Below are 257,985 nucleotides of genomic sequence, written 5' to 3'. Positions count from 1 at the left end.
GCAGAGGCGGAGTTTCAGCGGCACACCCGAGCGCTGTGATAGCACGGCACCCACCCCAGCCTCGGATGCGTCCACCTCCACTATGAATGCTAGAGAGGGGTCCGGGTGCACCAACACGGGTGCCTTGGTGAACAGCACCTTCAACCTGTTGAAGGCTCCATCCGCCTCAGTTGACCACCGAAAATGCACCGGCCCCCCCTTCAGCAGTGAGGTAATGGGAGCCGCTACCTGGCCAAAACCCCGGATAAACCTCCGGTAGTAATTGGCAGACCCTAAGAACCGCTGCACTTCCTTCACCGTGGTTGGAGTTGGCCAATTACGCACTGCCTTAACGCGGTCACACTCCATCCACACCCCCGTGGTGGAAATGTGATAACCCAGGAAGGAGACGGCTCGTTTTGAGAACACACACTTCTCAGCCTTGACGTATAGGTCATGCTCCAGCAATCTCCCAAGCACCTTGTGCACCAGGGACACATGCGCGGCGCGGGTAGCGGAATATATCAGAATATCATCGATATAGACAACCACGCCCTGCCCGTGCAGGTCCCTGAGAATCTCGTCTACAAAGGATTGAAAGACGGCTGGAGCATTCTTTAACCCATACGGCATGACGAGGTACTCATAATGGCCCGATGTGGTACTAAATGCTGTCTTCCACTCGTCTCCATCCTTAATACGCACCAGGTTATACGCGCTCCTGAGGTCCAGTTTTGTGAAGAATCTGGCTCCGTGAAATGATTCCACCGCCGTAGCGATGAGAGGTAGCGGGTAACTAAACCCCACCATGATAGAATTTAGACCTCTGTAATCAATGCACGGACGCAGACCTCCCTCCTTTTTTTCACAAAAAAGAAACTCGAGGAGGCGGGTGAAATGGAGGGCCGAATGTACCCCTGTCCCAGAGATTCCGTGACATATGTCTCCATAGCCAACGTCTCCTCCTGTGACAACGGGTACACCTGACTCTTGGGAAGCGCAGCGTTTACCTGGAGATCTATCGCACAATCCACCTGTCGATGAGGTGGTAATTTAGTCGCCCTCTTTTTACAGAAAGCGATCGCCAAATCGGCGTATTCAGGGGAATGCGCATGGTGGAAACCTGGTCTGGACTCTCCACCGACGTGGCACCTATGGAAACTCCTATACACCTCCCTGAACACTCCTCTGACCACCCCTGGAGAACCCCCAGTTTCCACGAAATCCGGGGATTGTGATCAGCCAGCCAGGAATCCCCCAGCACCACTGGAAATGCAGGCGAATCGATAAGAAAGACACTAATCCGTTCCCTGTGATTCCCCTGCGTTACCATGTCCAGTGGAACCGTGGTCTCCCTGACCAACCCTGACCCTAATGGCCAGCTATCTAGGGAGTGCATGGGGAAGGGGGAATCTATCGGCACCAGCGGAATGCCCAGCTTGATGGCGAGTCCGCGATCCATAAAATTCCCAGCTGCACCTTAATCGACTAGCGCCTTATGCTGGGAAGAGGGAGAAAAATCAGGAAAAAATTAATACGAACATGTGACCAACAGGGGGTTCTGGGTGAGTTTGGTGCTGACTCACCTGGGGTGACCGAGAAGTGTTCTGCCTGCCCTCTCGACTCCCAGATTGACTCCTCCAGCACCGGTCGGCCATGTGTCCTCTCCGACCACAGCTGGTGCAAGAGGAGCCACCTCCCCCGGTAACCCTCGGTACGGCCCCACCTAACTCCATAGGGTTAGGGGCGGGAGTGCACGGAGGTGAAACGGACATGACCCTTTCCGAACGCCCGCGGGCAGCCAGCAGATTGTCCAGTCGGATCGACATGTCGACCAACTCATCGAGAGAGAGAGCAGTGTCCCGACACGCTAGCTCCCTGCGAACGTCCGCCCGGAGACTACACCTGTAATGGCCTATCAGGGCCCTGTCGTTCCACCCCGCTCCAGCGGCCAAGGTCCTGAACTCCAGCGCGAAGTTCTGCACGCTTCCACGAGGTGGAACAGCCGCTGGAGGTGGAACAGCCGCTCTTCCCTCCGGAGGATGGTCGAACACGGCCCGAAAGCGGCGGGTGAACTCCGGATAGTGGTCCCTCGCCGAGTCCGGACCATTCCAGACTGCGTTGGCCCACTCCAGAGCTCGGCCCGTCAGGCAGGAAACGAGGACACTCACACTCTCCTCCCCCGAGGGAGCAGGTCTCACGGTAGCCAGGTACAGCTCGAGCTGGAGCAGAAATCCCTGGCACCCAGCTGCCGCTCCATCATACTCCCTCGGGGACGCAAGACAAAGCGCGCCGGAGCCGGACGCAGTGGGATGAGAAGGTGGCGGAGTCGGAAGAGTCGGAGGAGCCGGAGGGTGAGAGAGGAGACCACTCCTCTCCCATTGGTCCATCCTCTCCATCATTTGGTTCATCGCGGAACCAATCCGATGGAGGACTGAGGTGTGATGGAGCACACGTTCCTCCATCGAAGGAAGGGGGTTGTCAGCTGCTCCTGCTGACTCCATCTAGGTGCGGGATTCTGTAAGGCGTGGGTGTTTGCTGACGAGGAATCAAGTGCAGGAAGCAGCGATTCAGGGTATTGGCTTTAATAGGCACAATGGCTAAACGACAAGCCAACCCAAACAGCGCACAGAGCGCACTACAAAACAAAGTGCCCCAAACACAAGGGACAAAACACAGCTTGCGCAAAACACACGCACCACTGAAAATGTACAACAAACAGCGTGTCACCACGCACAGCATACAATGAAATAATCCTGCACAAAGAGCAGGCGAGCCTACTGGCTAATAAAGCCCGCTAATCAGCCCAACTCAGAACAGGTGCACCTAATAACGAAAAGGGGGGAAACAAAAAGGGAATCAGTGGCAGCTAGTAGGCCGGTGACGACGACCGCCGAGCGCCACCCGAGCAGGAGGGGGGGCCACCTTTGGTAGGAGTCGTGATACGGACAATGTTTCACGTAATGGAAACAGATCATGTTAGAATATATTAACTTCCTGACGTGACACCAATAAGCGTTTTATAGTTACATCGTTAGGGTAAGTTAACCAAAAGTGGACACACTCCAATCAGTTTCTAGAGCACAATTGCCAATACTTTGTAGACAGTTTAATAATGCTTAAAACTCATCTTTATCAAATTATCCATTAAAAATACCAACTCAAAACCTACGAATGTCTACGAATGGGTGGTTTAAATTGTATCTAATGATATTCTCAGAATTACTTTATCAAATCTCTAGTAATCGATTATACACACATACAATTTATCATATTTTCACAGAATCCATATAAAACGTAAGAAATTCTTAGGTTCTCATGACAACCATTCCATTTCAAACCATTGATATTCTATTGTTTCCTGTTCTTGTCTTATATTATCTCCAATGTATCATCCATGTAAAAAACCTGTCTGATTAGGATGAACAATATCTGACAACACTTTTTTCATTCTATGCACCAAGCATTTTGCTAGGATTTTTGCTTCACAATACTGAAGTGTAAGAGGTCTCCAATGTTTTAAATGGACTGGATCTTTATATATACCACTTGGGTCCTGTTTCAGTAATAATGATATCAGACCTTCTTGTTGCGTGTCTGATAATCTACCATTTATATAGGAGTGTGTCACGATTCCCACCGACGGTGGCGCCCCCTCCTGTTCGGGTGGCGCTCGGCGGTCGTCGTCACCGGCCTATTAGCTGCCACCGATTCCTTTTTGCTTTTCCCTTTTTTTATTTTGTGACACCTGTGGTCAATTAGCCATTAGAGTGGCTATTTAGTTTAGCTGGCCCACTCCTGTTCGTGCGGGATTAATGATTGTTTCTTGTCAGACGGCTTATGTTCGTGTCGACGTTGTTGGACGCCGTATGTATTTTCTCCCCTGTGTGTGGGAACATTTGTTTTTTGTGTGAGTGTTTATTAAAAACACCACTACCCTGTGTTCGCTGCTTCCTGCGCCTCATTCCTCCTCCACGATTACCAAGCCGTAACAGAGTGGTTAAAATATGCTAATAAAGGTCCTCTGAGTATATCAAAAAAACTTTTGTATACTTCCGCTGGTATGCCATCCAGCCCTGGAGTTTTCCCAGCCTTGAAGGCCACAATTGCATCAAGAAGTTCCTCCTCTGTAATTTGGCCTTCACATGAGTCTTTCTGTACAGATGTTAATTTTACATTATTATTAGGGTGAAAAATCCATACAATTAGTTTCAGTTAGTGGAGATGGAGGAGACTGAAAATATCATTAGATGAATCATGCGTGACTCCATGATTTGTAACAAGTTTCAATACATTTTTTTAGTAGCATTTCTATATTGAAGATTCAAGAAGAATTTGGTGCATTTTTCCCCATATTCCATCCAGTTCGCTTTATTTTTATAATATATTACACTGGATCTTTCTTGAATAAGTTCCTCCATTTCTTTTTGTTTTACCTCTAACTTATTCTGTGCCTCTATGGTACAGTTTTATTGCTATCTAACTGTACTCTTAGTCCTGCAGCAACGAAGGGTCCAGGATGCACCCCTGGAGAGCTCCAGTGTTGAGGATCAACGTGGCAGATGTGTTGCTACCTACACTCACCACATGGGGGTGGCCCGTCAGGAAGTCCAAGATCCAGTTGCAGAGGGAGGTGTTTAGTCCCAGGATCCTTAGCTTAGTGATGAGCTTTGAGGGTACTATGGTGTTGAATGCTGAGCTGTAGCCAATGAATAGCATTCTCACATAAGAGTTCCTTTTGTCCGAATGGGAAAGGGCAGTGTGGAGTGCAATAGAGATTGCATCATCTGTGGATCTGTTTGGGCGGTATGCAAATTGGAGTGGGTCTTGGGTTTCTGGGATAATGGTGTTGATGTGAGCCATTACCAACCTTTCAAAGCACTTCATGGCTACGGACGTGAGTGCTACGGGTCTGTAGTCATTTAGGCAGGTTGCCGTTGTGTTCTTGGGCACAGGAACTATGGTGGTCTGCTTGAAACATGTTGGTATTACAGACTCAATCAGGGAAATGTTGAAAATGTCAGTGAAGACACCTGCCAGTTGGTCAGCTCACGTCCTGGTAATCCGTCTGGCCCGCAGCCTTGTGAATGTTGACCTGTTTAAAGGTCTTACTCACGTCGGCTATGGAGCGCGTGATCACACAGTCGCCCGGAACAGCTGATGCTCTCATGCATGCCTCAATGTTGCTTGCCTCGAAGCGAGCATAGAAGTGATTTAGCTCATCTGGTAGGCTCGTGTCACTGGGCAGCTCGCGGCTGTGCTTCCCTTTGTAGTCTGTAATAGTTTGCAAGCCCTGCCACATAAGACGAGCGTTGGAGCTGGTGTAGTATGATTCAATCTTATCCCTGTATTGACGCTTTGCCAGTTTGATGGTTCGTCACAGGGCATAGCAGGATTACTTGTAAGCTTCCGGGTTAGAGTCCCGCACCTTGAAAGCGGCAGCTCTACCCTTTAGCTCAGTGCAAATGTTGCCTGTAATCCATGGCTTCTGGTTGGGGTATGTACGTACATTCACTGTGGGGACGACGTCCTCGATGCACTTATTGATAATGCCATTGACTGATGTGGTGTACTCCTCAATACCATCGTAAGAATCCCGGAACATGTTCCAGTCTGTGATAGCAAAATAGACCTGTAGTTTAGCATCTGCTTCATCTGACCACTTTTTTGTAGACCGAGTCACTGGTGCTTCCTGCTTTCATTTTTTCTTGTAAGCAGGATTCAGGAGGAGTTCTGGTCAGATTTACCAAATGGAGGGCGAGGGAGAGCTTTGTACGCGTCTCTGTGTGTGGAGTACAGGTGATCTAGAATTTTTTTCCCTCTGGTTGTGTCATGACTTCCGCCGAAGTCGGCTCCTCTCCTTGTTCGGGCAGCGTTGGGCAGTCGACGTCACCGGCTTTCTAGCCATCGCCGCTCCATTTTTCATGTATCCATTTGTTTGGTCTTGTTCCCTGTACACCTGGTTTTCATTCCCCAATCAATTTATATGTATTTATTCCTCTGTTCCCCATCATGTCTTTGTGTAGGATTGTTTGTGTTACGTGTATTTTGATATTGTGGATATTGTTACGTGCATTATTTTTTGTCTATATTCTGTGTTTTGGTCACATTTTATGTTATTTTTGTGCTGTCTTTTGACCGGAATAAAAATTGCGCCTGTTCACTACACTCTGCTCTCCTGCAACTGACTTTGTCTCCGATACACACTCCTAACAGGTTGCACATTTAACATGTTGATGGAAATTTGATAGAACTGATTTAAGTTTCCCTGCATTAAAGAATCTGGCCACTAGGAGCGCCGCCTCTGTGTGAGTGGTTTCCTGTTTGCTTATTTCCTTATACAGCTGACTGAGTGTGGTCTTAGTGCCAGCATCTGTCTGTGGTGGTACATAAACAGCCACGAAAAGTATAGCTGAAAACTCTCTAGGCAATTAGTGTGGCCTGCAATTTATCACAATATACTCTACTTCAGGTGAGCAAAATCTAGACTTCCTTAGATTTCATGCACCAGCTGTTGTTTACAAATATGCACAGACCGCCCCCCCTCGTCTTACCGGAGTGTGCTGTTCTATCTTGCCGGTGCAGCGTATATCCCGCTAGCTGAATATCCATGTCGTCATTCAGCCACGATTCCATGAAACATAGGATATTACAGTTTTTGATGTCTCGTTGGTAGGATATTCGTAATCGTACCTCGTCTAGTTTATTGTCCAATGATTGCACGTTGACGAGTAGTATTGACTGTAACGGCAGCTTTCCCACTCAACTTTTCCGGGTCCTGACCAGGCATCCGGCTCTTGTCCTCTGTACCTGCGTTGCTTCCTCTTGCAAATAACAGGGATGTTGGCCCTGTCGGGTGTTTGGAGAATGTCCTGTGAGTCTTGCTTGTTGAAGAAAAAATCTTTGTCTAATCCGAGGTGAGTGATCGCTGTCCTGATATCCAGAAGCTCTTTTTTGCCGTAAGATACGGTTGCAGAAGCATTATGTACAAAATAAGTTACAAATAACGCAAAAAAAACCACATAATAGCACAATTGGTTGGGCGCCAATAAAACTGCTGCCATTTCTTCCGGCGCCATTTTGGACTACTACAATGGACAATGTGATAGTGACAGGCACTTTACCTGCAGGAACATCAGCACAGGTGGCGGAATTGGTGGCTTTGACAGAAGCATGCAAACAGGCTGAAGGTGTTACCCATGATTTTGGAAAAATATGGAAAAACAGAGGATTCATGACATCACTGGGCGCTCCTGTGAAGAATGGACCAGAGGTGATGGCTCTACTGAATGCTCTCCAGTTGCCTGCACAAGTTGCAATTATGAAAATGAAAGCACATGGAAAAATATTTACAGACGAGAGTAAAGGTAATGACCTGGCTGACAGAGCTGCCAAGGCAGCTGTCAAGTGAACACCTCTGTCACCTAAACTGATTAGGAAATACACCTTGGATGCAACACATTAGAGACATGCAGAGCAATGCACCAAAATATGAAGTGTGGGAATGGATGGCTGCAGTGAAAAAACTCAGTCAAGAAGGTGTGTGGAAATACAACCTGAAATGTGTAGTGCCAAATGCGCTCTTACCCTACTTGGTGACACAGATCCACTCTTTGGGACACATTGGTGTGGATAAGATAATGTATCGCTTTGTGGGCAAATGGTGGAATCCTAGTGTGCAGAAAGAGGCTGAGGCTGTAATGGCGATTTACAACATTTGTATGGAAAACAACACCAAGGGACGAGGTTAAGTACAGACACGATGAACGACTGCCCCACCAGGACCCTTCAGAAATAAACAGCTTGACTACATCACACTGCCCAAAGGTAAAGGGCCGGGAGATGTGTTGGTTTTTGTTGATTGTTTCTCACGATGGGTTGAAACCTACCCTACTAGGAAAGGAACCGCACAACACACAGCCAAAATCCTGATTCGAGAAGTAATTCCCAGATGGGGATTTCCGGACCAACTAGATTCAGACCAAGGCACTAATTTCCCAGGAACAGTGTGTCAGGAGGTAGCTCGTCTTCTGAACATAGCCTGGCAACTACACTGCCCTTACCATCCTCAATCAAGTGGTCAGGTAGAACACACAAATCGGGTTTTGAAAGAAAGACTGTCAAATATGCATCAAGAAGGGATAACGTGGCTGGATGCATTGCCTACGGTCTAATGTAGTATACGAGGCACTCACAACAAAACTGCAGGTTTGAGTCCATTTGAGGTTGTCACAGGTCGACCCATTTCACTACCAGGCATGACAGATTTTAGAAAGGCAGACATACACATTATGAGTGACACAATGCTTAACTATTGCATACAACTTTCTACTGCTGTAGGGGATGCAGACAGACAAGTGAAAAAGGCATGGGGAAAAATGCCCGAGGGGAGACATGCCATAGTGCCAGGACAGTGGGTGATGGTAAAAAAATACGTAACAGACACATTAGGTCCTTATCAGGTTTTGCTCATTACGAGGTCAGCAGTGAAAGTACAGGGCAAATCACGATGGATAAAAAACCTACACGCGATCCCTCCGATGTCAACAACTACAAACCATTATCCCTTCTTTCTTTTCTCTCCAAAACTCTTGATAGTGCCGTCCTTGGCCAGCTCTCTTGCTATCTCTCTCAGAATGACCTTCTTGATCCAAATCAGTCAGGTTTCAAGACTGGTCATTCAACTGAGACTGCTCTTCTCAGTGTCAAGGAGGCTCTCTGCACTGCTAAAGCTAACTCTCTTTCCTCTGCTCTCATCCTTCTAGACCTATCTGCTGCCTTTGATACTGTGAACCATCAGATCCTCCTCTCCACCCTCTCCGAGTTGGGCATCTCTGGCGCGGCTCACTCTTGGATTGCGTCCTACCTGACAGGTCACTCCTACCAGGTGGCGTGGTGAGAATCTGTCTCCGCACCACGTGCTCTCACCACTGGTGTCCCCCAGGGCTCAGTTCTAGGCCCTCTCCTATTCTCACTATACATCAAGTCACTTGGCTCTGTCATATCCTCACATGGTCTCTCCTATCATTGCTACGCAGACCACACACAATTAATCTTCTCCTTTCCCCCTTCTGATAACCAGGTTGGCGAATCGTATCTCTGCATGTCTGGCAGACATATCAGTGTGGATGACGGATCACCACCTCAAGCTGAACCTCGGCAAGACGGAGCTGCTCTTCCTCGCGGGGAAGGACTACTCCTTCCATGATGTCGCCATCACGGTTGACAACTCCATTGTGTCCTCCTCCCAGAGTGCTAAGAGCCTTGGCGTGACCCTGGACAACACCCTGTCATTCTCTGCTAACATCAAGGCGGTGACCCGATCCTGTAGGCTCATGCTCTACAACATTTGCAGAGTACAACCCTGCCTTACACAGGAAGCGGCGCAGGTTCTAATCCAGGCACTTGTCATCTCCCATCTGGATTACTGCAACTCCCTGTTGGCTGCGCTCCCTGCCTGTGCCATTAAACCCCTACAGCTCATCCAGAATGCCGCAGCCCATCTGGTGTTCAACCTTCCCAAGTTCTCTCACGTCACCCCGCTCCTCCGCACACTCCACTGGCTTCCAGTTGAAGCTCGCATCTGCTACAAGACCATGGTGCTTGCCTACGGAGCTGTGAGGGGAACGGCACCTCCGTACCTTCAGGCTCTGATCAGTCCCTACACCCAAACAAGGGCACTGCGTTCATCTACCTCTGGCCTGCTGTCCCCCCTACCTCTGCGGAAGCACAGTTCCCGCTCAGCCCAGTCAAAACTGTTCGCTGCTCTGGCACCCCAATGGTGCCAAGCTCCCTCACGGAACAAGCTCCCTCACGACGCCAGGACAGCGGAGTCAATCACCACCTTCTGGAGACACCTGAAACCCCACCTCTTTAAGGAATACCTGGGATAGGATAAAGTAATCCTTCTAAACCCCCCCCCAACAAAAAAGAAATATATATATATATATATATATATATATATATATATATATATATATATATATATATATATATATATATATATATATATAGATGTACTATTGTAAAGTGGTTGTTCCACTGGATATCATAAGGTGAATGCACCGATTTGTAAGTCGCTCTGGATAAGAGCTTCTGCTAAATGACGTAAATGTAAATGTAAATGTAAATGGATACATGTCACTCATTGCAAGGTTGTCCATTTTGATGACAAAGCGGAGCCTGGAGAATAAAAAACAGATTGATTAGCTGTCGGGGGCCGATCTCGGGTGAAGAGACATAGTAAGCCAATCAGAACCTGATAAGCTTTTATGTTGTACACCGCAGTCATCATGTTAGGGATATCTAGATGAAATGTCCACTTTTTCCTAAAAATGGGACATGCTTACTTAGGGAGATCTAAATGAAATATACATTTCTCCTGAAACCAGGACATGTTTACTTTCACTCTTTTTCCCTCCGTTACAGATTACGAGTATCTACCTTCTGAGGCTGCAGCAATATCCCCTGACCCGAGGCCTGTACCTAAAACGATACAAGGTCACCGGTGAAGTGTTCGTTAGAGATGTCCTTGTCAACCAGTGGAACAGAAGAACAATTCCTCACTACCGGCAGGCTGTCAGAACATAATCTCTAATAGTTATCTATGTGGGACTGATACCAGTGTGGAACAGCCGGTCAATCTTAAAGGACTCTGTGAATGATTCCCATGCCAATAGGATGATTTGAATATTATTGTCTTGCAGACAAGTGGAAGATGTTAGAAATTATTTTTTTTGTGAGTTTCCTCCTAATACAGGATGTGGGTGGTGTTTCCATTTCTAACACAGAGATGAAATCAGTCAGAAAGAGGAGAGCACACAAACATAAATTCCACCAACTTTGTGGAAAAGGAGTCACACAGAAGGAGGAAGATTAGCACACCATGAAGAGTAAGCAAGGTGAGATCCATTTTCATGCATTTGGAAAGGAGGACACTAATGTGATGTGGCTAAAACAGCCTTTGTCAGAGTGTTTCTAAAGTTAAAACAGTGCCACAACAATGACCAGTTTATTAAACACTACAGAAGGTGGTTTATCACTACCCAAACTGCGCATGCAGCTCCCCTGTCCAACACAACCTGAGTGTGTTAACCCACAGAGACTTAATAAATGTGCGTTTAGCCATTGCTGTAAATGATTTGACTTTGAGACAAACACATGGTGCCCAAACACAGTTTGTTTGCTTGGCTGTGGTAGGCTTCTAAGGAAATAGTCTGTAGGAAAAGTTTGAATTAGCAGTGTTACTGTAGACAATGCTAATGCATACCATCAAAGAGTGAGCTTTAATGGGATACTGCGAGATTCTGGTAATTAAGATATTTTTATACTTACCCAGAGTCAGATGAACTGGTGGATACCATTCTGGGTAAGAAGAAAAACAGCTCAATTGTCAGAATCTTGCAATATCTCTTTAAGAAACAGAGGTAAGTATGTGGGCCTAGGTAATAACTTCTTTCAAACCCTCAGTTAAATAGAGAGGGAGGTGGGAGAGAATGGGTTGTATTCGTTAGTGAGAGAAAAGGGGAAGGGAAAGGGGGAGTCTAAAAAGGAGAGAAAACAGAGACAGGAGTCAGAGAGAAGGAAGAGTGGTGGTGTAGGATAATGCTTTAAGGATAAGGACTGACAAGTGCGATCAGACATGTCACATGTCCAGGCCAAAGTGGTTGTCAGTGTGACCATGGGGGGTCACTATAAGCATGTCACAACCAATCAGGGAGCTAGATTAGGGGTGCAGGGGGGTGCAGGGAGTGTTTGTGTCCCCACCGGGGTGCAGGGAGTGTTTGTGTCCCTACCACAGTGAACTTGTTATTGCCACGGATTAGAGCTGGTATTGACAGGGGAGAAGGGAGAAACACAGGTGGCTGCGACAGTTAAAAAAGGCAGCCATGATAAAGTGTGAAAGTGTACCAGTGTATGTAAGACAAGCAGATGTATGGACATCTAAGTGGCTTTTTGTATGTATGAGATTAGGTAAGAGGAAGGGAAAGTTTGTGGCATTTGCATCATGTTTGTGTGATGTTGGTAGAGTAAAGAAATAACTTCTTATTAAAACAAATATTATGAACAAAGGAGTAGTGGGTAAATGCAATGAACCCTTCACGCATCTGACAGAATTGGAACATTTTCTTTCTTAAATATTTGTTCACAGGAAGTACACATAGGTATAGTATAAATGTTTTCTGGTAGGCCTACTAACTGACCAGGAAGACTATTTATTGTCCAACAGGATTTGTGATTTATTGTCTTGAGCTTGCCAACCCTTTCTACCAGATGTTATGTCAAAGTTGAATGTGCTCTGGTAAGTGAGGGCAGGGTCACCAGGGTTACACACACACTTATAATATGTTGTGCATTATACCCTTTACAATGGCAGTGCAAAGAGAGTGTAAGGGGTTGGATTTGGCTTCACAGGAAGTGTGGAAGGTATGATATGTGAGGGTTGTAAAACATTGGACTTGAGCCAACACCTGTCTTTCTTCTGGTATGGGGTTCAGAGCTGTCAGAAGCAGGAAAACTTCTTCAAACTGAAACACAATTTTTCAGGTCATGAACATTTGTATGTAAATCACATTAAATCAAATTGTATAGGTCACAAAGACATATTTAGCAGATGTTATTGTGGGTGTAGCGAAATGGTTGTGTTCCTAGCTCCAACAGTGTAGTAATATCTAACAATTCACAACAACACACACAAATCTCAAAGTAAAAATGTTTAATTAAGAAATATATAAATATTAGGACGAGCAATGTTGGAGTGGCATTGACTAGAATACAGTAGAGTACAGTATATACATATGAAATGAGTATAACAGTATGTAAACATTATTAAAGTGACCAGTGTTCCATTATTAAAGAGACTGGATATTCCATGTCTATGTACATAGGGCAGCAGCCTCTAAGGTGCAGGGTTGAGTAACCGGGTGGTAGCCGACTAGTGACAGTGATTAAGTTCAGGGCAGGGTACTGGGTGGAGACTGGCTAGTGATGGCTATTTAACAGTCTACTGGCCTTGAGATAGAAGCTGTTTTTCAGTCTCTCGGTCCCAGATTTGACGCACCTGTACTGACATCGCCTTCTGGATGATAGCAGGGTGAACAGGCCGGATCCTGACATCAGGTGCTGTAAGTGTCCTGAGGGCAGGCAGTGTAACCCCGGTGATACTTTGGGCAAACTGCACCACCCTCTGGAGAGCCCTACGATAGTGGGCGGTGCTGTTGCCATACCAGGCGGTGATACAGCCCGACAGGATTCTCTCAATGGTGCATCTATAAAAGTTTGTGAGGGTCTTAGGGGCCAAGCCGAATTTCTGCAGCCTCCTGAGGACATAGCTTTGCAGCCTAGAGAGGGACTTGATGCACACCTCAAAGACCTCCATGGCTCTGAGTCTCAGTTACAATAGGAACCACACAAGTCCCAATGAAACTTTAATTGAGTAAAAGTACAGCCTGCACACATGCATGCACTTGCACACACAGTCCTCACATTGTAGACTTCACTAAGACTTTAGGATTGTTGAACAGCGCCATCTATCGTCTTGGGTTCTGACTCACTTAATTCAATGAAACCCACATTGTTGTATTTACACAGTATTGTAGATTTCCCCCTATGGTGAAATAAAATCACAGACGTGTTAAGAATTGTGATACCCATGGTTATATATAGATCAATGAAATATATAATACAGGTGATAGAAAATATAATATTTTTTATCAAATCTATCATCTATCCATTTTTATCTTTTGCTATTCTATAACCTTTTATTTCACACATATTTCACACTGTAATGTCCAAATACTATAAGTGGCAATTCTATTTCTCTAACGGCCAGAAGAAACTGGAAAATCTCGATGCAGGTGTTATTGGCTGAGTGTTTGCTGCATGGGTATAAATAGAATGACTGTATGTGTTTGTGGGGTTTTATGAGTTTGAAAAGTGTAGCTCTTCCAATTCAACAGCCTATGACACCTATTGCTTACTCCTTTCTCTCCTCTCCACAAAGTGCTTCCTGCGTATTAATACCATGTGGTTTCCAACTGTAGATTCTTCTGTAGTCTATAGAGCAAAGCTACGGCCCCCTCTTTGTGTTATCAGCCTCTCTCTGGGAGCGCTATTAGAGTTGAGTAAACAGACCCAGAGTTAATCAGCCTATAAGAGTCTCTCAAACGATCAGAGCCCAGCCCATAAACAGCTGCAATGGGGTTGGGGGAGAAATAATTGGCCTGCAGTATATGCTCTAGCTCTTTGTCTTTGTGACACACACACAAACAATTGCCAGACTATGCTCAAAGGTATTCAATATTTAATTTTGTACTAAAGCATGAAAAGAAATATGCAAGCATAATTGTCTATATCTCCCTCTCTCCCTCTCTCCCATGCCTCTTTCACTCCATGATTAACCAGGCCTATCGGCCTCTATGGTCTGTCATTTCCTGTTACTTAGTTACCAGTTGCCATGATTTGCCTGGGCCGTTTGTGTTTCCATGGTAACTGTGCCCATTCTGTTGTCTCCCGGCTGCCTCCTGGCTTTGCTGTCCCAATGGTTTGGGATGAGTTGGACGCAGAGTGAAGCATATGTAGGAACTCCTTCAAGACTGTTGGAAAAGCATTCCAGGTGAAGCTAGTTGAGAGAATGCCAAGAGTGTGCAAAGCTATCATCAAGGCAAAGGGTGGCTACTTTGAAGAATCTCAAATATTTCATATATTTTTATTTAACACTTTTTTGTTTACTACATGATTCCATATGTGTTATTTAGTTTTGATGTCTTCACTATTATTCTACAACGTAGAAAATAGTAAAATAAAGAAAAACTCTTGAATGAGGAGGCGTGTCCAAACTTTTGACTGGTACTGTATATTTTATAGAAATAAGTACATTTAAAAACATAATTAGATGAACTGAGATTGTTTGTTTGATTTCGCAACCCTAAGCTCGCCACCATTCCAGATCAGTAATCTAAATTCTGGTGGTCCAGAAGTTAGATGACTAATTTCTGGTCCATGATACCATGCCTGAATAAATAGGTAACCCAATCTCCCTCACCAAACTGAAAGCAGGAGTTCTAAAGAATGACCTCCAGGTGGCAGCAGTCAACAGATCGTCTCTCTGAGAGTGGAGTATCATATGGAGAAAATCAGTACAGAAAGAAGAAGGTGCAGTTACCAGTATGTTTGGGATCAGTGCGCAGTGCAAGGTTAACTTGTCATTCTAACTGAGACTGATTCAGCAGCCTCTTATTCTCTCATTCAGTCTCACACTCTCTGTCTCCATCCATCTCAGCCACACTCTCTCTCCTCTCTTGTTCTTGTTCTCTCTCTCTCTCTCTCTCTCTCTCTCTCTCTCTCTCTCTCTCTGCATTTCTCTCTCCTTCTCTTTCATTCTCTGTGTCTTTCTCTCTTTCTCTCTCCATCGCTCTCGCTCTGTCTCTCTCACTCTCTCTCTGTCTCTGTTTCTCTCTTTCTCTCTCTCTGTCTCTGTCTCTCTCTCTCTCCCTCACTGCCTGACACACTGTAAGCTCAGCCTGTCAGTACCAGAGTCACCCCTAGCCACCCCCTGGTGTGGAGAATCATTATAGTGGGGGATGGTGGCAATAATTCCAGCACTATATCGCCTCATTAGGAGTGAGAAAGTGTGACTTCCCACCAGCTGAACCTCATTTGATTGTGGAATGGGGTGCAGCGGTACACTGGACCAGGTTAAAGGTCCTCTCAGTCAGAGGTCTTGTCTTGTGTGCGCACGTGCGTGTGTGTTTGTGTCATGTATGCTCGCCCATGTCTGTGCTCAGTGATGGTGTGTCTATGTTGATCCAAATTCATTTCAGGTTCAAATATACCAAACCCACACACACGTGCCTTTGGTTATGTGATTTATCAGATTGAGCAGCGTTTACATCAGTGTTCCTGTGACATCAAGAGTTAACAAACAAGAAAAACTGTGAAACAACTTAACATTCCTACTCCGGCGGCATCTCAAACCATGTCCCTAGCAGATGCTGGGACTTATGTAGCCTTGAGCGGGGCCGTTCAGTGGGCTGGCTAATCCACTCAACCTTCACTAATGCAGGCCAGTCCTGCCAGAGAGATATGTATCAAAATAATACCACATGAAGAAACAAAAATAAATAGTCACATCTGTGTGTGGCTGAATAAAACAACAAATAAATTCTCTCTCGCTCTCTCTCACACACACACACACAAACACACACACACATTGTTATTTGGTCAGGGACCTGTTGATTGAGTTGAAGCTGTTCATTATTCAGTGTTAGGATATGGAGGCGAGAGCAGAGGGGTGGTATTATTGTCCAGAATTCCGTTGTGTGTTGGTGTGAGTCAGGGAGGATGGAGAGATGAGGATGGGGCATCCCACCTCTGCTGCCCTGCTGTCATGGCAACAGGAGCAGTCACCACCAGCAGCAGTCCCGGCATGGTTCTACAGAGGCCTCACACACACATGGACACAGAGAACACGCTGGAACATTATAGGACACTAGCCAGGCGAATGCCAAAACATAGAGAGCATTAAGAGCATTTTACCTCAGATCGGAGTCTATTGAACTCCATGGATTTTCTTTGGGTCAATGTGGGTGGAATAGCACATAGACAGACAGAGTTGATACTTTACATGCTTGTGCATCTCTCACTGTAGACTATGTGCAATAGTTATAATTTTTGGGTGGGACAGATGGACCATTTATATTTCCTATAGGTCTATAATTCAGTCTTCTGTCCGGACCAGATCTGATATCAGTCTATTTTTGTGAGTGAAGACAAGAGATTGCTTTCTCATGACCACCAAATTAATAGTGTATATTTAACATGTCTTATTCATATTTGAGGAAATTCTTCAAATAATCATAGTTCTTCATTGATGCAGAGGCGTCGTCGGTGTATCGGACATTTTCACTCTACGATTAGGCTGCTGCCTATAATGCACCTTGTAATTTCCCATTCCCTTACAGATAACGCCTTTCAATTAACCTAAGATGCTTGGTTTTACAGGTTGCATTTATATCCTATTGCTTCTTTGAGAATATAATTTCTACGGAACGTCCTATAGGCGGTTCGGGATGGTGCACGCGCAGGTCCCATTCAAACAGGTGGGAAGCAGGGAAACATCCCCGGTGCGCGTGACTGGTTGTGATGATAGGATAGCCTACATGGCTCAATACCGAGTAGCCTAAATGTTTTAGAATTGTTACGGTTTTCACTTGAGCCTGCATCAGGTCGGATGTCTAAAAGTAGTTCATTAGAAAACCACGGTTCAAGGTTTTTCCTTCATCCTTTGTTCTTTATTGTTTAGTGAGCACTGTGTTTTTTTTATCCATATCTCAGCTTCCAGTCAAGAGACCGTTTACGCACAGGTGGGAAATACCCGCTCTATAGGACAGCCCCCTCCCTCAGTTCCTCATCGGAATATGTGAGCAAGTGACATTTTGCCGTTGCGGTTCGGGACAGCAGGCAAAGCGTCTCTGCAAACAGGTGTGCAGCTGCTGCCCGAATCAGTTTCCTACGCCTTTAATCCAGTTTAAGGAAAGGGAGAAAGCCATCCCATTTGCGGAACCATCCTCCTCGACGCGGGACGGGCAGAGGAGGGGGAAACCAGCATTTTAGTAGCCTAGCTATTATAGCCTATTATTTGAAGGGACAAACGGGTTATAAGAGCGAACGCTATGGCAACAAAAAAATCATCATGCACTGATATAACGAAAAGAAGCCAGAGTCCCGTCGTTTTAGAGGCTGAGATGTTCCGTGAATTTCAGGACTGGTGCCTCCGGACATATGGGGACTCGGGTAAAACAAAGACCGTCACCCGGCGAAAATACAACAAAATCATGCAGACATTGTTGCAAAACGAAGAGTCGGACAGCATGTATGTCGACAATAGTCACATCAACGCTAAATTCAAATTCTGGGTGAAGTCGAAAGGGTTTCAGGTCGGGAGCAACATCCTCGGGGAGCACAAGAAAGGAGCGTCAGGGAAGCCCGTCCTATATGTCCCGGTCAAGTCAACGGTAAAGTGTGCGTGTTTGTGTGTGTATGCGCGTGGTCGCATGACAAGTCCCATACCATCAGTTAAACCTAGGCCATTTGATTTCACCACAACCACATGTACCTGTCATAGGCTATTTGATTACAACTTTTCCGTGTTTGGTTTTCCCTCCTCACCCCAACCTATTCACAGACTAACCTATTCCGACTCTCATCCTCTGAACAGAGCACTCATACTCCCAACCCGATCAGTTACCATAGCAACGCCGGTGCATAAAGAGGCAAAATCGCCAGTGTGGGGTATCATTCTGTGCTCGTCTCGCGAATGACTCGGTTAATGTTCTGTTAACGAATCGTTAGCATTATTTTTGTTTTATTAAATGTAACCTTTATTTAACTAGGCAAGTCAGTTAGGAACAAATTGTTATTTACGATGACGGCCTACACCGGCCAAACCCGGACGACGCTGGGCCAATTGTGCGCCGCAGTATGGGACTCCCAATCATGGCCGGTTGTCATACAGCCTGGATTCGAACCAGGGTGTATGTAGCACTGGGATGCAGTGCGTTATGCTACTAAGCAGTATTTATGAGTTGATAGCCCATTCACAAAATAATGATAAAAGTAGGCATATGCCTAGTAGCCTATGTCTGGTCCAGACTCCTGCCATGTAGGACAATTGAGTGAACGCGCATACATTGGGTGCCAGCAGCGTGCCCAAATGGGGGATGTCGGGGTGGTTGGTGTGTCCCTTGGAGGAGGGCATTGTAAGGAAGGTAGAGGTGAGGGTTTATAGATTATCCAAATATTTGATCATGTTCACCTTTACCTCGTATGATAGCATAAATCCACAAAAGCCATCCTATTTTCAATGGGGAGGGCTAATTGCGCTCCACAAGCCTTGAACATCCTAGCCTAAATGTATTGTAACCATTAGCATATGTTTTTTCGTTTGAATGTCTTGAACTAATTGACAAACATACATTTCTATTGACAATATGGTCATGCTATGAAAAGCAAAACTAGCTATAGTTACAGTAGGATATGTGTGCACCCCACCACCTAGCATTGTCCTGTGCAGGATAGATGCGGATCGGTCCACATGCACTCCTTGCGCTGGTACACTACATTGCATGTATTTTTATGACTTATCCCCCTTAGTGCATTTATTCACATTCATCAAACGTTATATTCTGATGTTTGCTTATAAATAGATAACAGTGATATTGCGTTTGTACAGTGTTTGACATGAGCGCAGTAACCGTGCGTATTTGGTCTTTATGAGGGTCTCAGGCAGGAACAAAAGAGTAGGCTATTCAGCATCAGTATAATGGAATCCTCCCCCCATTAAAATTAAAACCACTTCTGTTTAGGATTTAAATTCGAATGATTTCACCATTTGATCATCTCATACAATAGACATTGATTTGGATTTTGTTAATCCTGTGTTAATCTAAGGTGATAATCTAAATGATTTATTTAGGTAGGCTATTTTTAGGGTTGGAGATGGATAGCCATTCTGATACAGTGATTGTCTAGGATGACTGACCAAAGGTTAAGAATACATACACCATTTAGGCACAGTATAGTAGAGCTTTTGTGTGTGTTCAGTGTCAATTGAGATTGCCACCATTTTAAATGATGCCTTCAGGGAATCACACCAACCCCCACCATGGTGTTGGGTCAAGCTCTCCAAGGACCCTTAAGATTAGTGTGAACAAAAGACTCCAGTTACAATATCTACATTGAAATATCAGTACCACTAAGGTGTGGATTAGTCAACCGATTCTTCCTCAGGTGTGTTGCCTGTGTAAATGCATAGCCTTTATTTTTCTGCTTAATTAAACACTTATTTCCAATCGGTTATATTGTTTTCATGTGAAAGCCTCTTGGCAGGTGCATCTAGAGTCTGAGATTTAGTTTTGTTTGTCTTTCTTTTTTTCTGTCTTTGATGATGGAGCGTCACATTACCTTTTGATGATGGAGCGTTACATTACCTTTTGATGATGGAGCGTTACATTACCTTTTGATAATGGAGTGTTACATTACCTTTTGATGATGGAGCGTTACATTACCTTTTGATGATGGAGCGTTACATTACCTTTTGATGATGGAGTGTTACATTACCTTTTGATGATGGAGCGTTACATTACCTTTTGATGATGGAGTGTTACATTACCTTTTGATGATGGAGCGTTACATTACCTTTTGATGATGGAGCGTTACATTACCTTTTGATGATGGAGCGTTACATTACCTTTTGATGATGGAGCGTTACATTACCTTTTGATGATGGAGTGTTACATTACCTTTTGATGATGGAGCGTTACATTACCTTTTGATGATGGAGTGTTACATTACCTTTTTGGTGATGGAGCGTTACATTACCTTTTTGATGATGAAGCGTTACATTACCTTTTTCTTTTGTGTTTGTTATGGATGACGTGATAGATTTTTGAGCGACAACATTTATTACCCACAGGAATCAGTCTACACTTTACGTCATTATGTCATATTATAGTTCTTAAATGTCCCTGTTTTCAACACTTTATCAATCTTACATTGCTTGTGGGCCACAGCCTTTTATTTTGACACAGATTGATGTCCAAGAAACAAACCCAGAAATGGCTAAACTGAAGTCAATCTGTAAGGGCCATGTTTTTAAATGTACAGTAACTTGATCTACAGAAATACAAGGTTGGAGCCTGGGCAGGGAACAATTTTTTTACTCCATGCATGAGTGAGAAGAGCATGCAAATTATATTATAGAGGACTATGTGGGATTTCCAGTCCTACTAAATGAGAGCATTCCTGAATATCACATATGTAATTATTGATGGGAAACAGCAGTGGACTCCCCCATGTCCAGCCCCCACCTGTGCAAAACTTCACAACAAAGAGAAAAACATAAGCAAACACAAGGCAGTAATTACAACATTAATTAAATCATTCATTAAAGTGGGAAGTAGAAAGTCAAATAGTGAAGTTGAGGTGCAACTAGATGCGAGAAAGGTCCATGTGTATCAATGTGAGTGTGGAGGGGGTTTGTGTGTGTTCTCTTGTCTGTCAGCCAGTGGTATGTCATCCTGGACTGTTCCCTTGCTGAGTGGTAGATAGTGTATCAGTCGATTTAACGGTCATGTGCTATCAGTCCTCAGATCTCTCTCTCTTCTTCATTCTCTCGCTCTGTCTGCTTCAGGCCTACGCCATGTGCCACCCAGATAAATACATACAAGATACAGAGAAAAGGTATGCCTAGACCTGCCCTCTCTCTCTCTCTCTCTCTCTCTCCCTCTCTTTCTCGCTCTCTCTCTCTCTGTCTCTTACACACACACACACACACACACACACACACACACACACACACACACACACACACACACACACACACACACACACACACACACACACACACACACACACACACACACACCGACAGAGAGTACAAAACCACAATGCCCAATGCCCCCCAGTATCCCTCCTGTGTGGTGGGGGTGTGTTTCCACAGCGTGTGCGTTGGCGGCCTCTCTGCAGCTGCTCCTGGGGTGTGCCAAGTTTCACTGTGGGGTCTAAATGAGGGGGTGGGGGTGTGGGCGGGGATGGCATGGTGGTGGATGGGCAGAAAGGAACCGGTTTTCAGTTGGTGTAAACACAGAGATCGTTATACAGGATAGCCCATGAGTGGAAGGCAGGAGACAGATACTGACTAAAGGGATTTGTGGATTTAAACAGTTTTGCTGCACGGGCCGGGTGTAATCTTAATTTCAGACAGTTGATGGGATTGTATGGAATCTCTATCTCTTTTTCACACTCTCTGTCTCTGCCTGTATCCCAGTCCTCTTTCTTGCTCTCCTTCTGTATGACTAATGCTGCATTCAAGTCATGTCGGAAACTGAGACATCTCCGACTTGGTTGCTAATTGTAGAACGATGATACCCGAGTTTCCAACTTGGGAAGTTTTAGAATCAACCAATAAGAAGCTCTAGCAAATAACTTACGTTCGTTTTAACTCGGTAGTTCCGAGTTTCCGACATATGTAGTGTTGTGTTGGCTCTTTTGTCGTGATGTGTATTTTGTCCTATATTTTTATTTAATTTATTTTTATTTTTAATCCCAGTCCCTGTCCCCATAGGAGGCCTTTTGCCTTTTGGTAGGCCGTCATTGTAAATAAGAATTTGTTCTTAACTGACATGCCTAGTTAAATAAAGGTTAAATAAAAAACAAAAATGTCGTGAACGCTGCAGAACAGCCAGTGCTTAGAGAATCCAGCAGGCCTCAGTGTGGGGATGCAACTTCGTTTAACTCTCATTATGTCGTGATTAGAGCCCAAGCAGAGAGGAGGTGAATAAAACCATAGATAGACCACGGCACGGTGAGACGCTCTGCAGTCATACACTACTGTAGACATGCACACTGTAGTGGTACATTCACACACCACTATTACTTCATTAATTCACACCGGCCTGTTATTTTGAGTTATTATTATTAGCAGATATAAAATACTCTGCCACCATATATAGTATAGTCTAACACTTATCTAGTTTGCACATATAATCATTTATTCAGCAATAGGTGTGCCCTCCATTTCAAAGAGGAATGTTGTGTTAATTTCTCTTTTGTTGCTCAGAATATGGCAGTGAATTTTTTTTTAATGGATGAGAGCGGTTGCTTTTTGTTGCCATGCCAACAGCAACCTGTAAATATCTCTATCCCTCATTCACAGTCTGGGTTTGGTAGGACTTTCTCACCACACACAGCACAGCCTTAGGCATGGGACTCCATATGTAAGCTACCCGTGTTGAGACTAAGATTGTAGGAAGTGCTGTCATAAAGGGCATAAAGGGTTAATTGACGTCTTAAACGCTCTGTAACCCTGTAACCCAGTGAACTGTAAACCAGTGAATATATTATTGTAACTTAATGAAAGACAACAGAAAGAAAAGGCTGAGCGGTGTTGGAGTTGTGAAGTATGTCCCCCTCTGAGGCAGACATGGACCGGCAATTAAGTACTAAATACTTGTGTTCTGCCATCAAAATGGAGCATGAACATCATCATTATTATCTGATTAATTATTCCACTTCTCCTGAGAGCTCCCCTCTGTTAGAAGGGCACGGAGTCAAAAGAATAGTGCTCCTTTCATTCAACAACATTTGCATTAATGCTAACAGTTTTGCATGTCACAACTCCAGCATAATCTAGCCATTGTTTTATCCCTCCTGTTCAGTCTCTATGGGTTGGCACATGGGTTATTAAGTCTACACCAAATGCTGAATACCTTACCCAAAGCCACCACTTCACTCTCCACCTGGCGAGATGGGGGAGAATTGACCTTAAAGCGGCAATCGGCAGTTGAAACAATAATAAAGCGTTCTCCCCACCCCTGTTTTGGTAAAAAGCTGAGGGTTAGGGCTGGAGAAATGTAACCACTCTCAAATTCATAGACATAACTATGGATGCAAGGATTGGCCATCCACGATATACTGTATATCAAAATTATAGCTTTAACCATGTTTTGAGGCTATATAATGTTTGTTTGCATTTGCTTTGTTTCAAACCTTGGAGTGAAATAAGCGTATTTTTTGGGTTCTGATGGGGAATGACAGTTGAACTAAGCTCATGAAACATTTATAGGTTGATATCATGGGGTGGCAGGTAGCCTAGTGGTTAAAGCGTTGGACTAGTAACCAAAAGGTTGCAAGATCCCCAAGTTGAAAAGGTAAAAATATGTCATTGCCCCTGAACAAGGCAGTTAACCCACTGTTCCTTGGCTGTCATTGAAAATAAGAATTTGTTCTTAACTGACTTGCCTAGTTAAATAAAGGTAAAAAAATATTCTTCAAGAATAAATGGATACATTAATTCAGATGTCCAAAAATGGATGAAGCAGATTGCCCCCTTAATATAAAAAGGACAAGGCATTATAATAAAGACTGCTTTTGATGTCGATGTTTTTGCAACAAGGTCTCTCTCAAACCATATCTCCAAGATACCTACTTTTTTAGGAGTGATTGTGTGCTGTGGTTATTTTAGTGCTTCTTTGGCCATGGGAGAGTGCCTCCAGTGCCTCCTCAATCTGATCCCTATACAGGTCATTTAACACAAAATTAAATATATTGAATATGGACCCTCAGTGTCCCCTAATAAATTATGTGCAAGGTTCCTCTGCTTTGGATGTAGATGACACACATAGACACACAATCTAATCACTTTTTTGTGTGAATGAGGCCTCTTCTAGGACAAGGGAATTCAATAGGTCTACATATTGTAAGCCAATGTGTTCCTAGCCTTTTGATAATATGTTTGTAATTCATCTCTAGTAAGCTGTGCACGGAGTGTGATATCACAGTGGGTTCATATGTGAGTGTGTGTGTTTTTGTGTAAAAATATGTATGTTACTGTGTGTGTGTGTGTCCGTACAAAGGGGGGGGGGGGGGGGTCGTTGATCGCCCTGCTCGGTTTTCCTCCTCTAAGCACCCTCTCTGTTGCCATGGAGAGACAGTTCTTTGCTCCCATAGGAGGAGAAATTAACACAATTTTTAACTGGTCTGGAGGCCTCGCCCCTGTGTGGGAGAGAGTTTGAGCTCTGCTCCAGATCGCAGCACGCACACACACACACACACACACACACACACACACACACACACACACACACACACACACACACACACACACACACACACACACACACACACACACACACACACACACACACAGCCTTACGACTCAGTGTTGAATCTTACTACTACACTCTGCTACTGTAATTTTCTTATGCAGTAGTAGGACCAATATTTAACAAACTACACCAGAGTAACATAAATAGAAAATATATAGTAATTATGTAGTAATAACACAATGATAAAAGGAATGTGTTAGGCCCAGATTGCAGAACGAATGTGTAGTACATTAGAATGTTCCGTTTTGGGGTGGTAACTGGAACATCAACAGAGTCTGGAGAACAGAGTGAGCAAAGGAACAGGGAGAAAAAAGAGAAAGGGAGGAAATAAAGGAGGGTGGCCGGCAGAAAGAGGAGAGGGTGAAGGTACGTATTAAAAAGAGGGTCAAGGAGATTATGTTTTATATCTTTTTCACCCTATTAGGTCGTCCTAGTCCCTTAGCCCCTTCCTCACTGTGGTACCCCCCTTCTACCCCTTCCCCACTGAGGACACTAGGGCTTTCCTATTTATGCGTCCATTACCTTGCTGATGGGTTTACCACGATGAGATGGGACTTTAAAAAAGGTGACCTGTTGACCTCATCCCGTCAGTAGATGATGCCTGGCTATTCTTTAAAAGTGCCTTCCTCACCATCTTAAATAAGCATGCCCCACTCCAAAAATGTAGAACTAGGAATAGATATAGTCCTTGGTTCACTCCAGACCTGTCTGCCCTTGACCAGCACAAAAATATCTTGTGGCATTCTGCATTAGTATCGAATAGCCCCCGTGATATGCAACTTTTCAGGGAAGTTAAGAACAAATATACACAGGCAGTTAGAAAAGCTAAGGCTAGCTTTTTCAAACCGAAATTTGCATCCTGTAGTACTAACTCAAAACAGTTCTGGGACACTGTAAAGTCCATGGAGAATAAGAGCACCTCCTCCCAGCTGCCCACAGCTCTGAGGCTAGGAAACACTGTTACCACCGATAAATCCACTATAATTGAGAATTTCAATAAGCATTTCTCTACGGCTGGCCATGCTTTCCACCTGGCTACCAACCCGCCAAAGCCCCCACCTTTTCTCCTTCACCCAAATCCAGATAGCTGATGTTCTGAAAGAGCTGCAAAATCTGGACACATACAAATCAGCCGGGCTAGACAATCTGGACCCTCTCTTTCTAAAATGATCTGCCGAAATTATTGCAACCTCTATTACTAGCCTGTTCAACCTCTCTTTCGTATCGTCTGATATTCCCAAAGATTGGAAAGCTGCCGCGGTCATCCCCCTCTTCAAAGGGGGTGACACTCTAGATCCAAACTGCTACAGACCTATATCTATCCTACCCTGTCTTTCTAAGGTCTTCGAAAGCCAAGTTAACAAACAGATTACCGACCATTTCGAATCCCACCGTACCTTCTGTCACGTCCTGACCAGTAAAAGAGGTTGTTTGTTATTGTAGTTTGGTCAGGGCGTGGCAGGGGGTGTTTGTTTTATGTGTTTCGGGGTTTTTGGTTTATGTTCTATGTTAGTATATTTCTATGTCCGTGTCTAGTTTTTCTATTTCTATGTTTAGGGTTTTTGTTTGACCTTCAATTGGAGGCAGCTGTTTCTTGTTGCCTCTGATTGGAGGTCCTATTTAGTAGAGTTTTTTCAGCTTGTGTTTGTGGGTGGTTGTTTGCAGTCTAGTGTTTTGTACCTGACGGCACTGTTAAGCTGTCGTTCGTTTCTTGTTTTGTTTTCGTGTTCAATAAAAGTTAAAAATGAGCACTCAACCCGCTGCGCCTTGGTCTACTCCCTTCGACGGCCGTTACACAATCTGGTTTCAGAGCTGGTCATGGGTGCACCTCAGCCACGCTCAAGGTCCTAAACGACATCATAACCGCCATCGATAAGAGACATTACTGAGCAGAAGTATTCATTGACCTGGCCAAGGCTTTCGACTCTGTCAATCACCACATTCTTATTGGCAGACTCGACAGCCTTGGTTTCTCAAATGATTGCCTCGCCTGGTTTACCAACTACTTCTCTGATAGAGTTCAGTGTGTCAAATCGGAGGGCCTGTTGTCCAGACCTCTGGCAGTCTCTATGGGTGTGCCACAGGGTTCAATTCTCGGGCCGACTCTCTTCTCTGTATACATCAATGATGTTGCTCTTGCTGCTGGTGATTCTCTGATCAACCTCGCAGACGACACCATTCTGTATACTTCTGGCCCTTCTTTGGACACTGTGTTAACTAACCTCCATACGAGCTTCAATGCCATACAACTCTCCTTCCGTGGCCTCCAACTGCTCTTAAACGCAAGTAAAACTAAATGCATGCTATTCAATCGATCACTGCCTGCACCTGCTCGCCCGTCCAGCATCACTACTCTGGACGGCTCTGACTTAGAATACGTGGACAACTACAAATACCTGGGTGTCTGGTTTGACTGCAAACTCTTCATCCAGACTCACATTAAGCATCTCCAATCCAGAACTAAATCTAGAATCAGCTTCCTATATCGCAACAAAGCATCCTTCACTCATGCTGCCAAACATACCCTCGTAAAACTGACCATCCTACGATCCTCGACTTCGGTGATGTCATCTATAAAATAGCCTCCAACACTCTACTCAACAAACTGGATGCAGTCTATCACAGTGCCATCCGTTTTGTCACCAAAGCCCCATACACTACCCACCATTGTGACTTGTACGCTCTCGTTGGTTGGCCCTCGCTTCATACTCATCGCCAAACCCACTGGCTACAGGTTATCTACAAGTCTCTGCTAGGTAAAGCCCCGCCTTATCTCAGCTCACTGGTCACCATAGCAGCACCCACTTGTAGCACGTGCTCCAGCAGGTATATCTCACTGGTCACCCCCAAAGCCAATTCCTCCTGTCACGACTTCCGCCGAAGTCGGCTCCTCTTCTTGTTCGGGCGGCGTTCGGCGATCGACGTCACCGGCTTTCTAGCCATCGCCGCTCCATTTTTCTATTATCCATTTGTCTTGTCTTGTTTCCATACACACCTGGTTATCATTTCCCCAATCAATCTACTTGTATTTTAACCCTCTGTTTCCCACCATGTTTTGTGTGTAATTGTTTCATGTTTTTCGTGGTGTTTGATTTACGTGCTTTACTTTGGTTAAGTTCCGTTGTTTTGAGCGCATTTTTATTTTATATAGTGCTCTCATATTTTGGAACTATAATAAAGTGCGCGTGGTTACATTTCGCTTCTCTCCTGCACCTGACTTTGCTTCTCATACACCCGATATTGACACCTCCTTTGGTCGTCTTTCCTTCCAGTTCTCTGCTGCCAATGACTGGAACGAACTGCAAAAATCTCTGAAGCTGGAGACTCATATCTCCCTCACTAGCTTTAAGCACCAGCTGTCAGAGCAGCTCACAGATCACTCCACCTGTACATAGCCCATCTGTAAACAGCCCATCTATCTACCTACCTCATCCCCATACTGTATTTATTTATTTATCTTGCTCATTTGCACCCCAGTATCTCTACTTGCACATTCATCTTCTGCACATCTACCATTCCAGTGTTTAATTGCTATATTGTAATTACTTCGCCACCATTGCCTATTTATTGCCTTAACTTACCTCATTTTCACTCACTGTATATAGACTTTTTCTTTTGTTCTACTGTATTATTGACTGTATGTTTTGTTTATTCCATGTGTAACTCTGTGTTGTTGTATGTGTCGAATTGCTATGCTTTATCTTGGCCAGGTCGCAGTTGCAAATGAGAACTTGTTCTCAACTAGCCTACCTGGTTAAATAAAGGTAAAAAATATATATCATTACAGCTATCTTTTCATGTACTGTAGCCTATTATACCTCATAATTATTAATTAGTTTACACATAAACTACCAGTCAAAAGTTTTAGAACACCTACTCATTCAAAGGTTTTTCTTTATTTTCACTATTTTCTACATTGTAGAATAATAGTGAAGACATCAAAACTATGAAATATCACATATGGAATCATGTAGTAACTGTCAAGGCTCAGGAGCAGACCCAGATGCAGACTGTTGTTAAGGCTTGGTAATTGTGGAGGAGGAATGAGGCGCAGGAACCAGCGAACACAGGGTAGTGGTGTTTTTAATATACACTCACCAAAAAAAAACAAATGTTCCCACACACAGGGGAGAAAATACATGCGGCGTACAACAACGTCGACATGAACACAAGCCGTCACACAAGAAACAATCATTAATCCCGCACGAACAGGAGCGGGCCAGCTAAACTAAATAGCCCCTCTAATGGCTAATTGACCACAGGTGTCACAAAATAAAAAAAAGGGAAAAGCAAAAAGGGAATCGGTGGCAGCTAATAGGCCGGTGACGACGACCGCCGAGCGCCACCCGAGCAGGAGGGGGCGCCACCGTCGGTGGGAATCGTGAAAGTACCCCCCTCCTGACGCGCGGCTCCCGCAGCGCGCCGACACCGGCCTCGAGGTCGACCCGGAGGGCGAGGGGCAGGGCGATCCGGACGGAGGTGGTGGAACTCCCTCAACATAGATGGGTCCAGGACGTCCGCCGCCGGCACCCAGCACCTCTCCTCCGGGCCGTACCCCTCCCAGTCCACGAGGTACTGTAGGCCCCTCGCCCGGCGTCGCGAGTCCAGAATGGCCCTTACGCTGTACACCGGGGACCCCCCGATGTCCAGAGGGGGCGGAGGGACCTCCGGCACCTCATCTTCGTGAAGGGGACCAGCTACCACCGGCCTGAGGAGAGACACATGAAACGAGGGGTTAATACGGTAATAGGAAGGGAGTTGCAACCGATAACACACCTCGTTTATCCTCCTCAGGACTTTGAAGGGCCCCACACACTGCGGCCCCAGCTTCCGGCAGGGCACGCGGAGGGGCAGGTTCCGGGTCGAGAGCCAGACCCTGTCTCCTGGTGCGAACACGGGTGCCTCACTGCGGTGGCGGTCAGCACTCCTCTTCTGCTGCGCACTGGCCTCCTTTAGTGAGTCCTGGACGGCTCTCCAGGTCTCCTTGGAGTGCTGGACCCAGTCCTCCACCGCAGGAGCCTCGGTCTGACTCCGGTGCCATGGTGCCAGGACCGGCTGGTAACCTAACACACACTGAAAGGGTGATATGTTATTCGAGGAGTGGCGAAGTGAGTTCTGGGCTAACTCAGCCCAAGGAATATACCTCGCTCACTCCCCTGGCCGGTCCTGGCAATACGACCTCAGGAACCTGCCCACCTCCTGGTTCACCCTCTCCGCCTGCCCATTGCTCTCGGGGTGATAACCGGAGGTCAAACTGACCGAGACCCCCAGCCGCTCCATAAACGCTCTCCAGACCCTGGATGTGAACTGGGAACCTCGATCAGAGACAATGTCCTCCGGCACCCCGTAGTGCCGGAAGACGTGGGTAAATAGGGCCTCCGCAGTCTGCAGGGCCGTAGGGAGACCGGGCAATGGGAGGAGACGGCAGGACTTAGAGAACCGATCCACAACCACCAGAATCGCCGTGTTCCCCTGAGAGGGGGGAAGATCTGTCAGGAAGTCAATGGACAGGTGCGACCATGGTCGTTGTGGAACGGGGAGGGGCTGTAACTTCCCTCTTGGTAGATGCCTAGGAGCCTTACTCTGGGCACACACCGAACAGGAAGAGACATAGGCCCTCACGTCCTTAGCTAAGGTGGGCCACCAGTACTTCCCCCTTAGACTCCCCACTGTCCTCGCCTCACCAGGATGACCCGCAGTAGGTAGCGTGTGCGCCCACCGAATCAAACGATCACGAACACCGAGCGGCACATACATGCGCCCCACGGGCACCTGCGCAGGCGCAGGTTCCAACACCAATGCCCGCTCGATGTCCGCGTCCACCTCCCATACCACAGGTGCCACCAGCCTAGACGCTGGAATGATGGGAGTTGGATCGATGGGCCGGTCCTCCGTGTCATAGAGACGGGACAGCGCGTCGGCCTTAGTATTTAGGGAACCCGGTCTATAGGAGATGGTAAACCTAAACCGGGCGAAGAACATGGCCCACCTCGCCTGACGTGGATTCAGTCTCCTCGCTGCCCGGATGTACTCCAGGTTTCGGTGGTCGGTCCAGATGAGAAAGGGGTGTTTAGCCCCCTCAAGCCAGTGCCGCCACACCCTCAAAGCTTTAACCACTGCTAGCAACTCCCTGTCCCCCACATCGTAGTTACGCTCCGCCGAACTGAGCTTCTTCGAAAAGAAAGCGCAGGGGCGGAGTTTCAATGGCGCACCCGAGCGCTGTGATAGCACGGCACCCACCCCAGCCTCGGATGCGTCCACCTCCACTACGAACGCTAAAGACGGGTCCGGGTGCGCCAACACGGGTGCATCGGTGAACAGCGTCTTCAATTTCTTGAAGGCTCCGTCCGCCTCCGTCGACCATCGCAAACGCACCGGCCCCCCCTTCAGCAGTGAGGTAATGGGAGCCGCTACCTGGCCAAAACCCCGGATAAACCTCCGGTAGTAATTGGCAAAGCCTAAAAACCGCTGCACCTCCTTCACCGTGGTTGGAGTCGGCCAATTACGCACGGCCTTAACGCGGTCACACTCCATCACCACCCCCGTGGTGGAAATGCGATAACCCAGAAAGGAGACGGCTCGTTTGGAAAACTCACACTTCTCAGCCTTAACGTATAGGTCATGCTTCAGCAGTCTACCAAGCACCTTGCGCACCAGGGACACATGCGCGGAGCGGGTGGCGGAATATATCAGAATGTCATCGATATATACAATCACGCCCTGCCCGTGCAGGTCCCTGAGAATCTCGTCAACAAAGGGTTGAAAGACGGCTGGAGCATTTTTCAACCCATACGGCATGACGAGGTACTCATAATGGCCCGATGTGGTACTAAAGGCGGTTTTCCACTCGTCTCCCTTCTTGATACGCACCAGGTTATACGCGCTCCTGAGATCCAGTTTTGTGAAGAACTGCGCTCCGTGAAATGATTCCACCGCCGTAGCGATGAGAGGTAGTGGGTAACTAAACCCCACCGTAATAGCGTTTAGACCTCGGTAATCAATGCACGGACGCAGACCTCCCTCCTTTTTCTTCACAAAAAAGAAACTCGAGGAAGCGGGTGAGATGGAGGGCCGAATGTACCCTGTCCCAGGGATTCCGTGACATATGTCTCCATAGCAGCCGTCTCCTCCTGTGACAAGGGGTACACGTGACTCCTGGGAAGCGCAGCGTTAACCTGGAGATCTATCGCACAATCCCCCTGTCGATGAGGTGGTAATTTAGTCGCCCTCTTTTTACAAAAAGCGATCGCCAAATCGGCGTATTCGGGGGGAATGCGCACGGTGGACACCTGGTCTGGACTCTCCACCGACGTGGCACCTATGGAAACTCCTAGACACCTACCTGAACACTCCTCTGACCACCCCTGGAGAACCCCCTGTTTCCACGAAATACGGGGGTTGTGACCAGCCAGCCAGGGGACCCCCAGCACCACCGGAAACGCAGGCGAGTCAATAAGGAAAAAACTAATGCGTTCCTTATGATTCCCCAGCGTTACCATGTCCAGTGGCACCGTAGACTCCCTGACTAGCCCTGACCCTAATGGTCGGCTATCTAGGGAGTGCACGGGGAAAGGAGAATCTATCGGCACCCGCGGAATGCCCAGCTTAATGGCAAGTCCACGGTCCATAAAATTCCCAGCTGCGCCTGAATCGACTAGCGCCCTATGCTGGGAAGAGGGAAAAAATTTAGTAAACAAAACAGGTAAAAACACATGACCAACAGGGGGTTCTGGGTGAATCTGGTGCTGACTCACCTGAGGTAACCGAGAAGTGTTCTGCCTACCATCTCGACTCCCAGACTGGCTCCTCCGGCACCGGTCGGCCGTGTGTCCTCTCCGACCACAGCTGGTGCAGGAGGAGCCACCTCCTCCGGTGCCCCTTGGCACGGCCCCCCCTACCTCCATAGGGGTAGGGGCGGGGGTGCACGGGGGTGGAACGGGCAGGACCCTCTCCGAACGCCCGCGGGCAGCCAGCAAGTTGTCCAGTCGTATGGACATATCTATCAGTTCGTCCAGGGACAGAGCTGTGTCCCGACAGGCCAGCTCCCTGCGGACGTCCGCCCGGAGACTGCAGCGGTAGTGGTCTATGAGGGCCCTGTCGTTCCACCCCGCCCCAGCAGCCAAGGTCCTGAAGTCCAGCGCGAAGTCCTGGGCACTCCTCGTCTCCTGCCTGAGGTGGAACAGCCGTTCACCCGCCGCTCTTCCTTCCGGAGGGTGGTCGAACACGGCCCGAAAGTGGCGGGTGAACTCCGGGTAGTGGTCCCTCGCCGAGTCTGGACCGTTCCAGACCGCATTAGCCCACTCCAGAGCTCTGCCCGTCAGGCAGGAAACGAGGGCACTCATGCTCTCCTCCCCCGTGGGAGCAGGTCTAACGGTGGCCAGGTACAGCTCAAGCTGGAGCAAAAACCCCTGGCACCCAGCCGCCGCCCCATCGTACTCCCTCGGGAGCGCCAGACGAAGCGCGCCAGAGCCAGACGTCATGGGAGGCGAAGATGGCTGTATCGGGGCAGGTGGAGGTGGAGAGAGGATACCACTTCTCTCCCATCTGTCCATCCTCTCCATCATCTGGTCCATTGCCGATCCGATGCAATGGAGGACTGTCGTGTGGTGGAGTACGCGTTCCTCCATCGAGGGCAGAGGAGTGGCCGCTGCTCCCGCTGATTCCATGCCTTCTATCGTGGTGCGGGATTCTGTTAAGGCTTGGTAATTGTGGAGGAGGAATGAGGCGCAGGAACCAGCGAACACAGGGTAGTGGTGTTTTTAATATACACTCACCAAAAAAAAACAAATGTTCCCACACACAGGGGAGAAAATACATGCGGCGTACAACAACGTCGACATGAACACAAGCCGTCACACAAGAAACAATCATTAATCCCGCACGAACAGGAGCGGGCCAGCTAAACTAAATAGCCCCTCTAATGGCTAATTGACCACAGGTGTCACAAAATAAAAAAAAGGGAAAAGCAAAAAGGGAATCGGTGGCAGCTAATAGGCCGGTGACGACGACCGCCGAGCGCCACCCGAGCAGGAGGGGGCGCCACCGTCGGTGGGAATCGTGACAACTGTTTTGAAGTAACAAAAGTTTCTTACAAAAACAGGGCAAACGACAGGTCAAGGGCAGGCAGAGGTCAGTAATCCAGAGCAGTGTCCAAAAGGTACAGAATGGCAGGCTTAAGGTCAGGGCAGGCACAGGTCAGTAATCCAGGGAGGTGTGACAAGGTACAGAACGGCAGGTGGGCTCAGGGTCAGGGCAGGCAGAATGGTCAAAAACAGGAAAACTAGAAAAGAGGAACTAGAGAAAGACAGGAGCAAGGGAAAATCACTGGTAGGCTCTACGAAAGAAAACGAACTGGCAACAGACAAAGAGAGGTATAAATTTACTGGGGATAATGGGGAAGATGGGCAACACCTGGAGGGGGGTGGAGACAATCACAAAGACAGGTGAAACAGATCAAGGTGTGACAGTAACCAAAAAAGTCGTAAACAAATCAAAATAGATGTAATATTTGAGATTCAAATAGCCACCCTTTGCCTTGATGACAGCTTTGCACACTCTTGGCATTTTCTCAACCAGCTTCATGAGGCAGTCACCTGGAATGGATTTCAATTAACAGGTGTGCCTTCTTAAAAGTTAATTTGTGGAATTTCTTTCCTTCTTAATGCATTTGAGCCAATCAGTTGTGTTGTGACAAGGTAGGGGGAGTATACAGAAGATAGCCCTATTTGGTAAAAGACCAAGTCCATATTATGACAAGGACAGCTCAAATAAGCAAAGAGAAACGACAGTCCATCATTACTTTAAGACATGAACGTCAGTCAATACGGAACATTTCAAGAACTTTGAAAGTTTCTTCAAGTGCAGTTGCAAAAAATATCAAGCGCTATGATGAAACTGGATCTTATGAGTACCGCCACAGGAATAGAAGACCCAGAGTTAACTGTTGTGGAGTTCATTAGAGTTACCAGCCTCAGAAATTGCAGCCCAAATAAATGCTTCACAGAGTTCAAGTAACAGACACATCTCAACATCAACTGTTCAGAGGAGACTGTGTGAATCAGGCCTTCATGGTCAAATTGCTGCAAAGAAGTCACTATTAAAGGACACCAATAATAAGAAGAGACTTGCTTGGGCCAAGAAACATGAGCAATGGACATTAAACCTGTGGAAATTTGTCCTTTGATCTGAAGTCAAAATTTGAGATTTTTGCTTCCAACCGCCATGTCTTAGTGAGACGCGGTGTGGGTGAACGGGTGATCTCTGCATGTGTATTTCCCACTGTAAAGCATGAAGGAGGAGGTGCTATGGTGTGGGGGTGTTTTGCTGGTGACATTGTCTGTGATTTATTTAGAATTCAAGGCACAGTTAACCAGTATGGCTACCACAGCATTCTGCAGCGATACGCAATCCCATCTGGTTTGGGCTTAGTGGGACTATCATTTGTTTTTCAACAGGACAATGACCCAACACACCTCCAGGCTGTGCAAGGGCTATTTGACCAAGAAGGAGAGTGATGGAGTGCTGCATCAGAAGACCTGGCCTCCATAATCCCCCAACCTCAACCAATTTGAGATGGTTTGGGATGAGTCGGACAGCAGAGTGAAGGATAAGCAGCCAACAAGTGCTCAGCATATGTGGGAACTCCTTCGAGACTGTTGGAAAAGCATTCCAGGTGAAGCTGGTTGAGAGAATGCCAAGAGTGTGCAAAGCTGTCATCAAGGCAAAGGGTGGCTATTTGAAGAATCTCAAATAAAAATATAAAACACTTCTTTGGTTACTACATGATTCCATATGTGTTATTTCCAAGTTTTGATGTCTTCACTATTATTCTACATTGTAGAAAATAGTAAAAGTAATAAAAACCCTTGAATGAGTAGGTGTTCTAAAACTTTGACTGGTAGTGTAGCTTTACTGTACCTGTACTATTGCTGCTGGCGGTATTTGAGACAACATATAACTGTAAATCCTATGATGTATGTGGTGTGATGGCTGTAGGGCTTTATATGTTTGCTCTCCCTACTCCATTGAGGATAAAGTGCCCTTTCCATTTTAAATGTTTGCTGTGTTTTTCTCCCTTCCTCTCTCCACTGGCCTGTCTGTGTGACCCAGCTGCCTCCAGCCCCCCCCCCCCCCCCGACTTGTCTGTGTGCAGGACCGCTCTCTCCTCTTCCCCCGCTCTCTCCTCTCCTCCTGCTCTCTCCTCTCCTCTCACTGTGGAGGGGGGGTCCGATTCAGCCCCTCCAGTCTCCTAGCAACAGAGCTGTTTGGAGCGGGACAGGGAGAGGAGAGAGAGAGATAGGAGGGGATGGGGAGAGCAAAGTCCTATGGGATTAGAAAGATGGGGAGAAAGAGAAAGGGGAAGAATGAGAGAGAGAGAGAGAGAGTTGGAGTTGAGTTTTGATAGGTTTATGTGGTGATGGTGATTAGGGCTGCTGACATGTCTTCCTCCTGTAAAACGCTGTGATGCTGATGAGAACACATAGTTACACAACCATTCAACAGCTGGTCTCCTCCAGCAACGCAACATACACCTTGTGGACTATGCTGAATAAACAGACAGAGGAGCATTTAAAAACACAAACATGAGCATGCGCAAACGCACACAGACACAGACACAGACACAGACACACACACACACACACACACACACACACACACACACACACACACACACACACACACACACACACACACACACACACACACACACACACACACACACACACACACACACACACACACACACACACACACACACACACACACACACCGCACACGCAAACCTTCAAAGGGATCCAAAATCTTTTAGCCAAATGGATGGCTGTATTGACTCTGGGTTGATTCCTGCCAAGGGTGATGGAATCTTTGCTGTACCACAGTTCACTCAAAAAGGAGGAGGCATAAGAGGCAACAACAGCTATAGGAATCTTGGTTAGTGAGATATAAAGTGTTGCTGTGTTAGAGGACAATAGCAGATCTAACACTGGTAGATGTCCAAGTATGTGCAGTACAAAAGCATCCTAGGTTGGATTACTATTTTGGAGAGAATGCAAAAAAATGATGTACTGGCTCACTCACTATTTTTGTCCTGAATAATGATGATGTCATCAGGAAAATGAGACTGGAGTGATGATGATCAGGATTGTTAGCATTATCATTAGGCTATTACATTTAGAACATGCTGACAGGGAAGGAGAGTGGCGAGAGAGAGAGGAGTGGGGCCGGATTAAAACAAACCTGCTCTGGGAGCTGGTTTTAGTTGCCATGGCAACGATCATTACCTTGCACTTGGGAGAGCAGGAGCAAGGAGAAGGGGAAGAAAGAATGAACGGGACAGAGGGAGCGAGGAGGAGAAGGACACAGTTGGAGGAGGAAGAGAGAAAGAAACGTCAGATAGCAGGAACAGGATAGAAATGCCAAAGGAGAGAAAAATTGTGAGATTCCTCAGTGATGCCAGAGAACTTTCTGAGCTCTGGACCGTCGTCCGGGAACACTAGAACACATCCCCTGACATCTCACAGCTAGTCATAAAGCAAAGCTTTTGGAACCTACATTTGTTCTGTCTACCAGGCACTCAACTAGATGCATATAATATTCCATTATTTTGTTTCACTGACCTCAGCTTCTATTCAGAGCTATAAACCATGCACATAAGCCTCAGTTCACATGTTCTTTTGTTTACATAAAACTAATTTCTCGTGGAAATAATACACCAGATAAACCTCAACAAGGAAGTCATAAAGAATAGAGACAAATGTAACAATGAAATACAGAAAAGTTGAGGGAGAAAAGGAGAGAGAGAAAACCCAGCGGTGACCACGCGAAAGAAAGCCCATGTGGTAGGTAGGCTATTAAGCAGAGAGGCCGCTGTCATAGCGATGTGAGTTCCAACCACACCTGCCCGAGAGAGAGATTGTGGCAGTTTCTATGGTTACGGGGTCAGCTACATGGGAAGCAGGGTAGCTGCTGGGGGCTGGCTGTAGGAGTAGCTTTCTGCATTGGACAGGACTAGAGGTGGTGTTATTTTTAAACACTGACTGCAGGGATGAGGTGGTGTTGGTGGTGCCCATCAAATGAAGCCCCAGACATCTCTCTCTCTCTCTCTCTCTCTCTCTCTCTCTCTCTCTCTCTCTCTCTCTCTCTCTCTCTCTCTCTCTGCAGTGGAGCAATCTCAGAGTGTGTGTAACAGAGAAAGAGACTGACTCTGCAGGGGTGAAGAAGCTCTGCTAAGGGGAAGCTAATCTGGCAGCTAATTCCCTAAACACAAAGTAAATCAGTGCCCACCGCAGTACACTAGACCCAGCGCTATCCCCAGTCCCAGCAGTGCTCTGGACAGTGGGTGGGTGATGATACCAAGAGCCAGAAGCAGCAGCCCGGATCAGTGACATCTGTCAGGAAACACTCTGTTAGGCTAGCCCCAGACACAGACAGGCACCCAGCCCGTAGAGCTGGGATCTACATTGACACAGACAGTAGCACTGGACATCTCAGGAGAGCTGACCCAGTGGTGATTTTTCCTGCACCCTGTTTGAGTTGCTCCATATTCTTCTCTCCTGTGTGCTGATCCATATTACTCTGCTGAATCATACTCACTGTTCTCAGTGCTTGAATAAGAAAGCCATCTTGTTAACATTCACACTACGAGCCCTGCATCAGCTAATAGCCTTGGGGGTTAGGATATTTTCCGATTTTCATGACTATTATGTTTCAGATATATTTTTCCATATAGAACCGATACACACACGTGCATGTGTAAAGGACGTCACGCTGCTTGCTTAGTGAGGACACTTCCTCCCGATTGGGCCCATAGTTGGTGCGAACTCGGGACCTCTGCTTTGCTAGCACACTTAACCGCCCTCCTGAAGTGTCTTACCAGTCGGCGCCACATTAAGGGCTAGCTATTCGCTGTCACAAGTGGGGACACTTCAGGCTGAGGAGTGAGTTTCACACATCCCAATGTGCTCCATTCACCCCTTAAACTTACTCAGTAGCGACCCCATCGTTGAGCTGAGCGCAACTGTAGATTTGGGTCACGGCACCACTGTAAAGGACGACAAGCTGCGAGTACCATTTCCTCCCAAGTTGGACCGTACCTGATGTGAAATTGTGACCTCTGCCTTGCTAGCACATGTGACCGCCCTCCTAAAGCCTCTTACCATTCGGCGCCACACTAAAAGCTAGCTATTTGTTGTCGCTAGTGGGGACACTTCCGGCTGAGGAAAGAGTTTCACACATCCCCATGTGGTATACATGCATGCGCTCACACACACCCTTACAAAAAAAAAACACATGATGAAATCACATTAAACATTAAACATTAAACATATCACATGAAAAATAAAAAAAAATCTATATCATATGAGTGACACAGAGGGAGGCGTTTTATTTAATCATGTTATCATTTAAAAAAAATCACTGATTACATTTTTTGGGGCAACCATTTAGATTTTATTTGTTCGCGCATTTCGAAATTAGTTCCTTGAAATTTTTTGGTTTTGCTATCAATATTTTGGGTTTTATGTTTTGCTTTAAATATCATTATTTTTGTTTGCAATAGTATGAATTTTGTTCTCGGCTTCAGAAGTAACTCACTCACTAGAAGATTGCACCATATAATAACACTATTACTCTATTTAAGGTGTTTAAGGTGTTTAAAGCGGAAATCCTTAATTGAAACAATAACAAAGTGTTTTCCCCACCACAGTTTCAGTAAAAATCTGAGGGATGAGACTGGAGAAATGTCCTGCTCTCAATCAGTAGACTACACTACTGATGCGAGGGCTGTCCATGATATCAAAATTATAGTTTTAACCATGTTTTTAGGCTATACAGTGGTTGTTTACATCTACTTTGTTTCAAACATTGGAATCAAACATTTTATATTTTGGGTTCTGATGGGATACAACATTTGAATTAAGCGCAAGAGGCATTTATACGTTATATTCTTCAAGAATCAACGGGTACATATCATTAATTTATATGGATATAGCAACTAAGGATTACCCCTTTGACAGGCAGTGACCTTGATACAGCCAAACTATGTCGCCATTTGCACATGATCCATTAACCTACCCCCCCAAAAATGTATTCTGTCGACTGTTAAGCAAATGTCCCGCAAAATCGTTGCCTTGGCCCACATTTGGGCTTTTTAGATGTGGTCAACTTAATTTCACCAGTGGAACATTGCTACTGTTAACACCATCTTTTCACATATACAGAGAATAACATTATTTCAACCAAACATGTGAATCTGCAATTCCACATGTCAAAGTGAGATTTTTTCCACAGTTGGAGTTTTCTTACATGTAAAACGGCAAATTTGATTTTCACATTTTCAACTGAAATTCACATGTGAGGTGAAAACATGTTATTCTCCTCATGTGAAAAGTGGTGTTAACATGTGAACATGTGAAACTGCTAATTTGACATGTGCTTTTTTGTAAGGACACACACACACACACACACACACACACACACACACACACACACACACACACACACACACACACACACACACACCACACACACACACACACACACACACACACACACACACACACAGGTCTCAGTTTCCTCAGGCAGGGTACTGAATGTTTCCCTCTCTGTCTTACAGTGTGCAGATGCAGGCTCGGCCCAGGACAGCTTGTCCCTGAAGAGGGTGGCAGTGGTGGAGGACTTCTTCGACATCATCTATGCCATGCATGTGGAGATGGGTGCCGACCCTGGTAGAGCACCTAAACACGCTGGCCAGAAGAAGACCTACAAAGCGGTAAGAAGCTGTCCCGCAAGTGATTTATTTTGTCCCTCCAAAGTTTTTAGAAGAAAAAAAATCTCTCTCTATATATATATATATCCTTCTGGGGGGGGATTTTAGTTTTTGGTAAAAAATACTAAAACCACCCAGTATTCTGCTAAGAATGAGTTTCATTTAGGAAATCTGTTCACCAAGTATTCACACAAATGAAAAATGAGGCATGTGATCGTGTCTCAGTGTAATCAAGGTATGAAATTATTGTTATTTTCAAATACAATCTGTTTGGGGCTTAGTTGTGGTCAATTTGCAGTGTACAAATTATTATAATTATGATCTGTCCCCCTCATCCTCTGCTCTGACCGAAATCGGCCCACGGCTGAATCTAGTTGCCTACCCCTGCTAAATACTGTACTAAAACATATTCTTCCTATTCTCTTAGAGACTGCCACATAAAATAGACATTTTATAGACTGACTATTTCTTATTCATAGCATCAGTAGCTACTAAGGCAAAAAGGCATCCTCAACAGGAGACAAAAGTAAAATCTATATATACCACATAATCAACAGCATATGCATTCCTAGGTTAAATTGTTCTATGGTGTATCTGTATTCACCCAGCCCTAGTGTATTCACCCAGTGTATTCAGCATCTAGTTAGGTCTGAGATGCCATGTCTGTGTCTGCAGCTGGGGGGTCTTTGTCTGTGTTGTGAGATAGTTTTTTGGGAAGCATGGCTGTTACACCCCCCAGGGACCAGGGCCTTTTCTCCCTCGCGCCTCTCGCCCCTGCCCCGTAGAGAGGTCCTGTCATGTCTCATAGTACGTACCCTTTTGAGAAGGCACTGAGCGCCATTGGGGCATAATATGAAGCTGTCACTGTGGCCTTCTGGGAAGTGCAGATTCCTCTGGGTGGCCTTTCCTTCTCCTCTGCCTCTGGGGGAGGGAGAGAGGGGGGTAAGCTGGGCACCCCTGCTGCCTCGCCATGGTCACATGAAGGTCGCCTTGTTTAGCAGGGAAATGCCAGGGGGAGCAGAGAAGCAGAGATAAACAGGGAAGGGAGCTAGAGCGTGAGAGAGGGAAATATACAGGCAGGTCTGAAATTATTGGCACCCTTGATAAAGATGAGCAAAAAACACTGTATAATATAAATAATACAAATACTGAGCTATGTTGTATGCTACAAAAAGTGGGAAATTATATTATTTTATACTAATACAATTGCTCAGAGAAAGAGATTTAGTTTAACAAGTAATAAAAACAATCTGAATAAGATAGGGGTTAAAATGATTGGCACCCCTGTTTTCAATAACCCAGCACACTCCTCTTGAGAGGATAAAGACACTGAGCCTTTTACAAAAATGTGTTATGAGATTGGAGAACACATTGGGAGGGATCTTAGACCATTCCTCCATACAGAATCTTCCCAAATCCTTGATATCCTTTGTCTGCGCTTATGGACTGCCCTCTTCAATTCAAACCACAGGTTTTCAAGTCTGGACACTGAGATGTCCATTGCAAAATGTTGATTTTGTGGTCTATTAATCATTTCTTTGTGGATTTTGATGCGTCTTTGGGGTTATTGTTTTTCTGGAAGATCCACCTGTGGCGAATTTTCAGCATCCTGGCAGAGGCAAGCAGGTTTTTGGCTAAAATGTCCTGGCACTTGGTTCAGTTCATGATGCCGTTGACGTTAACAAGGGCCTCAAGACCAGTGGAAGCAAAATAACCCCATAGCATCAAAGATCCATCACCAAATTTTACAGTAGTTATGAGGTACTTTTCTGCATATGCTTCTGTTTTTCGATGCCAAACCCTCCATTTATGTGCGTGGCCAAAGAGATCTATTTTCATGTCATCTGACCATAGCATCGCCTGGAGTTTGCTAAATGGCACTTGGTGTGCTATGGTCAGATTACATGAAAAATATAGCTCTTTGGCCACACACACCAGTACCTCATACCTACACTGTACTGTAAAATGTGGTGTTGGGTCTTTGGGGATATTTTGTTCCACTGGTCTTGAGGCCCTTGTTTTTTTATTACTTGTTAAACAAAACCTCTTTATCTGAGCAATTGCATTAGTATAAAATAAATAATGTTGCCAATCATTTTGAACCTGACTGTATATGAGTCAGCTGCACCTGAGAGACAAAATGAGGAGGAGAAAGGCCCCAGCTCTGACTCCAGTCTGATATATCAAACCAGAAATACTGTGCATTTGGAAAGTATTCAGACCCCTTCCCTTTTTCCACATTTTGTTACAGTTCAGCATTATTCTAAAATGGAAGAATTAAAACATTTTCCTCATTAATCTACAAGCAATACCCCATAATGACAAAGCGAAAACAGGTTTTTCGAAAACCAGAAATACCTTATTTACATAGGTATTCAGACCCTTTGCTATGAGATTCGAAATTGAGATGTTTCTACAACTTGATTGGAGTCCACCTGTGGTAAATTCAATTGATTGGACATGATTTGGAAGGGCACATACCTGTCTATATAAGGTCACACAGTTGACAGTGCATGTCAGAGCAAAAACCAAGCCATGAGGTCGAAGGAATTTTCCGTAGAGCTCCGAGACAGGATTGTGTCGAGGCACAGATCTGGGGAAGGGTACCAAAAAATGTCTGCAGCATTGAAGGTCCCCAAGAACACAGTGGCCTCCATCATTCTTAAATGGAAGAAGTTTGGAACCACCAAGACTCTTCCTAGAACTGGCCGCTGTCATGATGTTGGCCTCTTTTGGTACAGGGAGGACAGTTGACCCCCTCCCTTTTGCACCACCACCCAACCTACCTTCCCCCCCAATCCACCCTGTGTGTAAAGGGTTGTAAAAACTCTAAAATTCCAGGAGAGTCTCTGGCCACATGGCCCATAGAGAGACACAGGAAATTCTTCCAACTCATAGAATTGGAGAGCCAAGCGACATTTTGTGTTCTGGAGAAGGTATGGAAGATTGGTGAAGAATCCAGCTACGAACTGATCCGCTTGGTACAATTTTGTGATACTCAGAAGAGACAATATAGCCATATTACCATAAAACTGTTTATATAATAGCCTCAGCTTGAGACTTGCAACATAATGGTTGTATAGAATGTATTAATAAGGATAAAGCTTTTATAATACACATGAGATGCTATTGTACTGATTTAATGTGATAGAATTGTATTTCTGTAACCAAATCTAACTCAGTCATAGGCACGCCCCCAGGGACCCATACAGGACCAGGCGTCATTTGACAAGCCTGTTCTATGGGCACTATAAAACACCCCCTGATTTACATTTCACCAGACCAGGCCTACACTCCGTGGCCACATAGGTTTTACCATCTAATTCCTCTACTAAAAGTGAACCATACCACGTGGTTAACTTTTAGACTATTGATACCGACAGAATAAGAATAAGTCTTTGATATTAATTATTAGTCTGCAGCTAAGTAAATTATATCATTGAACGCGAAGACCAACGAAACAACCATTCTATGACGACATTAATGAATGTCGCTCTGAAAGATCCATTCTAACCGAGAGAGAGAAAGAGAGAACGCGGAGAAAACTTCCCAACAGAACCGAACTCTCCAACAAAGAACGACGACACACTGAGCGTAAATATATATTGATTGCAATTGTTCCCGAATGAGTGAGCCTTCAATTATCAATTGTTAATATTAATGAACTCTGTGTAACTTCTCAGCTGACCGTTTATGACCCATTGTTCAACAGGCCGACCTGCCTGTTTAGCCCACAAGGGCACATTCCTCTACCAATCCTTTGTGACGATAATTACTGTTTGTATGTTTTCTGTTAATTACTTAGTGTAGTAAATAAATGATTTTAAGACAATTGATGTATGGATGATTTTAGTAAAGACTGGGTTCGTGCAGATACAACAATTTACGACGTTTGGAATGAGACTGGACTAGAGGTAAAATACACCATTTAAACCAGAAGATAATCGGCCTATACTATAATAGAATATAATATTATAGTACAGGAAAGTTATATTAGGAAAATTATAGCTTTGTAATCTGAATATTCTCCTTGGTGCCCCGATCTCCTAGTTAATTACAATTAAACGATTAATCAATTTAGTCGCGTGATAATAATTACAGGGAGCTAATTGATAAACATATCTTCAGTTTAATGGTACCCCCAAAGACACGACATTTGGTGCCCCCTGTGAGGAATCTAAGATAGAATTGGACTTTGCTGTGAAATTCTATATCAATTGTGCAAACAGAATTGTACAAACAGCCTGCTATGTAAACAAAGTGATTGTGCATTTTCCATTGAGAGAAGCTATTTAGAGTAGCTCCGTCTTATGTCGATAGCAGTGAGGGATAAATTCCAGATTTAGTCCGTTAGGCCAAACGGTACTATTTCTGTCGGTCAATATTAACTTCTAGAGTAAGGTTAGAAATTAGAAGTTAACTGTCCGGTAACCGAGCCGAATAATTTGCCTACCGCACTAAGACAGTGCGGGCAGACCGTATGCGTATCGGTATTTAAGTACCGTGTCGCTCCGGTCAGCATAAACGCCAGCAGAATAGGCTGAAAGGGGTTAAGGTGAGACGTCACTAGAAAACCCACCCTTTCCATAGTGAAAGGACCCTATTTTGGTGCTTGGAAGGATACTCCTGAACCAAGTAGCAATAGCTTAGCATTACGGGTAAGCTAACAGAGAGGGAACATTTTCCTCTCCCCGTAACACGTTTAAAATTTCTCCGCTAGCGCGACGGAAGTCCGACCTTTGTACTTCCGTTTAATTTCAGCATTCTGCACCCTGGTGGTGAAGAATTGCCTGTACATCTCTAGGGGAAATTCAAACGTGGAGCACGGTAACATATCCAGACAATCACAATTGACTGGATATGACGTCTCATTCAATTTAACTAACAAGTGAAATTGCCAGATTTACCTTTTCAAGTGGATCTTTCAAATAATATCCAAAATTGATTGGGCGTCTACAATGAGACATGATTAACTTTCTCCAAACTTAACTTAGATGAAGCAATGCTCTCAGGTTAATTGAAAGTTAATTCCCAGATAGCCTATACAGGTTTGATATATCATAAATAGATTAATCAGTAAAATCTGCTTTAGCAAGGCACAGTCAGTAAAACCCCTTTACGGACGCTCAGCCCCAGGGAGGAGCGTACCCTAGTGGTGAAGGGTCCCAACATTTGAACTACAGTTTACACTTATGATATCCAATCAATGGAGATTGTATGGATTATCGTCTCATTCAATTTATTTAGTTAAATTGTCGAACATACCTTTCTAGGTTCTTCCAATTAAATGAGACAACTTAAACTTTGCATATTAACCGGGATGAAGCAACCTCTCAGGTAATTCAAAGTTAATTCCCAGATAGCCTATACAGGTTTGATATATCATTAATAGATTAATCAGTAAAATCTGCTTTAGCAAAGCACATTCACCAAACCCATTACTGACGGGAGTGAATCCCATGTGGCTCAGCCCCAGGGAGGAGCGTACCCTAGTGGTGAAGGGTCCCAACATTTGACCTACGGTTTACACTTATGATATCCAATCAATGGAGATTGTATGGATTATCGTCTCATTCAATTTAATAAGTTAAATTGTCGAACATACCTTTCTAGGTTCTTCCAATTAAATGAGACAACTTAAACTTTGCATATTAACCTGGATGAAGCAACCTCTCAGGTAATTCAAGTTTAATACCCAGATAGCCTACCCAGGTAGGACTAATCATTGGCATTGATTAATTCAATTTGCTTTTGCAAATTCATTCACGTCCAACTTCCACAGTACTGTACAGTACTGATGGTTCATTAACGTCTATAAATAGATTAAAATCGTCTTTGCAGTTTTCCACATTCCAAAACCAAATTTTGGAAAATTAGGAAAAACATTTTTTCCTTTCAAATGTTCTAATAATGTGCAAGCTATCAGAGGGGGTGGTTCCCACTCGCCCGCTAATTAGTGAACCTCCACCCGTAAATGGATTGATCTCTGACCTCAGCAGCGATAACAACCCTAATTATGCCATTAGTGGAAAAGCAGACAACAATGTTTTCCAAAATCAACCATCGGGCGCAGGCCTCGTAAAGGTTCTCTCCAGTCTAGCTCTGATGTCTTGCCATCCGAGATTGCCATCTGTCCAATACTGCAGTGCACAGCTGAAGCACGAGCAGGTAATGGTAGACATAAAGGGACAGGTGGAGAGAACCGGGAAACCAATGACAAATGCAGAAAAGGGAAAAATTCTGCTAGCTATGGAACTGCGTTCGAAAAACTGAACAATTAAATGTAATTGCAAAAACGTATGACGATGAACAAGCACAAGCTCTTCAACAAAATCGTTTTCTACAGGAACAACTCGATTTAGCCAAAACTAAATACGATGATGTCCATGCCAAACTAGATAAATCTGAAGAGTTATCTACAAACAGGAGCGCTCAACTTGACAACATGCATGCTGTTTTGTTGAATGTTACTCAAAATAACACGGTGCTCCTCAAAGCGCTGCAGACCAAAGACGATCAGTTAATGAACACAATGACAAAGTTGGATGATAAATCAGCAGAACTTATTGAAGTCGCTGACCAAATGAATGATGAGAGAATTCAGGTGATGTGGATGGAAATATTGATTTCTAAGCAAGCAGAGGAAATCTCATCACTGAATCTCTCGCTCCGTACTCAAGACCTCTATCTGCAAACCATGACAGATAAGTTTGAGACCGAAAGGAGCAGGTGTGACACTCACGTGTCCAAAACCAGTACTCTAAGCGCTCAAGTGGACTCTGCAATGCAGCAGAATTCCACCCTTAGGTACCATCTGGAGGAAATCCAGAATGGTCACGCTCTACAGCGCGACTTCCCATCCAAGCAACCGGAGCCCTGTACTCACAGGAGTGAAGACAATAGGTTTCAGACCTTGCCTCCCTCATGTGTCCCTCAGTCTTCTCCTCTTGGCCCTTCGGCACTGAGTAATATGCCGGCTCTTGGCCAACAACAACAAGGCTTGGCTTCTTCTCTTGGCCTTTCGGCCCCAATCTCTCCACAGGATGAAGCCAACCCTCTCCGCCCGCTTGGCGCGGAATACCTTGACAAACTCGTCAAGAATTTCCCCACCTTTGACCCCGTTCCAGGTCAGCCAAACGATACTGAGACGTTCCTAGCTGACATAGAGGACGCGTTGGGTGGCTACCCGAATGCTACGGGTTCTGACAGGGTTTACCTGTTGAAGCGAACGTCGAATAGACACGTGACGAGGTTCATTCGCCTACAACAGCAACACGTGCTAAATGACTACGCTAAACTTGCCACATCTTTGAAATTAGAATTCAGTGGTTCTGCGACTCGCAAACACGATAGCTCACTGGCTAACACCGTCAAACAAGCTCGGAACGAACACCCACAAGCTTACTATCATAGGCTTCGTTCAGCTTACTTTGGCCTACTCACTGAAACAGGAATGGAAGAGCTGTTACCATTCAAACAAATGTTTCTGTCAAACATGTATCCCACCTTCATTACCTACTTGGGCCCTGCAGCCCACGTTGGCTTGCCTATCTTACAACTCAGAGAGCTTGCAAGCACAGCTTTTGAGGCATCAAAAGTTCACAACGCTAAGAGCCCTGACCACTCAGTTTTGAAGTTTAACCAGGAGCACTCACTCCAGTTAGAGGGTGCATTATCAGGTATTGGAGCGTCGAGAGATGACGCACAACAACAGTTTCTACCACGAAACCACGATTCCAATAACCTCTGCGGTCGAAATAACTGTAAAGTACGTAGCCATCAACATGACTACCGCTACAATCGACCCGTTCGCTACGTTCCTGCACCCAACCCACAAAAAGTGTCAGAGCACAAGGGTAACAAAGGGTTGAAGGACGATCAAAACGTAGACCAATGTTCTCCAGAAGTCCCACTACGGGAAGAACTTAAGCGAGAACAATTTGAGAAAAGGGTAAAAGATAAGTCACAAGGACTAGACGGGGAATTACCGGACACCAGGTCCGCAGGAATTAACACCCATAGCATGGACGTTAAAGTTCAAATTTCTCCCGCTCTCATTCAAGACCCTATCCAGGGCCCGCTTGATCAAGAAACAAGCCCCCGGGCTCTGTCTATAGACTCTGATACAAAAGTTGCGAAGAAAAAGGTAAAACGCTTCGTTAAAGCCAAGCCCACTCAAAATCGGAAAACTACTACTTGGAGCAGACTTGATGGATCGGTTACTCCCATTGATGGATTGGAAAACCAACCAGGTATGGTCACAGGCCACAGTGCCTTCTCCACTGACCACACCGTCTCCCCCTAACGCTAGCTGCAACGCAGTCATTCACGAGGGGTATCTGTCGAAAGCACCCCTTGGGAAAAAGACGTTTAGAAACCTCTTGGTACAGAATCCGATCCACGGATATAGTACGATATCTCGACACATTCCATCAGCCAACCTGATTGACCATTCTTTTCATGATTTCGAGCCAGCTGTCTCTGTGAATAAGCAACTTCCCTCCTCCTTGCAGTCGTGCAATACGATAGTTGAGATGAACTTCTCTTGCCCTTTGGACACTTCCGCAAGCACTGCGGCCGTCTCAGCAAGAAAAACATTGATGCGCAGAGTATACTCTGTTTCCAATGATACACCTTCCGCTTTGTTGGGGACTGTCACCCCTTACAATGACACTAATGGCGTCAGTCCAGCAACTGACCCGATGACTCCCACTGGTGAAACACTTTGCGATATCACAGACCGATATCCTCGTCTCAGTTCGCAGGTAATGAAGAGGTTGCCACACGCGGACGCGGTGGTGACTGACATGCCTCGACAGCCACTGAGCGTTTTGAAGCACAAACACCAGGAGATTTGGTTGAAAGGTTACAGCCATTCTCATAACAACGCGGCCGCTGACAACTCGTACATAGGGTCCGACCTTTTCATTTGCGCATCGGACACCAACACCACCCGCTGGTGGGGGGGTCCCGAGGCAAAAAGGGGGGGAATAGTAGCCCAGACCCATGATGAGCCTCATCGAGGCCGGTGGGGGGGTCAAGACTACGGACAACACCGTACGAGGCCGCCAGAGCATAAATCAAATCTAGTTGTAAACTCTCCTATGAGAACAGTGAGGAGCAGACAGGCCCCTAGACGGGGATTATCTTAGAAGACATCTAAGATAGTACTGAGGTGTACCACACTGGTCGTAAAGGAAGTCCAGTGGACTTGTCCACCTCCAAAACTAATGGCATCAATAATCATTCTTTGCCATGCGTAGGTTCAACTACAATACATCTAGTAAAATGCTCCAATCATGTGTTCCGGTAGATAATATTTCAGAATAAATCGGTAGGATAACTGGTCCCCTTGAGTACCAGTACCAATACTAGCAACAGTCAGTCCAGCTACAATCAGTAAGAAGGTTAGAGACTTAACCAATCAAATTACCATTGACAACAGCGACATAGGAGTCACTCAGAGTGCAACACGTGGAGGGGAATCTCCAGTGCACTCTTCCAATGGTTAACACACATGTCACTAATAAATAGGACCCTCCATTCAGGAGGAAAATTAGAAGAAGAAGTCATGAACCATGATCACACCACGTATGACTGGTCCAATACTTAAAGAGTACTTCCGTCGTGAGGTTAGCTCCTCCGTGGATAACATAGCTATGAAATAGACTTCATACCTATCACCACTACAAAAGTGGAAGAAACAGTGACTTGTAGAAAACTACTACAGACTCCCTTGACACCAATTCTGACTGACCTCCAGGCATTGACCTGAAAATTACCTGACTACGTCAGACTCATTCTGAACAAGTTGTAATCTGCCCGGATACTTGGTTTTCTTCCCTTGACATGAGCGCTTGTGTAAGCATAAACGCACATGCACAACGGAACATCCAATTAGGATTTATGCTAGGACCACTTAAGGGCCCAAGCAAAATACCAGCCTTAGTAAAGTTGAACTTTTACTTCTAGGCCTTTGACTCTACAGCACTCACCAGTTTTCTTCCCAGAAGTCCATAGGTCAGCCCTGTAGACTGCCCAAAACTAGTGCATTACAGCTGTAGACTTATCATATAGTTAAACTTAGGATAGCGCCTAAGCAACACACCAAGTAGGAAAAACCCTAGATATGGCATTAGAGACAATGCCATGATAATCATTTTGCCAGAACATTGGACGTATATAGAATACAGTCCAATTAGCTGATTTTTTTTGTGTGAACTATATTTTGTATATTTTTTTTGTTTTGTTTATGCTTTCATTCCTTTTCGGTTCAGTTCCTTTGACACTTAGGAAGTGATAGAGCCATAAACAAAGTCCCCATACAACCATCACTTAGTGCCACAACGCCGCTCATTGGGGAATGAATGTAATTATATATATTTCATGAGTGTGTGTGCGTTGTTAACATCTGCCTAAGTTACTGCCCAGATCTTCCAGTCTGGACGACGGGTCCGGAACGGCGACCCCAAATCCGGACACCCACAGCCTATCCTTGTGGCGGCATGCCCGCTGTCAGAGAGACTACCAAGGTAAACCACCAGAGGGAGGGACCGCAACGGCGATCACCAACCAGGACATCCCCTGGCCCTTCCTGGGGTACTTTGCAGCTTCCAGGGAACCTACCAAGGTACACCACCAGAGAGGACTGCAACGATGATCTACCAATGGGACATCACGTGGTCATGATTTTATGTTGATTTGTAACTTGCAGGATAAACAAGATCCAAACCACCAGGGGGGGTATGTCATGACGTTGGCCTCTTTTGGTACAGGGAGGACAGTTGACCCCCCCCCTTTTGCACCACCACCCAACCTACCTTCCCCCCCAATCCACCCTGTGTGTAAAGGGTTGTAAAAACTCTAAAATTCCAGGAGAGTCTCTGGCCACATGGCCCATAGAGAGACACAGGAAATTCTTCCAACTCATAGAATTGGAGAGCCAAGCGACATTTTGTGTTCTGGAGAAGGTATGGAAGATTGGTGAAGAATCCAGCTACGAACTGATCCGCTTGGTACAATTTTGTGATACTCAGAAGAGACAATATAGCCATATTACCATAAAACTGTTTATATAATAGCCTCAGCTTGAGACTTGCAACATAATGGTTGTATAGAATGTATTAATAAGGATAAAGCTTTTATAATACACATGAGATGCTATTGTACTGATGTAATGTGATAGAATTGTATTTCTGTAACCAAATCTAACTCAGTCATAGGCACGCCCCCAGGGACCCAAACAGGACCAGGCGTCATTTGACAAGCCTGTTCTATGGGCACTATAAAACACCCCATGATTTACATTTCACCAGACCAGGCCTACACTCCGTGGCCACATAGGTTTTACCATCTAATTCCTCTACTGAAAGTGAACCATACCACGTGGTTAACTTTTAGACTATTGATACCGACAGAATAAGAATAAGTCTTTGATATTAATTATTAGTCTGCAGCTAAGTAAATTATATCATTGAACGCGAAGACCAACGAAACAACCATTCTATGACGACATTAATGAAGGTCGCTCTGAAAGATCCATTCTAACCGAGAGAGAGAGAGAGAGAGAGAGAGAGAGAACGCGGAGAAAACTTCCCAACAGAACCAAACTCTCCAACAAAGAACGACGACACACTGAGCGTAAATATATATTGATTGCAATTGTTCCCGAATGAGTGAGCCTTCAATTGTCAATTGTTAATATTAATGAACTCTGTGTAACTTCTCAGCTGACCGTTTATGACCCATTGTTCAACAGGCTGACCTGCCTGTTTAGCCCACAAGGGCACATTCCTCTACCAATCCTTTGTGACGATAATTACTGTTTGTATGTTTTCTGTTAATTACTTAGTGTAGTAAATAAATGATTTTAAGACAATTGATGTATGGATGATTTTAGTAAAGACTGGGTTCGTGCAGATACAACAATTTACGACGTTTGGAATGAGACTGGACTAGAGGTAAAATACACCATTTAAACCAGAAGATAATCGGCCTATACTATAATAGAATATAATATTATAGTACAGGAAAGTTATATTAGGAAAATTATAGCTTTGTAATCTGAATATTCTCCTTGGTGCCCCGATCTCCTAGTTAATTACAATTAAACGATTAATCAATTTAGTCGCGTGATAATAATTACAGGGAGCTAATTGATAAACATATCTTCAGTTTAATGGTACCCCCAAAGACACGACACCGCCCAGCCAAAATGAGCAATCGGAGGAGAAGGGCCTTGGTCAGGGAGGTGACCAAGAACACGATGGTCACTCTGACAGAGCTCCAGAGTTCCTCTGTGGAGATGGGAGAATCTTTAAGAAGGACAACCATCTCTGCAGTACTCCACCAATCAGGCCTTTATGATATCGTGGCCAGATGGAATCCACTCCTCAGTAAAAGGCACATAACAGCCCATTTGGAGTTTGCCAAAAGGCACCTAAAGACTCTCAGACCATGAGAAACAAGATTCTCTGGAGCAATTTAATCCATTTTAGAATAAGGCTGTAACGTAACAAAATGTGGAAAAAGTCAAGGGGTCTAAATACTTTCCAAATGCACTGTGAGTAGATGGTAGAGTCAAACGGTCAGGGCTTCAGCAGTAGACAGGAGAGAGAGAGAGGTTGTTGAAGTCCTTGAGGGAGGATTCCTTCCTCATTCCTCACCATGCCACATAACACAGCATTAACATAATCATTGATCCCAGGATTTAATAACAGTTCATGCCTACTTTGCTCCTGTCCTGCCTGACCTGTACTTTGTCCTCTGACCTTTCCCCTGGCACAGATAGCGGAGACATATGCCTTCCTGCCCAGGGAGGCAGTGACACGCTTCCTAATGAGCTGTGGAGAGTGTCAGAAAAGGATGCACATCAATCCCAACACTGCAGAGTTTAAAGGTAACTAACTTCCCAGTCAGTCTACTGGTTCCTTTTTATTAATTTACTGTATATATTTATTCAGTCATTAAATCCCAGTTTGAAAAGAAAGGCTTCTTTCAATTTGATATCTATCTGAATAGCAACAATGCCAAATACCTCTAATGCATTGTTATAACATGTATCACCTTCCTACTGCCTTTGTTAAAATTATTAATTGTAATGCTACCACAAATAATGAAATATTTAATTGACTGCTAGTACATTTATAGCTCCATATTCATTGTGTTTCACACCCTCAACTCAATGTCCAATCTGTCGTTTAAATATATCTTAGGTCTCTGTGTATGTTTCGTCAGCCAATTAAAGGTGTGGACTATGGTTGAAAGCAGAGGCCATCAAATGATGTAAGAAAGACCCAAGAGGTCCTAAATTATGAAAGAGATGTTCCAAGAGAAGTAGCATGGGGTCCCTCTAGTGGCCATGGTGGGGAACACAGAGGGCTTCCCATTTAGTTTACAGCGTAGTTCATCATTCCACGGAGGGCCGAGTGTCTGTGGGTTTTCGCTCCTCCCTTGTACTTAATTGATGAATTAGTAAGGAACTAATTAGTAAGGAACTCCCCTCACCTGGTTGTCAGAAACCTGCAGACACTAGGCCCTCCATGGAATGAGTTTAACGCCCCTGGTTTACAGCATTAGAACAGCAGTCCATGACTCCAGATCAAATCAAATCAAAGTTTATTGGTTGCGTACACAGGTTTGCAGGTGTTATAGCAGGCACTGCGAAATGCTTATGTTTATTGGCTCCAACAGTGCAGTAGATTGTATCTCAAATAGAATACAAATACAAAAGAGAAATCAAAACAAAACATCTAGAAATATAGATAGAGTCCAATTAACAATCCAGAGTAGATATATAAGAGTGAGCATGTGTCAGAATCCAGAATATAAATATGTGTTGTGTATAGACAGTATACCATTTGGAAAGGAAATATTAGGATGAGCTATGTTGAGAATACAGTATATACTGTACATACACAGTGAGAAAACAACAGTATATAACAGAATATGAGAAAAAGGGCCACAGTACCTACTGGTTGTCATTATTGCCTTTTAATCAGAGACTGATTCTAATTAAGATCAGAGAAACCAGAGAAACCAGATCAGATGAACGAACTCTCTGGTCAAAGAAAACCAATAGACAGTGCAGGGGAGTGGCAGAGCCCAAAGGGCATGTGGGAGAAGTCAAAAAGCTCTAAAGGCATGTCTGTTTGGTTTGAGCCATGAGAGTTTTGTACAGTTAAAGTGGTACAAAAGAGATCATACCTGGCTTGCTTTACTTGATTGTTTGTCTTGAAAAACATCTTACTGTATCTATCTCTATGTCAGTGGAGGCTGCTGAGGGGAGGACGGCTCATAATAATGGCTGGAACGGAGCAAATGGAATGGCATCAAACCATGTGTTTGATTTATTTGATACCATTCCACTTATTCCGCTCCAGCCATTCCCACGAGCCCGTAATCCCCAATTAAGGTGCCACCAACCTCCTGTGCTGTATGTTCTGCACAGAAAATGATCGACCAACCTCCCTGGTCCCGGACCTCATTGACTACAACATGCCCCTGACGGCCACCTACCTGAAACAGATGAAACTACAGTGCATGACTGCCAATGAGCGGGTAAGGCATAGTGTGTGTGCGTGCATGTGTGTGTGTGAATGCTGTGCTGTGTGTGCGTGTGTGTGTGAGAAAGAGAGAGGGGGAGAGAGAGAAAAAGAAGAGAGCGAGAGAGTGACGGTGGTGTGTGTGGGGGGCTGATTGAGAGAAATCATCAACATTTTTCACATATCCACAACTTTCTATTACTTTGTGAGTTGGAGAGACACTGACAGTTTTCCATTCTCTGGAACCAGAGAACCCACTCAACTGTAATTTTTTGCAAAAAAAAAATCTCAGATTGTCTCAGTTCATCATCTTTGTCTAGAATTTTCCATTCAGCACAAGGCATAGGCCTATTAGAAATGATTAAAAAGTGTGAACATTTTTTTAAAGATGGAGGGGTGGGAATCAACAAATTAACCAAACAAAGCATATGAGGCAGCAGCAGATTTACCAATCAAAATCTAAAGACACCAAGAGATTAGAATGTATGCTACTGTAGGATACTGAACTCACTGTACCGTGATAGTGACATCAGAGGCAACGCTCCGCCTTGTTCTCCTCCAACACTGGACTTCAATGCACACCCGTGCAGTAGGATTTTTGTAAAATCACCGGAAGGATAGAAGTGTTGTTGACAAAGAGATGAAGCATGTATTATACAACTTGCTGTTTTTTATTTAGGTGAAAACCAGGACCCTATCTAGGTAAGAGCTATTCCCTGTGCTTAAACCCATGTTTAGTAATGTGTATTTTACACATTTATATTTATTTAGAATATTGACAATAATTTGATCCATCGTCTGTATTGGCTAGCAGCAATATTATGCCTACTAAACATATTTTTCAGATATTGTAGTGATGCAGCGCACTGTCAGTTCCGTTTTGAAGGAATCTCACCTTTGCGTGTCCAGATGACATTATGGCAGCAGGGAATGTCAGCCTATGTCATCATGATGTCACTTTTCACAGCTTTTGTTTGGAGATTGTGCATGTTGTTTAGACATGCGTAAGTGGCTAAATTCATCTCTATATCTCTCTGCCACTCTCTCTCCCTCTCTCTCTCCCTCTCTCTCCCCTCTCTTCCCCTCCTCTCCCTCTCTTTATTATGTCATGCATCACTAATAGAGCCTTCAGTAAATGCCTCAGTCCTCTACAGAACCCTCAGAGGGGTGTGTTGTGTTTCCTCAGGAGGATAGCAGTGTGTGCTTAGTGCTTATTGTGCTGTACTGTATGTGTGGGGTTCTGCCAAACGTGTTCTCTTGCATTCATGATATATGCAAGGTTTTTATTCAGAGGCATTAGCAAGTGTATTCATAAATTAGCTAACGCCATCGGCAAAACCCCTGGCCTGGAAAGAGTTGATTTTTTTTTCATCATACATATAAACCAGGGCTGCTTGTAAGTAAGCCTAAATTACCAGATTAAGTTAGCGAGATCAGGCGGCTTGCAAAGCTAGCTTGTAAGTAACCACTTTACCAAAGTATTGGTCATTCATTCTACAAGAGGACCAAAAGCATGTTGATTGGCGGCGACAAGACAACACTGAGATGTTGACAGAGATCATATCAAAGATGGAGGTGTTGTGGAGGTTGTTTCTCTGTGGTGGGTTGCTTCTCTGTGACTAGGTACTCCAGTGTATTGCAGAATGTTACATTCAGAGTTGTTGTCCTCCCTGTTGGTAGAGGTTCAGTAGCAGGTAGCCTGGTGGGGAAGGAGTGTTGGGTCAGTAACACAAAGGTTGCTGGATCAAATCGCTGAGCCGACAAGGTAAAAATGAGTCTTTCTCTTCCTGAGCAAGGCAGTTTACCCCCAACAACAACTGCTCCCTGGGCGCTGATGGGGCGCTGATGAGGTGAATGTTAATTAGGGCAGCCCCCCACACCTCTCTGATTCAGAGGGGATGGGTTAAATGTGGAAGACACATTTCAGTTGAATGCATTGTTGTACAACTGACTAAGGACCCTTCCTCCCGCTATATAATAAAACAATGTTCAGCACCACCATCGTCGTAGTCTGTGTGTTTGTTGTTTATTTTCCTCAAGCTCTGGCAGCTAACCCACTCTGGTCCACTCCTGTCTGGGTTCCGCTATAGTGAGCATGTTTGAGGTTTCTTCTTTCCACAGTTAAAAATAGCAGTGCTGCAAGACACATTATTTAACAGTGAGATTTTTCCCCTCATTCTTACCCTTTTGCTGTCAAAGTTCCACAGTGGTGTTGGCAGTGTCAGGAGAAAATGGCATTGGCTAAACTGTGACTGGGTACAGTGCTTTCTATTGACATTTGTAATAATGCATATTATTATGTGTGTTTGACATATGTACTGAATGCTTGCTCACATGAAAATAGTGTATGTGATTTTACTCCTGTAGTCTGCTGCTCTCTACAAGTTAGTGTTGGAGAGGTGGAAAAATGATTGTTATCGATCAATAATGACAAACTTCCTGGCATTGACAACTTAGATGGAAAGCTACTGAGGATGGTAGCTGACTCTATTACCACTCCTATCTGTCATCTTTAATGTGAGTCTAGAGGAAAGCCTTTGTCGTCAGGCCTGGAGGGAAGTCAAAGTCATTCCGCTATCCAGTGGCGTTTTTAGCTTGTATGGCTCCCTGGGCGGATCCCCCCCCCCCTCCCCGCCAACCCAAAAAAAAGCACCATTCTGCACTAACTATAATTTTTATTCAGACATTTGGAACAACACAAATCAATAATCATAATATTTAAAACTATAAAATATAAACATATATCCAAAAATAAGACTCATAAATATAAAAAAGAAGTAACAATAACAAATAGAAACACATTTGTGTTGATTTGGCACTCGAGCGTCAATACATTACCCATCCCTCAACACTGTCAATCAAGAGTCAAGACTTAACCAATTCACCTTGGCGGTGTGCAGACTGGTTTTATATTATTCTTAATGATTTCACTCAACCCATAAAACAATGCAACAATATGTCTGTGAAACTATATATTCACAGTATTATAAATGAATTGTGATTTCTTTGGTAGCATTTGGTAGTGTGACTGATTTTACTAATTGCATTAGCACTGTACAAAGTTAGAGGTGCGCTTTTTGATAGATTCCCCTGCTCACCCTACCTCGAGCTTCCAGTGGGGAGACCTGAGGTCAACCTACTCCCGCCCCCCTCCCCATCGTGTACCTCTGAGTGGGAGACCTTCCCAGGCAGTAGCCTGCCTAGCTCACAAACTATAATCAGGGCACCCACTCCGACAAGGTTAATTGACCCACAGTCCCACACGGTGACATAATATCATTGATGTGACGTGCAAATGAGTGATAGAAAACCGATCGCGCAAATGTCACCATTTCACTTTTTTTTTTGTGCGGGCGTCCTGTGCCGCCCTCAGCAAGATGTCGCCCAGGGCAACTGCCCATGTCGCCTATACCTAAATCCGCCACTGCCGCTACCCAAGAGTGGTAAAGCAGCCTTTACTGGTTCTAACAGCAGACCTATCAGCTTGCTGCCAGCTCTTAGCAAACTGTTGGAAAAAATGGTGTTTGACCAAATACAGTGCTATTTCTTTGTAAACAAAGGGCACTCAGCATGTACTGCACTGACACAAGAAATTCATAATAATAAGATTGTGGGAGCTGTACTGTGAGATTTCTTTATGTAAGCTTCTCAAACATGTAAAGTGTGTGTACTGCAGGGCAGCTCTCTAGGCCCTCTACTCTTTTCTATTTTACCAATGACCTGCCACTGGCATTAAACAAAGCATGTGTGTCCATGTATGCTGATGATTCAACCATATACGCATCAGCAACCACCTCTAATGAAGTCACTGAAACCCTTAACAAACAGTTGCAGTCTATTTTGGAATGGGTGGACAGTAATAAACTGGTCCTGAACATCTCTAAAACTAAGAGCTTTGTACTTGGTACAAGTCATTCCCTAAATTCTAGACCTCAGCTGAATCTGGTAATGAATGGTGTGGCTGTTGAACAAATTGTGGAGACTAAATCACCTGGTGTTACCTTAGATTGTAAACTGTCATGGTCAAAACATAGAGATTCAATGGTTGTAAAAATGGGGAGAGGTCTGTCCGTAATAAAGAGATGCTCTGATTTTTTGACACCACACTCCACAAAGCAAGTCTTGCAGGCTGTAGTTTTATCTTATCTTGATTATTGTCCAGTCATATAGTCAAATGCTGCACATAAAGACCTAGTTAAGATGTAGCTGGCCCAGAACAGAGCCGCTTTTGCTCTTTATTGTAATCAGACATGCCACAAGTGGTGTTGAGAACAAATTCAAGGACATGTACAGTATTATACAGAGCCACGAGTGTATGGAACTCCCATTTTATATAGCGTAATTGAACAGCAAATCTGGTTTAAAAAAATGAATAAAGCGACACCTCACGACATGTATGTGTAACTGATAGATGCCCTCACACACACACTACATGTTAATGTTTTTAAATGTATATCAATTGTATAGTCTTTAGTCTGTAATGTCTTGTTCGTTATGTGTCGGACCCCAGTAACACTAGCTATCGCTATTGGCGTCGGCTAATGCAGATCGTAATAAATTAAATACAATAAAATCTTCAGCAGCCTATTCAATCATCCTCAGGGACGAAATCGTAATTTGAGAAGTGTCTCAATCTTTCTCTCCTCTTTCTCTCTCTCTCTCTTCTCAGGATGAAAGTTCGGTGAGCAGTGAGGACATGGATATGGCTGAGCCCACGTGGGTCTCTGCTGAGCGTCCCCCTGTCCCTGAGCTCAGTCTCCCCAATGGAGGGATGGTACACAGCCCACAAGCCGCATTGAAAGAGGAAGACGGTAAGCCTTTTCGTGTGTTTGTGTGTGAGTGTGTGTGTTTGTGTGTACTGTATGTTTGGTTGTTTGCAGTATGTCCCTGTTTTCATTGGTTGAGCGGGATTTGGGATGTACAGTTGTGGCCAAAAGTTTTGAGAATGACACAAATATTAATTTTCACAAAGTCTGCTGCCTCAGTTTGTATGATGGCAATTTGCATATACTCCAGAATGTTATGAAGAGTGATCAGATGAATTGCAATTAATTGCAAAGTCCCTCTTTGCCATGCAAATTAACTGAATCCCCCAAAAACATTTCCACTGCATTTCAGCCCTGCCACAAAAGGACCAGTTGACATCATGTCAGTGATTCTCTCGTTAACACAGGTGTGTGTTGACGAGGATAAGGCTGGAGATCACTCTGTCATGCTGATTGAGTTCGAATAACAGACTGGAAGCTTCAAAAGGAGGGTGGTGCTTGGAATCATTGTTCTTCCTCTGTCAAACATGGTTACCTGCAAGGAAAACACGTGCCGTCATCATTGCTTTGCACAAAAAGGGCTTCACAAGCAAGGATATTGCTGCCAGTAAGATTGCACCTAAATCAACCATTTATCGGATCATCAAGAACTTCAAGGAGAGCGGTTCAATTGTTGTGAAGAAGGCTTCAGTGCGCCCAAGAAAGTCCAGCAAGCGCCAGGACCGTCTCCTAAAGTTGATTCAGCTGCGGGATCGGGGCACCACCAGTACAGAGCTTGCTCAGGAATGGCAGCAGGCAGGTGTGAGTGCATCTGCACGCACAGTGAGGCGAAGACCTTTGGAGGATGACCTGGTGTCAAGAAGGGCAGCAAAGAAGCCACTTCTCTCTAGGAAAAACATCAGGGACAGACTGATATTCTGCAAAAGGTACAGGGATTGGACTGCTGAGGACTGGGGTAAAGTCATTTTCTCTGATGAATCCCCTTTCCGATTGTTTGGGGCATCCGGAAAAAAGCTTGTGCGGAGAAGACAAGGTGAGCGCTACCATCAGTCCTGTGTCATGCCAACAGTAAAGCATCCTGAGACCATTCATGTGTGGGGTTGCTTCTTATCCAAGGGAGTGGGCTCACTCACAATTTTGCCAAAGAACACAGCCATGAATAAAGAATGGTACCAACACATCCTCCAGTTTGGTGACGAACAATGCCTTTTCCTGCATGATGGAGCACCTTGCCATAAGCAAAAGTGAAAACTAAGTGGCTCGGGGAACAAAGCATCTATATTTTGGGTCCATGGCCAGGAAACTCCCCAGACCTTAATCCCTTTGAGAACTTGTGGTCAATCCTCAAGAGGCGGGTGGACAAAACAAAACCCCACAAATTATGACAAACTCCAAGCATTGATTATGCAAGAATGGGCTGCCATCAGTCAGGATGTGGCTCAGAAGTTAATTGACAGCATGCCAGGGCGGATTGCAGAGGTCTTGAAAAAGAAGGGTCAACACTGCAAATATTGACTCTTTGCATCAACTTCATGTAATTGTCAATAAAAGCCTTTGACACTTATGAAATGCTTGTAATTATACTTCAGTATTCCATAGTAACATCTGACAAAAATATCTAAAGACACTTATTAAGCAGCAAACTTTGTGAAAATTTATTTTTGGGTCATTCTCAAAACTTTTGGCCATGGCTGTACCTTAAGCAGGTGTGGGAGAACCATGTACTAGTAGTATAGGATAGGGAGCACTTTGTGCTTCTATTAATGTACTAATCCAACCAAATCCCTCATTATGTGTAGTGTTTCACTACCCCACCCCAACCTCAAGCATCCCTAATGTCTGAGGGGCCTCCAGCCACCCCCACCTCCATCCATGACTAACTCATGATGGGAAAGTGGACATCCACTAAGAAACTACAGATATTAAAAACTCTAGACAACCAGACACTCTGGTTACCAGTTTGTATTGAATAGTGTATTCAAAGAAAAAGTCACAGATTTTGCACTGGCTGGATTCTAGGTAGTCAACACAATAGAAAAAAGCCATATCAGCCCTCACAGGCTCAGCACAACAATGGAAATGCCTGTGAGAGGGGCCTTTTAGATTTGGATGGGGGAAAGGGAGACTTTGATTGCTCCCCTGCCTCAAGGAAAAGCTGATGGTAGAAATGAGTCGTCTTTGTGGTTTAACAGCATAACCCCACATTAGTGTTATTTTGACAGATTATTACTGTTCACTTGTACTTTGCATGCCACTCTGTGAGGGTCTGTTTCCCCCTTAGCTTCTCCCTCATTACATCCTCCCCTACCATCCCATCACATCCTCCCCTACCATCCCATCATGTCCTCCTCCTCCCTTCCTCTCTCCTCATCTCCATCCCTCCCTCCCCCATTAGAAACACAGCCCAAAACTGTGGCAGCACCCCCTATTTAGTTTGACAGTTGACCCCAATACCCTCCTCTTCCTATACAAACACTGAGAGCACAACATATAGCATGTAAATCCACCCCACCCCTCAACACACACACTCAAATAGAGTGATTGCTAAGGATAGAAATCCTATCAAAAACAACTACATTGCACATCCTCACAACACACCAAGTCATCTTACTTATATGACAGTTAGCAAAAACCTAACTTTTTGGGATTTGGCAATTCACATTTTCAAATGGGGGCCAGGAAAAGCAACATTTTATGAATGATAATATCTGGATTTATTGAGACTAATTCATGTATTATATCATGCCTCAATTTCTCTCTCTCTCTCTCTCTCTCTCTCTCTCTCTCTCTCTCTCTCTCTCTCTCCCCCCCCCTCTCGCTCCCTCTCTCGCTCTCTCTCTCTCTCTCTCCCTCTTTCTCTTTCAGATGACGACTCTGAGATTGCCAACGGACTGCCATCCCTGACCCCCCCGGAGGCAATGGTTGTGGGCAGTGTCCCTTCAGATGGTGTGGCTCCATACAGGGAGGTGACTGAGAACGGGGTGAGTGCTCCCCTGGACTTCAGCACCACCACCTCCTCCTCTTCCTCCTCAGAGGACCAGCAACCAGTCAATCTGACTGACAGACTGCTGCCTGTGGGGAGCCCTGTTGGGACGCCCTACTCAGCTGACCCTACGAGGAAGTCCCCTGGGAAACCAGACTATGGCAACAAGGTAAGGACAGAAAATACATTTGAATATGGCGTTGTGGTGATAGCACACCAGATGTTTTATTACAACTTGAATGCTGTTTTGTGTCCTTATCCGTGGTAATAGTAACAGTGTTTGTTTCTTTGTGGGTGTTTACAGTCTCCTCAGCACAGCTCCGGAAGCTATGACTCGTTGAAGACAGAACTGAGCATGAGTGCTGAGGACCTGACCTCTGGGCGTGCTCAGATCATCGATGATGATGATGACGATCATGACGACCACGATGACAGTGACAAGATCACTGACGCTGAGGGAATGGACCCAGAGAGGCTGAAAGCATTTAATGTAAGAGTATCATCGCAGCTGTCACAACTAAATATATACTTCAAGAAATAGAAGAAATTGGCCTTTATGCTACACAATTTGTCTTCATGCAACCCAAATATCTACATAGAAGTTAAGTTAGCACTTTTTCAAAATAATATAAATTGCAGAGGGAAAATGTAAAATGGCACTCCTCAACCTTAAGACCATTGTCATGTTATTGTGCATTTTGAATGTTTTTTTGCATTCACTATATCTTCTCTCCTCTCATCTCTCCCCCCTCTTTATTTAATCCCTCTCCTTTTCTTTGCACCCTCTTTCATGCTCTACCTCCATGTTTACTCCCCCACTTCTGCTGTTGCTCTTTTTGTCTGTTTACACATACCCCTCCTGCTTCCCCCTACTCTACACCCCCTCCTCCTCTCTCCTCTCTCCCCTCTACACCTCCCATCATCTCGTCTCCCTTCTAAACCTATCTTCCCCCTCTCCTCCCTTATACACCCCATCCTCCTCTCTCTCCTCCCTTCCCCCCTCTATCTCTACCCTCTCAGATGTTTGTTCGTCTGTTTGTGGATGAGAACCTGGACCGCATGGTGCCCATCTCCAAGCAGCCCAAGGAGAAGATCCAGGCCATCATTGAGTCATGCAGCCGACAGTTCCCTGAGTTCCAGGAGCGCTCCCGCAAGCGCATCCGCACCTACCTCAAGTCCTGCCGCCGTATGAAGAAGGTTGGTTTTGAGGTAGGCACTGTTCCCCTCAGTATCCTCCCCATAGTCCCTAGCCCCCCTCCCCCTATTTAGTAGATGGTAGTCTTATGATCTTACGAAGGGGGGTTGATTGTAGAGTGGACTTTATTAGTTGCCATATATGACAATGACTTCAAGTGAAATCCCAAGTTCAAGACCATTGGAAAACAGCAGCACACGAACATGCCCAGACCATCACTTCTAGCTCAGAAGCCCCAAAAGGACAGCACGTCATGGCTGTGCTTTGTAACAGACTTCAATCATTGTTAAAAAAAAAAAATCCTGAAACATTGGCCTATTCTACAAACAGAGCTGATGCTCCAGCCTGGTGTGTTCTCATACAGACGATCAGAGATACGCTGGTCCATTCTTTCCAAAAGCCTTACTGTTCAAACTGGGAACTATAAGTGTGGAAGATGTGCTCAATGCAGTGCCGATTTTAGCATGTAAATCTTGGTGGGGCAAACAAAATAAAAAAATTGGGGATGCATACCTCCAAAGCCACTACACAACACTGAAATAATACATTCATTGCACTATAACGGTGACAAACTCTGCCCACAAACTGTTAGGGCCTACATAAAGCTGTCCTAACAGCAGAGTCCCAACAGCAGTCCCAACACCTTACCACTGCTACACCTGGCTATCAGCAGAGCCTTGTCTGGCAGCGAAACAGTTCATTCAGCCTCATTTACTGCCTTTTAAAAAACCATAGCTGATATGGCTGACTTGCTTAAACAAATGTGGTTCCTACTGACAATTGAGATGTACAAACTATGGCATAAGGGAACGACAAGCGTATAAGAGGCAATCCGTAATTTCGATTAAGACATTAATGAGCGAGCTAGGACGGCGTAGACAATAAAACTATTTGTTCAACACTTTAGAAATGTACAGCTACAGAATTCAGAACATGGCCGTTCTTACAGTGTTCTCCCTGTACACCAAGTCAGAACCGTAGGATAAATAAAAGGGGGCATATAAGCAGACAATGAAAGCTCTTACAATATTCAATGATTACATTTCTCTAAAACAGGTTATAGGTTAGCTCGTTTTTTCCCATGTTCCCAGTTGTCTTGAACTCACTGAAGTCAACTTTCCCAGTTCCGAGTTAACAGTTGTTTTGAGCGTGGCAGAAATCATGCTGGATTGACAGCATGGCCAATGTTGAATGTTTATCATTTTAAGCTTGGAAAAGAGACCCTTAAACCCAGAATTATGACCACACACCCACTCCACTGAATAGCAGGCTAGTGATTGCTTTGCAATGCTTGCAGTTAGCCACTGATTACTTCCAAACCACTCATTATTGAATTTGCGATTTCCAACTTGTTGTGTAATGTTTATGTCCAGCACAATACGTTTTATCTATAATTTATTTTAATTATTTCTCTTCATATGACAAGGATTAAAAGGATTTGCTAGTAGATTGTTGACTTCATTCATGATGATGATTGCTAGCTAAGATTTAGAAAGTATGATGTTGATTGTAAGATCATTTAGAAAGTATGTCCAATCAAAGCTACTGTAGATATAATGTGATTTGAAGTAATTTTATCTGTGGCTAATGACCTTGAGACTTCTTAGATGGGCACTTCTAATGTAACTATATGGCAGCACCCAATGGGCTTGAATTTTCGAGCTCCACCCTAAGATTTCGCTGTGACGTAGAGTCCCAAAGAGTGACAGAACACTGAGCCAATCACGGCGCAACTAGAGAACATTACCAACCCCTACGCTCCGTATTTTCCCGTCTGTCCCACCACAGAAAGCATTGAGCTAGGCTGAAACACCTGCATTTTGGAGCTGCCTTACTCAAGAAAGCAAAAAAGAGACCATGTTTGTATGCAGCTTTATTAACTTAATGATTTTGATTTTATTTTTTACATTGTTTTCAAAGGGATATGTGACACGTATTAATGGCAAAGTAACATGCAAAACAGGCAAACCCAACCTCCAAAATATATATACACTGCTCTAAAAAATAAAGGGAACACTTAAACAACACAATGTAACTCCAAGTCAATCACACTTTTGTGAAATCAAACTGTCCACTTAGGAAGCAACACTGATTGACAATACATTTCACATGCTGTTGTGCAAATGGAATAGACAACAGGTGGAAATTATAGGCAATTTGCAAGACACCCCCAATAAAGGAGTGGTTCGGCAGGTGGGGACCACAGACCACTTCTCAGTTCTTATGCTTCCTGGCTGATGTTTTGGTCACTTTTGAATGCTGGCGGTGCTTTCACTCTAGTGGTAGCATGAGACGGATTCTACAACCCACACAAGTGGCTCAGGTAGTGCAGCTCATCCAGGATGGCACATCAATGCAAGCCGTGGCAAGAAGGTTTGCTGTGTCTGTCAGCGTAGTGTCCAGAGCATGGAGGCGCTACCAGGAGACAGGCCAGTACATCAGGAGACGTGGAGGAGGCCGTAGGAGGGCAACAACCCAGCAGCAGGACCGCTACCTCCGCCTTTGTGCAAGGAGGAGCAGGAGGAGCACTGCCAGAGCCCTGCGAAATGACCTACAGCAGGCCACAAATGTGCATTTGTCTGCTCAAACGGTCAGAAACAGACTCCATGAGGGTGGTATGAGGGCCGACGTCCACAGGTGGGGGTTGTGCTTACAGCCCAACACAGTGCAGGACGTTTGGCATTTGCCAGAGAACACCAAGATTGGCAAATTCGCCACTGGCGCCCTGTGCTCTTCACAGATGAAAGCAGGTTCACACTGAGCACATGTGACAGACGTGACAGAGTCTGGAGACGCCGTGGAGAACGTTCTGCTGCCTGCAACATCCTCCAGCATGACCGGTTTGGCGGTGGGTCAGTCATGGTGTGGGGTGGCATTTCTTTGGGGGGCCGCATAGCCCTCCATGTGCTCGCCAGAGGTTGCCTGACTGCCATTAGGTACCGAGATGAGATCCTCAGACCCCTTGTGAGACCATATGCTGGTGCGGTTGGCCCTGGGTTCCTCCTAATGCAAGACAAAGCTAGACCTCATGTGGCTGGAGTATGTCAGCAGTTCCTGCAAGAGGAAGGCATTGATGCTATGGAATGGCCCGCCCGTTCCCCAGACCTGAATCCAATTGAGCACATCTGGGACATCATGTCTCGCTCCATTCACCAACGCCACGTTGCACCACAGACTGTCCAGGAGTTGGCGGATGCTTTAGTCCAGGTCTGGGAGGAGATCCCTCAGGAGAACATCCGCCACCTCATCAGGAGCATGCCCAGGCATTGTAGGGAGGTCATACAGGCACGTGGAGAACACATACTACTGAGCCTCATTTTGACTTGTTTTAAGGACATTACATCAAAGTTGGATCAGCCTGTAGTGTGGTTTTCCACTTTAATTTTGAGTGTGACTCCAAATCCAGACCTCCATGGGTTGATAAATTGGATTTCCATTGATTATTTTTGTGTGATTTTGTTGTCAGCACATTCAACTATGTAAAGAAAAAAGTATTAAATACGATTATTTCATTCATTCAGATCTAGGATGTGTTATTTAAGTGTTCCCTTTATTTTTTTGAGCAGTATATTATTGTTTTTTTGAGGGGTGGGTTTGCCTGTTTTGCATGTTATTTTGGCATTAATACGTGTATATATATTTTGGCATTAATACGTGCGTATATATTTTCAGTTTGTTTTAGTTTTTTTGTAGCTAAAAATGTGGTGCTCAAAACAGAATGACGTGTCGCCACTGGCTCAATGTAACAACACTGCAACCTGTAAATACTTCCTACACCCTCTCACTGGCCGAAAGTTCTACCAGAGACAGTGCATCAACTGTAACTCTAAGATGCTCTTGATTCTCTGATTTAGAAACATTTTGGAGTGCCGCCGTTTCCCAGTGTTCTTGAACTTGGAATTTCATTTGAAGGGGGTTGATTGTTTGTAGAGACAGGGATGGCCAGGATTTGTAGAAAGCTATCATTTTGTATCTGCCAATGTACAATTTCAGAATCAAGTTTCATGAACATGCATAAATATTCACTAAATTCACTCACACATGAATATTATACTGCACACCCTTAACACTATTGTCTGTGCTGTCAGACACGGCCCACGCCCCCACACCTCACCTCTGCCATGGCTGAGAACATTCTCGCTGCTGCTTGTGAAAGTGAGACACGCAACGCTGCCAAGAGAATGCGACTAGATGTCTATCAAGGCCCTGTGAGTGTACATGTATTTGTGTGTTCACAGCATGTGTGTATTTGTTAATTAATGTTATTTTGGAGTGTGTTCATTCGTGTGTTTGTTTATCCATGACAGTAAATAAAGTCCATGTTTTTCTGTCGGTAACATCATTACCAGTATGCACATACAGTATGTAGCTACAGTAGATTCAAATACTATATACCTTGCTAACAATTTACATGTTCTTATTACTATGTTATTTTTCCTGTAAGTACAGTGTAATAACTATTGTAGCTACTCCTGTAGGAGGAACCTGCTACTGCTGATAAGAATGGTTCCAGGGACCCGGCCTCAGTTGCCCCCTCAGGCTTCTCCCTGGCCGCCTCAGCCTACTCCCAGTCCCAGGACCCAGTATACACCAACGGCACCAACAGGGGCCTCAACTACAGCTTCCGCAGTTACGGAGCAATGAGTAACAACCTGCCAACCACTGGTGCCACCACCACACAGACCAATGGTAATTAGCTTCTACCCAAGTCCTAGACTGAGATTCCATTAGAATGTGTTTTTGTACTGTATGCACCTGTATCTATATTAGTGTGATTATTGATTTCCTATATTGTATATCAAGAATGTAACATTTTATATAGGCCTTCTATATATACATAATCGGTAACACTTTATTTGGATAGTCCATCTGTAGATGCTCAACAGGGTATCTACAGACTATCAGTCATTTTTTAACGAACTATCTACTAACCCTAGCCCTAACCTTAACCCTTATGCTAACCCTAAATTTAACCCTTACCCTAACCCTGCCCTAACTCTAACCTTAACCCTCACCCTAATGTTTTTCTAAACCTTACCCTAACCTTAGGAAGCAGTTGCTTAGCAACAGCTAGTTTGTTGACAGTATGACCATCTGTAGAGCATCTACAGATGGACTAATCTAATAAATTATGACCCAGTAATCTTGTGCTTTCTTTACTGTATGGGGTTATCACACTTAAAGTACACTATCATTTCTCTCTCCAGGTCCCACTGATCTCAGTATGAAGTCTGTGGCTCCCACATCCTCTTCCTCCAGTTCTAACAGTCACAGTGGTCACGGTGGAGGTGGGGGAGGTGCCTCGGCTCAGCTCAGCCCCCCTGAGGTCACAGCGGTGAGGCAGCTCATCGCCGGGTACCGAGAGTCTGCCGCCTTCCTGCTCCGTTCTGCAGACGAGCTGGAGAACCTGATCCTGCAGCAGAACTGAACCATAACCAGGCCAGACCGGACGAACTATGCCGTGCCAAGACCCGTCTCCCCAGGCTGTCTGTCTGTACTATCACCCTCAGTCACACACATTCAGACAGACAGACACTTAATTAAGAGTTTAACTGAGTAAAGTGTCAAAGTAAAGACTAGGAGTAAAACTGCATCGCACAATTGGGCCATACAGATAGTAGATAATAGATATATGGTCACAGGAACACAGACAATTTACAGAAATATACAATCCATACATTCACACTAATCTTAGCGTCCAGTTAGCTTTTTACATTCCCATAACAAACCTACTCCTCACCCACTTCATTCATACCCCCAGAAACACCGCAAAGTCACCTCCTTCCATGGATTTTCTTTCTAAACTGAGGAGGTATTTGTCAAACATGAATTGCTGCTTCAGATTTGGCATTATGCCACTGCTCTGTTAACCTCAACAGTAGTTTTTGAAGTTTGAAGGTTTAGGTATGCAAAGTGTGATCATAGAAAAGGGGGATGTTAAACCTGTAGGGTAAAGTACTGTAATGTGTCCAAACCTACCGGCTTTGGATCGTAGGCAAAAGGTTAATGCTTCTGGGAAAAGTGTGTAACAGGGTGCAATATGGAAAATACTCAGTAAATGCAATCCAATTTCCACATACTCAGTCTTTTTGTGGGACTTTGTGCAAAGGGAGGTCTTCTTAGCGTACCTCTACCTCCTCATGCTTTTAGTCTCCGCATGATGAGCTAACCTGTAAAACATTCCCCAGAGATAGCAGATTTACCACAAACATCCCATAATATTTTGTCAGGCTCCGCTGGGAGCAGTAACGTAATTTGTCAATCAGGAATGCTGTGTAAAAAGAAAGTATGTCTCATGGCAGCACTGTAGCGTCATTGTTGTCTGTTCTGAACGATGCTCTTCTTTATCTGGAACCTCATAGAGGCCTTTCATTGACTGGCACCAATCAGACAGGTGTGAATAGGACAGAGGACCTGATATACAATGATAGTAGACTTGAGGTCAATGAACCTTTGTTAAGTAATTTGAGATTATTTCAGAGACTAACAGTTTGTGTTGGTTTAAGTCAGTCAGATATGAACAGCATATGGTTGTGTCATAAACTTTGTCTCATGAACGTCACATTGTCGTGTCATGGAAATGTATGGTGAATGCATTGTGCTCCTTGTAACGGCTGTTGGTCTGCTATAGAAAAAGATTTCCCTCAAAATCCCACCATATTCTCTCCACCTCAACTCCTTTTTCTTACCGGTCTTTGCATTTCTCATTAGCAGAAATTATGACATAAAATACACTGTTTAAAAAAGAAGCAAAAGACAATCTTGATCATGTTTGATGGCATCACAGTTTACTCAAGTTCCTTGCTATGGTGTGTGTACTGTATGTGAGAGCAGCACAGAGTACTGTAGCCGTAACATCCTCTCTATCAACATACTTTGACAGGCCAGTCATTTGAGCACTCTGTCCTAAGTGGTCGTTTTATTGTTGGTAAAAGTTGGAATTATTTCTGTTTGTTGTGTAAGTGAAGGGGAGTTGCCCTTTCAAAGCTCTTTAGTAAAAAAATTGCTCTGTACACTTAAACATTCCAAACAAAGACAAAATATTATTTAAGTAGTCAACCAGTGCATTAAGAAAGTATTCGTACCCCTTGACTTTTCCACATTTTGTTACGGTACAGCCTTTTTCTAAAATGTATTACATCGTTTTTTTCCCTCATCAATCTACACTCAATACCCCATAATGGCAAAGTAAAAAACATTTAATTTATTACATATTAAAAACTGAAATTTACATAAGTATTCAGACCCTTTACTCAGTACTTTGTTGAAGCACCTTTGGCAGCGATTACAGCCTCAAGTCTTCTTGGGTATGACGCTACAAGCTTGGCACACCTGTTGTAACAGCTGTCTTCAAAAATGGACCAAGGCGCAGCGGGAATGTGGATACTCATATTTTAATTCAAAAAAAGAGTAAAGCATCCACCGGACAAAAACAATACACGACAGGAACAGTCTTGCAGGCACACAAAACGCAATGCAAGAACAACTACCCACAACCCCAAAGAAAAACACACACTACGATATAGGACTCCCAATCAAAGGCAACTCAACACACCTGCCTTCAATTGGGAGTCCAATCACCAACACAACACTTAACACACACAAAAACCCTGCCACGTCCTGACCAAAACTAATACAATTGCTCCCTCTGCTGGTCAGGACGTGACAGTACCCCCCCTCAAGGTGCAGACCCCGGAATGCACCTTAAAAAAGAAAACACAAAAAAATCCCCAATACCCCAACAAAACCCATAAACAATAACCCCTAAACAATAAGGGAGGGAAGGGAGGGTGGCTGCCGTCAACGACGGCACTGTGCTACACCCTCCCTCCCCAACCCACCTTTCCTGGAGGTGGCTCAGGTGCAGGACGTGGACCTCGCTCCACCTTCGGCGTCGCCCACTTCGGTGGCGTCGATAGCTGCGCCGGGCAGACGGGCCACTCAGGCTGACCCTGGCAGACGGACCACTCTGGCTGGGCCGGAGGACATGCGGGCCACTCGGGCTGGACCGGAGGACAGGCGGGCCACTCGGGCTGGGCCGGAGGACAGGCGGGCCACTCGGGCTGGGCCGGAGGACGGGCGGGCCACTCGGGCTGGACCGGAGGACAGGCGGGCCACTCGGGCTGGCCCGGAGGACAGGAGGGCCACTCGGGCTGGGCCGGAGGACAGGCGGGGCACCCTGGCAGATCCGGGCAGGCGGGCCACTCTAACTGATCCGGGCAGTCGGGCCACTCTAACTGATCCGGGCAGTCGGGCCACTCTGGCAGCTCCGGGCAGTCGGGCCGCTCTGGCAGCTCCGGGCAGTCGGGCCTCTCTGGCAGCTCCGGGCAGTCGGGCCGCTCTGGCAGCTCCGGGCAGTCGGGCGGCTCTGGCAGCTCCTGACTAGCGGGCGGCTCTGGCGAGTCTTGACTGGCGGGCAGCTCTGGCGACTCTTGACTGGCGGGCAGCTCTGGCGACTCTTGACTGGCGGGCAGCTCTGGCGACTCTTGACTGGCGGGAAGCTCTGGCGACTCTTGACTGGCGGGCAGCTCTGGCGACTCTTGACTGGCGGGCAGCTCTGGTGACTCCTGACTGGCGGGCAGCTCTGGCGACTCCTGACTGGCGAGGCTGGGCTGACGCACTAGACGCCTGATGCGTGGGGCTGGTACTGGACGTGCCAGCCTGGAGACACGCACCTCCATGCTAGTGCGTATAGCGGGAAACACCGGACCGTAGAGGCGCACTGGCGGTCTTGAGCGCAGGGTTGGCATCGCCCCTTCCGGCTCGATGCTCACCTCGCCCTGGCACATGCGGGGTGCTGGTACAGGGCGGACTGGGCTGTGCGTGCGTATAGGCAAGATAGTGCGCACCTCAGCGAAACATGGCGTCCTCCACCTCATACGCTCCTCCATGTGATCACGGGTAGCTGGCTTACGGCACTTCCTTGGCCTAGCCAAACTACCCGTGTGCCCCCCCCAAAAAAATTCTTAGGGGTGCCTCTCGGGCTTCCTACCCAGCCGTGTTCCCTCATACCGCTGCCGTTGGTTCTTCTGTCCTGCTGCCTCCACTCTCCTGAGTGCCTCCACCTGTTCCCATGGGAGGCGATCCCTTCCGGCCAGGATCTCTTCCCAAGTGTAGGCTCCCTTGCCGTCCAGGATGTCCTCCCATGTCCAGTCCCTTGTGCTGTACTCCTGTGGCTCCTTCCTCCTCCGCTGCTTGGTCCTTTGGTGGTGGGTAGTTCTGTAACAGCTGTCTTCAAAAATGGACCAAGGCGCAGCGGGAATGTGGATACTCATATTTTAATTCAAAAAAAGAGTAAAGCATCCACCGGACAAAAACAATACACACGACAGGAACAGTCTTGCAGGCACACAAAACGCAATGCAAGAACAACTACCCACAACCCCAAAGAAAAACACACACTACTATATAGGACTCCCAATCAAAGGCAACTCAACACACCTGCCTTCAATTGGGAGTCCAATCACCAACACAACATTTAACACACACAAAAACCCTGCCACGTCCTGACCAAAACGAATACAATTGCTCCCTCTGCTGGTCAGGACGTGACACCTGTATTTGGGGAGTTTCTCCCATTCTTCTCTGCAGATCCTCTCAAGCTCTGTCAGGGTGGATGGGGAGCATCGCTGCACAGCTATTTTCAGGTCTCTCCAGAGATGTTCAATCTGGTTCAAGTCTGGGTTCTGGCTAGACCACTCAAGGACATTTAGAGACTTGTCTCGAAGCCACTCCTTTGTTGTGTTGGCTGTGTGCTTAGGGTCGTTGTCCTGTTGAAAGGTAAAACGTCGCCCCAGTCTGAGGTCCTGAGCGTTCTGGAGCAGGTTTTCATCAAGGATCTCTCTGTATTTTTCTCTGTTTATCTTTCCTTCGATCCTGACTAGTGTCCCAGTTCCTGCCACTGAAAAACATCCCCACAGCATGATGCTGCCACCACCATGCTTCACCGGAGGGATTGTGCAAGGTTTCATCCAGATGTGATGCTTGGAATTTAGGCCAAAGAGTTCAATCTACGTTTCATCAGACCAGAGAATCTTGTTTCTAATGGTCAGAGTCCTTTAGGTGCCTTTTGGCAAACTCCAAGTGGGCTGTCATGTGCCTTTTATTGAGGAGTGGTTAACATAAAGGCCTGATTGGTGGAGTGTTGCAGAGATGGCTGTCCTTCTGGAAGGTTCTCCCATCTCCACAGAGGAACTCTGGAGCTCTATCAGAGTGACCATCGAGTTCTAGGTCACCTACCTGACCAAGGCCTTTCTCCCCCGATTGCTCAGTTTGGCCGGGTGGCCAGCTCTAGGAAGAGTCTTGGTGGTTTCAAACTTCTTCCATTTAAGAATGATGGAGGCCACTGTGTTCTTAGGGACCTTCAATCCTGTAGACATTTTTGGTACCCTTCCCCAGATCTGTGCCTCGACACAATCCTGTCTCTGAGCTCTACTTACAATTCCTTCGACCTCATGGCTTTGTTTTTGCTCTGACATGCACTGTCAACTGTGGGACCTTATACAGACAGGTGTGTGCCTTTCCAAATCATGTCCAATCAATTGAATTTACCACAGGTGGACTCCAATGAAGTTGTAGAAACCTCTCAAGGATGATCAATGGAAACAGGATGCACCTGAGCTCAATTTCTAGTCTCATAGCAAAGGGTCTGAATACTTATGTAAATAAGGTATTTCTGTTTTGTTTTTTTAAATGTGCTAAAATGTCAAAATACCTGTTTTCGCTTTGTCATTATTTAGTATTGTGTGTAGACTGATGAGGAACATGTTTTATTTCATCCATTTTAGAATAAGGCTGTAACGTAACGAAATGTGGAAAAAGGGAAAGGGTCTGAATACTTTCCGAATGTACTGTAGATTTGTCAGATAATTCATATAACAGAGGAATACATTTAATTGTAATTTATAATAAATGATGTCAGCAGCACATATATCTACTACATTGCTGTGATGATGATCATTCCAAGAACAGGTCAGTCTAAAATGACATGCACAAAATAATCTGTAATTTATTTATGGTCACCATCCATGACATAATTTGACTTCTTTATTATATTTCAAATGTATAATCTATTGCAAGTTTGGAAGCACTTTACAGCTCAGGATAAAATAACATGGTATATATTTGTAACCGGACATTGTTACAGAACGATCATACTTGATTCACATATGAATTTACACATTTAAGATACACATGCCTGACAATGGGTTGATCATGGTGGTCAATGATGAGAGCTGATATGAGTGTGTGTTTTACTTTTTAGTTTGGATTTCTGTATCGATTTAAATGTAGATGATTTTTGTCCACTAAGCTGATCATCTTATGGATAACTTATTGTGGAAATCATTATTAAAATGCACAATATTGGGTTTTAAAGTACATGGCAAGGCTCATGCAAGAATCAGCCAATCTCACAGTCTTAACTAAATAACTTCAATCTGAATTTTTACTAGCAACACAAGAAAAGTGCTGTTTTAAAAGAGAATTATATTTTGCACGCATCAGACTTCAGAAATGTTATTTTAGCTAGACTAGTCAGGCTTTAGAAACTGTTATTTTGAAAAATCATGGGGGCTCAGGCGTGTGTACACATTTGAATGCAGGTAAAAAGTTCATTTGAATAGACTCATTTGGATTAATCAACTTGATAGCACCTTTTTTTCAAAGAGTGTAGGTATAGCTATCCAGAACATACTGTACGAGAATCCTTTGAAGAATCATTTATGGTTCCAGGGTAGAACCCTATTGGGTTCTATGTAGAACCTTTTCCCCAGAGGGTTCTACATGGAACCCCAAAAAGATCTACCTGGAACCAAAAAGGTTTCTCCTATGGGGACAGCCGAAGAACCATTTTGGAAGCCTTTTTTTTAAGAGTGTACCCACTGGGGCACACACTGGCTGAATCAATGTTGTTTCCATGTCATTTCAATGAAATTATGTTGAACCAACGTGGAATAGATGTCGAATTGACATCTGTGCCCAGTGGGTAGGGCTCTGTCCCGATACACTCAAATGTCTTCCATGTCTCCTTCACTTTGCCCCTTTTTTACTTTTGGCCAGCCATAAGCTCCAACAGCCATCAGTAATTTGCCATCTACACTTAAATTGACATTTTAGTCATTTAGCAGATGCTCTTATCCAGAACGACTTACAATTAGTGCATTCATCTTAAGATACCTAGGTTAGACAACAACATATCACAATGCAGATACACATTATGTTATTGATGCCGGGTTGATCTAAATTCACGTTTCTGACTAACGCATCACTTTTCTTTGTGTGTCCAGAAAAGGGTCTCTTCTCAATTTGTCTTAAGACTACGAGCTACATTTCATGTGTGTGCTGCAGTTACTGTGACCAATGAAACACAACCATCTGTAGACATATTTTATTCCAGTGGATTTATCGTTGCATTGGCAGGACAATTTAATGTATAGATGTTTTATAAAAATGTAGCGTAAAAGCCCTAGTAACTTGTGGATTGCTGATGTGGTCAGATATATGTATAGCTGTACAAAAAGTTGTAAAAGAAACATTTTAAACTTAAATCATTTTTCTGTGGTGTACAGCACGGTTCTGGTTTCAAGTTCAACCCTTGCCTGTTTTAACAGTTGGTGGTGCTCTGTAAAACTTCTATTGTTCTTGATATGATTTTATTTGTTACTTCTCCTGCAATGGCCAGAGACTGTAGTTCTGTGCAGGGGGTTGTAATGTACTGTATACCAATGTGAAGCTTTGTATTTTTTCTTTCTGTTTTTTTTGGGGACTCAGTGAAAGTGTGATGTTTACATGTACAGATTTTTCCAAATACTTTACATTTTTGTCCATGGTATTTTCTCACCTACCCTTCCTGTTTATATTTGCTCAGACATGTCTTTAGTGCATTATATCAAATGCAGACAGATGTGACTGCTTTGAAAGGTGGTCAGGTGACATTCACATGGTCGAAGTGAGGCTAGACTAAGACAACCAGGTTGGGGTTGGTATCTGGTGATGGCTGATAGCATCAGACTCTTTAGGGATTCAGGAGTGAGAGTGAGCGTCATGCCAGTTCAAAGTCCACCATGAATAGCCTACCTCTGTCTGAGATTTATCAGTAGCATAATGATACACAGATTCCTATTGAATGATTGCAGATAACCCAGCCACCTTTTCCCTTCTGAATAGCCGTGTTTTAACAAGCTCCTGGCGGGTGGTGTCAAATGGATTCATTAGCATGTAACTCAATCACTGAGCAACATAATATAATGGTAGGAGGATTACAGTAGTTAAAACGCAATGGTAGCCACTCATTCTATGATGATTCTATTGTGATCACATTCCCTGGTTGTTATAAGGTACACTTTGACCTCTCGTAACAGCTCCTCAGTGATGTGATGTAAAAGCCATTCCCCTCTCCTGGTCCTCAAGGGGGAACACAAGAACCTCAGGAAACGCTGAATCTCTGAGTTTATTTTTGTTCCATTATGATATTTACTGATGACAGTAAAGTCTCTCTACCTGTTACCATAACATTTATATGAAACGTTTATTATTGTTTTGTACATTTATCATTGTGATTTAAAAGTGGAGCTTTTTCCAGTACATGTGACTGAATATTTAGATTTTTTTGAAAAGTGTTTATAGGTATAAATATTAATTAATATATGTGAAGCGACTAAAAAGACAAAAGAAAAGGCAGAAGCATTTTCATCTGTTTGTTTCATGCAAAGCCGCCCAGGCGGGATATTCACTGCCTCTTACATATCACTAATGATGAGGGACTTGTTCTTGTTTTGAAATAGCGCTTTTTGAGTGTAACGTCAACGCTACGGTAAAAAATGTTGGTTACCAACAGCAGAATTGCAAGCTTCTCTTCAGAGATGTCAGTAACTGAATAAAACCGAAACTTGGCTACTTTGATTAATTTATTGGATTGGGAATGTAGTGCAGACAATGTTTGAGAGAGATGGAGAGACGGCTATGGAGAGATAGAGTTGGAAAGATGGAGTAACCTTGTGGATAGATGTGCCCTGTTGCCATGGTGAGGCCTTCATCCTCCTTATATAGATACTGTATATAGTAACCACAGAATGACCAGGTTACGGATGCAGCTGTACATAATCATTTTCAATGTCACTATCTGAGCTGCTGCACCTCCTGAATGTGCCTATATCTACTGACTCCAACACAGCTCTAAAGATTTGTCCATACTCTGTCACATTTACGTTTGCCTTGCCAATCACTTTTTTTTTTAAATGAGTTGAAGTACATAATTATTCACTGTCTCCTTCCAAGGCCTCAAATATGTTTAAAATGTGTATACTTAATCTGTCGTGTAGAGATAATTATGCAGCATTTCCAGTCCATCCGGCTCTGGAAGCCAGTAGAATGATGAGGTCTTAAGATGCAAAGCATCAAACAACACCTGAGAACGAGGGAACAGAGTAAATGTCTCTCTGCTTTGGGGAAGGTCTTCTGACCGTGTACCACTATGCAAAGAACCGTAGTGACAGCCTAAGTCCACAGGAGTTCAGCAACGAGACAGAAAGCAGCAGCAGGGAGACTGAAAGTCCAGTCCATTTAAACTTCAGCAATAAACCAATAACAGCCACGAGGGCGCAGCATAGAACAATGGCCAATTGACAGTAACAGCACTGACTGCAGATTTGTGTGATTTCTTATGAGCTTCACAGATGTTTTAAGTGTGCCCATACATACAGCATCTGCTAATAGCCTGTGTGTTTGAGTGAATTACCTCAGTCCAAGTGGACAATCTCTTTGCAATTGACTAAGTTAGTGTGTGTAAAGTTATTATCAGGTGTAGCTATTCCAAAGAACTGAGAGTATTCGGCATCATGTGAAGAAATAATGTCAATACTATTTCCCTAAAATGCAATCTTTCATTTATCTTTCAATCTTTCAATCTTTCATTTAAATTAGAAAATGACTTCATTTCACAGGCCTCTTCAGTTCAAATGGGGTCCTGAGCAATGGCCTAATTAAAGAAGTATTTACATTTAATGGCGACTGAGTAGAGGGTTTGAACGAATAGGTTCCATGTTTCTGGCTGCCTACGGTTACATGTATGGCTAGGATCAAAGAGCAAAAGCTATTTCACAATCAGGGCACGGAAATGGACCAAGCATCTAGTTGGAGGGAGAACTTGGTCCTGTCTTGACCTGGCGAGAAGGTACCAGAAGCATGGGCTGGATTTACCTCTACCATGTTTCACATGCAGCAATTTATCAGACCTCTGATGCTGATTGGGGTTGCATTATAACTGAATCATAACTGTAACGTGCATATTCTTATAAACCTATTCTTATAAACATATTATTATAGCGTTATAACACTAACTTACTATTTGTATTACGCAACTTATTCTCCAGAGTTCATTCTTTATAACTTTATGCTTCTGAGTTTCCCAGAAACGTGTGGAGGTGACCTGAGTGGTAGTTTACTGCCAGGAGCCCTCTGTTGTTGTTGCGTAAAGACGTAACTGAGCTTATCAATCATCAGTCACTTCCGGGATCTCTGTGTTTATGTTGGAATTTCACATTGGGACACGTGAAAATACTCAATACATGATCCCAGTGTGTACACATTCTCGCTGCGTTCAGAAATTGGTGGCCCTAACCACAAACCAACTGAGACAGTGATACAAACAATGTTCTTTCCTACTCATAATACTTATAGGTTACTGGTTTATTCTGTTTAAAGGGTTAAAGGGGAGAACATCCTGACCTTGGCCTTGGCTTTAGCCTTAAACCTAACCCTAACCCTTACCCTAGCTTCATGTCCACATCCCAGTTCCATCCTAACACTCACCTCAACCCTAACTCTAACCCAAGCTTCATGTCTACATCCCAGTTCAACCTAACACTAATCTCAACCCTAACTCTAACCCTAGCTTCATGTCTACAGCCCAGTTCAACCTAACACTAATCTCAACCCTAACTCTAACCCTAGCTTTATGTCTACATCCCAGTTCAACCTAACACTAATCTCACCCCTAACTCTAACCCTAGCTTCATGTCTACATCCCAGTTCAACCTAACACTAATCTCAACCCTAACTCTAACCCTAGCTTTATGTCTACATCCCAGTTCAACCTAACACTAATCTCACCCCTAACTCTAACCCTAGCTTCATGTCTACATCCCAGTTCAACCTAACACTCATCTCAACCCTAATTCTAACCCTAGCTTCATGTCTACATCCCAGTTCAACCTTAACCCTAACCCAAACAAATCATATCAACATTTATTTGTTACATACACAGTTTAGCAGATGTTACAGCGGGTGTAGCAAAATGCTTATGTTACTAGCTTCTAAATATGCAGTAAAATGTCAAACAAGTACACAAATAATTCATAAAAAATACAAAAAACACCCAACCAGAGTAATATTAACGCTGTGTCCCACTCCTAATAGAGTCCATGTTACTGTAATATTCTGTGTGATGTGGAGAACCCCGTCATCCCACATCCCCTCCATTCCTCCACCTCCCAACTCTACTGTGAAAGTTTGGAGGCTGCATTCTAGCTCAGTAGATCTAGTGCAGCTAGATCTACTGCAGCTATGGAACCCTGACCTGTTCACCGGACGTGCTACCTGTCCCAGACCTGTTGTCCCAGACCTGCTGGAACCCTGACCTATTCACCGGACGTGCTACCTGTCCCAGACCTGCTGTTTTTAACTCTCTAGAGACAGCAGGAGCGGTAGAGATACTCTCAAAGATCGGCTATGAACAAGCCAACTGACACTTACTCTTGTGTTACTGACTTGTTGCACCCTCGACAACTACTATGATTATTATTATTTGACAATGCTGGTCATTTATGAACATTTGAACATCTAGGCCATGTGCTGTTATAATCTCCACCCGGCACAGCCAGAAGAGGACTGGCCACCCCTCATAGCCTGGTTCCTCTCTAGGTTTCTTCCTAGGTTTTTGCCTTTCTAGGGAGTTTTTCCTAGCCACCGTGCTTCTACACCTGCATTGCTTGCTGTTTGGGGTTTTAGGCTGGGTTTCTGTACAGCACTTTGAGATATCAGCTGATGTAAGACGGGCTATATAAATACATTTGATTTGATTTGATTTAGTGGGTCACAGCTCAGACTTGGCCAGGCAGCTGCTATAGGTTTGCCCCAGATTCCCCTTATATCACTGAGCCCATGATGAGGGACTGTCTATCCGGGACTACCGGGCCTGCTGCCACACAAGGCCCAACCTGAGACCACATATAAAAATGACATCTGAACCCACTCACCTTTTACCCACTTTACGTAATGTCTGTTTCTCTGTCGGTTTGTCTTTACCTCTTGCCCTTTCATACGGTAGTGAAAGTGATATTTGTGTCTCTCTATCTCTCGACCCCCCCCTCTCTTTCTTTCTCACCTACTGTGCTCCCCTAAACTTTGAGCAGGGTAACCTACAATATCCTCTGTCCTCTGAGGTAAAATAAGGAGTGCCAGTCACAGCACATGCTCGGACCATGCGTGTGCTGGATGCGAGATTCCCATGTCTGTAGGTGTGCCAGATTTAGAGACTGGAATATAATTAGAAATGCTAAGTCAGGAACAGCAACAGGGAGGGCAGGGGGAAGGGGGCGTTGAGTGTATTTGTTGAAGGTTATGGTGTTTGTTGAGGCAATGGTATTCAGGTGCTTAGTCTTTAAATCACACATTGACACAGGTCAGGTGCTCTGAACAATCTTTGTCAGTCACATGTTTAGTTTTGTTCCAGGTTATTGTTTTTGAACCCGTTTTAAACTGTTAATAAGGATTGCTCCTACTGTTTTTCTGGCCTGTTATGTTCATTTCCTGTGATCCAGTGGCTGAGTAAGATAAGTTCAAGATTCTGTTCTTAAAGCTCTCCCGGTTGTACAGTGGCTTCTCAAACCGTATTTTTTTCTGTTTAGTTTCACGCTCAGTCTGCAAAACAAAACAACTACTCTTTTTTGGAGATTGTGTATATTTGTACACAGATTTGGTGTTGGTTAATCCGGTTCAAGACACATGCACCTGCTCTATCAACTCCAATGTTGACAGATTGTTGATTCCTCTCCAGTTATAGATCTGTCAGCATGGCAAGAACATGAAAGTGTATTGTGCATGCGCACAGAATATCTTCCATGCATAAATGAAATGCTTAAGTGACCGCAATAACTATTTGGTGCTATACATATCACACTGTGCATCACGACATGTACTGCAGGCTATGTCACAACATGTAACATGTATATACAGTTGAAGTAGGAAGTTTACATACACTTAGGTTGGAGTCGTTAAAACTTGTTTTTCAACCCCTCCACAAATTTCTTGTTAACAAGCTATAGTTTTGGCAAGTCGGTTAGGACGTCTACTTTGTGCATGACACAATTCATTTTTCCAACAATTGTTTACAGACAGATTATTTCACATATAATTCACTGTATCACAATTCCAGTGGGCCAGAAGTTTACATACACTAAGTTGACTGTGCCTTTAAACAGCTTGGAAAATTCCAGAAAAATGTCATGGCTTTAGAAGCTTCTGATAAGCTCATTTACATTTACATTTAAGTAATTTAGCAGACGCTCTTATCCAGAGCGACTTACAAATTGGTGCATTCACCTTATGATATCCAGTGGAACAACCACTTTACAATAGTGCATCTAAATCTTTTAAGGGGGGGGGGTTAGAAGGATTACTTTATCCTATCCTAGGTATTCCTTAAAGAGGTGGGGTTTCAGGTGTCTCCGGAAGGTGGTGATTGACTCCGCTGTCCTGGCGTCGTGAGGGAGCTTGTTCCACCATTGGGGTGCCAGAGCAGCGAACAGTTTTGACTGGGCTGAGCGGGAACTGTGCTTCCTCAGAGGTAGGGAGGCGAGCAGGCCAGAGGTGGATGAACGCAGTGCCCTTGTTTGGGTGTAGGGCCTGATCAGAGCCTGAAGGTACGGAGGTGCCGTTCCCCTCACAGCTCCGTAGGCAAGCACCATGGTCTTGTAGCGGATGCGAGCTTCAACTGGAAGCCAGTGGAGAGAGCGGAGGAGCGGGGTGACGTGAGAGAATTGACATCATTTGAGTCAATTGGAGGTGTACCTGTGGATGTATTTCAGGGCCTACCTTCAAACTCAGTGCCTCTTTGCTTGACATCATGGGAAAATCAAAAGAAATCAACAAAGACCTCAGAAAAAAATTGTAGACCTCCACAAGTCTGGTTCATATTTGGGAGCAATTTCCAAACACCTGAAGGTACCACGTTCATCTGTACAAACAATAGTACGCAAGTATAAACACCATGGGACCACGCACCCATCATACCGCTCAGGAAGGAGACGCGTTCTGTCTCCTAGAAATGAACGTACTTTGGTGCGAAAAGTGCAAATCAATCCCAGAACAACAGCAAAGGACCTTGTGAAGATGCTGGAGGAAAGAGGTACAAATGTATCTATATCCACAGTAAAACGAGTCCTATATCGACATAACCTGAAAGGCCACTCAACAAGGAAGAAGCCACTGCTCCAAAACCGCTATAAAAAAGCCAGACTACGGTTTGCAACTGCACATGGGGACAAAGATCGTACTTTTTGGGGAAATGTCCCCTGGTCTCATGAAACAAAAATAGAACTGTTTGGCCATAATGATCATCATGATATTTGGAGGAAAAAGGGGGAGGCTTGCAAGTTGCATGTTGTGGGAAGTTTGTGGAAGCCTACCCGAAATGTTTGACCCAAGTTAAATAATTTAAAGGCAATGCTACCAAATACTAATTGAGTGTATGTAAACTTCTGACCCACTGGGAATGTGATGAAAGAAATAAAAGCTGAAATAAATCATTCTCTCTACTATTATTCTGACATTTCACATTCTTAAAATAAAGTGGTGATCCTAACTGACCTAAGACAGGGATTAAATGTCAGGAATTGTGAAAAACTGAGTTTAAATGTATTTGGCTAAGGTGTATGTAAACTTCTGACTTCAACTATATGTAGCCTGTATGTACGAGCCATGTCTACAGGTCTCTTTTGGTAAATAGATTTCATATCAATGAGAATAACTTGTGTAACTATACAGTAGGTTCAATTAAATGGTTAACTACAGTAACTGGGAGTAAACATTGTTGATGACTTCAGTCAGTGTAAAGCTAGTGAACTCTTCCCATTAACTCCGTGCTTTAATGAACAATCCTGAAAGTGTATTTTATTGCATCCTTGTTGATATAATTAAGTGTTGACTCCACCATGCCAATATGTTGAGATCATAGAAAGACTGTATCAAAAATATAGTTGACATTCACTTTTATCCCCAAGAGATTGTGCGAAACAATGTGAATGACCGCAGTAACGCAGAATGTTCCACAGGTGCTTGATCTATATTTCAGAACAGAACAGGTGTAATGTATTATATAAGCCATCGTCTTTATCAATTAGCTGTTGCTAATCACATTGCAGCCTAACCGGGTTCATTCCATTCAGCAAGTACATCAACACTGGCTGGCAGCATGTTGTAATACAGATACTACACATCAGTAATGACATGAACAAACCTGACAATGGAGTTCTCAGGATTGTTATCGGGTTACATATTGTGGATGACAGAACTGCTCCTTCTAAAGTCTGTCTATCCCCGATCATCAGAGCCATGGACACTTCATATGTTCAATATAGTGGCTATGAGTTATAGGAATATTCACTCTTGTTATAGAAAGTAAGTTATTATAAACTACACTTTCTCACTAACTAGGCTAATCAGGGGAAATAACTAGAGAGCAATTTCTGCCCTAATCTTTTCTGTGTGTAAACTTTAAATAAACTAAAATATTAACAAAAAATTTATCAAATAAAATATTTAGGGACTTATTTAATACAATTCAAGAAAAAAAGTATTAAATACTTTGATTTATTTAACAGCAAAAAGCATGATATCAGACAGACACTGGGGGAAAAAACATTTTGTTTGGCTTTTTTAGTCTTTAATTATAAAAAGATAGAATATATTATTTATAAACAAAGAGGGAGGAAAAGCAGCCTCCGTCACTAAAAGGTAAAAAAAAAGTAGTCTCCGCTGCCTCCATCTCCATGGGGTGGTGAGGAGTGGGATGTTGGGTGTTGAGAAGGAATTAGGAGGGTGGTGGGCTCCCATGTTCCATCTTCCCAGAGTCGCTGCTTTCACTGAGCTGCCTCTTCAACACCATCTCCCTGGCAATACAAGTCACCTGACCGTTGTTCACCGTGTATGTTCCACTCCTGCAACAAGAGGGAAATATTGTTTAGACAGAGGTACATGGCTACAATTAGGCCTAACAACTGGTTACTCAAAATTAGACATTTTACAAAGAAAGGAGAAATCAAGCACAACATTTAAACCATGCATGGATGTGATCCATTTATGTGACTCTTAGGTTAGTGAACTCACTTCTGTTCAGATCCAACCATGCTGCCAGGCTGGTTCTGTTTGTTTGCAAAGAAGAAAGAAGACCACCAGTGACCAGAGTCCTGTCTCTGCAGACCTGAGAAGAATAATACAAAAGGAAGATTAGGAACCTGGTCAGATCAAGTTGCACGGAGAGATAGAGGATATGTTCCTAATTAAAGGCATTTGTCAGAGTGAGAGTTGTCTGAAATGGCACCCTATTCCTTACATAGTGCACTACATTTGACCAGAGCCCCAAGGGCCCTGGTCGAAAGTAGTGCACTATATAGAGAATAGGGTGCCATTTCAGAGGCACTGTTGCAGTTATCTGATCATCTGTACCTGGGGGGTGTGGAATGACTTCGCCAGCGTACTCAGAACTGCCACAAGAGCTGTTGCTAGAGGTGGATCCTATGCGCCTTCTGTAGTAATCATGGGTGGCGATGAGAGAGCCGGTAGATGGAATTGCTGCCATTTTCTTCGACCTTTCCTTCAAAAACGCTCAAAGATGGAAGATGGGAAACCTTAGGGAGAGAGAGGAAAGGAGAGAGAAAAGAATGGGTTATTACGAGTGTGGAAACAGGAACCTTGCAAGCAGAGGCAAGTGATACTGGGATGAGCCAAATAATATTGTCTACCATGTTCTGAAAATAACGGGACAGTGCGCGGCCGGGTTTGCAGGTATAATGTCCCAACTTCCGGGAACCTAGCCAGGAAACAGAGTGCTGTGCACCGGCTAGGTGCGTGGCAGGCCTCAACACTGGGGCTAGCCGCTACAGGACCTCTAAGGTACTGACTAAGCCACTCGAAAAACAGAATTAGCAGTAAGCAGGACTATAGAGGAATCAAAAACCTTTTTCTAAGAGAAAGGTTGCCAACAGTTCAACTGTGGTAAACACTCACACTGACATCTCAAACACTGCAGTGGAATGAAACATGCCAAAAATGTGATTTTAACCAAACTACATTACTATAAGCAAAAGTGAATAGTTTACTGAGAAGCAATCTCATGATTACATGTTCAATGCTAAGTCAGTTCTATCATGTCCAAACCGGTCCAAACAGGACAGAAGCTCTAGTCCAGATGGCTGGGGATTGCCAGCCTAATTCTCGTCTGTGCTACGTAGGCGGTTGCAAAAAAAACATCTCAAGGATAAACCAATTCCCTTCACACAGTGGAAAAATAAAGTTGAAATAAATGTTTACTGCTGTGGGGCACATTAGATGTGTGTGAATGTGCATCTGCATTACACATTATATTCATACTGTTTTACTGTATTCTAGTCAAGGCTCAACCCTTATAACTACTGCTGTACACACCTTTTATATTCATATACTGTCCAAACTGTATATACTGTCCATACTGTATATACATATATATTTATATTCCGGACTCCGACATTGCTCATTCTGATATTTTTTGTATGTGTGTATATTGTTAGGTATTAGTGCACTGTTGGAGGTAGAAACATAAGCGTTTCGCTGCACCTGAGATTACATCTGCAAAGTATATGTACAGACCAATAAAATGTGATTTGATTCATGCCAACAGGGTCTGTGCTATCCCAGGTTCCTTGGGATGTCCCTACCCTATTGAAGTTGAAATGTAAAATGGTTAAGGTAAGGGTTAAGGTTAGGTTATGGTTAGGGTAAGGGTTAGGGTTAGAGTAGGGAAGTCCCAAGGATCCTGGGGAGCAAAGACCATGCCAGCAGAAATACAATTTAACCTCACGTGCAGCACAATAGACAGTGGCACCGGCAGGTGCATGATAAACAACAGACCATCCAGATAAAATGTAGATGCAAATTACATTATTAAAGACAATGTGAAATGTGCATTTGTAATGATTTGTGCCAGGTAAAAATATATATCTATAATTTAGTACCATAGCTCTTTCTTTAATAGGTCAATATATAGGCTGGAAAACACATTGTCCATTATTAGACAATATAGGTTATACAATTGACATTGAAGATGGCATAGTCAGAGGACCATATTGTTTGCCTTAATCTAAAAGCAATCAAATCAATCTTACCTTTTTATTTGGCGTTGGTGATGCTGAAAAACAACAAAGGATTGAGGATGAGGGTCGGTTGGCAAAGATCAGTGAATTACACTAAAGGACTATTATTGCCTATTTGTGGGTATATTCTCTGAAAGGACCCTTCAAGGTCTTTATGGTGTGGTTCGTGTAGGAATAGGCAGGCTACTGAAAAGCGAAAAGCAGGTAGCTTTATACAGTGGAGGATATGACGCCTACTGGACGAGCTGCTCATGGGCGTGGACAGGGCACTTTTATACAGCGTTCGCACCAGGCAAGGCAAGCACAAATATGCGTTGCAATCAATGATATCACAATCATTGGTTGCAATGCCCTTGCCACGTCAATTCTGTGGAAACAATAAACAACACGAAGAACTGAGCATAAGTCAGCGAACTTTAACGCAGTGAAAGTTCTGATTCACTGTTTTAATTTGGTTTTCTAGCTATGGCGTGGAATTTTGCATTTAGGAATGAATCATAACTCTAGCAGAACATATGCCATGATGTCCTTATCATAATTTTTATTTTCAGTGTTTGTAAGATGATTGGAATCAGACTAGTGTAACAATTGGTCCTAATATCTTCGGATGTTCAAGGTAAAAAACGATATTGTATTCATCGTTTTGAGCCTTCCCTGGTGGTCTAGTGGTTAGGATTCGGCGCTCTCACCGCCGCGGCCCGGGTTCGATTCCCGGTCAGGGAACTCATTTTCATTTTACAAAAATGACTGTCACTGTGAAACAGCAATAATCACGTTTATGTATCTCGTTATGCTAACCGTAAGTTATGTTATCCAAAATCATTACACATGAGACCAGACCACATCTAATACGTTTTAATAAAAAATTCTCAAAGTACAAAAATACTTCACTGTACATTTGGGATTGTTATGTTCTTAGAATGCAGTAGCAGGAAATAAGCTAACAGTACTATTTTCCTTCAATCAACAGGACAATATAAATATCTGGATATTGGAAATACTATTTAACATTTTAAATGAATGAATGGTTGGAACCAACACTGACAAAGATATACAAAATGCATTACTCCTATCTCACAACTAAAGCTACATTCTATAAAATTGTAGAAAAACATTTGTACCTTGATGACATTCAATTCACAGTATGACATTTTAAATCTCTCCCACCCCACTCCAACAACAACAAAAAAGTTAAATATCTCTGCATAGCCCACACGGAATCCATAGAAACTGTATTTGGTCATTTATTCATTCATCAACATCCTACAAAATGTTTAATGTCTGATGGGGTAGTGTGGACAATGACATCAGGTGAAAGTGATTAAGGGAGTATACTGTAGTAAGATTACAGATGGAAGAGGGAAAATTAGGTGGATTATGTTAGAAGGAACCACTGTTCTGAGATGGGCTTCTGCCAAACCCAGAGACATTTCCATCATTCCCTCGACTCCCAGACACCTTGTTCTGTGTGAGAGACAGGAAACAGTAGAGAGATGAGGAATTGAATATCAAAGACGAGACAATACAGTATTTTCTGTTCTTTGTGTTTGTTTGTGATTGTGAGAGAACACAGACACTAACCTTCACGCTTCCCACCATGTCTTCAAAGGACTTGAATGTATTGGAATGTCTAAGGCAGAAAGATAAATTATCTCTAAAACAATGGAAATCACTTTGAGGTACAGTACCATTTCAGGTTAAACGATTCACTGAAAGTAAATCAAACTAAATGTAACTTTAAATTAAACTTTTTTTAATTGCAGCATTAATGTAATTCTAATCTCGTTCACCAGAGTCTTCCTCCCCAAGCGCTGTTCGCAATTAGCCAGGGGACGAGGTTAATATCATTCAAATGTCATCCACCGCCTATGGAGGTACTGCAGGAAGTAGTAGTAGTGCAGAATTTCAGGGATGTCAGAGAGTGAAACAGGCGTGCCCAGTGTCTTACCTCATACTCATAGCAGGCACACTGATGGAGTGGCCCAAGGAGGGGCTGGTGTTTCAGAGAGCAGAAAGAGAGACAAAGAGAGATGAGTAAGAGCAGTACAGCATGTAGTAGGACAGGCCTACAGCAGTACAGCATGTAGTAGGGCAGACCTACAGCAGTACAGCATGTGGTAGGACAGGCCTACAGCAGTACAGCATGTAGTAGGGCATGCCTACAGCAGTAGAGCATGTGGTAGGACAGGCCTACAGCAGTACAGCATGTAGTAGGGCAGACCTACAGCATGTGGTAGGACAGGCCTACAGCAGTACAGCATGTAGTAGGGTAGGCCTACAGCAGTACAGCATGTAGTAGGGCAGGCCTACAGCAGTACAGCATGTAGTGGGGCAGGCCTACAGCAGTACAGCATGTAGTGGGGCAGGTCTACAGCAGTACAGCATGTAGTAGGGCAGGTCTACAGCAGTACAGCATGTAGCAGGGCAGGCCTACAGCAGTACAGCATGTAGTGGGGCAGGTCTACAGCAGTACAGCATGTAGTAGGGCAGGCCTGCAGCAGTACAGCATGTGGTAGGACAGGCCTACAATAGTGCAGCATGTGAGCAAGAACAATAGATAATATCAGTAGCAGCTTAATTAGGTGAAGGGTGAAAGGTCAGCAACATTAACATGCATCTATCAGCAGTTCACTCAGGTCTAAACGAATGCAACACTTCACTCAGTAGTTAGTTAGTTAGATTTAATTAGTTATTTTAGGTAGTTCACTCAGGTCTAAGGTAATATAGTATTGCAGGGCTGAGGAGCCTGGCTAAAGCTAATGCAACAAGATGTTTCATCATCACAAAGCTTCAGAGGTGAGACAATCTGGTGCAGTAGACTGGAGGCCAAGGCACTCCTACTATCCTTACCGAGGTGGGCTTGGCAAAGGCAGTGCTCTATCCGGTAAGTGTGCAGCGTCACAGGAAAGAGATGGGGATAGAGAGATGGGTCAGATACAGTAATCAAGAGGCCACATGGAGGTGTAAATTGGCAGTGCGCTGTATGAGTGTGTGTGTGTGTGTGTGTGTGTGTGTGTGTGTGTGTGTGTGGGGGGGGGGGGGGGGGGGGGGGGTTGCATCACATCGGTAGCTACCCTTTACACAGGCTCCATTTAAAGGCTTTGTAGGAACAGTACAGTAGATAAACAGATATTGTTGCCAACTAAGACAGGCTGATCTGATTGGATTAAGGCTGTTGTTTTCTTCCTGGCATTCATAAACAGGTCCGCAAGAAGAAACCTTTGTCCTCAACAAATGTGTCCTGTGAAGATGAACTGCATGAAAATAGCTGAATATACAGTATTTAGCTGGATTAAAAAGATGGATGGATAATTTAACGGATTAAGAAAAGAGATGATGAATATGAAGGGTGGCCCCAATGGTGGACAGATGAGTTTTAGAGGTGGTAAAGGAAGTGGAAAGAATGGGAGGATGTATGGGAGGATAATAAAAGAGTCAAGGGAAGGCTGAGGGTACCTCATTTCTCCCAGTCTCCTAGTGATGGCCACACCCATTGTGGACATGGCAGCAGTGCTGATCTGTCCTGCATGAGAAATAGTGTCATGGGTCATCTTATACCTAGAAACACAGAGAGGGAGAGAGTGTTGACTATATGAAGTGCCAGGAGTTTTTTTTTATTGTTGAAAAGGGCAATTCACAATCAAGATGTCACTGAGGTACTGTGTTCAAGTACCCAATAAGTGGTATTCTATTCATATATCGACCACATCCTCACATTCCTTAAAGTAGGTTTAGAATTGGAACAACAAAAAGGGAAATCTCTGAGACAACGTCACAGTGACGAGCTCCGTGCAGCAACAGCAGCAGCTGGACAAATGGAGTGAGCATGGATGGACATTTACATTTGAGTTATTTAGCAGACGCTCTTATCCGGAGTGACTTACAGTAGTGAGTGCATACATTTTTCGTACATCATCTTCACGCCCGTCCTAGTGCAAATAGCCAGATACCCCCACCCCCTCTGTTTTCACCAAGTGAAGTGCTTCCTCCCTGGCCAGGCCAGCCATAACCTGTTGTGTTAATGCTACTGCCAGTGTTAAGACAGGCTATTAGACAGGCTATTAACAGGCATCTGATCCTAGTTGACCTTAAAATCCCATCAGCTGTCCCCACATATTACTTGTTAGTTGACATGTGAGAACAACAACACTTTTGGAAAACCCCATCTTGGTTAAATCAACATATGGACCTTTATGTTGTATTATATGATATAATGCATATGAAGGATGTAAACATATTAACCACTCACGCGTTAGATTGGCTGATGTCCTCCAGAGTAGCTGAGGCGGTCAGATATCTGTAAAAACAGAGGTAGATTATCATCTTGGAGAACACTAAGTACCGAACATGAGTGTGCCTTTCAGGAGTACCCAGCAATTATCCCGCCAGGCTAAAACAGGGTCCAGTCGTTGCATGCTTTTCCACAACATTCTGCCAGAAATAATAATAGCTACAATAGCTGCTTTGGCAGGCATGGTTGTTGTTTGACCTTTGCCCAACTTTTACTCACATTAGGTCAGAGTCAAAACCTCCCTGGTTCATTTGCAAAGGCTCTTCATTAGTTTGAAATCTATTCACAGTTTTGGAATGCCTTCAATTCTGATACTATTCTGATGCTATATCTGATGTATTATTGTCAAGCTCTTTCTAATACCTCAGGTTACTCTAAGACATTTTTCTGGTGGTGGTGATGGTGTATAGGTGGTTGAAGCAGCGTGACATCATGATGGCATCTCACAGGAAGTACTTACATGTTGGAGGTTTGGACTTCATGCCAGCCTTTGGACATGTTCTGTTTAATCTCACTGAAGGGGCCCATACCCAGCTGCCTCTTGATGTCCACCACATATTTCTCTTTGGCCAAGAGCACCTGCCGCAATGTCTGCATCTCATCCTCTGTCTGAGCAGAACAAAATGACAGAAAGGTTTACCTTCAAGGAACCAGAGGTAATAATAATTGGATTGGAAATTATTCTATTACTTGTCTTTTTCCATTAATTTGGGTACAATACTAAATCAAATCTTTACAAAGTATTATCCTAAGAGACACATTCATCATACATGAGTAAGACAATGTTTGACAACATAAAGAATGGGACAAAATGGCAACGTTGGACAGACACAGAGAGAATAATACCTTTGCTAGCTCCATCTTTAAATCATCCTCATCCTCCTCTGATAGACCGTTAGTCAGACCATTTCTTGATATTCCAATGGAAATGTTCCTTGGTGAAACATTCTCCCCACTGCAACCTTTTAAAAGAGTATAGATGTTACTGTCTGAAATGCAAACCATAGATGCTTGGGCATACATTTTTGATCAGTTGTTGACATTAATTACAGTAGCTACTGGCCATTCAAACATACAGTTCATCTTCATGAAGTAAATCATCTTCATGAAGTAAATAATACATTAATGTAGTCTAGTCATGAACGCCACGTTACAAGGACAGGCTGAAAATGTCCTGAACAAATGTGTAGCTACATCATGTAGGCCAGCCACCCTGTTGACCCAGTACGTTGTACTCATTTTCGCCCAGTGCGCTGTCCATGGTAATGAATTATATGGCTACCTGTAGATCTAACAATAACATTGCGTGTGGCCAATCACGCATAGCAGTAGAGGCTAGGTAGTCTAATATAAAGTATTGTATCTCGCCGCGTGATTCTGAGTAGGATGTCAGTTGGTAATTAAACAATTGAACAATCTAGACTTAGTAAATTAAATGCAACCGACTTACCTTGCCTATTCATGATCAGCAGACGTATGAAAAACTCAGTTTCACCCGGTACGTATTTTCCGTGTTCAAGCTAACGTTGCTCTTGCTAAATGGAGTCCAATCCCTACTCGTCGATACTAGATCTCTCAAATGCTTCTCTATGCTCAAATTCAGCCTCACGCAATGGTTTACATACCTAAGCCATTTACAGAAAAGAGAAGAAAACACTATAATGTAGTCTTATTGGAAAAGTAATGTTGTTTATTCAAGAGGAAAAAGCAACCTGTAATTATGAGAATCAGAGTTAATCTTCCGCACGTGAGAGTGTGTGTGGTAATGGGGAGTGCGCTCCGGTTAGGTAAACAAATAATAGGTATTTGTATACAGAACATGCGCCACATTGATCATCGATGCTATTTTACAGTATAAGCTACTTTCCCAATTCATGTTGTAAGAACGTTGCTGCTAATGCGGGAAACACAATTTGGGCACCTGTGCAGACTGCTGGATCTTTGGGAAAATATCCATCAGGTGGTAAAATGAGTGAGGGCGCTAAACAGAGGATTCCACAGCACGGGCTCTGTCTCCATCTACTGGCAAAATCAATGCACCAAGCCGCCTTTCATATTCTAGTGTAGGCTTATTTGAAGGTCCCGGTAGGCCTACGAGAATATTATATTTGCAGCATACTATAGAAGCATGAGAATTGAAATGATAAAGAAAACAACAGTAAATGTTCAGGAACATTTATTTAACAACAGCAGATCAATGGCCCACTTTGTTTTCTTTCACACACACATTACCATGCTACAACATAAAGGTCCAGATTTATACGTAATATTTAAGTGTATGTACAACAGACCTTAACCATTAAACCATGCGTTGCAAAATTTAATGGCCACATAAAAAAACATACCATTTATAACTATAGCTGTTCATCATCAAAACATGACAAAATAAGTTAACTTAAATAAAATCAATTTCATAAAATTACTATATCACTATCATTATACTATATACTATGTCGTCTGTATCAATACATTTTTATGGAACCATTTCCTGATCATTGGTCCAGTAGTTTTTTGAACACACATTGCATTCAACTCATTTAACAATTAGCATTTTCCAACATCTCAATGAAGAAGCGATAACAGGTAGGTATATCTATGGGGTGGTTTCTGAGGAGGGCACAGCAAACACTGTAAAAGGACCACACATGTCAAACAACCATATCATCAAAAGCAGAGGGCAGATGAGAGGAGCTCAGACATCCATTGTAAACCATTGAAACATAATTGGCATTAATGAAACAAACAAATGAAGATAATGGCACGTTATGCATTAGTTACACTTTACATATATTTAGTTGTATATATTTATATTAAAAACATAAATCTATTCTGGTTATAGGATAAGAGCTGCCTGTGGTAGTGCTAGCCCACTGATGAAATGACTTATGACCTAAGAAAGTACCAATATTGACACTCAAAATTCAATGATGGTAAAAAGAAATTAACACAGCATTGGACAATTACAACACTTCTGAATTCCCTTCAACAGAATTATAAAAAACAAGATGATAATATTCTTCAAATGCTCCCAACTTTCCCCTACACCCATACAGTACTCTTTTTCATCACATCTAAACATAAATGAACAGTGCTTGGAATGAAAATATGTCCTCCTCTAAATTGGATCAGGTCATGGTCCTTGGCTTAGACAGTGTGGGGTAACACTCGGAACCACAAGAAAATTAAGCACAGGTAAAACATAAAATAACTGGATATTGAGAACAACCACTCAAATGTGCAGAGAAGTGTTGCTCAGAGATGTCTGGGTCATATCCCAACAATCCAACGGGACTGTGGGTGGCACAGTGGCAAGTAAAACTAAACAAAATATACATGACTACATATGTTAACAAACCTATGTATGATATTTATCTTCTGGTGTTAGTCAGTTATTCGATGCAGGGAAGTCAGGGGCAAGATTACAAGCATTCAGTTCGGATTTTAGGGGCAGGACAAAGCAATGCTTCCTTCACACAAGAACAGACCAAACCAAGCCAATTAAATTCAAGACCCACCAAATGTTAAGAAAGCAATGATGTCACCATCAGTATTTCATGATATTGCTGTCATAAAATGCAGCTTGTGTGCCCTGCCCTCCCTTTACACCCTTCTACATGCACAGATCTCAGCACAATATAACCACAATGCAATGGGAAGGGCACAAACACAGGTAAACAGGAGTCCAAATCTCTGGGTTTAAGTGGCTAAAGGAAAGGGGCTATGTGTTTATAACTGGCATCAGCTGATGGCAATTCTAAACTGAGAATTGTGTAGCTCTATTTTGAATGTTCAATGATGAAGGCATGCAGCAAAGACAATGAACAGAAACACCTCACTATCCACAACCTCCCTGAGCCGAACCTCTCTTATCAGTGAGCAAAAACATAAAGTAAACTGTGCCCCAAATGAATCACACTCACATGTGCACCAACAGTATGAATAAAAAAAAATGAAGACAATTATTTATTTCTCTCAAAACAGTGCATGCTACACAATGACATGAAATATGGATAGGGGACTGTGGGGTTGGAGGATTGTGAGGTCAAAGGCTAAAGAATATGAAAGAACAAATGGAAGGGAAGCAAACATTTTCTTTCTCTTTCTTCCTACATTGAGGCAGGAGTGGACCACTCTGGAGCGGGTGGAAAGGGGAGGTGTATCTTAAAGAGTTCTGTATGTGGGCCACGCTCACTCCTCCATCTCCTCTCCAGGACATGGCTCTCTTAGTGAAGTTTAAACAGATTGCCCTTCTCGTTCATCCTTTTAAGTTGGAGCAGGGTAGCAGGCAGGGCCACAGGCCAGGACAGGGGTGGGGTTTAGTTGAAGCCCATGTCGGTCTGATAGGTAGAATGGTGACCATCTGACGTCAACTGGGTGGTCTCTGTCGCTGATGGCTGCACCAAGATTGCTTCACCACCAGCCTCTGTCAGAGAGAGAGCGACACACACACACACACACACACACACACACACACACACACACACACACACACACACACACACACACACAAGGTAAGATATAAATGGTCAGTAATGATGGCACTCCATAGTAAATGACCATGCAATTGAAACAAGTCAATGGTCAGTGATGAAGTGATTTGTGTTCATGCAGAAACATGTTTCTTACACAATAAGCAGTCGATCTCACCTCTCTCATCAGACTGCATCTGGGCCTCCAGGTCCTCAGGGGACACATAGAAGTCAGGCTCCTGGCCCTCTGGAGGCCGCGGTTTACACTTCCCACAGCAGCAGTTACAGCAGCAACACAGGCAACAGCAGAAGTAGCAGCCAGTGGCCAGGCCACAGAACACAAACAAGGCCTGCAGAGAGAAAACAAGGCAGTGTGTGTGTGTGTGTGTGTGTGTGTGTGTGTGTGTGTGTGTGTGTGTGTGTGTGTGTGTGTGTGTGTGTGTGTGTGTGTGTGTGTGTGTGTGTGTGTGTGAGTGAGAGAGAGGTGTAAGAGTGATCAAGAGAGTGTGGCAAGAAGATAAAACAATAACAATCAAGGAAAACGGTGTTACATGCTGACCAGACCGGACATGTCGCAAAATAAATTTAGAAATCCATGTTATTCAATTATTGCACCCTGGGCCAGGAGCCTGACTATTGCACGACTAGAAACGATTCGGTTGACAGTTTTATGTGTGGATGAATTGTCGGAGTAGAGGACCTTGTGCATTTCAGGTAAAATAACAACTCAATGTTTATATCGCAGGACAAATCAGCTAGCAACCGCAAGCTAGCAAAATAGGCCAAATTAGCTTGCAAATGCAAGCTAACTAGCTAAATTGCCATACATGTTGAATGCTTTTCGACCTGTCTCCAAATTAATGTCATTTGTTCAGAATTTGTTTTGATATTTTAACCTGCGTGTCGTGATCGCGTTTGGTGTAGGGGGACAAAATACATTTATGCACGATAGCGCACGATGGCGCACGCGCGCAGCCGGTTTGGGTTTTGTGTTAGAGAGGCTTTGTTTTGTTTTTACAGGGTTTGTGTTATAAAATATGCCATTTAATCTTTAACACAAAGTCAATTCTACATGTCGACCCCCCCACCTCCCTATGGCACCTCGCAGTCTCACCTTAGCCCACCAGCTGGACAGGACAAAGTAGGTGTTCACATTCTCCTCGCCAAACTGCTCAGCCACGTACAGTCCCAGGGAGCCGTACTTGTCATAGATGTTCCGCTTGGTGGGGTCGTTCAGAATGGCATGGGCATTGTTGATCTCCTTAAACTTGTCAGAAGCTTCCGGGTTATCTGGGTTCTTATCAGGGTGGAATTTCAATGCAAGTTTTCTAAGAACACATAAGAGTGAGAATCAGATAGTACCAATTAACAAAACATAAGACTATATTTTTATGTGGCACAACTCTAGAAAATAATGTGGCTATATTTTTATTGATGAGTATTAGTATAACTGCTACAGTAAGTGGCTGCGCCTCTCTGACTGACCTGTAGGATTTCTTGATATCGTCGGGAGTGGCTAGCTTGTCAATGCCAAGCACAATGTAGAGTGATTCACCAGAGGTGGAGAGTGAGCGCTGCCTCGCCTGTTCTTGTGCTGCCATGATGCCTCACGTCCTTCACAATCTGAACACAGAGAAAAGGAAGAATTGCACATGTTTATTTACCAATGAGTCATCATTACACTATTATTCAGCCTATAGCACCTTGTGTGTTGACTGAAGCAGTGTATTTTTCATTCTCACAAATATGTGGTTCTGCCCCAAATTCACTAAATACTCCCACCCTCCAGGGATCTATTGCACACCTTATATCCCTACCGCCACTCCAAAATGGTGCACTCTCAGAGGGTTCCTACCCTGTAAGAGGAAAGAGTAGAGTAAATCATCTCGCTGTGAACTTAGATGCCCTCTCCCTTTCGACAGCAGATCTGATAACCTAGTCACATATTCTTACTGTATATCTATTGGGTTTCTACTTAGAATAGGCCTACAAATACCAGGATCCTGTAGCTATTACTAAATCAATAACAAATTCACTTACATGAGATATGAGTGTTGTCATTCTCAGTCACTCAGTGTCTAATTGAGAACTGAGGTCTCACACAAATCACTGATATTAATTGCAATGTGTAGTACCCTTCGGGGTCTCTTTTCAAAGTAGCTACTCTGTCAACTCTCTCACTGTCAATTGTTTGGATTGTTGATAGGAAATCTGTAAGAAGTTAATGACAAATCACAAACATCAAGATGCTACAGCTTCAGACTGCACAAGGGCATACAGCATTCAGAGAACCCCAAGGGCCTACAGCATTCAGAAAACGTCAAGGACCTTCTGCAGTGAATAAAAAAAATACAAACTCAAATAATGTACTTAATTGGATCCTACATTTCAAGTAATTAGTGTAAATGGTGAGACTTTATGTGATGTGGTCCTGGGGAGGAGAATCGTTATTGACTTCCAAGGAAGCAGCTGACCATAGATATGCTAGATTTATTGAGATGGCGCACTAGCCGTAAAATACCCTTTCTTCAACCTCCAGACAAACAACTAACATTTTTAGGCCATGACACAAATGACTGACCAAACAACAAATTGTCACAAAAATCGACTTTTGCAAAATGTCAAAACCCGTAAACTCTGAGGCTGTTATAATCCGTACACTATAACGCTGTTCAAATAAATGGAATACATGATCATCATTCATGGAATGTCCGTTTGCTATAAGGACAACTAGAATATTATGTTATATATTCAGGATTATTTTTGAATCTGTAGCCTAAATGCGATGCTTGGAGCGATGAATCTATGTAGCTGCATCAGCAGCTGCACTGCGCACCATCCATGTTGGTTTGTTGCTGGCCTTCTCTAAATGCAAGACAGGACTCGCTCAAATCAGCAGTCATTTTCAAGGGCAAGGGGAGAATAGGTTTAAAAAATAAACAATCCACATCAATGCTTACCTCTTGAAGTCGGCTTTGGTGCGCTGTATAGGGAATGATCCAGAGAGATATAATAACGGTGTCTGATTATGGTTGCATCCCAGAGAACCGCGCGTACCCACCAAACCCAACCATGGACAGCTGCAGCAGTATATTGGCCCCGCCCCCCGACCACCCCCACAATCGACCTGCGCGCTGCACGCTCATTGATTGGGATGCCCCTCAGCCTTATTACTGCATTATAAACTAATGTTTACTAAATATAAATAAACATAGCTACAACGTGATGAAGTAATTTGCTTTTGAATGAATTTTGAAGAGATGTAATACAGTAAAGTAGGCCTAGGTGATTCTCAACCAGATACACCCTGAGAAAACCCTAGTATGCCTATCCTTACAAAAAAAATGGAAGTTTTGAAACTGCAGTAAAAGTGCAGCAACTGTAGTCGACTGTGGTATTTTGGATACAGTAATTGCAGAATAACGGCAGATATACTGCACTCTAACTGCTGTTATATACATCTGACTGCAATCTTTTTTCGTCAGGGTACCCTAAGAAGTAATACATGTCTTTGTTTTACTTCATTTTCACTTTGCGTTAATTCCACAGAACAGACTTTCAAATTACACCAAGGTATATACAATGAGGTGAAACGTTTAGAACCTTGCAGCCCAATTCTACAAGACATAAAATATCTGTTCCACAAAATGCATTTCTATTTGAAAGGTTTTGCAACGTTGAACCGTTCTGAACAGACCCCATCACTGCTACTGTTCCTTGGTAACCATGACATCATTCCACTGGCCAATCGTAGTTATGTTTCCCCAAATCACGTTCGGTTGTCGTGATTCACGCGAGAGAGCTTGAAGCAACTACACATCCGTAGCCGATTGTTACAGGTATTTTTAATCGAACAATAAAGCTGACTACTATATTTGATAGCGATAAAATATAGTATTATGTAGTGTATTGTACTCTTCGTTCATGTTACAATTACACGTTGGTGGGTGATGCACCAACAAGCTAACGTTAGCTAGCCATCTAGCTAGTATCAACACAACAAATAACGATAGTTAGCGAGCTAATTTCAGACTAAATGGTTTGGTGTGTGAGACCAGAATATTCGCTCTGTTCCTCGCATAGATGGTAGATATGATATAATTGTTAAATAGCCAGCTAACCTTTCGAAATTAAAGGATTTAGTTAGCTACATAGCAAGCGTTGTTTTGTTCTTCAAACACCACGCCGAGGTAAAGTTAGTTTTATATTCGGACATTCATCATAAGCCGTTTACAAATGTAAAAATCAATAACTAATTCACCGTTTGTCACATAAACATCAAACTAGGTATGATTTATTCAATAAATGTATAGCATACTTTTACAACCTTTTTTTGTCGTTGAAAAATTCCAGTTTTGATTTGATAGAAATACATAAAATCTATAAAATGTCATAAAGAAGTATAAATCAATAAGTAATTCACCGTTTGTCACAGATGTCTAGTATACTTTTACAACCTTTGCTTTGAATAAACATTCCAGTTTTGATTTGACAGAAATACATTAACATCTATAAAATGCCGTTTAAAGCTATATAAATCAATAACGTTTTCACTGATTATGACAGAATCATCAAGCTAAGTATGATATTTTCTATAAATGTCTAGCATACTTTTACAACCTTTGTTTTGAGGAGAAATTCCAGTTTTGATTTGATATAAATACATAAAATCTATAAAATTATATTTAAAACCCTATAAATCAATAACTAATTCACCATTTGTCAAAGAAACATCAAACTATGTATGATTTATTCTATAAATGTCTAGCATGCTTTTTAAAAACTTGGTTTTGAGTAAAAATTCCAGTTTTGATTTGATAGAGGACATGTGGTACGTCTAGAGGGCGTGTGGTCAAAGTTACATTTACATTACATTTACATTACATTTAAGTCATTTAGCAGACGCTCTTATCCAGAGCGACTTACAAAATGGTGCATTCACCTTATGATATCCAGTGGAACAACCACTTTACAATAGTGCATCTAAATATTTTAAGGGGGGGGGGGGGGGTTAGAAGGATTACTTTATCCTGTCCTAGGTATTCCTTAAAGAGGTGGGGTTTCAGGTGTCTCCGGAAGGTGGTGATTGACTCCGCTGTCCTGGTGTCGTGAGGGAGCTTGTTCCACCATTGGGGTGCCAGAGCAGCAAACAGTTTTGACTGGGCTGAGCGGGAACTGTGCTTCCTCAGAGGTAGGGGGGCCAGCAGGCCAGTGGTGGATGAACGCAGTGCCCTTGTTTGGGTGTAGGGCCTGATCAGAGCCTGAAGGTATGGAGTTGGTAGGTATGGTAAGTTCTAACGAGTCTGTTATACCCTATTAGAAATTCTGCATCTTCAGTCATATTAGATTAGATTACAGGAAAAAACTACAGGATGAAGGAGTCAGGCCTTACTAACAAAGAAGACGGGTGGATGGACCAAGACAACCAAGAGGATCAACATGGACATTGCACAATGGAGATAGGGATAACTAAGAGTGAACCGTAACATACACTACTGTTCAAAAGTTTGGGGTCACTCAACTGGCAGCTTCATTAAATACTACCCGCAAAGCACCAGTCTCAACGTCAACAGTGAAGAGGCGACTCCGGGATGCTAGGCAGAGTTGCAAAAAAAAAAGCCATCTTATCTTTTTATTGGCCAGTCTGAGATATGGCTTTTTCTTTTCAACTCTGCCTTGAAGGCCAGCATCCTGGAGTGCCTCTTCACTATTGTCGTTGAATTAATTAATGAAACTGCCAGTTGAGGACTTGTGAGGCATCTGTTTCTCAAACTAGACAGTCAAATGTACTTGTTCTCTTGCTCAGTTGTGCACCTGGGCCTCCCACTCCTCTTTCTATTCTGGTTAGAGACAGTTTGCGCTGTTCTGTGAAGGGAGAAGTACACAGCGCTGTATGAGATATTCAGGTTCTTGACAATTTCTCGCATGGAATAGCCTTCATTTCTCAGAACAAGAATAGACTGACGAGTTTCAAAAGAAAGTACTTTGTTTCTAGACATTTTGAGCCTGTGATCGAACCCACAAATGCTGATGCTCCCGATATTCAACTAGTCTAAAGAAGGCCAGTTTTATTGCTTCTTTAATCAGAACAAAAGTTTTCAGCTGTGCTAACATAATTACAAAAGGGTTTTCTAATGACAATTAGCCTTTTAAAATGATAAACTTGGATTAGCTAGCACAACATGCCATTGGAACACAGGAGTGATGGTTGCTGATAATGGGCCTCTGAACGCCTATGTAGATATTCCATTACAAATCTGCCGTTTCCAGCTACAATAGTCATTTACAACATTAACAATGTCTACACTGTATTTCTGATCAATTTGATGTTATTTTAATGGACAAAAAATGTGCTTTTCAAAAACAAGGAAATTTCTAAGTGACCCCAAACTTTTGAACGGTAGTGTATGTTATGGTTCACTCTTAAGACATTCCACAGTGGAGATAAGGAAAACTATGTTGATCCTCTTGGTTGTCTTGGTCCATCCACCCGTCTTCTTTGTTAGTCAGAACTGACTCCTTCATCCTGTAGTTTTTTCCTGTAATCTAATCTAATATGACTGAAGATGCAGAATTTCTAATAGGGTATAACAGACTCGTTAGAACTTTGACCTCACGCCCTCTAGACAGACTACATGCCCTCTATCAAATCAAAACTTGAATTTTTCTCTAAAACAAAAGTTGTAAAGTATACATTTATAGAATAAATCATACATAGTTTGATGTTTTTGTGACAAACTGTGAATTAGTTATTGATTTAAGTTTACAGTTTAAAATGGAATTTGATAGATTTTATGTATTTCTATCAAGTCAAAACTGGAATTTTTACTCAAAACAAAGGTTGTAAATGTATGCTAGACATTTATAGAATAAATCATATCTAGGTTGATGATTCTGTGACATGGTTAATTAGTTATTGATTTTTACATTTGTAAATGGCTTTTAGCGAATGTCTGATGAATGTCTGAATTTGTGAATATAAAACCAAATTTACCTCGGTCTCGACCACAGTCACTCTTGACCACAGTCACTCTTGACATATCGGTGCAATTACTACTTGCTAGCTAACACATTTTTTTTATTCAAACTTCACAGGATCTCAATGTCAATGATGAATTACGCGGAAAAGTCAGAAGATATTACTAAAGATGAATGGATGGACAAACTGAACAATGTACACATACAGAGGGCGGACATGAACCGGCTCATTATGAATTACCTTGTGACAGGTATTCCACGATTCACACTTTTGTGTCAGTTGCTGCTAAAACAACCTCCAATCTGAGCCGCTCTCTATCCCAGTTAACCGTTCTGAATCTTCAGCTTGTCTCTCCTTACAGAAGCAGAATCCTACATTTTTCCTTGATCTATCCGGTTGATTTTTCTTGTGATTTTGATGGTCTCACTCTTGTTTGTGTTTGTGCAGAGGGGTTTAAAGAGGCAGCTGAGAAGTTTCGGATGGAGTCTGGGATCGAGCCCAGTGTGGACCTGGACTCTCTGGATGAGAGGATAAAGATTAGAGAGCTGATCCTGAAGGGACAGATACAGGAGGCCATCGCACTCATCAACAGCTTACACCCAGAGCTGCTTGACACCAAGCGCTACCTGTACTTTCACCTGCAGGTAAGGATGCCCTCAGGGGACTGATTTAGGATCAGAGTTTGTCCAAGACAACAACATCTATTGTGGATGTCCATTGCCCACACCAAAACACTTGATAAAACGTATATTTAATTCCTTTGCCAGCGGCATACCACCCTGCATCCAACTGCTGGCTTGCTTCTGAAGCTAAGCAGGGTTGGTCCTGGTCAGTCCCTGGATGGGAGACCAGATGCTGCTGGAAGTGGTGTTGGAAGGCCAGTAGGAGGCACTCTTTCCTCTGGTCTAAAAAAATATCCCAATGCCCAGGGCAGTGATTGGGGACATTACCCTGTGTAGGGTGCTGTCTTTCATATGGGACATTAAACAGGTGTCCTGACTCTCTGTGGTCACTAAAGATCACATTGCACTTATTGTAAGAGTAGGGGTGTTAACCCTGGTGTCCTGGCTAAATTCCCAATCTGGCCTTCATACCACCTAATCATCCCCAGCTTCCAATTGGCTCATTCATCCCCCCTCCTCTCCCCTGTAACAATTCCCCAGGCCATTGCTGAAAATGACAATGTGTTCTCAGTCAACATAAAAAGTCCCTCTCCATTACTTCCCTCCTTCCCCTTTTCCTCTTTGTAGCAACAGCACTTGATTGAGTTAATCAGGCTGCAGGAGACAGAGTCTGCGTTGGAGTTTGCCCAGACACAGCTGGCAGAGCAGGGGGAGGAGAGCCGTGAGTGCCTGACAGAGATGGAGAGGACGCTGGCTCTTCTTGCCTTCGACAACCCAGAAGAGTCGCCCTTTGGAGACCTGCTTAACATGATGCAGCGACAGAAGGTGTGTCTGTGTGTGTGGCCTATCATCTGTATAATTGTTTATTAGGCTATTATAAACTGGGTGGTTCGAGCCCTGAATGGTGATTGGCTGACAGCTGTGGTATATGAGACCGTATACCACTGGCATGACAAAACATTTCTAATTAAGTTGGTAACGAGTTTATAATAGCAATAAGGCACCTCAGGGGTTTGTGGTATATGACCAATATACCACGACTAAGGGCTGTATCCGGGCACTCTGCGTTGTGGCTTGCATAAGAACAGCCCTTAGCCATGGTATATTGGCCATATACCATGCCCCTTCGTGCCTTATTGCTTAATTATAGCCTCTTTACACTACACTAGCTTGACGACGCATACTAGATCCACAACATATACAGTGCCCTCCGTAATTATTAGGACAGTGAAGCATTTCTTCTTCTTTTGGCTCTACTACAAAAATCAAACAATGACTATGAGATTAAAGTGTAGACTATCAGCTTAATTTTGAGTGTATTTTCATCCATATCGGGTGAACCGTTTAGAAATTACAGCACTTGTTGTACATAGTCCCCTCATTTTAGGGGAGCAAAAGTATTGGGACAAATACACTTATGTGTATTAAAGTAATAAAAAGTTAAGTGTTTGGTCCCATATTCATAGCACACAATGACTACATCAAGCTTGTGACTGAAATTTGGTGGATCCATTTGCTGTTTGTTTTGTGTCCAATAGAAATTAATGATAAATAATGATGTATTGTGCATTTTGTAGTCACTTTTATTGTAATAAGAATAGAATATGTTTCTATTTTTGGGGGGGGTATGATATTTGTGCGTCTAACTTTCTCTCACTCGTCATTATTCATGATTTATTTTTAATTTTTTCTCACCTTTATTTAACCAGGTAGGCTAGTTGAGAACAAGTTCTCATTTACAACTGCGACCTGGCCAAGATAAAGCAAAGCAGTGCGACACAAACAACAACACAGAGTTACACATGGAATAAACAAACATACAGTCAATAATACAATAGAAAAAGTCTATATAAAATGTGTGAAAATGAGGCAGGACAATGGAGGTAAGGCAATAAATAGGCCATAGTTGCGAAATAATTACAATATAGCAATTAAACACTGGAGTGATAGATGTGCAGAAGATGAGTGTGCAAGTAGAGATACTGGGGTGCAAAGGAGCAAAAATAAATAACAGTATGGGGATGAGGTAGTTGGATGGGCTATGTGCAGATGAGCTATGTACAGGTGCAGTGATCTGTGAGCTGCTCTGACAGCTGGTGCTTAAAGCTAGTGAGGGAGATATGAGTCTCCAGCTTCAATGATTTTTGCTGTTCGTTCCAGTCATTGGCAGCAGAGAACTGGAAGGAAAGGCGGCCGAAGGGGGAATTGGCTTTGGGGGTAACCAGTGAAATAATCCTGCAGGAGCGTGTGCTACGGGTGGGTGCTGCTATGGTGACCATCGAGCTGAGATAAGGCGGGGCTTTACCTAGCAAAGACTTATAGATGACCTGGAGCCAGTTGGCTTTGCGACGATATATGAAGCGAGGGCCAGCCAACAAGAGCATATAGGTCACAGTGGTGGGTAGTATATGGGGCTTTGGTGACAAAATGGATGGCACTGTGATAGACTGCATCCAATTTGCTGAGTAGAGCGTTGGAGGCTATTTTGTAAATTACATCGCCAAAGTCAAGGATTGGTAGGATAGTCAATTTTACGAGGGTATGTTTGGCAGCATCAGTGAAGGATGCTTTGTTTTGCGAAATAGGAAGCCGATTCTAGATTTCATTTTGGATTGGAGATGCTTAATGTGAGTCTGGAAGGAGAGTTTACAGTCTAACCAGACACCCAGGTATTTGTAGTTGTCCACATATTTTAAGTCAGAACCGTCCAGAGTAGTGATGCTGGACGGGCGGGCAGGTGTGGGCAGCGATCGGTTGAATAGCATGCATTTAGTTTTACTTGTATTTATGAGCAGTTGGAGGCAACGGAAGGAGACTTGTATGGCATTGAAGCTCGTCTGGAGGTTAGTTAACACAGTGTCCAAAGAAGGGCCAGAAGTATACAGAATGGTGTCGTCTGCGTAGAGGTGGATCAGAGAATCACCAGCAGCAAGAGCGACATTATTGATGTATACAGAGAAGAGTCGGCCCGAGGATTGAACCCTGTGGCACCCCCATAGAGACTGCCAGAGGTCTGGACAACAGGCCCTCCGATTTGACACACTGAACTCTATCTGAGAAGTAGTTGGTGAACCAGGTGAGGCAGTCATTTGAGAAACCAAGGCTGTTGATTCATTCAGGATTATCCGTAATCATGGTAGCATCCACATTAATGTAGAAGTGTTTCAAAACATTCTATTCTTATTTACAATAATGGTGACTCCAAAATGCACAATTCATTATTTACCATTAATTTCTATTGGGCACAAAATAATCTGAAACACAACCAAAACAAACAGCAAATGTATCCAACAAATTTGTAGAGTCACAAGCTTGATGTAGTCATTGTGTGCTATGAATATGGGACCAAATACTAAGCTTTTTACTACTTTAATACACATATAAGTGAATTTGTCCCAATACTTTTCCTCCCCTAAAATGGGGGGGACTATGTACAACAAGTTCTGTAATTTCTAAACGGTTCACCCGATATGGATGAAAATATGCTCAAATTAAAGCTGACAGTCTGCACTTCATAGTCATTGTTTGATTTTTAATCCAACCTTTTGAAGTATTGAGCCTAAAGAAGAAGGAACAAAAAGAAAACGCTGTCCTGATAATTACAGAGGGCACTGTATTTTTGGGTGGTAAAGAGACGGATCTAGCTTCAAATCGCTCTTTCCCAAGCCACCTCCATAGGTAGTGTGGGACACGTGTACACCAAATACCCCCCTCTGAGTGGTATAGTGTAAAGACAATGGCTCTCTGATGCCACATGCCCCTGCAAGAATGACCTTAATTATCTTAATTCCAGGAGACAGCGTTTTTGTTAGCCAAATTGAAAATGAAATGCTTTTAAAATGTCCACACATTTGTGAATCATTGTATTAATCAAGTGTGCAACATTATGTGCAATATGGTTTAGATCCTTATTTTGTTTGTCTATATACTATGGTATTTACAGTATGCTAATAGCTGCAAACACACATGAAGCAGGAATGTGGCTTTGGCCACACCACATCCAAGGTTAATGTAAAGATACTGTAAACAGATAAGTTGCAAATATGATGTTGAAGAGTCAGCTCTTACTACACATATTTTACTAATGTAAAGAAAGAGCCTTAATGTGCATGAGTAAAAGGGTCTCTTTTTGGGGTTGTTCTATGTGTGACTGTATTCCTGTAATTTAAACACCTTTCTTTCTTTTCTCAATGCTCTTCAGGTGTGGAGTGAGGTGAACCAGGCTGTGCTGGACTATGAGAACAGGGAGTCAACACCCAAACTGGCCAAGCTACTCAAGCTGCTGTTATGGGCTCAGAACGAGCTGGACCAGAAGAAAGTCAAATACCCCAAAATGACAGACCTCAGCAAAGGCACTATTGAGGATCCCAAGTGAAATGAACGAGCAGTGACATGGACTACCACACTTCCTTTCTCCTATTTATAAGCAGTCGACGACTGGATGATAACGTAATAAAAACATATTATATATACCAATATAAATACTTTTTTCATGTTGCATATATGAGAGGACTTAATTGATTGTGCAAACAGTATATGGCTGTATTTTAAAAAGTGACAACTGCTATGATGATATAAACATTCAACAGAGTACCCACATTTATAGTCATTTTGAAAGACAAATTTAAATTGCTGGTTTATATTTGAGTACCTGAAAAATAAGTATTATTCACTTTTACTTGAGTATCATGGTGAGTTCTGAGTATCATTTTGTTTTATTTGTTTTTAAGCCACTGGGTTGCCACGCACTAGCGGTTCTGGGGGGGGGGGGGGCAGTGCCCCTGTGACAACAATTTTGGCCCCCTAAATGTGGAGTATGAAATCATTTTTACATAACTAATTTTTGCTATCGTTCTTTTTTTACATCCATTATTAGACAGTGGCAACACGGAATACTAATTTAACCCAAACATTTTCCAGAGGGACGGCTTTAGGCGGAACACAACATTATCGTACCACATGCATCTGCATTATGAACATGGTCTTTTGCCTGCTAATGCCTGCAATGCAGTGAAGAAAACGATATGACAACAATAACGTCTAATGTAACTGGCCCCTCTAACAGTACTACTCTCCCCAGCTTGGCCCCCCCCCCCAGATGAAATGGTCTAGAACTGCCACTGTTGCCACGCTGAGTGGAGTTATGATTTTATACATATAAGGTAGAGTTTAAGACTAAATTAGGCTCATGTGTAAAGGAAAGAGAGGAATAGGCTATACGCCACTTTTTCTAGATAAAGGGTTTGGATTAAGTGGAAACTGTGTTACCCAGCCTTTTATCTACTGTACTTTGATAGGCTATAACCGGTAATCTGATATTAACCTGTCTACTGCTGGATGAAATTATTGCTTACATGGAAATACGGGTTTCTTTTAAATGGTTGGCTGAGTTTACATTCCCTTCTGTCTGTGAAAGACACATGGAGCTCTGCCTTGTATTGTTTGTTTGTTTTGTTGAGGATTGAAAAGTTGTAGATGGTGGAAACCTTGACCTTTCACAGTAGTAGGGCTGTACTTATTTTTCTCCTACAGGAGTAGAGAGAAGTTAGGTACACATGACCAGTTTGCTGTTAACTTAAGAGTTAGTTACCAGTTAGAATTTTTACATTTACTGCACAGATGCATGTAGTGTAATGTTGTTGAATTAGTTAAGGTCATTACAGAAGCACTCATGCCTTGTTTATGTTATGTGGGAGTTTAAATATTTGTTTCCTTTGTACCTGCTGCTAAATGTCCATTATTCATTTCGTATAACTTTTTATTGTACTGTAAGACAATGTGATCATAGAGACTGCAGATAACTCCCCTCTTATTATTGGACGTTTTTCAGGCAATATTTGCAGATATGGAAATAAACAATTATTTTGAGTGACAGTTTTATTGAAATACGGCCTTATACAGTAGGTAATGTATGACAATCCATTAAGAGCATTGTTTCCTGCATTGTGTAGCCTTGCTGCTCAGGTTCATTTATTTATTGTGAATGTGCAATTTTGGCATAGAAGGGATGAATAGTAGGTCACCTGTTGAAGCATTGGCTCACTACTGCAGTGGTCGTGGAGTCTGGTCGTGGAGTCTGAGGACGCGTTCTAAATTGTAAACTCCGCGATCACACATTGTTGATTGGCTGCCGCTATTTACAAACTAGACGAGCTGGAACGCGCTCTGTGTTGCACTGATTGCAAGAAACCAGTCATTCAGCAAGCCAAGCTCAGTCAGAGAGATATGCATGTTTCATGTTCCCACTAGTTTTACCTGTCCAGCTTGTTTGCCACGGCGTGTCCATATTTTCTTTCATCAAAGCGCACGTCTCCCGACGAAATCTACGTGTAGAGCGGTGGACGGTGAATTTGAAAATACACCAGACATTGAATGGCATTGTGGCAAATATTTGGAGAAACTAACAATCACTTTGAAGTTCCCGGGAAAAATCTTCCTAACAAAGTATTCGCACACAATGGTTCCGAGGGAGAGGAACCACAGCGGCAGACTGCGACATGGCCCAGGTAAGGAGTTGGATTCTGCTTTCGGTGCTTTGCCTATGGCAGAAACTGAAAATGTTAGATTTGAAAACTTCTTCACTGTAGCGGTTACGTGGTGAAAATAGACATGTCAAGCAATGTTTTTTATAATACGTAAAAGTCTCAAAAAGTATTTGGTATTTAAATATACAGTCATGGCCAAAAGTTTTGAGAATGACACATTAATTTCCACAAAGTTTGCTGCTTCAGTGTCTAGATATTTTGTCAGATGTTACTATGGAATACTGAAGTATAATTACAAGCATTTTATAAGTGTCAAAGGCTTTTATTGACAATTACATGAAGTTGATGCAAAGAGTAAATATTTGCAGTGTTGACCCTTCTTTTTCAAGACCTCTGCAATCTGCCCTGGCATGCTGTCAATTAACTTCTGAGCCACATCCTGACTGATGGCAGCCCATTCTTGCATAATCAATGCTTGGAGTTTGTCAGAATTTGTGGGGTTTTGTTTGTCCACCCGCCTCTTGAGGATTGACCACAAGTTCTCAATGGGATTAAGGTCTGGGGAGTTTCCTGGCCATGGACCCAAAATATCAATGTTTTGTTCCCCGAGCCACTTAGTTATCACTTTTGCCTTGTGGCAAGGTGCTCCATCATGCTGGAAAAGGCATTGTTCGTCACCAAACGGTTCCTAGATGGTTGGGAGAAGTTGCTCTCGGATTGCAGGTCTTCTCTGGACAATATTTTTTTCTGGATGCCCCAAACAATCGGAAAGGGGATTCATCAGAGAAAATTACTTTACCCCAGTCCTCAGCAGTCCAATCCCTGTACCTTTTGCAGAATATCAGTCTGTCCCTGATGTTTTTCCTGGAGAGAAGTGGCTTCTTTGCTGCCCTTCTTGATACCAGGCCATCCTCCAAAAGTCTTCGCCTCACTGTGCGTGCAGATGCACTCACACCTGCCTGCTGCCATTCCTGAGCAAGCTCTGTACTGGTGGTGCCCCGATCCCGCAGCTGAATCAACTTTAGGAGACGGTCCTGGCGCTTGCTGGACTTTCTTGGGCGCCCTAAAGCCTTCTTCACCACAATTGAACCGCTCTCCTTGAAGTTCTTGATGATCCGATAAATGGTTGATTTAGGTGCAATCTTAGTGGCAGCAATATCCTTGCCTGTGAAGCCCTTTTTGTGCAAAGCAATGATGACGACACGTATTTTCTTGCAGGTAACCATGTCTGACAGATGAAGAACAATGATTCCAAGCACCACCCTCCTTTTGAAGCTTCCAGTCTGTTATTCGAACTCAATCAGCATGACAGAGTGATCTCCAGCCTTGTCCTCGTCAACACTCACACGTGTGTTAACGAGAGAATCACTGACATGATGTCAGCTGGTCCCTTTGTGGCAGGGCTGAAATGCAGTGGAAATGTTTTTGGGGGATTCAGTTAATTTGCATGGGAAAGAGGGACTTTGCAATTCATCTGATCACTCTTCATAACATTCTGGAGTATATGCAAATTGCCATCATGCAAACTGGGGCAGCAGACTTTGTGAAAATGTATATTTGTGTCATTCTCAAAACTTTTGGCCACGACTGTACATATATATTTAAGTCATAAGCCCCGAGGATGTGTGGTATATGGCCAATATACCACGGCTATGGGCCGTTCTTAGAACGACACAACGCGGAGTGCCTGGGCACAGCCCTTAACAGTGGTATATTGGCCATATATCACTGACCCCCGAGGTGCCTTATTGCTATTATAAACTGGTTACCAACAATTAGAGCAGTAAAAATAAGTGTTTTGTCATACCCATGGTATACGGTCTGATATAACATGGCTCTCAGTCAATCAGCATTCAGGGCTCAAACCACACCGTTTATGAATATATATAAATCATTTAGAATTGCTTATACTAAGCAAACCAGATGGCACCATTTTCTTGTTATTTTAATTTACGGATAGCCAGGGGCACACTCCAACACAGGCATAATTTACAAAGGGAAGCATGTCTGTTAATTGAGTCCATTTAGTGAGTATTTTTACTTACACCACTGTAGACTTATCTTGGGTTCAATATGTGTTTCGGTAGCCTGGTCCCAGATCTGTTTGTGTGATCATGTCAACTCCCTGTCATTCCAGTGACAAGGAGCTGACAGGATAACACAAACATATCTGGGACCAGGCTTGAGTTTCTGTGTGTTCACAACATTCACAATGGTTGTAGAAGCTCCAGTGTGAAAGTAGATTTAGATGTTGGTCACACTTTCAATGAATTTGCACATATTTGTAGTGTTTTACTGCTCTATGTAACTTAACAGAAGTATCTCATATTAAACTAGATCCCTGTTTGTCTTTAAATTAGACATCACATAAAATATTATAAAAAATATTTTGGCTTGCTCTGTCTGCTGAAACTTTTATCCAACGCTGGTGGCTTCATTAAGGCACTTCACTTGATGTAGTCAGAAAAACTGGTTTGCTGTCTTCTCTACTGATACATAGTGCTGAGCTATTTGTGCTTTTTGAGGTTGGTTCGGATTCAATAATTTTTTTCAACACCCTGAAACTACTTCCTACGGCTATGCTCAATGTCACCTCACGGTCTGCATTATTCTTGAGTAGAATAAATAAACTCAGACCAAGACAAGTAAATGACCAATGGATTATGGTAACTGTAGTTCACTACCAAATTTTAATGCGCTAAACTATGCAGAATATTGGCCTGTTAGAAACTACAACTCCCTACTACATCGCACAGTTCAGGCTGGATCTTTATCTCTAGAGAAACTATGTGATGTGCGCATTGAGTTCACAGAAGACAAAAAACTGAGTGAAATGGAATTCAAATCATTGAACTGATGTCGGTCAGTTGTTGGTTAAAAGTTGTTTAAAAAACAAAAAATAACTGACATTTTGGTCGCTCTGCACTACTGATACATGATGTTCTGTAGGGGATGAAATGATAATAGGCCAATTATCTGGTTTTTACATATAGTGTAATGTAGATTATCAGTATCATCCATCATTACCTCTCCCTCTCTTTCTTGCTATTTGCCTCCAGGCCATTGGCTCAAAAGTGGACGGTGATGCTCTTCTTGGGCACGTGTCTCCTCTACTGTGCCAGGATGGCCATGCCAATCTGTGCTGTCAACATGGCCACCACGTTTGGCTGGAGCAAGACACAGTCGGGTGTGGTAATGGGGGGCTTCTTCTGGGGTTACTGCTTCACTCAGGTGCTGGGAGGTCATGTCAGCGACAGGTGGGTCAACCTCTGGTGGTCTGAATGGCTACCTATTGGGATTTGTATTATTTGGTCTTGAGTGATTGCCTGTTATATAATGTCCATGTTAGAAGCTGGAAATCACCTTTCTTGTGTGCTGTGAAGACTGCTATGACTCTGCTCATGATTGTTTGTTTTGCCAGAATTGGTGGTGAACGGGTCCTACTTCTTGCCACTACGTCCTGGGCTTCCATTACAGCAGTCACCCCTCTGTTGGCGCAACTGGGCATCAGCTCCCTCACCTCCATGACGGTGGCCAGATTCCTTATGGGGCTATTACAAGGTGAGAGGGTGGAAACAGAAAGTCTCCACCCTCTTTCTCCTCTTTTGGAATGGTTTGGCAACTTTGATAACAGCTGCTTTCCCTCAGGTGTCCACTACCCCTCTTTGGCCAGTCTTTGTTCCCAACGAGTGGATGAAGGGGAAAGAGGCTTTCTGATGAGTACCATGGGCAGTGGCTCTTATATGGGGTAAGTTATACATGTAATAACTGAACACAGGTCTCTAATTATACCAACATCCATCTCTGATTTATAATTTAATCATAAATAGCTTTATCTGAAATATGTTCTAAATGCTTCTTCCTCATTTTGCTTCTAATCTTGTGAGTCAGAACACTGATGGTGGGAGGACTGGGGTCCGTGATGTTGGAACACTATGGCTGGGAGAGTGTGTTCTATGGCGCTGGTCTGCTCTCGGGACTGTGGTCATTGACTGTGTGGAGATTTCTACTGAGAGGTACTCTAGGGTAGCAATATAATAATCTATAGAACTGGTGCTTTGTGCATGAATATATTTTGTTTTAAAATATCAAAAAATGTGCATTGGATGTGTTGTATGTAATAGTTGTTTCATTGAATTAAGTGGTTGTTCTAGGTTCTAGATTTCATATGAGGTAGGCTTCTATAATATATTTCTAGTTTGAAAGTATCTACAAAATGTAATGCATGTATTATACATGTTAGTTGTTTCACTGAACGAAGTGGTTGTTATGTACGATTCATGAGGTTGGCTGCTATAATCATACTAATTTATATGGTAATGTGTGTGTCGATTGCAGGTCAAATGAACACAATCCAAGTGCTGTCAAGCCATGGATCCAGTTCGGGTCTGTCAAAGAAACGCTGGCTAAAAATGTGCAAACAGCCCTCTGTGTGGTACAGCTCAAATTTTTGCATATGTTGATTGTGGATGTAATACAGTATGGCACGTGGAAGTTATGCAAATGTTTTGCAACTTCTTGTTTTTACCTTGATGTTGCCTGCTTGCCTGGCTCCACTGCTTTTTTAGTCTCTTGTTCTCCCTCTTTCACATCTCTTCAGTGCCATGGTCTTTGCTCACCTATGCTTCAGCAGTACTTGTTACACATTGATGTCATGGCTACCAACCTTTTTCAAAGATACATATCCGCACGCCAAGGTATTAAACCTTTATCTCTTCAGCCACTTTCTTTACCTTATCCAAAAAGCATGTCTTAACTATACTGGCCTTCTTCACCCAAAATAATTAATAGTGTAACCATTGCAATTTAGTGTAATCTGTATTGTAACTCATACTTCTAATATATGTTATTCCAGGGATGGATGTGTAACGTAATTCCATGGTTGGTTGCAATCGCATCTGCGCTCTTTGGAGGCATAATTTCGGATCACCTCATTCAGCAGGGTACAAGAATGACAGATTAGAGTACAACGTTTGTTTGTTTTGCTGCTTCCTTAGTAAGTTATTGAAGCCATTTCATAGTAACAGACTGTTTTTTTGTTCTAGGATTTCGAACATCCTCTGTTAGGAAGATGATGCAGGTAAGCTTACCTGGTTTAGAATCGCTAACTTATATTCTTGTGTAACTGAACCCAATATTCAGTGGTTTGTGGACAGAGAGAAAGTACAGGTATGCATAAGAGATTTGTTCAGACAGGTTAGAGCTCCCCATTTTCATGCCAGACAAGGCAATCAGACATATCCTTGGGGCTCAGGCAATATTTTCCCTGACTAACATGCAGTGAGGTCTGAAATTATTGACACCCTTGAAAAAGATGAGCAATAATGACTGTATAAAATGAATAATGAAAAAAACTTTGACAAAATTATATTAGTTTAAACTAATACATTTGCTCAGAGAAAGATAACTTTTTTTCTCAAAAAGGTAGGGGTCAAAATTATTGACACCCTTAAAGATTCTTATAAATAATGTAGTCAAAATGTAGTATTTGGTCCCATATTCCTAGCACGCAATGACTACATCAAGCTTGTGACTACAAACTTGTTGGGTGCCTTTGAAGTTAGTTTCGGTTGTTTCAGATTATTTTGTACCTAATAGAAAGTAATTGTGAAAACGTATTTAGTCATTTTAGTCACTTTTATTGAAAATAAGAATAAAATGTTTCTAAACACTTCTACATTAATGTGGATGAGACCATGATTATGGATAATCCTGAATTAATCGTGAATAATGATGATTGAGAAATACAGAGGGTCAAAGATGCTATTGTCTTAACATTATGAATAACAGGGGAGGTTAGCATGTCTTATCTGTGACCCTCTAACTTTCTCACAATTCATTCAGGATTATCCGTAATCATGCTATCATCCACATTAATGTAGAAGTGTTCAGACATTTCTTATAATTTTGTACAATAAAAGTGACTCAATAATGACAAATCATTTAGCATTAATTTCTATCGGGAACAAAATAATTTGAAACATGATCAAAACGAACTGCAAATGCATCCAACAAGTAGAGTAGAGTCACAAGCTTTATGTAGTCATTGCATGCTAGGAATATGCTACCAAATACTACACTTTTGACTACATTACTTACAAAGAATCTTTAAGGATGTCAATAATTTTGATCCCTATGTTTTTGAGAAAAGCTATATAATTTCCCTTTTTTTTGCATACAATATAGCTCAGTATTTGAATTTTTTATTTTATACAGTCATTATTGCTCATCTTTGTCAAGGGTCTCAATAATTTCGTATCTGACATAACAGAATTAGTTACAGTTCAGTGGCTTGCGAAAGTTCTCACCCCCTTGGCATTTTTCCTATTTTGTTGCCTTACAACCTGGAATTGACATGGACTTTTGGGGGATTTGTATCATTTGATTTACACAGCATGCATACCACTTTGAAGATGCAAATTACTTTTTTCTTGTGCAAGAAATAAGATAGAAAAAAAAAAAACAGAACTTGAGCATGCATAACTATTCACCCCCCTCAAAGTCAATACTTTGTAGCGCCACCTTTTGCAGCAATTACAGCTGCAAGTCTCTTGGGGTATGTCTCTATAAGCTTGGCACATCTAGCCACTGGGATTTTTGCCCATTCTTCATGGCAAAACTGTTCCAGCTCCTTCAAGTTGGATGGGTTCCTCTGGTGTACAGAAATCTTAAATCGTACCACAGATTCTCAATTGGATTGAGGTCTGGGCTTTGACTAGGCCATTCCAAGACATTGAAATGTTTCCCCATAAACCACTCGTGTTGCTTTATCAGTATTCTCAGGGTCATTGTCCTGCTGGAAGGTGAATCTCTGTCCCAGTCTCAAATCTCTGGAAGACTAAAACAGGTTTCCCTCAAGAATGTCCCTGTATTTAGCGGCATCCGTCATTCCTTCAATTTTGACCAGTTTCCCAGTCCCTGCCAATGAAAAACATCCACACAGCATGATACTGCCACCAGCATGCTTCACTGTGGGGATGATGTTCTCGTTGTGATGAGAGGCGTTGGGTTTCTGCGAAACATAGCGTTTTCCTTGATGCCAAAAAGCTACATTTTAGTCTCATCTGACCAGGGGAACCTTCTTCCATATGTTTGGGGAGTCTCCCAAATGCCTTTTGGCGAACACCAAATGTGTTTGCTTATTTTTTTTTCTTTAAGCAATGGATTTTTTTCTGGCCACTCTTAGGTAAAGCCCAGTTCTGTGGAGTGTACGGCTTAAAGTGGTCCTATGGGCAGATACTCCAATCTCCGCGGTGGAGGTTCGCAGCTCCTTCAGGGTTATCTTTGGGCTCTTTGTTGCCTCTCTGATTAATGCCCTCCTTGCATGGTCTGTGAGTTTTGGTGGGCAGCCCTCTCTTGGCAGGTTTGTTGTGGTGCCATATTATTTCAATTTTTTAATAATGGATTTAATGGTGCTCTGTGGGATGACCAAAGTTTTGCATGTTTTTTTATAACCCAACCCTGATCTGTACTTCTCCCCCACTTTGTCCCTGACCTGTTTGGAGAGCTCCTTGGTCTTCACGGTGCTCCTTGCTTGATGGTGTCCCTTGCTTAGTGGTGTTTCAGACTTTGGGGCCTTTCAGAACAGGTGTATATTTACTGAGATCATGTGACATATCATGTGACTCTTAAATAAAGTCCACCTGTGTGCAATCTAACTAATTATGTGACTTCTGAAGGTAATTGGTTGCAACAGATCTTATTTAGGGGCTTCAGAGCAAAGGGGATGAATATATACAGTTGAAGTTGGATGTTTACATACAGTCGTGGCCAAAAGGTTTGAGAATGACACAAATATTCATTTTCACAGTCTGCTGCCTCAGTTTGTATGATGGCAATTTGCATATACTCCAGAATGTTATGAGGAGTGATCAGATTAATTGCAATTAATTGCAAAGTCCCCCAAAAACATTTCCACTGCATTTCAGCCCTAGCCCTGCCACAAAAGGACCAGCTGACATCATGTCAGTGATTCTCTCGTGAACACAGGTGTGAGTGTTGACGAGGACAAGGCTGGAGATCACTCTGTCATGCTGATTGAGTTTGAATAACAGACTGGAAGCTTCAAAAGGAGGGTGGTGCTTGGAATCATTGTTCTTCCTCTGTCAACCATGATTACCTGCAAGGAAACACATGCCGTCATCATTGCTTTGCACAAAAAGGGCTTCACAGGCAAGGATATTGCTGCCAGTAAGATTGCACCTAAATCAACCATTTATCAGATCATCAAGAACTTCAAGGAGAGCGGTTCAATTGTTGTGAAGAAGGCTTCAGGGTGCCCAAGAATGTCCAGCAAGCGCCAGGACGTCTCCTAAAGTTGATCCAGCTGCGGGATCGAGGCACCACCAGTACAGAGCTTGCTCAGGAATGGCAGCAGGCAGGTGTGAGTGCATCTGCACGCACAGTGAGGCGAAGACTTTTGGAGGATGGCCTGGTGTCAAGAAGGGCAGCAAAGAAGCCACTTCTCTCCAGGAAAAACATCAGGGACAGACTGATATTCTGCAAAAGGTACAGGGATTGGACTGCTGAGGACTGGGATAAAGTCATTTTCTCTGATGAATCCCCTTTCCGATTGTTTGGGACATCCGGAAAAAAGCTTGTCCAGAGAAGACAAGGTGAGCGCTACCATCAGTCCTGTGTCATGCCAACGGTAAAGCATCCTGAGAACATTCATGTGTGGGGTTGCTTCTCAGCCAAGGGAGTGGGCTCACTCACAACTTTGCCTAAGAACACAGCCATGAATAAAGAATGGTACCAACACATTCTCCGAGAGCAACTTCTCCCAACCATCCAGGAACCGTTTGGTGACGAACAATGCCTTTTCAAGCATGATGGAGCACCTTGCCACAAGGCAAAAGTGATAACTAAGTGGCTCGGGGAACAAAACATTGATATTTTGGGTCCATGGTCAGGAAACTCCCCAGACCTTAATCCCATTGAGAACTTGTGGTGAATCCTCAAGAGGCGGGTGGACAAACAAAACCCCACAAATTCTGACAAACTCCAAGCATTGATTATGCAAGAATGGGCTGCCAACAGTCAGGATGTGGCCCAAAAGTTAATTGCCAGCATGCCAGGGCAGATTGCAGAGGTCTTGAAAAAGAATGGTCAACACTGCAAATATTGACTCTTTGCATCAACTTCATGTAATTGTCAATAAAAGCCTTTAACACTTATGAAATGCTTGTAATTATCCTTCAGTATTCCATAGTAACATCTGACAAAAATATCTGAAGACACTGAAGCAGCAAACTTTGTGGAAATTAATATTTGTGTCATTCTCAAAACTTTTGGCCATGACTGTACACTTAAGGTAGAGTCATTAAAACTTGTTTTTCAACCACTCCACAAATTTCTTGTTAACAAACTATGGTTTTGGCAAGTTGGTTAGGACATCTACTTTGTGTATGACACACGTCATTTTTCCAACAATTGTTTACAGACAGATTATTTCACTTATAATTCACTGTATCACAATTCCAGTGGGTCAGAAGTTTACATACACTAAGTTGACAGTGCCTTTTAAACAGCTTGGAAAATTCCAGAAAAATGTAATGGCTTTAGAAGCTTCTGATAAGCTAGTTGACATCATTTGAGTCAATTGGAGGTGTACCTGTGGATGTATTTCAAGGCCTACCTTCAAACTCAGTGCATCTTTGCTTGACATTATGGGAAAATCAAAAGAAATCAGCCAAGACTTCAGAAAAAAAATTGTAGACCTCCACAAGTCTGGTTCATCCTTGGGAGCAATTTCCAAACGCCTGAAGGTACCACGTTCATCTGTACAAACAATAGTATGCAAGTATAAACACCATGGGGCCACGCAGCCGTCATACTGCTCAGGAAGGAGACGCGTTCCATCTCCTAGAGATGAATGTACTTTGGTGCACCAAGTGCAAATCAATCCCAGAACAAAACAAAGGACCTTGTGAAGATGTTGGAGGAAACAGGTACAAAAGTATCTATATCCACAGACAAAGATCATACTTTTTGGAGAAATGTCCTATGGTCTGATGAAACAAAAATCAAACTGTTTGGCCATAATGACCATTGTTATGTTTGGAGGAAAAAGGGGGACGCTTGCAAGCTGAAGAACACCATCCCAACCGTGAAGCACGGCGGTGGCAGCATCATGTTGTGGGGGTGCTTTGCTGCAGGAGGGACTGGTGTACTTCACAAAACAGATGGCATCATGAGGGTGGAAAATGATGTGGATATATTGAAGAAACATCTTAAGTCATCAGTCAGGAAGTTAAAGCTTGATTGCAAATGGGTCTTCCAAATGGACAATGACCTCAAGCATACTTCCAAAGTTGTGGCAAAACGGCTTAAGGACAACAAAGTCAAGGTATTGGAGTGGCCATCACAAAGCCCTGACCTCAATTTGTGGGCAGAACTATAAAAGTGTGTGCGAGCAAGGAGGCCTACAAACCTGACTCAGTTACACCAGCTCTTTCAGGAGGAATGGGTCAAAATCCACCCAACTTATTGTGGGAAGCCTGTGATAGGCTACCCGAAACGTTTGACCCAGGTTAAACAATTTAAAGGCAATGCTACCAAATACTAACTGAGTGTATGTAAACTTCTGACCCACTGGGAATGTGATGAACGAAATAAAAGCTGAAATAAATTATTCTCTCTACTATTATTCTGACATTTCACTTTCTTAAAATAAAGTGGTGATCCTAACTGACCTAAGACAGGGAATTTTTACTAGGATTAAATGTCAGGAATTGTGAAAAACTGAGTTGAAATGTATTTGGCTAAGGTATGTAAACTTCCGACTTCGACTGTACATATTGGTCATTTAGCAGACGCTCTTATCCAGAGCAACTTACAATCAAGTAGCACTCCTAACATGCAATTATATCATTCAACCTACCCATTTGAGCTTTGCATACATTTTTTAAGAATTGAAAATACAGTACCTTGTGTGTTTTAAAATGTATGGACAATTTTGCTCACGTCAGGATCAACTGTATGCACACACCACTTTTCCATTTTATTTATTTTTTTATATTTTTTTTCATTTCACTTCACCAATTTGGACTATTTTGTGTATGTCCATTACATGAAATCCAAATAAAAATCCATATAAATTACAGGTTGTAATGCAACAAAATAGGAAAATGCCAAGGGGGATGAATACCTTTGCAAGGCACTGTATCTCTTGAAATGGGGAATTTAAAGTTAAAGTGGCACTCCAGTCTATTTTTCCCCTTCTTTATCACCTGATTTACTTTACAAAAGGTAAGTCATGACATAGCACAAGTGGCGGGTGTGCTTTTCCTCTTATGTTCTCTATTGTTCCTCAAGCAAGGGTGAGGCTGATGACATCATGGATTCCCAGCAAAATGACTCCTTAAATGCCCTACTCCCTTGAAGTTTGCACTTCTGTCTAAAATTCACTATTTTGTTCAAAACATATTTTTTTACCCTTCAATGTGTGTACTTTACTGTCTTTATACTTTGGTTATCGCTTTTCAACAGTAAATGTTCACAAATCGCTAGATGATATCTTTAAATAAGTCGATCGGTGTGTTTCTCTCTCTCTCCTCATACAGTTCATGTCCATGGGTGTGTCCAGTGTTTTCCTCCTGCTACTCTGCAGGCCACTCTCATTCCCTTCCGCTGTGATCTTTGTCTCCGCTGCTGTGGGCCTGGCCACCTTCAACAGCAGGTGTGTTTCTGTGTGTGCTCATGTAACATTATTCCATCCACATAATAGAGGTATTACTGGATGAGAAGGGTCATCCAGTAATAGAGTTATTAGTATACTAACCCATTGCCATTGTCCCCATGCGCTAGTGGTGTGTCTGTGAATGTACAGGACCTTGCCCCATTGTGTGCTGGAGCCTTGTTTGGTCAGTTTGTTTTTACAATTTTAAAATTGAACCTTTATTTAACTAGGCTAGTCAGTTAAGAACAAATTCTTATTTACAATGACGGCCTACACCTGCCAAACTCGTACGTTGCTGGACCAATTGTGCCCAGCATCGTCCGGGTTTGGCCGGTGTAGGCCGTCATTGTAAATAAGAATTTATCTTAACTGGACACTGTCAGTGTCTTTGGGTATCATTGTCTTCCCATTCCATTTGTTCCATTTTGATTGAAAAACAAATATGTTGATCCCAAAAATGTATATTTTTTTCTCCACAGGATTTATGAATATGTGTGGGGCTTTCACAGGTAGGTATTAGATATCAATCCCCCATGTATACTGTACATCAGAATGATCTAATGCTCACGGTTAAGTGTATTATAGGCCTATGTATTTGACTGTGTAAATGAGAGCAGTTTGTGATACCCACAGGTCTGGTAATGGTCTATGTTTCTGGATACCTGATTGAGGTCACAGCTTCCTGGGGTTACGTGTTCTCACTCATCACAATGGTGAATACCATGGGCCTCGGAGTATTCCTCATGTTTGGAGAAGCCAACCGTGTGGACTTGTGGAATTTGTCCCAAGTCACTCGTGTATGACCCACACAAAGAGACTGCCAATAACTTAGTGTGTATATCTGTGTAGGTCATAATGTCAGTCTAACAAAATGGTTTGTGAAGAGGATTGTAGGCCTAACTACAATAGGCCTATGAAAAAATGACTTGTTTCTGACATGTTTTAAATTATGCCTTCATGCATCAGGTCTGAGAATAAGATGGTTTAAAATATTTATAATTCAATGTTGCGTCACTTGGTAGATCTTTGAAAACATTATCTATTGTCCCTGAAATTGAAAAGCGAAACAAGACAACAGTAAACATGTCATCCCCTACGAATGATGCCGCGACACCCATTGGGCCAATTGAGATATCTTGTGTGACTAACACATTTTAGTTGACCACAGATTAGCCTTTATATTGACCAGATCCTCAAGTGGCCGCTCTAACAATGAAAATAAATGTCTTAAAAAATGGAAGGCAGTTAGCCTGGGTACCTGTCCAGGTCTTGACATTCAGGTAAATTTGCCAGTGGCACACCGGGCCAGTACCAAGTGAAAAATACTGGCCTGAATTTTAAAATTACTGACCCAGGCCAAGATATCAGGAAAGCAAGTTATGCACGCAGAATTTAAATCTGGGTGATTTCACGTTTCATTTGCAGTCTGGGCAAATACCTTATATTATAGCAAACCATAAAATCAGATATTTATTTACACTAATTGTTTGGAAAACAAAAATAAAACCATGCCCCCCTCTCAATGGTGACATATAGCCTATATTAAACCGTTTAAAATGTAATATTCCCCGCCAGAAATTAGCCTAGTAACATATTGATGAAAAGCAATATCTTTAGATGGTCCATATGATGGTCCATATGATCAGGCAGGTGTGCTATTTTAGCAATAAGCGTGATCACCTGTCTGACGCAGCATCATGGCTATATGGCTGAAACATGGGGTTGCTGCTTAAAATATAGATTTTTGTATTTAACCAACAAGTGATTTGTGTAAATAGGCTAATGTTCATGTATTGACAAGCAAGCAGCTCCATGGTGAAGGCCTACATGGTCCGTGAACCTTACATAAACCTTTATTTGCTAATGACATCGCTATGTCTGATATGAAAAAAGATTGAAAGGTGGAGGACTTTTGAATGACGTGCGGATGTTCAACTATGAATTGATGGGCTTCCCGCCTCCACTTAGGTGGGTGTATCCAGGAAGTTGAGGCAGGGCCTCACTCGATGGACAGGAAAGGCTTTGACATTATTGACACCGCTTGGAAGCTGGTTGATAACAAGTGTGAAGCGTCAGCTGTTGGGAAGATTGTGAATGTATGAATACAAGCAGCCTATATAGCCTATATCTTTTTTTTTAAATGTCATCTACTGTCCCAAGCGGGCCATATGAAAGCTTGATAAACTGGCCAGGTCAGCGGGTAGCCCTGAATGTCGAGCTCTGCAATCTCTAGCTAATCCACTCCTTATATAGCCTATACTCCATGTCATGTGCCAAATAAAAAACGCCACCTGCTGGCGAAGACAGATTTTGTGCCGAGTTATACCTCTCGCTGAGCCTATTCCAGTCTGGTGTGACTCACAAATGTCAGTTAATTACTATAGCTCCCGCCTTGGGCCAATTAGTGTAATTTTGTAAATGCCGGATTTCAATGGCAAAACGCATAATTCATCCACCTTTCGTCAACATCGGGTCAGTGCTGTCTGAGATATCACGTGTGATTTAACAGATGGAGAGACAGAAGGACGGATGGAGACCGATTCACAATCCCTCCCCGATTTCACCTTGGGGGACAATAAACAAAGCTAGTAGAAAGCAACTTTATGAGCATCAGTGCAGTTTCAGCACCATAGCCAGTGGAGAGTGGCTATGGTAATGACAAATCAGCAGTTGCGACACGTCATTCAGGGCCACCTGTTTTGAGCCCCACCTGTTTAGCCCCCCAAAAAATATATGTATATATCTACCGTAGCTTTGATGGGACTGATCATGTCAACATCATACTTTCACATTCTTAGCTAGCAAGCTAGACAAGCAGTCATCATCATGAATCAAGTCGACAATGTACTGGCAAATCCTTTTAATCCTTGTCATATGAAGAGAAAGTATAGCTAAACGTAGCCATTGGACATAAACAATACACAACAAGTTGGAAATCGCAAATTCAACAATAAGTGGTTTGGATGGAATCAGTTGCTAACTGCAAGCGTTTCAAAGCAATCATGAGCCTGCTATTCAGTGGAGTCGGTGTGTGGTCCAAGTCTGGGTTTAAGGATCTATTTTCCAAGTTTAAAATGATTAACATTCACATGCAACACCATGGGCCAGAAAGGATGGAATACTTTGGCCATGCTGTCAATCCAGCATAAATTCTGCCGAATTCAAAACGACTGGAAACTCGAAACTGGGAAATCTTAGACTTCAGTGAGTTCAAGACAACTGGGACCTCGGAAAAAACGAGCTCCAACTGGGAAAATACGTTTTGAACGGTCATCCAACTTGGAATTCCAGGTTGGGAACTCAGGCCTCTTTCTAGAGCTCTGACCTGAAGATCACCGATGTCATGATTCAACGTAATTTTTTTCTGAGTTCCCAGTTGTCTTGAAAGCACTATAAATCCAGAGAATGCCAGACTTTGATGACACAGTTTGATGACAAAATTTGCCATAAGAAGGACCGCAGCACCACCTTTCTGTTCAAGTGAGCACAGCACAACTGTCACGCCCTGACCATAGAGAGCCCTTGTTTCTCTATGGTGTAGTAGGTCAGGGCGTGACAAGAGGGTAGTCTAGTTTAACATTTCTATGTTGTGTTCTAGTTTATATTTTCTAGGTTGGTGTTTTGTATGATTCCCAATTAGAGGCAGCTGGTAATCGTTGTCTCTAATTGGGAATCATATTTTTGTGGGATATTATTTTGTGTTTGTGCATGTGCACCACGTAGTCACGTTTCGTTGTTCGTTTATTGTTTTGTTTTGCTGAAGTTTCACTTGATATTAAAGATGTGGAACTCTACGTACGCTGCGCCTTGGTCCCGTTCTTACGACAACCGTGACAGAATATCCCACCAAACCAGGACCAAGCAGTGTGTTCACCAGGTGAAGGAGTTTTGGACATGGGAAGAAGTGATGGGTGGATGAGAGACCCTTCCTTGGCGGCAGACGAAAGGTAATGATGGAGGAAGGCGACGACGCCGGGGTTCGCGGCCACAGAAAGCCCAAGGACAACCCCAATAAAAAAAAATGTTGGGGGGGGGGGCACAAGGGGTGGCCGGTCGAGCCGAGGAGAGTGCCAGAGCCCGAATGGCAAACGGGAGGAGCGTGTCGTCAGACCACGGCCACAGAAACCCCAATAATTGTTTTTGGGGGGGGGGGGGCACATGGAGCTGGCGGCTGAGCAGAGGGAAGAGCCAGAGACCACATGGGGAGATATGAGAGAGATGTTGTGCAAGTGTGTTCTGCTCAACATCCGACCAGAGGATCCGGTCATCAGTCCGGTGCAACCTGTGCCGGACCCACGCATCAGGCCTCCAGTGCGCCTCCCCAGTCCGGTACGTCCTGTGCCTGCTCCTCGCACTCGCCCTGAAGTGTGTGTCACCAGTCCGGTGCCACTTGTGCCGGCTCCACGCATCAGGCCTTCAGTGCGCCTCAACAGTCCGGTGCCACCTGTACAAGGCTCCACGCACTCGGCCTCCAGTGCTCATTCACAGGCCAGAGCTTCCAGAGACGGTTCACAGGCCAGAGCTTCCAGAGACGGTTCACAGGCCAGAGCTTCCAGAGACGGTTCACAGGCCAGAGCTTCCGGAGACGGTTCACAGGCCAGAGCTTCCAGAGACGGTTCACAGGCCAGAGCTTCCAGAGACGGTTCACAGGCCAGAGCTTCCAGAGACGGTTCACAGGCCAGAGCTTCCAGAGACGGTTCACAGGCCAGAGCTTCCAGAGACGGTTCACAGGCCAGAGCTTCCGGAGACGGTTCACAGGCCAGAGCTTCCGGAGACGGTTCACAGGCCAGAGCTTCCGGAGACGGTTCACAGGCCAGAGCTTCCGGAGACGATTCACAGTCCAGAGCTTCCGACGACGGTCCCCAGTCCAGAGCCTCCCGCGACGGTCAACGGTCCGGAACCTCCAGCTCCATGGCCGGAGCCTTCCCCTGGCCGATGCCCAGTCCGAGCATGGCGTCCAGTCCCGCTCCATGGCCGGAGCCCTCCTTTGCGCCGGTGCCCAGTCCAGGCACGGTGTCCAGTCCCGCTCCATGGCCGGAGCTGCCTACTGCGCCGGTGCCCAGTCCAGGCATGACGTTGAGCCCGGCGCCATGGTCGGATCCGGGGTCTGGGGGGGGGGGGCTACGACCCACACCGGAGCCGCCACCGACACTAGTCACCCCTCCATTTGGTTTCAGGTTTTGCGGCCGGAGTCTGCACCTTTGGGGGGGGGGGGTACTGTCACGCTCTGACCAAAGAGAGTCCTTGTTTCTCTATGGTGTAGTAGGTCAGGGCGTGACTAGGGGGTAGTCTAGTTTAATATTTCTATGTTGTGTTCTAGTTTATATTTTCTAGGCTGGTGTTTTGTATGATTCCCAATTAGAGGCAGCTGGTAATCGTTGCCTCTTATTGGGGATCATATTTAAGTAGCTATTTTTCCTTTGTGCATGTGCACCACATAGTCACGGTTCGTTTATTGTTTTGTTTTGCTGAAGTTTCACTTGATATTAAAGATGTGGAACTCTACGTACGCTGCGCCTTGGTCCCATTCTTACGACAACCGTGACAACAACAAGGTCAGTCCAAAAATGTATTGTATGCTTCTGCATAAATTATGTAATATGTCAGGGAGATATGTATACTGTAGCTAAGAAAGTAATACTAAGGCTACTAACAGCTTACTACACAACATTCACTATGTGCCTCACGCTAATAATTTGGCTCCTTTCACCCTCATATAGCCTATAGCCTGTTTAAGAGAAATGTAATCATCTAATATTGTAAGAGCTTTCATTGTCTGCTTATATGCCCCCTATATTTATCATACGGTTCTGACTTGGTGTACAGGTATAATACTGTAAGAACGTCCATGTTCTGAATTCTGTCCTGTACATTTCAAAAGTGCTGAACAAATAGTTATATTGACTATGTTCGACTGAGCTCAATCATTGTCTTAATCGAAATTACGGATTGTCTTTTATCCCATAGTTTGTACATCACAAATGTCAGTAGAAGCCACATTTGTGTAAGCAAGTCAGCCATATCAGCTATGTTTTTTAAAAAGGCAGTAAATGAAGCTGAATTAACTGTTCCGCTGCCAGACCAGACTCCACTGATCCAGGTGTAGCAGTGGTAAGGATTCACTCCATGGAGCTGAAAAGTAAGCTCTCCTGTTGGGACAACTTTTTGTAGGCCCTAACAGTTGTGGGCACTGTTTGTCACCGTTATAATGCAATTACTGTATTGTTGTGTTGTGTAGTGGCTTTGCTGGCATGCATCTACAAAAAAATATATACTTTTTTGCCCAACTAATATTTGCATGCTAAAATCGCCACTGAAAATCAGGTATTATGTAAACACTGAAAGTGAACAGTACGTTGGTTGAAATCTCTTTCTGCAGATTACTTTACTGCAGAAATATCCAAGGTGTGTCCTATTCTCAAATATGAATAGATCATCATGATTAGGCAATTCTCATTTGCTGTGATGAAGCTGAATGATGTCTGTGTGTGCTGCTGCTGTGCAGTGTGAAATATTGTGCAGGTTTAGTGGGGCGGCTGATTTATTGTGAAATAACATTTTGCTGAATGGGGCATTAACTGCTCATTTCAAAAACATTTCGCTGATGAGAATCCGGTCGGTTTATGGTGGGGGGAGTTTGACCCTGTCCTGTCCATGACGTCAAGCTTCCTCGATCTAATCCTCGAGCATTGCATTCAATAAACGGACGTCTTGGATGGGAAGAAGATAAGCAAATCCTGCTAGATTGGTTCAGAGATGGTGAAAACAAAACAAGTGGACAACTGTTTCGGAAAATCAAGGTTAATATATAGGGCAAATGTATTTGAACCGGTGTCCTTTCTCGCTTTATGCGTTATCACGGCTGGAGCGGTGCTGATGATGCGGACGCCTGATGCCTGCCTGGACCATTGTTTTAGGCCTAGCCTATTATGTGTAGGCTATTCTATAGCCAAATATGGACAACATTTCGTAGGCTTATGGCTACTACTACATCATTCTTCTGATCCAAGGGTGTACATCGACAGTGAGTTCTTGTTTGAAAAAAATACTTGCTAATAGGAATCAGTGCGTCAGATATGAAAACGAATTGATGCTTCTGTGGATAATGCTTCTGGAATGAGAGTGGTACCCTGTTGAAACTGGACCAATGTGTATGGACACTGATCGGTGTTTTTTTTCTGACACTGTGGATCCATATGAGATAGGATTCTATGCTATACCTACATCAAATACATTTTAACAGCATGCGCCAAATGCTCTATCGACGTTGTGTAGATATGCCTTTGTGATCCGAGTCAACTTTACATTCCTGAAGAAAAGGTAATGAGGTAATGGTGATCTGGAAACGGTCTTACGGTCTTGCTCGTGTTTATTGGCCTTATTCCAAGGAATCAATTAATCTGTAATCTAGGTACATTTATAGGGAAAAATTGGATTACCGCTTTTCGTGTTCACGGCAGACCTTGATTTAATAACAATACAATTAAGGCACGCGGTGAATGCCAAAAGAGGAATCACCTTAACGTCGATCCAAATCATGAAAGTAATTGTATTTTTAAGCAATAACAAATATCAACCTAGTTAGCCTACAGTGGTGAGAAACATAGTCTACTGCAACTATGAGCTCTTGGGACGAAACACTGGACAAATGGGTAAAGGTAAGGTAAAGTCAAGACAGATTTGACCTCCCTATTATAAGTAAACAGCCGTGGTTTGATGTGCTGTGAATTATGTACAGTTCTGTTAAATAATAAAGGCGTTTTGGGATTTGGATTATGCCATTGGTTTTAGCAGAGAAATGTTTTTGACCCAGGTGTGATACAGTTGAAGTCGGGAGTTTACATACACTTAGGTTGGAGTCATTAAAACTCGTTTTTCAACCACCCCACTAATTTCTTGTTAACAAACTATCGTTTTGGCAAGTCGGTTAGGACATCTACTTCGTGCATGACGCAAGTCATTTTTCCAAAAATTGTGGGCAGAACTGAAAAAGCGTGTGCGAGCAAGGAAGCCTACAAACCTGACTCAATTACACCAGCTCTTTCAGGAGGAATGGGCCAAAATTCACCCAACTTATTGTGGGAAGCTTGTGGTAGGCTACCCGAAACATTTCACCCAAGTTTAACAATTTAAAGGCAACGCTACCAAATACTAATTGAGTGTATGTAAACTTCTGACCCACTGGGAATGTGATGAAAGAAATAAAAGCTGAAATAAATAATTCTCTCTGCTATTATTCTGACATTTCACTTTCTTAAAATAAAGTGGTGATCCTAACTGACCGAAGACAGGGAATTTTTACTAGGATTAAATGTCAGGAATTGTGAAAAACTAAGTTTAAATGTATTTGGCTAAGGTGTATGTAAACTTTTGACTTCAACTGTATGTCAACATCCAGTATACTTTAGGCACCACTCTCTCATCTTAAAGAATAACAAGAATGGGTTTTCCCTCAAAGGGAAACATCGTTACAAAGGGAAAAGTACTTGGATGCAGACGTGATACCTTTCACTAACAATGGAACAAACCAAAAACCCTTAGACAGTATACCTTTAATAATGACGATGATCAAATCTAAGAATGTGATAGTGACCTTGATACAATGCATATTTAATTCAGGGGTGACTTAAACATTTGTTTTCTTAAATGTTCATATATTATCACGAATCACTTCCAATACCATTATATTAATCTGATTCCCTCAAATCACACTCCCTCTGTCTTTCCCACTTGCATACGGACATACACAGTATAGCAAGCCCTAAAAACAAAAACCAGGAAATCACACAGATACCATGAAGACCATTCTCTGGGTTTTCATACAGTCAACATTAAATCAGTAACATTAATTATAAGGATACACATGTCAGGCATTCTCAATTAGCTTTGCCAGTACAATAAAGCTTAACATTTCTGAGGATGAAGTGGAAGGGTTATAGCGACATTTTAATTCTGTATGGAAATGACAAGGCGCAGAAACAGAGTGACAGGCCGATCTGGAATTTAAAAGCAGTACATGCTACATTTTGTCCCCAAAATGACTTAAACAGGGACCCCCATTGTTGGAATGACAGGGAACAGAGAAAAGTAACAGATATGATAAAGGAAAGACATGATTTAAAATAAGGAAAAAGACAATCGTATTGTCCGGCTAAGAACCTGAACTGAGTAGGTTTGCATTTCCACCCCATCAAAAACAAAGAGAGGGACCTCCCTTGAGAGCAGATGTTCTAGACATCTTTCCTTTGAATCTTTATGCTGACACACTTGAGGTACAGTAGAGCAAATATAATTTAATTAACTTGTCAGAAAGAAATGTTAAGGCTCCACTCTGAAAAAATGTATGAAAACATATCTTCTTCCACATAGTTTGTTGTCACAACAGTGATAAGCCAAGTGATACATCGTCTCAAAAATGTTTTTATTTTCACTTTATCCATAATATCAATTATTTGCAGAAGCTTTTTGGATAGACAATCTTCTGCCATCCACAAATCACCCTCAGATGGACAAGGGCAAAACAGAACACTTCTTTTGATTATGCAAAATAAAACTGTTCCAAGTATAGTTATCAAACATTTGTCAAGATTCTGTTGTCACGTTCACTCTTCCTAAATCAGAACAAGCAATACAAGCACTGAAAGTTTCTCCAACACTCACACCACAAGTTGAACAGTCACTGAATATCAGCAGCATGTTTTTTTTAAAGACGTGCAGATATTTGTTAATCATAATTAAGGATGTGCGTGTGGGGGGTATAACAAATAGGAGACCAGGGTTAAAATACAGAATAAAGAACACTAAAAATGATGAAGCAATTTGATTGGTGTGCACAACTTGGAGACTGGGAACCAGACCAGGAGCAAGGTGGCTCAAAGTTTGATGTGGGCCAAAGTCATCACAATTAAATAGAAAAAGAAATATAAGTTACAAATTTCTTTATGTCCTCTTGTTTTTTTATGATCTAAATTTCAATATGTCCATCCAAGTACAACCGTTGATCAAGCTATAAGGAGTAGTCTTCTATTGTGGTTTACTTCGGTTTTGGTGTTCCTTGGTTGGGGAGAGGAAGAAAACTAAATGGTTACCATTAGAAAACTGTTAATAAATGAATAATCTTCCACCCCACAACCATGGTATATTATTCCCTTAGAGACATAGTAAACAATGTCGATGGGCAGAAGCCAAATAGAAGTGACATTTTACTCAGAAAAGTTTCTTTACCTGATCAAGTCGGGATCCTCGCTGTATTGGAATTGGCTCATAGGTCTGTTGAAAGAGAAGAGCAATTTCAGTATGGTTACACCTCCTGCACAAAACGCAATAAAATGGCAGCAAACAAATACAAAAGACATTTCGCTGTGATAGGACAAAATAAGAAATACAAACTCAGGTTTGCATCCCTATGTAAAGGAGATGTTTTATGGTTTTTGGATCATTACAAACATTGAGGAAACCCATCCTTAATTAATGATCAGTTCAGGATCTTTGCGATCAACAGGAGACTAATGATTGATTACCTTTCTGACAACCTCCTCTTCCTCCTGTCTCTTCTCATAGTGGGAGAAGTCATCAAAGATGGAGGTGGTGTGTTTGAAGCCCACGATGATCTTCAGCACTTGCTTGGCCTTCTCCAGAGGGACCTCCTGAGTGTCCCTAGAGTTGGTCACCGGCTTGTTGTCGTTGTTCTCCAGCCTGATGTGCCTCAGCTGGCTATTGGGCACGTCCTTCACAAACAGCCAGTCCACGTCAAACTTGCCTTTCCACTTGTCCTGCGCCCAGACGCCAGCACTGGTGCCATAATCCACGGGCGAGAGCATCTCTGCCACGCCGCAGAAGTGCCCGCTGCCATTAACGCTGAACAGCAGATAGACAGGGCCTTTGGCACTGATGGCACGAAAGGCTGAGTCCAGACGCTTGTTGCCGTGCTCTGTGCTGCACCAGATGGAGTACTTTATGGAGCGGTGGATATCGTCCTCAGAGTAGCTCTTGATGATGAACACTCGACCGTTCTTCAGGTTCCAGTCAAACTCCTTAGGGTTGTAGCTGTGGGCAGCCCGCAGCTTCTCCAGAACAGGGTGGTTCTCTAGACCTGAGCCAGAACCTGGAGGAACACCCCCTCCATTCCCAACACCCCCGCCACTAGAGGAACCGCTGCTGTCCATGCTGCCCCCTCCGTAGCCCGGATTACGGTTGCGCGGGGCAACCCAGCGGGTCTGAGGGGGCGGGCCTAAGTTGTGGTTCTGGTATGATTGTGGAGGGGGTGGGCCCATGGTCATCTGCTGCACAAGGGACTGGGCAGATTGAATGGACTGCTGAGGGGGAGGGGGGAGCCCGTGGGGAAGGTGGGCATGGCTATGAGAGTGGAGCTGCTGTTGTTGGTGGTGGGGGGGCAGCGGAGGGGCCACTTTGCTTATAGGCCCCTTGTTATCCCATGTCCCAATGTCCATGTTGTGTTTGATGGGCGGTGGTGGCAGAGCTCCCCCCATGGGCATGCCTGGCTTGGCCTTGGCCTTCAGCAGCTGTGGCTTGGCTGGTTTGCTGGCGATAGCGGCCCAGGACGTGGGCTTAGGAGGGGGCATGCCAATTGGTGTTCCACCATTGCCTGTAGCAACAGCCTGAGCTACAGCACCACTACCGCCAATCACAGAACTCACGCTCTTCACACCTGAGCCACTGCTCGACACATCCCCACCCATCTTCAGCCCCAGCATCCCTTGTTCAAGGCTGTTCATACCTGGTGCCTTGCTCAGAGTGTCACTGTGGAACCCTGTTTGGCCATCAGGGACTAGTGTGCCCCCCAGGGAGCTGGGAGGGTAGCTGTAGCTGCCCCCATAGGCTGAACTCTGAGTCTGCTGGCCTTGAGACCCACTGGTACCCCAGGTGGAGAAGGCCGGGTTCTCAGGGAAAAAGTTAAACCTATGCGGGTAGATGCTGCTGCCAAGCCCCCCAGGCTGGCCAAACACAGTGTCATGCATGAAGTGGTGGTCTCCATTGCTGAGGGGCGCATAGGGAGTCAGGTAAGGGATAGGGGGGTCGCCACCGGTGGACCAAGGGGCCTCGCTAAGAGGGTAGGGAAATCCAATGGAGGGGGCATAGTAGCTGGACAGGTAAGGGTCAGTCATGGATTGGTAGCTGTTGTTCTAGAAAACAGAAAAAGAGGAGTGCAAGTACAATTACTTTTTTAAATCCTGACACAAACTAAATGTCAACAACATGACTTACCACCATCAATACCCCAATGACCGTTAGCTTATACCCCAACAACCCTGATTTTAAGACTGAAAAGGGTATGCGTGCAGTACTTAGACATCACACATCATCTGTAATGATGTCAATGGAGTAATAATATCTGCTAAAAAGGTAGCCAAGAAAACATCCATCCTCCTGTGAAACAGTATTGATTTGTGGTCCTCCCCTGCAGCCAAGTTGAAAAATATTCTATAATGACAAAGATACACACCATTATTTCAAAAGTCACTCACCTGATTGGATTGGCCAGTGAGATAGGGCTCAAAGTCATTATCATGGGCAGTTTCCTTCTGGTGGAGTGAGCCATTTTGCACTGAAACCGGAAAGACTGATAGTAGGGTTATTTATCACTGTCAAATAAAATTGTATTTGTCACATGCTTCTTAAACAACAGGTGCAGACTAACAATGAAATGCTTACTTAACAATACAGACAAACAGACAAACACACAAGTCTCCCTCCTTCATTCACCAAAAACCAAGACATGCTTAGTGTATGCCTGCCTGAGAAGACCATAGAAATCGGATGTTGGCAATGTTGTTCTGTAGTACAGTAACACTTGCATAACAAGGCATCACTGAAATCATGTCAAAGAATCTGGTGTGATGACTGTTAGCTAGACTGTATTTGCGAGAGAATTGTGCTTGGGTCATATAACCGAGGTTACTTCAGTAAACCTCCGGTAGCAGCTACAGTGCATTCAGAAAGTATTAAGACCCCTTGACTTTTTCCACATTATGTTACGTTACAGGCTTATTCTAAAATTGATTAAATCACCCCCCCCCCCTCAATCTACACAATACCACATCATGACAAAGCGAAAACGGGTTTTTAGACATTTGTGCAAATATATAAATAAAAAAACAGAAATACCTTCTTTACATAAGTATTCAGACCTTTGCTATGAGACTCTATATTACGCTCAGGTGCATCCTTTTTCCATTGATCATCCTTGAGATATTTCGACAACTTGATTGGAGTTCACCTGTGGTAAATTCAATTGATTGGACATGATTTATAAAGGCACACACCTGTCTATGTTAGGTCCCACAGTTGACAGTGCATGTCAGAGCAAAAACCAAGCCATATGGTCGAAGGAATTGTCTGTAGAGCGCCGAGACAGGATGGTGTCGAGGCACAGATCTGGGGAAGGGTACCAAAAAAATGTCTGCAGCATTGAAGGTCCCCAAGAACACAGTGGCCTCCATCATTCTTAAATGTAAGAAGTTTGGAACCACCAAGACTCTCCCAACAGCTGGCTGCCCGGCCAAACTGACCCATCGGGCGAGAAGGGCCTTGGTCAGGGAGGTGACCAAGAACCCGATGGTCACTGACAGAGCTACAGAGTTCCTCTGTGGAGATGGGTGAACCTTTCAGATGGACAACCATCTTTGCAGCACCACCAATCAGGCCTTTATGGTAGAGTGGCCAGAAAAGGCACCTAAAAACTCCCAGACCATGAGAAACAAGATTCTCTGGTCTAATGAAATCAAGGTTGAACTCTTTGGCCTGAATGCCAAGCATCACATCTGGAGGAAACCTGCCACCATCCCTACGGTGAAGCATGGTGATGGCTGTATCATGCTGGGGGGATATTTTTTTGCTGGGGGGATATTTTTTTGCGGGAGGGACTGGGAGACTAGTATGGATCGAGGGTAAGATGAACGGGGAAAAGTACAAAGAGATCCTTGATGAAAACCTGCTCAGGAACTCAGACTGGGGCGAAGGTTTACCTTCCAACAGGACAACGACACTAAGCACACAGTTAAGACAAAGCAGGAGTGGCTTTGGGACAAGTCTCTGAATGTACTTGAGTGGCCCAGCCTGAGCCCAGACTTGAACCAGCAACACTCCCCATCCAACCTGACAGAGCTTGAGAGGATCTGCAGAGAAGAATGGGAAAAACACCCAAATACAGGTGTGCCAAGCTTGTAGCGTCATACCCAATAAGACATGAGGCTGTAATCGCTGCCAAAAGGTGCTTCAACAAAGTAGAGAAAAGAGTGTGAATACTTATGTAAATGTAATAATTCCAGGGTTTTTGTTGCAAAAATGTCTAAAATACTGTTTTTGCTTTGTCATTATGGGGTATTGTGTGTAGATTGAGGGAATAAAATGTTTTTTTTTAATCTTTTTTCGGGGGGGGGGGGGGGGTGTAAGGCTGTAAGTAACAAAATGTGAGAAACGTCAAGTGGTCTGAATACTTTCTGAATGCATTGTAGATGCGGTTATAATAAACTGAGCGGCTTATGTTTTCTTCCAACAAATGTGGCTCTCTTTTGAACCGTTTAAGATGCAAAAGATTATGACCCCATCACTGAAACATAAGACTTTCCGAAACACGTATGCGTCTTCTGTTTCCCTCTACAATGCCACGCAGAACTCATTAGAACAGTGGACAAGAGCAGGCACTAAATCACACTGGGGGAAAAGAACATAAATGATCTTTCCTACACTGATGATAATAAAACTGCCTGATGATCTTCTGAATTTCCCAATATGTTTGATGCATTTCAGTCACTTAAAACCATACTTCCTTCAAATTGAAATACTGTAAAATGCACTGTCAGACTGATTTGTAAGACTGTCATAGCCCCAATTAAAAAGGTAAACATGGTCCGTTGATTACATCCCCTATTTACATGGTGGGGTCGCGATTTTTTGTATTTATATCAAAATAGGGTAGCAGGCCAAAAAGGTTTGGGAACCCCTACCCTTGCACGACTTGACTTGATCTTTGACCAATGTTACTGTATTGCAAGAGCCAGCATTGTATTTACACCGCAGGTGCATTGTTGCCAACTCAGTCAGTGCATGGTCTGTGCTCGCGACCCGCCACCGGCTGAGCAATCATCGTCTAGCTAGCAGCCAGCGACAAATATTGTCTAGCAAAGCTACTATAACGTTAGCTACATTGCTCTTACCTTTAGTGTCTTGTCCTTTTGAATTCTTCATTCCGTGTAATTGGTTTAAATGTAAAAAGAAAAAAAAAAAGAAAACATTTTAGCATTCTACTTTCTACCCAAAAATACACGCGCACTGAAAATTAGAAGTTCGCTTAGCTACATTAGCTGGCTAGCTAACTAAGGCTCAATCTTTGACATAGCGTTAGCACATATGAAAGGGGTTAGTTGTCATAATATTGGGCGTCGTTAATTTTGAAAACAACTTGCTAGCGCTGCTTAACCACTTTTGCTACAGATGAAAGTTTTCCTAACAATAATCGGAAATGCAGACTTTTAGCAAACCACATTGCTAAATGCGAACTAGCGGCTAACTACCTAACCATTACTCCATTTGAGTGAACGTTAGCTAGCTAGTTGGTAGCATCGCATCTCTCTGCAATTGCAACAGGGATGGATTGGACGCATAACCCCCTTTTATCAAATTTAAAGGCCTTCTTGATGCTGAATGGATATCTTCCCGGCAAATACAGCCTGCCTACCTGAGGGTCAATACTTGTTGCAGACATAATTCATGAAGCAAGCCACTGCATTTGTGTAGAACCCTTTCAATTAGACGTCTGTTTTCTTCGGATTCCAGTAGAGTAGCTAGCTTGCTGAAAGCAAGTTTTTTCTTCTTCTAGATACTACGTTACAGTAGCAAGCTAGCCCCACTGTTCAATTTTTCTAGTCCCCATGCGTTTACTTAAATCCAATTTGGAGGTGTTCCGAAGGGTCCACTGTTAAGAGTTTATTTGAGCTTCCCCCCCCCCCCCCCTCTCCACCAAATTTCATTTACTGTGCTTTGATGGCCCTATTCACTTCCCACAATGGCAGGTTCATCCGGGGTCTAAAGGAAGGGGATTGACGTCAGCGGCACAACTGGCGCGGTGCGTCAAAGACCAAACGTCGGAAGTAATTAATCTTCAATGGGAGTACCGCGGTAGTCGCGTTTCAATATCGACTGTGATTTTAACCTTCTGCCGCGATGACGAGCCAGCGCGCTAACCAATCGAAGGGAAGAGTGATGGGGGACGTCCAGAAACGGGCAGAATTCTTTGGGGCTCAATCTACTATATTCAAGGTAAAGCTTTGATTATCAAATAAAAACGTCCTAGAGAAATAACTCTCTATTGCAATTTAGATATACATTACGATATTATCTTGACTACTGCAAGTCACTTGAGTAGGCTTACTTGTGCACCGAAGGCATGGAATAGTCTACAATCCAGGCTTCATCTAGATATGTTAGTGCCATTGAATGAATTTAGAATGTTGATAGGAGACTCTGTTACAGAGGAGTGTAAATGCTTTTTTTTAGGCTGAATCATGTTGTATTATATTGTTGTATGTTTTAATTCTGTAATTATTGATTGTTGCTGCCTTCTTGGCCAGGTCTCCCTTGAAAAAGAGACTCTGGGTCTCAATGGGCTTTTCCTGGTTAAATACAAAATATTTTTTAAAGTACTATGAGACAAAGTGTGAAACAGTGCAGTGAAGCAATTTAGTGAGTTGTTTCCGTTCACACGTTTAAAATTAGGCATTTATTCTGTTGTTATTCTGTTGACCGACAAACACGTTGTTATAAGTGCTTAATAGAGATACTGTATCATAGGCTTTGAGTACACGACAGCTCTGCAATACTTATATCATATTCTGATTTGATGGACTGGACTCTGAGTTGAATAGATGTGAGCAAATATTGAATAATATTGAGTGATACTCACTGACCAACCCAATGTAGCCTAGAGGTTAGCGGCAGGTAGCCTAGTTGTTTGAGAGTTGGACTTGTAACCGAAAGGTTGCAAGATCAAGTCCCCGAGTTGACAAGGTAAAAAAAATCTGTCGTTCTGCCCCTGAACAAGGCAGTTAACCCACTGTTCCTAGGCCGTCATTGAAAATAAGAATTTGTTCTTAACTGACCTGCCTAGTTAAATAAAGCTAAAATAAAAATACAAATATTTTTATCAGTAGTAAGGAAAGTAAATTAGGAATATGACACTAACAAAACACATTGCACACATTAGCTAAAAGACAAGTGCTGTTTATTTCAACTAAATCCACTTAAAGATGCATTCAGGGCTTTTTCCAGCAGTGACATCTACATTCAGAAGATTTTCAGAGGTAGGCCTAGGAGATGCTTCCTGACTATATCTTTAAGATTTTTGTTTTTTACATGAACCACTGACAGTAACTTATTTCTATCACAATATTGAGGATTATTTACTAAATGTCTTTATTTTCCTCTGGTATCTGGAATCAGTACATTCTCATGTATGAACTACTGTACTGTACTGTACTGTACACACACACACACACACACACACACACACACACACACACACACACACACACACACACACACACACACACACACACACACACACACGCACACAGAGAAAGACACACACAAACACACACACACACACAGAAAGAGAGAGAGACACAGACGGACACACTGACAGACACCTTCACATACACTACCGTTCAAAAGTTTGGGGTCACTTAGAAATTTCATTGTTTTTGTCCATTGAAATAACATCACATTTATCAGAAATACAGTGTGGATATTGTTAATGTTGTAAATGGCTATTGTATTTTTAATGGATTATCTAATTGCAAAAGGGTTTTCTAATGATCAATCAGCCTTTTAAAATGATAAACTTTAATTAGCTAACACAATGTGCCATTGGAACACAGGAGTGATGGTTGCTGATAATGGGCCTCTGTACACCTCTGCAGATATTCCATAAAAAAAAAAAATCAGTTTTCAGCTACAATAGTCATTTACAACATTAACAATGTCTACACTGTACTTCTGATCAATTTGATGTTATTTTAATGGACAAAAAAATTGCTTTTCTTTCAAAAACAAGGACATTTCTAAGTGACCCCAAACTTTTGAACAGTAGTGTAGGTCCAAATCCTAAATTGAAATCTGTATACATAACTTTGATAATTTGCACGTGACTGTAATTTTCGTGCAAATCTCTCATTAACATCAATGTAGGACACACAATTATAGGATTCGGTCCATTGTCAACTGTTTGCATAAATGCTTATTTTTACAGAGTGCCATTATGTCATAATACAACAAATACTATTTCCTGTACACTGATACATGTTATGTCAGAAGTATCAGTAGTGTTTTGAGTGTACCTGTATTGACCTAGCCTGGGTGCCAGTCTGTTTCTGCTCTCTTGCCAACTAGGAATAGTCATGCCAAACAACTTGACAATGACAATGGAGCAGGCAAAAACACAAACAGATCTGCAGAGGTGTAAAGTAACAAATTACAACTACTCTCGTTACTATAATTGAGTAGCTTTTCCAAGTACTTGTACTTTTTTTTGTATTTTTTTAAAGTCAGTAATTTTACTTCTACTTGAGTAAAATTTCATATAAGTAACAGTACTTCTACTTGAGTAGGATATTTCAGTACTCTTTCCACCGCTGGTAATTGAGTGAAAGAGGGAATTTGTGTGAGTGTGTGTGTGTGTGTGAGTGAGTGAGTGAGTGTGTGAGTGAGTGAGTGAGTGAGTGAGTGAGTGAGTGAGTGAGTGAGTGAGTGAGTGAGTGAGTGAGTGAGTGAGTGAGTGAGTGAATGTCACCCGGTCCCATGGACAAGTAACAAGTAATGAAGGGGTGATGAATGGGTGTAGGATTAGACATGTTTATTTCTGGAGTCTGAAGTATATTGAAGTCTGTCAACTTTATTGTTTAGGCACTTTATTTTGTATTGCTTTTTAAAATCATAAATACACTTTGAATGTTTACTTTATTTTCTAATATTAATAGTATAATTTTGACAAATCCTTAGTTTCTTTACATGCAGATGTGCCTTGTTGCACTGAATTTAGGTCCTAGTTCCTTGCACTGAACATTCATTTCCTCTCTTTCTTTTTAAATATAATGCATGGAAAAGATAATGTGTAACAACTTTCAGGTAACCTTAGTGAAATTTGCTGAGTATCAAGTCAATGTTTTTATTTGAAAAGTAACTTCTTTATTTTTACTTTTATTTACTTTTATTTTAAATTAGCTACTTTTTTACTTTTACTTGAGTCGTTTTTTTACACCAGTAATTTGACGTCTACTTGAATAAAATGTCATTAAACTAACAGTACTTCTACTTGAGTAGGATATTTCTGTACTCTTTCCACCTTTGCAGATCTGGGATTGAGCAAGTATTGACCATCATTGCATTAAACAGAGAACTCATGCTGGTTTACTCGAGGATGCATTAAGAGTGCTGGTAGGCAGAGGAATTATGTTTTGTGAGCATTGTGGGAATGTCTTCTGTTTTACTGACTGGAGATATTCCCCTCTCTTGTACCTCTTCTGCCCTCCTTGCCTGTCAGTCATTTTCAACCCACTTGCAACCTTTACTTATAGTCTGTAAAACAAAACATGATGGCGAGATAATAAGGTAACTGCACAGTCTCACACAGAAACATATTGAATACACAAAAGAAAGTGCTACCTAGTACCTATGGTAAAAAGGTTATTTGGTTGTCCCCATAGGACAACCCTTTGAGTAACCCTTTTGGTTCCAGGTAGAACCCTTTTCGGGTAAAATGTAGAACCCATTCCACAGAGGGTTCTATCTGGAACCCAAAAGGGTTTTACCTGGAACCCAAAAGGGTTCTCCTATGGGGACAGCCGAAGAACCCTTTTGGAACCCTTTTTTCTAAGAGTGTACTACAATATCAAATATGTGCCAACGCACGCACACAGACACACACGTACGTTTGTATGGTCTTGGACGACACTGTGTGTGCTGAATATGTATGATTTTGTTCCCCCTGAGAAAGTAACGGTACATACAGCCCAATTCTGAACACTATCAGTACAACTGCGATGTTTTAGATGGATATTATAAACTGGGTGGTTCAAGCCCTGAATGATGATTGGCTGAAAGCCATGGTATATCAGACCGTATACCACAGGTATAACAAAAGTGTTGTTGTACTGCTCTAATTACGTTGGTAACCAGTTTATAATAGCAATAAGGCACCTCAGGGGTTTGTGGTATTTTGCCAATAGACCACGGCTAAGGGCTGTATCCAGGCACTCAACATTGCGTTGTGCTTAAGAACAGCCCTTAGCCGTGGTATATTGGCCATATATCTCACCCCCTCAGGCTTTCTGGATTAAATTAACCCCACCAATGAAATTAACTGAAAAATAAAAAAATGTAACAGAATTGTATGAATAAATATATAATGATGCAACACTAACTTGATCAATGCACTTTTTCTATGGAATCTCAAGACAGTTTGAACCAACTCATAATTAGAAGGGTATAAATTATTACAATAACTAAAAAGTGGGGGGGAAGGAAAAAAAGAGGCATTGACAGTATTACATTTATGTGCCTGTGACTTAATGCTTTAGTATCTGTTCTAGTTTATGTGTTTTCTTGCTTGTTGTGACCACGTGTAAAATGCACTTTGAAAATTCACATACAGCTGTCCTCCTCTGTGAAGGTGCTGACCACATAGCAGGCGTAGGCAAATCCCAAGAACTGTAGGCACAAACACAGAGACCACAAGTTCAACATTACATTACAATGAAGAACACAGCATAGATACGTTCTGAATTTATTTCGAAGAGGGAGAGAAATGGGTGGGGAGGAGGAGGTGGACAGACAGAGACAGCAAGGCAGCAGCTCTGGGAACCTGGCTCTGGAAATGACAGCCTCTTCTCATCATCAGCTTTTCAGCTCCTTCAAGCACCTGCCACGGAACTCCCACACACACGCTGATGGCCTCTCTTTTTCTTCCTCACCTTCCTTCCAGCCCTACTCTGCTTCCTCTCTTCCTCTTGCCTTACCCTTGCTCTCTACATCTGTGGTCTGTTCTCAATGCGATTTAGATGTAGTTACACTGGAATCTGTCAGAATTGTGACTGAATAGAATGTCATTGTGGATCCATTTGGGTGTTTCAGGATATTCTGGTGAGAGTGTTACAAAATACATATTCTGAGTGAACTCTGGGGAGAGTGTTGACAGTTGAATTCTGTTGAGAAATGTTTAACATTTTATAATGTTACAGGTTTTTTCACCTCTCCTGAGAGAGAGAACTCACAGAGATTAGGAGTTGTACGATGCAGTGCAGGACCTCTATGTATTGATATTCCAGCCAGCATCCCAGAGCAGAGATGAGTTCTGGGCTCTCCAGACTCTGCCATCTAGTGGCGGGAAGGTCCCTGTCATCACAGCCTGGACTGTTGTCTTTCCACCATGAACGGTGTGAGGATACACCCAGAGAAAGCAGGTCGCTCTCCTGCAGTGACACAGCATATGGGTTGTTCATGATAACATGTTTATGGTATATAATTGTTTTGGGAAAAAGAGACTGATTGATTCAATGCCAAAAGAACACACAATTCAAGGTGTGGCAAATATATTAGGCTAGTTGATAGTGGGTCTGAATATTAGTGACCAATACCTTGGAAAGGCCTCCCAGGTCCAAGTAGAGACAGCTCACAAAGACATTCCATGCCACCCATAGTAATGTCCACAGCAGGTACTGAGGGATTAACATATATTTGATGAGCATTTTAGACACATACAGTACATTCAGAAAGTATTCAGACCCCTTGACTCTTTCCACATTTTGTTACGTTACAGCCTTATTCTAAAATTGATTAAATATTTTTTTCCTCATCAATCTACACAGAATACCCCATAATGACAAAGCGAAAACAGGTTTTTAGAAACAGATATAGCTTATTACTTAAGTATTCAGACCCTTTGCTATGAGACTCGAAATTGAGCTCAGGTGCATCCTGTTTCCATTGATCATCCTTGAGATGTTTCTACAACTTGATTGAAGTCCACCTGTGGTAAATTCAATTGATTGGACATGATTTGAAAAGGCACACACCTGTCTATATAAGGTCCCACAGTTGACAGTGCGTGCCACAGCAAAAACCAAGCCATGAGGTCAAAGGAATTGTCCGTAGAGCTCCAAGACAGGATTGTTTCGAGGCACAGAGTTCCTTTGTGGAGATGGGAGAACCTTCCAGAAGGAAACCCATCTCTGCAGCATTCCACCAATCAGGCCTTTATGGTAGAGTGGCCAGACAGAAGCCACTCCTCAGTAAAAGGCACATGACAGGCCGCTTTGAGTTTGCCAAAATGCACTTAAAGGACTCTCAGACCATGAGAAACAAGATTCTCTGGTCTGATGAAAGCAAGATTGAACTCTTTGGCCTGAATGCCAAGCATCATGTCTGGAGGAAATCTGGCACCATTCCTACGGTGAAGCATGGTGGTGGCAGCATCATGCTGTGGGGATGTTTTTCAGTGGCAGGGACTGGGAGATTAGTCAGGATCGAGGGAAAGATGAAAGGAGCAAAGTGCAGAGAGATCCTTGATGAAAACCTGCTCCAGAGCGCTCAGGAACTCAGACTGGGGTGAAGGTTCACCTTCGAACAGGACAACGACACTAAGCACACAGCCAAGACAACGCATGAGTGTGGTTCAACAAAGTACTGAGTAAAGGGTTTGAATACTTATGTAAATGTGATATTTAAACATTTTTATTTTATAAATGAGCACAAAAGAATAGTAAACGGTTTTTGATTTTTCATTATGGAATATTGTTTGTAGATTGATGAGGGAGAAAAAACTATTTAATCAATTTTAGAATAAGCCTGTAAGGTAACAAAATGTGGAAAAAATCAAAAGGACTGAATACTTTCCGAATGCACTCTAATGTGTATCTATTTATATGGCGGCAAATCACTATACATGACAGAATTGAAACAGTGGCCAACGCTATTCCACAATAGTTATACAAATGGCTTTGCCTTCAACACAGTTCCATTCTCTATGAAGAATTGACACATTTCATTGAATTATCCATGTTGATTACAAGGTGGGGGCAGATTAACACAAAAGTAGTGTGGTCTAGATGTGACTTACTAGAACAACATAGCGTGGTCTGTACTGAATGGTGCCGAAGAGGCCGAGGATAACCGTAATTATGTGCAGGAAGTTGACCATGATGGGAGCCCACTGGTACCCAAGGAAGTCAAAAGCCTGCCTCTCCAATGCTGTCATCTGGTGTGTCAAAGGGAGAGAGCGGGAGGGAGAGAAAGAGACGGGTGTTAAGAAACTCTATTACAGTATTATGCATGATAACGTATCTTATCAAGTCATCCACTCACTGGGTCCAGACTCTTCAGAGATTCTAATCTAAACATTCTGAATCAATGAGAGATGGATGATGGTGTTGTGACTTGTTAAATGGACATTTCCCTCCTATATACCCTATAAAGCATCCACTGCACATATTTTTTCCCCTATGCTGACTGCTCTCTCTGGGTTGTCAAGGTAACTGAGCCACTGGGGACAAAGCATGTTTCATGGAGAGGGGAAGAGCAGGGATATGAGTTCTGTCCTCTGAGTTCGCCCTTCTCAATCACTCAAAAGGGGGGCAGGGTGGGAAGAAAGAGCAGGGACAAAGTCTGAGGTTCAGACAGAGTGGGGGTTGGCCCCCTTTCCCAATCGGCAACTCATACTAGCAAGATAAACATGAAAATGTTGTACACTAAAACACACAATAAATTAGCATGAATACAAAAATCTTAGCTAGATAAAAATGTATATTAACTGATGTTTGATTGACCCGTAATATTTATATTATATTAATAGAACTTACATATGTTTTTCTCAGAACACAAATATAGGCTATGTGTCCAACTATCAGGCTACATAATTTTACTACAACCTATTTTTATTCAATTTAGTTGGATATGGAAATGTTAAGACTCTTTGACTTGGGTTTCGTGAGTCGTGGGAACCAGCTATAATGTACAAATGTTTATATCTCAAATTGTAAAATTTGCCTACTTCCTTTCCTCATTCTGAAAATATTAACAATATCGGTATTGAATTTCAACAACATCAACCAGCAGAAGTGGCAGTAATCATTCAAGAGAAGAAGTAAAGCAAGGCAATGGTAGCAGGTGTGTTTTGAAAGTATGTATACAGTAGAGATAGCATCATCACAGAAGAATGATCTCACCAATTGGAGAGTGCAGAAGAAGATCAGCATACATCGTCCTGAACAGCACCCCATTATCTCTCTCCGTAAACAGGTTTCAAATACGCGAATCGAAACCCCAATATGACTTTTAATAAATTCAGAGGGGCAAATTTAATAGTCTTATATCCAAACAAGCTCTCTGGTGCGGGGACGTGTTGTGGTTTGCGGAGGTGGAATAAAACTGGCCGAGATGAAAAACACGTAAGGTCTGTGTTACAACGAGGGGGAGGGTAGGGGGCATAGTAATAGCCCTACTCCGATGCTCGGGTAGGTGTGGCGCTAAGGACGCTTGGACTACTAGTGTAAAACGCCAACATGTGGTGGTGCTGGTGTAAGGGACAATGGCATACACGTTGAGTAGACCCAGACAAAATGGTCTCCGTGATATTTTCTCAAATACAGGACAAACATATATTGGTCCATTCTTACCCCCCAAATTGTTAACTTTCACGCAACCCTCATCTGTGGTCACTTACAAACATTCCGTGGACCGTGGAAGTAGGCGCCTACTAAAAATGGAAGTCAAACTCATGTAGTCTATAAGCCAAACAGGGAAACGCGAGCACAGGGAAACCTGCGCACGTCATTGTGCGTGTGTTTGGTTGATGCTGAAGGACAGCTGCACTCAATAGGCCGGGTTGAAATCACAGTGATGAGGGCACACTTTTTCAAACGGCTTTTATTTTATGCTCCAGCTTCTAGTGACCTGTGACACAGTAAAATAGCCTCCGGAATAATAGGCCTATTCGTTTTTTTAATCCAGTGATGTATACCACATTAGCCTGACCAATCAACTTTTTTTAGTCATCCTTGGTGATTACGAATCAATACCACTCACCACATTAGTATTACACGTTTATTAGTAGTCTACACCAGTGGTGTAAAGTACTGAAGTAAAAATACTTTAAAGTAGTACTTAAGTAGTTTTTTGGGGTATCTGTGTTTTACTATTTATATATATTTTTTTACTTTTACTCCACTACATTCCTAAAGAAAATAATGTAATTTTTACTCCATCCATTTTCTCTTACACTCAAAAGTACTCGTTACATTTTAAATGCTTAGGGGGACAGAAAATGGTCCAATTCACACACTTATCAAGAGAACATCCCTGGTCATCCCTACTACTGCCTCTGATCTGGCGGATTCACTAAACACAAATGCTTTGTTTGAAAATTATGTCTGAGCTAGCCATACATTTAAAAAACAAGAACATTTAGCCGTCTGGTTTGCTTTATATAAGGAATTTTAAATTATTCGTACTTTTACTTTTGATACTTAAGTATATTCAAAACCAAATACTTTTAATATTTACTGAAGTATTATTTCACTGGGTAACTTTCACTTTTACGTGAGTCATTTTCTAATAAGGTATCTTTTACTTTTACTCAAGTATGACAATTGGGTACTTTTTCCGCAGCTGGTTTAAAAATGGTCCTCTATTTCAGCACAGGCGTCCACATCTGTATGATGGCTTAGATATTAAATATTATTCCAGTCTCCATTGCATTCATTCGCTTCCCGGTCCTTCCGAGGGATGGCGCTAGAAAGAAACAATAGACTAATAATTGGGGTTCTCAAATTCTCTCCATCACACGATTCTACCTCTACCATTGAGCTGAGCGAGGAATAGAGTGTAGAGAGATAGATGGAGGGGGTTTGAGAAACTGTGGAGGAAAATCTGACAGTTCGACACAACACAGGTGATACAGTGGAACATAGTTAATCTGTCTGCTTGCTTTGCTTTTCCCTTTAGAAACGGTTCGCATTCACAGGGGGTGGACGGAGGTGTCAAAAATGCCAAACGCAATGATGCATTATGCTCATGTTTTCTAAACACACAAGAAGCTCCGGTTATCGCCTTTAATTGATTATGCTAGTGGGGAGTGGATGGTCCGACTGGAAGCAGAATTTGAAGGAACCGACCAAGGTGGATGCTGCGCGCCGTCGCGCATCCGGAATCACAGAGCTGAGTGAGTATGAGATTAGCTCCTGGCACAATGCTCTGCATGTCTGTCAGCATGTGAGAAATTATCATATATATACATCATTACATTCTAGATGTTTTTCCTGACATACATTTGATTATCCTTTTCACATTTTGCCATTTGATCATTGATTGGTCAGCTTAATACATAGCATTGCGCGATTTTTTCCTTTGTGTTGTTCACAGGCTCCGTTACCATAATTTCTATTGGTCATACATACAGTACAGCAGACACGTGTGCAACAGCCACAATGTCACTGCACTGCTTGGCTTTTGTGATTCGACGTCTAATTAACCGATTTATCAGAGAACCTGGATGCGAGCAATATGTACACGTTTATGTGTAGCCTACGTTGATATCGTATGCTTAGCATTCAATAGTCCTCTGTGAATCATGAAAGATAATTAACATTAGACCAATACAATTACTGTTTTCTTCCCCCTCCCCTCCATCAAAAAGGGGCAATGGGGGTCTGTCTTTGTCGTGTGAGTTGCAAGCTGCTGACCTCAGGGACGCAAGCAACACCGGCGTTGTGCGTTCATTTTCACTTTGATCTTGACATGTTTTTTAAATGCTTTAATCATGGAGGGAACCATAGACTAAGCGGTAAACGAATAGAGATCACCAAGTTTAGTCAGACAGTGAATGAAATCACACACACACCACTGCATCGATTTTAACCTTTTTGGGGATGGCATTCTTTGACAAATGCCTTGGCACTGCCAAATTCGCCTTGCGTGATCTATCTGTTCACACCCAGTCTTCTCTGTCATGGCCAGTGTCATGGTGTGCCATGCCTGCTCCGTGTTTGGGCTCTAACCTGTTGTCTCCGGAACCACCGCAGTTTGAGCTGTCGGGGTTCTCGATGTTAAAACCCAGTTTATGAGAGTGTTGTGGTTGGTGCAGGCAGGGGCGCGAATCATTACAGGTGCACATAGCAGACTACTGGACTGATGGTTAGGAAGCGTTTAACACCCTTCTCTCTATACGCACGCGCGTGTAGCCTACGTGTGTTGCTTACTTGTGGAGAATACATATGTTTGAGCCTGCTACAGGATAAAATGTATCAAAGGAGAACGGTGGTTTGGGATTTGCATTTGTCAGCTGTATAAGGTGTAGACAAATGAATCTCAGTTGGAGTTCAGAGCCATGGCGGGGGAGAAGAACCACAGGGCCAGTATATGAGCAGCTTCCTGTAGCCTATGAAGTCTTTATGGCACCCAATACTCACACATATGCATGAATGAAAACATGCAACTGAGAATGCTCTCACAGACAATATTCTCCCTCACTCAGGGCTAAAATGGTTAATCATTACTGCAAGCATTCACCTCTTTCACATCATCACAGGATCATACATCTCTTTCTTTCTCTCACACATGCACACACACACACACACACACACACACACACACACACACACACACACACACACACACACACACACACACACACACACACACACACACACACACACACACACACACACACACACACACACACACACACACACACACACACACACACAATTCAAAACCCATGGGTCTGTGTGTGTGTGTGTGTGTGTGTGTGTGTGTGTGTGTGTGTGTGTGTGTGTGTGTGTGTGTGTGTGTGTGTGTGTGTGACTGGAATGACTCAGATATAAGGTGGGTCTGCTCTCTCCCAATTGATTGATCAGTATTGAAGCAGATGAGCTGCTATGCTTACTGTGGCCAGGGACAGTTCAGGACATAGAGAGAATAGAGACAATTAAATATGTTGGCGTGTGTGTGTGTGTGTGTGTGTGTGTGTGTGTGTGTGTGTGTGTGTGTGTGTGTGTGTGTGTGTGTGTGTGTGTGTGTGTGTGTGTGTGTGTGTGTGTGTGTGTGTGAAAGGTTTTGATGATGTGATGGATAAGCAGATTACTGACCACCAGTAAAATACATTCATTTGGGATCATACTATGTCTCTAGGGCACATTCATCGTGTGATCATGTTTTGGTTTATTGATTGACTGTATTGGTAAACAATAAGGCTGATCAATGGGAATTCTACTGGAACGTTAGGCTACCTAAAGTTTCCAGAAACATTCCCAGTTGGATGCACAGAGGTCTAGCCACTTAACACAATTACCTCTGTCCACTCACTGTTCTTGACACCCGAAAGAAGCGTCAGAACTGCCATTAGCAGTATTTTGGAGTCCACACAAATGTCTTGGAACCCCCAGAATAATTTTACAAATGTCTCTTTTTTGATACACGTATTCCCTTTGTGTGTATACTCCTTAGGGTAACCCTGGCCTACCAAATGTAAGGTGTTGCTGTTACTCCTCTAATTGTCTATGGATTATATTGCTGGAGCATTGCATGCTTCAGTTGGTCTTTCATATTCGTTCTAAACTAAAGGAACATCCCGTAATAATTTATTTCCCTGCGCTCAACTGATAGCATAGAAATCACCCAGAGAGAGGTGGAGAGAGGGAGTGCTGACATGTTTTAATTACCGGAGCCCTAGATTTGAGGCAGAGGAAGATCTGTTTGTATGGGCCTGGGGTTTATGAAGGGTGTTCCAGTTACTCGCTTCTCCCACCCCGTTTTTTTTTTTGTTTCTTTCACTGACTTCTGCATTCCCTCGCTGTCTGTCTGTCTGTCTGTCTGTCTGTCTGCCTGCCTGCCTGCCTGCCTGCCTGCCTGCCTGCCTGCCTGCCTGCCTGCCTGCCTGCCTGCCTGCCTGCCTGCCTGCCTGCCTGCCTGCCTGCCTGCCTGCCTGCCTGCCTGCCTGCCTGCCTGCCTGCCTGCCTGCCTGCCTGCCTGCCTGCCTGCCTGCCTGCCTGCCTGCCTGCCTGCCTGCCTGCCTGCCTGCCTGCCTGCCTGCCTGCCTGCCTGCCTGCCTGCCTGCCTGCCTGCCTGCCTGCCTGCCTGCCTGCCTGCCTGCCTGCCTGCCTGCCTGCCTGCCTGCCTGCCTGCCTGCCTGCCTGCCTGCCTGCCTGCCTGCCTGCCTGCCTGCCTGCCTGCCTGCCTGCCTGCCTGCCTGCCTGCCTGCCTGCCTGCCTGCCTGCCTGCCTGCCTGCCTGCCTGCCTGCCTGCCTGCCTGCCTGCCTGCCTGCCTGCCTGCCTGCCTGCCTGCCTGCCTGCCTGCCTGCCTGCCTGCCTGCCTGCCTGCCTGCCTGCCTGCCTGCCTGCCTGCCTGCCTGCCTGCCTGCCTGCCTGCCTGCCTGCCTGCCTGCCTGCCTGCCTGCCTGCCTGCCTGCCTGCCTGCCTGCCTGCCTGCCTGCCTGCCTGCCTGCCTGCCTGCCTGCCTGCCTGCCTGCCTGCCTGCCTGCCTGCCTGCCTGCCTGCCTGCCTGCCTGCCTGCCTGCCTGCCTGCCTGCCTGCCTGCCTGCCTGCCTGCCTGCCTGCCTGCCTGCCTGCCTGCCTGCCTGCCTGCCTGCCTGCCTGCCTGCCTGCCTGCCTGCCTGCCTGCCTGCCTGCCTGCCTGCCTGCCTGCCTGCCTGCCTGCCTGCCTGCCTGCCTGCCTGCCTGCCTGCCTGCCTGCCTGCCTGCCTGCCTGCCTGCCTGATCTCCTTCTTGACTATAACAAGCAAATCACAGAATGTGAGTCTCTTACTAGGATAAAAATGATCCTGTGAATAGATGAGTGTTTCTATGCCAAATAATTAGAAAATTATTCAGGTGTTGTTGTATTGTATTGGGAGAAAAATATTTATTAGTGACTTTGGTTTTGTTTTGAAGAGTGGGCCCTTTGCAACCAGCCATGAGGGGGCAATCTTTACTGCATATGATGCTTAAGGGCTGATGGTAGGTTAACAAGCACAGCCACATTTTTTTAAGATTTCCATCCCAGCACCTTAAACCCCCCAGATCCTGTCTTCACAAAACAGATGAGCATGGAGATACAGGCATAAATACATCATGTAGGCATAAAGAGGTGCATCAAAATGCTCTAAAACATGTCTCTATGGCCTCTCAAGGACCCACACCATATGTCCTCACCTTAGCTCACTGATACCCCGACATCATGGCCAGTCACTACACTTACACCCAGACAGGTAGGGCAACACAAGGGGATGTCTAGAGTGAGGATATGGGGAAGGACCAGATTAGAAGAAGATTGAACATTTACAGTTAGAGGTTTAAATGCATAGTAGAGTGCCATAGGATGAGGGGATTTTATCTGGCTGGGGAGAGGGTCTTTGTTTAGCAGAGGAGCCTCTGGTTGAGGGCCATTTGACTGCTCTGCTCGGAGCGCAACGTCCAATTGGTTGGTTTAGAGAAAGAGCTCTAGGGCCAGAGATTACACTGCAGTGCTGAGGCGTCATTCTGCCTAAGAACCTAGGGGAAACGCAAAGAGAGAGAGAAAGAGAGAGAGACTGGAAATGACAGCCTCTTCTCATCATCAGCTTTTCAGCTCCTTCAAGCACCTGCCACGGAACTCCCACACACACGCTGATGGCCTCTCTTTTTCTTCCTCACCTTCCTTCCAGCCCTACTCTGCTTCCTCTCTTCCTCTTGCCTTACCCTTGCTCTCTACATCTGTGGTCTGTTCTCAATGCGATTTAGATGTAGTTACACTGGAATCTGTCAGAATTGTGACTGAATAGAATGTCATTGTGGATCCATTTGGGTGTTTCAGGATATTCTGGTGAGAGTGTTACAAAATACATATTCTGAGTGAACTCTGGGGAGAGTGTTGACAGTTGAATTCTGTTGAGAAATGTTTAACATTTTATAATGTTACAGGTTTTTTCACCTCCTGTCTTTAACACTTTTATGACACGTTTTACACACAGTATACAATATATAAGTACGCCCATTAAGTAGTAAGGTAATGCAGAAGTGTGATAAAGCATGTTTCCTGCCTCAGTGTATTGTACAGTCATTGCCAAAGAGCTGTATGTAGGGGTTGACAGTTGCTCTAGTGTAGCAAAATATATTTTATTAATAAATTATATTAACATGTATCAACCAGGGATTTAATTGCGAGTGAAGAAGGAGCACAGTTTGTGTTTGTGCTCTGTTGAAAGCACTCTGTGTCGTACTTGTGAGAACAGCTGAAGGCGGTTTGGATGAAACCATATTTTTGGAGGAATCAGAACATTGTCTCCCATATCATTTGCAATGTTGACATGTGCCCTACTAGCACTGTACAGACCACCACCACACCACACTGCAATGGTAAGGCTAAAGCTAATTTAACTGAGCTGTTTCAGCCATTTTGGATCACTACACTAGTATGCTAATGAGCTACAATACAAACCATGTTAGTGCATACCAAATTGGCTCATTGGTCCCATAGCCACTGAATTGATCTGACCATCGTTGACACTCTTCTGGCTAAAATGAAAACAATGTGTGTGCATTCCACTGATTATCTACTCCCAATCCCAAAGAGGATATAAGATAAATGCTTCCAAGATACCGTATCAACACTTGCATACAGTATCTGTTGGTGGTGATATTCCCTGTCAGGAATTTTCACATGTTGGGAACCCCCCACACACCCCCCACACACCTCCACACCTGTTTCCTCTCTACTAGAACAGGATTCAGTGCAGAGCTCTCTGTTTGTAGGAGACAATTTACTATTATGTTAAATTGAAGAGATGGTTGAGAGATAGGGATGCCAGACAGTGAGGGGAGAAAATGGTGTGTTTGTGTTTGTGTGTGTGTTTGTGTGAGGGAGAGAGAAGGAAATAGGAGTAACCTAGTAGGAGTTAATTGAAGAGGGGAAAAGCACCTGTGAAATTGGACATACTGTTCCTACTAATTACCTAGCAGCTGGTCTGAACCAGTGTTCGAGAGGAGATGGGGGTAGTGGGGCCTAAAACAATGTTGTACTGTTAACAAGGACAGCAAGGCATATTATACTGTACCTCAGCATGCTGTGTGTCCTGAGGATTTAAATGTCAAATGTTTTTCATGCCATGTTATGGCACTCCATAGTTAGCATTAATATATTTAGAAGCACAGATGTCCCAATAGCCAGATGCAGAGACAAAGTTGATCCTCTCTCACTCCCCCCATCTTTCCTTCCATGTACTAATGGAGACCGTACCTACTCAGCCTCAACTGTTGGTCAACAAGAGGCTATGATATGCTCTGGGGAAGTCATGAAGGTTGAGGGTATAGAGACTTTAGACTCTACTGTAGACCAGAGTGGGATAAGTCATATGAATCCTAACGTTTGAAGAGTGTTACAGTATATTCTCCAATGAATATATCTGCAAGAAGAGGTTTGGGAACCTGTTTCAAAATAGGCTAGTACCTTGATGGTTGCTGGTTCAAACCATTGGTGGTGAATATGTTTGCTTCTGTAAATATGTAGTTCAGTAAGTAAATCATTAGTAAACCTTGAAGAGTGTCCCAGGACAGTTATATCAGAAACACATCTGCATATCTGATGTCCCTTGGAGATTTGGAGGGCATCATTAAACAATCCTGATAACAACTTGTCCTCATTGTCTGAACCAAACTGCCTACCTAAAACATCTCTTTCACTGAGAGAGGAAAAAGCTTGGAGGATAAAAAAAAAATCTAAGAAAATATGGTTTCCTCTGTTCTGTCTTCTCTTTGGTTTTGGAATAAGATAACAATGTGGGCCTCCTCTCTCTGTTCCTATTTACAGTGTTTTGAACAAATGATTAAAACCTTTGGAAAATTATGATAATTACAGAGGTGAAGAATTATATTACACTTAAACAAACAAATATATCAGAATATCTTCAACTGGTGTCTCGGGGATGATTGATATCTGTGTGTGGAGGAAAGGTCCTGGTAAGGATGTTCCCTGTGTTGACTGAAGACTAAGTGTATGGTTTAGACTACATTGTGTTCGTTTCAAAGACATAAGTCCAGCACAAATTTGAATCTGGATACCAACTCCATTGCTGGGACTGATATTCATCTAGAACTATGGGCTCTTTGGACACTACAGGTTAGCGACCTGATGTTTTTGGATCTGTCAGAAAGCAAAGGGGGAAAAATGGCCCACATCCTTAACAAGCCCAAAGGAAGAGGCCGCAGGGTAAATGACAGTCAATGGAGGGGAAGAGAGACAGAAAACAGAAGGACAAAAAAAATGAGTGGCAGAAATGCTATGGTTGACCTTTTTGTATATTCCTGTCTTTCTTTTGTTTGTTATTGGTGCAACCAGAGCAATAGAAGCAACTGTTGTGTGTCATAACATGTTCTCCATTTATTTGAATGATATGTTTGCCCCAATCCCCATTTTAATTCTGTGTTCTTAAATAAGACCAGCTGATCTGTATGACAAACAACCCATCTCTTTCCTCTCCTTCTCCATCTCGGCAGATCCCAGGGAGTTTGCGGTGTGCATGTGTGTGGTGAGTGTGTGGTTGTGAGAGAGAGAGCGCCAGCGCTCCCACATGGCCTCCATGCAGGACGGGCTGAACTTCACGTCTCCTACCTACGGCAAGGTCCTGCTGCTGGGTGCCATCGCTGCTGCCTCAGCCTTCATCGTTACCATCCTCATCGTGGTGCTCTGTGTGGGCTGCCAGAGGTGAGACGAGTTAATGTGCATGACCATGTGCACACATGGAGATACACACATTTATGAGTAACGGAGTTAAGAACGTACTGTAAACTCACTCCACAGCTAGTTTGTCATTTTGCCGATGGAGCTATCGAATTAGATATCTTTTGAGAGTTCAAATGGTCCGTACGTTTTCAAGGAGGGTGGTTACGTGTGCTAGCAAGGCAGAGGTCCTGGGTTCGAGCCAAATCAGGAGGAAGTGGTACTCGCTTAGCAAGCAGCGTGACGTCCATAACACCTGTACGAATTCACATACACACGCACGGACACAGCGGTTTGCATGTTTATAATACATTAACTGTTGTGTTTAATATAGGAAGGGAAAGACGCATAATGTCTCCAGTGAAAGTGGGAAACACAGGTTGATGGACATGGTGAGTCGTAGAGATCACTCCAATAACCACATTTAACACTTTAGGTAAAAACATGGATACATTTAGCATTCACAAGCAATTGATAAAATCATTTGTCTGTTTGTGTGTTGTTAGAGTATACTCAGGCAGTCAAAGCTGCGTTCCATCAGCAAGTCGGACGGTGAGATGAACAAGCTAAACTGCAATGGCAAAAGTGAGTAGAACTCTTAGGCATAAGAGTGTCACTGTTCAGCTCAGTTTGTGGAAATATTCACCACATAACAAACAATGATCCTTACCACTTTTACAAGGCTTTTTTTCATATACTGTAGGTGAAAGAATGCCAACCTTTCTGGTTTCCATGTGTCCTGCAGAGTCATCTAAAAAGAACCGTCCGTCTAGCATGGACCTCCTGCCCAGCCGCCGGTCCAACTCCGACCTCCGCTCCGGGGGAAGGACGCTACCCCAGATCCCCTCTGGCACCGGAGAGGACGGGGAGCACACCTACTCTGAGGTAGGTCAACGCTCCTCCCCGAAGCGTGGCCCTGATAACAACCTCTACGCCATAGTGGGCAGGGCCGGAGAGACCGACACCCCAGCCCCTCCGGCCGTCCCAGCCAACACCCCTGCCCCCCCTGATCTAGACGGGGATGGGTTGAATGAACCGCTCCCCGAGCCTGAGCCCATGCCCCAGGCTATGGCTCATCCGCAACCCCCGGAGACGACTGCGGAGTATGCCTGCGTCCGGAAGCTCCGGAAGGTGGACAAGGCTGTCCCCCAGAAGAGAGACAGCGGGACCGATATGGGGGAGGCACCGGTGCCGCCTCCCCGCCACGCCCCACCATCACACCCTGCCCCGCCTCCGCCACACCCTCAACACCCTCACAGCATGAAGATGCCCCGGAAAAACGTGGATGCTTTCAAGCTGCCCACCTTCCCCAAGGTTGGTAGAGAAATGGCTGATGGTACAGAATGATAAAGATAAAGGTTGTTCATGTAGGAAGTCCTTGCCAAAGTCAGAACTTGACAAAGGCAATGTGTTCAGAAATGTTGATTCATTTCACTACATTTTTCTGCCTATTTGTACGTGTCCTTGCAGTTCCTTACATGGATTACTAAAGGCTGTATTTGTGTGTGTTTATGTGTTTTGTATAGAGAGCAATGAAAGTCGATTTCTCCTGATGCCTCTTTGCAGCTCAAGCAATTCTGTTAAGAGCTAAACATTGAATTGTAATGTTTAGAGCCAAATGAAATGCATTTATATGTCTGTTTGCACACATTTCCTCTCTCACGGCCCATTTTAAAACCTCTTAAGGATCGGACCCTTTTTTCCAATTTCCACCTAAAATGACATACCCAAATATAACTGCCTGTAGCTCAAGACCTGAAGCAAGGATATGATATTCTTGATACCATTTGAAAGGAAACACCTTGAAGTTTGTTGAAATGTGAAATGAATATAGGATAATATAACACATTAGATTTGGTAAAAGATAATACGAACACAAAAATATGCGTTTTCTATAAAAAAAATCTTCATGATCTTTGAAATGCAAGAGAAAGGCTTTTTATCCAGATAGGAGTTTATGTGTAATTTAGATATTGGCCACCAGATGACAGCAGTGTGTGTGCAAAGTTTCAGACTGATCCAGTGAAGCATTACATTACTACACTATATTTTGTATCAAGTCTGCCAGGAGTTTGCCCAAATGTGCCCGAATTGGTCAATTGATACATTTTAAAGTACAAGTAAAGTACAGTAAAGAGGACATACAAAAATGCTAAGATAATAAAAATGTTAAGTTTACACACATCCAGGAATGTCAAACATGATGGATAATTACCTTCACTACAGGAAAAACACTAACCTTCACACATCTACAGTTGAAGTGGGAAGTTTACATACACTTAGGTTGGAGTCATTAAAACTAGTTTTTCAACCACTCCACAAATTTCTTGTTAACAAACTATAGTTTTGGAAATAACTATAATCTACTTTGTGCATGACACAAGTAATTTTTCCAACAATTGTTTACAGACAGATTATTTCACTGTGTCACAATTCCAGTGGGTCAGAAGTTGACTGTGCCTTTAGACAGCTTGGAAAATTACAGGAAATGAAGTCATGGCTTTAGAAGCTTCTGATAGGCTAATTGACATCATTTGAGTCAATTGGAGGTGTACCTGTGGATGTATTTCAAGGCCTACCTTCAAACTCAGTGCCTCTTTGCTTGACATCATGGGAAAATCAAAAGAAATCAGCCAAGACCTCAGAAAAGAAATTGTAGACCTCCACAAGTCTGGTTCATCCTTGGGAGCAATTTCCAAACGTCTGAAGGTACCACATTCATCTGTACAAACAATAGTATGCAAGTATAAACACCATGGGACCACACAGCCGTCATAGTGCTCAGGAAGGAGATGCGTTCTGTCTCCTAAAAATGAACGTACTTTAGTGCGAACAGTGCAAATCAATCCCAGAACAACAGCAAAGGACCTTGTGAAGATGCTGGAGGAAATAGGTACAAAAGTAACTATATCCACAGTAAAACGAGTCCTATATCGACATAACCTGAAAGGCCGCTCAGCAAGGAAGAAGCCACTGCTCCAAAACCGCCATAAAAAAAGCCAGAGTACGGTTTGTAACTGCACATGGGGACAAAGATCATACTTTTTGGAGAAATGTCCTCTCGTCTGATGAAACAAAAATAGAACTGTTTGGCCATAATGACCATCGTTATGTTTGGAGGAAAAAGGGGAGGCTTGCAAGCTGAAGAACACCATCCCAACCGTGAAGCATGGGGGTGGCAGCATCATGTTGTGGGGGTGCTTTGCTGCCAGAGGGATTGGTGCACTTCACTAAATGGTATCATGGGGAAGGAAAATAATGTGGATATATTGAAGCAACTTCTCAAGACATCAGTCAGGAAGTTAAAGCTTGGTCGCGAATGGGTCTTCCAAATGGACAATGACCCCAAGCATACTTCCAAAGTTGTGGCAAAATGGCTTACGGACAACAAAGTCAAGTTATTGGAGTGGCCATCACAAAGCCCTGACCTCAATCCTATAGAAAATTTGTGGGCAGAACTGAAAAATCGTGTGCGAGCAAGGAGGCCTACAAACCTGACTCAGTTACACCAGCTCTGTCAGGAGGAATGAGACAAAATTCACCCAACTTATTGTGGGAAGCTTGTGGAAGGCTACCTGAAACGTTTGACCCAAGTTCAACAATTTTAAAGGCAATGCTACCAAATACTAACTGAGTGTATGTAAACTTCTGACCCACTGGGAATGTGATGAAAGAAATAAAAGCTGAAAGAAATTATTCTCTCTACTATTATTCTGACATTTCACATTCTTAAAATAAAGTGGTGATGCTAACTGATCTAAGACAGGGAATTTTTTACTAGGATTAAATGTCAGGAATTGTGAAAAACGGAGTTTAAATGTATTTGGCTAAGGTGTATGTAAACTTCCGACTTCAACTGTAGATGGCTGGGCAGGGTTGGTGTTGGGCCAGAGACACCATTTGAATATAAAAATTGATTTTATCAAACAAAACTATGGTACATTTTATCTCTGGGACTCTCAGGATGACAAATCGGAGCAAGATTACTGTACATTATTTACCTTCAGAGGTGAATTTATTAAACCAGTTGCCTTGATAAAAGTGTTTTGTTGTTGTGCAGTCTCCTCAAACAATAGCATCGTATTTTTTCACTGTAATAGCTAGTGTAAATTGCACTGGTGTAAAATACTTAAGTAAAAATACTTTAAAGTACTACTTAAGTATTTTTGGGGGGTATCTGTACTTTACTTTACTATTTATATTTTTGACAACTTTTACTTTTACTTCAATACATTCCTTAAGAAAATATTGTACTTTTTACTCCATACATTTTCCCTGACACCCAAAAGTACTCGTTACATTTTGAAATCTTAGAAGGACAGAACAATTGTCCAAATCACACACTTATCAACAGAACATCCCTACTGTCTCTGATCTGGCGGACTCACTAAACGCACATGCTTCGTTTGTAAATTATGTCTGAATGTTGGAGTGTGCCCGTGGCTGTCCTAAATGGTGCCGTCTACTTTGCTTGATATAAGGAATTTAAAATGATTTATCATTTTACTTTTGATACGTAAGTATATTTTAGCAGTTACATTTACTTTTTATACTTAAGTATATTTTTAACCAAATACTTTTAGAGTTTTACTCAAATAGAATTTTATTGGGTGACTTTTACTTTTACTTGAGTCATTTTCTATTAAGGTATCTTTACTTTTACTCAAGTATGACAATTGGGTACTTTTTCCACCACTGGTAAATTGGACACTGCAGTTAGATTAACAAGAATTTAAGCTTTCTGCCCATATAAGACATGTCTATGTCCTGGAAAGTTGGCTTTTACTTACGTCATTCTAGTCACATTAGCGCACGTTAGCAACAACCATCCCGGTTTAGGGACACTAATCCCATAGAGGTTTTAAGGACTGACTTGTATGCTCCTTAGCAGAGGGGAGCAAAAAGGGATTTTGAACATTAAGCCTGAAACATTACTTTTCATTACAGTCCGCCAAGTATTGTACAAAAGCATAATGTTTTATTTGTTTTATTTTTGTGTTTCATCTTAATCATATGTGAAGTTGACAACCCATTCATCCTGTTCTCTGATTGGCTGGCAGGAGGCAGTGTTCATGGGTAATGGAGAGCAGTACATATGGAAGCCCCCAGAGGATGATGACATCACCATGCTCCAAAACAAACCGTTAGGCCCTCTGAGTCCTCACAGTGGAGAGAACATACAGCCTTCCACTGCTATGGTGAGTATGTATGTCATTACAAAGTACTGTATGTGTGTATGGTGTTTATCAGTTTGATTAGTACTGAGGGTTGTCCTGTGCTGTGTGGATTCCAGGTTGCAGAGATGTACTCCAAGGTGTGCAAACCAAGCAAGAAGAAGAGAACTGTTCCTGGGTCTCCTCCAGCAAACATTGGCTTCCGGACCTTGGGGCGTGGCGACCGGGACCGGGAGCGAGATGGGGGGTTCAGTGTGGTGGTCAAGCCCCAGACCTGGGCCCCGCAGGAGGGGAAACCCGTCGGAGGAGCCTCTGCCACTCTGGAAGACCACTGTTATGAGTCCATCGAGACAGGGGAGGAGTGCGACCCCACTTATGAGCCTATGGAAGGTGGTGGCGGTTGGAAGCGAGTTGGAGGAACCGAACGGCCTCCCAACACCTGCGCCACACTCAGGCCCAGGAGGAAGAAATCCCATCAGCCCTTGCAGCAGCAGCAGCCTCCCCCGCCGCCGCCCACACAGCAGACCCCCAAGTTACAGCACCTTCCAGCCAAAGCCCTGCAGCTGCCCGGGGAGAATCTGTACGAGAGCATTGGGGAACTGAAGCAGGGCGGAACTGCCAACTCCAGCACCACTACCATCTTCACCTTCAACGACGGCATGGAGATGTATGTTACTGGGCTCTAAGGCTGTGACCTACCTGACCTCTTATCTCCTTCCCAGCATTTAAAAAGAAGACCACGGTCGGGAAGAGCTGGTTGAGCCCCTCTCATGCTCACTCACACATACTGTCTACATTACAGTCATAACTTCCTGCCTTTCAGAGCCTAGGGCAAAAGGGTTGGTCAGTGGTTAACGGGCTGAAGAGAAAGTCCTTTGCTGGGTCTAACCCCTATCTTGAATCCAAAGGTAGTGATGAGAAATGAGCACAAAACTATTACAGAGAAATCTGTACGATGGTAGCACTATTTTAACAATGTGCACAGCACAATTAGAGGGAAAATGACCTAAATTCTTCCCCCATTTTAGTGGGTAAAATCGTAGAAATAAACTCAGCAAAAAAAGAAACGTCATCACTGTCAACAGTGTTTATTTTCAGGAAAATAAACGTGTAAATATTTGTATGAACATAACAAGATTCAACAACTGAGACATAAACTGAACAAGTTCCACAGACAGAAATTGAATAATGTGTCCCTGAACAAAGGGGGATCAAAATCAAAAGTAACAGTAACAGTCAGTATCTGCTGTGGCCACCTGCTGCATTAAGTACTGCAGTGCATCTCCTCCTCATGGACTGCACCAGATTTGCCAGTTCTTGCTGTGAGATGTTTCCCTACTCTTCCACCAAGGCACCTGCAAGTTCCCAGACATTTCTTGGGGGAATGGCCCTAGCCCTCACCCTCCGATCCAACAGGTCCCAGATGTGCTCAATGGGATTGAGATCCGGGCTCTTTGCTGGTCATGGCAGAACACTGACAATCCTGTCTTGCAGGAAATCACGCACAGAACGAGCACTATGGCTGGTGGCATTTTCATGCTGGAGGGTCATGTCAGGATGAGCCTGCAGGAAGAGTACCACATGAGGGAGGAGGATGTCTTCTCTGTAACACACAGTGTTGAGATTGCCTGCAATGACAACAAGCTCAGTCCGATGATGCTGTGACACACCGCCCCAGACCATGACGGACCCTCCACCTCCAAATCGATCCCGCTCCAGAGTACAGGCCTCGTTGTAACGCTCATTCCTTCGACGATAAACGCGAATCCGACCATCACCCCTGGTGAGACAAAACCGCGACTCGTCAGTGAAGAGCACTTTTTGCCAGTCCTGTCTGGTCCAGTGACTGTGGGTTTGTGCCCATAGGCGACGTTGTTGCTGGTGATGTCTGGTGAGGACCTGCCTTACAACAGACCTACAAGCCCTCAGTCCAGCCTCTCTCAGCCTATTGCAGACAGTCTGAGCACTGATGGAGGGATTGTGCGTTCCTGGTGTAACTCAGGCAGTTGTTGTTGCCCTCCTGTACCTGTCCCGCAGGTGTGATGTTCGGATGTACCGATCCTGTGCAGGTGTTGTTACACATGGTCTGCCACTGTGAGGACGATCAGCTGTCTGTCCTGTCTCCCTGTAGCGCTGTCTTAGGCGTCTCACAGTCCGGACATTGCAATTTGTTGCCCTGGCCACATCTGAAGTCCTCATGCCTCCTTGCAGCATGCCTAAGGAACGTTCACGCAGATGAGCAGGGACCCTGGGCATCTTTCTTTTGGTGTTTTTCAGAGTCAGTAGAAAGGCCTCTGTAGTGTCCTAAGTTTTCATAACTGTGACCTTAATTGCCTAGTGTTAGTGTCTTAATGACCGTTCCACAGGTGCATGTTCATTAATTGTTTATGGTTCATTGAAGCATGGGAAACAGTGTTTAAACCCTATACAATGAAGATCTGTGAAGTTATTTGGATTTTTACGAATTATCTTTGAAAGACAGGGTCCTGAAAAAGGGACGTTTCTTTTGTTGCTGAGTTTATAATTAATTTCTATGGTTAAAACAGTGTTATTGTACTGGCAATCCTGGAGCCCTAGTTTAGGAACAAGCGCAACTTTCAGTTTTCTCCCTATGTAGCACTTAGTCTGTTTATGGCAGACCTTTCCCCCAAGTTGGTGAATGTGTGATTCAGGAAAAAATTAAAATAATAATATAAAATAAATTAATATTAATCAAAGGACTTGAAAGCTCAGGGACAAAGAGTCAAATTATGAGAGAATAATGAACTAAATTGCAAAAATGTTGGCATTCTTCCTAAAAAAAACAAAAATAATTTTCACCATATTCACAGATAAAAATACCAGATATTTTTCCCTTTTCATTTGTTACATATCACATGGACACTCTCCACTACCATCTGTAAATTAAGTGTTTTACTTCAGTTTTACTGTTTTTACTTGTCAATCCTTTTCCTGCACTTTGCCTGCTTAATGTTGCATGCTAAAAAAACTCAAACAAAAATCAAGCTCTGTCATGTGGTACCGAAGAACATTTTTTTTTGTTTTTTTACTGATTGTTTAGCTGTTATGTTGCTTTGTTTCTCTTAGAGAGCACAATGTCATTCTAATTCAGGATAGCTTTGGCTACTAGGAATCTCTGGCAATCGTTACTGTCAAGTTGGTCACTGCCTTCGTCTTCAACACAGAGAGGAAAGGATACTACTATCTGAACCACAGGGGCCATATCAAGTCAAGGGGACATACTGGTGAAGTCTACACAAATCTAATAGCTCCATCCTCAGTCTCAAAACTGGCTCAAACAAGATACTGCTTCTGCCTCACGATGGTGATTTCACCCTCCTAAGCTTTGAACGCAGGTGGAGCATTCATTAACAGACTCTATGTAGCGATCTCATCATTTCACTGATGAACATTTTTATGTCCTTTCAATTGCCAGTGATATCCTAATTGAAAATAAAAAAATTCAGCTGTCCAGTGACAACAAATGATAACGATACAACAGAGAAATATAACACAAAATGTAATCTCAACCTGGACACTAAAGAACTTCATTTGACCAAATATACCCAGCACATAATGTGGTTATTATTCTGTATGTTGATGCAATGTGTACGTGCGTATGTTACAAAAAGAGAAAGAATAATAAATATATCATTGGTGTCAAGAAATCTATCTTTTACTATTTATGTTTGGCTGTATTTTTGGAATGACTTATCTGGTGACAAAATTGCAAAGCAATGAAACAATGTGAATTTTGATGTTTTTGTTTCATTTTTCCAAGCCATTTAAGTTATGGTGTGTTCTTTGAAAAGCCCAGCTAAGTTTTATGTGGCAGCTAATGTTGTGTGTTTGCTAATCAGACTACAGGGTCTTGTACTCGAAGCTTGTAATTAAGTGCTAAAAATGCAAAAGATTGTAATGTTTTATATCAAGATTACTATTCATGAAAATGTCAGTCAAGTTTATACTTTTGTAATAAAGTGGCACTTTGAAAAATTATGTTTTCTCTAAGCTTCACTTAAAAATATATATAATCTAAACATGTACCTCATGTGCCTTTTATTAGACGGGATTAACTCCACCAGAAGGTAATAAGTATTTGTCACTAGACCACAGCACAGTCTAAAGCTGTCCCTCCATTCAACTCTTTGTCATGTGCGCTGTTCATGATCTGTTAAGATATTATTATTATGCCTATTACAACATCATGATCAAAGCATTGCCATATAATAAAGACACAAATCAAGCACAGGCTGGGTTTAGACAGGAATCCCAATTCTGATATTCTTTCTACTAATTGGTCTTTTGAGAAATCACATCAGATCTTTTTCAAAGCTGATCTGATTGGTCAAAAGATTAATTACTGAGAAAAAAAAGATCAGAATTGGGCTGCCTGTCTAAAAGCAGCAATAGTAGGCAAAATAATATATATCAATATCAAACTTCTCCTGAAACCAAAGGCAGCTCTGAAAAACATTGGTGGTGACCAATGGAAGACAAACATTCTACAATCGTGCTACAGATTTATCACAGGAAAACATGATTTAATTGGCTATTAAGGCATTGAGAAAGTTGGATGCATTCAAGTAGATGTTTATAATTTTTGTACCCTTATTTTACCAGGTAAATTGACTGAGAACACATTCTCATTTACACCAACGACCTAGGGGATAGTTAAAGAGGAGGAGGGGGGGATGAGCCAATTGGAAGCTGGGGATGATTAGGTGGCCATGATGGTATGAGAGCTAGATTGGGAATTTAAGTAGATGTAAGTAAGGGTGACTGTTTCCTAAATGATAATCTGACATTCACTTTATTCCATAATTACACTCTAATAACACATGGATTTCCCAGAGATAAATGTTCAAATGTGGCGGTGTGTGTGTGTGTGTGTGCGTACAGAGGGGTCTGCGTCTGACTAGCTGGAGAAAAAAATAGGTCACCCTTAAAACAAAAAGCTTACAGTCAACATCGCAACCGTCTGCTGAATTTTCATTGGTGGGCTTGTCTCCATAGTAACAGGTTAACCTTGAGGCAGTAGTCACATGGGCAGGCGAGTCTTGTGCTGTCTTGGAGAATACAACATGCATTGCATGACATCCATGATCACTCTGTGAGGGCTATCACAGAGAAATATTGTGATTATAAATAAATAAATTCCCCGCAAAACAGTGCTCTCTCATAACTCTAAATGTAGGCTATGCTTGTCAGAGGTAGAAAATATAATGCATTCAACATTCATACATATGTGTGTACTATGTTAGGTAAAAATGACTACAATAAACGTAACATATTAATGGATGTCACACTAAAAAATTGGGGTAAGATAGATACAAAGATATCTAATATTTAGCATTTAGCATCAAACATCAGCACATGTCATGATCTCTTTGTTCAGGTGAAGATCATCCTCGATTAATTGCTAGTGACTGTTCTCTCAATCATGGGTGGAGAGGATTCAATACCATTTCAACTCAATACCTTTCGAATTGCAATATCTTTTTTCAAATACTTGAAAATAATGGGCAATTTCCAGTACATGATTTGTAATTTCACTCAATAAAAGGAATGGACCAATTGCAGACGTCATATGATTTCTAGTGCGGTTTGAGTTTCTGGGTGCACACACACGACATGGCAACACAGCAACTAAAATTGAACAATGCTTCCCCCTACAGGTTAGGAAGCTTCACTACCAAACTTTGAATAATCTATTTAATATAAAATTGCCAAGATAGCATAGCAATTGTCAAGATAGCATCCTCTTCAGAAGGGATGAAACTGATTCAGTTTCATGTAGCCCCATATATAAACATGTTCTGCTTGAGCAGTCCAGAACTGAACAATACAACTGTATAAATACAACAATAATCCCTCCATTTAAATCTTGTAATATGTACCATAAAATAGAATACAAAATGTCTTGCTGTACATAAATGGGAGTACTGTCTTGTTTATAGAGAACCATTTGTTGTGTCTGTCTATAGCAGCTGAATGGAATCTGACTGGTGTTGCTGGTTAATCATGCCCTTAACTAGCCTTGTTAAACCAGCCTGATTATCACAAATTCACAGTATGGTTTCACAAGGCTAGCCTTTAACCTTGTGTTTCACAGAATCACGTTCATGTTTGTTGTTTGGGGCGCTCCTGTTCCTCATCGTCACTCCAGCCTGATGATCCACCATCTGTCCCAAAGTAGCGGTCCCCAAAGTCCCCTGTAATGACAGAAAACACAGAAATATAGAGTTAAATTACATGGAGCAACACATCAGACATCACTGTGAAGAGCACATTACTGAGGTGGATTACAGAAAGGTGTAGTCATTGAAGCAGAATTCTAATTAAATAGGCCAATCAACATTACTGACTTCCAACTGGGCAAAAATTGGTTGAATCAACTTGGAAAACTAAATGGATATGCAAAAAGTCATCAACGTAGGGGCATTTCATATTTTATTTTCTTCCACCCAACTTTTAACCTAAATCCAATGACATGGTGAAATGTTTTATTGATTTCACATTGAATTCACGTTAGTTGACAACTCAACCAAATGTATATCAAAACTAAATGTTGGACGTCTGTGCTCAGTGGGTTACAACAGGAGGGAGTGGTATGTACTAGTCTATGGGGTAAGACATGTTAGCTATATCGATGCCAAACCCACCAATCCCTGGAATAACTTGCAGGAAGTCATCAACACTCTTGTCCACAGCTGTGGTGATGATTTTGACCTTGGGGAAGGCGTAGGCCACCGAGTGCACCCCCAACTCTGCCATGAGCAGAGAGACCAGCGCAATGTTCTCCTCCTGCACCTCGTGGTCCTGCATGGACACATAAAAACACATTTAGTGCTATGGCCATCACTTTAAAACCCAGCCATTTAGAATGGTTAGTAATGTCATAGAAATACAATTACTAATTATAATTCTATGGTTATTATAACAATGAGTGATTAATCCTGAAGACACGGGCTCTCTGTTATTATGGGATGGGGATGTCTATTACTGCCACCTTACCAATAGGACCCGTACAGCCATCATGGCTGCAGCGCCTGTAGACACAGTGCTGTCCATTAGAATGACATGGTCCTCGCTGATGTCTTTAGGCAGACGCAGGTAATGCAACTGGACAGGGATGAAGGAGAAACAGGGTTACCACAGAGATACGGTCAGGAAGAGGAGGCAGATCTTGTTACTAGGGAGACACCCAGTGAGGTGGATATACAGTAAGTGTGACTATTCTAAATAGGACCACTTCTCCTCTCTTCAGCCAATAAAGATATATTCTATTCTGTTACTTTCTAAAGTACCTCTGGTTCTCCTGAGTCCAGGTTGGTCTGGATGAGGATCTTGCCGATGCGAACGTCCTTACACACAGCCCTCAGAGCAGGCTCCATGGTCTCCCCTGCCCGCAGGATAGACACACCTGTGATCTGGGGGGAGGAGGATGGAGCTTCAGCATGGTGACAAACAAAATCCATACTACTAGAAAGGAATACCGAACATAGTGCAGGGAAACAGGAGTAGTACCAATGACTGTACAGTACCCACCCCTTTTCCACTGAAGCTTCTCTTCCCATCATACTCCTGGCCCTGTGGGGTCTGTACCGTGCATGGCTGTTACATGATACAATAGGGATGAAGTTAGCGACATTATGTCTAATCATATATAACAATATAACATATTACAGTAGAATACACTATAAACATTGGTAAATATTGTCCACATACCTGAGAGGGCAGGAATGTTAGAGCATGTTCAATAAGGAGGCGCATCAACCTCTTGGAGTAGAAGATGAACTCGTCTCGACTGGTCTCCTGATTCCTGGATTACACAAATTAGTTGGAGGAGAATGAGAAGAAGAAAAAAAAGTGTGTGTTGATTCTAGACTGGCTCAATTTGAACGTGATCTGACCTGATGATGGTGTGCAGGCCTTTAACCTGAGGCGTACCCTCCAACACACTGAGGGTCTGGGGGAGGGGCTGAGTCTGTTGGGCCGAGGCCAGGACCGCCCTGGAGGAAACAACACAAAGGAGAATACATTTGAATAGGTGACAATGACTAGACACTGTTCTGCTCTCCCACTAGTTCTTCAATAAAAGGAGTCCATGTAGTCACCCTGAGACACCTGGTGGGGGTATTGTGAATAACACCACTACAAAAACTCAAATACGGGGGGAGTGAGGAGGTGTAAGAGATGTGTAAGCCTACCTGACACTGAGCTCACGCTGCACAAAGACAGAGAGAAAGAGAGAGGGAGAGAGATCGAGATAGAATGTACAAGAAGGTGAATGAAACAGAGAGAGAGAGAGAGCGAGAGAGAGAGAGAAAGAAAGAAAGAGTCAGAAAGGCAAAGAGATGTCAGTCATTCATCCCGTCACAATACCTCTACAGATACTCCAGCATTCTACCACTGTGTGGCACCATCTCATGCACTGCAGTTCAGAAATATTAAGAACACCCCCCGCCCCCAAGGGAAACTGTTGAGCGTGAAAAACCCAGCAGCTTTGCAGTTCTTGACACAAACCGGTGCGCCTGGCATCAACTACCATACCCAGTTCAAAGGCACTTAAATATTTTTTCTTGACCATTCACACTCTGAATGGCACACATTCACAATCCATGTCTCAATTGTCTCAAGGCTTAAAAATCCTTATTTAACCTGTATCCTCGCCTTCATCTACACTGATTGAAGTGGATTTAATGAATTTAAGTGACATCAATCAAGGGATCATAGCATTCACCTGGTCAGTCTGTCATGGAAAGAGCAGGTGTTGTTAATGTTTTGTACACTCAGTGTCTATTCAGTCTACTGAGTACAGTGTTCTGTTGCTCACTCACCTCCTCCATCTGCTTGTGGACATGCTGGACAATCAGGTCAATGGCCACCATGTTACCACCACCTGGCAGAGGGAATCATATTTTCACTTGGAAACAACATATTTTAATTTGGAGAGAAACATTTCAGTAGCTCAAATGGCTGCCTCATAATTAACAATATCTGCACAGAATATCGGCTACGAAACAATAGTATATCAGCAGGATATATATGCCTACATATTGGTATTAGCTGCCAATGGCTAACAAATATTATATTGAGATCGGCAGATGCCAAAATGCTGAATGCAGAAATATTGCACTTTTGACCTTTCTAAGGGGTAGTGCTCCATCTCTCACCTCGTGGCACAACGATGTCTGCCAGTCGAATGTAGGGTTCAATGTACTGCTCAAACGCAGGCTTCACAAACTTGTTGTACTGCTTGATGACCCCCTCGATGTCCCGCCCGCGCTCTGTGATGTCCCTGCGAAGCCGACGTACCAGCCGGATGTCTGAGTCAGTGTCCACAAAGATCTTCATGTCTAGAAGCTGGAGACAAACAGAGCAGCAATAGAGCACTATGTTCCTGTACCTTGCAGTCACAGCTGACTCAACTGATTCAGTAAAGAAGTCATAAATGTGATGATCATACAGCCTTACCTCCAAAAGCTCTTTGTCTGCAAAGGACATGATCCCCTCAAAGATGACCACACTGGCACCATACACAGTTTTCTACACAGGGAAGAGACAGACACAACAGAAATGCTCAGAACTGCAACAGCTGCCAGTTATACCCTTCTTCTGTTTATTTACGGTGGATAAATATATCAGGAGAATCTAGAGTTTTCCCTTGGTACATGGTTCTGCACTCACCCAGTCTTTCTGTCTGCCGTGTGTAGTGAAGTCATACACTGGGATCTTCACGCTCTTGCCCTGTTTGAGTCTCTTAACGGTGGCAACTAGCAGCTCAAAGTCAAACGCCCCTGGGTGGTCAAAGTTGTAGTCGTTACTGGTTGCCAGGGTCTGTTCCTCAGGGGTCAGAACCTAGGGGGTACAGGAGAACAAACTTCAGGGAAGGATGGACACAAACACAATGGGATCTTTCATAGGGTAAAGGGAAAAGGTGAACGTGTAAAAACAAAAAGTTGTAATGCTGCCTACTCATGTAGCGTGTGCTCATGTAGGTTACTTTCTAAATGTAATCCATTACAGTTACAAGTTACCTGTTCAAAAAATTTTATCAGTAATGTAAACTTTTGGATTACCCAAACTCAGTAACGTAATCTGATTACTTTCATTTACTTTCAGATTACTTTCCCTTTAAGAGGCAGTAGAAGAAAACAGACTTGTGGTCAGACTTGCTCAGGTGGAACAAACTTAAACTTGTGCCTTTTTTCATGCTGAATTGAATGTCATTGAGAAAAGGTGTCATAATATATTTTTTCAGAAACATCCTTTCTGAATTTAAATCTAATCTATGAAGTAATCAACACACTTTTCAAAAGTATCTGTAATCTGTTTACAATTTGTTGCTAGTAACGTAACTGATTAAAGTGAGGTTTTTTTGTAATCAGATTACATGTAACCGATTACATGTAATCAGTTACTCCCCAACCCTGTGTGTGCGTGTGCGTGATTGCGTTTACGCGTGCATGTGTGTGTGTGTGTGCTTGCATGTTGAGTCCATGGGTTAAGGTGCATGTTGTTCCCTGGTGTTCTATAAACAGACATGATGGAAGGAAGAATGGAGGGAGGGGATTACCCAGACTGTGGACAGTCTCTTCCCCATGTGCTTCACATGTGATTAACATCATTAAGAGGGAGGGATTGTGGGTAGGCTCATTCATACAGTATCACGAGGGTGTCTGTCAACAAGTCTGTTGTGAGGAATGGAGAGGAACTCCCCTTAACCTACAGTAGCATCTCCAGATGCTAAATCTCAAGCAAGCCAAATGAATGCCAGTCTCTCACCTTGTAGAAGGAGTCCATGGACAACAGCACTACCCAGGGGACATCCAGAGCCTCAATGATCTTATTGGCCACCGTGGTCTTCCCTGACGCACTGCCCCCACACAACCCTGCACAGACAAACACACATATATGTTTAAGTACAAGGACAAGTCACACAATAAGGAAAGACCATTACAACACTCCACATACAGCATAAAAAAATCACAATTAACACTCCACACACTGACAATTAAATAAGGCATACACCCATAACGGTTGTACCGATGACGAAGGCCTCTTTGGACTGTGCACCGTGCTCATCATACCAGGGGGGTCTGCCGGCTGTGTAAATGGTGCGTGTGCCGGTGCGAAGCAGGGGAGGCTCTGTCTTAGTCTGGGATGTGCTTTTCCTGCGTGGAGCCGTGATAGGAGAGCCAGGCAGGAGCCGATCTAACGAGTCTTCCCCACTGCCACTGTGAAACAACAATCATCATATAATCATTAACCTGTTATTAACATAGAGCTTTGGGTACAATTACAGTACAAGAAAAAGGAGGGATGTTTTTTAGGAGTGTTATAAAGTACTATAATGGTCCCTTTCGTAGGTAACGTCACTGATAAGGTTTATACCAACACCGTCACACCCTTGTTTACAATCAAGCTCAACTGAAGGTTAAAAACCAGCTTAGCGGTTACATCAGACTCTAAATCCACATTTAGTACTGTTCAGGCTCCACTAAAGCCCCAACATAAAAATCTTGATTTGTTTCAACACATATGTTTTTGGTAGATAGATCCCGCATTTCCCTGTACCTCTCATCATCAGTATGTCTCAACTGACATGGGATGGGACAACTCATCCCAACTCCCTCAACACACACAGGCAGAATGAATTCCATAGCCCTGTCTGTGTTTTCTTAGTGCTCACACACAGACAGCATCCATTTCAATAAGCATGCATACAACACCACTATGTAAATAGACCACTTACCTGCGGGTCGTCATGGACCAGCAGCCTGAGATTCTGGCGCCAGTGTATGCGGGCAGAGTCATATCTGCGGTGAAACAGGGAAGGCTGGCTGCTCCAGCTCAGGCCCAACAGGTACAGTACTCACTACAGTACTCACTACTAACACTTACTGAGGCAGCAAACGTGGTCAAAGTTAACCCCCAAAGAAAAGAGATTACAATCCACCTGACGCACTTTAGAACCTGTTTTACAATCTACCCACTGAAACCTGTTTTACAATCTACCCACTGAATCTAGCCTCTCTCTTAGGTTCCTCTTCTCCTATCTCTTCCCTAATCTCAGCTCAGAGGAGAGAAAGGAAAATGTCACCAATTCTCTCCTTTTACCTCTCCACTTTCACCTCCCTCCCTCCCTCCCTCCCTCCCTCCCTCCCTCCCTCCCTCCCTCCCTCCCTTCCTTCCTTCCTTCCTTCCTTCCTTCCTTCCTTGTCTAAGTGTGTTTAAGAGGATCACAGAGTTGGTGACTGTTATTAATAGAGGCCTGTTTACACCAGGACGCCCTCTGCTGATCTTCATCCCCTATGCTGATCCTGACAGAGATAGCCTGTTCCCAGATCTGTTTGGCAAGAATTAGCAAAACAGCACAAACAGATCTGGGACCAGGCTAAGACAGAGATATCCTGCAGGGCAATCATGTTCCCAAGTGTTTGTCTGATTACGACTCTGTCTCTGACCTGAGCTCAGTTGCTGTTTTATCATATTTGTCACAGTTTTTCCTTGCACAATGCCAGGGCACTGCATTTCATTCAGCATGTGTCCATTGATGGCACAAATTTGTTGTACCATTGTGTAGGCTACCTAGTTATTACTATAACAAACTACATACACTCAAATACTACAATTTCAGCAGATACATACTGAGATCAGAGCAATGCAGTAGCGTCATTCTGTTCTGTTCTGTGCTAGATCCAAGGCAGATGGCCATTATTAGACTGATCCTATTACGCGACTGCTTGGTGACATACTTTATTGGCGACGGCAGAGCAGCTGACACACACAGCATTAGAATGATCATTGGTAAATGATCAAACTTGATATCCGACTCAGTTAACCGGTATTTGAATTCAATGTATAAAACTTCAAACATTCTATGAATCCCAACTTGACTGTGTGTTTATGCGCAGGTGGGACGTTACAGCTAAGCAAGCCACTGTAAGCTCTGGGAGGTCAAATGATGCCGTAGTAGATTAAGCTACAACGAAAGGCATAAATGCAATGCAGTGCTCAGCACATAGTCATATATTTCAGACTTCGTTTAAACAACATCAGCTAATACAAGGTATAAGAATGAAATAGTCTACACCAGCCAGTACCTGTCTGAGCGCGATGACATTTTCTTCCCGCTGCACTCAGCTTCCTCTTGCCCTCTTCGGTACCGGCTGGTGGACAGCGCCATGTATTCAAGAGGATTGTGGGTAATGTAGTTGATCTTCACCAGTAGTGGATTGGAGTCACAGAAAAATCATGTAGGCCAATGTTAAATACATAATACATTTTATTTGTCTGAAATAAGGAGCCCTTCCCTATAAATGTATTTCACAACAATCTATCCAATTTACAATTAAGCCCCAAATTAGAGTACTCTATAGGATACTTCCAAGAGGAACCATTGTGACAAAAATATATAATTCACAACAAACCTTGCACAGCTGTATGGTTAAAACATAAAATAACATAAAATTGGGCAACAAGACAAAAACAGCCAATCTGACATGAAGCCTTTAATAACATCCTTTCATTTCAAATCACAGATAGAACTGTATAGTCTGTCTGTCCCTTTAGTTGATGGAAAACCAATATCCAACTTTTCAAAGTTGGGGCTGTGCTCTATTGATCACAGTACTGTATGTATTATTGGGTAGTGTTCCATCTCCCCCGGTTCTGTCTGAGTTGGATATGTCATGTGATCATCTCATGTGTCCTCGTCAGAGTTAATAGTTTCCATGTGGTTCACATTGCAGTCCTAGTTTCTGACTGGTGTACAGACTCCCAGCTTGTACATGGTTGAAGTGCTCTATAATCTTTCCACTTTTCACTGTAAACAACCCAGTCGGAAATTGAATGTTATGTTACGATAGATTTCCAAAGGAGCCACCTGTTACAAGAGAAAGGCAAGGAGAGAAAATAGGAACTTTTAGAATCGCATTCAAATGTTATCTGTAATTTACACACACACACACACGCACACACACACACACCTCTGCTAAGGAGCTGCAGGTTTCGTCCCTCCTCTTGCATATGCAGTTGAAGCACCTGCTGTAGGAGCTCCTGCCTCAGTGTCTCCTGCACCAAGCCCATCCTCTCCAGCTTCTCTCCATTCAGACGCAACAGAGCACGGCCTGACAGGGAGCAGAGAGAGGAGGCTGTCATTAACTGTCACTACTCATACACACCCACAGCTACTGGATTGTGTATTTTACTAGCATTTTCTGATGAAGAATTATGTTTTTTTCTGCTAGTGCACTGTATCCACCCACACCTGCTGTATTCCAATCTCATTGCATGATTATTAATGAATGTTTTTGTGCTAGTGCACTTGTACCCTTTGATACCTGTATTGGGTAAAGAGTATTACAAGCATAGTTATTCAACTAACTCTACTCTGCCAGCCATCCACGCTTACTGTATTTTAGCCTCCTTTTATGATTGTAAATTATGATTTTGGGCTAGTGCACTTGTATCTACTCAAACCAACTGTATTTTACTCTGATTCTGTAATTATGAATGATGTTCTTTGTGCCAGTAATACACTTGTCCTAGTTGATACCTGTGATGGCGTGATGAGAGAAGGCCTCTACGTAGGTCAGGTAGTTGTGAGGACAGTGTTTCTTCAACCACCTGCAGACGTCCTGCTGAGTCCATAACACCACAGGCCGGATCAGACTAGGCTGGGTGGGGCTGGTGTGGTAGATTCCATAGGAGTCGCCTGAACGGCGCTGAAATACACCCAAGCACACACACCGAATATTTTATTTCTGCAAGGTCATATTTCCTTTCTGGCCCTCTACTGCTTCCATTATCTCTCAGACCCCTCCCATTTAAGTGATGTGTTTTAACCTTGAGTGCCCCAAGGGATGACAACCTCACCACGTCAATTAGACTAGCACATCCTTGATCCATCCATCAAAACATCTGTTCAAACACCCAGGGGTCTTTCTTTCTTCTGGTCACCAAGGACCACTTCATGATCTTAGCCACACAGATATAATACATGCCAATGCAGTTGCCAGGAATATGGTGATGGGAGTGACTTTCCTTCAGTGGTGGACAAAGTACCCAATTGTCAAGTAAAGATACCTTAATAGAAAATGACTCAAGTAAAAGTGAAAGTCACCCATAAAATACTACTTGAGTATCAAAAGTATCAAAAGTATAAATAATTTCAAATTACTTATATAAAGCAAACCAGATGGCACAATTATCTTGTTTTTTAAATGTATCGATAGCCTGGGGCACACTCCAACACTCAGACATAATTTACAAACAAAGCATTTGTGTTTAGTGAGTCCGCCAGATCAGAGGCAGTAGGGATGACCAGGGTTGTTGTCTTGATTAATGTTTAAATTGACAATTTTCTTGTCCTGTTAAGCATTCAAAATGTAATAAATACTTTTGGGTGTCAGGGAAAATGTATGGAGTAAAAAAGTACATTATTTTAGTGGATTCGGCTATTTCAGTCAAACCCGTTGCTGACAGGTTTATAAAATCGAGCACACGACCATGCAATCTTCATAGACAAACATTGACAATAGAATTTCCTGTATTGAAGGGCTCAGTGACTTTCAACGTGGCACCGTCATAGGATGCCACCTTTCCAACAAGTCAGTTGGTCAAATTTCTGCCCTGCTATTGCTGCCTCGGTCAACTGAAAGTGCTGTTATTGTGAAGTGGAAACGTCGAGGAGCAACAACGGCTCAGCCCCGAAGTGGTAGGTCACACAAGCTCACAGAATGGGACCGCTGAGTGCTGAAGCGCGTAGCGTGTAAAAACTGGAGCAGTGGACTCTGGAGCAGTGGAAAAGCATTCTCTAGAGTGATGAATCACGCTTCACCATCTGGCAGTCCGACGGATTAATGTGGTTTGGCAGATGCCAGGAGAATGCTACCTGCCCGAATGCATCATGCCAGCTGTAAAGTTTGGTGGAGGAGGAATAATTGTCTAGGGCTGTTTTTCATGGTTTGGGCTAGGCCCCTTAGTTCCAATGAAGGGAACTCTTAACACTACAGCATACAATTACATTCTAGAAGATTTTATGCTTCCAACTTTGTGGCAACAGTTTGAGGAAGGCCCTTTCCTGGTTCAGCATGACAATGCTCCCGTGCACAAAGCGAGGTCTATATAGAAATGGTTTGTCAAGATTGGTGTGGAAGAACTTGACAGGCCTGCACAGATGCCTGATCTCAACCTCATCGAACACCTTTGGGATGAATTGGAACACCGACTGCGAGCCAGGCCTAATTGCCCAACATCAGTGCCTGACCTCACTAATGCCCGGCCTCACCCGCCCACCCGACTAGCATCACTACTCTGGACGGTTCTGACTTAGAATATGTGGACAACTATAAATACCTATGTGTCTGGCGAGACTGTAAACTCTCCTTCCAGACTCACATTAAGCATCTCCAATCCAAAGTTATATCTCCCTCACTAACTTTAAGTGTCAGCTGTCAGAGCAGCTTACCGATTGCTGCAGCTGTACACAGCCCATCTGTAAATAGCCCATCCAACCAACTACCTACCTCATCCCCATATTTGTTTTTGTTTTTCTGCTCTTTTGCACAGCAGTATTTCTACATGCACATCCTCATCTGCACATATATTACTCCAGTGTAAATTTCTAAATTGTAATTACTTCGCCACTATTGGCCTAATTATAGCCTTACCTCCTTACTTCATTTGCACACACTGTATACAGATTTTTCTATTGTGTTATTGACTGTACGATTGTTTATCCCATGTGTAACTCTGTGTTGTTTTTGTCGCACTGCTTTGCTTTATCTTGAGCAGGTCGCAGTTGTACATGAGAACTTGTTCTCAACTGGCCTACCTGGTTAAATAAAGGTGAAACATATATATATATATATATATATATATATATATATATATTTTAAATGCTTTCGTGGCTGAATGGAAGCAAGTCCCCACAGCAATGTTCCAATATCTAGTGGAAAGCCTTCCCAGAAGAGTGGAGGCTGTTATAGCAGAAAAGGGGGGACCAACTCCATATTAATGCCCATGATTTTGGAATGAGATGTTCGACGAGCAACTTTTGGTCTTGTAGTGTATATATGTGTGTGTGTGTGTGTGTGTGTGTGTGTGTGTGTGTGTGTGTGTGTGTGTGTGTGTGTGTGTGTGTGTGTGTGTGTGTGTGTGTGTGTGTGTGTGTGTGTGTGTGTGTGTGTGTGTGTGTGTGTGTGTGTGTGTACTGTATGTCTGTGTGGATGTGTGCATGAGCAGCTGGTCAGTCCAGTTCAAGTGTTCAGCACTCTGATGACTTGTTGATATAAACTGTCTCTGAGACAGTTGGTATCAGACCTCATGTTCCGATACCGCCTGCCCGACAGTAATGTTATTGCTCTCACATTAGCATATATACACACTAAACCCATCACTAATGAAGCCTATCATATAAAAGGTCCCCCTGCAGATCAAACGCATACATTCATCTGAAACTCTAAGATCAGGGAACATAGTTCTGTGAGCAATGAACATCAGCATCAAACCAGGGTGCATGTGGGTCAGTCTTATTCCAAAACCAAATTCCTTCATTTGGAATCTGACCAGGATATGGGTGACTAATCAAATGAGGCCTTTGATCATTCATTCAATTTAAAAATCAATGAATGCAGTGTTCTCTCCTTTTCTGCTCTGCTCTTCTTCTCCAGTGTAGAGCAGCCCCACTTAAAGTTCAAAAGGTTTGAACTCAACATGCTAGTGCTACCCCCCTTGGCCTGAATTTGGCCAGCTACAAACAAAAACAAACAAGCTCTCTCCCTGCATTTTTCATCACAGACATTCATGATACAAGATTATGTAATGCATTGCAGTAAAACATGAAGCCTATGCATGCATGCATGGAAGGGGAAGGGAAGTATCTCTGTCATCAACCCAAATTTGCAGGGTACTCGGAAACTGCAATGTATAGCAGAGATTCCTTCATTCATTGGTAAAAAAAACAACAGGCACATTGAAATTGCAATAACATGATTTAAAAGTCAATTTCGAAAACACAAAAGGTTCACTGCACTGTAATACCACGTAAAGGGAATAGCATAATATATCAGATAGGGTGCTAGTGGGTAACTAAGAACATGTCTAATTTCTGGCACAAAAAAGCAACGTCTGGAAAACATTTGGTATGTGGATGAAGGTCATATTTAGGCGAATAAACTATTAAGGTAAAAAAAATGGCTACAGTTTACACTTTTTCAGTTATTTCATGAAATGTTGTTTTTAAAAAAGTTATTTATTTATTTTAATTCCGGGGGTAACTGCCCCCCCCCCCCCAGTAGAAGAGTATGGCATAGGGTTTCACAGAAGTGTGTCAGTTCTTTTTAGAAATTCTTTAGTAAGTAATTCTTCAAGTCTAGTTGTCTTATTTTAATTATTTCAATAAAATATGGGGGGGAAATGGTGTTACACATGTCACCATTAATAACTGCACTATGCGGAGATTTGATGTAAAGTCCCTCTTTTTAACTCACCTGCACATTCATTTTCTTTGTTCTTTCTTTGTTGTTCATTTTCTATACAATCCATTATGTACAATTGCACTAAATATGATTTGAATAATGCAAGATTTTAAATCCTTACAGTCTTTAAAATGACATTCAGGAGCAAAAGGTTTTCAGTGGTTGTTTTTAATTCCCCCCCCCCCCCCCCCCCAATAAAATATTTGGAATATAATATTGGAATGGAATATAAATAATAATATTAAATAACATTGGAATATAACATTTAATAACAATAACTTAACTAATTAACTCAGTGAAACATTGATGTGGCAACTCTCTTATGCTCGTGCTTTGCACGATTCTAATTTGTACCTGTAGGTCACAAATAAAGCTATCCCCAATAAAATTGGAGCACAACTCACGAGCCCACCTCCTGCACTGCTCACACCTAATCCAGTCCCCACCTCTGACTGAAAACAAGGGGAGAGATGCCCCAGGGGCTAGTTACCCCCTACTACCCTACCATTAATTGAACCAGGCACCGGGAACCGAGAACCAGAACCCCCCCCCCCCCTCCAAATAGTAGAGCTATGGCCCAGTTCACACAAAATTGATAGACATGCTTTGTTATAAAACATATCTGCCAGAGCACATACTGTGAGGTTGACCACAGCCATTAGATGTCATACAGTATATTGCACATTTTAGCTCTCAGTCCACAGACAAAGGCTGGTGTTTCTGTACATAGGAAGGACAGCAGTTCTTTTTAAAGTCAATATAAAAGGCTGGACTGTCTGAGTGCCCCATAGCCCTCTGGGTAAACAGCATCTTCCATTCTCCACGAACAAAGTGCTGCTCGTGTTGGAACAATGGATAAAGTCCATTGCATTTGTCATATAATATTTTTATATTTTGTCTTTGTGAAGAGAGAAGCTTTTGTGTTGGTAAATTACACAGGGCCAGAGAGAAGCTTACACGTCAATTAATAATTGAAGAAGACTGATCTGAGACGAATAATAACCCATGAAGCTCTTTCCTTTTTTAATTTACATGTGCATCTAGAATAGGCCTACAAGGATTAGAGATGTAGTGGATGACTAGAAGCAGATATTGCATAAAAAGGCAGCCATTAGCATCATGGCTGTAAAGTTCTACAGAAATGGGGTCACTTTTCACATCTGATCTGAGATTATGATCTGATATGCAGAAATAGAGATCTAAAATAGTTGAGGTACTCCACCTGATATTTCTCTGTCCCAGGCTGTTGGAGCAGCTTCACTGTCCGGCCCCCTGCTGTTTTCTGACCCCGCCCGTCATGCCAAGTCAGGTTCCCTCCCGTCCGTCGACTCAGGTGGTTGAAGTCCTCCGGCAGCGCTCTGTATTCCACAGCAGGCCGGCAGAAACTGAAACTGGAGGCCGCTAGAAGAGTAAAAGAGACAAATACAGTTTTGATTCGAGAAATCGGATTTGATTATAACAGTGGCAGTAAAGTCACAGGCTTGTGGTGCTTGAAATTCCCTCACTGACTATGCTGTAATTTGCACTAAAAATGCCATGTGAAATCTGGAAAAATTGTAAAACCCTGGGTGCCTTCTCATTGAGAGATGGTCTCAACCATCATTACAAGGTGTTTTTCCAGGCAGACCAAGCAGGTGTTATAATGGCTGAGCCATTAAACTGAGTCATTATGAGCTGAAGTTCAAAGGAACTTCAACTTTTACCCAGATAGCTCCCAGGCATTTCTGGCAACTCCACAAGACTACTGCATATAAATCAGTCGCTCATCATTATGGTTAGTTACTGGCAGACACACACCCTATCCCATTCTGCAGGCAGGAAGTGTCTTTTCAGTATCATAATGAAGGGAAAAGGTGCAAGCTAGAGTAAACACACCATTACTGCAGCATAACCTGGCAACCAGCCACAGGTCATTACTAATTAATGTGCCAGATTGGGTTGATTTTCTGGCTGTGTTGGAAGTGATGTTTTGAGTAGTGTGTGTGTGTGATGTTCATTCAAATGTCTCTTCTCTAATTGACACAGGTTTAGTTAAAATAAGGACAGAACAAGAGACAGTAGAGGAGAGCTTGAGAGGAGAGGAGATGAAAGGGTATATTTTGGTCCTTTTGCTTGTGCCCCTCCTCTGCATCATCCAGTATCCCCCTTATTCCAGGCCCCCAACAGAGCCAAGCTTCGCAAAGGTAGTTCTTGCTATCAAGCTAACCCATATGAATGCCACTGGTGAAGAACATTTCATAATGGACATAACCCTTCGATATCAACCCTCTAGTCTAGGTTTTCAGCATGGGGCATGTGTGTATGTTTCTTCATGCCACTTAGAAAAGTAACTTCAATAAAAAAATACACTAGAAGTGTTTGAAAACATCTAATATGAGATGTACTCAATCTTCAGTGAACAAATGGTTCATTCATTAGATTGCAAAATAGGCGTTTAATTGTATAAAATGGGTTATATGGCCAGTGGTCACTGTAAGCAAATGGACCCGAATCCGTCACCCTTAATCGCTATCAATTTCAGCACCACGCCGTCCGGACAGCGGTTTCTGTTCGTGCTGCATAAAATTCCACCTAAATTCAGAAATCTAAAGCCCAAAATAAGCAGGGGAAGTGGTCATGCAAGTTCAGCAAAACTAATGCTACACTGCGCACTTGTTTAGCTTAACCTGGCTTTACCGACAATAGAAAGTATATCAGAAGAGAAGATGGGGGATGATTCGTCTATTGAGATGTCCGCATGCACAACTATTGGATCTCAATTACCGTCCACAGCCATGCCGTTTCACCTTTCCCCGTGACAGCACTAGTAAAAGTATCCAACAGGTAATCCTCGGTTTGTGGACTCCTCTCCGTTCCGCCAAAGTCTACACTGACAGTATGGGCTAACAATTAGCCGACTTGGAGAGGATCGCGAAAGTCACGTTGGCTCCTTTTTACCGCCGCTCAGGTGCCACTGCCAGTAGACAACTACATCTCGTGAGTTCATCGGTTATATGCAGTGGTGAATGGAGGAATTAACGCATGGAGCATTCAAATAGGCTGCCAAATGTCAAAATTGACACTGGAAGCGTTTCACTAAGTAAAAAAATAAACACAGATAGGCTCTAGCGCAACCTCTTATCAGATGGTGCAGCTAATAGTGTCCTGTCCTGGGTGAAGTTATGAGTCTCTTTCGGTGCGGAATGTCCCAATGATGTTGGCTGACTGGTTCTGTCAGTGCGGAGCTACTGCATGTATGTGTGGTTCATCTCGTCATGAGAATCAGGCGCGCAGCTTTTTCTCAAGAGCCAGCATGAGCGTCTCAAAGTGCTGCCCAGAGCCCTGTAATTAGCGCAGCCAGTGGAGAGACTTTGAACACCGGCTGATGAAAAGCCAGCGCAAGACTCACACGCTAGAGGCAAAATAGAATAGAGAACATTCAGCATAAGGGATCCTCCTGCCTTTATTTACTAAAGAAAAGGAGCCAGAGCTCTGGGGCTCCTGGGGGCCATACATTTCATCAAGATGACTTCCACGGTGGAGCCTCAGAGCAAAGATAGCCAAGGGGAAACCCAAGGCTTTAGGCAGTGGCCCTTACTGTAAATAAGAAGTCAAAAGGTAAAATAAGGGGTGCTTATATTTGTCCTGATTCACACATGTACATGTGTGTGGTGAAATAGTCATGTGTTTTTAGCATATCCCACTTCCCCTAAGACACCCTTGGAGAGTGGGGTCATGGCATGAGATCAGTTTGACAGTTTGACAGATCATCAGGCTGCTAACTGTCAACAGAGTTGACATGTTACACCAGTGAAAAACCATGTGGCTTTTAGTGAACTACGTCTGTTCTACCCATTCTACTTCTATATAATTTATGGTTGGATACAACCATTACTAATGGTTGTGGCTGGATATTTAAAAATAAATAAAATATGTAACCTTTACTGAACTAGGCAAGTCAGTTAAGAACAAATTCATATTTACAATAACGGCCTACCCTGGCCAAACCCGGACAGCGCTGGGCCAATTGTGTGCCGCCCTATGGGACTCCCAATCACGGCCAGTTGTGATACAGCCTGGAATCGAACCAGGGACTGTAGTGACGCCTCTAGCACTGAGATGCAGTGCCTTAGACCGCTGCGCCACTCGGGAGCCCATTGATGGTAAATCCCAGAATACACACTGGACCAATCAGCCCCACAAACCACACGTGGGACATACTAACCCAGTGACAACAAACAGCTGATTCCTTTAGGTCTAATTACCAGGGCAGGGGCACATGACTTCTCGGGGTGTAGGCCTATCATTGTTGCTATGACAACATGACTATCTATGAAGCAGCAGATACTTTAGGGGGCACATAGGGGCTGATTTATTAGCATGGGCACATTTGGCCTGGTAAGAGGCCTAAAATATGAAAGGGAACTGGAGGGAACATCAAAGAGCCTGGGATATTAACAGTAGGTTAAGGCTGGTCTGCAGAGGACCAGCCTTTTGTTTCATGGTGTATCAATGGATAATGATTAATTCTCCAACAGTTTCAAATGCAAATGATTAAAGACATGGTCCACTAACAACCCATTTGGCTTAGAGGCTCAGCACACAATAAGAATGGACAAACTTTTTCTCTCCAAAGGAAAAATAATACTTTGGCACATTATTATTATATATTTTGTATTAACTTGTATTTATTCAGGGGAACCCAACTGAGACCATTATCTCATTTACAATGGTGCCCTGAGGACAAGAATTACATAAATATAATTATAACAAAACTACAAGACAGCTATAAATAAATTACAACAGGTTATTACAACAAGTTATAATAATCAATTGAAACAATTTCACACTTTAGTGAACTCATTTAACAACAGTTTTAAACGGCACTATCAGCACCAGGGAATTCAGGTGTAATTTGTTTTGTAAGATATTCAATAACTGTGGTGCATTTAAACTAAAGGCGGATTTACCAAACATTGCGGAGACAAGCAGGATTATCAAGCTTCTCTAAATGGTTTCACTACACCAGGGGCAAAGCCTCAAACATTGTTCTCATCTATGGAAAGGTCAAACACCCATTGCTACAGACCCAGTAGGTTCTGCTATGAAATGGAACTTTCATGACAGTCTCTTGTTCCCATTAACTAGCAATATATTAGTAGGACTGAGTGAGAGGTGTTCTGTAAGTGCAGGTAGGTATTGCCCATCTTCAGATGTGGACACAGAGCCATGAGGCCTGATTAACACAAACACACTGAACTTCTCACATGGGTGTGGGTGTGCCACAAGCTATTGCTTCCCCATGTGGCCATTAAATGAGGTTTGCTCTTATCAATATTTGTCCTACATCAATATTATCTCATAATGAATGAATGCCAAGATAATGTGATTAATAACCCAGACATAGTATATGTGCAAAACACAGCTCTGTCATACATAGACAATAATACTGAACACAAACATTTTCCCTTTTAAAGCATGATAGTGGTACTTAGTGGTGGTAGTGATGGGGATCCTTCCGGAAGAGGCGGATGAAACGTAGGCCTACACAAATGCAAGTGTACACTCAAACAAACAACTGAAAAAGAGAGCTGCAGATAATTGGCGAACCTAGAATAATCTCTCTGCACTAAAATACAATCTCATTAGTGTACAATTGATGGGGGTTTTCCTGCATGTAAAATTATTAAGGTTATGTTGTTGTTGTCAGTAACATACTTTTTATGATGTAATCTGATGGCTGATTCCCAGTTAAACACTGTCACACTCTTCTTCAGACACAATAACCTTCAAAAACATAGAAAACATAAACCTCACTTTAAAGAGTTTACAGGCAGGCTCAGAATGTAGACGTCTGGTGTCAATAGTAAGCAGTCAGAAAGAGAAAGAGAGCAGGGTAATTAAAGAAATGTGGGCACGTGCACACGCACGCACACAAACGCACACACATACTCCATTCTATCTATTCACTGGCGACTCCACACAGAAAAGTGTGTGGCAGGTAAATTAGACCTCTCCCTTTTCATGATGAATGGTATGTGAACATTCTAAATCTGAAGTGAGCGTTACGATGGGGAGGTGAACAGAGGCGTCGAGCCTGGAACAGCTGTTACATTGTGATGTCATTCGGTGCCCTTTCCGGTGGAGTGGCCTGCTCTACTAGAATAAAGGTGTGCTTGTGTTGCATGACTAGTCCAGGACCAAACCGAGCTCTTGTGTATCGGAGTATGGCAGGTCCTGCCTATGGAACAATGAGGACTTATTTACAGATCAAATGGTGGAGTAGCTTAGAGCTAAGGGATTGGAAACACACTTATACACCAAATATGTGTTAGCACACACAAACACACACACACACACAAACACACACACACACACACACACACACACACACACACACACACACACACACACACACACACACACACACACACACACACACACACACACACACACACACACACACACACACACACACACACACACACACACACACACACACAGTTCTATTGTTGTGCATCAGCAGGTGTCAGGGAGTGCCCAGGTAAAGAAGGTGGGACCAGGCACAAACAGGAGACAGGAAATGACCCTTTAACTAGGGCCAATCAAAAGCCAGCTCTGAAATAATGGACACAATGTTACTCCTGTTCCTGACAGACTGCAGGCTAACAAGGTCCAGCTAATAAATCATTCCTGGGTTAGAAACAGTCCACAGCAATATGTTAACATGGTTTTCCCATATTCCCTCACTATAAATGCACAAATGAATGGGATGCGTTTAACCTAAATAACCACAAAGTAAGCCCAGGGGCTTGACTCCTGGGTAAGACCAATGACTGCAAAATTCCAAAATGTTCTATTTTAACCCATCACGTCTCCAAAACAGGCACACGTCTCACTGGTATGTAGCCTACCTGATGAGTCACACTTTCTCTAAAAGCAAACTCTCTACACTTCACAAATAGAAATGTGTAGGATTTAGGGGACTCAGGTTATTGAGAACGTATATGTACATGGCTTGCACGACTACATTATGTATGTGTAACTGATAGACGCACACACACTACATGTTTATGTATTTATATGTATGTCAATCGTAAAGTCTTTTTTCTGTAATGTATTTTTTATTATGTCAGACCCTAGTAAGATTAGCTGTCACCATTGGCGTCGGCTGATAGGGATCCTAATAAATCACATCTACATCTAAATCATTCCACCTGTGAGATACAGTGAGGGAAAAAAGTATTTGATCCCCTGCTGATTTTGTACGTTTGCCCACTGACAAAGAAATGATCAGTCTATACTTTTAATGGTAGGTTTATTTCAACAGTGAGAGACAGAATAACAACAAAAAAATCCAGAAAAACGTATGTCAAAAATGTTATAAATTGATTTGCATTTTAATGAGGGAAATAAGTATTTGACCCCCTCTGCAAAACATGACTTAGTACTTGATGGCAGAACCCTTGTTGGCAATCACAGAGGTCAGACGTTTCTTGTAGTTGGCCACCAGGTTTGCACACATCTCAAGAGGGATTTTGTCCCACTGCTCTTTGCAGATCTTCTCCAAGTCATTAAGGTTTCGAGGCTGACGTTTGGCAAATCGAACCTTCAGCTCCCTCCACAGATTTTCTAGGGGATTAAGGTCTGGAGACTGGCTAGGCCACTCCAGGACCTTAATGTGCTTCTTCTTGAGCCACTCCTTTGTTGGCTTGGTCGTGTGTTTTGGGTCATTGTCATGCTGGAATACCCATCCACGACCCATTTTCAATGCCCTGGCTGAGGGAAGGAGGTTCTCACCCAAGATTTGACGGTACATGGCCCCGTCCATCGTCCCTTTGATGCGGTGAAGTTGTCCTGTCCCCTTAGCAGAAAAACACCCCCAAAGCATATGTTTCCACCTCCATGTTTGACGGTGGGGATGGTATTCTTGGGGTCATAGGCAGCATTCCTCCTCCTCCAAACACGGCGAGTTGAGTTGATGCCAAAGAGCTCCATTTTGGTCTCATCTGACCACAACAATTTCACCCAGTTGTCCTCTGAATCATTCAGATGTTCATTGGCAAACTTCAGACGGGCATGTATATGTGCTTTCTTGAGCAGGGGGACCTTACGGGCGCTGCAGGATTTCAGTCCTTCACGGCATAGTGTGTTACCAATTGTTTTCTTGGTGACTATGGTCCCAGCTGCCTTGAGATCATTGACAAGATCCTCCCGTGTAGTTCTGGGCTGATTCCTCACCGTTCTCATGATCATTGCAACTCCACGAGGTGAGATCTTGCATGGAGCCCCAGGCCGAGGGAGATTGACAGTTCTTTTGTGTTTCTTCCATTTGCGAATAATCGCACCAACTGTTGTCACCTTCTCACCAAGCTGCTTGGCGATGGTCTTGTAGCCCATTCCAGCCTTGTGTAGGTCTACAATCTTGTCCCTGACATCCTTGGAGAGCTCTTTGGTCTTGGCCATGGTGGAGAGTTTGGAATCTGATTGATTGATTGCTTCTGTGGACAGGTGTCTTTTATACAGGTAACAAGCTGAGATTAGGAGCACTCCCTTTAAGAGTGTGCTCCTAATCTCAGCTCGTTACCTGTATAAAAGACACCTGGGAGCCAGAAATCTTTCTGATTGAGAGGGGGTCAAATGCTTATTTCCCTCATTAAAATGCAAATCAATTTATAACATTATTGACATGTGTTTTTCTGGATTTTTTTGTTGTTATTCTGTCTCTCACTGTTCAAATAAACCTACCATTAAAATGATAGACTGATCATTTCTTTGTCAGTGGGCAAACGTACAAAATCAACAGGGGATCAAATACTTTTTTCCCTCACTGTACCGACTAACTAGCCACCTCACTGGGCACTGATGCACTGAACAAACACAGATGCTGTGGTTGAGTGTTGAGTATGTTGGTTCTCTGGGGGAGGAAGTACAGAGGGGTGGGTGTGTTTCAACACAGGCTATTTGTTTGTCTTTGTTCCTGGTTGGTCCTGTTGGTTTGCCGTTAGGTCTGGGTGGGGTGTGGGTGTGAGAGTGGGGTGAGAGACCAGCTGTGTAGCAGTAGCCATGTTTCATAGATTTCATCAGTGCTGAGTAGAGTAGAGTGGTGGGTAGAATATACTGTATCTATGAAGCCTATGAAATGGCCATAGCAGGGGAAATGTCAACTGCCAAGCTTCATTTCCATCATTAGCTGTTTGTTTTGTTTTGCAAATGGGCTGTGTTGATCGGAACAGAAAAAGTGCTTACTGGTTATTACGTAAGGGTAACAGGGTGTTCTGATGTCCCCTTATCAGTAGCCTAAAATTCAAAGCCATAACCCATGACATAACCCTGACCATAGAGATACATTCAATTATGTGTTGCATTTAATTCCTTGACCCTGACTGTCTCTTCAGCTGACCTTTTACTCATTGAGATAATCATACTATTAGACATAGGTCATTATGGCTAAGATCAAGTAACTCATAGAATATCCATAACATAACGGATTCCGAAAAATAGATATCGCCTCAGTGCCTTGTTATTAGTTAGAACCTGAGACAGTAGCTGAGTATGTTGGGTAAAGGATCGGCGACTGTTTGTCCGACTCTGTTAATCTAGAGGTGTATTATATCATAATGCATGACGAAGCAGCAGCAGCCACAGTAATGGTGGTGACCTATTCATGGTAGCACTGTTATATGGTATTAATGAGCATTTACACATATGGGGGACTCAGGCCTCTCCCCCCAGTCTCACACTTGTGTTACTTTCAGGAGGGCAATGTGGGAGGGGGATATGCAAATAATGCCAGAGGGTGCTCCCTATTAGGGTGCAACAGCGGCCCTTTTAGCTCACAGTGGACTGTTGTCACCCTGACAGAGTAATAGCCACAGACTGCACCAGGACAACATTAATAGACTGGCTCTTGACTTGGCTTTTCCTAAGTGCTGAAGAACTCTCTCTCTGTGACAACTTTTTTTCCATGTCTTCTTCTCATGTATGGAATCGGGTTACTAAGAATGAAGTCTCTGCTTTAGAATTGAATGTTTTCTAGTTCTGTGAGGTATTTTTTGTGAGATGCTGGCATCTCAACTATACATCCTTTTTACATTTGCCTGATGCCATTGAAAAATCAAGTTGTATGATTCCCCCCAAGCGGAGTTGAAACTTGACTTTGAGGCAGACCTACTTTTTCTTTAAAAGCTATATTGCCACTGTTTCTGTCTTCAGGCAGCAGTTTTTTCATTTTATTTTCCATCTACCTTTCCTTGAGTGGGAGCAACGATGCACATTGCAGTGGCATTACCTCCCATCCTCCTCCTGTCAGTCACTCTGTCTCTGGCTGATGCCAAGTTCTACAGACCCTCCCAGTACATCCTCTACAAGGCTGGGCCCAATCCTCATCCCTATGTCCATGGGAAGCCCACCAGCAGGCTCAAGTGAGTACACGTTCTGAACATAAACTGGGCTGTTCCCTCTGGAGACGTGGCGCTGGAGATTGGCTCCGCTTTTGATGCTCAGTTAAAGCTGGTTATCTTACTGTGTAGCAGTCTGTCTGTTTTTGTTTTCATTTTAATATCTAAGCCAGTTAGAAATGCAAGAGGGTTTTTAGGTTTAGAAAAAGATGCAAGTTTAAGAATCTTATTTGAAGTGTGTGATCTCATTCTCTCATTCTTTTCTCTCTGACAGAAACCACTGTGCCTATGTTGTTGAGAAGACTGTGTCATTCACCATGCAGGATGGGGTAGCTCCTTATGTCAAAGCTCAGTACAACAAGTGTGCCTGGGGTCAGAAGTGTCCCACCCTCATGTGAGTTCATCTTCATAATTGATACTACATGATTTAACTATTACAGATTGTATCATAAATAGGCCTACGGCCTCCACAATTACTACTGTTATTGCTACATCTACAACGAGGACTACTGCTGTAAAACTGCTGTAAAAACAACCAGTATTATTAGTTCTACCCCTCTTGCCATATGAAAAGGGTATGAAAACAGGGCTGTAACTTTTTCTCTCACCATTCACAGGTGTCAGCTTGGTAGTTGCTTGTGCTTATGTTGTTTCTTTCATTAACCCTCAGATATCATGTGATGTACAAGCCTGTCTATAAAGTTGCACATAAGACTCTCACTGAGCTGGAATGGCGCTGCTGTCCAGGATACTCTGGCTACGGCTGCATGGAGGGACCCCCAGCCTACCAACACCCAATTAAGGCGATGCCTCCATTCAAGGGCCCACCATTCAAAGGCCCACCCATTAAAGGAAACCCCTGGAGTCAGACCAAGGGCCCTCCTCCCATGAAATCGTACCCAATGCTTACCAAGGGCCCTCCCATGAAGGAACCTCCTCCTATGAAGTCATACCCAGTGAAAGCAAAAGGCCCTCCTCCCAGCAACGTCAAGTCCTACCGTATACGTCCCTTTGGGCCTCCTCTGACCCAGCCCTCCTACCGAGGGTCATCTTTCAAGCCTTACATCTTTGGGCCACAGCACCACCACCAACCAGACCACCACGAGGGGCCAGACTATCACCAGCCTGAACCAGACCACCAGGGGTCAGACCACCACCAGCCTGAACCAGACCACCAGGGGCAAGACCACCACCAGTCTGAACTAGAACACCAGGGGTCAGACTATCACCATCCTGAACCAGACCACCAGGGGTCAGACCACCACCAGCCTGAACCAGACCACCAGGGGTCAGACCATCACCAGCCTGAACTAGACCACCAGGGGTCAGACCACCACCAGCGTGAACCAGACCACCAGGGGTCAGACCACCACCAGCCTGAACCAGACCACCAGGGGTCAGACCACCACCTGCCTGAACCAGACCCCCAGGGGTCAGACCACCACCAGCCTGAACCAGACCACCAGAGGTCAGACCACCACCAGCCTGAACCAGACCACCAGGGGTCAGACCACCACCAGCCTGAACTAGACCACCAGAGGTCAGACCACCACCAGCCTGAACTAGACCACCAGAGGTCAGACCACCACCAGCCTGAATTAGACCACCAGGGGCCAGACCACCACCAGCATGAACCAGACCACCTCCGGCCAGACCACCATGAGCCGGACCATCACCAGCCTGAACCAGACCACCAGGGCCCAGACCACCAGGAGCCAGACCATCACCAGCCTGAACCAGATCTGGAGCCAAACAATCCCCAGCAGCCTGGACCAGATCATCCTGATCACCCAGACCTCACTGATCATCCTTTTCACTCAGAGTTGGAGCCTGTCACTGATGAAACAGCTCCCCATGCTGGCAGCCAAGAAATCGATGGTGAGACTGGGAGTGTTATTCCAATGCATATTCAGTACTGCAACACAACATCTATATGTATCTAGAGTGCTTAACTGTCCAGAAATTCCATTGATTTTGGCAACATTCTTCAAAGACTTAAAATCCTTAAAATTAGCATTTATTCTTACATTACATTTTCTCTCGCTCTCTCCCTGTACTCTTGTGAGTATGATTGTGTATGTAACATTCTTCTCCCCTCTGTAGGCCAGCCTCTGGACATAGTGGACAGTGAGTCTACTGAGCGCCTGGACCGGATGGAGGAGGATGTGCGGAGGCTGTCCCAGGGTCTGGAGACGCTGAGGGGGACGGTGAACGGACTTGAGGACGGCCTGCGCGCCTCACTATGGGAGGACGCCAACAGGATGCTCTCCGCCCTGCTGTCTGCAGAACCAAGCCCTGTCCCCGCCCCCGCTCTGTCCTCTTCCCCCCACTCCACTGTAGGCTTTGCAGACATCCCTGGAGGAGACCCCGATGCAGAGGGGCTGGATGGGGGCCAGGCTTTCCCAGGGTTGAGCGAGCTGACAGGGAGGGTTGAGGAGCTCCGGACTGAGCTACAGGCCAAGGCTGCTGAGCTGGAGGAGCTGAGAGGCAGTGTGATCAGGCATGACGGAACCCTCAAGAAGATGTCAGGCGGTGTAGATAGCTTGACAAGGGCCGAAGCGAGAGACAACCAGAAGGCAATGGAGGATCTGGTGGATGCCAAGCTTGGCGGGGCCCGGACGGAGATCCTGGGGGAGTTTGAGAAGCGTGTTGAGAGTGCAGAGACCCGCTGTGGGGAGAGGGCCAGGGAGCTGAGTCGACAGTGCCACAGGGGGCAGCAGGAGAGACAGGATCTGATGGAGCTGGCCCTGGAGGTCAGCGCCACTGGGCTTAGAAAGGAGCTGGGATACCTGCAGACTCAGATCCAGGGACATGTCCTGACAGAGGGCTGCTGTGGTAGAGTCACTGGCCTAGGTGAGAGTGTGCATTTGCTGGAACAGTTGGTGGCAGGCCTCAACCAGTCCCAGGGGCACCTGAGAGTGGAGCTGGGTGGGCACAAGGACCATGTAGCGGCAATGCTGGAGGGGCGGCTGGAGTATGCGGAGGCCAAGCTCAACCTGACTGAATGTGGAAAGGTCAGGGGTGGGAGCGCTAGTAGCAGTGGTAGTGGTGGGGTCCAGGGCAGTAGCTCAGAGGGAGAGGTCGGGACAGGCAGCCTGGAGGCCCGTCTGGAGGGGAAGCTGAAGGCTCTGGAGGGTCGTCTGCTGACAGCGTTGGAGGATCTGGAGAATGCTACGGCCCCTGCCTTGCTGGAGGGCCACGCTGTGCCCACGCTGGAGACAGAGGTGGAGTCCCTCAGGAGGAGGCTGGAGGTGGACGTGGACAGAGTGCAGAAACAGCTGAGCGGCCTGGAACTCCTCTGCACCTCCTCCTCTCAGCCCATTCTCCAGGGAGACGAAGTCACATCAAACACTCACAGGGTGGAGGAGGAGAAGACAGGAGGAGAAGAGGAGAAGGGTCTCCTGGACATGCAGAATAACCGTCTGAACAGCCTTAATGTCACCCTGCAGAGCCTCCTGACCAGACTGTCCCACAGGGAAGACCACCAGGAGGGAGAGGAGGAGAGTTCAGTCCAGGGTGAAATCATGCTACTCAAGTTCAACGCCCGTTCCATGAACCTCACCCTGAAGGGCCTGAAGGACTCTGTAGGGTTGGTGGTCCAGGATGTGGGGCGCGCCAACACCACCTGGCAGGAGCGGGAGGAGCGCCTGGCCCAGCAGGTGAAGGGCGTGGTGCAGCTTTTGGGGCGCCAGGCCTCCATGTTGGGGGTGGGTGAGAAGAGGCTGACCCGGATGAAGGGAGAGCTCCAGGAGCTGAGGAGGCGGCTGGCCGGGGAGGTGCAGGGCTGCCGCTCCACTGCGCTTGGAGTCCAAAAGGAGGTGGTGGAGGTGGGGGGCCGCGTGGCCAGCGTGGAGGGCCAATGTAAGGGCTTCAGTCACCTGGCCAAGGATCTGGAGAGGATCAGGGCGGAGCTGGAGAGGCAGTCAGATGGATACCTGTCCCAGGTCAACGGTACCCTCACTAATCACGCTCACCAGCTGTCTGAGCTGAGACAGGAACTCAGGAACTGCACGTGGAATGCAGAGCCCACCCAGCAGAGCCTGTACCTACTAGAGCCAGAACAGTTAAGAGAAGACCAGTAACCTGTCATGAAATGTATTACCGTAAGAGGGAGGCCAGAGTTCTGTACTGAGTGATAATGGACAATTATCTTGAGCCCCAAAGGGCTGGTGGGTGAGCTGGAGACGGTAGAAACAAACAGGCAATGTTTCAACCCACTGGCGTGCCATAGATCATTTTTTATAGAATGTTGTTTCACAAAATGTTTTATATTGACACTTATATATTGTTTTTTTTTTTTTTACTGTTGTTTAGTAGGCATATGAGTTTACAGGTATCCAAGATACTACGTTTTTATTTTGTATGTTTATTGTCTTTTGTATTTTACATTTTGTATAAAACATTACAGTTCTTTATGATCTGCATTCCTCTTGCTGTTAAAGTATTGTCTGTATAATAAAGAGGCGTTATGTCACTGTTGCTAGTCTGAAATGTATATACTTGTAAGAATAAGTAATAATTTGACAACAGTAAATACAAAGATGTCAGTGAGTGAACACAATAGCAAAAGTATGACATATTAGGCCACGTCTAAAGCCACCAGAGAGCAACAGAGAGGCATTAGATTCCTCTGTCACCTCACATTGAGAATAATCTGTGAGCAGAATCAAGTATGGACAAATCAGTCTGTCTGGTTTATTACACATATTGGCAAAGCCCGTTGACACTGAACGGTCACTTGCGCCTTCAATCTCATCCATGTGTGGAATGTAAAATACAAGATGGAGTTGCTTATACACTGAATGTATTATTCAATCAAAATATTGAATTAAACCACCAATACCCCCTCATAAACATGTTGTGTATGATTCTTCTGAATGTAAATAATATATTTGAAATGAGACTAAAAGCATCATCAGGGTGAGGACTAGACATACACTGGAGACTGGACTATCTGCCAGAAATCCTGTCTCCCGCTAAATCACTCATTCTGTTCTCCAAGCACATCTCTGATCGGTCCTTTATGACAGCTCATAGGTGACCTTCCTACTAACCCCACCTATCAGTCCCTGTTCCCCATTGGAGATCCCACCGAATGTCTGATTTGTGTGAGATGAACTGCTGTTGTGTTAAAGGGTTTTGGACACAGAGGTGGAGAATGGTGGTGCATTGTAATTGATCGATGCCTGGGAGAGAGAGGAGAAAAACAAGACAGAGATAGGAAATGTAGGAGGCAAGACTGGGTGCTGAAGGATAGAGTCATCTGCACGCACGCACATAGCACTATGGTTAGTTGTACCCAGAGGGGCCCTGCTGCACGTTATAACCTTCAGACCATTCTCTTAGGCACCCACTCCTCTCTCTCCCCCGCATAACTGTCCTTTTCTCTCTCTCTACTTAATTCATCCATTTTCTCTCTCGCCCCTTGTCCCTCTCTGTCCCTCTGTCTGTCCCTCTCTCACTTTTTCCCCCTTCTCTCTCTCTCTCTTTCTCCTCTGCCCTCTCTCTCTTTCTCTCTCTCTCTCCGTCTACCCGTTATGCACTGATCAGGTCTGTTTCAACCCGGGTAGTTGGACTGTAAATTTGTCCCTCAGACTGAGAGTCCTTCCTACAGTTCACTGTCTCTATTTTAGGCTCCTAACGCCCTGTGCTGTGGCAAACACACGGTCATTATGTTCATCAATTAACAGGAGGTGATGCTGGCATAAAGACAGAGGACATAGAGGAGTCACATCCGACTGTGGAGCAATGATTTCAGGGACCTGAACTGCTTCGCCTCTGAGCGCAGACAGCTAATGAGTAAATAAATAATTGGCTACATAAAAATGGTGGTAAACTGTGATGTAGGGTCATAAATGTCAGATCAGATCAGGGACAAAGCCTTAAATCTCTAAAGTTTCTAATTTAAAATGGACTTTGCTGGTTGTTTCACCTTCTCTGATAGAATACATGGACCTATGCTGCATTCATGACAAATCAGAGTTCAAATTAATGCGAGTTATTTGCCTAGAGCTTCCTTTTGAAAGAGGCTATATGGACCTGCATGAAACCCAAATTGTTGGTGAGAGTCGAGACGAATGGATTCGGTTTAGTCATTCGTCCTGATGAGCCCTTCCCAGCTAGCCAGTTTATATTAGCTAGCTGGAAACAACAGCAGTATGGCGCTAGTTACAATTTATAAATGTGATGTTTCTTCAGATGGGAAATAACTTGTAGTATTGGTCACCATCTGGAATCTGAATGACCAGTGTAACGGTGTTGTATCGAGATGCTTCCCACTTGGTAGGTGAGGAACGCTCAACTCATAAGAGAACGGAATTGAGCGTTCCTCAGCTACCCACTGGGCAACACCTGTTCCCCCCCGGGCAGCTGTATCACATGTTGCTGGCGGTAGCTAAAGTCACCAATTTATTCCATCCCACTTCAATATATTTTGAGTAGGATAGCAGCCTAAACGAATAACTTGTAATATTGGTAGTAGTAACCATTTGGATGTCACTGTGATAAAGTCTACTGCTGCTCAATGGGGAGAGTTTGCACTGCAACACAACTACGGGGCACAGTGTGTCATTCGATCCCGATGCCCGCTTGCTGAGTACTGCTGTCATGTAGGAATATCAGTTCAGGGTGACAGCTAAAGGACATTTGTTGGTTTTGTAGTCCGATAAAAACGGAATGATTCTGAACACTCTCAAGTCCAAACTTTGGCAGACAAGTTTTACTTTCTCTATAAAATTTCTAGTCACAAGCACAAACTAGCTAGCTGGGGAGCGTTAAGACAACTGACTGAACCAAATCCGTTAGTTGAGTTTTGCTGCGCAACATATGTCATCAACGTTGGGCACCAGGCGTGTCCGTAGAGCCTCTCGCCTTCCTATTGGTTGGGAAACTCAGATATCATATTTCTATAAGGACTTTCCAAGTCGGAAATTGTCGAGTTTCCTAGTTCCCACATGTCATGAATGCAGCACAACTAGTCCCCACATTGACACCACACGGATATTCAAAATCACAAGGTTGTTACTGTATTCATTCACAGTAAGCCTGTGGGAATGTCAGGGAGCCAGTTTGTAGATGTGGAAGTTATTCATGATGAGTATTAAAGTTTGCCATATTAAATTCCCTCCCTAGCTTGATATAACAGATATTTAGTTTACCAACACCCACTACCTCCTTTTCATCAGTAGCACACAAAAACAAATCCATCCTATAATCTTATTTCTCGTAATCAAATCACAATCTAATTTCTCCTCGGGGCAAACAACACAGCATTAAAATTCTCATTAAAGAGGCTTAGCAACAAGAAATTCCCTTTCCATCAAAAATTCATTCTGGCATAACGTTCTTATGTCTTGTGAACATGACTGTCAGAAGATGAAGAGAAGGAAGCCGCATGACAGAAAATCAACTTCTTTAGAGATAAAGGCTGTCTGAGCGAGGCGCCATCTCTAAACACACATCTCCTCTTGGCTGTGGCAAGGTTGTGATGTGATGCCACTAACAGTACTCTTATGAAAACACTACCTTACTGCTTCCTCATCCTTCCTGATAAGATAATCATCTAATAAAGGTAAATGAATAAACAATCCATTATTAATTAGTAGTTATGTAGCATGGGTTATGAATAATTAAAGTACTGAACGTTAGTTCCATAAGGTCTAGTAGAGACCCGGAAGGGAGAGAAATGTGTGTGTGTGATTAGTGGGTCTAACGGAACTGTGGACATGTGTGTGGGTGAAGAGACCGGGAGTAGCCTTCAAGGTTCTCCTAATCTCGGGGGAAAGGAACAGGCAGCGCTGGATAGTGATTAACAGTGGTGGGAAGTCAGGGGAGGGATACTGTTCACCTACTGTTTGTGTGTATGTGTGTGCGTAGGTTATATACTGTTGGTGTGGAGGTGTGTGCGTAAGCGGAGAGAGAGAATAAAATGAACTTCTTTGTTAATGTTGGGCAGAACGTTCTCTGAATAAACTGTAGAGACCTTTTGCAGAAAGCTGAGTCCTTGCCTAATTATTCTTTACCCAGTGTCTTACAAACCTTGGGAATTAGTCAACGCTTATTGATTGTTAATTATTATCATGGGGATAAAATAATTCCCTTGACACTTCCTCACACATCATGTAGCATTTTGTGAAAAGTAAAGTAGGGGGTTGAATGCCTCCATCAAATCAAATCAAATTGTTAAATCAAATCAAATTGTATTTGTCACATGCGCCGAATACAACCGTGAAATGCTTACTTAATCAACAATGCAGTTTTAAGAAAATAGAATTAAGAAAATATTTACAAAATAAACTAAAGTTTTTTTTTTAAATAAAAAGTAACACAATAAAATAACTATAATGAGGCTATATACAGGGGGTACCAGTACAGAGTACAGGTCAGTCAATGTAATTTGTACATGAAGGTCCATATGAATAAGCCCATGATTCTGAGCCTATAAACTCTGATGAGACAGAGACTATTTGGCTGTTTGGCTATTGGGCTTGGCCCACAAACATTCTGATAAGTGGTGGGAAGATGATTAAAGAAAAACATGGATTAGAGAATGGGAAATTACAAAACCAACGGTAGCTACAGAACATAACTTCTCTCCTCCTTGAGTATATGAAGGACATGATGGGGGAGAAACAAATCTCTGGGCTGAGCTCTTTATCTGGGTTCATCACAGTATACTATCACTCTCTCTCTCTACCAATTCACCTTTCTCCCCTCTGTCTCTCTCTTGCTGTGATCTTGACAGGCAGCTTTTCTGCTCTTTCCTCCCTTAGATTACAAAGAAGAGCTGGCTTGTACTCCGCCAGAAAATCGTTGCACAGGTTGCAATCCTGCTGTTGTTCATTTAACTTACACTTAATTTACCAATAAATTTCACTACTGGTCGGAGAGTGCAGTGCGCTCATTAGCCTTCCCAGGTCTAAATAACCGGGTCTAAATAATTAAATAACTGTTTAAAAGAAAAAAGACAACAAAAAAGAGCAGAAGCCTCATTTTGAGATCATCGGGACTCACTGCTGTTCGGTGCTGTTTGGCCTATGTAATCAAGCCTGTGACCAGTATGGAATCCAAAATAAACACACACGACACAGGGGACACAGAATCTGCCCCCTCTGAGTCAAACATCCAGGGTGAAGAGGAAGGGCAGTTTTCAGTCAGTGCTCAGCTCGACCTGACATCCTCCTCACCTCACAGAAATGAAGAAAAAAAAGAGAAAAACCCCCCCAAAACATTTTGATGAAGAACCTGGTCATTTACAGGCTGCCTCGGAAACATTCTGCTACCAGAGACACGCAGACAAACATCATAGGTGTTTCAGATGCCCTTTTGTTGTTTTATCATAATCCTGCCATTTTCTTGTCTTATTGTGCAACCAATAACAACCAAAACTAATCATACATCCTTTAGCTTTAGGCAATTAACAATTATTTACTGTAAATATAGACGATCAAAGAAAGGCAAAAGAGGAATCACATCAATTGGTTCAACACTGACAGAGAGAGTTAGATTTCAACGCGTTAATTTCATTGAAATTACATGGAAACAACGTTGATTCAGCCAGTGAGTGCCCAGTGAGTATTAATAACAATGTTATGTTGAAACATGATGAGAATAAAATGGATGGAGTGTAATAAAAAGACAGCTTGGCTTTATGTGAGGACTGAGTGTTCTCAGACCGCTGTTATAATAATACTCTTTCCCTCATAAAAGGAGATATGTATGAATTTATGCCATAATGACACATTAAGCCTTGAATTTGTCGTCTTATAAACCTTAATTTCATCCAGTCTTTCTGCTAATAACTGATACATGATCAAAGAACTGGGGTAAAGCTGAAAAGCACACAGCGAGCTGGAATCTGACACACATGAATCTAATGTCAGAGCAACCTTACATTTCAAATATTAAAACTTGACTTCACATTTACATCATTTAGCAGACGCTCTTATCCAGAGCAACTTACAGTAGTGAGTGGATACATTTCATACCTTTTTATTTTTTTCCCCCCCGTACTGGTTGCCCGTGGGAATCGCACCCACAACCCTGGCGTTGCAAACACCATGCTCTACCAACTGAGCCACACGGGGCTTCCATCAGGACATAGGGAATGGAAGCATAAAATCTTCCATGGGATGTCTAGCCCAGAGCCCTGTAGCTGTACAGGGCCTATAGTGAAAGTCTACACACCCTGGGCACATATTGCTGCCTTAAAATGAAATGTGGAGATGTATTAAATTTGATTTTTTCCCTATCGTTCTACACAACCTACTCCACATTTCCAAAGTGAAAGACAAATTATAGCCAAATTACCAAATTAAACAAAGACGTCTTTATTGCGAATGTCTTCATAGCCCAGAGTTAATACATGGTGGAAGCACCTGTGACAGCCATTACAGCTGTGAATCATTTTGAATACGTTTCTACCAACTCTTAGCGCAACATATATCCATTACTTTTGTCAAAATTTCTCAAGCTCAGTAAATATGGTTTTGGATCATTGATGGACAGCAATATTCAAACCTTGTCTCTGCATATTTAAGTCAGGACTGAGACTGGAGCATTTAGGAATACTCAACACCTCTTGGAAAGCCATTCTGGTGTGTCTTTGGCATTAACATTGTGTAATTGTCCCGCTGAGAAATAAAACTCTATCCCAGGGTTAGCTATTCAGAAGACTGAGGCAGGGTTTCCTCTCACTTTTTACCTGGGTTTTGCTCCATTCTATATTTATTTTGATCGTGACAAATTCCACAGTACCTGACAAGCATACCCATAACATTATGCTGCCACAAAAGGGACATGCTAGCCAGCTCACCAGATCAGCATGAGTCACTGACAGCCCCTATAAAAAAAAGCATGTATCAGTGATCAAGTTGATTAAAGAGTGGTGGCAGCCAGAGTGGGTGTTCGAGGATGTGAGGACTGCAATCCCCTTCTAGGAGCGTTGAGTTGATATGGCAGCACCTCTGCTCTTTATGGCTCTTTGATGGTTCCCTGGCAGCCCCTGAGCCACAGAGCAGCTCACAGAGCAGAGAGCCCACAGATCTAAGCTGTTTCCATGGTTGTCAGTCCCAGTCCTGGAGCTCTATGCAACCAGCCTTATGGGCGTGAGTGATAAACTGTGATGGCAGAGTGCTCCAGGTGGTGTTTAAATGTTCATCATTGTTACAGTGGGGCTCAACATTAGAGGAGCAGAAAGGGGCACCTTTTGGCCCAGGGGGAAGTCTGTTTTCCAGATGGCTGGTGTAATCATTCTGGGGCCATCCAGGACTTCACTCAACCCATCCCATGTAAATGGTAGCCAGGTACCGTACCAGTCAAAGGTTTGGACACACCTACTCATTCAAGGGTTTTTCTTTATTTTACTATTTTCTACATTGTAGAATAATAGTGGACTTCAAAGTTATGAAACAAAACATATGGAATCATGTAGGAACCAAAAAAGTGTTAAACCAATCAAAATATATTTGAGATTTGAGATTCTTCAAAGTAGCCACCTTTTGCCTTGATGACAGATTTGAACACTCTTGGCATTCTCTCAAACAGCTTCATGAGGTAGTCACCTGGAATGCATTTCAATTAACAGGTGTGCCTTGTTAAAAGTTCCTTTGTGGAATTTCTTTCCTTCTTAATGCATTTGAGCCAATCATGCGTTTGAGCCATATTATGGCAAGAACAGCTCAAATAATCAAAGAGAAACGACAGTCCATCATTACTTTAAGAAAGGAAGGTCAGTCAATCTGGAAAATTTCAAGAACTTTGAAAGTTTCTTCAAGTGCAGTCGCAAAAACCATCAAGCGCTATGATGAAAATGACTCTCATGAGGACCGCCACAGGAAAGGAAGACCCAGAGTTACCTCTACTGCAGAGGATAAGGCAATTTGAGTTAACTGCACCTCAGAAATTGCAGCCCAAATAAATGCTTCACAGAGTTCAAGTAACAGACACATCTCAACATCAACTGTTCAGAGGAGACTGCTTGAATCAGGCTTTCATGGTCGATTTGCTGCAAAGAAACCACTACTAAAGGACACCAATAAGAAGAAGAGACTTGCTTGGGCCAAGAAACACGAGCAATGGACATTAGACTGGTGGAAATCTGTCCTTTGGTCTGATGAGTCCAAATTTAAGATTTTTGGTTCCAACCGCTGTGTCTTTGTAAGACTCAGTGTAGGGAACAGATGATCTCTGCATGTGTGGTTCCCACGGTGAAGCATGATGGAGGTGGTGTGATGGTGTAGGGGTGCTTTGCTGGTGACACTGTCGGTGATTTATTTAGAATTCAAGGCACACTTAACCAGCATGGCTACCACAGCATTCTGCAGCGATACACACTCCCATCTGGTCTGCGCTTAGAGGGACTATCATCTGTTTTTCAACAGGACAATGACCCAACACACCTCCAGGCTGTGTAAGGGCTATTTGACCAAGAAGGAGAGTGATGGAGTGCTGCATCAGATGACCTGGCCTCCACAATCACCACACCTCCCAATTGAGATGGTTTGGGATGAGTTGGACCACAAAGTGAAGGAAAAGTGCTCAACATATTGATGCTATATCCTTCTTTCCTACTTCAAGCCCTGACTGAACTGCTACCTGGGGTTGAGGTAAGGACATAAGCTGAAAAATACAGTTGAAGTCGGAAGTTTACATACACCTTAGCCAAATGCATTTAAACTCAGTTTATCACAATTCCTGATATTTAATCCTAGTAAAAATTCCCTGTCTTAGGTCAGTTAGAATCATCACTTCATTTTAAGAATGTGAAATGTCAGAATAATAGTAGAGAGAATTATTTATTTCAGCTTTTATTTCTTTCATCTCATTCCCAGTGGGTCAGAAGTTAACATACACTCAATTAGTATTTGGTAGCATTGCTTTTAAATTGTTTATCTTGGGTCAAACGTTTTGGGTAGCCTTCCACAAGCTTCCCACAATAAGTTGGGTGAATTGTGGCCCATTCCTCCTGACAGAGTGTCACGACTTCCACCGAAGTCAGTCCCTCTCCTTGTTCGGGCGGCGTTCGGTGGTCGACGTCACCGGCCTTCTAGCCATCGCCGATCCACTTTTCATTTTCCATTTGTTTTGTCTTTGTCTTACACACCTGGTTTCAATCCCCCAATTACCTGTTCATTATTTAACCCTCTGTTCCCCCATGTTTGTTTGTGAGTGATTGTTTCTATGTAGGTAGGTCCGTTATTGTGGGCTCTGTTTTTGAATTGAATTTATTATATGTTGAGTAAAATACGTTTATTACTCTTATCTGCTGTCCTGCGCCTGACTCCTATACACCAGCTACACATAGACCTCCTGACACAGAGCTGGTGTAACTGAGTCAGCTTTCTAGGCCTCCTTGATCGCACACGCTATAGGATTGAGGTCAGGGCTTTGTGATGGCCACTCCAATACCTTGACTTTGTTGTCCTTAAGCCATTTGCCCCAACTTTGGAAGTATGCTTGGGGTGATTGTCCATTTGGAAGACCCATTTGCGACCAAGCTTTAACTTCCTGACTGATGTCTTGAGCTGTTGCTTCAATATATCCACATAATTTTCCTACCTCATGATGCCATCTATTTTGTGAAGTGCACCAATCCCTCCTGCAGCAAAGCACCCCCACAACATGATGCTGCCACCCCTGTGCTTCACGGTTGGGATGGTGTTCTTCGGCTTGCGAGACTCCCCCTTTCTCCTCCAAACATAACGATGGTCATTATGGCCAAACAGTTCTATTTTTGTTTCATCAGACCAGAGGACATTTCTCCAAAAAGTACAATCTTTGTCCCCATGTGCAGTTGCAAACCGTAATCTGACTTTTTTATGGCGGTTTTGGAGCGGTGGCTTCTTCTTTGCTGAGCGGCCTTTCAGGTTATGTCGATATAGAACTCGTTTTACTGTGGATATAGATACTTTTGTACCTGTTTCCTCCATCATCTTCACAACATCCTTTGCTGCTGTTCTGGGATTGATTTGCACTTTCGCACCAAAGTACGTTCATCTCTAGGAGACAGAACCTTCCTGAGCGGTATGACAGCTGCATGGTTCCATGGTGTTTATACTTGCGTACTATTGTTTGTACAGATGAACGTGGTACCTTCAGGTGTTTGGAAATTGCTCCCAAGGATGAACCAGACTTGTGAAGGTCTACAATTCTTTTTCTGAGGTCTTAGCTGATTTCTTTTGATTTTCCCATGATGTCAAGCAAAGAGGCACTGAGTTTGAAGGTTGGCCTTGAAACACATCCACAGGTACACCTCTAACTGACTCAAATGATGTCAAGTAGCCTATCAGAAGCTTCTAAAGCCATGACATCATTTTCTGGAATTTTCCAAGCTGTTTAAAGACACAGTCAACTTAGTGTATGTAAACTTCTGACCGACTGGAATTGCGATACAGTGATAAGTGAAATAATCTGTCTGTAAACAATTGTTGGAAACATTACTTGTGTCATGCACAAAGTAGATATCCTGACCGACAAGACATTTGTGGATGGTTTAAAAATGAGTTTTAATGACTCCAACCTAAGTGTATGTAAACTTCCGACTTCAACTGTTTTTTAACGTTGGCTCTCACATAATCATATGTTTCTAGCCTTTTCAGCTTTAGTTAATATCACTGCTTCGATGACTGCTTCGTCCCCTCATCTTAATATCCTATTAAAAATAAACACTCTATTCAGAGAAGGATTCCCTTGAAGTACCCACTTGAACATTTTATCAAAAGTACCCTGATATCAGTGATTGCCTCAATCCGTTCTGGACAGTCAGTTTGTGGATTTCTGGACAAACAGTTTCGTCCATCTTTATTCTCAGGTTATGGGCTGTCTTTCTCTGGCATAAAGTAAGACACAGGCAAACAGTAAACAGGTTAGAGCTTTGTATGCCAATGAGTCAGTCTCATGCATCACCCAGCAAACTGAGAGTTGAATAAGAGACAAGCAGCGATGCTGATGGGGACAGGCACCCATGTTCATCTCCATTCCACATCCTGTGACTGTCTTATTAGTGAAAGAATAACATTATAATGGAAAGGCTTTTCATGGCAGTTTGCTGTACGGTGATGCTATTGATTGATATCAAGTAGAAGTTGCTACTGTTATGTATCTGTTCAGTGACAAGTTGGTTCTCCTGTGTTCAGATGTTTGCCAATTTTCAATGGTCAAGTAGCAATATATTAGCAATTCATTTATGCAGATTTTAATGTCAACCATGCATTTAAAATGGGCATTTACTGTTTGCTAAATATAAGTATTTGTCTGATGGTGTCATTTTGAGGTGTTTAAAAAACAGGAAATGTTGATGTGTGTGAGCGAGATAGGGTTGTAAACAGACAGGAAAATATGCTGTCACACAGAGAGGGGGAGTAGTAAACAGATAGATGGAGAGGGACAGAGAGAGAGGGGGGGAAGAGAGAGAGAGAATGATAGGGGGAAAGAGAGAGAGAAAGAGAGGGGGAAAGAGAGAGAGGAGAGAGAGAGGGAGGGAAAGAGAAAGAGATGGGGAAAGAGAGAGTGAAAGAGAGGGGAAAGAGAAAGAGGAGAGAGAGAGGGGGGTGGGGGGGGGAAGAAAAGAGAAAGGGGGACGGAGAGAGTCAGAAAAAGAGAGTGAGGGAGAGAAAGAACGAGAGGGAGAAAGGGGAAGGGAAAGCGAGCGAGTGGGAGTTGTTTGGAGAAGGGGGAAAAAGAGAAAGGGGTAAGGAGACGGTGGTACTTTGTTTCGTCCGTGACACTCAGAGCCTCCCAGTCAGTGTTATTCTGATTTCTCTCTCTCTGGTTCTCTGGTTGGATTGGCATCACCCTGGCTTTTCTTCCTGGCTGCACTACAAGGACCCACTACATCTCCAAGGAAATGTGTGCAGGAAGATGCACTGTCTGTTTGTGTATGTATGTGTGAATGAGTGAGTGTGTGTCTGTCTCTGTTAATGCATTCCTGGCTGGATGTTTGCGTCGTGTGTGTTTATGTGTCAGAAGAGGAAGAGGCAACAAGGCTACCGTTGGGGTTCTGCAGTGTGAGTGACCCAGCTGGGGTCCAGTCTCTCCCGTGTAGGCAGGTAGGAGCTCTGTCCTGCTCTCCTCTCCACCTGGCCTCCATGAGTTTATCTGAGGACACACATCTCCTCCCTGGAAGGTAGGTTCCATAGAAAGGCACGGTGTGGGGCTGCATGGTGTGGGGCTGTAGGCAGGGTGTGGGGCAGGTTGCATGGCGGATCCTGTCTGTCTACTGTCAGTTCAGTGTTGGGGATTAGCGGATTACAATGCTGGTTCAGGGGATCACTATTGCTGATGCAGCTCGCTCTCTCCATCTCTGTCCGTCTGTCTGTCTGTCTGTCTGTCTGTCTGTCTGTCTGTCTGTCTGTCTGTCTGTCTGTCTGTCTGTCTGTCTGTCTGTCTGTCTGTCTGTCTCCCTTCCTGTGCTCTCTCAAATCTGTTATAGTTTAAGCAATAAAGCCCGAGGGGGTGTGCTATATGGTCAATATACCACAGCTCAGGGCTGTTCTTAGGCACGACGTGAGGCGGAGTGTCTGGATACAGCCCTTAGCCGTGGTATATTGACCATATACCATAGACCCTGTGGTGCCTTATTGCTGTTAAAAACAGGTTACCAACGTAATTAGAACAGTAAACATGTAGTTTTGCATCATACCCATCTCATATACCACGGCTTTCAGCCAATCAGCCTCCAGGGCTCGAATGACCCAGTTTATAATGGTTAGTTTGGTACTGCTATAATTAAGTGTTTGTGACATATCACCTGATGTAATATTGTTGTCAGGGGAACGGCTGAAAAAGCAGGATTCAAAAGTGTGTCAGCAGTGCTGTACGTGTCCATGCATGAGTTAATATAACTGGATGTTATCCAATAAGGTTGAAGCACTATCTGGAATAGATTTAGATGTTCTGTGTTGTGGGTCTCTACGGATTAGATCAAAGCAACAATGGACTGTGTCTAGCTGGACTTTTGTAGATTGCATATTTCAGAAATGAAAAATGTAATGACAGATGTTAGTACTAGCTTTTAGATTTCATGGACAGTTGCATGCTCCAATCTTACATAATGTCTGCTCACAAACATGAATAAAACCATTACACGCTTACTGACTGTGAATGGCGATAACTAACTGTGAATGCTGCATAACACCTGCAGTCTCCCTGACTACAAAACAAAACATTACCTCTCCTCTCAGTAGAAAGAAAATCCACCCCTCACCTCTTCGGGACCTCAAAATGGGTGATATTACCAAAGATAAGTGGGGCGCTGGTTCAGTGAACCCCCACCATCTGACCTCTCCACTGTCCACTGGAAAAGGATTCAAGCAGAAAAATAACCTGAAATTGCACGTGAAGATCCACATTGGAGAAACCATATCATTGCAATCTTTGTGACAACTTTTCCAGCACTAGCACTCAGTCATGACTGAGAGGCTTGAAAGACTCAGTGGTATGAGAGAAGGCCGTTTTTGAGATGAGGAGGAAGAGGAGGCCATTTGTTAGATGAGAGGAGGAAGAGGAGGCCGTTTTTTATGGCTGATAAGATAAGGTAGGCCCTACTTCATCTTAAAGCCCATTCAGATTATGTGTTTATAATAATCTAATGTAAAAGAGACATCACAACACATGCATACTAGGCAACCAGAGGGTTGACCCACACTCCGGGTCATATTTAGATTCATGACTATGACTAACGCGACTACATACATTAACTGCATATATATTTTTCATATGCTGACAGACACCAATTTCCAGCTGAGTATAGGCTACATGCAGTCGCAGCATTTGCTGGCCTATAGCCAATACTCTAGTCAACAATAACCCCATCAATCGTCTTCAAAACCAATCATCTCTTCAGTCCAACTGAGACCGTGGTTCTGGTAAGAATGCTGCCCAAAAAATGACAGTACATTAGCTCTGGGCAGTTACTGCTGATGAATGTAGTCTACCATTCAGCACAGACCATCAAAGCCGAGTTATGCTGTGGCATGTCGTCAGAACACTGTGTGAAACTGCAGCATTATGGTGACTAGTTTAGTTGTCTGCTCTGGGTCGGTTGAGAAGGCTGTTACATGGAGAACACACACACGGTTCACCTCGGTCCCACGACCTCATGGAATCTCCCGAGGCCCACTAGGGGGACATGACACATAACATGCCCCATGTGACATGTGTGTGAGGCATGGGGTTTTCAACATAATTACATAGCCCATACTTCATAATTACATAGCCCATACTTCATAATTACATAGCCCATACTTCATAATTACATAGCCCATACTTCATAATTACATAGCCCATACACAATTCTACTCAATCATCATAACTGGCTTTGACCTCCAAAATTCAATGATCCATTCTAATGCAAGTGAAAACAAAATGAAAGGCATCCAGAGGGACCGTATCATATGATTACCGTCTGAACTGTAGCTCTTTTATAACTACAGCCAAGATGGAGACACAGTTTGAAGGTCTTGGCAAGGTTTTTTTATGGATGCTCTGCAAGCATAATCGTGTCACCGCTCACATGCTCATTCATGCGGCGAATGCCTCACAACCAAAATTGCACTGTACACGGCCACCACCATGCTTCAACAGGCACTGATTCCCCAGTTATCTCCGCTGAGTCAAAACAATCACACTGTATGAGCGACATTTCTCATTAAAGTGGAGTCTTACGTCAGACTGATTCAATTTACCTGAAGGGGAAAAGGGAACGTTTGACAGACATCCAGCCAACAGTAAGATGAGAGCATCAGACAGACATGATCAGACCCCACTGTCTGGAGTCTGGACCTTCGTCTCCGGAAATCAATCTCAAGTGTTTTAGAGACAACAGTCACAGAGCAAAAGAGAAAGTCTGTGAGTCACTGAGAAATGCAGGCAGATGTGACCATTCAATCACAGGGTTCAGTGTCTCTGCAATTATCAGCATTACTGGCTGTGTTCAAAAAGGTAGAGACTAGAGACACATAGAGGGAGATACAGGAAGGCATAGATACATTATGAAAAACAACACAGTAGTGTGTCAATTGTAAATGATTGATTTTCAATATGTGTGCAGGCCAATCTAAGTTTGGTTTGGATGTTTAAACTGGCTCTGTGGCAACGTCTAAAATGGTAACCTATTTCCTATATAGTGCACTACTTTTGACTTGGGCCCAGTAGTGCAATAAATAGGAAGTAGGGTGCCAAATGGGATGCAACTGTGTCAATTTCTATCCAGGGCAGCCAGTTAACTACAGCTGACCATTAGCTGTTGCACAGTTCAGCTGGCCCACACAACATCAGATCAGCCACAGTTGACCAGCGCTGCAATTCAGCTGGTCAACCAGTGGTCATTCAGCTTTCTAATGTGGTGACAAGCATGCACACACACACACACACACACACACACACACACACACACACACACACACACACACACACACACACACACACACACACACACACACACACACACACACACACAAAATCACACTTGTGCTGTACTCATGTAACAAAGGTTGGTTATGATTCCACTTCCCACTGCAGAAATATGTATTTGATGTTTATGTATTCCTATTGGTTGACTGAAATTACATATCAATAAGGTGTTTTGCCATTGGTCATGCTTGCAGATAGGTGGAGATCGCAAACGTTAATTCTTCCCAGTCTGATATTGACATGTACGAGATCACTATGTACATTTCCTGATATACAGTATATAGACATGTGCCTTCAGAAGTCTCCGGTGCCAGAGAAGATGGCTGACGTTTTACGTGCTCCTAACCGATTGTGATTTTATGTTATTTTTTTTGCGTTGTTTGTAACTTATTTCTTTACTTATTTTGTACGTAATGTTGCTGCTACCGTCTCCTATAACCGAAAATAACTTCTGTACATCAGAACAGCGATTATTCACCACGAACTGGCAGAAGTTTTTTTTCCTTTAACGAGTCCGACGAGCCCGACGTGAACGACATACTGCTTTTCCGGGAACAGGCCCAAATTCCTGTAATTTGCGTGAAGAGACGACGGAGAAAAAGAGGACGGAGGTCGGGTTGCCTTCTGAGAATTCGTAGGTGATCGAATAAACTCCCCCTGCCTTCCGTTCTACTAGCTAACGTGCAATCATTGGAAAATAAAATCGACAACCTACCAGGAAGATTAAACTACCAATGGGACATTAAAAACTGTAGTATCTTATGCTTCACGGAGTCGTGGCTGAACGACGACATTATCAACATACAGCTGGCTGGTTATACACCATATCGGCAGGAGAGAACAGCGGCGTCTGGTAAGACAAGGGGTGGCTGACAATGCATATATGTAAACAACAGCTGGTGCATGATATCTAAGGAAGTCTCGAGGATTTGCTCGCCTGAGGTAGAGTATCTCATGATAAGCTGTAGACCACACTATCTACCTAGAGAGTTTTCATTTGTATTTTTCGTAGCTGTCTACATACCACCACAGTCCGGTGCTGGCACTAAGACCGCACTCAATAAGCTGTATTCCGCCATAAGCAAACAGGAAAACGCTCATCCAGAGGCAGCACTCCTAACAGCCAGGGACTTTAATGCAGGGAAACTTAAATCTGTTTTACCAATTTTTTATCAGCATGACCACCTTTACTCCACACACAGAGACGCGTACAAAGCTCTCCCTCGCCCTCCATTTGGCAAATCTGACCATAATTCGATTCTCCTGATTCCTTCTTACAAGCATAAATTAAAGCAGGAAGCACCAGTGACTCGGTCAATAAAAAAGTGGTCAGATGAAGCAGATGCTAAGCTACAGGACAGTTTTGCTAGCAAAGACTGGATATGTTCTGGAATTCTTCCTATGGCATTGAGGAGTACACCACATCAGTCATTGGCTTCATCGATAAGTGAATCGATGACGTCGTCCCCACAGTGACTGTCGCTTTCAAGGAGCAGGACTCTAACCCGGAAGCTTATAAGAAATCCCGCTATGCCCTCCGACGAACCATCAAACAGGCAAAGTGTCAATACAGGACTAAGATCAAATCGTACAACACCGGCTCGTCCGATGCTCGTCGAATGTGGCAGAGCTTGCAAACTATTACAGACTACAAAGGGCAGAACAACCGAGAGCTGCCCAGTGACACAAGCTTACCAGGCGAGCTAAACTACTTCTATGCTCGCTTCGAGGCAAATAACACTGAAACATGCATGAGAGCACCAGCTGTTCTGGACGACTGTGTGATCACACTCTCCGCAGCCGATGTGCGTAAGACCTTTAAACAGGTCAACATTCACAAGGCCGCAGGGCCAGACGGATTACTAGGATGTGTACCGCGAGCATGCGCTGACCATCTGGCAAGTGTCTTCACTGACATATTCAACCTCTCCCTGTCTGAGTCTGTAATATAAACATGTTTTAAGCAGACCACCATAGTCCCTGTGCCCAAGAACACTAAGGTAACCTGCCTAAATGACTACCGACCTGTAGCACTCACATCTGTAGCCATGAAGTGCTTTGAAAGGCTAGTCATGGCTCACATCGACACCATTATCCCAGAAACCTTAAACCCACTCCAATTTGCATACCGCCCTAACAGATCCACAGATGATGCATTCTCTATTGCACTCCACACTGCTCTTTCCCACCTGGACAAAAGGAACACCTATGTGAGAATGCTATTCATTGACTACAGCTCAGCATTCAACACCATAGTGCCCTCAAAGCTCATCAATAAGCTAAGGACCCTGGGACTAAACACCTCTCTCTGCAACTGGATCCTGGACTTACTGACGGGCCGCCCCCAGGTGGTAAGGGTAGGTAACAACATATCCGCCACGGTGATCCTCAACACAGGTGCCCCTCAGGGGTACGTGCTCTGTCCCCTCCTGTACTCCCTGTTCACTCATGACTGCACGACCAGGTACGACTCCAACACCATCATTAAGTTTGCCGATGACACAACAGTGGTGGGCCTGATCACAGACAACGACGAGACAGCCTATAGGGAGGAGGTCAGAGACCTGGCTGTGTGGTGCCAGGACATCAACCTCTCCCTCAACGTGATCAAGACAAAGGAGATTATTGTAGACTACAGGAAAAGGAGGACCAAGCACGCCCCCATTCTCATCGACGGGGCTGCAGTGGAGCAGGTTGAGAGCTTCAAGTTCCTTGGTGTCCACATCACCAACATACTAACATGGTCCAATCACACCAAGACAGTTGTGAAGAGGGCACGACAAAGTCTATTCCCCCTCAGGAGACTGCAAAGATTATGGCATGGGTCCTCAGATCCCCAAAAGGTTCTACAGCTGCTCCATCGAGAGCATCCTGACTGGTTGCATCACTGCCTGGTATGGCAACTGCTTGGCCTCCGACCGCAAGTGTAACAGTATAGCTTTCGTCCCTCTCCTCGCCCCAACCTGGGCTCGAGCCAGGGACCCTCTGCGCACATCAACAACTGACACTCCGCGAAGCATTGTTACCCATCGCGCCACAAAAGCCGCGGCCCTTGCAACGCAAGGGGAAACCCTACTTCAGGTCTCAGAGCGAGTGACGTCACCGATTAAAACACTATTAGCGCGCACCACCGCTAACTAACCAGCCATTTCACATCGGTTACACTCACCCCCCTTTTGACCTCCTCCTTTTCCGCAGCAACCAATGATCCGGGTCAACAGCATCAATGTAACAGTGTAGGTTCCGTCCCTCTCTTCGCCCCAACCTGGGCTCGAACCAGGGACCCTTGCACACATCAACAATTGACACCCACGAAGCATCGTTACCCATCGCACCACAAAGCCGCAGCCCTTGCAACCCAAGGGGAACAACCACTTCAGGTCTCAGAGCGAGTGATGTCACTGATTGAAACGCTAACTAACTAGCCATTTCACATCGTTTACACAAGGCACTACAGAGGGTAGTGCGTACGGCCCAGTACATCACTGGGGCCAAGCTTCCTGCCATCCAGGACCTCTTTACAAGGCGGTGTCAGAGGAAGGCCCTAAAAAGACTCCAGCCACACTAGTCATAGACTGTCCTCTCTGCTACCACACGGCAAGCGGTACCGGAGCGCAAAGTCTAGGTCCAAGAGGCTTCTAAACAGCTTCTACCCCCAAGTCATAAGACTCCTGAACATCTAATCAAATGGCTACCCAGACTATTTGCATTGCACCCCCCCACCCCCCTCTCTCTTTTACACCGCTGCTACTCTCTGTTATTATCTATGCACAGCCACTTTAATAACTCTACCTACATGTACATATTACCTCAATTACCTCGACTGGCCAGTGCCCCCGCACATTGGCTCTGTACTGGTTCCCCCTGTATATAGTCTAGCTATTGTAATTTTACTGATTCTCTTTAACTAAATGTTACTTTTATTTCTTACTCTTATTCGTATTTTTTCAACTGCATTGTTGGTTAGAGGCTTGTAAGTAAGCATTTCACTGTACAGTCTACACCTGTTGTATTCGGCGTATGTGCCTAATAAAATTTGATTTGATTTGAGAAAGTATTCAGACCCCTTGACTTATTCCACATTTTGTTGTGTTACAGCCTGAATTCTAAATGGGTTCAATCTTTTTTTATCACCCATCTACACACAATACCACATAATGACAAAGTGTTTTTCAAAATCTTTGCACATTTATTGAAAATTAAATGTAGAAAGTAGCAATAACCAACAACCAACTTGACAGAGCTTGAATAATTTTTTTAAGAATAATGTGCAAATATTGTACAATTCAAGTATGCAAGCTCTTAGAGACTTACCCAGAATGACTCATAGCAGTAATCACTGCCAAAGGTGATTCTAACATCTATTGATATTTCTGTATTGCTGCTATGAGTTTTGAAAGGGATGACACACATCACATTGGTCTGTAATGAAGCGTTCCAATTTACTGTATATTCAACATGTTAAAAAAGGACCGAGAGGTTTTGGTTGTTTGCCTTAAAAAAAAAACAGGAGCTGAAATATTAATGTCAGACCGTGCCTGCGATGAGACGTGAGTGAGAGGGTCTTTTTGAAGTTGTATCATGATGGAGTTCTTATTGGTGTCTTTGTTAGAGTAGCAAAGCCCGGCTGTCTCTGTCTTTGAGAGAACACCCTCAGTCTCCGTTTTATGTAACATTTGAATGTTAAGTAGGCCAATGATGTGAACTCAATGATCTTGGTGCTTGGTGAGGTTTAAATAAAGAAAACCTGCTTGTGATGGTTAATAGTTATGGCACACATGGTTTAATTTACCCCTGGCTCAAGTACCCAAGTGAGACACTAGATAAACACTAAACCGACTTGAGATGAAATTAGAGATATAGGTGGGTGTGACTTAACATGTTTGTTTAAATTCACATTTTCCACCCACAAATTCATGAAGGTGAAATATGACTGATACATTAAACGTACACAGTTCCATGCGTTGTCATGACACGATCAGCAAATTCAGACAACCAACCCATTTGCTAATGGTCTGTCAAGCATCCACGTAACATTATAGCCTACATGTACCTGAACATATCTCATAGGGTTGTTCTGCAATCCTGTGGAACATAATGTCAGTCTATTGGAAATTGATATTCAGGTCAATGGGAAATGTACGGAGTAATGAGTTGTGTAGTGTTCCTCCTACCAGACTCAATTACTGAGAATCACTACGTTATTATAGCCTTCCTTATACGGCACCGGTGTTGTAATACATTTGAAGCATTTCCTAGAGTTGTGGTGACGTAATTATGTCTTGCTGTGTAAGATATTAAAATACTGATTGGAGCATGGCAACACGTTCAAGGACGCTCCCTATATGGTTGAAAGGTGACCTAAAAGTTTATTTTTAACACAGTTCCCTATTGACTTTGCTGTCTGTCATACTGGGCACATAGCATTTCATATTAGGGTGTACTTTATAAAGGGATATAAATAGCTTATAAATGGTTCATTTGTTTATAGAAAGTTAAAAATCTGATAGGCAATAAACATATCCTATCCTTTCTTCAATTTCAGTTACTATATATGCCATAGAAAAGTAAGCACACTTGGTAACTTATATAACCTCAAACCCATAAGGAGGGATGCTTGGTTAACCTACATAACCTCAAACCCATAAGGAGGGATGCTTGGTTAACCTACATAACCTCAAACCCATAAGGAGGGATGCTTGGTAACCTACATAACCTCAAACCCATAAGGAGGGATGCTTGGTTAACCTACATAACCTCAAACCCATAAGGAGGGATGCTTGGTAACCTACATAACCTCAAACCCATAAGGAGGGATGCTTGGTTAACCTACATAACCTCAAACCCATAAGGAGGGATGCTTGGTAACCTACATAACCTCAAACCCATAAGGAGGGATGCTTGGTAACCTACATAACCTCAAACCCATAAGGAGGGATGCTTGGTAATGTCACAGGAAGGCCAAAAAGATCATCAAGGAGATCAACCACCCGAGTATGACCTGTTCACCCTGCTATCATCCAGAAGGCAAGGTCTGTACAGATGCATCAAAGACAGGACCGAGAGAATAAAAAACATCTATCTCAAGGCCATAAGACTGTTAAATAGCCATCACTAGCCAGTCTCCACCCAGTACCCTGCCCTGAACTTAATCACTGTCACTAGTCGGCTACCACCCGGTTACTCAACCCTGCACCTTAGAGGCTGCTGCCCTACGTACATAGACATAAAATTACTGGACAATTTAATAATGGAACACTGGTCACCTTAATAATGTTTACATACTGTTTTACTCATTTCATATGTACAGTTGAAATCGGAAGTTTACATACACTTAGGTTGGAGTCATGAAAACGCGTTTTTCAACCACTCCACAAATTTCTTGTTAACAAACTATAGTTTTGGCAAGTCGGTTAGGACATCTACTTTGTGCATGACACAAGTAATATTTCCAACAATTGTTTACAGACACATTATTTCACTTATAATTCACTGTATCACAATTCCAGTGGGTCAGAAGTTTACATACACTAAGTTGACTGTGCCTTTAAACAGCTTGGAAAATTCCAGAAAATGATGTCATGGCTTTAGAAGCTTCTGATAGACTAATTGACATAATTTGAGTCAATTGGAGGTCTATCTGTGGATGTATTTCAAGGCCTACCTTCAAACTCAGTGCCTCTTTGTGTGACATCATGGGAAAATCAAAAGAAATCAGCCAAGACCTCAGAAAAAGAATTGTAGACCTCCACAAGTCTGATTCATCCTTGGGAGCAATTTCCAAATGCCTGAAGGTACCACAGTCATCTGTACAAACAATAGTATGCAAGTATAAACACCATGGGACCACGCAGCCTTTATACCAGGATGGAGACGCATTCTGTCTCCTAGAGATGAACGTACTTTGGTGTGAAAAGTGCAAATCAATCCCAGAACAACAGCAAAGGACCTTGTGAAGATGCTGGAGGAAACAGGTACAAAAGTATCTATATCCACAGTAAAACGAGTCCTATATCGACATAACCTGAAAGGCCGCTCAGCAAGGAAGAAGCCACTGCTCCAAAACCGCCATAAAAAAGCCAGACTACGGTTTGCAACTACACATGGGGACAAAGATCGTACTTTTTGGAGAAATGTCCTCTGGTCTGATGAAACAAAAATAGAACTGTTTGGCAATAACGACCACCGTTACGTTTGGAGGAAAAAGGGGGATGCTTGCAAGCCGAAGAACACCATCCCAACCGTGAAGCACGGGGGTGGCAGCATCATGTTGTGGGGGTGTGTCACGACTTCCACCGAAGGTGGCTCCTCTCCCTGTTCAGGCGGCGCTTGGCGGTCGTCGCCGGTCTACTAGCTGCCACCGATCCTTTTTTCTTTTTCGTTTGGTCATGTCTGTTTTGATTGCTCACCTGTGTCTTGTTTAGGTTGTTTAGTTTGGGTATTTATTCTTGCCCTACCCACTTTGTTTCGTGCGGGTTTGTTTGCGTTTTTCCTGTCTGTGGTTTTGGGTGGCGTTTATTTTGTTTATTTTTCCTATCAGTTGTTTTTCCCTAGACTTTGTTCTAGAGGATTTTTGCGGACTGCATTTTGTCTGTACCTGAAGTGTTTTGATGAACTGTAATAAATACGCTTTCTCCGTATTTACTCCTCTCCTGCGCCTGACTTCTACACCCACCTCTCGTAGAGAGTTCTGACAGGGTGCTTTGCTGCAGGAGGGACTGGTGCACTTCACAAAATAGATGGCATCATGAGGTATGAAAAGTATGTGGATATAATGAGGAAACATCTCAAGACATCAGTCAGGAAGTTAAAGCTTGATCACCAATGGGTCTTCCAAATGGACAATTACCCCAAGCAAACTTCCAAAGTTGTGGCAAAATGGCTTAAGGACAACAAAGTCAAGGTATTGGAGTGGCCATCAAAAAGCCCTGAACTCAATCCTATAGAAAAGTTGTGGGCAGAACTGAAAATGTGTGTGCGAGCAAGGAGACCTACAAACCTGACTCAGTTACACCAGCTCAGTCAGGAGGAATGGGCCAAAATTCATCCAACTTATTGTGGGAAGCTTGTGGAAGGCTACCCGAAACGTTTGACCCAAGTTAAACAATTTAAAGGCAATGCTACCACATACTAATTGAGTGTATGTAAACTTCTGACCCACTGGGAATGTGATGACGAAATAAAAGCTGAAATAAATCATTCTCTCTACTATTATTCTGACATTTCACATTCTTAAAATAAAGTGGTGATCCTAACTGACCTAAGACAGGGAATTTTTACTAGGATTAAATGTCAGGAATTGTGAAAATCTGAGTTTAAATGTATTTGGCTAAATTGTATGTAAACTTCCGACTTCAACTCTATATACTGTATTCTAGTCAATGCCATCCTATTCAACTATTGCTGTATATATACCATTCCATCCTACGTATTCTGCAGACATACTAAATATTCTATCCACATACTGTCCATAATACCTATATTGTATATACATCCCATCACATATACAGTTCCAGTCAAAAGTTTAGATTTTTTTATTATGTATTATTCTTTATTTTTAACTATTTTTTACATTGTAGAAAAATAGTGAAGACATCAAAACTATGAAGTAACATTCAGTGAGGGAAAAAAGTATTTGATCCCCTGCTGATTTTGTACGTTTGCCCACTGACAAAGAAATGATCAGTCTATAATTTTAATTATAGAAAAACTCATGAAAACTCAGAAAAACTCATGTCAAAAATGTTATAAATTGATTTGCATATTAACGAGGGAAATAAGTATTTGACCCCCTCTCAATCAGAAAGATTTCTGGCTACCAGGTGTCTTTTATACAGGTAATGAGCTGAGATTAGGAACACTCTTAAAGGGAGTGCTCCTAATCTCAGTTTGTTACCTGTATAAAAGACACCTGTGTACAGAAGCAATCAATCAATCAGATTCCAAACTCTCCACCATGGCCAAGACCAAAGAGCTCTCCAAGGATGTCAGGGAGAAGATTGTAGACCTACACAAGGCATCGCCAAGCAGCTTGGTGAGAAGGTGACAACAGTTGGTGCGAATATTCGCAAATGGAAGAAACACAAAAGAACTGTCAATCTCCCTCGGCCTGGGGCTCCATGCAAGATCTCACCTCGTGGAGTTGCAATGATCATGAGAACGGTGAGGAATCAGCCCAGAACTACACGGGAGGATCTTGTCAATGATCTCAAGGCAGCTGGGACCATAGTCACCAAGAAAACAATTGGTAACACACTACGCCGTGAAGGACTGAAATCCTGCAGTGCCTGCAAGGTCCCCCTGCGCAAGAAAGCACATATACATGCCCGTCTGAAGTTTGCCAATGAACATCTGAATGATTCAGAGGACAACTGGGTGAAATTGTTGTGGTCAGATGAGACCAAAATGGAGCTCTTTGGCATCAACTCAACTCGCCGTGTTTGGAGGAGGAGGAATGCTGCCTATGACCCCAAGAATACCATCCCCACCGTCAAACATGGAGGTGGAAACATTATGCTTTGGGGGTGTTTTTCTGCTAAGGGGACAGGACAACTTCACCGCATCAAAGGGACGATGGACGGGGCCATGTACCGTCAAATCTTGGGTGAGAACCTCCTTCCCTCAGCCAGGGCATTGAAAATGGGTCGTGGATGGGTATTCCAGCATGACAATGACCCAAAACACACGGCCAAGGCAACAAAGGAGTGGCTCAAGAAGAAGCACATTAAGGTCCTGGAGTGGCCTAGCCATTCTCCAGACCTTAATCCCCTAGAAAATCTGTGGAGGGAGCTGAAGATTCAAGTTGCCAAACGTCAGCCTCGAAACCAATGACTTGGAGAAGATCTGCAAAGAGGAGTGGGACAAAATCCCTCCTGAGATGTGTGCAAACCTGGTGGCCAACTACAAGAAACGTCTGACCTCTGTGATTGCCAACAAGGGTTTTGCCACCAAGTACTAAGTCATGTTTTGCAGAGGGGTCAAATACTTATTTCCCTCATTAAAATGCAAATCAATTTATAACATTTTTTACATGCGTTTATCTGGATTTTTTGGTTGTTATTCTGTCTCTCACTGTTCAAATAAACCTACCATTAAAATTATAGACTGATCATTTCTTTGTCAGTGGGAAAACATACAAAATCAGCAGGTGATCAAATACTTTTTTCCCTCACTGTATGGAATCCTGTAGTAACCAAAAAAGTGTTAAACAAATCAAAACTTTAGATTCTTCAAAGTAGCCACCCTTTGCCTTGATAACAGCTTTGCACACTCTTTAAATTCTCTCAATCAGCTTAATCTGGAATGCTTTTCCAACAGTCTTGAAGGAGTTCCCACATTTGTTGAGAACTTGTTGGCTGCTTTTCCTTCACTAAAAACATTGGGTTGAGGTCTGGTGATTGTGGAGGACAGGTCATCTGACGGAGCACTCTATCACTCTCCTTCTTGGTCAAATAGCCCTTAAACAGCCTGGAGGTGTGTTGGGTCATTGTCCTGTTGAAAAACAAATGATAGTCCCACTAAGCGCAAACCAGATGGGATGGCGTATCGCTGCTGAATGATGTGGTAGCCATGCTGGTTAAGTGTGCCTTGAATTCTAAATAAATCACCAACAGTGTCACCAGCACCCCCACACCATCACACCTCCTCCTCCATGCTTCACGATGGGAACCACACATGCAGAGATCATCCATTCACCTACTCTGCGTCTCACAAAGACACAACGGTTGGAACCAAAAATCTCAAATTTGAACTCATCAGACCAAAGGACAGATTTCCACCAGTCTAATGTCCATTGCTCGTGTTTCTTGGCCCAAGCAAGTCTCTTCTTATTGGTGTCCTTTAGTAGTGTTTTCTTTGCAGCAATTTGACCATGAAGGCCTGACTCATGCAGTCTCCTCTGAACAGTTGATGTTGAGATGTGTGTCAGAACAGAAATTACAAGATTATGTTATAATGCTGTTATTGCATCAAATGGATGTTTTAAGCAACAGAATAGGGGGTTCTTAGAACACTTTAATCTGTGTGTGTTCTACTGACGATGGGCCTCTTGGAGGCTTAACACTGACAGAAGATTTACGATGTCTTTGGATGATAAGCCTAACAAGACCGCATTCCATAGCATGAGTTATTGTTTCTGTTCTATAAGGTACCAGGGAGAGATGACTCCGGGGCCAGACCCTGGTCTCTACATAATGAGAACAGTTTTACAGCAGATACTGTCTGCTGTAAATTATAAGCATCTTTCATACAAATCTTAACCTTGTGACCCATTCCATACATCTGTTGTTTGACATGTAGACTGAAGGGGGCTATAAAAGGGCTCTGTCGTTGGGCTCTCAACGAATCACTTATGGGTGGTTCGTTGACAAGCTCCATTACTGCAGTAATTCAATAATAAAGTTCACTTGTTTTAATAATTACAATAATTCCACAACATGTGTCTGTTACTTGAACTCTGTGAAGCATTTATTTAGGCTGCAATCTGAGGTGCAGTTAACTCAAATTACCTTATCCTCTGCAGCAGAGGTAACTCTGGGTCTTCCTTTCCTGTGACAGTCCTCATGAGAGCAAGTTTCATTATAGCGCTTGATGGTTTTTGCGACTGCACTTGAAGAAACTTTCAAAGTTCTTGACATTTTCTGGATTGACTGACCTTTATGTCTTTTTTTGAATTAATACATTTTTTTCTCCCTTTCATGGTATCCAATTGGTAGTTACAGTCTTGTCCCATAGTTGCACCTCCCGTACGGACTCGGGAGAGACGGGGGTCGAGTGCCGTGCGTCCTCCGAAACACAACCCAGCCAAGCCGCACTGCTTCTTGACACAATGTCCGCTTAACCCGGAAGCCAGCCGCATCAATGTGTCAGAGGAAACACTGTACACCTGGCGACCGTGTCAGCGTGCATTGCACCCGTCCCGCCACAGGAGTCGCTAGAGCGCGATGGGACAAGAACATCACTACCAGTCAAACCCTCCCATAACTCAGACGACGCTGGGGCAATTGTGCACCGCCCCATGGTTCTCCAGATCGCGGCCAGCTGCGACAGAGCCTGGACTCGAACCAGGATCTCTAGTGGCACAGCTAGCACTGCAATGCAGTGCCTTAGACCACTGCACCTCTCGGGAGGCCTTGACCTTCATGTCTTCAAGTAATGATGGACTCTCATTTTCTCTTTGAGCTGTTCTTGCCATAATATGGACTTGGTCTTTTACCAAATAGGGCTATCTTCTGTATACCACCCTACCTTGTCACAACACAACTGATTGGCTCAAATGCATTAAGAAGGAAAGAAATTCCACAAATTAACTTTTAACAACTTGTTAATTGAAATGCATTCCAGGTGACTACCTCATGAAGCTGGTTGAGGGAATGCCAAGAGTGTGCAAAGCTGTCATGAATGCCAATAGTATGCAAAGCTGTCAAGGGTGGCTACTTTGAAGAATCTCAAATATAACATATATTTTGATTTGTTTAACACTTATTTGGTTACTATATGATTCCATATGTGTTATTTTATAGTTTTGATGTCTTCACTATTATTCTTATTAATAGCTTATTTGCTGCAATTTTAAACGTTTTGGCATGGGGTGCAGAGAAAATGTTGCCGTTTTAAAGCTAATTTTCATACAATTCTAAAGTGTATTCATGTGATATTTGAGTGACTCCAACGTTACTACAAAATCGATGGACTAAAAAACCTAGCTAAAAAATGTAAGCTGAAATAGACTAGTTGATCTGGACATTTCTGAAAAGTTAATAGCTCTCTATGGTATACAATAACTGTCATGACACGAGGAAAACTGATGGTGCACCACCCAATTTAGAAATTGCATCTTGTGCATTCTACTATTACAACTATCAAGAGAAAGTTGAAAGCCGGACTCAGTTCCTTAAAAAACTATTTTTTGGGGGGGGGAGCCCGCGCCCTCCCTGCCGACTCGTCGGGGCCCCCACAGTTTGGGAACCACTGGTCTAGAGAGATTGTAGCCTCTGGAGGACTGGGAGGCCCACTCAGAACACAGTGGTGCTCCAGGCCCTTTGTGGTCTGAATGGAACATGTTTGTCTCTGTATGGAACATGTGTCTCTGATTAATTTGATATACAGTATGGTAATACTGTATCTAATCAGGCTGTATTAGCAGAGGCACACGTTCCAGGCTGTATTTCCCTCTATTACAATGGCATAGTACAGTCGTATTCAAAAGTTTTGAGAATGACACAAATATTAATTTCCACAAAGTTTGCTGCTTCAGTGTCTTTAGATATTTTTGTCAGATGTTACTATGGAATACTGAAGTATAATTATAAGCATTTCATAAGTGTCAAAGGCTTTTATTGACAATTACATGAAGTTGATGCAAAGAGTCAATATTTGCAGTGTTGACCCTTCTTTTTCAAGACCTCTGCAATCTGCCCTGGCATGCTGTCAATTAACTTCTGAGCCACATCCTGACTGATGGCAGCCCATTCTTGCATAATCAATTCTTGGAGTTTGTCAGAATTTGTGGGTTTTTGTCTGTCCACCTGCCTCTTGAGGATTGACCACAAATTCTCAATGGGATTAAGGTCTGGGGAGTTTCCTGGCCATGGACCCAAAATATCGATGTTTTGTTCCCCGAGCCACTTAGTTATCACTTTTGCCTTATGGCATTGTTCGTCACCAAACTGTTCCTGGATGGTTGGGAGAAGTTGCTCTCGGAGGATGTGTTGGTTCCATTCTTTATTCATGGCTGTGTTCTTAGGCAAAATTGTGAGTGAGCCCACTCCCTTGGCTGAAAAGCAACCCCACACATGAATGGATGCTTTACTGTTGGCATGACACAGGACTGATAGTAGCGCTCACCTTGTCTTCTCCGGACAAGCTTTTTTCCGGATGCCCCAAACAATCGGAAAGGGGATTCATCAGAGAAAATGACTTTACCCCAGTCCTCAGCAGTCCAATCCCTGTACCTTTTGCAGAATATCAGTCTGTCCATGATGTTTTTCCTGGAGAGAAGTGGCTTCTTTGCTGCTGTTCTTGACACCAGGTCATCCTCCAAAAGTCTTCGCCTCACTGTGCGTTCAGATGCACTCACACCTGCCTGCTGCCATTCCTGAGCAAGCTCTGTACTGGTGGTGCCTCGATCCCGCAGCTGAATCAACTTTATGAGACGGTCCTGGCGCTTGCTGGACTTTCTTGGGCGCCCTGAAGCCTTCTTCACAACAATTGAACCGTTCTCCTTGAAGTTCTTCATGATCCGATAAATGGTTGATTTAGGTGCAATCTTACTGGCAGCAATATCCTTGCCTGTGAAGCTCTTTTTGTGCAAAGCAATGATGACGGCACGTATTTCCTTGCAGGTAACATGGTTGACAGAGGAAGAACGATTCCAAGCACCACCCTCCTTTTGAAGCTTCCAGTCTGTTATTCGAACTCAATCAGCATGACAGAGTGATCTCCAGCCTTGTCCTCGTCAACACTCACACCTGTGTTAACGAGAGAATCACTGACATGATGTCAGCTGGTCCTTTTGTGGCAGGGCTGAAATGCAGTGGAAATGTTTTTGGGGGATTCAGTTCATTTGCATGGCAAAGAGGGACTTTGCAATTAATTGCAATTCATCTGACCACTCTTCATAACATTCTGGAGTATATGCAAATTGACATCATACAGACTTTGTGAAAATGTATTTTCAAAACTTTTGGCCACGACTGTACAGTCCCCTTAACACATCTACCACAACATACTCCACAAGGAAATCAACAGCTACTGGCTGAAGCTCACACATTCGAACTCTTAACAAAAGTCTTGGTTCAGTGCTCAACCCAGCTGTTGTTTCAATTCATTTCAAGGCCCAGTACAGTCAAAATTTGTTTTTCCTGTGTTTTATATCACATTGTACAACAGCTGATGAGACTAACACTGTACAATTGTGAACAATTTTGATCAGTGTTATTTCCTGATAGTTGCTGGTTGAAAATACAATCTACACAGGACCATCTAATCAGCAGGTTTGCATGGGCAGGAGTTTTGGCTTTCCATGGTGACATCACCATGCGGTACATTTTTTATAGACTAATAACAAAGAGCATTCCAAACCTCCAATTACAGCTAGTTTTCTCCTCCCCACTAAAACCACTCCAAAACAGTCCTAGCAAAATTCTTGCTTCAGAAATAGTTTTGCTAAAAAGCAACTTTTGCCCATTTTAACGGAAATCTTTTACTGTAAGGTAATTAATTGCTACCCAGAAATGATTTGATATTGATCTAAAAAAGTCTGCATTGGGCCTTTAAACCTTTCCAATTCTGATATTTATCCAAAGCAGATAAATGTAGACCAGATGGAACGACAAAAATAGTGTAGCGAATCCTTTGTTGTTGCTCACCTTCATGATCTTTTTGTCCACTCTCTGATGTTTTCCCTCATCACACATTCACTGATTATTAAATTAGTTGATTCAAAGAGAATTTGTGGCTGTAATTAACGCTAGCAAACATTACGTAATGACATAATTGTCAATTAACTGTGCTACTGTTCTATGACTAACAGTTACACTCCCTTCTGTCCACCCTCCTCCACTCCTTCTCTCTCTTTCTCCAGATGGGAAATGCTTCAGACACAGCCCTGTTTGTCTCCACAATCTCAAAGGAGCTTGACTTCCTCATGGGCACGCTCTACAGCATATTCTGTGAGTTCATATTCACTGCCAAGAGGTCATATTTCTTCACTGTTTATCCATTCACAACAAATTCTCACATTTTAGTCAATTTAATTCAAACTAGCAAGTTATCCAGTCACAGCCACATGCAGCTCAAATTAAGAGAAAATTCAAGGCATATACAATCCATTCATAGAGTACTGGATATGCTTCTATGCCTGGATGTATACCCTCCGATTTTCACATTCATAATTCTTCATCTATGTTTTCAGTTGTCCTTCTCTCGTTTTCATTTTATCATATTTCATTCTCTTTCTCTTCTAGGTGTTCTGTCTCTCCTGGGGAATGGCATCTTGATGCTTGTTGCGTATCGTAAGCGCTTGTCCTTGAAGCCGGCCGAGTTCTTCATCATTAACCTGTCCATCAGCGACCTTGGGATGACCCTGTCTTTATTCCCTCTGGCCATTCCCTCTGCATTCGCTCACAAGTTTGTCATATTCTTTCTCTCTTCTGGCTCATGGAACAAAAAACTAAACTCTCACTGTTATTCTGAGTTGTAATGATAATGAAGGAATATAACATTTTATACTGCCTAACTCTCATCTCTCTCCACTGTGTAGGTGGTTGTTTGATGAGATCACCTGTCAGTTCTATGCTATGTGTGGGGTTCTGTTTGGTCTGTGCAGCCTGACCAACCTCACAGCTCTCTCCTCCATCTGTTGCCTCAAAGTCAGCTTCCCTAACTATGGTGAGTTAGATGTCAATGGGATATGATCAAACCTTTCTTTTTTACCGTACGTTAATCTCTGAGATGGTGAAATAGTCTGTTAAAACTGATGCTAACTAATTTGCCCTTTAGAGATGAATAAAGCACAATCTTATCTTATGTCAAAATGCACATTTCTCCGCCTTCCTTTTCCCCCTTTGTCCCATTTTCCATCCCCAGGTAACAAGTTCTCCTCGTCCCATGCCTGCGTCCTGGTGGTGGCTGTGTGGTGTTACGCCTCTGTGTTCGCCATCAGTCCCCTGGCACAGTGGGGACACTACGGGCCCGAGCCTTATGGCACTGCCTGCTGCATTGACTGGCACGCGCCCAACCACGAGCTGTCAGCCCTGTCTTACATCGTCTGCCTGTTCCTTTTCTGCTACGCTCTGCCCTGCACCGTCATTTTCCTCTCCTACACCTTCATCCTGCTGACGGTGCGCGGCTCTCGCCGGGCCGTCCAGCAGCATGTGTCATCCCAAACCAAAACCACCAATGCACATAGCCTCATTGTCAAGGTCAGAGTGTATCCCTGTGTCAGCAGTCCAGTTCACAACAACAACATAAACAGTTCAGGGATTATGCAATTCTGTTTATGGATAGACGAGTATAGTTTGCAGGGTCTGTGGCAAAGTTATAATGTATTATGTCGGCAGACTTTAAGTAAAGTAATATTGAATATTCATTCAATGTTTATGCCTATTTATATATGCAGAAATGTTTTTAATTATGTGTGTTTCTGAACAGTTGTCGGTAGCAGTATGCATCGGTTTCCTTGGTGCATGGAGCCCTTACGCCATAGTGGCCATGTGGGCGGCATTTGGTGATGCCACCATCGTGCCTCCTGCTGCATTCGCCCTGGCGGCCATCTTTGCCAAATCGTCCACCATCTATAACCCTATGGTCTACCTGCTGTGCAAACCCAACTTCCGCAAGTGTCTTTGCCGAGACACGTCCACATTCCGCAATAGGATCTGCAGGGGCAGCCCCCGGCCTGAACAGAAAGACCCCTTTGGATCCATATCACAACCATCCCAGAGAAACAACAAGGAAATGAGCATCTCATACGGACAGCCAGAGAGCCCCGTAGCGTGTCTGCACTGTGCTGAGGATGGAGCTCCTTGCCAAACAGGGACCACGTCCCAGAGGACTGCCTACATACTGACCGGCTCCACCTACGGCAAGGTGACTGTCAATCAACTCTCTGCCAATCTGCAGGCTGATTTCCTCTAGTATTGCATCAGAACTGCATCCTACCCTAATCGTTCAGACAGGGATGGTGAGATTGCCAGGGGGAAAGAGATGGCCAGGAAGGGAGAGACTGACAGTAAAATGGCAAAAAGTCTTGGTTGAATCATATGTTGCAATCTGGCACACAAGCCAACATGACAGTATCTGTGTCAGTGAGAGATGATGGGCCCATCTTAACTCATCAGCATTTTCTGACATTTGCATGTACCTCAGCAGCTGTTGCACTCATTCTTACCACAGCAAACAAGAGAATATTGAGAGTCCAATGTCTTACAAGTTGGTCAACACAAACAACCAAGAATATTAAATTGTACACAAAAGTGTTAACTGAACTATTGAAATATATTTATAAAAGACAACATTTGTTATTATTATTAAGTGCAGTGGATTTATCCAGGAAAATCATGAGGCAAGGAGACAGAACTAATGAAAATAGGTGCCCAATGATCCCACACATCATGCAATGTTCACATCTGTGTAGCGGGGACGATATGAAAATATTAAAGCTAATCATCATCAACTCATCTGGTTAAACTGTGCCGGTGAAGAGTGAGACCTTGGCTGAATTTTTCCTGACATATTTCCAATGCATTGCTGATAGAATTGGGCTGTAAAGTAGCCCTGGTTTCCCTTCAGACCATTGTGTTGCTGTGCTGTAGACCTTGATGTGTATTTGTAATAAGAGAGCATATCTATAGTATCATTATGACCTTATTGTAACTGTGAAACAAATGTTTGAGGCAGTTGCTGTAATTATCAAATTTTATTACAAAACGTTGAAACAACCAGTCTGGTGCTTGGTTATAATTGTTAGAAATTTAACTCATGTTTCAAAATTGTAAATCAAAACTGGCATACCTTTTGTTCTGATGGGCCAGTAGGTTCAGACACTCTGGATGCCATGGGTCAGGTAAAATAACCTCAATATTTGCAGTATATCAGAAGTCTGTAATGACATTAGATAAACCATCATTTCTGTTTTTAAGGTCATATTAGTCTCTGTGTCATTCAGAACAACAAACCTGTATCAACAACATGGACAGTTGGACGCAACAAACTGTGACTGAATATTTAATTTTCCTGTTAGCATGGTTCCAGGTTGATGACCTTTACCTTAATTGCCTTTGGCATTATCTGTTGAGCAGATCCAAAGAGTGGAACCAACAGAATCTCTGAGAACTTCTGTTTCAGATAATTCCAATATTATTCAGGCAGTTGTGATGCAACTCAAGTTATTCTGGCACAACATCAAGGATATGTGGAAAAGTATTGCTATGGAACATCAATTCACAACTTGCAAAATATGTTCCTTTTGATAGAATTTATAACATATGCCTGCTAAATGCAGATAATATATATATATTGGGGGGAGGGGAAAGTCTGTGAATCCTAAAATTAAATAAACATAAAACAAATTATTCTGTCAGGTGGTTTGACTGTGTGTTGGCATACAGAGTTTTGTGAGGAGTATTTTATGAGCAGTCAATCTAGCTAATCAGTCAGAAATCTCCATTCTCTCAAAAAGGGGTTGCGGTGATGGTGCGCAGGACATGAAATCTCGGCTGCAGTCACCTCATTTTTCCACTTGTTTGATCTGAGATGAATCAGAGTGAACAGGAATTTGCATTTTGTACGAAAAGTGCTAATTCTATATGAGTGGCCCGCATAGTTGTGTTTCTTAAGGCCTACAACAACAACCCCACTGACTTTATCAAAGCTGACAGGCTAAATAATAATGAGTGGTTCACAGTGAAAGCAGTTACATAATAAACAGATGTAACTCTAACATGCAGTGAAGCTCAACATCTGATTAGGTCATTTTTTGTCATGCCTACATACTGGACAAGCTTCACCACTGTTAAAATTCTTACATTAGTACAGTAAAAAGTATTAAACGAAGTGGAAATTAAAAACATGCAAAACAGACAGTCACGCTGTCTTTGTAAAATACCGTGCTACTCATTAAATACAAGCTGATGATTAATCTGACTATTTGCCATTTGTTTCAAAATGAACTGCAGTGCACCATTCAAGCCGTTCATCCCTTTCACTCCCTTCCCTCATCACTGTTCACCCCCTCTCACAACTGCTCTTTCATTTTCCTCCCATCTCCCTTTATCATCCCCTCTCTACGCTCTCCCTCTGATGAAACCCTCAAGTGATTATAGTGGGTCGTGGGGTTTGGATCGTTTTGCTACACCAGCTGTTCCAGAGCTTCCGACTGCTCATGGCACACAGTCAGCGCACAATGCAAATGTATTTTGCCGTGTTTATTTCTCAGCCTGCTGTCAACGCCTCAGAAGATACTGGGGGGCATTTCTGCTCTGGTGTGTGGTGTGTGTGTGTGTGTGTGTGTGTGTACGCTGGAGTTGGTGTGTGTGTTTGTGTGCGTGTAAATTAGTAATTCCATTTCGCCTTGTATTTATACAAATGTCAGTTATGTAATTAGTATGTCAGTAGTAAGGGTTGTCCTGCTCACTTGACGGATGGCTTGGACTTCTTCAGATAATATTCTTTTTTAGGGGCTTATTTGAGTACCTCAGTGAGTCGTTAATGCTATTTCATTTGCTTTTAAGGTACTGAAATAGTAGTAGAGGGAGATATATTTCAATGAAGTCAAATTAAGAAACAATACAGTTTCTACGGCCTAGACGAGAACACTACTAAATAGGTATCATTATAAGTGACAGGAAACAGAAAGTCTAGGACTTACCGAGGCAAGAGAGTAACAGTGTCCCCAGCTGGTTATAACAGGAAGCACACTGGAGAGAATACGTTTAAATGAACATCACATGCCAAAACAATTATGGTTCAATTTAGCTAGTTACTGTAGTTAATCAATGAACTTCCTAAAACTTTGGATGTCATAATAAAATAGTTTGTATTCGTTTTAGGGTTGAGCAACTTCCAACTTTTTAGTTGGCGCTGGCATGCTCTAGCCCTCACACGCAATTTCGGGATAACGAAACATGATCTGTTCAAATTGACAAGTTTTACTTCAGAGATTACTTTTTTTATGGTTACAATCAAAACTGTTGCATAAAAACGTTTAAACCTCACGCATGTCACCCGGTTAGACTAAAACCACACGATGTAACTAAATTGGTAGCTATCACTTTGCTCGAGACAGGCTGCTCCACTCTCGTGCCATGTTGGTCCCAAATACGCGGGTAATGTGAGTTAATATTGTTAATCTCGCGCCATTACTAGTTTTTCAATCTGTCACCGCCTTCAAAACACTTATTTTGGATTTAAACGTGTGAGTATCAAATTATTCTATTTTATTTGGAAAAGGATGGTAAAATTATTTAGACATTTTACATTTCTCCATCTAGTTAGTATTAGGGACACATGTAAACGAAGGTAGCTAGCCAGGTCAGAGTTTAGCTCCAGTTGTCAACGACGCTTTCGATAACGAGGCTCGTTTTCATACCATGAGCTACAGTAACATTAGCTAGCTAATGCTTGTTAAACAAATATTTTGCAAGTGAATTGTACCGTATCCCATATAAAATGAACCACATGTATTGTATTATCAAACCAAACCCGCAGCAATATCAACAGTGAGGACCAGATAGACCACCAAGGCTTTGACCATGATGTTCTACACTCAGCTCTTCACTTCCAAACGCGGACCTCTGGCCAAAATCTGGCTAGCAGCTCATTGGGAGCGCAAAATCACCAGAACTCATGTGTTTGAATGCAATTTGGAGAGCACCATCAAACACATAATCTCCCCACAGGTAACAGTACACTTTGTTTTGTCTTCCAAAATATATAAACAGGGAGATAAAATGTATTTGCATCTGGCTGAGTTAGCTCACCATGTTATTTTTGTCTACAGTAACTTACTCCATTATCCAATGAATAATACCTTGTCTTTCAGGTTTCGTTTTCGTGTCATAGCTATATATGTCTCAAAGTATATGAAATAGTTTCTGATACAGCTCTCCACATACCTGTAGCCACACAATGAGCACATCATTTATAATCTATGATATAGCCCGATTTAGGCTTGCCCCTCTGTCTGTTTTTATGTCTCTGTGCTTGTGTGCAATCATCTCAAGACAAATATCGGCTTGCGGACTTTTGGCCACCTACTCCTGGGAGTAGTGAGGATATACTTCAGAAAAGCCAAATATCTGCTTGCTGACTGCAATGACGCTGTTGTCAAAATTAAAGTAGCCTTCAGACCAGGTTAGCCAAGCATCCTTTTTGCGTTGTCAATGTCAACATTTCAAGGTGCTGCAATCTAGAGCAAAATATACCATATTAGGGTCTGGTGCTTAGCCTTAAATGATAATATATATATTTAACAAAAAAATCATTTTTACTTTTTTTTACATAGTGCTGCAGCCAGTGCACAAGGTGGCACAGCAGCCCTCTTACATGCTTTGGGTAGAACCCTGCATTTTAAAGACAGGATCTCCATGTTATTCTGATAATTGGAAACATATATCAGTTGAAGTCTTGTATAAAATTATACATTTATTTCCGTCACCATTAGGACAGACTGACATGCCTGTTGAAGGACTGGAGGCCACACTTAAAGCCATCACGTTGATGGAGGATTTCACTGACTTCGATACCCAGCTACCAGACACAAAGTACTTTTGTTTTCCTTTCTCTCTCATTTAACTCACTCACATTCAAAACCAAAATGTATGCTCCAAATAGGCCCTACCCCAATAAGGCTAGTGTCAGTGTTTCAATTAGTGATGCACCGATATTACATTTTTGCCCGATACCGATATCTAATATTTTCCTTGCCAAAAAACCTGATACCGATATACATTTTCTTTTTAGCAGCCTTTTAAGCAATCTAGTACAGTTAAATAGTTAACACACACACATGGACGCAGCGGTCTAAGGCACTGCATCTCAGTGCAAGAGGCGTCACCACAGTCCCTGGTTCGAATCCAGACTTTATCATATCCTGCTGTGAATGGGAGTCCCATAGGGCGGCGCACAATTGGCCCAGCTTCATCCGGGTTTTGCCGGGGTAGGCTGTCATTGTAAATAAGAATTTGTTCTTAACTGACTTGCCTAGTTAAATAAAGGTTACACACACCACATTGACCAAAAAGTTATTTTGTTGCCATTTACGTATGTCCCCATTACCAGTAAAACATAATCAAAACCTATTTATTTCACTTACTTGCTGTGCTGTTTCGTTGTTAATTCGTTCAGCTGTTTCATTCTCAACCAGGATTTCTATGGAACGCCGTCTGGGTCTTTGCGTGTCAAATAACACTTGTTGACCAATCAGGACCTGAATATGATTGCACATCACATAATCATTTAACGCTTTCATACATTTTTTACATAGTTATTACACATTGATTACACTATCACCCGTATTTCATATGTCCCAACGATTCGTCAATACGTATGCTATGATGCTGGTTAAGTTGTCTCGCGCACCTACAGTGCTGGTCATAAAAAAAAACTAGCTCATGGATGCAAACAATGTTCTTCGCCAAAAACATAGCAAAACTACATAATCTGTTTCAGTAGCTATAGTTAGCTAGCTACCTATATAGCTAGGTGTCATCATCTAAAATAATCCTAATTTATAAAAGACAATTCTTATTTGATTAATGGTGGTCGGACCCATCAATGTGAAGCTAGCCACAATAAGGATTTGCCACAATAGTGGACTTTGCGGTTAGTCTTCAAAATAAAAGTATGGTATAATTCTACTATTTGTATTCCTTTGCATCACTGTCAATGACATACTTTTATTTTGAAGGAAAACCGCAAATTCCACTATTGTGCCTGATCCTTATTGTGGCTAGCTTCACAACACATAACCCGGTCAGCCTCACTAGCCAGATGAAGCTAGCTGGCTGCTTATAACGTTAGCTTTGGGCAACAAGGTTAAGTAGCTGGCTTGCTAAACTCAACAAAAAAAGGAATGTCCTCTCACTGTCAACTGCATTTATTTCCAGCAAACTTAACATGTGTAAATATTTGTATGAACATAACAAGATTCAACAACTGAGACATATACTGAACAAGTTCCACATACATGTGACTACAGAAATGGAATAATGTATCCCTGAACAAAGGGGTGGTCAAAATCAAAAGTAACAGTCAGTATCTGGTGTGGCCACCAGCTGCATTAATGCTGGTGGCCACAATAGTGGACTTTGCGGTTAGTTGTACAGCTTTGACAGTGCTACTGTATCTTTTTTGACACTCAAAAGACCCAAACGGCGTTCCATAATGACAGTTTGTCGTGAAGCTAATAGCAGTGATGCTATTACTGTGTAACTCCAATAGGGCAACGGGCAACATCTGAAAAATAGCGCACTTGGTATTGTGTACCGGTGCTCAACCAGTCGGCAAAAGCCAACATCACCCACGACAGAGAACAGTTGATTGTCAAGGGCAATGAATTCCATTATCTTGGCTTTAATGGACTTCGCCTTTGAGTTGTCTTGTTGAAAATGTCTTACTCTTTCGTAATAACTGCTCGACTTGTTGACTGATCGATCCACACAGCAGACATTGTGGGCTAGGTTAGGAATGCTTTTTTGCACGTGTAGCGCAAAATTTTACGTGGCGTCATTAGTACTTACTTTATATAGGTATGCACGTCAGCTTTGACATCAGTTTTGCACATCGGCTTTGAACTAGACATCGGCAGATATGTTCACCGATATATCGTGCATCCCTAGTTTCAATAGATCATGGGGGTGTGGAAGCTTCACGTAGCAGTATTTGTGATGTTTATATCGAAAAGTAATTTATTTTCTCTCCCCTCTCTGACCCTAGTGCCATAGGTGTTGTGGACCATTTTTCACTGAATCAGTGCCGAACAGAGGACATCACCCTCAAAGAGGATTTTGGAAATAGCTTTCTCACATTTGATGACTTTGGTAAGGGTTAGGGTTGCTACTCTACAGTGCCTGCCTGTGTCTCTTTCAATGTTATTTTCCTTCTCACCATAGGCCACCTTTCTCTCCTTCACTCACATTGCTGTCAGTAACTTACTCTGATTTACTCTGTGTCTAATATTTGTAGGTGATGAGACCCAGTCTCACCAAGGGGGCATGTTAGATGTGAGTTTCCTAAGCCTGGCCCAGCACGGAGATGCTTTTGGCGACGAGGACAAAGGCATTGACATCTTGGGTAATGTCCCGACCTGGATTTTTAGCAGCAGATTCACTTGAAGATAACATATCTGTTGCAAATCTGAACACATCAAGAATCTTTCAAAGGCAAACCTATGCAATGTCTCAAACCCTTTTCCAAATCCTGAATAGACTTCATGGCCAGTTCCAGTGAGAATGCTTTTTTGACGGACCTTTTCCCAGCCGAACCACAAAATGTGATGCCAGAGATTGCTCCCACAAACATTAACCAAGAAGGTAATTTTTTGTGTTTATTTTGGTAGTCTTTTAGGAAACTTTATACCCTGTCTAAATATTCAGTGTAATTGTAGATTGGTATGAAGGCGTCTACATCTGTATGAGACTACCAAAGACAGTACAGTATGAAGATAAGCAGAAACTGCTTCTCCAATAGATATCCCCGGTAGCGCTTGTAGGCGATGTAATGGCGATGTTGGCTAGCTAAGCTCATGTGCAGAAACACGTCACCGGGTCTAACAATCGGCTTGCGCCGTACTGCGCGAGAAAACGTGTCAGTTTGCTACTTTAACGAGGTTGGAGTAATAACGTTTTCAACTACTTAAGACATTGGCTCTAATCTAGGTTGTGGCTTTTTGAGTTGGAGGAAAATTTACAACTAAGGAATAATTTTTCACTTCGCTCATTGACTTCTCAAACCCCAGCCTGGTCTGCTTGGTCTGTTTCACCAGCGTTCCCGGAGGTGTTCCCAGAAGTCTCACGATGTTGCGTCTCTGGGTTTAGAATCTCTGTGGTTATACTTTGTTCAAGCATTGCAGCACCCTCTCTCACAGCAAGAGGCAACGCATACTGGAAAATTATAATTTCATTATTCATGTGCTAATTCCACTTTGCTGTAAAATTTGCAGGGAGTAAATTGGATTTTTCCGTTGTTTAAACTTTTCCCAAAATTGGGTGCTTTATCATTATTACGTTATACAGTGAAATATGAATCCATTGTATTCTGTCCGTGTCTACTTTATGTTATCACAATAGTAGACTGAGACAGAATGCCCTTCATTCCACAACCCTGCATTGCAGGTCGTCCAGACTCTCCTACATCTGTACCCATGGAGGAGGATCGCCCTGTCCTGAATGAGACAACCCCTGTCCTGAATGAGACGACTCTGTTGGTCAATGAGGAGGAGGGCTTCGCTCTGGAGCCTGTCGCTGTGACCCGTAAATATTTACCTGCCTAACAAGCAACATCTTGACACCACAACAAGGCCATTCTCCAAAGCACACTTACTGTCCCTCAAACACAATTATCTAACTGGACACAACCTATATCATATATCAAAGCCATAAGTAACACATTACCTTCTTAATTATCTGTGGTGGAAACTCCGAAGTGTGAAAAGCACAGGTAAGGTAAGCCATTGGAGTTAAACCTTGTTTGTCCTTAGCGACCTTAAAGAGGAAGAAGGGGAAGAGGAGAAGGAGACTGGTGGTGGACCAGGCCAAGGAGCTGTCCAACCAGGCCGTCAGGGAGCAGCTCACTGACTATTCAGATCTCACTGCCCCACTGGACTTAGCCCCACCCACCCACCAACTCATGCAATGGAAAGAGAGTGGTGGGGTGGACAGGCTCTTCAGTCACCTCTGTGCCCCTGTCATTCATCCACACCTTCAACAGGTAAGCAGGGTGTGAAATCAACATATGTCCCATCATAGGTTGATATATTTACCTTTAATCAAATTGGTTGCAAACACATATTTAGCAGCTTGCATTCATAGCTCCAACAGTGCAGTAATTGTCACGCTTGTCGTCGGTAGAAATGGACCAAAACGCAGCAGGTATGTGTATGCTCATCTTGTTTTTTAATAAATACAAAATGAACACCAAAATAACAAAGAACGAACGACAAAAACCAGTCTGGTAAGGCACAAGGCTAAACACAGAATAATCACCCACAAATAACAAACACAAACACACCCTCATATATGGGACTCTCAATCAAAGGCAGATAGACAACACCTGCCTTCAACTGAGAGTCCCAACCCCAATTAACCAAACATAGAAACAGACATACTAGACAAAATCATAGAATACCTGAAAACCAAACAGTGCCCAAAAAACTCCGGAATACTTAAACCAAATGCCCCTTCAACAAAACACACCACCCCGAACCACATAAAACGAATACCCTCTGCCACGTCCTGACCAAACTACAATACCAATTAACCTTATACTGGTCAGGACGTGACAGTAATATCTAACAATACACAACAATATACACACATCTAAAAAGTAAAAGAATGGAATTAAGAAATATATAAATATTAAGACGATTAAAAAATCTGATCTTTGTCCCCATGTGCAGTTGCAAACCGTAGTCTGGCTTTTTTATGGCGGTTTTGGAGCAGTGGCTTCTTCTTTGTTGAGCGGCCTTTCAGGTTATGTCGATATAGGACTCGTTTTACTGTGGATATAGATACTTTTGTACCTGTTTCCTCCAGCATCTTCACAAGGTTCTTTGCTGTTGTTCTGGAATTGATTTGCACTTTTCGCACCAAAGTACGTTCATTTCTAGGAGACAGAACGCGTCTCCTTCCTGAGCGGTATGACGGTTGTGTGGTCCCATGGTGTTTATACTTGCGTACTGTTGTTTGTACAGATGAACGTGGTACCTTCAGGCATTTGAAAATTGCTCCCAAGCATGAACCAGACTTGTGGAGGTCTACAATTTTTTTTCTGAGGTCTTGGCTGATTTATTTTGATTTTCCCATGATGTCAAGCAAAGAGGCACTGAGTTTGAAGGTAGGCCTTGAAATACATCCACAAGTACACCTCCAATTGACTCAAATTATGTCAATTAGCCTATCAGAAGCTTCTAAAGCCATGACATAATTTTCTGTACTTTTCCAATTAGTAGGTTTCAGTTTCTGTACTTTTCCAAGTAGGCACAGTCAACTTACTGTATGTAAACTTCTGACCCACTGGTATTGTGATACAGTGAATTTTAAGTGAAATAATGTGTCTGTAAACAATTATTGGAAAAATTACTTGTGTCATGCACAAAGTTGATGTCCTAACCGACTTGCCAAAACTATAGTTTGTTAACAAGACATTTGTGGGAGTGGTTGAAAAACTAGTTTTAATGACTCCAACCTAAGTGTATGTGAAGTTCCGACTTCAACTGTATGGAGTGGGTAAAACAGTATGTAAACATTATAAAGTAACCAGTGTTCCATGACTATGTACATAGGGCAGCAGCCTCTAAGGTGAAGGGTAGAGTAACCCGGTGGTAGCCTGCTAGTGACAGCGACTAAAGTTCAGGGCAGGGTACTAGGCGAACGCCGGCTAGTGGTGACTATTTAACAGTCTGATGACCTTGAGGTAGAAGCTTTTTTTCAGTCTCGGTCCCAGCTTTGATGCACCTGTACTGACCTCACCTTCTGGATAGTAACGGGGTGAACAGGCTGTGGCTCGGGTGGCTGAGGTCCCTGATGATCTTCTTGGCCTTCCTATGTCATGTGTTACACTAAAAAAGTACAAGTTTAGCTTAAGAATGTTGTTCCACTTAAGTCAAGCCTTCAATATATAAATGTTGGATTCCATACTTAAGTGAGGAAATTGAGTTCACATCTGTAACCAGTGATGTATAGCAGCAGTGCATTTTGTTTCAACAACTGCCCCCATTCTGCCTCTGCAGCTCTATTCCAGTGATGTGTTTCGGGGGGAAACAGATCGAGTGGGCAATGAAGATGACCGTGAAGAGATGAGACAGGAGAGACATGAGGGTAGGAGGTCATATTCACACAGAGCAACACCATGTTATAGAAATGATCGTCTGAGAATACAAGTCACTACATTTCATGAAATTGGGAGAATTGAATTTCACATTACCTTTGAACTGTTATGTTTCCTATTTGGGTTTATTAATTTTATATGTGTGTATACAGTGGAAAGCGATGTGAGCGACCTGCCCAGTGAGCTCAGTGTCCTGCATGAGACTATGGATCCTGAGAGAATGGGACACAATGTGGAGCTCACTCCTCTGCACCACCATGGGACTGACAACCCACCTGAGGACGTCTGGGACGAAGTACATGTAAAGAGTTCAACATGAACACCAGATATGCTTTTTTCACCATTAAAAAGTGTTTATATAACCTTTTTTCAACCAGGTTTTCCCATTGTCTATAACTTTTTCTGACAACATTCCTTGTTCCCCCTTTCTCCTTTTCTCTCTTTTTCTTGTCTCTCAGGATGAGAGTAGATTTGAGGTTTCTCACCCTGAGCTTCCTTCGGAGGATTCCATGCATGTTCATCCTTCTGGAATGGAGAGGGAAACTCCATCGAATGTGACACGGAACACACAGGTTCATTCACATGCATTGAATACACACACAGAAATACACACATACACGCACGCTTACACACAGAAAAGCACAAACGGGGCCTCCTGATTGGTGTAGCGTTCTAAGGCGTTACTACAGACCCGGGTTCGATCCCTGGCTGTGTCACAGCCAGCCGTGACCGGGAGACCCATGAGGCGGCGCACAATTGGCCCAGCGGTGTCCGGGTTATGGGAGGGTTTGGCCGGCCGGGATTTCCTTGTCCCATCACGCTCTAGCGACTCCTTGTGGTGGGCCGGGCGCCTGCAAGCTGACCTCGGTTGCCAGCTGGACAGTGTTTCCTCTGACACATTGGTGCAGCTGTCCTCTGGGTGAAGCGAACAGTGTGTCAAGAAGCAGTGCGGCTTGGCAGGGTCGTGTTTCGGAGGACGCATGGCTCTCGACCTTCGCCTCTCTGGAGTCTGTAGGGGAGTTACAGTGATGGGACAATACTGTAACTACCAATTGGATATCATGAAAAATGGGTAAAAAAAATGGTGTGGTGTGATGTACTACGGTACACTCTGTAATGTGTTGTTATACCAAACTACAGTCTATGGTGGACAGCCAGGATGACTTTGAGGAGAGGAGGATGACCAGCCGAGCACAGAAACTACTAAACGCTCTCAAAGTAAGAACTCAGTACCCCTATGCAGCAGGGCATCCATTCTTACCCTTTGTCAGCTTGCTAGCTTGATTACAATCAGACCCAGAAATCCACCAAGTCACAGATGACGGATTTAAAAGACTAAAGGGCATGATTAGGGAACAGTCGGTGGAAATGAAATGGCTGCAATGTGTGATTGTGTGTTGTGTTATAACAAACTGGGATGGGATTTTCCCTGCTTTTCTGACATTTATCCTTTATATAATCAATCCGTAACTGACCTATCCCCTATAAACAAAATTCAGATTTTTCTATGTTGTTCTGATGACATCCCTAAACAGATTCAGAGCAGCAGAAGCAACACCATGTTCAGCCTGCAGACGCTGTGTGAGAGGAACAGTCGCTCCCAGACCTCGGCTACCTTCTTTTGCCTCCTGGTGCTTGTTACGGATACAAGTGTGTATCCTGTGTGTTTCTTTTCTCTCCTTCTCCCCATCACAGGTGACAATCATCAGTCCCCAATCAGAAGACACCTGTTCCTTCTCCCTCAACCAATCACAGTCCCTTTCCCTTGGTTTAAAAACCCAGTCAGTTGTTTTCTCCCAGAGCTCATTTTTATCTCGCGAGCTCATTCTCACTCTGTGATCAATCTTTGTGCTCATTCGCTCTTGTGTCCAATCTCTATCTCCCCGTGTCTCTCTCTCTCTGTATTGATCTCTTTTGTTTTTGCAAACTACATGTCACATTTGTCCGGTAATCCTGTGAGTATTGTTTTGTTATTTGACTGTTTGTTTGTTTGGTGGGAAAAGGGGGTACCAAGACAAGTCGCCCATGGGCATACATTACCCGTAGGAATACTGTGTCTAAGTACCATAGTTAGAACTGGGCGGACCACCCACTGTATTTTTGGTTAGTTAGCTAGCTGTTGTTGAAATAGGCTAGTCTAGCTTAGGGGTGGTTTTGGATTATTGTTTCGTTGCTTGGGTCCAGCTCAGCCCCTTTTCCCACACCCCTTTACCGTGTGTTTAAAATAAACCTTTTGAGTTTGACGGTAGATTTCAGTTGTCTGTGGTTTTTGGTTCTCACTGTTACATGTCACGATTATAATTTGCATGATTTATGTTACGGGTCTCGTATCCATCCCCCCTAGACCGCTGGGCCAAAGAGGTTCGTAACATAAGTGGGGACTCATCCAGGATCTGTCATTACTGACGCCCATACCGCTCATGCAGATTGTTATTGTGTGGTTAGTCAGTGTTGAGCGTCATAAGCATTAGTGTTTGCTATTTGTTGGCTTTTGTGTTTGGTAGTAGTTCAAGATGGCTACTTTTGAGTTGAAATCCTTTTTGGATAACCCTTTGTGGGAGGTGTTTAATAAATGTCGTAAAATTGATTTAATGACCTTGGCAGAACATTATTCATTGTCTATTTCTCACAATTTAGTTAAGGCGGAGGTTAAGAAACTAGTGTTAAATGTATTGTTGAAAGAGCAGGTGCTTGTGTTACCGCTGCCTGAGCCTACTACCCCTGTAGGGGATGTTGCTGCTCCTGTAAGCCCGTCGGTGTCTGAGACCGAAGGCGAGGCTAAAGCTCCAGCTACATTGCCCCGTTTTGATCCACTCTCCCCACTGTCAACTGGTGATGCCAGAAGGGATGTCCGTTCTATACAGTTTCAACTGGAGGCAGAAGAGAGAGCCCAAATTAGGCGAGAAAATCTCCAGTTAGAAATGTGTAAACTTGAGGCAGAAAAAGAAAGAGAACAGCGGCAGTTGGAAATCTGTAAAATAGAGGCTGAAAAAGAAAGAGAACAGCGGCAGATGGATTTCAAAATGCGCCAAATGGAACTGGAAGCAGAGACAGCGAGGCTAGCCTTCGTTCCTACTGTGCCTGTTAGTGAGTCGTCCTCACCAGCTGTAGCTTCCAACACGTTTGACATTAGTAGGCAGATTGCCTTAGTACCTTTGTTTAGAGAGTCAGAGGTTGACTCCTATTTTTGTGTGTTTGAACGTATAGCTGTAGCCTTGAAATGGCCTGAAGAAGTATGGTGTTTATTGCTACAATGTAAATTAACTGGTAAAGCCCAAGAGGTTTTATCAGCGCTACCTCTGGAAGATAGTTTGAACTATGAAGTGGTCAAAGCTACCGTTCTTCGCGCTTATGAGCTTGTGCCTGAGGCATACCGACAGAGATTTAGGTCTCATAGAAAGTCTTCTAATAAGACTTATGTGGAGTTTGCTAGAGACAAGGGAAATCTGTTTGATAAATGGCATGCTGCTAGTAAGGTAACTGATTTCAACTCTCTCCGGGAGTTAATTTTGTTGGAAGAGTTTAAAAATTGTTTACCCGAACGCATTGTAGTATACCTAAATGAACAGAAAGTATCCTCCCTGTCAGAAGCGTCTGTGTTGGCAGACGAGTTTGTGTTGACGCACAAGAGTGTGTTTTCGGCTCATACTGAGAGTAGAGCTACTGAGTTGCCTACTTTTAGTCCTGGTCGGCCCGCAGTATATCAAGCACGCCAGAAAAATGAGCGTCCCTGTTTCTATTGTCATAAAGTGGGACATATGATTAATGATTGCTTCCTACTAAAACGCAAACAAGGGATGCCTATTCGTGCAAAGCCGCCGACAGGTGTTGGGCTAATTCGTACTGTTGTGAGGTCTGAAACGAAACCAGTGCCTCAGGGTAAATGTAGTTTGAAAGTCTCAGTACCCGACCGCAGTTACGAACCGTTCATTTTCGAGGGGTTTGTGTCCATAGCGAATGACGAAGCATCTCAGCGTCCTGTTAAAATCCTTAGAGATACTGGTGCGGCACAGTCATTTATATTGTCTGATGTGTTGCCCTTATCCGACAATACATACTGTGGTTCCAGTGTGTTAGTTCAGGGTATTGAAATGGGTTTTGTCCCAGTGCCATTGCACTTTGTGAATGTACACTCTGAGTTGATCAGTGGAATATTCAGAGTGGGGGTACGTCCTATGTTGCCAGTAAAAGGTGTGACCTTTATAATGGGTAACGATATTGCTGGAGGAAAGGTAGTACCCGTATTGGAAGTGTTGGATAAAAGTGACCACTCTCTCTCCAATGAGTTGGCACAGAGTTATCCCCATGTGTTCCCCGCTTGTGCTGTCACTCGTGCTCAGGCAAGACAAGTGGGTGACGTGATAGATTTGTCGAACACTGTTCTGTTCAAAGAAGATGATCAAGAGGATGGGTTGTGTACTACCTCTGCGAAGCTGATCACCTCTGACAAACAGACAAGGGAAGAATCGAAGTATGTTGAACTTATTGCTGAGGCAATACAGTTACCAGTCACTCGTGAGCAGCTGATTGCTAACCAGAAGGTTGACAACAAGCTTGCTAAATGTTTTTCTAGTGTTGTCTCATTGGAAGAGGTAAAGAAGAAGAATGTGGCTTACTTTCTTGATGGTAATCTCCTCATGCGTAAATGGACATCCCATGGTGGCGCGGAGGGAGATTGGAATGCTGTTTACCAAATAGTGATTCCTACAGCCTTTCGACACAATGTGTTATCCCTTGCTCATGATCACCAGTGGTCTGGACACTTAGGGATCACGAAGACTTATGATCGGATCCTTCGACATTTCTTTTGGCCAGGTTTAAAACAAGATGTGGCTCAGTTCTGTCGGACATGTCACACATGTCAGGTTACAGGAAAACCAAATCAGGTTATTCCTCCTGCTCCTCTTTGTCCTATACCTGTCATAGGTGAACCATTTGAACATGTGGTGGTTGATTGTGTTGGACCGTTACCGAAGACAAAATCGGGTAACCAGTTTCTGTTAACGATAATGTGTATGGCAACAAGATACCCCGAAGCCATTCCTCTGAGAAGGATTACAGCTCCAGTGGTGAGTAAAGCCTTAATTAAGTTCTTCACGACATTCGGGTTACCTAAGGTGGTACAAACTGATCAAGGTACAAATTTCCTGTCAAAGCTCTTCAAGCAGGTGTTAAAATCCTTGTCAGTTGCGCACCGTGTATCAAGCGCATATCACCCAGAGTCTCAGGGTGCGCTTGAACGATGGCATCAGACACTGAAGTCTATGCTACGTAAATATTGTTTGGAATCTGAGAAAGATTGGGATGAGGGAGTTCCTCTAGTTTTGTTTGCTGCTCGTGAAACTGTACAGGAGTCCCTAGGGTTCAGCCCAGCTGAACTAGTGTTTGGTCACACAGTGAGAGGACCAATGAAAGTCCTTAAAGAACAGTTTTTGTCCCAAGAGTTGTGTACGGAAGAAGAGAATGTGTTGGACTACGTTAGTCGCTTTCGTGAGCGCCTACACCAAGCCTGTGCTCTCGCTAAGGAAGCTCTGTCTTCCTCACAAACAAGTATGAAAAGACACTATGATAAACAGGCTGTTTCTCGTCCACTACAGCCAGGTGACCAAGTGCTGGTGTTATTGCCTGTTCCAGGATCTTCACTGTCAGCTCGTTTCTCTGGTCCTTATTTGATTGAAAAGAAGTTAAGTGAAACTGATTATGTGCTTCAAACTCCTGATAGAAAACGGCAATCTCGTGTGTGCCACATTAACATGTTGAAAGCATACCAAACCCGACCCATCACCCAGGTAGATGGTTCAACCACAGCGGAAGTTACTGCTATTTCTGCTGCTTCTACGGCTATGATAGTGGACTGTCATATTGATGATGTTGATGGAGATGGATTGGAGTTGCGCAATACTCAGCAGCAGTGTGTTAGATTGCCCAACTCAGAAATGCTGATGTCTCTCCAGTCAGGTCTGGTTCACTTAACGGAAGGACAGGCCGACGATATTGTGAGGCTACTCCACAGTTTTCCATGTCTCTTTAATGACGTTCCTACTCGCACAAATGTGTTGGAACATGACATTAATGTTGGAAATGCTGCCCCTATCAAGCAACACCCATATCGTGTCAATGCTTCTAAGAGGAAGATAATGAGGGATGAAGTGAAATATTTGTTGGAAAATGACCTGGCCACGCCAAGTTCAAGCCCTTGGAGTTCTCCTTGCATTCTGGTTCCTAAACCTGATGGTACGTCCAGGTTATGTACGGATTATCGAAAGGTAAATTCTGTCACATTGCCAGATTCTTTCCCGTTACCCAGACTGGACGACTGTATTGACACTGTTGGTGCTGCTACTTATGTAACTAAGTTGGACCTCTTAAAAGGTTACTGGCAGGTTCCGTTAACTTCACGTGCTTCTGAGATTTCTGCCTTTGTTACCCCAGACAACTTCCTACAATACTCTGTCATGGCTTTTGGGATGCGAAATGCACCAGCCACTTTTCAACGACTGGTTAACACCGTATTAGCTGGCGTTCCTAATTGTAGTGCATATCTAGATGATCTAGTGATTTATTCATCTGAGTGGACAGATCATGTTAACTCTCTAAGGGTAGTATGTGAACGTTTGGCCGCTGCTTCTTTAACCCTGAACTTGGCAAAGTGCGAGTTTGGGAAGGCCACTGTTACCTATCTCGGCAAAGAGGTAGGCCATGGACAGGTGCGCCCTGTTGATGCTAAGGTCTTGGCTATCACTGCATTCCCTGCGCCTACCACCAGACGAGAGCTACGCCGCTTTTTGGGGATGGTTGGCTACTACCGTAGCTTCTGTAAAAACTTCTCTGCGGTAGTTGCTCCATTGACCGATTTGCTCAGTCCGGCAAGATCGTTTGTGTGGTCCCCGGACTGTAAGGTAGCTTTTGAAACTGCTAAAGCACTATTATGTAATACCCCTGTACTTGCAGCTCCGTATTTTGAAAAACCATTTAAACTTGAGGTAGATGCTAGTGCCAGAGGTGCTGGTGCTGTTCTACTTCAGCAGGACAAGAGTGGACTGGATCATCCGGTGTGTTATTTCTCCAGAAAATTTAACAAATGTCAGACAAACTATGCCACCATCGAGCAAGAAGCTCTAGCGTTGTTGTTAGCTCTGCAATATTTTGAGGTGTACATAGGGTCTAGTGCCCTACCTGTGACTGTATATACGGACCATAACCCCTTAGTGTTTCTCCACCGTATGTACAACCAGAACCAGCGCCTTATGCGTTGGGCTCTTATTGTACAAAATTATAATTTGGAGATTTGCCACAAAAAGGGTTCTGAAAATATGTTAGCAGATGCTTTGTCTCGTGTGTAATAATTTTTGTATGTTTCGGAAGATTGACTTTGATTTTGTGAGTATTCATTGTAGATACTTTTGTATAAACTGTGTACATACTTTTAGTCGCAATCCCCCCTGGGGGTTGCTCTTTTAAGGGTGGGAGTGTTACGGATACAAGTGTGTATCCTGTGTGTTTCTTTTCTCTCCTTCTCCCCATCACAGGTGACAATCATCAGTCCCCAATCAGAAGACACCTGTTCCTTCTCCCTCAACCAATCACAGTCCCTTTCCCTTGGTTTAAAAACCCAGTCAGTTGTTTTCTCCCAGAGCTCATTTTTATCTCGCGAGCTCATTCTCACTCTGTGATCAATCTTTGTGCTCATTCGCTCTTGTGTCCAATCTCTATCTCCCCGTGTCTCTCTCTCTCTGTATTGATCTCTTTTGTTTTTGCAAACTACATGTCACATTTGTCCGGTAATCCTGTGAGTATTGTTTTGTTATTTGACTGTTTGTTTGTTTGGTGGGAAAAGGGGGTACCAAGACAAGTCGCCCATGGGCATACATTACCCGTAGGAATACTGTGTCTAAGTACCATAGTTAGAACTGGGCGGACCACCCACTGTATTTTTGGTTAGTTAGCTAGCTGTTGTTGAAATAGGCTAGTCTAGCTTAGGGGTGGTTTTGGATTATTGTTTCGTTGCTTGGGTCCAGCTCAGCCCCTTTTCCCACACCCCTTTACCGTGTGTTTAAAATAAACCTTTTGAGTTTGACGGTAGATTTCAGTTGTCTGTGGTTTTTGGTTCTCACTGTTACATGTCACGATTATAATTTGCATGATTTATGTTACGGGTCTCGTATCCATCCCCCCTAGACCGCTGGGCCAAAGAGGTTCGTAACAGTGCTGAAGAAACAGCAGGCCCTGGACCTGCACCAGAGTGAGCCTTACGCTGACATTATAGCCACACCTGGACTCAGGTTCTAAGAGGCGAAGACGCCTGCTAATTGTGCCTTGTTCATAGACTCACTGTTATCTGTCAACAACTGCACAAAACTCTAGCGGTCTAGACACCCTCATCATACGTGGACCTTAGGAGGGTAGCATCTCATAACATGGACACTAATTAAGAACTGATTACACCAATAAATATTATTTGGATAATATTTATCAAACTGGGTTGTGATATCCAGCACTATTGAGATAGTTATGTCACCTCTATGTATCTCCCAGGACCCAGACCCAAGTCACTCCCTTTGTGAGAAAGCAGGGCCTGCTACAAGACATAATTTGGACAGGGTTAACATCTGATTTGTCTCATTGGGTCAGAGTAAAGGTTTTGGAATGTTCTGTTGTTGTTTTGTACAGGAGCTTTAGGTTTACTTTACTTGTTTGAATAAGATGGTTGTGTTATTGTTCATTATGCCGACAGACTAGGATTTGTTAGATTTACCAATTTCAGTAATTTAATAAGGGTAGTTTTAGTTCAGTGTTTTTAATTAAGCAATTGTTTTTATTCTTAATGATCTGTAAGTATAACAGTGAATCTTATTCAATGAAATGTATGAGCAGCCTTCAATGTTTGTAAAGTATGTATATAAAGTCTCAATTAAAAGAAGTGCAAGTTCACCATAGAAGGATGTTGAGCTAATACTTTTAAGTCATGAGGATACAATGGCAAGGATTTTAATGAATCTATTTCAAAATTACACATCTACATACAACACTATTGCCCTGGCCTGATACATTTTTGGTTCCAAACACCCATGCCCTTTGTAAATAAACATGTTGGCAAGATACTACCATCAGACCATCCCCAGATGGTCTGATGGTGTTAGATCATTTTGAATGATGCGCCATGATTCATTGTGTCTTTAAGAGAATCCGATGCATTGTACGTAACTACCAAAATATCTTCGTATGTTCTCGGACGTGTGCGAAGCTAGCCACAATAAGGATTAGCCACAATCGTGGAATTTGTGGTTCACCTTCAAAATAAAAGGCTGATACCCCATTTCATGGACTGAAGAGCCATAGGTAAGGCTGTACACTGCAATATGAATGTTCATTACTTACAATAGGCTGAGTATTGAGGTGATTTCCCACATTTAAAGTTCCTTAGTATGAGCTATGACGCTATTTGTGTAAACTTCAGAATTGTAATCCTTGGATGTCACTGAGTATTTTTAATTATTGTCTTGTTGAATTTATATAATAACATTCCGACCTTGTTTAGCATTATCTAGTGCAATTATTGCATGATTCCACTATTGTTATTAGTTTGAATCACAATGGGGACCTTTTATTTTGAAGGCGAACAGCAAATTCTGCTATTGTGGCTAGTTTCACACAGGTGGCTCCCGGCATGGACTCTCATCAGCAGCACGGTAACCATCTACATGACACTGGTGACGGTTCTCAGGCATCTATACACAAGTCCAGCGGGGACATTTTCTACTCCACGATGTAGGAATATTTATCGGCCTGCGCAAAAATGGTAAATGTTGGGAATCATATAATCTTGTTAGTGTACTGCTATGTCAGAGATCACAGAGTCAGGTAATCGCTGCATCAGAAAGGAGGCTGGTGTATTGAATCCCAGTAGCCTATGTAGGGCACAGCCAGGGCTAAATTCGTTTGTCACCTATTTCTGCCTCGTCCCGAAGATTCCAAACGTTGGATGGAATGTTTGGGTTCACCGGAAAGTGATGTTGGCTGGTAGGATTTTGCTTTTAGATTTGCACTGGCATATAATCTATGGTATAGTAGTTGTTTTCTATAATGTCAATGTCTCGTAGTGACGCACGGAGATGCAACTGATATTTTTTGTGCTAATGGCTTTCTGCGTCTTGTCCATCAACAGCGCACGCCGTCTATAGGAAAATAAGACATTGATTAAAATATTGCCAATTGTAGTGGCAATATTCAGTTTGTTCATGAGCGAAAAACCTGTACAGCGCTCCTTGCCCTTCTGCATTGTACAGATGACGTAAAGCACCGTGCTCAACCTTATTCAGTAATTTCACAGAAACCGAGGTAGGTGGCATTAATGTGAATCAAATTGTCAGCCAACATTAAACCTTATTTCCGTTAATTCACCCTCATCCTACAACCCAGTTATGCCGTCTGATGCTGCTCACAATTACATAAGAAGTACATTGCTTGACCCACCACCTGTTGTGCAGTGGCTCTATATTATCCACTGTAGGGTAGGCCTAGTTGTGATCCCTGGCTCTGCCATGCTTTCCTGTATTGATCAATTGTACTGTGTCCTCAAATGTCCCATTGGCACAGTGACAGTAGACAAACATTTCACATGGCATATCATAGACATACCATGTCTTTGTATCTCTGAGCTGCTTTGTGCTCAGCAGGGATTTTCTCTTTGATCATACTTTTTTGCTCTATTATTGTTTGAGCTAGGCTGCTCAGCTCAGTCAGCCACAGATGTGCTGATGCGGCAATCCTGTTTGCACAACACTTTTTAAAATCTGTTTCTGTACCAACTGGTCTGGTTTTGTTATGTTATTTGTTATTTTTGGCTCTTGGTTCATTGGATTTTGCCTGTGTATATTATGATTTTGGTTTATTCCCGGCTGTCTGTGGTTACCAGGGATGGGTTGTGCAGCAGTGAGATGGGCAATGGACTCACAGAATGCCCTGTCTCTGTCCTGATCTGTTCTGTGAAAGGCTTCTTTATCTGTTGAAGGGCTCCTGATGGCCAGACTGGTTTACACATCAATGGGCTCCTAACATGCAGGGCAGTCAGGGCCACAACAAACAGTAGGCCTACAACACATCCCCTCCCCCCAACAAAATACTTTATTATCTTATGATGAATGTGTTTTTTTAATACACAGCTTGAGACCATAACATAGGATTATGTCCTTGCCCAGGGATAAAAAGTGGTATCTGGTGGGTAGAGGAAACATCCACAAAATGGATTGCTTTTCTATGTTTGTTTTTAATGGATTATCTCCTGTCTACATCCATTCTGTTTTCTCTATCTTTGTACATTATGTATTGTACAGTCCAACTGTAAGCCATCTTCCTAGACTTCATCTTGGAGCCAGCAGCAGAGCGATAGTGGTGGTCCACACCCATGTCACTCCCTCCCAGTCGGAAGCCCTCTGCAGGTCAGCGCAGGTACTGCTGCTGCCTTCTCTCACTATTGTCTTTTTTAGCTGTGTGATGATCCCAAGTGATGATGTATGAAAATGTTAGGGTAATATAGTAGCACATGTATAGTGAGTGAGTTTTTGGAAGCAATCCATTGATTTTGTTCATGTTTGTGACTGAAGATAAGAGTCTCATCAATGTGTAACATTAACATAGCCTCTCTGTTACAGGCGGTCAGTGGCTACTAGCAGTGGGCGCCATTCCCATAGCAATGCCTCCAATACCAACACTTACCCCACCAACACTTACCCTGGCAGGGCTAGTGAGGGCAGTCCTACAGCACGGACATACCCTGGCACACCCAGGTAAGACACAGCATCTGTACATCATATGCAAGACACAAGCAAACATTGTTTTGTTTTAGGAACTTTTTTTTTTAGGTTGAGCCCAAAATATCATGCAATAAAAAGGATTCAGAAGAATACCAAGCAAATGTTTCCAGAAAAAGGTGCAGCATCTGCCTTGCAATAAAAGGGGGGGGGGAAGCATTTAATGTAGTCTTGAGATGTATAATTTATTTTAAAAACCGAAAGACCCCACTGATATCTTTTAGCCTCTTCCTCGGCCTCTGTTATGATGGCAGTTTTTATCTCATGATTGATCTCTGATGCATAACTGGTAATCACTATACACTCTCCTTCAAACCCCTATGCAAACCCAGGTGTCAGGCGAAGCACACCACCTGCAGTGATAACCATGGGATCCGTCCCCCCACACCAGAGCAGTACCTCACACCCCTGCAGCAGAAGGAGGTGTGTATCAGACACCTGCGAGCCAGGCTAAGGGAGAATGTTGAGATACTGCAGCACAGGTGAGTCCGGAGGGATGCGTTGTGACACAAGCAGAATGTTCCTGATCAATGTGATACTTCAGATCTAATGGCCAATAGAAGTGTCTCATTCACAACCCAGCTCTTGGGTTGCATGTAACCACGCTATGACTACAAAAATAGCAACATCAATAACGGTCTTCCATTTCACTACAGAAACTGGGATTGTATCTCAGACTTCTCATGCCTCTCAAGGCAAACCACACATTGATTACTTTTCCTTGGGAAGCCCTCATATTCTCAAACCCCTCCCTCTCTCTCCTCTTCTCTCTCAGGGACAGTGAGATAACTGAGATGAGGACCCAGCTGTGTCGGATGCAAGAGGACTGGATAGAGGAGGAGTGTCATCGTGTGGAGGCCCAGCTTGCTCTAAAGGAGGCGCGCAGGGAGATTCAGCACCTACATGAGGTCGTGGAGACAGTACGATCAAATCTCGGCACCCCAGAAAAATCCCCCCACAACCAAAAGCCATACCTTTCACCGCAGGGACCCAGACCTGTCAAGTCCCGCTCCTGTGGTTGCTCCCCAGCCAGCACTCTGAACCGCAGCACCACCTACACCCGGCTGAGCAGTGAGGGCCTGCATCTGGGCCTGCATCTGGACCGCAATGGAAATGTCCCAGGACCTGACCTGCGTGCAGCGGCACGGGCAGAAGGGGGACGGACCCACCTGCTCCTGGAAGCAGCCCTTCTGTCAGAACAAAACCCAGCCGGCTCCTCCCGTGGCCCCTTCTCCTCCACCATGCCACACTCCTCCACCTACGAGAGACTCTACGGCGGGGGGGCTGTCCTGCCCGTCTCCCACTCCTGCCATTCCCTAGGTAACAGCTGCAGGTGCAGCGGACACACCTACCTCCCGCATCACCACCTCTTCCTGCACCTCCCCCAGGAGGAGCCCCCGGCTGCAATGGCAGCGGCTGCTGCCCCCGTGACAGATGTGAAACCGGAGGTCCGATCCCAGGCCTGCAGCCCCACCATGACCTGGGTCTCAGAGGAAGGAGGGGGAGAAGAGCTAAGCATCATCTCCCTGGCAACAACCGACATCACCACAGCCTACTCTGAACAACAACCGTTCTTGTCTTCCTCCCCTCCTCCCCAGCTCTCCTACAACCTACAACCGCTGCCTCCAGATGGCCCAGTGGAGATGACAATAATGCCAACAGTGGCCCAAACCTGCCAGCCCAAGCCTGTGTCATTGTATTCACCAGAGAGGCAAGGGAGCGTGACAGTGGTGGAGGAGGAAAAGAAGGAGGAGGCTGTTGAAGTTGAAGGTGAAATCGTTGTGGAAGGGGAAGAGGGGGAGGAGGGGGCTCCCCAGCGGAACTTCTGGAGTCGATACTTCCTGGTGGACCTGTTGGCGGTGGCCATGCCGGTAGTGCCGACAGTGGCCTGGCTGTGCCATGGTGCCCCGCGGGAGGTCATGCCTGTCTACCACATTGGCTCTCTGCTACGGGGTTGCTGCGCTGTGGCCCTTCACTCTCTGCGACGCAGGGGATGTGGTCGGGGCCTTGACCCCACAAGCATGAATGGGGCGACCAATATCTGACAACTTTACTCTTTAGCAACCATGCAACCCCAACCTCTTATGAGCTACAGCCACAACGGCAATTATACAGACTTTGATTTGGACTTAAACTCCTATTGCTTTTTATTCTACACCCACCACGTCTGATTTGAGGATGAACTTGAGATTTACATGATCCGATTGTATTGCAGTTGACCTTTGTGAATTTTGTTTATTGGTTACAGCAGACAGGAATTAGGCTAATTGTATAGTTCAAGCCTGTTTCTGTTAGATTTGTAATCATGCCTTGCTATCAAAGAAAATCTAATGCAATAGTGATTTGATGGGGAATGCATGAGCCTGCTTAAATGGACTTTTTGACACTGGTCTACAGTGTCTCCCATTACTGTACAACTGTACATTGCATGTAACCCTGAGAAATGTTCAGCCTTTTGCCATTACCTCACTTTAAACAGACTTGCTACATTTGAACCTTGAAGACTTTGATGTATGCTCCATAAATCTTCTAGTGTTGTCTTTGAAATTGGTGTGAATATGGTTCATCTTGTTAGAAACATCAGCAACATTTTAGTTTAGTTTCTAGAGCTAAGTGAATGAGGGACCTGAGTAGGAGTTCTAGTTGAATGTCTTTGAATTCTTTATTTTCTCAAGAAAATAGAGGATAGAAAAATACACGTCTTTGCACAACGAGAGATAGAGAATCTATTACATTTCAGGGATCCAAAGTGTATCTTCTGGTTTCATTCATTTTATTTATAGTCCAAGGATAAGATAAACATTCTGAATAAGACTAGCATTGTCACTATCCATGCAAATGCTGAATGCCAGTGCAAGTCATAAAACATGCCAGCTAGGTATTTATTGTTAAGGCATATATAGCATTTACTAAATTTCACAATTTACAATATTAAGAATATGATCAATAGTTAGCCTAGATATTTGTTTCAAACATTGGACACTTTTGGGACTATACTGCACTACTTGAAGATTGTAGTGGCTTTGCATGTCATCAAACATTAACCATGCCAGTCTTCTTTTGAGCCACATTGTGCCGCTAATGCTACATTGACAATTATTCAAATTCAGTGGTCAAAATCAATGAGAAAAAGCAATGATGAAATGTCTTTACTTGGGTTGGTAAATTGCACAAAAAGCTGTAGAATGCAAAGTGTAAATAGCTCTGGATGTATTTCCTCTTCCCTTTGAAAATAAACTGAAAGTTGCCTTTGTCTGTGTCATCTATTGAAGTGTGCTCTGAGAGAATTAGAGACGCATTAGAGATGCCTGGGAATCAATGAGAAATAAAAATACATTCAGTCTCTTTTTGAAGTTGATAGAACATCCTGTCAAAAGCTCTTAGGGATGAGGAACAATTGTTTTCAACCAATGTGGTGAGCGTTGACTCATTGTGTTTGGGGAAATTTTATTTTACAGATGCATAGCTTGCTGAACAAGTTCCTTCAAATCTGGTTTTAGCACTTTACTAATCCTTCTCTGAAAACAAAATCATGCAACTTCACAAATCTTATGGAATAGTACTGTGAATATTTTGCCCAAAACATAAGGGTCTCTATTTTGCATTCCCTTGTGATTACTAATGGTGTTCAAACATGCCCTCAGCACTTCTCAGAGCATCACTAGAAATAATTGGTATACAGTTGTCAGATACTGTGCAGCATTAAATCAATGATACAAGGAAAATTTAAGAAATCCGACCAAACTATCCTAGTTTAGAGAACAAGGTCAAGCCTACTGGGGGATAAAGGGTGATCATTTTATTGAAACATACCATAGAAAATTCACCCATTTTGCTGCTTGAGAGGATAACTACACCTGCCAGCATGTGAGTTCTGCACTATAATGACCATCTTCAATTACACATGTAATATTTGGCCTTACCAAGTGTGTGCCACGCTTGTCCGTCTATTCAGTGTTTACAGAAAGTTGACGTTACTGGGAAAAATATATATTAACCAAATCATTATTTTTATTTTTTTTTAAAATGAAAATTCCAACCAAAAAACGATTTAGTTATTTGTTTCGTTAGTCCATTGTTGGTAGTCCCAAAATATTTTGAATGTCAGCAATCATACCAGCAGTATTTCTGTATTTTGAAATCTTGATAGCTGACTTGGAAACTATTTTACGTGGTTTTCATTTCAGTGAACTTCTGCAATAGAATTACATTAATCCAATCCATTTGGGGAAAGTCATTTATTCATAATTATTCTCAATTATCATGTCCACAATAACACATTTTCTGAAAAGCAAGGCCACTCAGAGCCACAAGAATGAGATCAAATTGAATATTTGTATAATGATACTTTATCCAAAATTGTGTCAGTACCTACCCCTGATGGCAGGTATGACTTACAAATTTCACAACAAAAAAGACCATAAAAACATACATAACAATAAAATGACATCTGAACGGTATGGCCTATGACTTGTTAGGGTGTTCTACTACAAGATATATCAAGAATAAGGTATTTTAAGCAAGTGACACATTTGAATGGAAATGGAAAGGAGAGTGAAGTGGTGAAGCTATAGATGTGAGTCTTTTACAGGAGTCAAGTGCATTTATCTTCCTTTTGCCTTTTCGTCCATGTTCCCGAGATAGGAGTCAACCTGTAGAAGGGGACATGGATGCAATTCTGTGGTTAACAGAACAGACATGACAGAGGGGATTATGGGAGATGAGCACCAAAGCTTGTTAAACACACCAATGAGCACTTAAGCTCATACAACTGTAATGTACTCCAACAATGTAGTAGTGCAATTTGAACAGGCTTTTTGTCTGCAGAATTGTCTCACCCTGAAAATCTGAGTGGAATTAAACATGTAGTAAGTGCACACAAACATCACTCCAGGCCCATCAGCTCCACGTCGAAGATGAGGGTAGAGTTGGGTGGGATGATACCAGGGTGCCCTTTGCTGCCATAGGCAAAGTCCGGCGTGCAGGTCAGAGTTGCCCTCTGGCCCACACTCATCTGTGGGGAAGGTGAAACAAAAAGAGAGGTCATAGTATTATCGTCGAGACACCTCTAATATAACCCTATAATGGCTCGTGTCCTTGCAAACCACACACAAGCCAATTTTTCGATTTTCTAAATTATTTAAACAAGTGGTGCAATCGTACTAGAGAATAATGGGGATATCTAATGCAAACACACCCAGGAGACCCTTCTTACCTGGCCAACCCCCTCCTCCCAGCCACGGATCACCTCCTGCTTGCCAATCTTGAACTTGAAAGGCTTGCCTCTGTCCCGGGAAGAGTCAAACTTGGTTCCATCAGTCAGTGAACCTGCGATAGGATTGAGAGAAGATAAACGTTAGTTATACTTGCCGAGTTAAATAAAATAAAATACAGCCGTGTACCTAAATTACATTCTGTCCCCTCCCAAATTGCTAGCTAGCATCCATGGATTCAAATATTTAATTACAGTCCCCTGGACAAACATTATCGGCTACTGGCTAACTAATTTGCTAAAGATACATTCATCTTAATTAAATTCATTCTCACCGATTTGAGAAAACTGTCAATTAGCTAGCTAGCAAGTAGTAGTACGGCAACTAGCTACAAACGTTAGCCTAGCTAGGGTGTAACGTTACAACTACTTTAACCATAGAAAAATAACTTTTATTAGCTAAGCAAATCGTCTAACTAATTGTTAGTTATGATAGATATCCGTTTGTCAGATTACACACATTATATAGATAACATTTACTTTGTTGCCGACGTAAGTGGATAACTGACAATAGCTAGCTAAGCTAGTGGCTAGCTTGCTGACTCACCGACATAATGCACAACGCATGTCTGTCCTTTTTTGGGAAATGTCTGTCCTAAAAGATGGAAGAAATTGAAAGAATTAGCTATGTACTGTGTTAACGACTTAATATTTTGAATTTAGCAAAATCCTCTTGACTAATTTAATCATATTTACTGTTTTTTCCTTACCATCACCCGGGGTTATGGTCTCGATTTCTACTCCCATTTTACTCTCCGACGCACTACAATGCAAACGGAAACTGGAAGTCAAGCTCATTGAATTCAAGAAAGGGGGAGGGCAATATAAAATGGCCAATACCAGTTATATGATGAGAATTAGTGTATGCCTACTTGGTCATATTTTAGTCGCATCTACATTGATGTAGTGTCATTTTTTAAGGGAGATGATGATAACATAAAAATAACAACTGGTTGACAATCAAACATTTCTAGAAAAATACAATAATTAAAGTTGACGTCATTAACCACGGTTGCAATCTAGTTATGCGAGTAGTCATACCATATTTAAAAAAATAAAATAAGACTACCGTGATGGCAACATGACGTTTCGATACAATGTGCCTACAGATAACTTGTTCGTTCGACATCTTTGTGTCGGTAAAATGTATTATGAAAGAAAAGGCGGTGGAAACGCCTTTATGCGCAAATATTGATACAATAACCATCATATTAAAGTAAACTTGGAGTCACGCGATGATATCATAGATAGAACAGATAGCCCACCGGATGTATAAGTGTGAAGCATCCGGTTGGCGCTTCTACTCACTACCAAATATGGTGATGAGGAAGCTCTGTGGCCGGCAGTGGGAGAAGATGGAGCAATATGGATTTCTGCCGACATTTTCTCAACGATTAAACATTTGATCTCAATACCGTTCTGTTCCCAAAACTATAATATGTTACGAACAGAGTGGACTAAGTTTTGTAGATTTTACACTTTGCCGAAGTAAAAAAAAAAAAAAAAAAAAAAGACGACGTTTAGGGGTGCAAAGGCGAATTGAGTTATTGCACACGTGCACTTCAAAGAGTAGGCGTTACAGAACGGAAATATGCAAACATCTTGCTAGCTAGTGCTTGGCTCTATCCCACTCCTTGCTTGTCCTGCCCACTATGCCTCATTTGTTCCCATTAGAAACGACAGGATAAGGTCTATCTTGGGTTAGTTATTAAAAATATTGTATGATATGGCGAGTGGTCCTCCAACTACAACTTGGGAAACAGTGCAGTTTCTTTGGTATAATGGCGGTTGCAACAATTGGATGTGCATTTTGCCACTTACTGTGCAGATGGAGAATAAGGATCCAAAAGGAAATAATGTGGGGTATTAATATCTTGACTCATCTTGCCACCAGGTGATGCGTCCCCATCCCCTATAAATACCTGGGCGCATAGCATCCCTTCCTATTTTCTTCCCTTGGCTACGCAGGTGAGCGAGAAATGGATATAGAAGGCGAGTTCTGTTGAATGTGTAGAGTATACTACCTTTTGGCCGAAGCTTGCTCCTCCCAGCAGTTCTCTGCAGTGTTTTGTGTCTAAGCTTTTTCTTATAGGTCGACACCATGCTACGAATTAGGGTGAACTGATTGGTCCAACCTGTTCACGGAGCAAATCTTGTCTGTGTCTGTTCCCCGGTTTGTCTCCCGGCTAATTGCGTTACCTGTTGCTTATTAGCTTCAGCTGGATGCTAGCCTCTTCTCTCAGGAGATTGAGTCTGGGTAGTGCACCTACCCAGGCTAGGGAAGCCTGTGTGTTATCTAGCTCTAGCTAGAGCTCCAGGTCTCACCTTAATGTCCAGGCTTTGCATCCTAGCTAGCATACTGTATTACTGGCTCGAGCTGCAGCTGTTGCCGGAGTCAGATTCAGAGCATCTGTTCTTAGGACCTATTCTCACACAGTCTGATAATGTCTCAGTGTAATTGGCTCCTCACCTTTTGGGGATTGTGAGTGGAATTTCCCAAATATATTCTGATATCCATAGAATATATTATTACTTAATTCACATATTGCCCTGAGAAGAGAACTACTTTATACTTACACCTGGTTGTCACATGCGTCGTTGTATGTGGACCAAAACACAGTGGGTATATGAATCATCTTCGATTTATTAGAAGAAAAAACACACTTAAACAAAATAAACGACAAAAACAGTCCCATAAGGTGCTCAGACTATACAAGGAACAACTACCCACAAAACCCATGAAGAAAAACCCCTTCTTCAATATGATCTCTAATCAGAGGCAACGAGGATCAGCTGCCTCCAATTAGAGATCAACCCAAACATACACAACATAGACATAGAAGAACTAGAAAGGAAAACATAGAAATTGATAACATAGATCAAACCCAAAATCACAAAACATACAAAACAAACACCCCCCTGCCACGCCCTGACCATACTATAATAACAAAATAACCTCTTTACTAGTCAGGACGTGACACTGGTATAGTATTAAACTTGGGTTAAGGCTAACTCAAGCCAGTGCAAGTCTTGGACATTCATTGCGTCGCCCGAGGAATTGGTACTGGGCCAGTACCCAGTCATGGACCCCATTGTTGCGATCATGGTCCTCCCAGACAAGGAGATCAGTGGTAAGTCTCCCCGTTGTCCTCATCGGGCTGCTGACAACAACTTAAACGACAACTTCTGGCCATGGTGGCTCTCCTCATGAATACAACCACTCTGCTGCAGGCATACCTGCATGGTCTGATAGCTCGCCAGTCCACCGACGGTGACCCTGAGCTGACAGCTGAAATGACTCCGGTGTCCACACTCCTCTCC

General features: G+C 43.3%; 16 protein-coding genes and 1 non-coding gene across 28 annotated transcripts; 9 read left to right on the top strand and 8 right to left on the bottom strand.

Moving 5' to 3' along the window:
• Window positions 1–17,263: 17,263 nt before the first annotated feature.
• On the top strand, window positions 17,264–77,793 carry LOC106572463 (nucleolar protein 4-like). Its single transcript, XM_014146673.3, has 11 exons — window positions 17,264–17,993; window positions 40,258–40,413; window positions 53,197–53,308; window positions 54,860–54,969; window positions 59,623–59,764; window positions 62,585–62,871; window positions 63,007–63,192; window positions 63,723–63,911; window positions 67,986–68,105; window positions 68,376–68,586; window positions 69,105–77,793. The coding sequence occupies exons 1-11, from the start codon at window positions 17,652–17,654 to the stop codon at window positions 69,323–69,325; spliced, it is 2,076 nt and encodes a 691-aa protein (XP_014002148.2). The 5' UTR covers window positions 17,264–17,651; the 3' UTR covers window positions 69,326–77,793.
• Window positions 77,794–84,749: 6,956 nt separating this feature from the next.
• On the bottom strand, window positions 84,750–87,487 carry ppdpfa (pancreatic progenitor cell differentiation and proliferation factor a). Its single transcript, XM_014146672.3, has 4 exons — window positions 87,315–87,487; window positions 85,621–85,802; window positions 85,282–85,375; window positions 84,750–85,112 (listed from the first exon to the last, which is right to left on the bottom strand). The coding sequence occupies exons 2-4, from the start codon at window positions 85,751–85,753 to the stop codon at window positions 84,986–84,988; spliced, it is 354 nt and encodes a 117-aa protein (XP_014002147.1). The 5' UTR covers window positions 85,754–85,802; window positions 87,315–87,487; the 3' UTR covers window positions 84,750–84,985.
• Window positions 87,488–87,953: 466 nt separating this feature from the next.
• Window positions 87,954–88,025, top strand: trnae-cuc (transfer RNA glutamic acid (anticodon CUC)). Its single transcript has one exon. It is a non-coding gene; the product is annotated as a tRNA-Glu (tRNA).
• Window positions 88,026–88,582: 557 nt separating this feature from the next.
• Window positions 88,583–93,181, bottom strand: LOC106572500 (tumor protein D54). The gene is made up of 9 exons (XM_014146731.3): window positions 93,044–93,181; window positions 92,440–92,555; window positions 92,054–92,202; window positions 91,552–91,599; window positions 90,759–90,860; window positions 90,153–90,179; window positions 89,251–89,295; window positions 88,884–88,932; window positions 88,583–88,766 (listed from the first exon to the last, which is right to left on the bottom strand). The coding sequence occupies exons 1-9, from the start codon at window positions 93,054–93,056 to the stop codon at window positions 88,683–88,685; spliced, it is 633 nt and encodes a 210-aa protein (XP_014002206.1). The 5' UTR covers window positions 93,057–93,181; the 3' UTR covers window positions 88,583–88,682.
• A 571-nt stretch (window positions 93,182–93,752) lies between these two features.
• On the bottom strand, window positions 93,753–99,172 carry LOC106572461 (dnaJ homolog subfamily C member 5). Of its 3 annotated transcripts, none has more exons than XM_014146671.3 (6): window positions 99,023–99,164; window positions 97,867–97,918; window positions 97,548–97,685; window positions 97,177–97,390; window positions 96,220–96,412; window positions 93,753–96,016 (listed from the first exon to the last, which is right to left on the bottom strand). In XM_014146671.3, coding segments are annotated over exons 3-6 (525 nt in total). In that variant the 5' UTR covers window positions 97,664–97,685; window positions 97,867–97,918; window positions 99,023–99,164; the 3' UTR covers window positions 93,753–96,014. The 3 variants fall into 3 exon arrangements, with proteins under 3 accessions (XP_014002146.1, XP_014002144.1, XP_014002145.1); XM_014146669.3 differs by having other exon boundaries at window positions 96,241–96,412; window positions 99,023–99,163; XM_014146670.2 differs by lacking the exon at window positions 97,867–97,918 and having other exon boundaries at window positions 96,241–96,412; window positions 99,023–99,172.
• Window positions 99,173–99,802: 630 nt separating this feature from the next.
• LOC106572460 (glucose-induced degradation protein 8-B homolog) lies at window positions 99,803–109,538 on the top strand. Of its 3 annotated transcripts, XM_082962160.1 has the most exons (6): window positions 99,883–99,901; window positions 101,129–101,253; window positions 103,158–103,291; window positions 103,489–103,685; window positions 104,292–104,489; window positions 107,866–109,538. In XM_082962160.1, exons 3-6 carry the CDS (start codon window positions 103,165–103,167, stop codon window positions 108,037–108,039), a joined length of 696 nt encoding a protein of 231 aa, XP_082818286.1. In that variant the 5' UTR covers window positions 99,883–99,901; window positions 101,129–101,253; window positions 103,158–103,164; the 3' UTR covers window positions 108,040–109,538. The 3 variants fall into 3 exon arrangements, with proteins under 3 accessions (XP_014002141.1, XP_082818286.1, XP_014002142.1); XM_014146666.3 differs by lacking the exon at window positions 101,129–101,253 and having other exon boundaries at window positions 99,803–99,901; XM_014146667.3 differs by lacking the exons at window positions 99,883–99,901; window positions 101,129–101,253 and adding an exon at window positions 99,928–100,252.
• Window positions 109,539–109,826: 288 nt separating this feature from the next.
• Window positions 109,827–125,623, top strand: LOC106572459 (voltage-gated purine nucleotide uniporter SLC17A9). Its single transcript, XM_014146665.3, has 13 exons — window positions 109,827–110,170; window positions 113,209–113,406; window positions 113,571–113,710; window positions 113,798–113,897; window positions 114,041–114,165; window positions 114,488–114,584; window positions 114,750–114,846; window positions 115,005–115,092; window positions 115,195–115,229; window positions 121,714–121,829; window positions 121,958–122,013; window positions 122,309–122,338; window positions 122,463–125,623. The coding sequence occupies exons 1-13, from the start codon at window positions 110,037–110,039 to the stop codon at window positions 122,630–122,632; spliced, it is 1,386 nt and encodes a 461-aa protein (XP_014002140.2). The 5' UTR covers window positions 109,827–110,036; the 3' UTR covers window positions 122,633–125,623.
• Window positions 125,624–130,364: 4,741 nt separating this feature from the next.
• LOC106572457 (YTH domain-containing family protein 1) lies at window positions 130,365–137,835 on the bottom strand. 6 transcript variants are annotated; one of them, XM_045696229.2, is made up of 7 exons: window positions 137,527–137,834; window positions 137,006–137,030; window positions 134,955–135,066; window positions 134,315–134,394; window positions 132,350–133,972; window positions 132,054–132,098; window positions 130,365–131,882 (listed from the first exon to the last, which is right to left on the bottom strand). In XM_045696229.2, the coding sequence occupies exons 5-7, from the start codon at window positions 133,952–133,954 to the stop codon at window positions 131,853–131,855; spliced, it is 1,680 nt and encodes a 559-aa protein (XP_045552185.1). In that variant the 5' UTR covers window positions 133,955–133,972; window positions 134,315–134,394; window positions 134,955–135,066; window positions 137,006–137,030; window positions 137,527–137,834; the 3' UTR covers window positions 130,365–131,852. The 6 variants fall into 6 exon arrangements, with proteins under 6 accessions (XP_045552185.1, XP_045552184.1, XP_014002135.1 ...); XM_045696228.2 differs by having other exon boundaries at window positions 134,315–134,409; window positions 137,527–137,833; XM_014146660.3 differs by lacking the exon at window positions 134,955–135,066 and having other exon boundaries at window positions 137,527–137,835.
• Window positions 137,836–139,051: 1,216 nt separating this feature from the next.
• nkain5 (sodium/potassium transporting ATPase interacting 5) lies at window positions 139,052–146,606 on the bottom strand. Its single transcript, XM_014146658.3, has 6 exons — window positions 146,063–146,606; window positions 144,958–145,095; window positions 143,477–143,557; window positions 143,114–143,311; window positions 142,493–142,550; window positions 139,052–141,419 (listed from the first exon to the last, which is right to left on the bottom strand). Exons 1-6 carry the CDS (start codon window positions 146,114–146,116, stop codon window positions 141,409–141,411), a joined length of 540 nt encoding a protein of 179 aa, XP_014002133.1. The 5' UTR covers window positions 146,117–146,606; the 3' UTR covers window positions 139,052–141,408.
• Window positions 146,607–147,656: 1,050 nt separating this feature from the next.
• Window positions 147,657–164,756, top strand: LOC106572455 (uncharacterized). Its single transcript, XM_014146654.3, has 7 exons — window positions 147,657–148,056; window positions 155,361–155,568; window positions 155,918–155,975; window positions 156,090–156,168; window positions 156,329–156,897; window positions 160,644–160,781; window positions 160,877–164,756. Exons 2-7 carry the CDS (start codon window positions 155,435–155,437, stop codon window positions 161,441–161,443), a joined length of 1,545 nt encoding a protein of 514 aa, XP_014002129.1. The 5' UTR covers window positions 147,657–148,056; window positions 155,361–155,434; the 3' UTR covers window positions 161,444–164,756.
• A 524-nt stretch (window positions 164,757–165,280) lies between these two features.
• uckl1a (uridine-cytidine kinase 1-like 1a) lies at window positions 165,281–173,949 on the bottom strand. 3 transcript variants are annotated; one of them, XM_082962158.1, is made up of 15 exons: window positions 173,870–173,949; window positions 171,810–172,000; window positions 171,549–171,655; window positions 170,451–170,621; window positions 170,238–170,309; window positions 169,937–170,126; window positions 169,601–169,662; window positions 168,971–168,987; window positions 168,674–168,772; window positions 168,489–168,582; window positions 168,309–168,374; window positions 168,068–168,190; window positions 167,775–167,882; window positions 167,423–167,579; window positions 165,281–166,972 (listed from the first exon to the last, which is right to left on the bottom strand). In XM_082962158.1, the coding sequence occupies exons 1-15, from the start codon at window positions 173,887–173,889 to the stop codon at window positions 166,881–166,883; spliced, it is 1,569 nt and encodes a 522-aa protein (XP_082818284.1). In that variant the 5' UTR covers window positions 173,890–173,949; the 3' UTR covers window positions 165,281–166,880. The 3 variants fall into 3 exon arrangements, with proteins under 3 accessions (XP_082818284.1, XP_014002127.1, XP_045552182.1); XM_014146652.3 differs by lacking the exon at window positions 173,870–173,949 and adding an exon at window positions 172,519–172,884; XM_045696226.2 differs by lacking the exon at window positions 173,870–173,949 and having other exon boundaries at window positions 171,854–172,000.
• An 84-nt stretch (window positions 173,950–174,033) lies between these two features.
• Window positions 174,034–182,510, bottom strand: samd10a (sterile alpha motif domain containing 10a). The gene is made up of 5 exons (XM_014146650.3): window positions 182,012–182,510; window positions 180,471–180,649; window positions 175,324–175,492; window positions 174,755–174,895; window positions 174,034–174,651 (listed from the first exon to the last, which is right to left on the bottom strand). Exons 1-5 carry the CDS (start codon window positions 182,022–182,024, stop codon window positions 174,626–174,628), a joined length of 528 nt encoding a protein of 175 aa, XP_014002125.1. The 5' UTR covers window positions 182,025–182,510; the 3' UTR covers window positions 174,034–174,625.
• Window positions 182,511–189,081: 6,571 nt separating this feature from the next.
• LOC106572449 (uncharacterized) lies at window positions 189,082–194,106 on the top strand. Its single transcript, XM_014146643.2, has 4 exons — window positions 189,082–189,651; window positions 189,902–190,021; window positions 190,298–191,505; window positions 191,731–194,106. The coding sequence occupies exons 1-4, from the start codon at window positions 189,497–189,499 to the stop codon at window positions 193,707–193,709; spliced, it is 3,462 nt and encodes a 1,153-aa protein (XP_014002118.2). The 5' UTR covers window positions 189,082–189,496; the 3' UTR covers window positions 193,710–194,106.
• An 11,154-nt stretch (window positions 194,107–205,260) lies between these two features.
• LOC106572452 (opsin-5) lies at window positions 205,261–227,477 on the top strand. Its single transcript, XM_014146647.3, has 6 exons — window positions 205,261–205,750; window positions 224,621–224,708; window positions 225,003–225,165; window positions 225,299–225,426; window positions 225,625–225,959; window positions 226,189–227,477. Exons 2-6 carry the CDS (start codon window positions 224,621–224,623, stop codon window positions 226,672–226,674), a joined length of 1,200 nt encoding a protein of 399 aa, XP_014002122.1. The 5' UTR covers window positions 205,261–205,750; the 3' UTR covers window positions 226,675–227,477.
• A 1,979-nt stretch (window positions 227,478–229,456) lies between these two features.
• Window positions 229,457–246,472, top strand: LOC106572450 (double-strand-break repair protein rad21 homolog). The gene is made up of 15 exons (XM_082962157.1): window positions 229,457–229,951; window positions 230,245–230,435; window positions 230,760–230,889; window positions 231,200–231,299; window positions 233,473–233,576; window positions 233,722–233,829; window positions 233,964–234,068; window positions 234,870–235,007; window positions 235,235–235,464; window positions 237,485–237,572; window positions 237,735–237,883; window positions 238,041–238,154; window positions 238,723–238,800; window positions 239,118–239,218; window positions 245,793–246,472. The coding sequence occupies exons 2-15, from the start codon at window positions 230,289–230,291 to the stop codon at window positions 245,869–245,871; spliced, it is 1,671 nt and encodes a 556-aa protein (XP_082818283.1). The 5' UTR covers window positions 229,457–229,951; window positions 230,245–230,288; the 3' UTR covers window positions 245,872–246,472.
• A 766-nt stretch (window positions 246,473–247,238) lies between these two features.
• Window positions 247,239–251,930, top strand: LOC106572448 (syntaphilin). Its single transcript, XM_014146638.3, has 5 exons — window positions 247,239–247,381; window positions 248,916–249,030; window positions 249,234–249,368; window positions 249,725–249,874; window positions 250,168–251,930. Exons 2-5 carry the CDS (start codon window positions 248,987–248,989, stop codon window positions 251,435–251,437), a joined length of 1,599 nt encoding a protein of 532 aa, XP_014002113.3. The 5' UTR covers window positions 247,239–247,381; window positions 248,916–248,986; the 3' UTR covers window positions 251,438–251,930.
• Window positions 251,931–253,618: 1,688 nt separating this feature from the next.
• On the bottom strand, window positions 253,619–255,431 carry fkb1b (FK506-binding protein 1B). The gene is given in 5 exon segments (NM_001141565.2): window positions 253,619–254,044; window positions 254,231–254,406; window positions 254,608–254,720; window positions 255,212–255,259; window positions 255,375–255,431. Coding segments are annotated over 4 exon segments (327 nt in total). The 5' UTR covers window positions 255,412–255,431; the 3' UTR covers window positions 253,619–254,044; window positions 254,231–254,277.
• Between the last annotated feature and the right edge of the window lie 2,554 nt (window positions 255,432–257,985).

The sequence above is a fragment of the Salmo salar genome, chromosome 15, assembly GCF_965601325.2.
Source record: "Salmo salar chromosome 15, fSalSal1, whole genome shotgun sequence".
In the NCBI taxonomy this organism is placed as follows: Eukaryota; Metazoa; Chordata; class Actinopteri; order Salmoniformes; family Salmonidae; genus Salmo; species Salmo salar.
The sequence above is the reverse complement of the archived record's forward strand: the minus strand, read 5'-3'. Positions and strand labels throughout refer to the sequence as shown.

Excerpts from the sequence above, each read along its gene's own strand:
- LOC106572455 (XM_014146654.3), top strand. The coding sequence starts at position 155,435 with ATGGCCTCCATGCAGGACGGGCTGAACTTCACGTCTCCTACCTACGGC. Across the intron at positions 155,569-155,917 it reads CTCTGTGTGGGCTGCCAGAG|GAAGGGAAAGACGCATAATG; the intron begins GTGAGACGAGTT and ends TGTTTAATATAG. Across the intron at positions 156,169-156,328 it reads GCTAAACTGCAATGGCAAAA|AGTCATCTAAAAAGAACCGT; the intron begins GTGAGTAGAACT and ends TGTGTCCTGCAG.
- LOC106572460 (XM_014146666.3), top strand. The coding sequence starts at position 103,165 with ATGTCAATGATGAATTACGCGGAAAAGTCAGAAGATATTACTAAAGAT. Across the intron at positions 103,686-104,291 it reads ACCTGTACTTTCACCTGCAG|CAACAGCACTTGATTGAGTT; the intron begins GTAAGGATGCCC and ends TCCTCTTTGTAG. Across the intron at positions 104,490-107,865 it reads ACATGATGCAGCGACAGAAG|GTGTGGAGTGAGGTGAACCA; the intron begins GTGTGTCTGTGT and ends AATGCTCTTCAG.
- LOC106572500 (XM_014146731.3), bottom strand. Across the intron at positions 92,203-92,439 it reads TAAAGATGGAGCTAGCAAAG|ACAGAGGATGAGATGCAGAC; the intron begins GTATTATTCTCT and ends TGTTCTGCTCAG. Across the intron at positions 90,861-91,551 it reads GACATCAGCCAATCTAACGC|GTATAAGATGACCCATGACA; the intron begins GTGAGTGGTTAA and ends CTGTGTTTCTAG.
- ppdpfa (XM_014146672.3), bottom strand. The coding sequence starts at position 85,753 with ATGGCAGCAATTCCATCTACCGGCTCTCTCATCGCCACCCATGATTAC. Across the intron at positions 85,376-85,620 it reads AGTCATTCCACACCCCCCAG|GTCTGCAGAGACAGGACTCT; the intron begins GTACAGATGATC and ends TATTCTTCTCAG. Across the intron at positions 85,113-85,281 it reads ATGGTTGGATCTGAACAGAA|GAGTGGAACATACACGGTGA; the intron begins GTGAGTTCACTA and ends CTCTTGTTGCAG.
- uckl1a (XM_014146652.3), bottom strand. The coding sequence starts at position 172,580 with ATGACTCTGCCCGCATACACTGGCGCCAGAATCTCAGGCTGCTGGTCC. Across the intron at positions 170,127-170,237 it reads CAGACAAAGAGCTTTTGGAG|CTTCTAGACATGAAGATCTT; the intron begins GTAAGGCTGTAT and ends GTTTGTCTCCAG. Across the intron at positions 169,663-169,936 it reads AGACATCGTTGTGCCACGAG|GTGGTGGTAACATGGTGGCC; the intron begins GTGAGAGATGGA and ends TCCCTCTGCCAG.
- LOC106572457 (XM_014146659.3), bottom strand. The coding sequence starts at position 137,553 with ATGTCTGCAACAAGTATTGACCCTCAG. Across the intron at positions 137,031-137,526 it reads CAACAAGTATTGACCCTCAG|AATTCAAAAGGACAAGACAC; the intron begins GTAGGCAGGCTG and ends CACGGAATGAAG. Across the intron at positions 131,883-132,053 it reads GAGGATCCCGACTTGATCAG|GAACACCAAAACCGAAGTAA; the intron begins GTAAAGAAACTT and ends TCCCCAACCAAG.
- LOC106572452 (XM_014146647.3), top strand. The coding sequence starts at position 224,621 with ATGGGAAATGCTTCAGACACAGCCCTGTTTGTCTCCACAATCTCAAAG. Across the intron at positions 224,709-225,002 it reads CACGCTCTACAGCATATTCT|GTGTTCTGTCTCTCCTGGGG; the intron begins GTGAGTTCATAT and ends TTTCTCTTCTAG. Across the intron at positions 225,960-226,188 it reads CACATAGCCTCATTGTCAAG|TTGTCGGTAGCAGTATGCAT; the intron begins GTCAGAGTGTAT and ends GTTTCTGAACAG.
- LOC106572461 (XM_014146670.2), bottom strand. The coding sequence starts at position 97,663 with ATGGCAGCACAAGAACAGGCGAGGCAGCGCTCACTCTCCACCTCTGGT. Across the intron at positions 96,413-97,176 it reads TGTCCAGCTGGTGGGCTAAG|GCCTTGTTTGTGTTCTGTGG; the intron begins GTGAGACTGCGA and ends TTCTCTCTGCAG. Across the intron at positions 96,017-96,240 it reads GATGCAGTCTGATGAGAGAG|AGGCTGGTGGTGAAGCAATC; the intron begins GTGAGATCGACT and ends TCTCTCTGACAG.
- nkain5 (XM_014146658.3), bottom strand. The coding sequence starts at position 146,116 with ATGGGGTGCTGTTCAGGACGATGTATGCTGATCTTCTTCTGCACTCTC. Across the intron at positions 143,558-144,957 it reads GACCACGCTATGTTGTTCTA|TACCTGCTGTGGACATTACT; the intron begins GTAAGTCACATC and ends TTAATCCCTCAG. Across the intron at positions 143,312-143,476 it reads ACCTGGGAGGCCTTTCCAAG|GAGAGCGACCTGCTTTCTCT; the intron begins GTATTGGTCACT and ends GTGTCACTGCAG.
- LOC106572450 (XM_082962157.1), top strand. The coding sequence starts at position 230,289 with ATGATGTTCTACACTCAGCTCTTCACTTCCAAACGCGGACCTCTGGCC. Across the intron at positions 237,884-238,040 it reads ACGTCTGGGACGAAGTACAT|GATGAGAGTAGATTTGAGGT; the intron begins GTAAAGAGTTCA and ends CTTGTCTCTCAG. Across the intron at positions 239,219-245,792 it reads TTCTTTTGCCTCCTGGTGCT|GAAGAAACAGCAGGCCCTGG; the intron begins TGTTACGGATAC and ends CGTAACAGTGCT.
- samd10a (XM_014146650.3), bottom strand. Across the intron at positions 174,896-175,323 it reads CTCTCATCACGCCATCACAG|GCCGTGCTCTGTTGCGTCTG; the intron begins GTATCAACTAGG and ends GCTCCCTGTCAG. Across the intron at positions 174,652-174,754 it reads CCTGCAGCTCCTTAGCAGAG|GTGGCTCCTTTGGAAATCTA; the intron begins GTGTGTGTGTGT and ends CTCTTGTAACAG.
- LOC106572448 (XM_014146638.3), top strand. The coding sequence starts at position 248,987 with ATGTCACTCCCTCCCAGTCGGAAGCCCTCTGCAGGTCAGCGCAG. Across the intron at positions 249,369-249,724 it reads ACATACCCTGGCACACCCAG|GTGTCAGGCGAAGCACACCA; the intron begins GTAAGACACAGC and ends ATGCAAACCCAG. Across the intron at positions 249,875-250,167 it reads GTTGAGATACTGCAGCACAG|GGACAGTGAGATAACTGAGA; the intron begins GTGAGTCCGGAG and ends CTTCTCTCTCAG.
- LOC106572463 (XM_014146673.3), top strand. The coding sequence starts at position 17,652 with ATGGCAACAAAAAAATCATCATGCACTGATATAACGAAAAGAAGCCAG. Across the intron at positions 63,912-67,985 it reads TGAAGAAGGTTGGTTTTGAG|ACACGGCCCACGCCCCCACA; the intron begins GTAGGCACTGTT and ends CTGTGCTGTCAG. Across the intron at positions 68,106-68,375 it reads TAGATGTCTATCAAGGCCCT|GAGGAACCTGCTACTGCTGA; the intron begins GTGAGTGTACAT and ends CTACTCCTGTAG.
- LOC106572449 (XM_014146643.2), top strand. The coding sequence starts at position 189,497 with ATGCACATTGCAGTGGCATTACCTCCCATCCTCCTCCTGTCAGTCACT. Across the intron at positions 190,022-190,297 it reads CAGAAGTGTCCCACCCTCAT|ATATCATGTGATGTACAAGC; the intron begins GTGAGTTCATCT and ends ATTAACCCTCAG. Across the intron at positions 191,506-191,730 it reads TGGCAGCCAAGAAATCGATG|GCCAGCCTCTGGACATAGTG; the intron begins GTGAGACTGGGA and ends TCCCCTCTGTAG.
- LOC106572459 (XM_014146665.3), top strand. The coding sequence starts at position 110,037 with ATGGCATTGTGGCAAATATTTGGAGAAACTAACAATCACTTTGAAGTT. Across the intron at positions 110,171-113,208 it reads CAGACTGCGACATGGCCCAG|GCCATTGGCTCAAAAGTGGA; the intron begins GTAAGGAGTTGG and ends ATTTGCCTCCAG. Across the intron at positions 114,166-114,487 it reads GTGGAGATTTCTACTGAGAG|GTCAAATGAACACAATCCAA; the intron begins GTACTCTAGGGT and ends TGTCGATTGCAG.